Genomic DNA, 288358 nt, shown 5'->3' with positions numbered 1-288358 from the left:
TGAGCTATTTGAGAGGCGGCTTTATGTGCACCAGTTATATAGATCAGTAGTGCAGGAGTGCTTTTGGTGTGAGCATGAAACCTGCAGGAATGACTAAAATTATGTGCAACACAAGAACTATTCAACTGGAGCAAATGAGTCGAGTGAGTGTGTGTCAATTCATCGTCAGAGAGAAGAGAGAGTAAGAAAGCGCAGCTGGTATCAGTGTATCGATACTGCTGAAAAGAAGTATTGGAACCATTTTGACATTTCTTCATCGATACATGTCGAAATATGGACATTTTTGACAACACTAGTTCACACTGACCAGTGTTTCATCAGAAAAACAGATGTGTCAGTAACTAGGCTTCGTTTGCCTTTATTAAAAGGACAAAGCACCAATCCCATCTCAAATAATCTTTTGGAGAAGTTATAGCAAAGAGCTTCACTTACTTTTTCCAGCCTATCCTGATCACTCAGTGTTTTCAATATAAATTTGAAAAGGACAGCTGTTTGTGTTAGTTTTAGTCAGATTGTGTTTGTTTATAATTGCGATGAATACAGACGATGGAAAGGATATACATGGATATTGTGTGATAAACAACTTTGTGTGTTTATATCCTACACTCATAGATGGACGATTTGATGTCGGCTCTAGACAAAACCAGAAAAGAGCTGGATGTCACAAAGCTGCAGTTGTCGTCGACACAGAATACTCTGACTGAACGTGACAATGAGCTGAGCAGGATACGAGCTGATCACAGTAAACAGCTAACAGAGATCCTGCAGTTAAAGTGAGTATATGAACGGAAACTTGTCCTTGCATGCTTCAAACAATCAGGTACAATTCCTGATTCTAGGCATTTGTTAATAAAAACTAGAAAAAACAGGGCCAACCACATCAAAACATGACATCACAAGGAGACCCACACGGTTTTAGCTGATTAACAATCTCATGTAGAAAAGAAAAGGAAACTGGCTAAAGGTAGCACAGGGATTTGAAGGAACAGCAGGATCATAAGTAGCAGGCCTGATATTCTGCCTAATTTCCTTATCTTCTCTACAAAAAAATGACAAAAACCCTCACACATATCAACAGGCTCAAAAAGGTCATTACAAACAGGTGGATTCACTACCGCATTTATAGTATTCTTGGTCTATGAACACTCTTATCAAGAGCTCAGATAAATACATAGACTTAGCCGATCTTACGACAGGTCAAAAATCTGGAGCTTATCCTTCTTCCACCTTCCTTCAGCTCTTCTGCAAGTCTGTCTAAGAGCACGTGTGGCATCATTTAACCAGGGTACAGGCTTAGGTTAAAAGGCCGGGAACCACTGTGATACACCTATAAGCTTTACTCCCTGCAGAATCACAGACAATAAAATGTTTTTTACAGTTGTTGCGGTTGCGTCAAACAATAGTTTCTGTGTGTGCAGGAGAGAGGGATTTGTTTCGAGAGGTATAATGATCAGGCAGATGTTTGTTAAGATTCCCTGCCTGACCTTTTAGGGCAAAATTGTGCACCATACGGCCTAAATTCTTCTGATCACAGGAAGAGAGCGGGGGATTGTGAGTTATCACAGAAACACTCTTGATGGCTCAGTATGTCCTCCTGCTGTGTTCCTGATTGTGTGTGTGTGTGTTTACTGTATTTCGCGATTGTGTCTGTTTCTGTTTAAGTAATGACTTACCGTAGGTCGTAACCCTTACCTTCCCACCAGACAACAGGCTCTGATGGCTGCCGTCAGTGAAAAAGATGGCTGCATCAGTCTACTAGAACTTTCTCCCGTCAGAAACATGTCAACCCCTGAAGACGTGATGACCTTGAGGAGAGAGAAGGAGAGGTTCATGAATCACCAAAAACAGCAGGTCAGTTCATTTCCCCCCTGTGGTTTTATTCTTTTAATGTAGGTGACTAATATATATAAAGTTCCAAGTTCCAAATCATTCAGTCCTGTCAATCATCACTACGAGTGTATGTAAGCAGAAGTCAATGCACCGTCCTGTTCTTCCGGGAGCCCTTCTCCTCCTCTATTTCTCTCATTCCTCCTCTAGTGACGTTACGAGGGGGATTTAGCTCTGAGCTCGAGCCAAGCCTCCTTCAGGGACAGCAAGCCAAGTTCATTTCCCATTAGCCATCTGGATTGGATGGGTAGATGAACTTATGACAGATCTTACACTGTGTCTTGACCAGGCGCAATATGACAAGATTACAAACTGAAAATGAAAATGCTCGACCACAGCCAGTCAAATCAGTGTGTCAAAGAGTGCTACATTCAAAACACATAGATGTAATGCTTAAAACTAATGGTGAACATGCAGTATACCTTGTATTTTTATGACTTCCTTGATGCTTCTTCTTGATGCATTTGTTATTGTTTTCCCTGTGGGATTTGTCACAGTCTCTGTTTCTGAACCTGCACAATCAATCTTTCCTTGTCCATGTTTGAGGTTTCATTCGTAATGAGGAGCACAGTTTTGGTCAAATGACTTTTCAATCTGTGCAGGACACCATGTTTGAGAGCACCATCTAGAATTCAGTGAATTTCACTCCAGTCATTATAGCATTGCCTCACTATATTAATCACAAAGGTTTAATAAAGCCTTAGTAGTAAACACTGCCCGTAACCAACATTAACGGTAACTAACATAATGTACTATTAGAGACCAAGACCGTTTGTGAGTCAGTGTCTGAGTGAGTTTTGTGGGAATGTGTTTTGTGTCTCTAGGCCAAACAGATGACTTGTAAACAGTTGGTAACAAGAAAAGGGATTTCAGGGAAGTAGCCATTATCTGTTTAACACTCTGCATGAGTCAATAATCTTCAATGAGAAAAAGACACACAGATGGGAACTAGGGTGACCACCTGGCTATTGATCTGATGCAGGACAGTAGATGTGATTTTTCAGGACAATGCGGGACACGTGTGAGACAGACAAATTTACTACTTATGCTATGTAAATATTGATATTGACATGAGAAGAAATTCATGTCTGAAAGTTCTTTATTGGTTAAAATGAATGGAGAATATCTTGTTTTTCTGTTGGTCCTCGACCATTTCCGTGGGTGGCCTTTGAGCATCCATGGGATTGCCGCATGTTCGATGAAAATATTTGCCATCAGGATGGATGACTACATGCTTTAAATGATCAGTTTGGGCAGCTTTGAGCAGCTCTTGAGGTTCTTATCCAGTATGTGAGATTAAATCCTTGCTGGTGTAGTTGTGTTTACCGACTTTAATGAGGCCCGCACTTATTCCTTTGCACTAAGTTGTCATCAGCAGGAAAAAATGGGATGATAGAAATAATAATACAGACATAACTGAAATGCGACCAAGCTCCCAATTTCGGGACTGTTCCGCAATATGCGGGTCACCCTAAAGCAGTGGTCAGCAATAGGCAGACCGCGGGCCAAAACTGGCCTGCCAGCAATAATATCTGGCCCGCACCCCCACTCAGATTATTTTGATAGCGGCTGGTTCTGAAATAGATCTTTGTCTCATGGTGCAGTCTAATAATATCACTGTGTCTACACCAGACGCGAATTTTTTCACTCCGTGCCGCATTCAGTGAAGACAATATCACTGATTATATTATTTTTATGCGTGGTGTCACGCCTCTCGCATCCGGTGTCTGTGATATATTCTTTGCAAACAGCGAAAACTTCGTTGCAGATAAGACTCACCGGCTTTGCATTCACAAAACTAGGTAGGTTGAATGCATAGTTATCTTTCCATTCTTCTTTGTATGCCCTATTTCCACTGTCAACTTTCATCTTTAGACTCTTTGATAGTGCCAATTTCTCTCACCAGCTAGCTTAAATATTAACATCACTCTGCACACGATGTAAAAGCGTACCTCCAGCATGCAAACAATTTAAAATAAATTCAGTTTAGTATGTGAGGATGCCAAGGAGTGTAAAAGTAGACTACGTCAAATATTTATTACAATAAGTTAGGCTCCATTGTGTTCAAGCAAATTAAAGTGAGTCACATTTATTATTCACAATATGGAAAGAGGAAAAAAACATAGTTCGTTAAAAGCATGACTCAAACATGCTATTAATGGGCTTATTCAAGTCCTCTTTTATTTTTTGAGTTATTTTTATCCATTCCACATCTTTCACATATGGGGATGCAGTTTGTGAATGAAGATACTCGGCAGGTTACGTGTCACTACTCTGCTTTATTAATTTATCCAGTGTTAAATCCGGATACCACCACACAAATGTGTCTTTTGTTAATGACTGTCATACTACAGGATTTAATACAGAGTGACAGCTTAATACCAGTTACAAAAGACACTGTAACAGTCTGTCACAGGCAATTCTAGTTGCATTTTTCATCAATTATTTTTTTTCCTTCAACTATGTTCTGGCCCACCATCTAGTAGCGAAATTTATTTTTGGCCAGATGCCAAACTTATTTGCCGACCCCTGCCCTAAAGGGAACTGGTGTGCCGACACACATAATTATTCACAATCGTTGAGAGTCCATTTTTTGTGTGTATTTGGATAAAACCAGAAGTGGGTGGGGCTTAAACCAGCCATTGGTCAAATTACATGTAATTATTTTCCCTTTATAGATTTCATTTAACAAATATGCCTTGTATAATTATAACATTTCTTTAAATATTTTTTTAAAACAGTACTAAATGTTAAATAAAAGGATTTTTTTTTTTTTTTTTGTTTTTTTTTTTTCCAGAGGAACTTTGTGTACAGAGGACAAAGATTCACAACCTTGAATAAGAGGAGTCTGACTCTATATAAAATAGCTGATTAGAGCAGTGTTTCCCAGCCCTGTTCCTGGAGGCACACCAACAGTACACATTTTGAATGTCTCCCTTATCTGAACCATATATTACTGGTCTTGGAGTTTCTACTAACGAACTGATGAGTTGAATCAGGTGTGTTTGATTAGGAAGATTTGGAAAATGTGTACTGTTAGTGTGCCTCCAGGAACAGGGTTGGGAAACACTGGATTAGAGGACATGGATGTTGAAAGAAAACATTCAGTGGTTTAAAATGTCTAAATGTAATTCTGAACAAATCGCAAAGATTACATAAATAGAGAGAGTGAGACAGAGAAACATATTGTTCATTTTGAGTGCACGTTTGAGGAGACTTTACTTCTCCTGATGGACCATCAATGATTTTCTACAGATACCAACACAATAGTAAAATACTTTACTGTCATGTTCTGTTTGGTTTTCCCTGTCACCCTGTCATTCATAGTTTTTTATTATGGTTTCTAATTAGTTCTCACCTGTTCATAAGCCCTCAGTTTTCTCTGTTTATTGTCATTAATGTTATACGTGACAGTAATATTCTCTAGTTCTCCTTTAAAGTTTCATGGTATTGTTCATTCTGCGTCACACATTTGAACTACAAACACTACCGTGATGGTTTTAATGATATTTGGGTCCCACTTTATATTAGGTGTCTTCTATGTTCTAACATTGAAATAAATCATTTGCACTTAATGTGTACATACATGTTTTACGTTTTACTTATATTTATAAATTACCTGCCTTCTGTAATTCCATCTATAATTACACTGTTAACCCACCCTTAATCTACCCATACCACCAAACCTGTCCTAACCCTACCCATAAACCCCTAATAGGACACCTAATATAAAGTGTAACCTATATTTGTATCCTGTCCATCAGGCACATAGTAGGATGAAGCACATGGAAGAACATTATGAAGACGGACACATTCATCCACAGTATTCCCATCATTCTCATCACGGACAGCAGCGTGAACTGATCTCGCCCCCACCAGAGCAGGTCAGACACACTCTCATCCAAACCTACTTGCTGATATTGTTGAGAAGTGGTTAGGTTTAGAGTAGGGATTGAGTGTGTTAGGTGCTCCAAAATATCAATAAAACATAATGTAATATCAGCTGATCGGGAACAGCTGATTAAATGTATTTTTTATCAATATATACATCTTTCTTTAGATATAGATATATTGTGAACAACATTTAAATGTGTGAATTGTCTGTGTGTACACTGCGTTTTTTTCAGGATGATGAGGACGGCATATGGGCATGACAAACCAGAAATTGGTCATGCACTGAAGGGTAAGCAATGCAGATTTTTATGCTGTTTTTCCTCTAATAGTTTCAAATATCTCTGATCTCCATAGCTAGTGAATATCAACTACTGGATATTAACCAAATATAACATACCGCCTATAGGGTTGGTATATACACAGCATATAGTCAAGCACTGTGACCTAGCAGCTAACTTTCTACTAACAGTCTTTTGCACTTTGCTGCCCCGTCTCACTTTGGCTGCCATATATCTGCACCATGGACAAACGATAAGTGCTCTGTCCATATCCTGCTAGAAGCAAAAATGGAGATGGATTATAAATGCACTAACAGTTAATCTGTAAAATCCATGAGTTAACCAAATCCTAAAATATTCTATTGACAACTCCAGCAATAATACAGCCACAGTGATGTGTTTCCAGTGTTTTCGTCCCTGTTTCCATTGTTCTAGTCATTCGTTTGTTTCTATGGTTACTAATTATGTTGCACACATGTGTCTAGTTGAGCTCTCGTTATCCTGTGTATATTAATTCTCGGTTTCTTCTGTTCATTAAATATCAAGTGTCTGTAGAATATATGTTCTTTTATCAATTTTCAGGGTTTGTTTTGTTTGTTTCATGGATGGCTCAGCTAAACAGGTCAATAAGAGACTAGTAACTACTATTATTCCTTTTAATTATACTAATGTCTCATTAAAACATCTACAAATATCTAAAACAGATCAGAGATCAGGTAAAAACCACAGACGCATGATTCATGGCTTCACAGTGGTCATCACCCCCAGTGGTGAACCACTGAAATTTCGAAATGTTTTGAAATAGTTATGACGTAATGAAGCCTTGTGTACTGAAATCATGTTACTTTTGCAGTTTGATACACACTGATTCAAAACAAAAGATTCATAAAGGTTTGAAGATTCATGAAGCAGTGTTTCAAACGCTCCCATCACTACTGTTAATTGTTTGGCATTGTCTTTATTTTCTGTGTAAATATTGTAAATAAACAACATTTGATCCTCATATCCTCCTTCTCGCCTGCCTGACCAGCCATGACATTTTCATTGTGTTATCTTCAATTGTGAAGCATGAACATTAGTTTTATACTCCAAGCTCAACTACATAATATGCTATCAATGTCATCAATATAAAGTTTTGTCATGAAACTCTAGATGCCACAGGCTGATAGGTCTTTAACTCAATCTACTTGCAATCACATCATTCTCTATAGGGCACTGCTGATTGGCTACCGATACAGCAGGAACCAATGAGCTCGCTGCTCAATATTCAAATACTTGGACAGCATTTGCTGTATCAATTTGCAGCATGCTTTCAGAAACCTTCCACCTCTACCAGCTATGCCTATATAATTCATGTATGCTATACTGTATTGTACAGCAGCAGCATGAATTACTTGCTCACAGCAGTGTGCCGTATATGTATTGCCAGTAGCAAGTCCTGAACTTGCTCTGCTGCAGCAGCAGCAGCAATAACCAACAGCAGCAGCAATGACCAACAGCAGTAGAAATAACAGCAGCAGTAATAACAGCAGTAGTGTAGCAGATCTATTCCGCCAAGACCAAACATATCAACATTGCCATATCCATTACCAATGCCAAACACTCTGAGAGTTGTCATGACAGAAATACATTTTTAATTCATATGTTTGAATAACGGGCAAAGATTTCAGTTTTCCTTGGATGGCCATCACTTTTGGCACTACTGTGTGTTTTTCAAACTATTCAGCTTCTTGGTTTTTGGCCAAAGTTTTGTGTGTTGCATAAATGAGAATTCATGCAGACAGGCTTCAGAACATTTTCAAAGATGGAAAAAATAAAAAAAATAAAAAAATCTTGATTTTACTGCTTACAATTATTTTAGATTTCCCTTTCATAGTCAGAAATAAATTGTTCTTCTATTTCATTACTGCATTCACACAAGCTCTCTTGCATGCTCTCTCTTTTCTTGCTCTCTCTCTCTTTCTCTCTCTCTCTCACACACACACACACACACACACACACACACACACACACACACACACACACACACACACACACACACACACTGCCATCTTACTCCAAATAATGCTAGAAAGTAGTGCAAGCCGCTGTTGTTAGGAAGACTAGCAAGGAAGGCTTCAGCCATACCAAAGCAAGACACTTAATCTGTGGCACTCTACTTATTGTCTCTTCTAATCCTAGCAATGCACTTGACTGAGACTGTGGAGAATTACAAAAAAACTAAAGCCTTTTTCTATTCACAGTTTAAAAACTGGGGCATCCCAGCTTGAGGATGGAGCAGAGACACTGGACCCAAGCTTGAGAGGGACTGACCAGCCAGAACACTAAGTAGAGATTGAGTGCTAGCGGCGTACATCAAATCATTCAAGGGATTTGGAAAGTGTGGCCTTTGTTTACCTTTCTCCAAACAAATCCTCCATTCTCACCATTGCATTGCAAGATGAAACTGGAGGTTCCTCACAATTGCACGTCTCATCCAAGACTTTGGAAGTTATTTTGTGACTGACACGCTGAGGTGATCATTCAAATTCAGCAAAACAGAGTCACTTGATCCAGATGAAGGGTGGAGCAGAGACACTGGACCCAAGAGGGATTGACCGGATCTCTTTGAGTGCCAGCTGAGTGCAACAAAGCCTTCATAGTCATTGTTTGGGGAAGGAAAGAGCCACCTCCATCATCTGTGCCATCTAGTCTTGTGTATGTGTAGTTAGGGACTACCTGAACTGTCTTCACACTGGACTGTTGAGTACCATTCTCTGCTTTGATGGGACTGTATTTTTTGACCCTCTCTTCTTCAGAAGTGTAGATAATGCAGTGCCTTGCACGGACCCCCACTTTATTAGAGTGTTTTGAAGTTTAAGAGCCAGATTTACTAACAGCTTGCATCAGCACAAACCCTCTCTTTGCCTTAAAAACTACTTTCAGGATTTACTAAAGACACAGTGAGAAATTCGAGATGAAAAGGCATGGACAGGGCTATTTTTATGGCCGACCTTATTGCATATGCATTTGTAGGAGTTTTTCTGTCAGACTGCAGTAGTTGCTGTAGGAGGAGGAGGAGAGAGCGCATGATAGAGGGGACGGAATTTCCTCCACTCAAACTCATTTGTTTGGAAGACATTATCCAAACATATCGTTTCCTAAGCCACATTGTTTGATTTGCTGCGGCTGTGTTGTTAATAGGTCGCACGCACCTGATCATCATCGGCTCTGCTTGACTCTACACTGATTTGCGCTGCTCTTGATTGATTTCATTGGTCATCATGTAAATGAGCTGCTGCGTCTGTGCTCTTTAATTTGAGCATTGTCATTAGAACATCAACGCTTTTGTAGAATTGCAGCCTGTTTAGTAAATCTGGCCTTAATTGTCCTTGCTTTTGTTTTTATTAAAGTTATGATCATTTTAACTTGCAAGCTAAGGGTGAGGAGTGTTGAATGTGAGGTCAGGTGTGGTGTATGATAAAAGTATGTTTTGGTATACAGGAAGGCAGTGTTTCCCAACCCTTTTCCTGTAGGCACACCAGCACTTCCTAATTAAACAAACCCAATTCAACTCATCTGCTTGTTAGTAGACTTCAATACCAGATAAGAAAGACATCCAAAATGTGCTCTGTTGGTGTGCCTTCAGGAGCAATGTTGGGAAACACTGTGGTAAAGCATATCAAAACATATACATCTGAGTTGTATGACCCCAGTATGGCTTCAATCTGCCTGTTTCTTGCAGTGCCTGTGTGAAATAAAGTATTTATTGCTGTATTTGGTTCTGGTGGTGCCTTGTAAGATCACACTGGCATTGAGTAAAAAGTGTTGGCAGCAATAATTTTCTAAAAGCAACCTTTATTAAAGTATCAACAGTTTCCTGTAAATGTTATGAGCTAGAAAATGAGCTTGTGTCTTGTGAAAAAGTGAAGATACAGAGTGTAGTTGTACACAATATCCTAATGTGGTATTCATGTACTGGTAGAATTTATTTTGAAATATGGTGTGTGTGTGTGTGTGTGTGTGTGTGTGTGTGTGTGTGTGTGTGTGTGTGTGTGTGTGTGTGTGTGTGTGTGTGTGTGTGTGTGTGTGTGTGTGTGTGTGTGTGTGTGAGAAAGAGCGTGAGGTGTATTTGTTCACAAATTTTATAATGATTTTGTTTTATTTTTGTATTATTATTATTTTTCACTGCTGAATTTATTTGAGGAGGCATTACCTCCTTTGGATCCTGTTAGAAAATGCACTTCAGTCATGTTGTGACCTGTGTGTGTTTTAGTCAATAGATGACAAGAGGAGGAAGAGAACACCAGAGAGAGAGAGAGAGAGCAAGAGAGGGATTAGATTGGCCTTCTTTTCTTTCTTTTTCAGAGCTTCTTTTTTTTTCTGACAAAGTTAAAGCATTAGTTCATCTCACTCTGATTCTAGCACACACACACACACACACACACACACACACACACACACACATGTTTGTTTTTGTGAATTGTGGGGACTTTCCATAGACTTCAATGCATTTTACACTGAACAAACTGTACATTCTATCCCCCTACCCTGCCCCTACCCCTAAACCTAACCCTCACAGGAAACTGTGCAAACTTTTACTTTTTCACAAAAACTCATTCTATATGATTTATAAACCCATTTACATTGTGGGGACCGCTGGCTGGTCCCCACGATGTAGGTGAACTCAGGTTTATATTACATCATGGGGACATTTGGTCCCCACAATGTAATATAAACAAAAGCACCCACACACACACACACACACACACACACACACACACACACACACACACAGGTAGCAAGAAAAAAAAATAAGCAGTAAAAAACGCTATTAAAGGGGTGGTTCAATGCGATTTCACTTTTTTAACTTTAGTTAGTGTGTAATGTTGCTGCTTGAGCATAAACAGTATCTGCAAAGTTACAGCGCTGAAAGTTCAATGCAAACGGAGATATTGTCTTGTAAAGTTATGGCAGTTTATTGCCTACAAAAACGACCGGTTTGGACTACAACAAGCTTCTTCCCGGGTTGGTGACATCATAAACCCTGCAAAACACGCCCCCGGGAACACGCAGCAAAGTGGGCGAGGCCATGTGGCGCAGAATAATGGAAGCGGAAGAGTTGTGTACACCGGACGCGAGCGGCGCATCAAAAGATAATAGAACCCATTATAATCTGTGATATTTTCCACACTGGATGCGGTGCTGAAGACATCCTCCAGGATCTACACGAGTTCAGTGCTGGATTTGCACAAATGCTTTTACTGAAAGATGAAGCAGTTCCCACTTTAAAAGCAAAAGCTGCTGTTTATCAGCCCCAAACTGTAAGTATGTCTTTTATGTGTATAACGTTCTGTTACTATTTTTTGGTTGCATCAAGGACATTAACAAAGAACAATGCATTTTTGCTTCTCTTGCCAGTTAGCTAAATTCTACAAACACCAACAAACTTCTCTGTTCATAGACAAACAGTTGTTCATGCTATAAATTAAACGCTACCTTTATAAAAATGCAACTACTCAGTCATGTATTCGGCTACAGGAAAGCTTTAATCAGGATTAAACCGTATATTGAAAGCTAACAAACAGCAGTGACAGCATATCTAAACACTTTGACACAAATGCTAAATGAAATACCATTCATAAACGTCCTTTAACGTCCCTGCTTGACCCTCTTCATCTGGGTCTGATTCTGGCTCAATTTGATACAGCAGTATAGACACTATTATTTACATTTTCAGTGAAGCCTACGCAACCGGTAACAACTAAAATGGTAAGGGGCGTGGCGTTTCCAGACGCTTCAGCGAATCACGATGGCTCTGGATACACTGGTCCAGCTAACCAATCTGAGCACATTGCGTATTTCGGAGGGAGTGGCTTCATGGAAGCAGGAAGTCAAACGAGCCGTTCATATGACAGCTGAAACAGAGGTGTAGAATAAAGCTAAAATATATGAACAATAAGGCTTTTTTTTTTTTTTTTTTAAAGAAACATTAAGACATGTTAAACTGCACCCCAAAAACACAATCAAGCCTAGAAAAAACCCCACTGAACCACCCCTTTAAACATTCTATACTATAAAATACTATTAAACGGATTAATGGCTAAAGTGTCATTTGACTGTTTCTCAATGCAAACTGTGCTACAATATGTGAGCAGCATGTATGTACATTTTATTTCATTTAAAAGTAGACACTTCAGGCTTTATATGAACATATTTTTCCTGTCTGTGTGGCAAGCATACACTGAGTTTTGGTTCATTTTTGTGACGTGCTCCAGAAAAGTTCACAGAGACCGAGACGGCAGAAAGCGCATCCTGTTTGCTTTCTTTATTTTACAAAACCACAACATTTTTTTTGTTATTGTGAGTGTAAACAATTAGTTTTATCTGTTGGAGCAGAAACGGAGTATTTTAAGTTTTCTGCTGTAATGAGGAAAAAATCTCAGTGAACGTGCCGACACCTTCTTCAACCCCAGAGGATTAATTAATAATGTGTTCTTTTGCTTTAAGTTGAATTGAGATGCATTATATTTAGTTCTGTGTGTAGTTGTGTTGTGCTGAGTTGAGTTTCACTGAGTTGTGTTAATGGTCCCATGTAGTGTTTCCGGGGCTTGTGGGAAGGGTGTAATGCAATGGGTCTGTCTGCAGGATTAGGGAAATCGTGATCATTCCCAGAAGCTTTTCTGGAGACAGTCAGCATATGTGTGCAGATGGGTTGGTGTTTTTAATAGGCTTAAGCATAAAAACCCCAATTGTAATATGGCATTCAGATGACATTCAGGATTAGTGTCCATGTTCTGCTCTTCTCGTCTTACTAAGAAACTGCCAACTACAAATTTACCCCAACATCTCTCACACATACACTCTCACTTTTGCTGTCTAAATACAAAGGCTTTTTGGCTCCTCTGACTTTCTCTAGCTCTTCAGCACCATCTGATCTGGCTGAGCTACCTTTAGTACCCTGGTGCTGAGATGCCCTTGTTGGTAAAAAAAAAATAGCCTTCTGTACATTTATACTTATTAATTTAGCAGATACTATAGAATTTCATATTGTGTACAGTAGCAAATCTGTTCCAATGCAAGGTGATGCATGAGATCATTATTCCAGTGTTTAAAGCTCCTTTTATCTAATTAAACCAAGACGTCCAGCCAAAAGGGTCGCAAAAGCTATAAATCCTTTACCTGGTCTACAAAAATATGTTCTAAGAATGTTTTGCAAACGTTGCCTTTAAGTTATGAAAGTGTTATAAATGATCTCTTAACTTTCAAAAGGTAATTTGTTATGCAAACATTAAGGAAACATTTAATTTTGAAACATTATGGTAACAGTACTTGTCAAAATTCTCTCAATGTTAGACCATCGTCCAACAAAAATGTTTCAGAACAAAAACCTTCCATGAATGATGTATAAATAATGTTTTTGTGCTAACGTTTTGAGAACATATTAACTCTTTCCCCGCTATTCACAGAATTTTCCATCAATCCATGTTTTCACTGTTATACAGCAGGGGGCGCCATTATGCATTTTCTGAAAGAGTATTTTCTGAAAATACAGGCGAAGAAGAAGCGGAAACAAGCGATAGAAGCATTACTGATGCACATGTAATAAGCTGTATACTGAATTTGTTCTTTTAAAGGGGACCTATAATGCCCCTTTCACAAGATGTAATATAAGTCTGGTGTCTCCAGAATGTGTGTGTGAAGTTTCAGCTCAAAATACCCCACAGATCATTTATTATAGCTCGTCAAATTTGCCCCTATTTGGGTGTGAGCAAAAACACGCCGTTTGTGTGTGTGTTCCTTTAAATGCAAATGAGCTGCTGCTCCCACCCCCTTTCCAGAAGAGGGCGGGGCTTTAACAGCTCAACAACAACAAAGCTGGAGAATCTCACGCAGCCAAAATGAGGAAAGTGTTCAGCCTTACATTGTTCAAACCGGAGTCGACACTGATGGAGAGACTCAGGAAGAAGTTACAACTTTTAGACGTTTCTGAATGGTTAGTGGATAAATTGATGTAGTTGCTGTGGAGTTGTTTCAACTCATCCACTAGCATGTGTCGTCATGTTCATCTTTTGTGTTGAATTGACCCTCGTTTGTGAAGCAGTCCGGCGTAAAATGACGGCATCAACAACACTCGACTACAACAACTCTTCCTCTTCTCTAAAGCAGCCCTACATGGCCCCGCCCCCTTTTGTTGAGTGTTCTCGGGGGCGGGGTTTATGTAAACTTTAAGGTTAGTGATATCACTAATCCAGGAAGAAGCTTGTTGTAGTCCCTACCAGCCGTTTGTTGTAGTCCTTAAAAAGCGATTTCTGTAGTAAATATCTCCCTTTGCATTGAACTTTGAGCGTCGTTACTTTGCAGATGTTGTTTATGCTCAACATTACACACTAACTAAAGTTTAAAAAGTGAAATCATAGTCAACTAACCCTTTAATATCACTGTCTTACCTGGTAAAAATCACTGGCGGTCAATGGAGGAAAGCCTTTTTTAATTTAGTTCATTTATCTATACAGCAGCTCTGGAGAAAACAGTGATGTCATCATCCAGCTCAGTTCAATTCGCATACAATGGTGTCAATGCAGGCAGATCAGTAATATTGCTGAATGTTAAATGTCCACGATTAAGTATTCCCTCTCTTTTACTCAACCTTGACAAGATGAGTAGACAAAGATCTTACATTTCATGCTTGTGCTACATGCTTGAACACCTTCATTGTGATTCCCTATCCTTTTTGTTTATTTTGGTCACAATTGTATGCGTTTCATATTATTGTTGTGAGACATTGCAGATTATTCTTGAGCTGTGCTCAACTTGAATGGAAATGGCTTGAATGGCCGGATCTACAACCACAACCAATCCTTATGAGTAACAAGGCAGAGTTAAAGCATTCAATTCTTTTTCAAGCTCTAAATAGATCAATGTACAATATATCCGGTGAATTCTGAATTAGTGAATATTTGAGAGTGTTTACAGTAAAACCCTTCAAGTCAACATTGTGTTATTGAGCAGCAGACAAAGTCACACTGAACCAAAAGAAGAGATAATCGCATCACATTCAAAAGATCTGGGATCATCCCAGTTTTGTGCATATACACATCTTTCCTTTTACAGTAAAGTTGATGTTGGTTTGGAACGTTCCACTTCCAAAGGAAGTAGATAAAAATGTACACCTCAGCACTAAAACATCTGAGATAGCACCACAAAACCACCTCCAGCTGGCCAATACTACTCAACTGCTGTACACAATAAACTGCCATACTGCAGGGCATTAAAACAATGAGGTCGCTGTTCATCTCACATCCAAACCAGATCAGAGCAATTCATAAACAAACCAAGCTTATAAATCCAGTAATCAAGGACAGGCATAAATACTTAGACACATGAAAAGCTTGGGATGTTTACAGTGACTAGAACACAGGTAAAGCCTTGCAGCGCTGCTAGATTGCATGGTGTGTTGGTTCCAGTAATTCAACATGTGCTTGTGTTCGATGTAGACTGTGTGCATTGTTCTGATGGAAAGAATACAGTAATAAGATGTTTGACAAAATATTGTTGAGCTTCCCTGGTTTTTTTTGGAATTATAGAAGGGGTTTCACATTCTTTTAACACATCATCATCATCATCATCATCCCAAAAAGTGATTGGTATAAGCTGTGTGCTCATTTCAAAATTATGATTTAAAATCAGAGCTAGAAATGTATCTTGTCGTGTCACACATTCAAGTCAGAAACATAACATGGAAGTAGTCTAAATGAAACAAAATATTAAATTGTGAACAATGAATTAATCCTGATAACTGAATTCAAGATGATGAAAAATTCATTTCCGCCATATATTTATATCACAACTACATATGAAGCAAACCATGAAAGTTGAGTGATTAACACCATTCGCCACAGATGTTCTTTCCACACACTAATCTCTATATAGATTATATATATATTAATTATATGATGTCTATATTATAGATGAGTGTTTCCACCATGTATCATATCAACATGCCCCTTCCAATGCCACAGTTCAGTAATTCATGTATCATATAGAATTCCGAGTTCCCGCTCGTAAATACGAGTTTGCTTGGTCATTCAAGTACTCAGAACTCATAATTACGATACTTCCGACTTCACTTTAAAGAGTCAATAGTTATATTTCTACAGTAATACTGGCATTTTAATATAATACATTTTGGCTGTTTTGGTAAACAAACATAATAATAAAAGACATGCACATGTGTGTAGTACTGGGAGATTTTCATGATGTTATGTACAGTAATTAACTCATTAACTACTCATTGTTAATGTATTGTTGTGAAATAGCTGTACTTGCCATTTTGGGAATATGCATATAACAGTAATTATCCTCATTAAGGTGTTAATATGGAATTTCACAGGCCATTTAAATGTTTGTTAGTTTTTTTTTGAAAGTTTTTTTTTTATTTATCTATCGCTGCAGAGCCTTTAAGAGCTCTAAAAAACATGATATTTTTGCTAACATTATACAGACATAACATTAAAACCACCTTCCTAATATTGTGTTGGTCCCCTTTTGCTGCCAAAACAGCCCTGACCCGTCGAGGCATGGACTCCTCTAGACTCCTGAAGGTGTGCTGTGGTATCTGACACCAAGATGTTAGCAGCAGAAGTCCTGTAAGTTGTGAGGTGGATCCTCCATGGATCGGACTTGTTTGTTCAGCACATCCCACAGATGCTCGATTGGATTGAGATCTGGGGAATTTGGAGGACAAGTCAACACCTCAAACTCGTTGTTGTGCTCCTCAAACCATTCCTGAAAACATTTTTGCTTTGTGGCAGGAGCATTATCCTGCTGAAAGAGGCACAGACACCAGGGAATACCGTTTCCATGAAAGGCTGTACATGGTCTGAACAATGCTTAGATAGGTGGTACATGTCAAAGTAACGTCCACATGGATGGCAGGACCCAAGGTTTCCCAGCAGAACATTGTCCAAAGCATCACACTGCCTCCGCCGGCTTTCCTTCTTCCCATAGTGCATCCTGGTGCCATGTGTTCCCCAGGTAAGAGACGCACACGTACCCGGCCATCCACGTGATGTAAACGTGATTCATCAGACCAGGCCACCTTCTTCCATTGCTCCGTGGTCCAGTTCTGATGCTCACTGTTGGCTCTTTCGGCGGTGGACAGGGGTCAGCATGGGCACCCTGACTGGTCTGCAGCTATGCAGCTCCATACGCAACAAACTGATGCACTGTGTATTCTGACACCTTTCTATCAGAACCAGCATTAACTTCTTGAGCAATTTGAGCTACAGTAGCTCGTCTGTTATATCGGACCACACGGGCTTCGGCCGTCCATGACCCTGTCTCCGGTTCACCACTGTTCCTTCCTTGGAGCACTTTTGATAGATACTGACCACTGCAGACCGGGAACACCCCACAAGAGCTGCAGTTTTGGAGATGCTCTGACCCAGTCGTCTAGCTATCACAATTTGGCCCTTGTCAAACTCACTCAAATCCTTACATTTGCCCATTTCTCCTGCTTCTAACACATCAACTTTGAGGACAAAATGTTCATTTGCTGCCTAATATATCCACCCACTAACAGGTGCCGTGATGAAGAGATAATCAGTGTTATTCACTTCTGTCAGTGCTCATGATGTTATGCCTAATCGGTGTATATGGAGGGCAATAAATTAAATAATTAAAAATGTTTTTGATTTAAGGAAATGTACAAACCATGTATCACTGTGGGAAAAAAAAAGTTAAATCAGATTTTATTGAGAGAATATTATTGTTGTTTGTTTCATTTGTGAAGTAAACCCTTTAGACACTGCCCTCGATTTCCTGATTTCCTGTTTGCTGTTGTATTTACTGAATATGAAGGCGGGAAAAAGTAATAATTAGAGGCTGAGAATGGCAGACGAGAATGTTGGGAAAGAGACAGAAGATACAAGTCCAGACAGATCCATACTGGAGCTCTATGAAGAAACGTCTTGTGTCACAGGTGTTAAGACTGCACCATGGCCTATCATTAACACAGGGAGATCTCAGAGCAGAGCAAGTGTTAATTTCTCCACAGCTCAGTCATCTGTCCTGGAGCTGAGAGCATGAACACCATGACCTCTGTGAGCACAAGCCTATAGTCAGGCGTGTTTATGGAGAGAAACTGACTCTCCTCTAAGCCTCCCAAATGGTTAGCTCAGACAAGCTTTACAGAACATCCTATAGGAATAAGATCAGGTAGGTAATGCTGGGTATAATATTAAATATCAGAAGTACAACCCGAATTCCAGAAGCGTTTTTTAAATTTGAATAAAATGAAAACAAAAAGACTTTCAAATCACATGAGCCAATATTTTATTCACAATAGAACATACATAACAAATGTTTAAACTGAGAAATTTTAAAATTTTATGCAAAATTAGCTTATTTCAAATTTGATGCCTGCTACAGGTCTCAAAATAGTTGGGATAGGGGCATGCTTACCATGGTGTAGCATCTCCTTTTCTTATCAAAACAGTGTAAAGACGTCTGGGCATTGAGGTTATGAGTTTCTGGAGTTTTGGTGTTGGAATTTGGTCCCATTCTTGCCTGATAAATGTTTCCAGCTGCTGAAGAGTTTATGGTCGTCTTTGACGTATTTTTCTTCATAGGTGAAAGATCTGGACTGCAGGCAGGCCAGTTCAGCACCCGGACTCGTCTACGATGAAGCCATGTTGTTGTAATAGTTGCAGTATGTGGTTTTGCATTGTCCTGCTGAAATACACAAGGCCTTGCCTGAAATAGATGTCGTCTGGAACATAGATGTTGCCTTCCAAAACGTGCAAGCTGCCCATACCGTATGCACTTATGCACCCCCATACCATCAGAGATGCTGGCTTTTGAACTAACATGCTGGAAGGTCTCCCTCCTCTTTAGCCCAGAGGGTACAGCATCCATGATTTCCACCAAGAATGTCAAATTTGGACTCGTCTGACCATAGAACACTTTTCCACTTTAACCCTTAGGGGACTAAGCCCTTTTTGGTCCGTTTTCTCTATTTTTACATTTCGGCTTATAAACCATATGTAATGATGATGGACCACCATGTATTTGGTATCAATGGATTCAGAAGACCCTAAGCTACAAGAAACATGCATGCAATATGTTTATAAAGGAAGTATGAGTGAAAATTTGTACAATAAACTAGAGAATTTCAAAAACGAAAATGAGATTTTTCTCATTTATTACTGAAAATCCTACCTCACACAACAATAGTGAAAAGTTTTTGACCCAAAAATATATTTTTCTAACCCTTTTCTTGACAGAAATGGGTTAATGTTCAATCAAATGTGTAAAGAACAGTTAAATAATTAACTTTATTTACAAACAGTCCTAGGCGTTTTTTTTATTTTTGGGACTAAGCCCTTTTTGGTCTGTTTTCTCTATTTTTATATTTGGGCTTATAAATCATATGTAAAGGAGATGGAACACCCTGTGTTTGGTATCTATGGATTCAGAAGACCCTAAGCTACCATAAGCATGCATGTAATGTGTTTGTAAAGGAAGTATGAGTGAAAGAAAATGTACAGTAAACTAGAGAATTTCAAAAACGAAAATTAGATTTTTGTCATTTATTACTGAAAATCACACATCACAGAATATAGAACAAAAAAAAAAATATTTTTTTCAAACTCTTTGCTTGACAGAAATGTGTTATTGTTTAATCAAATGTGTAAAGAACAATTAAATGATTAACTTTTTTTTTACAAACAGCCTAGGCATGCAAGTGAGCAAAGCGAGGCCTCTCCATCGGTGTAAAAGCTGTCTGCTCCAGATTTCTCCTCGTCACTTTCCAGTAATTGTTCCAGAGCTTGTTCTGCCGTAAATCTTTTACTGCTTGCCATTTTAATAAAACAAATCTGTAATAACGCTATATCTCTCTCGAATTTATCTCTTTGTGCTCGCTAATACTCAGATCACTCTCTGTAACACTCCGATCGCTTTCTGCTTTCTCCACCTGATGCTGATTCTCCGATCGCTTATTGATTACATCGGCTGCCGGTCTTTTACTATAGGCCAGCGAGCTTTTACAAGGCTACAGCAGAGCTACAGAGTCCTCTGAATGGCTAGAATACATCATGGTAACCTTCCTCTGATTGGGTTAGAAAAATATTCCTCCCAGCGGCAATTTTTACATTGGTTGTTGCGTGTTGAATCTGCCTAACATAATCGTTTTCATTGGCCTGTTTACGCAGTGGTATTGCGCAATAACGGAAGCGCGTTTAATATACAAACTGGATACCACTGTTTTCAAAAAAAAGACCGCATCTCTCTAGCGTTAATAGTTTTTGAGATAACTACACATTTGTAAAAGTATGCCATTTTGGGCGGTACCGCCCAATCCGTCCCTCAAGGGTTAAAACAGTTCCATTTTAAATGAGCCTTGGCCCACAGGACACGACAGCGCTTCTGGAACATGTTTACATATGGCTTCCTTTTTGCATGATAGAGCTTTAGTTGGCATCTGCAGATGGCACGGCGGATTGTGTTTACCGACAGTGGTTTAGTTGGCATCTGCAGATGGCACGGCGGATTGTGTTTACCGACAGTGGTTTAGTTGGCATCTGCAGATGGCACGGCGGATTGTGTTTACCAACAGTGATTTAGTTGGCATCTGCAGATGGCACGGCGGATTGTGTTTACCGACAGTGGTTTAGTTGGCATCTGCAGATGGCACGGCGGATTGTGTTTACCGACAGTGGTTTAGTTAGCATCTGCAGATGGCACGGCGGATTGTGTTTACCGACAGTGGTTTAGTTGGCATCTGCAGATGGCACGGCGGATTGTGTTTACCGACAGTGGTTTAGTTAGCATCTGCAGATGGCACGGCGGATTGTGTTTACCGACAGTGGTTTAGTTGGCATCTGCAGATGGCACGGCGGATTGTGTTTACCGACAGTGGTTTAGTTGGCATCTACAGATGGCACGGCGGATTGTGTTTACCGACAGTGGTTTAGTTGGCATCTGCAGATGGCACGGCGGATTGTGTTTACCGACAGTGGTTTAGTTGGCATCTGCAGATGGCACGGCGGATTGTGTTTACCGACAGTGGTTTAGTTGGCATCTGCAGATGGCACGGCGGATTGTGTTTACCGACAGTGGTTTAGTTAGCATCTGCAGATGGCACGGCGGATTGTGTTTACCGACAGTGGTTTCTGGATGTATTCCTGGGCCCATTTAGTAATGTCATTGACACAATCATGCAGATGAGTGACACAGTGTCGTCTGAGGGCCCGAAGACCACAGGCATCCAATAAAGGTCTTCGGCCTTGTCCCTAACGCGCAGAGATTTCTCTGAATCTTTTGATGATGTTATGCACTGTAGATGATGAGATTTGCAAAGCTTTTGCAATGTGACGTTGAGGAACATTGTTTTTAACGTATTCCACAATCTTTTTATGCACTCTTTCTCAGCTCTGCACATCTTTACTTCTGAGAGACTCTGCCTCTCTAAGACATCCCTCTCCAATACACGGATGTCCAGAAATGCGTGCAGCTCCACATATGAATTTAGTTAAAAACAGATTTGTAAAAATGACATTTCATGTTAATTTTTTTGCCATTTACACTTGCTAAATATGATCAGATTTGGACAGACCAAATTAAAAATTATATTAAAGTTATATTAAAAAATATCCTGTCTCTTCCAAGCTTTATAATGGTAATGAATGGTACCTGAGATTTTGAAGCCCAAAAAAGCACATCCATCCATATGATTATTCATGTACCTTTATTGTAAAGTGTTACCAAGTAATTCATATGGCTCCAGGGGGTTATTAAAGGCCTTCTGAACTGAAGCGATGCGTTTTTATAAGAAAAAATATCCATATTTAAAACTTTATAAACTATAATCACTGGCCACCAGCAACGGCAGTATGCAAGTCTAGTTCTGTCAGAAGAGTGACCTCTGACCCCACTATCATTCCTAATTTCCTCAAAGGCATCAGCCATCGGCAATATCTCTGACTATCGTCGATACATGATACTATCGTCTATGGGCACAACCATGCTTACATAGTTCATGCACAGAAGGCTTTTCCACAGTTAAGGCCCAGATTTGCTGTCTTTATGAAACTGCATAAAGCAAGAACACACAGGTTTCTACTAGCTTGCCCAGAAACAAAGATATATTTACATGCTGCTATAATGAGCGCTTTTGAGGAAGAACTAATCACAGTGTTTGGCAGGTTGGAGGCATCAAATCTTTGAACGATTCTCAGAGATTTGGCTTTGTACACACTATACAGAGATAACAATATTAAAAGTGCCTCAAAATAATCTAGAAGGTTAAATGTAGCTCTTAATGTGTAGAACAATGTGTTTAATTTAGTATTCTAAACACTCTACAAAGTTAAATGATTGAAGTGGATGAAACTGTAATAGTGTTTTAAGAAGTCATTGTGCATTGTGGTCATGGATCATTCACTAAACAAGTGACAAGAAGGGACAATATGTCCATCATCAGTGTTGCATGAACACTCTTTATCAATGATCTGCTCTCTGCTTAAAACATCCATCCAGCTCACTTTTTACTGGTCTATAATGAAGTCTCTGAACGTTAAATGTCTCCCAGTGTAAAATGTGTTTTAAATACTTCATTAAAATCCTCCACAGACGTGATAATGAACAATCTCTGTTCCTCTTGTTTTCTCCAACACAGAGAAAGGCTGTGCAGAATTTACTTGTTAATCGTAAAACTAAAACAGAAATCTCATGGTCACGCCAGACTCTCCAATCACAACCACACAGCGCTCGAGCTCTCCTGAGTATAATCACCATCACCTGTTCCTCATCACCACAGCACTCAGCACCAGTACTAAAGCACATACCTCTCAGGCCCTGTTTACACCTGGTATTAAGGTGTGTTTTGGTCGATCGGATCACAAGTGGAAGAGGGAGACACATTCCTGTTTACTCCTGGTGTTTTAATATGTCTCTTTTGTCCACTTTTAACCACTTCTATTCTGATTACTTCGGGGGGAGGGTCTATGGCCGGGTGAATGTGTGGGTTTTTCAGATCTTTCGATCTAATGGACATAAATTAGCTTGCACAATTTACATATGAATGCGCCTGGAGATGACAGAAAAACATACGGAGAGCATCAGCTTTTGTTTCTGCTCTGACAGCCGCAAAACCGGCCTAATGCTGTGAGTGTGTGTTACAAATCAGGAATGGTGAGAGAACATTGTGCTTGGTACGTTTTTCATTTTCAAACCAAACTTGGGTCTTCAGCCGACAAAGTTTAAATCCCGTCTGGCTAGAGCGCTTCCCATAATGTTTACGCATTAGGTTAGTAGGCGGAGAGTAGGCAGTCTTTTGTGGCTGTTTGAACAAATGCGTTTTTGACTACCTCTGAAAGTGGTTGAAAGTAGACAAGCTCAAAATGTTTAACACCCCCTTTACACCTGTATTTAACGTTGTCCACTTGTGATCCAACTGACCAGGTGGAAAGAGGGCTTCAGTCTCTGATCATCTGGCCTTGAACGTGGAAACAAACTCCTTACTTGCCATACTTAGCTTGGTGGTTCAGCTAGTAAGACTTGTTTATCTCCTGTCGCATCATCTTGTTACTGGGGTACCTCAGGGCTCAGTGCTTGGACCACTTCTCTTCTCCATCTACATGTCATCACTGGGATCTGTCATTCAGGAACATGGTTTTTCCTATCACTGCTATCCCTATCCCCTGTTGATGACACACAACTCTACCTCTCCGACGGTTGCTGCTCGCATCGCAGCCTGCCTGACAGCCATTTCTGCCTGGATGAAGGACCACCACCTTCAACTCAACCTTGCAAAAACAGAACTGCCTTTGGTCGGTGCCAACCCAACACTTCATCATAACCTTTCCATTCAACATGGTCCGTCAACCATAACTCCATCCAGGACAGACAGGAACCTTGGAGTGGTGATGGATAATTGTTTAAGCTTCACAGATCATATCGCATATTTTCCTTGTACAACATTAGGAAGACTCGCCACTACCTATCAGAGCATTTAACACAAATTCTTGTCCAAGCTCTTGTTCTATCCAGACTGGACTATTTTAATGCTCTCTTGGCAGGCCTTCCAGCATGCACTGTCAAGCCTCTGCGTCTGATCCAGAATGCAGCAGCAAGGGAGGTCTTTAATGAGCCAAAGAGAGCATGCGTCACACCTCTCTTCATCAGTTTGCACTGGCTGCCAATAGCTGCTCGCGTCTAATTCAAGGCTCTGATGTTTGCCTACAGAACAACCACTGGCTCTGCACCGCCATACCTTAACTCACTACTTCAGACTTATGCGCCCTCCAGAAGTTTGCGTTCTGCAAGTGAAGGGAGCCTTGTGATGCCATCCCAAAGAGGTACAAAATCACTCTCACAGACCTTCTCCTGGTCTGTTCCCTGGAATGACCTGCCACGCTCTATCAGAGCAGCTGAGTCTTTAGCCATTTTCAAAAAACTGCTAAAGACATATTTTTTCGTCAACACTTGACCCAGTAATATTAGAACTTACTTTTTCCTTTTTCTATTTCTATTCTCTCTATTTGCTACAAGCACTTTGCTGGATAAACTGGGACTTGACACAGCACTTGCATACTGTTGCACTGATGTTGATTTGATTGCTCAACTATTCTCATCTGTAAGTCACTTTGGAGAAAAGCATCTGCTAAATGACTAAATGTAAATGTAAAATGCATTCATCCATCTGTTTAATAAATGACTGTTTGGATTGTCTTTGTCTTTGTTTTTAAGATTTTGGACAAGGACTCAGATTGTGTGTTATTAAGCACAGAAACACTAAGACACCGTTATATCAGAAAGCAACACAGCAGTGATTGTCTTTGGTAAATGTGCCTATATGATTCTCTTATGTCTTTTTGTTTAATATTGACATTTTCATGCTGTATATTTTAGATGAGTTATTCAGTGTGATAATTAGGGGCCAATCCTGGTTTCGATGAGACTCATCGAAAATAAAGGAAGTTATCAATTAAACCAGTGTTGTGTGGAGTATATTACAAAAGTTTAGAGGATTTAAGTTAATATGTACCATGTAATTCATGTATACTAATAACATTGAATGAATAAAATCAGCCCATTATGCTGGGTTAAATAGCCTAAACCAATTTTCTGGGTACAATTACCCCAAAATGTGTTCTGTCCTATATTTACCCAGGCCTTGGACTAAAAACAACCCAAATTGGGTTGTTTTTAAAGGGGATCTATTATACAAAATGATGATTAAGAACTGCAATGTCACATAAGCGTGACCACGATAGAGATGATAATTAAAATCAAACAGATGTTTTGTTAGTTTGTGGCAGAGTATTTGAGGCACAAGCTGTACAGGCTCCGCTCTCTTCTGGAAAGTGGGGTGGGGAGCAGCAGATCATTTGCATTTAAAGACACATGCATGAAAACTGCATGATTTTCCTTCCATTTAAAAATTTACAACATGGTATAATAAATGACCTGTGGGGTATTTTGAGCTGAAACTTCACAGACACATAATGGGGACACCAGAGACTTAAATAACATCTTTTAAAAGGGGCATAATAGGTCCCCTTTTTAACCCAGTGTTTTTTTTTTTTTTTTTTTTTTTTTTTAGATGTATATGAGTTATGTGCCAGATAAATCTAGGCATGTTTCAGTATAGGGAACATGTCTAAGACATCTAAGGAATTTTCAGGATTACCGTCCAAAGACTGTCTATACTGCAAAGTTGTGTTTATTTTGTCCTTAGCCACACTCTCATATGAAGATTTTTTCATTATTGATTTTACCTCTGCTAGTTTCAGGTGACTCAAGGCTTTAGACTGCATGCATTTTCACCAACAACAGTATTTCACTGCACTTTCAATGCCAGGCCAGATGCCCAGTTCACACACACACAAAATACAAAATTGATTTCACATGTTTGATTTCATATATTTAGTCAAGTATGTCAAACTAAGAATCTTTAATTCGTATGAAAATAGCTAAAATTTAACATAGCATGTTGGCCAGCATTTCCCAGAAGCCTTGCAAGCCTAAACTGATTGTAGAGACGAATGGTCTCTATTATCTACTTAGGTTTACGATGCTTTTGGGAAATGCACCTCTGCTCTAAACAGTTGACAAAATGTGATCATTCAGCCAAGAGCAAGATTGGAAGTGGGTGTAGTTTAACAGCTTGGGCTTGAATATTGTCTCATTGTTGACTAAATATGAACAACACTAATTAGCAATAACAGAACTTTTTTTTCATGTTGGTCTCTTCCAGTCTGCAGGCCAAAAACCTGCCTCTGCAATGCTAATGTTTGAACAAGTATGAAGAACTGCTGAAGAACTGCCAAGCAAACATCATGTGTTTTTAAACAGCTATAACCAACATGAAGAAATACAGGCATACGAGCTTCTATTAAAACATTCCTTGGGGGTGGAGTTTGTTCTGAAGGTCGGGGAAGTGTTTGTCTGACACAGTGCTCATTTAAATTTCTGTGTTCTGGAGCTGAGCCATGGGGAAATTGCAAGCATGCCATAAAACGAAAAAAGCTTTCTTTCCTTCTTTCTTCAATAGGGCTTGTGGTGTATTGTAGTTAATTTTGATTATCATCATCAAATATTAGAAACTAGATTTTTTTCTTAGATATGATAATAAACAAAAGTGTTTTTCTGCTCTATCCCCTCAATTGTTTCTTGGGAACATTTGGGCAGTAGCTACATGGGAAAAGACTCACACATGCTGTCTGCTTTCTGTGCTTTATTCCCCTAAGCAGGGCCTCCATGCTGAGAAAGAATGGCGCACCACTGGCCTGATAATAAAAATCAGCCATGGATACATGGGAAAAAAGGTAGATTGTATCATTATGGGGGTTGTTTAAGGTTTGGAAGTTGAGGATTGAAAATTAAGATATAGTTTTTTCAGGTGCTTTTGATTCGGAATCATGTGAAGCCTGCTTTTGAGGAAGTAGCTTTTGATTTTTGGAATATTCAATGGAAATTATTTCATTGATTTTATGAGTCTTTCATTTAATTGATTTCATGAATCTTTTCTTAACTTCAGTGGTGTTTTCAAGCATCTTTATTACAGTGCTTATACACTTAAAGTTGGGTAAGTGTTCAAATTTGATATACCATCCAGCACTTCTGTCCCATGCCACAGATTATGATTTTACTTTTTATTTATTTTTTGTTGTTGTTTCAAAGATGTTGATGTAGCCTACTTTTTTTTTTTTTTTTCTCAAGATTTTCAACATCTACATGTTATAGCAGAAGCATCTGTGTTTGTTTGGGTAGATACTGGCTTCAGAAAAGCACACTACCATACAACTTTTACTGTTTCTGCAGTATGCATACTTTGCACAGCAAATTTTCTATAGGCCTATGCACAAAATACCTCAAATTAAGAAAATGTATCAACATCCACAAAAAAGGAGCAACTTTTGCTTTAGTGTGCCAGTAGGAAAAACAAAACTTTACAATACTCAATTAATAAATCAGATTATGTCCCTGTTTTGTTTATGTTCAAAGGAAAACAGGTTAATGCATTTACATTATGGCTTAAAGGCCTTGATATATATATATATGTATATACATACATATTTAATTTTGACTTTTAACTTTAATATGACTCTAGAACAATGAGTTGTCTCAGAGAGTGATTCGTTCATTTTGTGTTGACCACACATGTGCAACATCCCAGGTTCTGCACAGGAAACAGAAATGATTAGTTCACCTCCAAGTCTTCAGGTCTGAGTTGTTTGTTCTTTTGTCACATGATGTGACAGCCAACATCCGAGTCAGTAAAATGATCTGAACTTCCCATCACTACAAAGAGAACTTTCCAGAAAAGTTCACTCTGACGGGTAAACACCTTCAAACTCCCACTGGTCCGTGGTGGTGATGTAATAGGTGGGTGTGGCTCTGAGGCTCTGCCCTCTTTGAGGTGTGAATCTTCTCCAGTTCATTTCTTCTGTTCAGCCGGTCGAGGTCAGACATTAGTGAAAACATTAACACACTAGAGAGCCGCTTTATAGTAAAAACTTAAGCTAAATTTCTGACAATTTCATGTGTCACACTTTATTAGAGTCTGTGGTTTGTAATTTATATATTTTAATCTAAATTTTGATAAATATTTCTAAAATGTCCCCAAATGTTAAAAAACCATCATGATGGCAGCCTCCATTTTAGGAGTTTTTAATGAATTTGTCTGTGGTCTTAGTGTCTATGGTGTTACCGTCTGTGGTGTTACTGTCTGTGGTGTTACCGTCTGTGGTGTTACTGTCTGTGGTGTTACCGTCTGTGGTGTTACTGTCTGTGGTGTTACTGTCTGTGGTGTTACTGTCTGTGGTGTTACTGTCTGTGGTGTTACCGTCTGTGGTGTTACTGTCTGTGGTGTTACTGTCTGTGGTGTTACTGTCTGTGGTGTTACTGTCTGTGGTGTTACCGTCTGTGGTGTTACTGTCTGTGGTGTTACTGTCTGTGGTGTTACCGTCTGTGGTGTTACCGTCTGTGGTGTTACTGTCTGTGGTGTTACCGTCTGTGGTGTTACTGTCTGTGGTGTTACCGTCTGTGGTGTTACTGTCTGTGGTGTTACTGTCTGTGGTGTTACCGTCTGTGGTGTTACTGTCTGTGGTGTTACTGTCTGTGGTGTTACTGTCTGTGGTGTTACCGTCTGTGGTGTTACCGTCTGTGGTGTTACTGTCTGTGGTGTTACTGTCTGTGGTGTTACCGTCTGTGGTGTTACTGTCTGTGGTGTTACCGTCTGTGGTGTTACTGTCTGTGGTGTTACCGTCTGTGGTGTTACTGTCTGTGGTGTTACTGTCTGTGGTGTTACTGTCTGTGGTGTTACTGTCTGTGGTGTTACTGTCTGTGGTGTTACTGTCTGTGGTGTTACCGTCTGTGGTGTTACTGTCTGTGGTGTTACCGTCTGTGGTGTTACTGTCTGTGGTGTTACCGTCTGTGGTGTTACTGTCTGTGGTGTTACCGTCTGTGGTGTTACTGTCTGTGGTGTTACTGTCTGTGGTGTTACCGTCTGTGGTGTTACTGTCTGTGGTGTTACCGTCTGTGGTGTTACTGTCTGTGGTGTTACCGTCTGTGGTGTTACTGTCTGTGGTGTTACCGTCTGTGGTGTTACTGTCTATGGTGTTACTATGTGTGGTGCTACCGTCTGTGGTGTTACTATGTCTGGTGTTACCGTCTGTGGTGTTACTGTCTGTGGTGTTACCGTCTGTGGTGTTACTGTCTATGGTGTTACTATGTGTGGTGCTACCGTCTGTGGTGTTACTATGTCTGGTGTTACCGTCTGTGGTGTTACTATGTGTGGTGTTACCTGTCTGTGGTGTTACCGTCTGTGGTGTTACTGTCTGTGGTGTTACTGTCTGTGGTGTTACTATGTGTGGTGTTACTATGTGTGGTGTTACCTGTCTGTGGTGTTACCTGTCTGTGGTGTTACTGTCTGTGGTGTTACTATGTGTGGTGTTACCGTCTGTGGTGTTACTATGTGTGGTGTTACGTCTGTGGTGTTACCTGTCTGTGGTGTTACCGTCTGTGGTGTTATCGTCTGTGGTGTTACTGTCTGTGGTGTTACTGTCTGTGGTGTTACCTGTCTGTGGTGTTACCGTCTGTGGTGTTATCGTCTGTGTTGTTACTGTCTGTGGTGTTACCGTCTGTTGTGTTACTATGTCTGGTGTTACCGTCTGTGGTGTTACTATGTGTGGTGTTACCTGTCTGTGGTGTTACCGTCTGTGGTGTTATCGTCTGTGGTGTTACTGTCTGTGGTGTTACTGTCTGTGGTGTTACTATGTGTGGTGTTACTATGTGTGGTGTTACCTGTCTGTGGTGTTACCTGTCTGTGTTGTTACTGTCTGTGGTGTTACTATGTCTGGTGTTACCGTCTGTGGTGTTACTATGTGTGGTGTTACTATGTGTGGTGTTACCGTCTGTGGTGTTACTATGTCTGGTGTTACCGTCTGTGGTGTTACTATGTGTGGTGTTACTATGTGTGGTGTTACCGTCTGTGGTGTTACTATGTCTGGTGTTACCGTCTGTGGTGTTACTATGTGTGGTGTTACCTGTCTGTGGTGTTACCGTCTGTGGTGTTATCGTCTGTGGTGTTACTGTCTGTGGTGTTACTGTCTGTGGTGTTACTATGTGTGGTGTTACTATGTGTGGTGTTACTATGTGTGGTGTTACCTGTCTGTGGTGTTACTATGTGTGGTGTTACCGTCTGTGGTGTTACTATGTGTGGTGTTACCGTCTGTGGTGTTACTATGTCTGGTGTTACTATGTGTGGTGTTACCTGTCTGTGGTGTTACCGTCTGTGGTGTTATCGTCTGTGGTGTTACTGTCTGTGGTGTTACTGTCTGTGGTGTTACTATGTGTGGTGTTACTGTCTATGGTGTTACTATGTGTGGTGTTACCGTCTGTGGTGTTACTATGTCTGGTGTTACCATCTGTGGTGTTACTATGTGTGGTGTTACCTGTCTGTGGTGTTACCGTCTGTGGTGTTATCGTCTGTGGTGTTACTGTCTGTGGTGTTACTATGTGTGGTGTTACTATGTGTGGTGTTACCTGTCTGTGGTGTTACCTGTCTGTGGTGTTACTGTCTGTGGTGTTACTATGTGTGGTGTTACTATGTGTGGTGTTACCTGTCTGTGGTGTTACCTGTCTGTGGTGCTATAGTCTGTGGTGTTACTATGTGTGGTGTTACTGTCTGCGGTGTTACCATCTGTGGTGTTACTGTCTGTGGTGCTATAGTCTGTGGTGTTACTATGTGTGGTGTTACTGTCTGCGGTGCTATAGTCTGTGGTGTTACTATGTGTGGTGTTACTGTCTGCGGTGTTACCATCTGTGGTGTTACTGTCTGTGGTGCTATAGTCTGTGGTGTTACCGTCTGTGGTATTACTGTCTGTGTTGTTACTGTGTGTGGTGTTACCGTCTCTAGTGTTACCATGTTTCATGGTAACACCACAGACTCCATAGTAACTCCACAGACAACTCCACCAGAACTTTTCTGTTTTTACAAAAAATCATAGAATTTGATTCAGGACATTCATAATCACAGAATTTTATCACTCTTGTTAGGTATGGCAAAATGATCTGCTGCTGAACAGCAGCATCTTTAAAGACAGTGTAGAGATGTAGACCTTGTTGTAAGTCTGTGGTTTTATATTATGTCTGTGGTGTAGCTTCAAAATATATCTGAAATTCCTTTCTTTCAGAACCATTTAATATTCGACAACAGTGAAGGATGAGAGAGGACCAGGCCTGGACTTTACATTATGTTTTGTTTATGTGTGCGGCAGTCGTCTGTGAGGGGCTGCTGCTTTTACTTTCATTCTGTGTTGGTTTATTTTATGATTATTAAAGTTTTGTGAAATGTTTGCTGCTTCTCGCCTCCTTCTTCCCTGAACAACTAACCTTGCTAAGACCTTAAAGTGATTTAAACCTTTTTGAATAAACACTATAAAGGTACAAAATATAATTTTTCATGTCTTTTTTGTTTATTTGTTTATGACAAAAACAAAAAATAAAAACCTTTTTGGAAATAGGGGCCAAGATGAAGAAATAAACAAACAAACAAAAAATTTAATTTTACTAAAGCAGTTAAAGGTGCAAAATGTAATATTTTTGCAGTAAAATATCCAAAAACCACTAGGTAACACATATAACACTATATTTTGGTACTTACAATATCCCAAATGTTTTCAACTATTTGTAAATCGTGAGAAAATTGCAGTTTTATCCAAGGCTGCGAGACGTGTGAGGAGTCGCCTGTCAATGGCGTCATACCCGCGTTACCCTCGGTTTCCGGTTTATTTTGTAGAAACCATGGAAACACCAAAGACGCTTTAATATTTACATGTTTTAATAGACAACTGTTTTGCTATATTATAGACAGAAAACAAATTATTATAGCTCAACACATTTAGTCTTATTGTTTAAATCTAATTTTCTTGATTTTTTGTGAGTACCATGCTTTACCATGCCTCATGCCTATTTTTTGAAGTAGCTAACATACAATCAGATGCAGCTTTATTTTTAGTAACAGTAATACAGAATTTTCTCCATCATACAATACATTTTAAAATTAATTGCATGCCATTTATCAACACAAGACATCCAGCATTTAATATATTGTAAAATCGATCTATCTTACTGCAGTGTGTAACAGTGTCTCACAGCAGCGAGCGAACGCACAGAATAATGTTATAACATAATTATCAACAGTCTCAAATGTATCTAATATGATAAACAGAGCTGTTACCTCATACTCATGACCGGAAAAGCAGAACAGCGCCGGCGACTGTGTCATAATAAAAGTCCCGCTGCTCGTGAGGCATGTGTTGATCAATCGCTCCAGCTCCTCGTTCAGCTCCACAACACTCGCTCCTGCTCTGCTTCACACTACAGTAACGTTAATAATCACATCCATGAACATGATTTCTGCCTGACTCCAATCCTTATTCTTTTGCACCGGCTGTGAGGTGAAGACCACATGTCCCAAGATTCAGCACTCAAACTTGCCGTCATCAAGCTACGCCTTTGTTTTGAATAGGCCTCTAGCGACCTCTAGCGGACAGAAATCATACATACTGCACCTTTAAACTCAATACATAAAGTTATAATTTTTTTCTTAAACTAGTAATTTACTTAAAATACTGGTAACATCACATACATAGTGGTTGTGATACCAGATATTTGTTTAAAAAAAAACAAAAAAACAACAACGTTATTTTATTAAGATTTAACAAATTTTAAATACTTTTACATAGCATTAAAAATAAAACATTTAAAAACAAAACATTTTTAAATATTGTGCCTCGTTTGCCAACGCAATTGTGGAATGACCCACGTATAATATGAGCAGTCATCAGTGGCTGATGATAGGTTTAGTTCTTCTAGTTTTGGGACTGGTAAAGGTTTGAGGTCGAGTGTTTTGAGCGCGCGCATCACAGGCGGAGTTTGTAGTGTGAAAACAAAAAACTCCGCAGATCCTTGTGCAGCTCATCACACTTCACCAGACTCTGTCTGAACACAGCACAACAATGGACCGCTACTCTCGGCAACAATTAAAATGCTTTGACGCAAGGAGCCTGTAAGATTTTGCGGATTTAGGAGCATATGCGAGATGGAGAATACATATTTTTAGGCTATTCGAGGGCACTGAGAATGAATAGCGAAGAGTCTCCTGGAATAACACTGGAGAAATTAACTGTGATTTTTTTTGTAGCATGCAGACGTTTGGATTTTCTTTGGATTTCCATTTTTATGGATCTTGGGGAGAAAGATAGAAATATCCAGACAATCAAACAAGCAAAAGTCAACTTCAGCAGCATTGAGAGTATTTATTAAAAGTCTTTGAGAAACACTCACTGGGATTGCATTTGTAAAAATCAATCTTCCCTTCTGTTAATAATAATAATACAGAGCCCAGAGCGGATATTTTCCTGAGACGAATAAAACGGGAAGCAAAACTGAATTGTTAATAAACTGAATTTCCATCTTGGACAGACAGGAACATCTTGTAAGTTCTATAAACGATCTAATTGTTTCTGTTAGTGTTTTCTTTCTATCTATCTATCTATCTGGAATGAAGTTTGTCATCTACGATTAGTTGTTTATGGCGCCATCTTGCGGCTCCAGCGGTTTCAGTTTTACATGTCCATCATTAATTCATGTATTTATTTATTTTTTATTTTATTTAACGAGATTGATTCTACATCCAATCTTCTATAGTCTCTTTGAAGGAATAACATATATTACTTGCTTTTAGAGCACTTCATTTCTAAGACAAGCTTTTCAAGGACATCCATGACCATTGACTTGGCATATAGGCGACTTGTAAATAATAATAATAATAATAATAACTTTATTTTGTATAGCGCTTTTAAAAGTCATTTCTCAAAGCGCTTTACATAAGTAAAATTAAGGCGTATAAAATAGGCATAAATAAAAACACATTACAAAAGATATTTATAAGCAATGGGGAAAAAAATAAAATAAAGTTAAAAAATACATAATTTTTTATTAAATTAATTTACATCTACATATAAAATTATATTTAATATTTACATTTTACATTTGTATTGACATTGTTTTGACCTTTGTAACATTTACATTTAGATTTTACTTTTACATTAAGCTTTTCTTTTCTCTGACAAAAATAGGGGACAAATTGAGTGCCATACTGATTCAGTGAGGGTCGGATTGATTTATACAGGATATATAATATATAATGCTGTTCAGATACAGGACATCATTATGGGCCATACCTGACAATGTATAGGCTAGGACTTATTTAAACAGAAATCAAAATCTTTTTATACTTTGGGGAACTTAACAGTAACCAATTTAAAGTTTATTATAAGATTAATGTATAATATATGCACAACACAGTATGCACATCTATAACCAGTGGGCTTTATTACATGTATATTTATAGAAAATAAATACATTTTACCTGATACATGCATTCATACTTTACATTTTGAATTGTGCATTTCATGTGAACTAATTCAGTTCATTTGCAATTTAGACATGTCTAAACCGCATGTCTAAACTCTTCCTCTTGTTTCTTCAGGCCGGAATGATGGTCAAGCTGAAGTTGACGTGCTCAGTCACGGACACACGACACGCTGTGCTCGCCATAACCTTCTGTGCCTTCTTTATGCATGTGATTGTGGAAGCTAACTCGTGGTGGTACGTGCTTCTTTTAACCTATTTGAACCTACTCATAGTCATCATAGTATGTTTGGTCATGGCCTGGATCCGGTCTTAATCTGAAGGAAGGGGTCGTTAATGGATACTCCTGACATTAAGGCCTTTGAGGCTGCCATACCCCTAGTAGAGTGGACAAGGACAGCTAATGGTCCAGCCGCCTCGTAAGCAAGTGAGATAGCCTCTTGCTCATTCTCTGCTTAGATGCTGGACCTCCTTTCCTAGGAGACCTGTAGCACACAAACAATTGATCTGTTTTACGACTCTGTGGACATATGTATCTAAAGCCCTCACTGGGCAAAGCAGATTGAGTTTCTCCTGATCCGAAGTTGTAAACGGAGGAGGATAGAAGGCCTGAAGTACAATGGGACCCAGGATGTTGGTGGGGACCTTAGGCACATAGCCTGGTCTAGTGTGCAGGAACGCTTTGACCATTCCAGGTGCGAATTCCAGACACGACGGAGCAACTGAAAGTGCTTGGAGATCTCCTGTTCTTTTAAGAGATGAAATAGCCAATAAAAATATGGTCTTTAGGGTGAGGAATTTCTCTGAAACTTCCTCTAGTGGTTCGAAGGGAGCCTCTAGCCTAATACCACAGCCAAGTCCCAGGTCGGAGTCCTTGTACGCACTGAAGGCCTCGACCTCAGGGTACCACGGAGGAAGTGTATAACAAGGGGGTCTCGACCCATTGAGAAATCCCCCAAAGGAGCATGATAGGCCGAGATGGCCACAACATAAACCTTCAAGGTTGAAGGAGATAAAGCATCCAAGAATTTTTCTTGGAGAAATTGAAGCACAAGGCTAAGAGAAGAGTGGATGGGGTCCACATTATGTTGTCTACACCAAGTAGAGAACAATTTCCATTTATACGCATCAGCTTCCTCATGGAGGGAGCTCTGGAGTGGAGTATGGTCTCCACAACGTCAGAATCTGGGCGGGCGAGACCCGAACTGAATTCTGTAACCCTTTTCTATAATGTGCAGCACCCATTTTGAAATATTCGGGAGAAGTTTCCATTCTACCAGAAAATTTACTAAGGGAGCCAGTCTCTTAAGACTGGCCACTGGTGTTTTTTGAGCACTTGATTTGGTGTTCTGACACGGCGTACTGGCAGAGAACAGACGAATCAAGTGATAAACGGCCCCCCTCGGAGGGTCGGTGGAGTCTCCTGCGCCCTGACGCACACTGGGTGTCAGGGTTGGCATAACGGCCCCCTGAGGTTTCCGAAGAGGGACGGGTGCCCAATATTTTAACACCGGACCCTCTGCCCTCGTAGGTCCTGGACCACAAGCGTCAGGACCTTTTTGAAGCCTTCTTGGCGGTAATAACGGTCCGCAGATCCGTTTTACCCCTCGAAGGCTTTGCCTGTGTTGACCGCACCGATCCCCATGCTTTCTGCGGTGGAGTGCAGGTGGTCATACTGGCTTTCTGTTGCGCTGTGTGTGCGGAGGAGCTCGTTGACGTGTGCTCCCACTCAGCAGTCTTGGGGTGATGTTTGATGCGGCAGGGAAGAAATCTTTGGAACGCCGCTGATTGTTTTTCGTCTCCTGGAACCCCTCGACGACTGATGTTACAGCGTCACCGGAGAGAGCGGCGCATCCATAAGCGTGGTTTTGTCCCTGTCTTTTATATTGGACAAATTTAACCACAGGTGCCTCTCCGTGGCCACCAGGGCTGCCATAGAATGGCCTATTGACTTGGCCCGGAGAGCTAGATCAGTCGCTTTCCTCAACTCCTGAATACACTCAAAAGTGGCTTCCCCGCTCTCATCTATCTTCCCCAGCAGGTCGGCTTGATATGCCTGTAGTATAGACATAGTGTGAAGACACGCTGCTGCCTCACCTGCCGCCGAATAAGCTTTGCCCACCAAGCCCGATGTTGTCTTTAATGGCTTGGTGTGCAGCGTCTGGGTTTTTAACGACGATGCGGACTCGGGTGAGAGATAGCTCGCGAGCGTCTCTTCAACCCGAGGCATCGTCCCATAGCCATGCTGTTTCAGCCCCATGATGATACTGTACGTTGACGTTTGGGGGCTGAAAACACGATACTGTACTGGCCTCTTCCACAATCTCGACACCTCTGAGATCGGGAAAGAAGGGCAGACTCCGACACTGGGGTAGTGACCATGCGGGGAGAAAGCGCTCATCAAGTTTGCTTTTCGTTTTTACTTCTCCCCTTTCTGCGGGCCAGTCAATTTTTAACTTGTCTACTGCCCTGGTCACTACCTCCAAGAGCTCCTCATAGGCTGGAGATGAGGATGGCGGGTCCTCATCACCAGTCTCGATGCTCATCACATCTACCTCCTCGGAGGAAGATAGATGAAGCACCGGTGTCTCTATCCGGGGGGAAGAAACCGCAGCGCGTGCTTCTGCCACCAGAGGAGAGACACTGGCTCTGACAGGTGAAGGCAGAGATAAGGCTTGGCCCGTCTCTAACCCCTCTGTCAGATCCATCTGTGAACCCCATGAATGGAGCCGCCGCTGTGCCTCGGCCTGATCCTTTTTATCAAAGAGTGCCCGGCATGATCTCAGAGTCCTGAGAGTGAGCTTCTTACAATGCACACAGACTGCTCCCTCGAGAGCTGCCTGGGCATGCTCAACTCCCATGCAGACACCACACATCTCATGTGTATCCCCACCCCTGATGAATCGGGTGCAGGGATGAACACACTTGGTGAATTGCTGCTTATCCACCATTCTTAATATTGTATATATATATATATGCGTGGTGTGAACGTTGATACTCTTGTCCTCAGACAAAGAGATTGTGACTTTTGAGCGCTTGCTGAAGACAACAGAAGCTAGCGTTCTTTGTTCTGGGTATGCTTTATAGTTTCCTGGTCCATGACGTCACCCGCTTCTGACGTCTCGTCACATCATTGGTTAGATACAAGAGTGCTTCACAACGCAATCACACAGAGGCGTTCCCAAAGCATCATGACGCAGCGTCGACAGTTCCCATGAAAGGGAACCACGGTTATTGTATTTACCAACAAAGATGAAATTCTCAAGAACGCATACCTTGACTACAGTGGTCAAGAGACAAAAGATCAAGTCAGGAATTTGGAGTGATTTTGGCGTCGGACCTTAGTTTCAGCAGTCATGTCAAACTAAATCAACATATTATCATCTCAAAATTATTGGAAGATGAATATTCTGTTCTGAATGTGTGTTAATGTGTGTGCATGTTTTCAGGTCTCTAGCTATGAACCCCCTCCTGATACCAGAGGCGTATATCATAGGAGGTCAGCCGCTGTGCAGTCAACTGGAAGGACTGTCCAAAGGTCAGAGGAAGCTTTGCCAGCTGTACCAGGATCACATGCAGTTCATTGGAGAGGGTGCCAAGACGGGCATCCAGGAATGCCAATACCAGTTTCGCCAGCGCCGCTGGAACTGCAGCACAGTGGACAACTCCTCAGTGTTCGGCAGAGTCATGCAGATAGGTACGACTTCAGGCAGCTCTTTTCCTTTTAACAACGGTTCACAATGATCACACTCGTGATGTTACACATGACACTGAAGCTTTGAGGCACGTATCAAACACAAAGCACAATCTCCAGTGAAGCCCCGTATCGGGGAGTGTATTGGTTTCACAGAATCACGTGATCGACGACAAACAAAGCCTTATTTTCTGTCCAATCACATTGCGTATCGGAATGTTCGAACCCCAGATCTTACTTTGAGTTTTCATTCAAATTCATTAAATTACATTTTTAAATACCCAGTCATAAAAGTAATATGAAGAATAAATGTACATTATTACACTTTAATGGGTACATTAATTTATCAGAGAGAGAAATTAAACACACACACACACACACACATTTGTGCAAATAACATTAAAACTATCTATGAAGTGTGTGGTGGCTGCTTCATCTGATGGAGATTCTTTCACAGGCTTTTGGCTGCTTTATTTTTACTAGCAACCAGATGGCACTGTTTTCGACACTCTCAAAGCTTTTTCTGGGACAGTCAGGGGAAAGCCTTAGAGCTTTACAAGTCTTCATTTCCCCATAATCCTAGATCACACCAATTATGCCCCAAAAAGAACACCATAGAAGCACCTTGTCGCATCAAGAGAGGCCAGGCATCATCAAAATTGGGTTTGTCTTTTGTTTCTTTTAATAATGAACTCAAACAGACAAAAACTTCAAATTTTCATTCATTTCCAATTCCAACAAGTCCCAATGTGCACAGTCTTTTGAGCTATTTAGCTTTGAGTTATTAATAATCAATTTCTAACCTGCTGAAAAATATTTATTCAATGTTATCTGTGTTATATTTAATCTACAACAACATTATGAACATTTGTAATGATATGAATAGCACAATAGCCATTAATTATTAAATGCATCATTATGCAAAAAACAAGTGCAGAGCATGAAAGACCCATGACTGGCAGATCAACATGCAACCTGTTTTCTCTCCAACATGGAGGGAAGAATCATTCAGTCATTTGTTCTTTGAAAACTACGGAAGAGGATTAGGGCCAAGCAATAATAATAAAAAAAAAAAACACCTTGAGATTAAAGTTGTTAAATATTTAGAAAAAAGTCTAGATAAAATGTTGAGAAAAAAGTCTAGATAAAATGTTGAGAATAAACTCGCTAAATCTCGAGAAAAAAGTCGAGATAAAATGTTGAGAATATAGTAATTAAATTACAAGAAAAAAATTGTTAAATTACGAGAACAAATTCATTAAATTATGAGAAAAATGTCGTTAAATTTCGAGAAAAAGTTGAAATAAAATGTTGAGAATATAGTCATTAAATTATGAGAAAAAAGTTGTTAAATTACGAGAACAAATTTGTTAAATTATGAGAAAGTTTCATTAAATTTCGAGAAAAAAGTTAAATGATAAGATAAAATGTTGAGAATAAAGTCATTAAATTAACAAATTTATTCTCGTAATTTAACGAATTTGTTCTCGTAATTTAACAACTTTTTTCTCATAATTTAACGAATTTGTTCTCGTAATTTATCGACTTTTTTCTCGTAATTTAACTAGTTTATTCTCAACATTTTATTTAGACTTTTTTCTCGAAATTGAACAACTTTAATATCAAGATGGTTTTATTTTTTTATTATTGCTTGGCCCTAATCATCTTCCATAGAAAACCAATTAAACAAGTTAGTCTAAAAAGCCACCAACACATGCACCAATACATCCCTATGGATGGAGCTACCTGTGAGCATTCACAGTCCCATTCCCATTCCTCTTTATGGATGTTCCATGTCTGGTGCAAGACTTTGAGAAGTACGTGATTTGATTTGCTGCCATCTTTGATCATGGCCACTCAATTCCAGAAATATTTCTTTGTTATTAATATTACTTAATGTTTCTTTCAACTGAGCTATAACCAATTTGATTAACCACTCTGGAACTGCAAAAAAAAAAAAAAAAAAAGAAAAAAGAAAAGTAACTTTATTTTAAGGTGACATAGTTACAGGTTACCGTATGTACTTGCTCCAGAAATAACAGTAAATTATGTATAATTATGTATAATTACAAGTTCTGTCATGAAACTCTAGATGGCACAGGCTGTTAGTAGTGTTGTGTTCGAGTCCACCTTATTCGAGTCCGAGTCTTCAACCAATCGAGTTTAAATGAGTTATGTCCGAGTCAAAATAAATATTACTGTATGTCATTACGTCAATATCTTATTGTTTTTTGATTTCAAATGTTCTCATTAATAGTATCCTGCTGATCAAACTAAAAGTCATCATGTAACTTAGTAGACTTAGTAGTGTGACATATTTCTGAGTGAAACAGCTTTTCTAATGTGAAAAAACAATTGAGCAGGACTGTGTTCATCAAGATAAATTCAACCGATAACCAGTTTAGTTTGGTGAATGCACTATCAGAAAAAAAGGAAAAGGTACGGCCCTGTCACTGGGGCAGTACCCTAAGGTACAAAAGTGAAAAGGTACATCTTTGTACCTTACTTACCCCTAAATGGTGCATATTAGTACCTTAAAGGATTAGTCCACTTTCAAATAAAATTTCATCATCCACAATGTCCATATCCTTCTTTCTTCAGTCAAAAAGAAATGATTTTCCATTCCAGGATTTTTCTCCATATAGTGGACTTCAATGGACTCGAGATGGTTGAAGGTCAAAATTACAGTTTCAGTGCCGCTTCAAAGGGCTTTAAACGATACCAGACGAGGAATAAGAGTCTTATCAAGTGAAACAATTGGTCATTTTCTAAAAAAAATACAACTGTATATGCTTCCGCCATTCCGCCTTCAGTATTCTTCAAAAAGCTTACGCTGTATGTCCTATACTACTCACGGAACGAACACAGCGCCAGTTCCATTTTTTTCCGTAAGTAGAATAGGGAAGCTGTAGGACATACAGCGTAAGCTTTTTGAAGAATACAAAAGTGTGGTTTTGGCGGAACCACTTGGAAGGTGATCATTTGTTCATAAAAAGCATATATACATTTACTTTATTTTTTTTTTAAATGGCCAATCTTTTCGCTAGATAAGACCCTTATTCCTTGTCTGGGATCATTTAAAGCTGCACTGAAAACTGTAATTTTGACCTTCAACCATTTGGAGGCCAGTGAAGTCCACCATGAGGAGAATAATCCTGGAATGTTTTCATCAAAAACCTCAATTTCTTTTCAAATGAAGAAAGAAGGACATGGACATCTTGGATGACATGGGTGTGAGTTAATTATCAGGAAATTTTTATTTGAAAGCGAACTAATCCTTTAAAGGTACATTTTAGTACTTTAAAAGTGCATATTAGTACCTTTTTTTACCTTTGCACATTTGTGACAAGCACTGTACCTTTTTTCTGACAAAATGAACATTCCAAATAAATGAACATGAGTGGATAAAATTCTCTCCCTTCTATAGCATGCCATCTGTTATCTGCACTTCCTCGTCCTACAGCAGGGGTGCAAAACTCAGTTCCTGGAGGGCTGCAGACCTGCAGAGTTTAGTTCTGACCCTGCTCAGTTTTCAAATAAGCCTAAAGGACTTGAGCTGGAATCGGGTGCGTTTAATTAGGGCTGAAGCTAAACTCTGCAGGGCTGTGGTGGCCCTCCAGGAACTGAGTTTTACGCTCCTGTTCATTCCAGTGTTCATAAGATTTATTTCTCATTGTAAAAGCATGATAAAAGCAAATAAAGAAAGCTAAATGTGAATTTTCCAGGGAGCAGAGAGACAGCGTTCACATACGCTATCAGTGCTGCAGGTGTGGTGAATGCAGTGAGTCGCGCCTGCAGAGAGGGGGAGCTGTCGAGCTGCGGCTGCAGCAGGGCGGCGAGACCTAAAGATCTGCCGCGAGACTGGCTGTGGGGCGGCTGCGGTGACAACCTCAATTATGGGTACCGCTTCAGCAAGGAGTTTGTGGATGCCCGTGAACGGGAAAAAACCTTCGCCAAAGGCTCTGTGGAAAGTGCCAGACTGCTGATGAACCTTCATAACAATGAGGCGGGACGGAGGGTAAGACAGCAAATACAAAAATTCGCAATTTTAAGAAAGAAAAGCTTCCATGAGATTTTCTTCTTCACATATGTCCATCCTTTAGTAAGATTCTTCTTACTAAAGGATGGACATACGGTTTGGACATGGACTGAAAACTCTTGAGTCAAGCTCTCACCATCCTTAGCATCTCACTTTATCATGATTCTTTCTATCTAATAAACTCTTTCTGTCACAGTTGGCATCAGATCTCGCCCACGTGTCCTGTAAGTGTCACGGCGTGTCCGGCTCCTGCAGCCTTAAAACATGCTGGTTGCAACTTGCGGATTTCCGCAAGGTGGGCGATGCTCTGAAGGAGAAATACGACAGCGCCGCTGCCATGAAGCTGAACAGCCGTGGAAAGCTCATTCAAGTTCACTCCAAATTTAACTCTCCTACTAGCAACGATCTGGTGTACATAGACCCCAGTCCGGATTACTGCATAGGAAACAAGTCTACTGGCTCTTTAGGAACTCAAGGTCGCCTCTGTAACAAGACGTCTGAAGGCATGGACGGCTGCGCGCTCATGTGTTGCGGTCGAGGTTACGATCAGTACAAGGTTCAGCTGGTCGAGCGCTGCCACTGCAAGTTCCACTGGTGCTGCTACGTCAAATGCAAGCGCTGTTCGCGCACAGTCGACCAGTTTGTTTGCAAGTAGTAGTGTGTTGCGAGTAATGAGAGCATGCGAAAGAGGAAGAGAAGGAACAACTAAATAAATTATATTTATAGAGCTGAAACCATTGTGACAGAGACAGATTGCTTTCTTTCTATCAATTTCGAAGTACTATGTACAAGGCATATAAAGAAACTGCAAATATCATTATATATTTATTTTCTCAGATGGTTCTTTTCTCATTTATTTTTTTAACTTAAAATAGCTCAAATACAGAGTCGTGGGCATGATCCAGATTTTATCCATTCATTTGGGGGCTTCACATGAGGAACCACAATGCAAAATAAAAACCTGTTTACCTTAAAAATATCTACCTTAACTTTTTGATGAATTGATTCATGCATCCACTTGAATATGGGTAAGATTCATAGTTTTCATGCAAAAAGCAGAGACAATCAAAGACTTTGTCGGGATTCAGAGCGATGATGAAAACACAGATGGAGTAGATCGAGTCCATCAATACCTCAAAGCTTCACAGTCGTTTCCTCTTCATGGGTTCATCATTTCATTCAGTAACGTTTGATTTATATGCTGTTTAATGTTTGATGATACATGTGCGTCAGCAATGCTTCTATCAATTGCTTCTTCTTCACCTGTGTTTTGATCCGGAGATTCTGTACTCTTTCAGTGGATGTGTAATAACATCCCCTACCATAAAGCAGTGAAAACATGGATTTTCGGAAAATTCAATCATTGGTGGGGAAAGAGTAAAGTAGATTTGAAGTATATTCCAAATGTACACTACCAATGGACTACACAAAAATTCATATACTCAGAATTAGGATCATATCTGTTTTCTTTATAAATCAATACTTTTTGCCAATATATCAAAATATTATCAGGTGATCTCATTTTATTAGCTGGATGTTCTCTCACATATAGTGGAAGATCAAACTGAAAAGGGGATATCTATGACATATTCGGGTAAATATGCAAGTATCAACACTGACATTGCAGATGGCTGGTTTATTGTTGTTTTCGGTTACTCAAATTGCCTGTGGCACTAAAAAGTGGAGAGATCTGCTCCAATTGTATGGGGAGCACCTAATGGCTGCTGACACACTGTTCTCACCATTTAAGGGGGACCTACTGTATTATGCCCCTTCCACAAGATGTAATATCAGTCTCTTGTGTCTCCAGAATGTGTCTGTGAAGTTTCAGCTCAAAATCCCCCACAGATCATTTATTATAGCTTGTCAAATTTGCCCCTATTTGGTTGTGAGAAAAAACACGCCGTTTTTGTGTGTGTCCCTTTAAATGCAAATGAGCTGCCGCTCCAGAAGAGGGCGGAGCTTTAACAGCTCAACAACAACAAAGCTGGAGAATCTCACGCAGCCAAAATGAGGAAAGTGTTCAGCCTTACATTGTTCAAACGGGAGTCGACACTGATGGAGAGACTCAGGAAGAAGTTACAACTTTTAGACGTTTCTGAATGGTTAGTGGATAAATTGATGTAGTTGCTGTGGAGTTGATTCAACTCATCCACTAGCATGTGCCGTCATGTTCATCTTTTGTGTTGAATTGACCCTCGTTTGTGAAGCAGTCCGGCATAAAATGACGGCATCAACAACACTCGACTACAACAACTTTTCCTCTTCTCTAAAGCAGCCCAACATGGCCAACATGGCCTTTGTTGTGTGTTCTCGGGGGCGGGGTTTATGTAAATTTTAGGGTTAGTGATATCACCAACTCAGGAAGAAGCTCATTGTAGTCCCTACCAGCCATTTGTTGTAGTCCTTAAACAGCGATTTCTGTAAAAGAAAATATCTCCCTTTGCATTGAATGTTGAGCGTCGTAACTTTGCAGATGTTGTTTATGATCAAACAGCAACATTACACACTAACTAAAGCTAAAAAAGTGAAATCATAATCAACCACTCCTTTAAAGCTGCAGTCCGTAAGTTTTGCCTCTTTGTCGCCATCTCTGTTTGAAACCTGCAATTGCAGTTATTTGTGGAATTATCATCTTTACGTGGGTTGTGCGTCGGCACGGCTCCTCATCGCGGATGAATCTAATGTTTGCTGTCAGTCACCACACCGGTGTGGATACTGTACTTCTGAATCACAGATTGTAGTCTTGAAGTATGACCAAAATAAGAATGTTCACCTGAAAATGTCATCTGAACAAGTAACATGTCTGCCACTTTTGTTCAGACCAACTGAGAAAAAAGCATTACAATAAATCGCGTTGCCAATGGTGATTAAATCTAACGATCGCTTAGCTCGGATCACGTCAAACCATGCAAATTATTATTATTGTTATACTTTGTTCTCAAATTGTTGATGTTAACAACATTGACATTGCATATGTGTATTAGTGTGTATTAACGGCTGCATGCTCGACCCACTGGGTACCAATTTTTGTATAAAACATTATTACAAGCTTACCATTGTGAATCAAGGTAACGTAAGGAGATATTTTTTGAACAGTGGCTGGTTATGTACTTGCTCAAAAATTGATTTTGGATCATTTTCAACCAAAAAAAGTTACAGACTGCAGCTTTAAACAATCAATGTTTATTTGTTTATATGAATGGAACAAACTTTACAAACTTAAAAAGTTATAAATGAATGAACTTGCATTCATGAATGCAATTAATTAAATTAATTAATTAGTGCATCCATCTATCCGTGCAGACACTCCACGATTTCTCTTCCTCTTGTCCTGAGTTCTGCAGACAGAACTGAGCTTTAAACTGACATGAGAAATGCACACAGAATGGCAACACGCATACTAAATATGCACACAAACGTGAGGAGAAAATCATCAAACATCAACTCACTCCTTTGTCTCTGTATTTTTAAAAAGATTTATTTCAAAAGTACACAAACTGCAGTTGTATCTCTTATTGTAAGGCAATGTTCACACAGAACATCCACTCTCGTTATACACGTACTATTGCATTGTCACAGTTGTATGGCTGAAAATCATAAATAGTATAACTTATTACAGAACAAGAAATTTCAAATTTATGACAATTGTATTTCCTTGTAGATATTTATGAATTCTACATAAATTAAATTAATTAGCACAGTTACCAGTCTCCTGTAGCATTGTTTGTAAAATGTTTCCTATTAACTATGTGTACATAAAATATGTTAAGACTTCACAATAAGGTTTCATTTGTTAACATTAGTTAACTACATTAGTTAACATGAACTAACAACGAACAATACTTATATTCAGCATTTATTAATTTTAGTTAATCTAAACATTTACTAATATGTTATTAAAAGTTGTATCTGTTAATAATAGTTAATGCACTCTAAACTAACACGAACAAAAACATTTGGTTGTACTTTGTTTTACAGTATGTGCATTTACATGTACTTACAGTGTTACCTAAGAAAGTACTAGTTAATATAAAGTAACTACATGGGTTAGTACCTAGTTATTACAATTACTATAATAAGTACATTGTATGTACATGGGGAACAAGACTGTAAAATAAAGTGCTACTTTTTTTTTTTAAATTATAACATTAATAAAGATTAATTGCTCATTGTTAGTTTGTGTAAGCTGTGCATTAACTACTACTACTGTTTACTACTGTTAATAAATGAGACCTTTTTGTAAAGTGTTACCTTAAAATATCAATATTACTAAAAAAGATTTTTTTTTTCTTTGCTTTATGTAGCTGTCTGTCAACAAGTGATTTTGATGAGTTAAGTTTTTCAGTGTAAATAAATATTTATATGATCACTTTTTGCATGCTGGACGGAGTCAAACTGGCCAAGGGGGAAAGGGGGTGGAGCCTGTTTTCATCACCTGGGAAAGATGGTGACTATCAGAACTACAAGAACTGTAGCTGTTAGTGATGGAGTCAAGCTCACGGAACCGCCACACTCCATCGAGTTCTCCTGCAGAAAGATCAAACAAGCACAAAATGACTTCAGAATTCTGGACTGAACAAAAGCTGACAAATTCTGTCATGCAGGCAAAGCCATCAATGCACATCTGATTCCAATGTTCATTTAAAATCCTATCTACTGAATTGCAGGAATGGAATGCGAAAAGTTTTCTGCTTATGATTGGAATTCTACCAAAAAAAATTTAAAAATCAGCATTGTACTAATCAAACTAAAGCTTGCTAACAGTATAGTGCCATGGAGTTGCAATTAAAAAAATAAAGAAAAAATAAATATTCAATATGTTCAAATGCTAATAATGCATGTTACTATTTACACTGGTCTGCACATAGCATCTACCTGCAATGAATGGTTATCTAAGTCATTTCTGAACCTCTGTCACAGATAAAACTCTTTTCAGTTTTCATTTGTTTCGTACCTCGTGATGGAAGGGGTGGCAAGTGTCTGGTCGCCTTCTGTCCTTCTGAAACTTCAGTCGTTCACATTTCAGTGACTCATTATGTGCAATGAAATTAAGGGAAAGAACATGACAAAGGACAGTTGTGAAAACATTGAGGAAAACTGCGACTAAAGCAAATTGCCAGTAGCATAAACTTAAAGGCATTATATTAAGACTGTGACTTAATAACTAGTTTGACCAACTAGCAGTTAGACAAGAGGACCAATCTACTTTTTTATGTAACTGACTTTAAAAAGTTAGGACCAGTGTTGAAGAGAAAAAATAAGATGACTGACTTTTAAGACTTTTAAGTCTAAGCAGTTTATGCAACCAGCCATAGGAGACGTTACTACGCTCTACTAACTTTAAGTAACTTACATATCAACTTATTCTACTAACCCAAACCTAACCAAACTACAGTCTACTAATGCTCTAGTGAGAGTTAGCCGATATGTAGTGCCAAAGTTACTCATAGAATGTCTAAAGTGGACTATTGAAATAAAGTGTCTCCACAGTGGGATATCAGTGTGAGATATAAGGAAAAATCTCAGAAAAATAAAATTAATTACAGTGACAGCACCTCCTTTTTTTTATTAAGGATATACATAATTTCGATGGGGTCCATGGTGATGGGTCCAAAGTCACTGCAGTCACATGTGTTGTCAATGACCACCATGAAAAGATTACTGCTGGGAATCTGCTGAATAACAAATGATCTGGAAAGGACAAAACAGCAATTAGATTCAAAGACTCTTTAAAATGCCTTTTTATCTGCTCCAAAGAAGAAAAGTGTGGATTAAAGAGGAAAAAGGGCGTCAATGCTGTGTGGAATCTGTGTGTAGGCAGAAAAGTGTTCATATAGGGGAGAGTGGGGTAAGATGAGCCATTTTTTACTTATGTGGTCCTCAAGATAAGGGAAAATTAGGCAAAAGTACAATAAAAGTATCTAAAGTGATTTTAGGACGTGTCCTATCATTTTAAATGATCAGAATACATCTATGACAAAGGGTTATAAAAATATGGCTTCCTATTAAAAAAAGTGTTCCTGTGGCTCAATTTACCCCAGTTTAGGGGTAAGATGATCCGAGTCGGTGGGTAAGTTGCATCATCTGGGTGTAAACTGACCATCTAACTGAATCTGAATCAAACCCATGTGAAATTGTAAAGATAATTTACCTCTTTTAAAAACTAATTTAATAAAAAAACTTCCTTTTACAAATATTCATAGTACTTTTTTTAAAACTAACTTTAACAACATAAAAAACAATTAGTGTGAGCATAGGAACAACATGTTTTCTGTTGGATTATTTTTGAATATATATTTCTCTCTTTTCTGTCAGCCTATTCTCACTCCCAATGCGTCAAAAACTGAAAAATGTTCAAGTGCCACTATTAAGATGCTAAAGGTTCCCCTAATAGCGACTATATTGATGAATTACTGTAGGAACTTGAATGCTTTCAATGAAAAATGGGAATTATGTATTGGGGAATCATTTTTATTTACATTACACTATTAAGACATTTTTGAGCACCAAACCCAAACCCTACCTCTAACCATTTGTCAATATAAAACAGGATACAACAGGCAGATACAACTACAGTCAAAATTTATTCAAAAATTACAAATATTCCAAGTCTTCTGAGGCCAAACACTTGCTTTGTGTAATCACTGTATTCGTCCGCTGTAAAGTTCAAATCACAAACGCATTCAGAAAGTGTTACGTCAGCTTTGATTGTGAAATGCCATTGGCTCACGTGTGTCTCATCATGCTCAAAAGTTCAGATTTATCTTTGTAATGAGATATAACTGCGATCATTTTCAGCGATTAAAACCTCAAGTTCCACTCTGTTCCTCACAAAGATATTGTATGGCTTTAGAAGACTTGAATGCAATATGAGTCGTTTGTTATGCTTTTATACTGTTCTTTGGTCAGTTTTTGCAATTAATACCTGTAACTGTATGTTGTGGAGCAAAACAAAGCTGTTTATATGTGACAGAGAGTTTTGCAGTTCCCTGGCCAAACACTGGCTCCTTCATGAGAACCAGCACCATTTTGAAGGAAAAGGAGATTTAACTGTAAAGAACTATATGTGAGTGAACTGACCATATGAAGACTGATGTCTTTTCAGCTGACCCCAATATATATATATATATATATATTTATATATATATATTATATATGTGCCTGTGCACATATTTATGTGATTGTATGTGTGTCTGCGTGTTGAACATACTTAACACAGCTTTCACAGTCGATATTCCCGACAGTTTCCTTAATGGTGCGCTCAGACACGAATGCTGGATACTCTGTATCACAAGGGACCAACATAGTTTTGCCTCCTCTCTGAGCTGGAGAGAGAGAGAGAAACATTGTTCTTCGAATTGTTTCCTGTGGCAGGGCTTATCTGTATCACTTAAGGGACTGAAAAATACTGTACAAAATTAAGCAAACAGAGACATGAATGGCAAGCATGCAGTCCTGTTCAACCTGCTTTAACATACACGTTTTATTTCTACATATAGTGTTACAACTGAAATTTCATGTCATGCAATTTGACATATGAACATCTCATCACCTACTCAAATGATGAAAACAATTAGTGCAGTGACATGACTGACCTTGAGCACTAGTTAACTTATATCCATTAAGTCTTGCAACCTCCTGAAGTCTCTGCAGTTTTTTCAGTTACATTTAATGTGGAAATCAAAGTCACATCAAACACACAGCCTCATAAACACATACTATCAAACATACCCTTAATGGTGAGGTCAGAGTACCACCAGCTGTACAGGTTGAACTCAACCAGAAATCTGCAAAAGCAAAGGAAAAGAGAGGCAATAATGAAAGGTACTCGAAAGAGAGAAATTATTAAAAAAAAAAAGAGAGAGAGAGAGAGAGAGAACAAAATAGAGTAAGAAGTACAGTGATATTATTTAGATTCTGCACATGTACAAAAGTTTTCAGATTTGTAAAATTCAAAACATTAGAGAGTTCATAAGATCAGAGTCTTACATGACAAACTCAGTCAGTAGCCATCGGATAGCTGCGAACAGAGCAAAGTATGGCTGCAAGGAAAAAACAATAACCAGTCAAACACTGAGAGGGACAAATTAGTTATTATGGCAGCATTTTGGTTAAGAATATGGCAGAGCCATTATACAGTACATACAATATAAAAACTTCTTGGTTACTATTGTAATCTCCGTTCCCTGATGGAGGGAATGAGACATTGTGTCTATGCAGAAAAAAGAATGCTACGGAGACCACATCCAGCCCAAAGGGAGAATAACGTGGAGAATACATCACACCAACACCTCTTTACCAACCAGGAAATAAGTCTCTGTTGTAGGTCCTACCTGAGGAGGGAGGAGTTTCTACAAACACAGTGACTGGTGGCCGAGCAGAGCTCAGGGAAGACACAGGTTTACCATCAGGGAAACCATACCGTGGAAAATGCATCATTTGGGATCACAGTTCAGGAATCACTACATTTGAAGCACCAAGCCTCAAGTACATGGGCTGACCTAAAAGGGTATGCTTCATAAGGCCTGGCATTGAATTCCTCCACCAAATTCAACTGCCGCAGAGTGCTGAAGGGTAAAACAAGTCCAGGGTTTGCCGATCCGGGGAGCTCACGTGGACAAAAAGCACACATTATCACATCAAGGAGGGGAAATGTGCTGTATGCAAGTGGAACACCTGGCCAGTTGCCCACTGATTACCTGTTCGTACCTAACATACAGGACGAAACTGGCTCAACCCGGAGACTTTATTGGCTGTTGCCCAGCCAACACAACACTCCTCGTGGAGTGTGCTCCCACTCCTAAGAAGCACGGTACACCTTAGGCCTGGTATGCCAAGGCAAAGGCATCCACAATCCAGTGAGATATCCTCTGTTTGAATACTGCCTTCCCCTTCTGCTGCCCGCCAAAACAGACAAAGAGCAGCTCAGAGCGCCTGACAGGATGCATACCGGACACAGCAACAACAAGGCTGGGTCCTGAGGCAGCACTTGAAAGTTCACCGGGGCTGGACCGAACACAAGTCATGGTTCGCTGACAGAGAATGCCTGCAGGTCCCTGGCCCTCTTGATGGAAGTCAGCACATTCAGGAGCTCTGTCTTCAAAGAGAGGGCCCTTGGATTCGACTGCGATTAAGTTCACCTGGGATCTGACTGGCCCACAGTGACTTCTGACTCCAAAGGAGGAGATTGTGGGTGCATGACCATCTCAGGACTAGAGTCTGCAGCCAGTGCTGAAGCGGTCTCATATGCATCAACCTGAGCTGCATAACTGTCTCTGAGGACGCCATTTGTCCCAGGAGCCCCTGAAAATGTTTCAGTAGAACAATTGTTTTCCCCTTGAGCAACTTCAAGTCAAGTCAAGTCAAATTTATTTATATAGCGCTTTTACAATTGGTAATTGTTCAAAGCAGCTTTACATATTAGAAGCACAGAAAAAAGGGAAGTGGTTAAAATAAACTGTACAAACAAGCGTGGTAATATGTAACATATACAAGATGGTGCTACATTAAGCCAATGTCGGCTGACTTCCAGGGGTGGAAAAAAACCCCTAGGAGAAAAACCCAGCGTGCTAGCACTGGGAAAAAAGTCCTAGGAGGGAAAAAACCCCTTGGAAGATATATATAATATATGTAAATGGATATGGAGATCAAAATCTGAATTATACATTTTTATTATAGAGATTAAAAATAGATTATATATAAATATATGTAAGCGGATACGGGGATTAAATTACTTCAGCAGCACATTTATTTGTAAGACGTGCCATCATAGTGACTGAATCCAACTCCATCCTGAGAAAAGAGATGCTCTGCATTGGGCAACCTGGTCTCATAGGAGAGACGTACCCATGGGCACGTTTTCGCAAGACACAAAATTACGTACTGACAAGTACGCCTCGCTGCAGTTTCCGACAGAAATGAACGCTAGAGGCCAGTAAAATGTCGATAAGTGCTTTGGCTCATTTTCATGCACGGTTTCGATGACGGCCGGGGTCGGATTATGGATTCGTAAAGACTCGTTTGGGCGTCTCCTCGTGCAATATCATGTTACGACTTCAAAATGCATCTGACCGGAGTGCCCGATTTGTATACGAACGTACTTTGGACTTTCCGGCTCTATGCGTTTTGCTTTTTTTGGCCGTAACCAAGCTTGCTCGGTAGCTCAGCCGATGCGGAGTTGGATTTACGGCGAGGAGTCGACTCCGCCTGCCTGGTTACGAATCCCGTGAAAGGCAACTGTCTAAGGCAAAAAAAAAAGCTCAAAGAGAGATCTAAACAAGCTCAAAAACGGTACATGATCGCGGATGTCATGTTTGCTTTTGTTAACGGTAGGTTTAGGCGTAATGTCGGTGGGACGTTATTTTAAAACGCAACGAAGTGCAAATGTCAAATCGAGAACCGCGGCGATTCGTCTAAAAAGCAACGTCATAAAAACGTACCGCATTCACCCTATTATCTGCTCCGGCAAAAAAAAAAAAAAAGAACGCGCTTTTAGCGCCGCTCAGTGGATATTTCAGAGCAAAACTGCAGCGATATGTACTCACTGGTACGTATTTCGTCATGAGACCAGGTTGGCACTGGGGAGAGCTTACTTTTTTCCCAGTTGACCTGAAGCCCTAATTGGCTGAGGTTTCTGAGCACCAGGTCCCTGCACGCAAACAACAAATCTCAAGAGTGAGCTATATAGTTGAGAATGCGGATATCCACTTCCCTTAACGGGGCAAGGACGGCCTCAGCAACCCTTATAAAGACTTGAGGTGACAGGGACAGCCCGAAAGGGAGGACATTATACTGATATGCCTGACCCTCGAAAGCAATCCAAACAAGTGGTCTGCGTCAAGGTAGAATCGAAATATGAAAGTATGTGTCCTTCAGGTCTATCGCCGCAAACCATTCTTGATGGCAAACACGTCAAAATGTGTTTCTGCGTTAATATCTTGAATAGGAGCTTGTGCAGCACCCAATTCAAAACTTGCAGAATCTAAGATTGGTCATAACCCACCACCTTTCTTTGGTACAACGAAGGGCTATAAAACCCTTTCTTCATCTTGGTTGGAGGTACAGACTCTATTGCATCCTTTGTCAAGAGGACTGCAATCTCTGCATGCAGGACAGGGGTGTTCTTCCCTGCCACCCAGGTAAAAAGAACACCGCTGACCTGGGCGCTTGCCTGGCGAATTGAATAGCATAGCTGGGTCTTGATGAGCCAGCACGAGTGGCACCAGAGAAACGTTTTTGACGTACCTGTGGTAGGGTTATACTTTCTTCTGATGGTCCCTTTTACACATTCGGTTGACTATAAGTAACATTGCACTTACATATCTACTAACTCCCATTAGAGATGGCAAACCGTGCTAACACTTTTTTTTGCCGGTCACCAAACAGACATTATACTGACTACAAATAACTGTTCAAGTATGTCAACTAATTCTACTAAGCCAAACCCTAACCTAACAGTCTACTAACACTCTAATAAGAGTTAGTTGAAATGTATTAGCAATTTAATTGCAAAGTTAAAAAGCTAAACGTAGGTGCAAAGTTACTTATAGTTAGTATAATGTCTAAAGCAGACTATTGAAATAGAGTGTAACCATAGATTAATTTCCATATATCCATGAAAGTATCCAAATATGATGACACTTTTTTTATGGGGGATTTGTCTGGAGAAGTGATGAGCAGCTGATATTATGAGCATGAGTGTTTCACCTTGAATGAGGGGCAAAATAAGAAAATATGTTTTACTGTCTTACTTTTGTAAAAATGTGAGAGAAATCATAGAAAGACACAGAATCAGAAAACTGGAATGAAGAATACGTGCAACTTAACAGATGTACTGTAATGGCTTTGTGGAGTACTCACGTGTAAGAGCGTGTGTGCTGTATCACTGGTCTGTGCGTACACCCTACAGATGGCCCGATAGTCATAAAGATTCACCCTGAAAACAAATGTATTATTGTTAATTAATTTTATTCTGGATTGCTATAAAAATACATTACTAAAATGTAAATGTCAGTTACAAACGTGTGTGTGAGTTTGTGTATGAACTCACTGAATTAATGACATATAACTTAAAGAAAATGAACTTATTACACAATAAACAATTACAATACACCACCATGTATACTTGTATACACAATATAAATATTTTTTCATTTCAGTAATGAGAATGAGTGTGTGTGCATGTGTGTGAGTGTGAGAGTAAGGCCCTTTACATCACATTAAATTTTAAATCAGAAATAATTATAGTTATTGCTTGCAGCTCTTTCTGTACCTTAACCACTGATGTGTGCAAAAGTAACTTTACATCCATGTGTATGTGCGAGAGCTGTCTTTGCATTAATTTATGTCTATGTATTTGTGTGTGACCTTCTGTTGTCTGCATGGACATTGTGCATATGGGGGGATATTTATTAGTAGCCAATCACTGAATGTACGCAGATCTGTTGTCTTTTTTATATTTCTTTTTTTATATTATTCTGATTGAGTTTTGTGGTATAAAACTATATGTTGAAAACGTTTTGAACCGTGTGGACTAGAAAGGCAATTTTCCACCTTACTGGCCAACATTGAAAACACTGTTCCATTTGTATATTGGCTTGGAACTTTGAACATATCATTGCCACCAGGGTTAGTTAGAAAACTAGGCGTACCTACTGGTCAGAAACTATAAATCTATTATAACAATTGTTGTTTTTGATTAAATAAATCTACTCAAACTCAGAATGTGAACAATTTGGTCCTTTTTGTTATCATTTATTAATTATAACAGGTAGGATTATTAGCAGATGCGGCAGGAACACAATGCATACACAGTTAAATTATGATATTGAGGATTGTTATCATGTGGCGCTGCATTGTTCGCTTCAGATGATAGTGGGCAGCAACCCAGACCCACTTGCTCTCACGGAACCAGTGCCAGGAGTTCTGATGGTTGGGGCAAAAGGCACAAAGAAAGTGCCCTATTTCCTGGAACTTCCTCTCCATTTGCCCGTTTGTCTGAGTGTGGTATCCAGATGATAGGCTGATGGTCAAACCCAGGAGAGAAAAGCAGGCCTTCCAGACTTCTATCCAAGACAATATCTTCTGGCAAGCCGAAGTTCCTGAAGACATGGTTGAAGAGTAATTTAGCCATTTCAATGGCTGTGGGCAAGACCTTTAAATGGGATCAAACAGCAGGCCTTGGAAAATCTTTAGTCAATGACTAGAATGCAAGTGCAATCATTGGAGGATTGCAGATCGGTCATAAAATTCACTCCCAGATGTGACCATGGTCTTCGTGGAATGGGCAATGGAAGGGGTTTTCTGGTTGGTAGGGTGGCAAGGTGTCTTTGCCATGGTGCATTCTCTACAGCCTTGGATGAATCTTGTGATGCCCTTTCTCATCCTAGGCAACCAGAACCATTCCTGGACAAGTGAGAGGGTATGATTGGTCCCAGGGTGACCAGTGCCAACAGAGGAATAGATTGATTTGATGAGAGGAATCCGTTGAGATGGTGGTATGCAAGTTTTGTTACAAGGGCAGCCTGGCAGAGCTGGTTCAGTGGCAGTGGCCTCTGAAATCCTATCCTCCAGGGTCCACTGGATGGCACTGACTACCAGAATGGACTGCAGGATGGACTCTGGATAGTTAGAATCTACCTCAGGAGTTTGCAGGTGGGACAGAGCATTGGCCTTACAGTTCTTTTACCCTGGAATATAGGTGATTGTGAAATTAAACTAAGTAAAGAAGAGGGCCCTGGGATTTAATCGTTTGGCATTTCTCAGATACTTGAGGTTTTGAAAATCTGTGAACACCAGGAACGGATGATGTGCCCCTTCCAGCCAGTGCTGCCACTCCTTGAGAACTTGATAGCCAGGAGATCTCAGTTGCCGATGACATAGTTCTGCTCTGCCAGGGTAAGTTTCTTGTAGAAGTATGCACATGGATGGAAACAGGCTGGATTCTACTGCTGCTGGAAGAGAGGACAGCACCTACTCCTAAAGGTGAATGCATCAACCTCAGCAGTGAAGGGTTTCTCTGGATCAGGATGACAAAGTAAGGGTGCTGATGTGAATACTTCCTTTGGGGTATTGAAAGCATGAGCTGCCTTGGGTGGACTTGGACTTACTCTTGAGAAAGGAGGTAAACAGAGCTGTGACTTGACTGTAGTTCTTAATGAAATGTCCATAGAAGTTTGTGAATCTTTTTAATGGTGGATGGAACAGGCCAGGATTTAATGGCTTCTACCTTCCCCTAGTTTATCTTGATGCCATCTGCACTGATGTAACCGAGGAGCTAGGTGGAGCTTTGGTGGAATGAACTCTTCTCAGCCTGGAGGTAGAGTGATCTTGGTGATCACAAGCAAAACGTGGTGGTGATGTTCAGCCTCTTTCTGGGAGTACACCAGGATGTCATTGATGTAGATTAAGATGACCTGATCTGGATGAAGTTGTAAACAGCACACGTCAAGCTTGCTGAAAAGTGTTCCAGAGCAGCAGGGATGAGGGGAAGACAGTATCAAAACTTAACTGTGATCTTATTGAATGATCTGTAATCAATGAAGGGCCACAAGCTTCTGTTCTTCTTGGCCACAAAGAAAAACATGAAGCAGCATGGGGAGGTAGATGGATGAATATAACCTTTTTAGGGCCTCAGAAACATACTTCTCCATGGCTTTCTGTTCTAGGATAGAGAGTGGATACGTTTTTCCTTTGGGCACTGGTTCACCGAGAATCAGGTCAATGGCACAGTCCCATGGTTGATAAGGATGTAACTGGGTGGCTTGTCTTGGGCAGAAGGCATCCTGGAAGGGGGCATAATAGGCAGGAATATCCACTGACTGTTTGTTCAGAGGACTTTCAATGGATGTGGAACTTACCGGCAACACTGATGGATGTAGATGTTTGGATGCAGGTAGGAACAAGAAACATGGCAAGTGGTGGCCCACTTCAGGATCAATACTCCATGATATGACAGGGTTATGCTGGACGAGCAATGGGTGCCCTAGGATCACGTCAGTGGTGGAATGCTACAAAACCAAGAGTGTGATATATGTTGACTGCTGACTTGTAGTTGAAGTGGACCACCGAAGTGTTTGATGACACCTCTCCCTAATGGTTTACCAATTATTGACTGAATGAAGTACTTGGATGTGATTCCTTCTTGAGCTTAAGCTTTTGGCAGAGCATCCCCGAGATGAAGCTGCCAGCTGACCCAGAGCCGAGGAGAGTGGTGACTGTGAATGATACATCAAAGGCAGCAAGTGTAACAGTAGTAGTCAGAGTAGTCACAGTCACAGTAGTAGTAACAGTTTACTGTTAACTGAAGGCGAGGAAACAACACTCACCACTGGCAGTTGTGGATGAACAGGAAACGTGGATTTAACGTGTTCCTCAGCTCCACAGTATGGGTCAGCCAGCGAAGTCTTGAGAGGAGAGGTGAAATGCATCCACTTGTATGAGTTCTGACTCTAGATCTGGAGGAGCTGACGGAGCTGGCTGGTGGAGAGTTGGAGATGACTGCAAGGCAGGTTGATTCTCAGGACTGAATGACCCGGATTGACATTTGGATAAATTGTTCAAAATTGTTGTGTTGCCGTAAGCATTGAGTTGCAGCCACAGTCCTGGATTGAGCCCTTGACCATACGTCATAAGTGGTATCACCAGAAGGCTGCCCGAAAAGCTCATAGAAATGAGAAAGAAATAAATCCAGCTACTGTGTGATGGGGCTTTCATGGTTACAAATGGATTCTTCCCATTTTGCTCTGTCTATAGTAAAGTGCTGCAGCTGCATTTCCAGAGCGAGTGAGCATTAGAGCAGGAAGCCATTGCAGTCCTCCACTGAGCCAGAGTAGGGCGCTGGATTGACCATGGGACTGGCAGCATACACCTGTTAAGAAATGGCTCCAGGAACGCTGCCGGTGCTCAGTGTCTATGAGGGAATAGAAGAAGTGAGAGTGCGTCATAAAACATCAACAAGCTCCTGAAATGGATCATGAGGATTGGTTCCTGATGGTGTGGTAATAGTCTGGCCTTCTGTCACATACAGGCTTGGACACGATGACCAGAACTGAGGTAAAACTCAAACAGGTAGGTTTATTAGCAGATATGGCAGGAACTCAATGCATAAAAAGGTAAGTGATGATATTGAAGATCGTAAGCAATTGAGATAGACTGGAAGTGTTAACTTTGAGTCTTCGTCTTACAGCACACACACACAAGGGGACAATGCTGAGACGAGAGATTACTGGAAGACCACTTAGTTGATGTGATGTCTGGAAGATGACTTGAATGACTAGAGATCAACTTGTATAAGGTAACAGCAGTGATCAGGAACATAAAGCAGGTAAGTAGCATCAGACGAGGTCAGACAATGACTTTGGGAGTGTGTATTATCTACTGTATATAGTGCTGGTGATGAGGGCTAGATGAGTTCCAGGTGTGCATGGTTAAGTGCCTGGGTAGATAATGGGAAAGGTAGTCCATAATTAGTACTCTGGTGAATGTGACGGTTGGATGAGTGACGGAGAGCCTGGCATGTTCGTGACACATAGTGTCTGGTTTATGGGTGAACAGTATAGCTGATAATGTACTACTTGCTCGAAGTGGGAAAAAATAAGCACCAGTATATTCCTCATGTTTGTATACTGATAATGTGTGTGACATTAAATATCATTTGATGCTAATGTTTGCAACAAATATTTCTGTAGTGAACATTTTTTAAACAATTATTTAAAAAAAATCAGATTTTCCTTTAGCATTACTCACTGGAAATTTCACTTGTTATCCTGAGTTACAAAAGTATTGTCATTTTGCAGAAATGTTGCCACAGGGAGGTATTTTCAATGAGCCTGGGTTTATGGCTCACTTTAATTGTTTCAAGTTATAATCCATAAATGCAATCCATTGGTTAAAATGATTTGGATCAAAACATGAACAGTATGGGATATATTACCAGTTATTTCTGCATTTTCAAATTGTCCTTCCTTGATCAACCTTTTTTTAACCCATTAATCTTTTCTTCTCCTCACTGTTCATACTCAAGAGAAACAATCTAATGTCTTTTGTGTCTTACAGTATTGACATACCTCTTAAAAGAACCCATTGAAACCAGTTTGCTCATCACAGCTCCCTCAGCCTCCCCAAAGAACACACCAGTCTGAAAGAGACAATCCCAGCATCAATATCACAAGCGCACTGAACTAATAGAATGGATTGTGCCTAATATTGATTTAAATAATACTAAAATCAAACAAAACTGATTCAGTGTTTAATTCGTTGTCTTTTATTTCTGCTTCTGCTCATGTTTCAGAATGCAACCATAAAGATTTTACATATAAATTCAATTATTCTTTACCACAGCATCTAGAATTGCATTGGGAATTATAATTGAATTGAATTCTGAATATAGGAGTAATATATGGACTAAATGGTTATTATTTAAGTACTTATGAACAGTCAAGTATACAGAAGAGCAAAATTGATGATACTTAAGATAAATGTCCCTCACCAAAGACAGATCCTCTGCCACAATAATGAATCCATTGTTGTCTATGAGGTAACAGCTGATATCCTACATAGGGTGGAGCAACAGAAAGGGGGTAGAAAAATAACAAAAACATGAAAACAGAGTTGTATACTGCAAATACTGTAGTGAAAGAGTAAAAAGAGTAAATATGGACACTCACATCATTGTCACAGCTGATGGAACACTTCCCATCAAGTGCTGCACACTGAAGGATACAAGATAAACACAATATTCCAACAGCAAGCAATATTATGAGAAATGCACATTATCCACATTTATAAAATTATTATATAGAAATTATATACATGAGACCAACGTCATGAAAGAAAGGTCAAAGATATACTCATTTAAAAATTGTTGCTGTATTTTTGGCACTGCCCCCAAACTTCTCATGTAATTTCAGGCCATGGTACCGTTATACACACAAGTTTTGTAACACCAACGCACTTGTAAAATACACAATTTTTTAAATTCAAAATTCATCTAACGTTAAAGAAAACCCCCACAAATATCATCGTTGACCAGCTGGGAAGGGTTGTAATGTGACTCTCCCCATTTATTTCTACTGGGTATAGTTGTAACTAAAGGCTATTGAAAAAATTGATGTAACAAAATACACAGGCTAACAAAAAAAATATGTGTAGGTGTACCTGCTTATACCTGCAAAAGTGAGCTACATCTGACAAAAAAAAAAAAAATTGGGGATGTCCTCATTTGTAAAAAAGTTTTTTGTTAGGGTTAGGTTATAGGGTGAATTCAGGTTGATTGGGACACTTTTCCCAAGTCATCTCAATGGCAAAAAGTTACCCAATCACCCTGAATTCACCCTAGTATTTATAACTAATGGTATAAAAACAATAGAAGTCTATGGAATGTTCCATTTAAATATAAGTTTTCGTGTGTGTGTGTGTGCATGTGTGTGTGTGTGTGTGTGTGTACTATTACCTGTCTGCTGGCAGTCCAGAACTTCCTCTGGAAGAACTCTAGTTTCATCTGAATACCCACTGCTAATGAAACATTAAAACAAACCATAGCAAGATGTCAATGAACTTTCATGATCCTAATTCATTCAGAAGCAAAATTCAAATGATAAAACAAGCAGATTGTTCTGTTCCTTGATAATGATTGGCTGAAACACATTTAAAGTTGTTGTAAACACACAATTTATTATTAATAAATTAATGAATGTTTTCTGCTCTGTGTTTATTTTATGAAACCTTGCCAGCTATATGCAGTAACTGCTTTATAAAACCAATAAGCCATTTAAAAAAAGAGCCGGGCTCTTAAAAACATGAAATGTCATGATTTTTGCTGCTGCTGCTGAAATGTCATGTGATTAGAAGTGTTGGGCACATTACTTTAAAAAAGTAATTATAATTAGTTACTTCTCACAAATAGTAACGGAGTTAGTAACTGAGTTACATCATTATAAAAGTAACTAATTACCAGGGAAAGTAACTATTGCGTTACTTTAAAAAAATAAAAATAAATCAAATATGTCAATTAACTTGGATGCCCCCAATATTAAATATAAGTCTAAAAATAAATTATTATTTAAGTAGGCTATGTTATTTTAAATTAATCTATTTGATAATGAAACGTGAACAGCATGAGTAAGATGCATCATAAGATGCGCAATATATCTGGAGACATGGAGTGGGTCAGACATGATTTTGACCACTTCATTAAGTTTTGTTTTGTAGAAAGCCTCTCTTTAAAGTGAATTTCGTTTTGTAAAAATTGTATCTTAATTTAAATCAATGTTTCATCAACCAATTGCAAATATAGCAGAAAACATGATCATGACATGGAGGCACCGGCGCGATCACTTGCATGTGAACTGGAGCGCGTCTTACAGGCTAAATGAACCGAAACTCAGCGGCTGCTTGCCTCACAGACATGAGAAATATATCTATAGAAAGCTTGAAATGTCTACTTTTAAACAAAATAATTAAAAACAAAAAGAAATAGGCCACTCTCTGATTATGTAATCCGAATGAAATGTGCATTTTCTCTCTAAGCGCGTCCACAGAGATGATGAGAGTCAGCAATGTCATCTTCATCTTCCCAGCCAACACTGATGCAGAAAATATTAGTTTATTAATAAACAATTAAAATGTCTCCTTGCTGTTTTTGCCACATTCATAATCATTACTTTTGCCAGTTCTTCGCAAGCTTTGAGTGCTATATAGCCTATATTACATAAACGCTCATTATTATGGTTTATTCTCTCCAGTATTTAAGAAATAAAATTAATATAAATGTGATTAGTCAACTAATAGCTTAAATGAACAAGTCGACTAGAAAAAACTTATTTCACATATTTTTGATCCAGCATTGTCACAAAGAGTATTCTGGTTTGAGCTCGCACTCCGCTCACACACACACACACACACACACACACACACACACACACACACACACACACACACACACACACACACACACACACACACACACGCATACACACACACACACGAAGCATCAAATATTATTATCAGTTTAAAATTATGTGTATGACTAACCTGTACTATTTCTTTACAACAAAACGCTTTGCAGGTCTATCATCTCCAGTCACACACCAATCATCATCAGTTACCATGTGTCCCACCCCAGGACACACCAGAGAAAAACACCCGTTGCAGGTCCTATGGTTGAGAGAGAGCCTACTCAGATGAAAACCTCTTCAGTGCTTAATTATAGTAACGCTGCATTTTTTTTTTTTTAAGTTAACGGCATTGTAACAGGAAAAAGTAATTTGTTTGATTAATCGTTACTGAAAAAAGTAACGTGTTTATTTATAACGCCGTTATTTCCATCACTGGTGATTAGTCATTGACATTTACAAATCAGGTGACCAGCTTAACATTTATATACATTTATGCATTCCCTGGGAATCAAACCCATGACCTTGATGTTGCTAGCACCATGCTCTACTGCTTAGGAATATAACATAAAAACAACTGTGTCTAGAACTGAGTGAGATTAGAAAATGATTTCTAATTGCACACTACCAGGGATCCTGTGCCAGTCAGGCCACTGCCATTGAGATGAATGGGAATGTCAACGGATATCTTTATCCAGACAACAGCTGAGCTTGGCGAGCCGCTCAAACAAACAGCCTTGTTTTGAAAGCAAGCGCCACAGAGTTTACACTTATCGGGAAATCAAGATACCAATGGCTAACTTAGTTATAATTTATTTTAATTATTGTTGTATATGCATATGACACTGGGATACAGGAAAAAACAGCTATCAGCTTTAACAAGAAGAGTGTTTGTTTAAAGGGGTCATGGATTGGGAAATCAAATTTTCTCTGATCTTTTGACATATACAGTGGATTTAAAAAGTCTACACACCACTGTTAAAACAGCTAATTTTGTGATGTAAAAAAAATAAAGATAATATATATCAGAACTTTTCCATGTTTAATATGTATCGTGAAAAGCGCTATACAAATAAATGTGAATTGAATTGAATTGAATTAATGTAATAATGACAACCTATGCAATGCCACTGAATACCAAAGTGACACAATTCAGGAATAAATAAAGTTGTGCATACGTGTGTACATCTCCAAACTAATACTTAGTTAAATCACCCATTTTACCACAGCACTCTGTTTGGACAGGAGTCTATCAGCTTGGCACATCTTGACTTGGGAATATTTATCCACTCTTCCTGGCAAAAATTTTCCAGATCTGGTAAATTGCAAGGACGTCTCCTGTGCGCGCACACACACACACTTGTATATGTGGTTTACGGGGACTCTCCATAGGCATAATGGTTTTTATACTGTACACACACACACACGTGCGCACACTCACTTGTACACACACACAATCACATGCACACACAGACACACGCACACACAAATTTCCACTTGCACAACTAAAGCGAATGTCAATGTAACACTAATAGCACAAATGATCTCAGATCTGCTTACACAGTAATATCTAAAAATACATTAGAGCTCATATCAGACATATCAAGTGTAGTTTACTGTATGTTGCCAGAAACGTCTGTTGATTTTCCAAAGATGGGACAGGAAAGCAATGGAAAGGTCAGTTTGGAAAGGTATGAGAAAGAGTTTTACAAGGGAGGGAAAATAGAATAAAAATCAATAATAGTCTAGTAAATTACAACAACTTAGAGAACATTAAAGTTGTAAACCAATACATGACTACAAAAAGCTTTGCTTTTAGCCTTAGAGAACATTTAAAAAGATGAGAAATGAGTACACCCCTCACATTTTTGTAAATATTTTATTATATCTTTTCATGTGACAACACTGAAGAAATTACACTTTGCTACAATGTAAAGTAGTGAGTGTACAGCTTGAATAACAGTGTAAATTTGCTGTCCCTTCAAAATAACTCAACACACAGCTGGCCACAAAAGTGAATACACCTCTAAGTAAAAATGTCCAAATCGGGCCCAAAATGTCAATATTTTGTGTGGCCAGCATTATGACTGCCTTAACCCTCTTGGGCATGGAGTTCACCAGAGCTTCACAGGTTTCCACTGGAGTCCTCTTCCACTCCTCCATGAGGACATCACAGAGCTGGTCGATGTTAGAGACCTTGCGCTCCTCCACCTTCCGTTTGAGGATGCCCCACAGATGCTCAATAGGGTTTAGGTACCCTCATCTTCTTTAGCAAGGCAGTGGTCATCTTGGAGGTGTGTTTGGGGTCATTATCATGTTGGAATACTGCCCTGCGGCCCAGTCTCCGAAGGGAGGGGATCATGCTCTGCTCATTCATGGTTCCCTCAATGAACTGTAGCTCCTCAGTGCCGGCAGCACTCATGCAGCCCCAGACCATGACACTCCCACCACCATGCTTGACTGTAGGCAAGACACACTTGTCTTTGTACTCCTCACCTGGTTGCCGCCACACACGCTTGACACCATCTGAACCAAGTAAGTTTATCTTGGTCTCATCAGACCACAGGACGTGGTTCCAGTAATCCATGTCCTTAGTCTGCTTGTCTTCAGCAAACTGTTTGCAGGCTTTCTTGTGCATCATCTTTAGAAGAGGCTTCCTTCTGGGATGACAGCCATGCAGACCAATTTGATGCAGTGTGCGGCGTATGGTCTGAGCACTGACAGGCTGACCCCCCCCCGCAATTACAGGACCATTATAGGGTTTATTCGCTGTCTTCTTAGGGGTAGGAACCACTAACAGACCAAGTGACACAGGCGACACAACAATAAGAAAACTGACCAAAAGGGGAGAAACTGCCCAGGGGTGCGTTTCCCGTACCATGACGTAACTCGCTGCTTCAATACCATAGTGCGATGCATTGTTGAACAAATCAACTAGCTAGTCACGACTGTTTCCCGAAACCGTATTCTCGCAAACCTGTCATTCAGCCATGTTGGTTAATGATGTCACGCAGGTAATAACTTCTTTAAGTTAACCCCTTTTGTTATTTTGCCTTATTTCCAGATTTAATCATAGGCTCGTTCTTACGTATCAGAGCATGTACACATGCACAATCTTCAAAACCGGTGCTTAAAATCTAACTAAAATCTAATCAAACTAAAATATGTAAATTATATTCGTATATATTCGAAATAAAAGATATACATTGCACTGAATGTCAGCTTGCTAATTTTGCTCAAGATAACGATTTATTAAGTTCACGTCATGAAAACACACTACACTTCTACCCACAGCTCGAGAGCTGTTGTTCCAGCCACACAAGTTTGGGAAACACCAAATCACTGAACTATGTTAGTAACGATGGACCGTGCGATGTTAGTTGGCTAACGATACTTTTGGGAAACGCACCCCAGATATCAGCTGACTCTCTTCAGGATAGTGATTAAAAGAAAGTCTCTTCCGAGAAAAGTCATGTTCGCAGTTAGAAGAGTTCAGTCTGTTGTACACTGTAAAAAAAAAAAGAAAAACATTCTGACATAAATGAAACACGGATTATTGGAGTATACAAGAAAATACTATTTCAGTCTTTGTACTTCAAAATTTGTCATTTTTCTCACCATTTACGAGATTTTCCATAATTCATGACACGCTTCCCTGCCTTTGATGGAATTTTCCGGCAATCCGTGTTTTCACTGTTATATAGAAGGGGGCGCTATTGCACATCTTCTGAACAGTATCTCTACAGCATCTACTAATCCAAAAACTAGCGAAGAAGAAGATCTGCATAAACCAGAAGGAGAACCAGAACCCCTGAAGAGGAAACGACTGTGAAGCTTTGGGGGTGTGGATAAACTTGATCTACTCCATCCGTGTTTTGATCGTCGTTCATCCTTCTCTTTTTGTTTGTTTAAAAGCAGAAGCTCTGCTCTTTCTTTTGATATTTTGCATGTTCAGTTATTCATTCAACGACTCATTCTGGGGCCCATGAAAGTTTTGAAAAAAATATCAAAAATGCTGATGCTGGCTGGGAACTTTGGAAAACGCTGGTGGGGAAAGAGTTAATTTAATGTGTTACTTTTTGATATTTCTTATTAATTATTTATGAAATTTACTAGCAATTTCTGAGTGAAATTAGTTTCAAAGTAAATCCTACACTATTTTTTTTTTTCAGTGTAGTTCACCCGGCTGCCATGGTCCAAACTGGTTAATGCTGGCCAGTGATGGTGTGATGTTAGTTTATTGGTGGACCAGCACGGTCTTTTTGTGACTGATTTTCAGGTTAACTTGAATGTTTTGGACAAGTGGTAAATGAGCACAAAACACAAGCATGATGTGACCAGTATGATGAAACTATGCAGTTGAGCATTTTAGGCCCAGAGCGCACCGAATTTTTGCCTGTTCTTCAGTTCATGAAGTGAGCGAAAAGGAAACGCTGAAGGTTGTGATAGCTTCTTAAGGATAATGCACATAGCATAGCATTTAGAAATGCAAAGGAGGTCAGTGCTTTCTGAGGGCAGTGTGCATGTGAGCAACACCGCGTGAGCTGGTGAAGGAGCTTCAGGCATGTGCGTGTGTGTGTGTGTGTGTGTGTGTGTGTGAGGAAATGAGAGAAATGCTAGGGCACGCTCTGCCAGTTCTCTGCCTGCGGACACTCAGTGATGTCAGAGCAGTTCAACAGAACACTGTGTGTGTGTGTGTGTGAGAGGGAGAGAGAGAGATAGATAGAGATAGATAGACAGAGAGAGAGAGAGAGAGAGTCAAAGAGTGGCCCGTGACAATGAGAGTGTGTTTTTATTTGAGTGTGGTTATGTATGAGGCAATGGATGTGAAGATGATACCAAGCAAAACATGAAGGTTTTGGCATACATGCACATATACAGAGAACGAAAGAGAGATAGAAAAAGGCACAGAAGAAGAAAATGACTGTCATCCAGTAATGCAAGTTATTATTTCTGGGATTCTGAGCTTTAATCTGATCAGACATGCTGGACTAACCCTGGACACGCTGACAGGAGGAACGCTCTAGAAACCATGACAGGTGAGTTCACGTAACGACCATAAAGTTAAGAATTAAACGGCTGGTAATCTTTGTGTTTCGGGTCTAATTAGCAATTATTCAGCCATTATTCAGTGTCATTATTCAGCTAATTTGAGTTAATAACAATCAATAACAGTGTCGATGTTACAAATGTTATGAAGCAAAGTCAATTCAGCTCAACAGAAGACAATAATGTCATCATCCAGCTCAATTCAGTTCAAGTTTTGCATAGTGTCAGTGCAGTCCAATCGATAATACAGTATTACTGAATATTAAATAATTGTTCCTTTACTTTCGTTCATTTGAGCGTATCAGTTTTGGTAAACATTTTCATGTGCTTAAAGAGACTCCTAATCTGCTTTCAAATATATACAAAAATAAACATTCAACATGGTTGAAAATATGGAGGGAGGACATCCCTGTTCTCATTAGTCTGACGTTTGTGTTTTTAATTTAGCAACCCTTCGGGTCAGAGAACAAATCCTCTGCTCAAGCGTTCTATCTGTGTAATAAGGGCAGCAAAAAACAACATTTAAGTGCGAACACAAAGCAAACTGTCAGCTGATTTCTTGCTGTGGTGCTTGACAAACATAAACTCAAATGTCTTACATACATCCTAGCTATTTTCTTCTGCAAAAGTATGCACAATATACAAAATCAATCACTGCTGCCAAAGTTTTGTTGGCAACAAAATCATTACAGAAACATTTAATTGTATATCCATGATTATTAGGATTTTCCCAAGAAGGATGCTTGTTGCTCCTGGAATAACAAAACAAATATCTATATGGCAAACTCCACACTTACGAATATCACCATGTCCAAGTACTTATCTTCAGGTAAGTGCCCAGCAAATTCCTTTATAAATGCATCAGCTAAAATACACAAATTTATTTTATAACCCAATAATAATCATTTTCAGTCCAGCTCTCCATCAGTGTTTACATATCTGTGGCTTTGGGGGAAATGTCAAACAAAGTGACACATATTCCCAAGAAATATAAAATGTGAAGATTTTAATTTGTGACATTTTTAATCTAAGCTTATCTAGCATATATAGTATTAAATATGGGTTTAGTTTCTTTACAGAGACTGTGCAGTGACCTGTAGCTGTCAAATTTGTTGACATTCTATTTTGAAATCTCTGTAATTGATGTCTTTGGGGTGTTTTATCTTATATACAAATACAGATACTGGCTTCACACATTACAACTCATACTTGAGACAACATTAAAAACATCAACGCATACATGATTTCAGTCACACACAATACTAAGCAAAGCATCAGAGACGGGAACAAATCAGGCATGTGCAAAAAGATAAATCAAGTGGTGCTCAAGCACCTGTCCTTTTAGCATCTGAATATCCTTATTTTACTTTATAATTTAGTTTTTATTTAATTTATTTGTCCCATTTAAGCATGTGCCTGTCATATTTAAGTTCTAATTCTAAGACCGCACAAGCCCCTCCCCATCTCCTAACATCCCTTGTCACAGCCAATAGTTAAAAAAAATCCCACAAAACCCAAGATAGGGATTGCCTCTGTATGAGTTCTTGTTTTTATATTTAAAAGATTATGTCGTTAAGTAATATTACACAAGCAATGATGTTTTCACAATTATTAGCACAATAAATGTGATATTAATTATATATAACAGTTGAATAACCAATTAGTTAATATTAACTGGCAGTTTCAAGACAAAACAGAACAGTTGCGTCAACAGAGAGTAGTGCTTTGTTCTTGAATGATTCAGCATTTTTGAACAAATCGGGTGAGTAAATGATTCAATGATGCATGTGCTCTCTCTACACTGTGGAAGAAGAACAAATATTATTATTATTTTATTTTTTTAAAAAATCTTATAACATTGTTTATGCAATTGTAATTGCAGTGTAAAAGCATTAATTCCACCGTTGAGCTGCATTAAAAAATAATCTATAATAAACCATTTCAGATGCAGCTTTTATGCCACCTCTGCAGAGTAAAGATGACATTTGAGAAAATCTGTTTAGGAGGTTTAGGCAAAATTTATGTTTAAACATTTATGAAATTAGTTGTTGCACACATCCCTACTTTACACCATGCCAAAGAGCTCCATACTCCTTGTGTTGTTTGCCTTGAGGCCTTAGGAATCAAAGGCCCCCACAACTCAAAACTTTGTTTAAAAACATCCAGTCACTTTGAGCAGTCTCCATTACAAACAAATAGCTGGTTGGACCAATGCCATTTGTGTGTGGGATCTAGACAAAAGGAGAGTCCAACTGGGAAGTGTGCTGGTTGAAATGGAACAAGCCTTATGACCAGCTGCTACTACCCCAACATAGATTTTGAGCCTGGATATAGATAGATCTGTTTCTGGACACTCTTTTTATGAGTGTATGTGTATGCACCATTGTGGTGATTACAGAGGGACTCTCAATTGATTTGGTGGCTATGATTTGAAATACATGGCAGTCATATGTTACTAGTATCTAATTTTGAAGAATATTTCTGAATATAAAATGCAGTAACCAGCAATATTAACTTATCCATTGTTGTTCAGTTGTTGCGCAAGGAGGATGTTTGGTCAGTGTAGTATTTGTTTTGTCCCGCCCTCCTCCACTGTGATTGGATGGATGGGTAAAAAGTGACAGTGATGAGCAGTGCATTTTCCCCAAAGTTGAAGAGTTAAAAAAAAAAAAAAAGACAAACTCGTGAAATATTATTATGGTAAATAGTGCATCAAAATGCAGTGTCATCAGTTTGCCTAAAAGAACACAGAACATTTGAATGTTTTAAGCACCATTTACACATGGTAGGGAGCAGGTGTTGATTTCTTTCGTACCAAATAACATTTTGAAATTTTCATGAATCCAAGAATTCATGTCATACCGGCTTTACAAACGATTTACAAAAAAATTAATTCTGCTCATGTTTCATGAATGTGGCCCATTGAGCTTTCACTTCTCCAGCTGTGGGTGCCAAATCATCCCACAAGCCTGCAAGAGCAGGTCCCACCTGACAAGAGATGCCTTCATTTGGATTACCAAGTTTGGAAACCACAGCATTTTGGCGCAACGAAAAAGATTGATTCTTTGTTGCCCTCCAACAGTTGGGAATACCAATATGGCCACTGCTTGAAGAACATAGACAAATCATATATGATTATAATTGTGTATTTATTTGGTTTTGTGTTTTATCTGTCTCTTCCCTGTGCCCTTGGTGACACCAGACTACATCCGCATATATGTCATAAAAAACATGCCCTCGGGTTAACTCGTATAACTCACAACTTCTGCTTTCTGCTCGTGAGCTCCCTCTGTTGCTCTGGCTGAAGGAGTTACAGAAAAGTGAGACTAGAGAGATCGCTCAAACCTCATCAGATCTCATAATTTCATAAAATGTGTAACCCATTCGACTTATAAAAGCCTTAATGGAGCTGATTTGTGCATTTTTGTGATAATGGAAGCAGGTGCAACTGAATAGGTATGTGTTCTCTTTTTATGTGAAATGGTAAATACCAGCTTGATTCAGCATGATTGATGTGCACTCCTGATACAAATAAATACATTGCTGTCACTGTAACTTTTTTTTCTGTTAAACATATTGCCGTTAAATATCGATTTTTTTATTAAAGACCAAACGTTCACTTCTGTCAGGCTCATTTTGTGATCTAGCTAGTTTTCAGTCAGCTGGTCAAATGGTGGGGCTGTGTGATGTTGTTCTATGAAGATGTGTTAAGGGCAGTGCTGGGGGGCTACTGGCTTGACAGTGGAAACGCAATTTAATTTTGGCCTTGGTGCTTGAGGTCCGAGGCTATTGGCCCCGGCCGGCACGTTGTTACCTCTGGCTCGCACTGGCCCAACAGTGTAAAAGTGGCTAATGACAGTCACAGAGGCCCCCAAGCCTGTCAAAGGAGCATCTGTCATGTCAACTTTGCACAGGAACACTTGAAGCAAGGCAACCTCCTCTTGGTAAAAACAGTTCCTGCCCTCAAACTCTGACCACAGCTAGACTGTGCCACATAAACGAGGGACCCTTGAATTCATGTGGGTCTTATGCAACAAGTAAAGGGTAGTAGCCATAATCATCATCCCCTAGAGGCACTGAAAAAAAGACTAAGGTTTGACTAAAAAACAGTGGCAAAAACTATGCTCATCTGAGAAGCGAAGCTGTCATTGTGCCCAAATTAAGCATGGTTTTTGAAGGAGCTACTGTAAGGACAGATGAATGTGACGAGGAGATGTGATAAGAAGCAATCTGAACATTGCATGCATCATTCAAGTCTTCTGACACAAACCAGTCTCTCAATGTGTAAATCAAACTTTCTGAGCTGCATTATTATTTCATTATTTGGTTATAATTTTCATGATGTCTAATGTGCAGCACTTTGGTCAGCACTCTTAAATGTGCTTTATAAATAAACCTTGATCTTAACCTTGACCTATTATGACTTGCACAGATTATCCATGTCCATTGCAATGAAATAAATGCTTTTTTTAGTATATTGTATATAAAGCTGGATATGAAAATGTATATATAAAGCTGTGCAATAACATTGTTTACATTTTGCAATGATATAAACAATCACAAATCACGCTTTACGTGAGGGTACTGTATGTATGCAGCTGGAAGTACTATATATATATATCCAACTTTAAATATATCAATGGGTGATAAATAGATGACCAAATCCAGATTACTAGTGCCCTAAACCGGACTACATATTACAACGTAGGTTATTAGCTATATAAAGAACAACAGGTGGCAGACAGCATTGGGTCACTTCAAGTGTTATTATTTGAAATGTTTGTGATTATTTTTGACTGGTTTATCTATGAAGATTGTGTCATCGTAATTAATATACTGTTTGTGTGAGAACCACAAAAGTCTGAGAATCAAGGCCAAATGAAAGCAATGATAACTCCATTTCTTTAACTCTTCACTAGGTGTTGTCTTTGCGTTATCCAGCCTGTTATTACTCCAGACAGTCTCCTCTTGCCCCAAAGAGTGCTTGTGTGACACTCACACCAAAGTGGTGGACTGCCGGGGACGAGGACTGTATGATGTTCCACGTCAACTCCATCAAGACACCCTGGAGCTGTATCTCCAAAATAACCGTCTCCGAGGCCTGGGCTCCATGTCCTTTAGAGAGACACCACAACTTCAAATTCTGGACCTGGCCAACAATTCAATCACAATGCTTTCTCCCAGTGCCCTTCTGGGACTTAGAAGCTTGAAGGTCCTCAGCCTGGCCAATAACTCAATCCGGGAAGTGGACCGGCGCCTTCTGGTGTCAATAAGAAATCTAACTACATTGGACCTGTCCTTTAACACCATAGGTGGTCTACCTGGAGCTCTTGCTGATAGTTTCCACTATCTTACCCATCTGTCTCTCCATCACAATCGGCTAACTAAGCTGGACCGTATACACCTGGAGGCTCTCGGAAATCTGAAATTTCTGCAACTGAAGGGCAATCCTTGGAGATGCGACTGTCATCTCATAGGACTCAAACTATGGTTGGAGACGTTTGCCTTCAAAGGTAACAAAACCCGTCAAATAGAGTTTTCATTTTAAAGAAACAATAAAACAGTTAAATGTTCCTTCTTTGAAATGAATTCAGGTAAAAATCTTTCTAAATAATGACAAGTTAAATTTTTCACCCGATTTTGTTCCACCCTAAATTTTCCACCCATCATATAATATTGCCAAAAGCACAAAGTCAGAATAATTTCTCATTTTCTATCACAGAAAATAAAGCCTATGTTATGCTCTTTGTGAAGTTTAGCTTGAGTGCCGGTCTTGCACTCAGCCAGTGCAATTCTTTTCTAGGTAGGTGTGGATGAGTTAATCGCTTTGCGAACCTCACAATTGGATGGGCAGATCATCTGACATACAGACTTAATGCAGCTGGCTCCAGATTTGGGCTGCACCTGTTAGAGCTCTATGGATTTTCCCTCTAGTCAGCAGACCATGGAACAATTTAGAACTGCTATTGCTAGTTTGTTTAAAAAGTCGGAGCAAGGAGTGACCTGCAGTTTATATATTTTTTTGCTAAACTTGGGTTGTGATCATGTATGTTAGGCAGTAAAAAGAGGCCTATGTGTTTGTGTATGCATTAAGTGAGTTGTAAGTGTTGTACTTTGGCGTTTGGACACCCTGAAGCCACTTCACATCACCCTCTCCGGTTGTGCCCGTATTTATTGCATGTCAGAAATTAACAAATTGTCGATATTTGCCCCTGGAACTGATTTCCAGGGATTTTTTTTTTTTTTTTTTTTAATTTAGGGCAGTTTTTATATTTGCTTTATTTACTCTTTCCCCACCATTGACTGAATTTTCTAGCTTTCCGTGTTTTCATAGTTATATGGTAGGGGGCGCTATAACGCATCTTCTGAAAGTGTAGAGAATCTCAGAATCAAAACACAGTCGAAAAAGAAGCAGAAACAAGCGATAAACGTATATCTTATGCACGTAGTAATTTCAGAAAACAGCATGCGGGTCTTCAAGCAGACATCCCGACCTGTGAACTACAGACACGCCATGGTTTAAAGTCATATTAAAATGCACACGATAAGAGGAATCAAATTTTATAACAAGTATCCGATTCCAGAATTGAAATCAATTTTCAATTCCCAACCCTAACTGCCATTGATTCTACAAATAAACATTTTTACTGTAAAACAAGCATTACGCATAATAAAATATATCTGTATTTATTGGCTCATGACTGGGTTGATGGAATTTAATTTTCACGTCCCATCAACATGAACTTACTGTAGGTTACACTTTATTTTAAAGTGACATAGTTATATTGTAATTACTTAAATAAGCACTGAGTAATATTAATCAACGTCTTGTACTTAGTATAGAGTTATGGTTAAGGTTTGGTTTAGGATTAGTTACTTGTAATTATGCATTATTTACTGTTATTACAATAGTAAGTACATGTAGTAATGTGCAACTACTCATCATTTTCTCATTTTCTTTCTTAGGTGGAGTGGTCGACAGCATCACGTGCGTCCAGCCTCATCTCATGCTGGATCGAGACCTCCGGCACATTCCCTACGAGCTTTTCCACGCCTGCATGATCACCAGCTACAGCTACATGTTCGCCAACATCCACTACCTGGACGGCAAGCACCGAATGCTCAGCGGACAGCTCCATCCGAGCCCCAGAGCGCCGTCCGGGAGTGATTTCAGCCCCCCGGGAGAGGCCATACTCCCCGAGTGTGAGGCCAAGCAGAGACCCCGGCCTGCGAACTACAGACACGCCATAGCCACAGTGGTCATCACGGGAGTGATTTGTGGAATCGTGTGTTTGATGATGTTGGCAGCAGCTGTTTACGGATGTGCGTATGCAGCAATTAACGCCAAGTATCAAAGAGAGCTGAAGCAGAAAGCAAAAGAGGCGGGTGTAGGAGAAGAGCGGAAAAACATTGAAAGAGAGGAGAAGAAGGAACCGCTGGAGTGATGAGAAGACAAATACACATCAATGATGCACTCCACAGTATCCACATACAGTTGTGTACCTAAGTTCTTTTAAGGCTAGTCAGTGCACTTGGAAGCCATACTGGCGATGTCCCCGGGCAGCTATTTTCTAGTCATGCAAATACAGCTCCTGTATACCTAAAAGGGAAAGATGGTTTATCAAGAAAGCATACGCTTCTTCTTTAGCCTCAATCAGGCTGGGAAAACGGTATTTTTCAGGCTGCTAAAGGCTGCTAATGCACATGCACGTCCTAGAGTAAAACCAATAGGCGGTACTTCTGGTAAAAAGGCAGTTAGCTCTTTGTCAGTCCAAACAAACATTACAAGACTACATGTCCTGCTGTTTCAAAGGACAAAGTTTGCAGATTTTCAACTTTTAGCTTTGTATTGTCAGTAGTGTATGTGTTACCTGCAACCAGATATTCCCATTTATTTATCTTTTGACAGCTCCAAGGCAGATCATACTTCCGTCCAGTGCATTATGGGTTCTGAAGTTTCCCTAAGTTTTTTGGCGAAAGGGAACACCACAGACCTTTTTCTCATTTTTCTTTAGTCGTGTAGAACCAGTTTAAAAACTCCTTTCAACTGCATAGATAACAAACGTTTTATTAAAAGCCTATCTTACCCTTTTAATTGTGCAACAAAATGCCACAACATTGTAAATTCAACCACAAATATTTCAAATATTTGTAAAATCAACCACAAACGGGAAAGAGACTGATTAGAGGTTCAGGGGTCGGCAACCTTTTTTGTCATGAAGTACCATTTTCTTTAAAAATTTGTTTATTGAGATGTGTAAAGTTTCCTAGTTAATCACCGTGATTAATCCACCACACATAATCATATTTTAAAAGTTCATAGCAGCTTATTTGAAAGATTAACACACTTTACTGTTGAAACCTGACGATAAAACACGACTTGATCAATCACAAACTTGCTTATTTGATGAGTAACAGAAATAGTGCAGAACTTTAAGAAGCAATTTTCCATAAAATGTAATTTAAATTAGTCAAAAGCCTACAAGTTAGTTTTTTAAGGTTTAAATTAGACTTTGAATAACAGATTTGCAACGTGACCCTACTGAACCCCACTACCTGTGAACAGAGTTTGCACATCACCGTCATTGTGTTTAATAGGACATACTTAGTCTTGCACAGTTTAATTCTAACACTTTAATAGTATGTATAACTCCTAACTTAGTAAACAAGCTGTGCTACTATGACGAATGATTACCTCAAAATGTAGAACGGTGTGCAGGTGCGAGGTGCTGTACAAAACATTCACCTCTCACACTTTTGCTCACGTGCCAGCGATTGTCACGCGGACCGTAGGCTGCCGACCCGTGGTGTAATTGAAACACTTAGTTTGTGATCAGTTCTGTAAACTGCCCACCAACACAAACTTTAGTCTTTGATTGCGTTGCGTGTTTCAGGTGTATCCTTTCAGCAGGACATCCATTATTACAGCTGTCATATTGAGCGGTGTAATTATGCCCATTCAGTTTTCTGTATGTTTCTTTCCCCTTGTATGGTCTCTGATATCTATTGTAACTTTCAAAATGAAGAGATGTTCTGTCAGTATCAGTACCACAGCTCTATGGATGAAGCAATATGTTAGTTCCTACAGAGCTTTAGTTAGGCCAAAGAATTATATGAACATATCAGTTTAATGTGTTTTAATCCTGTTTCACCTGTTATTTAAACAGTGCGGTTTGGTCATCTGTACATGCAGTTTTTACGTTAAATATAGGAGTCGGTCTTGTTTTTTTTTTAATGGCTGAGCTATATAATTTTTCTGCTTACATACAGCTGGTAAAAAGAAATATTTTCAAACTCGCAAACGATACCAGTTTGAAGTGTTTCATTTACAGTCTTTTGCATAATTGCCTTATCAGTTAATAATTTGGTCATGTAGGCAGATCCTAATATCAATGTCTTAATATGTTATATAAATATTGTATAAGCAACACTGTAAATATTCAGGTACAAACCCAAAGAGATTCTGAGCTCTTGGGAAATGCTGGAATATACAAGATTATATAAGCTTGCAAATGAAGGCTTCATCTATGTTATGTAACATCATAGCACACAGCCAAGCAATAATTGGTTAGTTGACATGATATATGTTTGGAAAGCTGACATGTCCTGTTTAAATGCATTGAATAATCATACTTAAAAATGATCAGTCACACCATAGGACCATTTGAAATGAATTAGTGAAGGGAAAGTGGCACATTTGTATACCACACCCACAAACCAGCAATTTGAAATCACATTGAAGATTTGACCATAGGTATAAATCCTGTAAAGTGGCCTTTAAACACATCAAGGACACAAACACACATACAAATGCCCCAGTTACACAAGAGCGTTCTGTCATCAGCATGTCAGGCTGCATTACTGTGTGCTGCAATGTGCACGTGAAACTGAGCGTTTTCACATCTGAAGCACTGAATGAACATTATTAGCCTGTTTGTTTTCAATCATTATTCTGTTCAAATCAAATCAACCAAAACTCACTGAGCCAGAAAGTTTATTTTGTCAAATATCTGTGGTAAATATGTATGTTTGTGCTCATATGGAAAAATGTTGTAATATTTCTATGTTAAATATATATTTATTATAGCTGAAGCATTAAAATAAAGTATAAAATACATAGAATTTAATATAATATATAAAATAAACTGCATGAAATACTATATAGAACTTGATTTTAGTCGTGTGTGTGTCTGCTCCAGCAAAACACTGACTCATGCGCAGTAGAGGGTGAAAATCTGTCTGTTCTACTTCATTTCTCTGTCAGTTATAACATGAATCACTTGTGCATGAGCGTGTGTGTGTGTGTGTGTGTGTGTGTGTGTGTGTGTGTGTGTGTGTGTTTAGAGTGCTCCTCCAGGCTTATGCTCAAACAGAGATCTTTCTCTCTGCGTTATTCTATTTCCCTTCATCCATTCCTACTGTTTGTCTAATGTCTCTCTTTCTGCTCACGTGTCTTTAACCCTACATCTCACAATCCCTCTCATACGTAAAACGTCCAGTGCATAGAAACACTAACAACAGACAGATCAAGTTTTTTTTAAATTAGCAGTAATATGCAAGGTTAGAAGGTGAGTGTTGTACCTGCAGCGATGGGTGACTCTCTCTCATCCAACAAATGAATGGCGCTGCTGGCCAAAACCACACTCTTGTTCTCAGAGGCTGAAACACACAGAGATAGAGATAAAACAAATAATACAGAAGAGTCCGGGGGTAGTTGTGACGCTCTTTTTGCTCTAATGTCTCACTGTGTGTTTTTTGTGTGCTATATATCTTAAGCTTTAATAGAATTTTCTCATATTAATCTGCTACAAATTAAAATAATTTTGAAATGTACATATCATTAAACTGTAAGAATGCTGTTGTTTACAACCTATCAACTACAATCAACTACACTTCAATAAATTGTATTAAAGAGCCAACCAGTTTGAATTTTAAAAGAAAAACATTAAGCATGGGATAACAATTATAAAATATTACAGCTTTACAGTGCCAAATATCGGCTTATTTTCCCATCTTTGTAGAAGTAAAAGTTAGGTTATATCTTTCCCCGTTTTCTCCCCATCTCTGTTCTCCCTGTTGAGGAGATTTTACGCTTTCAAAAAAGTGTGGAGAATCCATCTGTCCTTGTATTGTACTGTAATCTCATCTCATGATCAAAAAAAAAAAAAAAGTGCCGCCTTCATAATCAAAACAAATCTATTACAGCTGCTGTGATCAAAGTGAAATGTGAAAAGTGTCTATTGCTGTGTTACAAGTAGGTCTGCTCACGTTGCTCATCATCGGATTTCTCTTTATGCATTTTTCGCAGCATTGTGAATTATAACCAATCACTTATTGGTTATCGCTTAATCGCTTATGAATGCATTGGCCAATCAGGGGTGTTTAGTCATCAGTGATAAAGAAATCTACTAAAAATGCTGGAGTTTTGTTTAGTGTGCGCGCTAATTGACTGAATTTGGAAACTGCACTCTTGCAAATTCAGTACAAATATGATGTAGTGTAGACAATTTCAATGAATATATTGAGATTTTTTGCGAGAGTGCAGAACTCAGCTTGGGGAACCAGTGATGGTGAACATTCTTTGCTTCCCAGTCTGAATAGCCTTTTTGGTTTTCACGCTACTAAACTAATGTCACGGTGGGTTGCAGACAGGCAGACGAAGATGAAGAATGAGATTCAATACGAAGGTTTAATAATTAGATACAGACAGGAGAACAGGCAGCAACACACACTTAACATTGACGATACCAGACAAAGAACTGAACACAAACAAGAACTAAAATACACACAGGTAAATGACAAACAGCTGTGAGGGTGGTTGTGTCCATGGTGACTGATGAGTGGCGGCAAGGTGGAACAGGGAACGTGAGACAGGAGTGACAACAAACTGAAAGTCCTTGAACAGAACATAATGGTGACAACTAACCAATGTGAAGTCTTGATTTTCTAATGCGTAAAAAGCAATAAACTAATTCAATAATGGTTTTTGTTTTGTCTGTGCAGAATGTGTTGTGCCGTTTCCCCAAACACAATTTATGTATTCAATTAATCGACTTTAATAATCATTGTTACAATATCAAGAGCAACGATCGTCAATATGATTTCTGTCATAACATTGCAGGCCTACCCTGTAATAAGTTCCTGTATTTTTTATTTGTAGTAACATTATGCAGTTGTTGTGTAAATAAATGTATATGCCACCTTTGAGCAGCATTAAACAGTCTGTGTAAATAAACATGCAGATGCAGCTTCTTTTCCACCTTTGAAGTGTAAAGATGGCTTGTTGATAAAATACTGTCAATATTCCATAGTATTTGATTGATTTAAGTAATTGGGGTAGTTATTAAAATTCCAAGGGGCAAATATTCACTTCTGACACCCTCCAACCATTGAACATCAAAATGAAACGTCTAGGTTACATAAGCAAACTGGTTCCCTGAGAAGGGAAAAGAGATGCTATGGGGAATGGGCATGGCAATTTAGATGAAACCAGGTTACATACGTAACCTACACATTCCCTTTCTAAGTGGAACTTCAATGCTGCATCTGATATTGACACTATCGGGAACCAATATCCAAAACGCCATGCTGAGGGAATGCCTGTCTCACTTAAGCTGAGAACATGCACAAACATAATGGGCATATCATAAATTGACTCTACGGATTACTTAGCCAGCAGAGCGTCAACCCCAAGGGCGCATCCAAAATGACTCATATAGGCTGTATAGTGGCACCACTCCCTAAGCCAATATCTTCCAATAGTAGGAGAAGATACCCAAACCTCTATGTTCTATAGCAAGGGAAGTCCCAGCCTTTACAACCTTCCTCCCTCCCTTGTGGGATAGACATCAGCCTTATAAGTCCCCAAGAAAATGGCTCAGCTATGTCAGCTTCTTTTACCATGATGAAACCCTTAGGGAGAAGCAGGCCAAAGGGAGAATGCTAAGAATACAACTAAGACCTTCGATATTACCACTACTTTCAGGGTGAGAATGCAATCTTCAACTTCATCAGAAAGGATGCAAATATAAGAGCAGCATAATATAATCGCCAAAGACTCTCACCATCAAACTCAAAACCCCTGGGAGGCAGCATGAGAGTTTTCAGTGCCACTTAAATACCATAGAGCAATTAGGATTAGGGAAGAGCACTCATACCCTGCTTGAGCAAACTTAGATGAGTCTCTTTTTCTGGATCCTGGAGAAGCACCTTTGCTCAAGCAGGGCATGAGTGCTCTTCCCTAATCCTAATTGCTCTAGTAACTAGGAGGGATGCTTCCCGGCACACTACCTCTACTTGACAGGTTTTTTTGAATATGGATCATATTAGAGAGACCTTATGCGGTACTCAACTGAAGGAGAGCCATAACCCTACTTCAAGACCCAACAATAGTTGGGGAGGAAGGTAAACTAAAAAGGGGAAACAAATTGCACACCATACTTCAGCTTACCCTACTCAACCCAAAGGGGTATCTTCAGTAGCATCTAAGGCACTAAAAACCTCTGATGTTGCTGCTCCTCCAAGGGGGAGCCTACATTCTTGCTCTTACTCATGAAAGGAAGGCAAAAAAGAGCAGGGCATATATGCAGTTTGTCCAGTAATTCTCACCCCACAAGCTCTAAAAACCCCAAGGGAACCGTACGGGGACTTAAGCTTTACTTAAAGACCCCAGTGCACTGGAGGAGAGCAGCATAACCCTACCTTGAGTAAAGGCATTCTACATAAGCCCTGCTATAACTAGCACTTCGTCTTTGCTTTTAGCACCAGACCATAGTATGTGACAGATAACAATGAGGGACACCCGCAGGCTTACTTCACTTCTTGCTAGCATTGTCCAACCAGGGCCATAATAGTCCGCCCTTCCAAAGGGGAACTATATCCCTAAACCTAACCCTAATAGCCCTATGTAACTCTATTCACCTTGCATCAACACTAATGGGATACCTAATAAGCAACACATTCACAGGGGAGTGTAATTCTACTTTAGACCCTAAGATAGGGGAGAATATGCTCAACCCTGGAAACAGATACTTCCAGGATATCAAAGTGGATCAGGAGAGATACAAGAGACAATCAGCCTCTGCCCACAGCCACTGATCAATGCAACTCTCACTTTAGGGGCAGGTGAAGGGGGCAGGAAGTCCTCAGAAATATGTGACCCGTCATGGAAACCAGGGACACAAGTCGGCAGCACAACATTTGTGTAAAATGAGAAAAAAGCGTGTTTTTTTTTTTTTCAAAATTGGTGATTTTCGTTTTTTGGAGAATCTGTTAGTTGAGATCGCAAAGAAGCCTCTCCGTGTTTGAGACAGCAGTATTGGTATATTTAAAAGCGTACATTTTAAGTTTAAAATCGGCTTGTTTTTCTGAGATTCTATCTCGCAGTAGGGGCGTGTCATTGTCTGTTTGTATTTCCGTACTGGAATCGGATACGCCGGCTTTTGTTTCTTTTGTTATTGCCCCCGCCCTCCAAAGGGAAGCGTGGCTACTTAATATGCAGAGCTGGCTCTGCTGGATTCTTTAGCTGTGGAAAAAAGTGGCGAATTATTATATTCAGAGGCAAACAGACGGTTACATCCACGAAGAAGACCCCGGCAAAGAGAATGTGTGCCCGAGATCTGCAAGAATACTTTTCTGTTCCCATTCAGTCGGTCACGTTCGACGTATGTCGGACAGACCGACGAATAGGAATCTCGCTAGAGAGGCCAATCTACTTCGAGTGTAACTAAACGAGCCAATGCACATTGGCATGCAATCATATGCATCAGCTGCTCGCCTCGCAGCGCGGGTATATAATGAGCAGCAGGTGCGTTGCATCTTCAGCTTTTCGCTTCGGAGCCGAACGGTGTTTGTTCCTGTTCTCTGCAAGCGAGTGTCTGCTAGAAGACGAGTCAAGCTTTTTGGTTGAACTTCTCTTTTTTTCCGAGTGCGGGCGAACAGCACAGCAGCGGGGTCGACGTCCTCTCTTTTTCTGTTTCGTTTGCCGTTTTTGAGCAAATAGCTGTTTGACAGCGTCAGAAGGCTGTTCTCACGGCCGGTACGGTGCGCTTTTGAGCGCTGAAAAGCCGTTTTTACGGCTGGTAAGAGTGAGCGCCTTCAAAGAGAGAGAAAGCACATGACAGGCTGCACACAATCCCTGTCTGTGTTGCGGTGGCCGTTCCCCTGCGTGCTTCAGCACTTCTAAAAGAGTAAAGTCCCTGAAAGAGCTTACACAAGTAGATTCGCGTCTTTTTAAAGACGACATCCTACTTGTGTTTCTGGATGCGATCGTTCCTGTCCTCACTGACGGCCACGATCACCGTTTCGCATGTCTGGGCGCGTGCTGAAATGATGTTCGTGGGTGTTCATGTTTTCATATGAGAACATGATCACGTCGACACGCCGGTCGTGACTCTTCTTTCTCCGGGAAGCTTGAGTCCCCTCTGTTGTTGGCCAGCTGCCGCTTGTGTGTAAAAGCACAGCCGTGGCTCTGCCCGACACTCTGGGAGACCGCGGAGATCAGCGAGAGCAAACCTCTCGCTCCTCTGCGTGTCGTGTGCCGTCGAGCTGCCGGGCTGCAGCGCGGGTTGTCTGGTGCACCAGAAGAGGTCTACTTTGCTGATATGGCTTGGGTGACATGAGGTTGAGGGGTTCCTTCGGGGAACCAACCCCCTAGGGCCCCTCCCTCTCTAGCGCATTGCAAGCTGTGCAGATTCTGGATTGGATTGCTGGTCCTTTTCATAGGGGAACCTAGCATTTCATTCAGAGCTCCAGCTGAGGGACAGACGTCGATTGCAGCATCGGAGAGAGTGCTGTTATGCTCTGGAAATGAGGGTGACGCTGCCCACTGTAATGGTGTGTGCTTATGCTGACTCAGATTCAGAGTTTACAGCCATGCTTTCCTGGGTCTTCCAGATGTGCATGGAAAACTTGACAGTATGGGGGTATATTGGTGCCATAAATATGGAATGCCAAAGGTGCCAATCTGCATAAGTTTTTCCTCTCTCACTACCCTCTTGGATGGGGTGGCTGTACACAGACCACACCCACCCTGCATGTGAGGCCAAGGCACTCTTTTTGCATGAGGGTAGTTCTGTGCTGGGGTTGAGCTGCGCTTGTTGACTAACCGTGATCAAAGTCACGGCGCAGGCCCTCAGCCAGACGATGTCCACCTCCGTGGTCCAGAAGTGCCCCCTGGCTTACCTTGTGAGGTGTGAGAGGTTGTCAAGCTAAATGCTTTCTCAATGCTCCCATCTTACGAGGTGGCCTTTCGGTGACACTGTCGAGGACTGAGCCCAGCGGTTCTCCTCAGTTAGTAGCGGATAGGGGAGCTTCCCATGACAAACCATTGAGTTCCTCTTGGGCCGCCCCTCAGTCTGCTCGTCGCCAAGGGTGTCGTCCCCTGCAAGAAACTCCGGCCCAGCAGGCTCTGCTGTATCCATTGCGGGGAGATGACGCCTCCCGTCTCTGCAGCTGTTTAACTGGTTGGTGAGAATCACCCCTGAGACGGGCGACCCAGAGATGGGTGGGGCTGCTCTTCCACCCCTGGAGGAGGGCCAGGTGGTAAATCCTTTATTGGGTTTGTTTCTGTTCCGCCACTGACCCAAGAGGCAGCGGTACCCAAATTTTAAAGAGCAGTTCCTCCATTTCCAGGTCTGAAGAGGGTTTGGAGAGCAGTGGGAGGAGAAAAACCTCACCACTCTCATCCCCCTCTTCTGTCGCCAGCGGACAGCAGCGAGCAGCGGGCAGCCAAAGCCTCGACTGCTCCCTCTGTCCATCCGTGGAGCCAGGTAAGTGTTGCCTAGCACACTGTGACGCCGCTTCGGGCCGCCTCACAAAGAGAGCCCCCCGAGCCGCGCCCCTGTGTTCCACCTCGCTGCCCTGCTGCGGGTACACCGGTGGTCCCTTTGGTCCTGCTTGTACGGTCTCTGCGAGCCGGGTTAGCGCTCCCCAGTCCGTCTCGCTGGCTCCTTCGGACCATCAGGGTCGGCTTTGCGATTCAGTTCGCCCGGCTCCCCCCCAAGTTCAGGGACGTCCTCTTCACTACAGTGAAAGATGCCGATGCCCCTGTCCTGCGTGCGGAGATCGCAGTCCTACTGGCGAAGGACGCGATAGAGCCGGTCCCTCCAGCCGATTTGAGGTCGGGGTTCTACAGCCCCTACTTCATTGTACCCAAGAAAAGCGGCGGGTTACGACCGATCTTGGACCTGCGAGTTTTGAATTGGAGCCTCCACAAGCTACCATTCAAAATGCTCACGCAGAAACGCATTTTCGAGTGCATCCGTCCCCGAGATTGGTTTGCAGCGATTGACCTGAAGGACGCGTACTTCCATGTTTCAATTCTTCCGCGACACAGGCCATTCCTGAGATTCGCGTTCGAAGGTCGAGCATATCAGTACAGAGTCCTACCCTTCGGGCTGGCCCTGTCTCCCCGCGTCTTCACGAAAGTCGTGGAGGGAGCCCTTGTTCCCATGAGAGAACAGGGTGTTCGCATTCTCAACTATCTCGACGACTGGCTCATTCTAGCACAGTCCCGGGATCAGTTGTGCAAACACAGGGATTTGGTGCTCAGACACCTCAGCCAGTTGGGGCTTCAGGTCAACTGGGAAAAGAGCAAACTCGCCCCGGTGCAGAGGATCTCTTTTCTCGGTATGGAGTTGGATTCGGTCGAGCAGATAGCACGCCTCACAGAGGAACGTGCTCGGTCAGTGTTGAACTGCCTGAATACATTCAATGGCAGGACAGCGGTCCCACTGAAGTTCTTTCAGAGGCTCCTGGGGCATATGGCGGCTGCTGCGGCTGTAACACCGCTCGGTCTGCTTCATATGAGACCGCTTCAGCACTGGCTTCACGGCCGAGTCCCGAGATGGGCGCGGCAGCGCGGCACATTCCGGGTGCCAATCACTCAGGAGTGCCGCCGAACCTTCAGTCCGTGGTCGGACCCCTTGTTTCTTCGGGCAGGAGTGCCCCTAGAACAGGTGTCCCGGCATGCTGTGGTGTTCACAGATGCTTCTGCCACCGGCTGGGGTTCCACGTAATACGGGCATGCAGTCTCAGGGGTTTGGACGGGACCCCATCTGCATTGGCACATCAATTGCCTCGAGTTGCTGGCAGTACGCCTTGCTCTGAGCCGCCTCAAAGGCCTGCTTCAGGGCAAGCATGTACTGGTCCGTATGGACAACACTGCGACCGTTGCGTACATCAACCGTCAAGGTGGTCTACGCTCCCGTCGCATGTCACAACTCGCCCGCCATCTCCTCCTGTGGAGTCGGAAGCATCTGAGGTCGCTTCGCGCCATTCATGTCTCCGGTGTGCTCAACTGTGTGGCCGACGAGCTATCACGAGCTGCGCTGCCAGGAGAGTGGCGACTCCACCCCCAGGTGGTTCAGCTGATCTGGAGAGAATTCGGAGAGGCTCAGGTAGACCTGTTTGCCTCACCAGAAACCTCCCACTGCCAGTTGTTTTACTCTCTGACCGAGGGGACACTCGGGACAGATGCACTGGCTCACAGCTGGCCCCGGGGCCTGCGCAAATATGCGTTTCCCCCAGTGAGCCTATTTGCACAGACCCTGTGCAAAGTCAGGGAGGACGAGGAGCAGGTCTTGTTAGTTGCGCCTTACTGGCCCAACCGGACCTGGTTCCCAGAACTCTCACTCCTCGCGACAGCCCCTCCCTGGCCCATCCCTCTGAGGAAAGACCTTCTTTCTCAGAGACGGGGCACTCTTTGGCACCCGCGTCCAGACCTCTGGAAACTCCATGTCTGGTCCCTTGGACGGGATGCGGAGGTTCTAGGTGACTTACCCACTGAGGTACTTAACACCATCACTTCGGCACGTGCACTGTCTACGAGACGTGCTCACGCCTCAAAGTGGAACCTGTTTGTCGAGTGGTGCTCTTCTCGCCGGGAAGACCCCCGAAGATGCTCGACCAGAGTCGTGCTTTCCTTCTTGCAGTAGGGTTGGAGCATAGGCTGTCCCCCCTCCACCCTCAAAGTCCATACTGCTGCTATATCCGCTTACCACGACCACTTAGATGGCAAATCTGTTGGTCAGCACGACCTGGTCATCAGGTTCCTTAGGGGGGCGAGACGGTTAAATCCTTCTCGTCCCCTCTCCATACCCTCTTGGGACCTCACTCTGGTGCTGAGAGCACTTCAGATTGCTCCCTTTGAGCCTTTGCTGTCAGCAGACTTAAAGATTCTGTCTATGAAGACTTTGCTGCTGGTGGCATTGGCCTCCATCAAGAGGGTAGGGGACCTGCAGTCATTTTCGGTCGACGAATCGTGCCTGGAGTTCGGGCCGGGTGATAGCCACGTGGTACTAAGACCCCGGCCTGGCTATGTGCCCAAGGTTCCTACCACTCCCTTCAGGGACCAGGTGGTGAACCTGCAAGCGCTGCCCTCGGAGGAGGCAGACCCAGCCCTGGCTTTACTCTGTCCAGTCCGCGCTTTGCGACTGTACATAGACAGAACCTAAAGCCTCAGGACCTCAGACCAGCTCTTGTCTGTTATGGAGGCCAGCAGAAGGGAAAGGCTGTCTCCAAGCAGAGGATGGCCCACTGGATAGTGGATGCCATCGCCCTGGCTTACCAAGCTCAGGGCGTGCCCTGCCCGCTCAGGTTGCATGCTCACTCCACGAGAGGTGTCGCATCCTCCTGGGCGCTGGCTCGTGGCGCCTCGCTGACAGACATTTGTAGAGCTGTGGGCTGGGCGACACCTAACACGTTCGCTAGATACTATAGCCTTCGTGTCGAGCCGGTCTCCTCCCATGTTCTCGCCACAGGTCAGAGGCACGGAGAGGCCCCGGCTTAGTGTCGGCTTGCTGCGCTACATGCGCTTCTTTTCTCCAGAGAGTCCCTACAAGGCAGACCCTGTCGAGTCCTCCGATATCCCTTCGGCAGCCGACGTGGCGGAGCGTCTGGCGCCAGGCCTATACTCCGTTGTATCCTTGAGAACCGGGTTTAGGCTGAGTTCCATATGTGTGACCCTACGGGGATCCCATATGGTTGGTTCCACGGTTGCTCCTAAACGAAGCCCGTGTCTTTCCCTCTAGGAGAACCTACCCTTCATCGGGTTGGAGTCACCCCAGCTCTTCCATATGTAGCACAGCCCTACAGGGTTAGTCCATATGTACTTCTCCACATAACTCCTTCGGGGAAGGATGTGGCTTCCGCAGCGTTCCTTTCCCAGCGAAGGGTACGCTTTCCCAGCGTTATCCAATAGTCTCACTGAATGGGTTTTGGGGAACAGCAGTGATCGACTCTCTCTGTGTTAGCCCTGTCCCACCATCCTCAGGCAAGGGGGTTCAGGTGGCTTACAACAGAGCGCTGGAAGGGGGCAGCTCCTGTGGCGCTTTGGTAGGGATTCCTATTCGTCGGTCTGTCCGACATACGTCGAACGTGACCGACTGAATGGGAACGTCTCGGTTACAAAGGTAACCCTCGTTCCCTGAAGGAGGGAACGGAGACGTACGTCCCGTCGCCACAGTCGCTGTACCCCGCTGATGCTGCCGCCTATCCGGTTCGGCTCCTCAGCGAAAACCTGAAGATGCAACACACCTGCTGCTCATTATATACCCGCGCTGCGAGGCGAACAGCTGATGCATATGATTGCATGCCAATGTGCATTGGCTCGTTTAGTTACACTCGAAGTAGATTGGCCTCTCTAGCGAGATTCCTATTCGTCGGTCTGTCCGACATACGTCTCCGTTCCCTCCTTCAGGGAACGAGGGTTACCTTTGTAACCGAGACGTTTCTTATGGGGTGAGTTTCCATAAAAATCAAAGTTTGTCGTTTTGTGTTCATTCTCAGAACATTTTCTCATGTGTCTATTGTTATTAGCTAGCTCAGGACAGTCGTTTTAATTTAATTTCTATAACGTGCTTTTAGATGGTAATGTTAGTTAATTACTGGCATTTACAATGCACATTATCCTTTATTATTAATAGTATGCGGTCCGATTTTTCCCGTTGCGTCTGTTGTTGCTATGCAACCATGCAGCTTTACAGGGGGTGTGGCTTATCTGAATGAGATGTAAATTAGCCCTATTGTCACTCCCAGCAGGTGAGAACAGGCGAGAACTGCACAAGTTTTAGAGGCATTTTCTCTCTTTTTAAATGCCTACCTTCAAATGGCCATAACTTCTCCAAATATTATCAGATTTCCATGTGTTACACATCGTTGGAAAGCTTGGAGACTACACTTTCAGAATCTGTGAATAATCCAAAATGCCCCAGAACCGACTTGTGTCCCTACTTTCTGTGAATGGTCACATATGCCCATCCAAACGAAAATGCATAAATAATAAGTAATCAAGTACTGGCTAACACCCACTTTGAAAAAAGTGAGAGTTTCCAATTCCTGCGTTTCTTTTAACCAAAAACCTGCTCCATTCCTGTGCCAATTCGGTAATGGTTACTTCGAAATCCTCCCTCAGGTGAGGTCCATGAATAATACTGTAGGATCCATATATCATCTACATCAATCTGGCCCTGGACCAAAACTCCAGAGAGGCATGCTGCCTCAAAAGACAGGCCTGGAGCCCTTGCAACACCTGTTTGTCTCAACAACCTCTTCAGAGCAGCACTGCTGAAGAGAGATTGGGTGGATCCCATGGTGTGCAGGTCCGAGGTGCAACACCTGACTTAAATTTTTTTCCCTTTCTTTTACAAGAAATAAGACAAGCGAGAGGTGAGCTCCCTTAATGCGGTTTAAATCAGTGAGCACATTCAGCTCCCTCAAGAGCTAAACGCTCGCATCATTGGCAAGGTGGGAGCCTTCACCGAGGATACAACATCAGGGGGAGACAGCTCTTAAGCAGCTCTTCAACTGGGGCATCCTTACATATCTTTACTACATAGGAGAGACTAAACTAGCTGAATACAAATTCCTTCATTATCTCGACACCTTAATGTGGAAATCTAGGAGGAATAAGGCTCACAAACTTTTATGCAGGGCAGCGGAGGAGGCAGATTAATATTATTATTTTTTAGTAACACCTGCCTCAACTCCCTCTGCATCCAATTCCTCAGAATTAGACACACCACATTAACAGTCAGGTTTTTAAGCAGCCACAGAGTGGCTTCCAGAACTGAGATAAAAACAAAGCTAGCAGGAGAAGCCCAAATAGGGGAAAACTCCCGTCAGAATCTTCCCAAATCTCTGCCTACAATCCCCGTGATAAATCCTGTCTTGCCACCTCGGCAGTCATGGCACCTGAACCGCAAAGTGCAAATGCTTGATTCTCTTCCCTCGAGAGAGAGAGAAAGAGAGAGAGAGAGACAGAGTCAAACAATGGTAGAGCTTCTCACAGCGAATGCATCACAGTGAATGCATTCAGCTCCCTCCAGTGCCGAACATGCTCCGGCATATATTAGATTCTTATTGAGAGAGAATCAAGCAATAACAGAACCTCCTACGGTGAATGCATCGCTATGAGTCCCTCCCATTCCCTCGAGAGCCAAACGTGTTCTGTTCAAACACTATATTATAGCAGGCTTAACAGAGCTTACTGCGAATGCAACGTAATGAGAGCACCCAGCTGTTATCTTACATGTGCATACAAACAAGCTCCTGAAGACAAAAAAGCTAATGAAATATATTACAGGCAACGTTTTATACTCACAGTTGCTCCGCTTGTGAATTCATGGACTGTCGTGAGCCAATGAATTGGCGTGTTTGGTAGACACGCTTCAGACAGAGGTCACGCTGATGGCATTCCCTATAGCATCAATATCAGATGCAGCATTGAAGTTCCACTTCAAAAGGAAACTTACTAGCAATATGACTGATGTGTCAAATATCTATACTATGTACCATACTTTCATGTTGCATGAATCGAAAATGTTCTGTCATTATCTGGAACATTGTTGGATATTTCAAAGTGCTGACTGTCATTTTGACAGATAACAAATTATACTTCCCTGCATTAGAAACATTCCAGTAAACACTGATGATAGGGATTAAAATTGAAAAAGGGAAGACAATTATGTTTTAAAGCTCCCGTGTCAAAACAATGGGAAAGAGTTATTAATGAGGATTTGGGAAGAAAATGAGAGATTCACTCTAATGCATTTCAGTCAGTTATTAATGGGATGTGTCATTAAATAAGGAGAGTAGACCACAAAAGTGCAGTATCTGTTGTCTGTTCCATATTGTTACATTGAAAAGGAATACACAGAACACAGCAGACTGAATAGAGCCGGTTAAACTAGTTACTGGTGTCCATGAATATACTGTTATATATGTAATATAACTGTATCTGAAAAGGTCTGTCCATAAAATAATATATGTTTCAGAGAGCAAAATAAAAAATGTGATGCAACCATTTAGGCTAGGTATGTGGATAGCGGTTTACAGGGGTACATTCTGAAAGACAGCACATTTCAAGTACTGTGATTTAGAAATGTGATTCTGACTACAAATACTGCAATAACTTGAAATAAATGCAAATAAATGCATAGGTCTAGACTGATTGGATTAATGCTGTAATTAAACTGCCTGTTTTGTGTGTATAATCACCTGTGTTGAATGGAAGGGAGTAGATAAAGGTGCCAGGCACCTGTTCAGCAGCCCGTTTGTACCACAGAGGAAAATGATCAGCACTGAACACCACCTCCTTATCCTCTGCTGTCAGGAAGTCTCTTACAACACACAACACACACATTACCTCATTATTACAGGATGTTATAAGAAGGATGTTAAGCTGATAATAGCGGACATGCAAAGAGGGGCAGTTTAGATTTATTTTTTGGTAGCTTTCTTTATTCTTGCAACAAAAATTACATAAAAACAGCAGTATGTTGCCAGTGTTGGGGAAGCTATAATGGTATGTAGTTTGCCAAGCTACAAAGTTACGAATAATAAATAAAAGATAAATAAAAACGTTTGCAGACAAGCTACTTTTTTTTTTTTTTAGTTCCCTTTTAAGTCAGTCACATCAATGCTTTACTACTTTCTGATGCTATGCAAACTCTTCCCAGGAGTAACAAACACTGAAGCAAATAACACAATGCCAATGCCAAGCTATTTTTGGACTTGAGGGCCTTCTTTAGGACACTGAAAAAGTCTCCATTTAAGATGATCACTCAGATACACAAATACAGTAACTGACTTGAAAGGGTTACAAACATAACCTTGTTTCCACGATAGAAGGGAAGGAGAAGCTGTGTATAGTTGCCACACTACTGATAAGTCCCTGTTTAGAAACTGAAGTGGTTCCTTCCTCTAGCAGAAAATCCTGAGTAAGAAGACACTGCACTCCTGAGTCTGGTGATGCTCAGATAGAGGGTGGACTGTCAAACGTCATCTGAAATGTCACAATGTTGTATAGCTTCAGAGATCACATGTGGGGGGATTTACCATAGTGTCAAATACTTATGCAGCATCTTGTTCTCTTCTTTCAGGGAACCAAGGTTATGTCCATAAACAAGACATTAGCTATACTGCAAATTACTAGGAAATATTATTAATATCACATATGAGTTTGAGGATCATTTAGGATGAAACTGATTCACTATAATAAATTCTAACATTGCATAAGAGAGGGAGGTCTTTGATGGAAAACGTCTTAGGTTATGAATTTAAACCGGTTCCATGAGAAGGGAATGAGATGCTGCATCATGGTGTTGATGCTATGGGAATGCCTCCAGTGTGACCAGTGTCTGAAGCACATATGAATACATTCCAAATCTATTGGCTGACAAAGCTCAGGTGATGTAGTGTAGTGCATCACCCTTCTCAGGGAACCGGGTTACATTTGTAACCTGAGGAATTCCCTTTCGAGGGAACTTAAATGCTGCATCAGGGTGTTGATTCTATGGAAACATTAATACCCCAGCCACCATACTGACCAAATGCCTGCCCAACCAAGCTGTGAACTAAGATAAACACGGGCCTAGTGAGCAAAGAATTATTAACCCAAAGGAAACAGCTGCTTGTACCTTTCCACACAGTTTTAAAATCCATGTGATGGGCATGGTTTTTAATCCCCGGCTAAGTAGTCTAATGACCTCAGACAAAAGACCAGACCCTCTACGAAAGTCCCCCCTCAGGGGCAAAAACCATTCACATCCTGGTAAGACCAAGCCCCATGCTTCAAAGAAGATAATAGGTTCTTAACTATCTATGGTCTTAAAAGAAAGCAGGGCCATAGGACTCCTACTTTGTTTGCCTGCCTAACCAAGCTGTGATGGCAAAGAGACTTTGTGAGCAAAGTTATTAATCCAGAAGAAACCAACCTGGGCTTAACACCATGCCTAAGCATTTCATTTCAAAAGTTTGCAGAAGGGACTAGCCCACCACAACACTAAATACTGATGGATAGAGCTCTAGCAATCTGTGTGCTCTAATGACCTCAGTCAAAAAAACAGACATGGGCACTTAACTAGCGGGGCCTCAACTACTGCCTGTAGTTCTCAAAACACCTGCCCACCCAACCAAGTTGTGAAAGGCAATCACAGACTTAGTGGACAAAGTTATTAACCCAGATGGACCTAAGCCTGGGGTTACCACAATGTCTAAGAATGGGATTTTAAAAGTTTGCAGAAAGGTCTAGCCTGCCTCAACACAGAGTTACCAATAGAGAGAGCTCTAGTAATCTGAGTAGTTTAATGACCTCCGTTTAAAAACCCAGATCCCATGAGATAGTCCCCCCTTATCTCATATTTTTCTGAAAAGTCCTTAGAAACAGAGTATTGGGGAAGCATGCAGACCTAACCTTGGTCATGCTTACAGCATAATGATTGCACCATCTGCAGGTGGTGCACCATCCCTGAGCCTCTGTCCCTGTTGAGAAACTGGAATCTATGTGCTGGTACCCCGCAAGTGAAGTCACCTTTATTTATAAAGCGCTTTATACAATACAGATTGTTTCAAATCTGCTTTACAGTGATAACAGGAAAATTATTCAATATTATGCAAACAGAGTATGTTTCAGCTTTACAGCAGCTCTAAAAGAAAACAGTGTCACTGAAAGTCAGTTCAGTATTGATTCAGTTCTGTTGTAAAGATTAACTAATTTAATAATTGATGATTTCATCCATAAAGCAGTTCTGCAGAAAAAAGTTATGCCATTGTACAGCTCAGTTCAGTTCTCATACAATACAAAAAGACACAGTGTCAGTGCAGTCAGATCATCAATATTGTTGAATATTAAGTGTCCCCAGTGCCCCTCAGGGGCCAGACCCAAAGTTTCCAAATCTCTGGTCGTGGGTAAACAATTGACCCCCACACACTTGGGACAGAAGTTCTCTCCTAAAAGGAAGCTCCCAAAGAGTGTTGTCCAGGTGAGACACCAGATCTGAGAACAAGACTTGGGCTGGCCAGAACGGAGCCAGTAATAATGGAATCGGTCTTGTCAAACACTCACTAGAACTCCCAGGAGCAGAGTGATCAGAGGAAAGGTGTACAGACAAAGCCTCGCTCACATCTGTACCATGGTGTCCAGCCCCAACGGAGCTGAAGGTGTAAGGGTGAACCAGAGGACACATTGGGTCAACTCCTCTGAGGTGAACAAATCCACTTTCACTCAGCCATACCTCTGCTAGGTGGACTCCACCTCCTGCAAGTGGAGCCTCCATTCCCTGTGCCTCACCCCTTGCTTCAACAGGATGTCCGCTCCCAAGTTGCATGCCCTAAACTGTAAACTTCTCTCAGAGAAAATAGTCTGTATTCTGCCCAGAGCAGGATCTGCTGCACCTGCCTAAAAAGGGGGATCAATGCCATGGGTTGGCCGGCCATTGAGAGCTGCACCCCTAGCCTGTGAAAGAGGCGTCCATCGTAAGTGTCTCGCGAAAGCAATCTGGGCCACACACTCCATCTGATCTGCTGGAGCCTTCAACAATTATGCCACATCAGGGCAGAGATAGCCTGCTAGCGTCTCTTCAATGTGGCAGAGGTGATGATGCGAAATGAGTACAGGTTCCTCCATGATATCGACACCTCGATTTGAAGATCAGGGAAAAATGGAAAGTTTCTTGTTTCTTCTTGAAAGCGTTCATCCAACTTTCTACAAGGTACTTCTTTGGTACTTTCATTTCTTGGTGGCCAATGTAATTTAAGCTTGGCCATGGCCCGAGTAACTACCTTCAGCAGCTCTTCAAAAGCTGGGGAGAGGGACGATGCAGACTCAGAAACCCCTGCTTCTATTTTTTTTAAACCAAATACATATTCAAAATTAATTCCCTGAAAGTTAAATGCAGTCAGTAAATCAACCATACAAGGTATTACACAGCCTGGAGGATATACCGAGTTCCTCTCACTATATGTGGAAAAATCACCATATTCCAATATCCTGCACTCTTCATGCACCGGCACAATCCACACGGTGCCTCAGAAAACGTGTGAACCGAGTGCAGCAGCCTGACTTTTCTTCCCTTAAGAAAAAAGCCAAATGGGAATGGAGCTTAAACTAAAATCAACCCTGCCTTATATTAGGTGTCTTTAACTACTATGTACATAATTATAATATTAACATTTAAATGAATCATTTAATCATTGTGTACATACATGTTTTTACATTGTACTTATATTTTTGAAAATACCTGCATGTATCTACAGCTTTAGTTCATTTCTATAATTATATATACAATTACACTGACATTTCCCTACACCTTAACCCACTCTTAATCCTATCCTTACTGCCAAACATGTCCTAACCTTACCAGTATCCCATCCCAATAGCAGCACAAATGTTCTGCAATGCAATATGAACACAGTAAGTACATTATACTTATTTTTTTATTTTTTGATGTAAGTACATAATATTTAAGGACACCTAATATAAAACTCGATAGTGCACATTCATTATTTATTTTATTTTAATAGGTCTCTATTTGGATCATAAGAATTCAGAGAGCGAGCTTCCAGAATGGGACTTTGAAGTAGGAGAAATAGCATGAGAAAGGGGGACACCCGTCTCAAGCTCCACTTTAAAAAATTGAATCTGCAATCTCTCTCAAACTGCAAATGCCTCTGCAAACATGAGACCCAAATCATGTGGCGCAGATGTCTGACTCTCATCCATTGAGAAGAGAGCCAGATGGGAGCAGAGATTCCTTATTATGAACACTCACAATGAACACAATAAACACAGTCAGCCCCTTTGAGAACAGACTGACTCCACTCCCAAACAAACAACACAGAAAATGTGTGAGTTGTCACTTATAAGAAAGCATGCATGGGGACACACATCTCTTAGATTGCTTGCTTGCCATTGTTTAGTTTTCCTATCTAAACAAAATCAGTCAAACAGTAAGTACAATTTGACAAACTTTAACACTGAAACAGACATCAAGAAGCCTGGGATTCCATGATGTAAGTGTGTCACCTGACCTCTGTCAGACAACAGAATTGGCATGTTTTCACACATGCTTCAGACACCGGTCACACTGGAGGCATTCCTATAGCTTCAACACCATGACACAGAGTCAAAGTTCCCTTGAAGGGGGGCTTAGCTTGTTACTGAAAAGGCTACACTGTTTTAAAAGCAGCAGAGCCACTGTCACACTACTGTAATAAATGTAGTTAAGTTAGCTGCATTGCTACTTTTCATTAGTTACTCCACCAACACTGGCATTTACAGTCTCTTGCAAAACATTTATTACACATTAGTTACTGTTTTGCAATTGCTCAGTATAGAATTAACGCTGTAATATAGACTCATGAGAATTATGATTTACTTACTGATTGGTCAATTGGTCTGGCATCACAAAAAGGTTGATGCGTGATAGTCCGGTTCGAGTGCCGAGGTAAGCTATCTCCACCCCTTTATCAGAGTTCCTACCAGAACAAAGAGAGAACCACAGGAAACACATAATGAATAATGAAGTGTATAAGGAACAATTTCTAGAATTAAGATTCGGTAACACTTTACTTATAGCCTTTATATACAATGCATTAGAAAAGTAATTTTAATGCATTAATTATGCTATGTAATGCACCTTACAATGCATTGTATGGTCTCAAGAATAATGGTAGTATAATACATTTATCTGTTCACTGAACATACCTTAATAAAGTACAATGCATTAAAATGCACGACAAACAACTAATTTCAGATGTAAAAAGAAATTTGCAAATATTATAATGTATTTTCACTTTGGTTGCAATTATTTATGAAATTATATTATGCAATTATTACAATTAGTGTAGTCAAAAGTACCAACTTCGGTACAAAGTTGGTACTGAAATTTGAAAAATGTGACGATAATCTGATGCTTGCTTTTAAATTCTCCTGTGTGTATTTGTGTTGGCGCTCAGTGAAGGCGTAGGCGCTCAAAGATGTCTATTTACAACATGTTTTTGAAGTGTTGATCATTGTACCAATCACAGATATTTTTATTTTTGGAATAATGTGTACATTAAGTCCAGTATTTTGTATTAAGAAAGTTTGTGCTGTTCTTACTCTGATTTATTAAGAGCGAGGCTGGTCCAGTACGCTTCCAGTGGTGCCGTGACCACGGCATCAAACAGAACCTCCTGGATCAGATCTTTATCACCTATCAAAACAATCATAGGATACTATACATAAGACACTAATAAAATATATCTACCCCACACATACAACATGCTATAATATCTCATTATGAGCATAATGAGCTCAAGGTAGGCATAAGAAATGCTGCCTCCCTATGAAATTTAATCCAATGGTGTTGCTGTTCTGCTACTTTAGAAAAATGTATTTGATATTTAGAAGCAGAATTTCTAAAAAGAACTTTTACTTTTAGAAATTAGTAGTTATTTTATTTTTGTAAATAGAATTTAGAATTTAGTCATTTTATTTTTGTACAGTCATTCATTTGTATAAAGATTAGTTCAAAGCAGGATACATGTATATTGAACAACACAAAGACAAAGGGGAGTCATCAATGTTAGTGTGCATATGCACTCAACTCACACTTCAGATGTGGTTCTCCATTAAAATAGAGTTTAATGGCATCGATCTGAGATAGGAAATGATGTTCTGGATGTTCCTCTGTGTTACAGTATGTCCTGAAATGTCAAACCAATCAGTCACACACATGCAAACATCATACACATACTGTAGACACCGATAAGGCACAGAATAAAACCTCTAAAGACACTACTGTACCATTCATCTGCTAACACAACATCTGGATGCTCCAAATCATGTAGTCCTGAAAGAGAAGAAACACTCATCATGCTTAGTGCTGCTTCAGATTCACATAATCCTTGATCAGCAACATTTGTTGATGAGGAACATCAACATTAAAGTTCAGTCCTAGGACTCTGACATGTAATCATATTAGTAATCATATACTACAGAATGCAAGCTTTTTAAGATTAAGATTAAGATTTTAAGATTAACAGCTGCAAACATATGCACTGGATGCGACCGTTTTCGCGTTGCATCATGGAGCAACAGCTAGAAGCTGTCTACACTGGACACTACAAATCAACCGTTGAAAATCCATTTGTCCTTCGTATCATATAGAGCAAGCACTTTAAGTAGGTCAGAAATAGAAAGGGGCATCAGTTTTCCATCATCATGTCACTTTGCGTTAAGCCATGCCGCATACAATGTAGACAGCATCACTGATTATAATGGGTTCTATCTGCTTTTGTTGCATCGCATCGGCCACTTGCGTCTGGTGTAGACACAGTTTAAGGAGCCCAAAGTGTGCCAAGAAAATATCCCCACACCATTATACCACCAGTAGCCTGAACTGTTAATACAAGGCAGGATAGATCCATGCTTTCATGTTGTTTATGCCAAATTTTGACCCTACCATCTGAATGTAACAGCAGAAATCGAAACTTATCAGACCAGGCAAAGTTCTTTACAATCTTCTGTTGTTCAATTTTGGTGAGCCCGTGTGAATTGTAGCCTCCGTTTGCTGTTCTTAGCTGACAGGAGTGGCACCGGTATGGTTCGATGTTTTGTGTGTTCAGAGATGTTCTTCTGCAGATCTAGGTTGTAACAAGTGGTGATTTGAGTTACTGTTGCCTTTCTATCAGCTGGAACCAGTCTGGTCATTCTCCTTTGACCTTTACCAATTGCCAATCACTGGATTTTTTCTTTTTTTTTGGGGGGGGGGGGGTAATTCTCTGTACACTCTAGAGATGGTCGCGTATAAAAAAATGCGAGGAGATCAACAGTTTCTGAAATTCTCCGACCAGCCCGTCTGGCACCAACCACCATGCCATGTTCAAAGTCACTTAAATCATCTTTCTTCTTTTGATGCAAAGTTTGAACTTCAGCAGACCATGTTGAATATGTCTACTAGTTGCTGTCATGACTACTAGTTGCTGTCACGTGACTGGGCTGATTAGATATTTGTGTTAATGAGCAGTTGAACAGATGTAGTTAATAAAGTGTAATATAAGTGTAAATCACAGCTTAAGCTTGCACATTCACATATGGAAACATATGCAATCAGTTCCAATGAATTTCAACATACATGAGCCTTTAACACATTTTTAATTTCTCAAAAAAACTCATTCTGTATGCTTTATAAGCCTTTTGAAAAGTGGGGACATGGGGTAATGTCCTCATAAGTTACACTCTCCTTGTAATACCTAGGTCATACCCATGTCATTATATAAATTTGTGTCCTGATATGTCACAAAAACGCACACATACACACACTCAAAAAAACAAACAAAAACAGACAAGACACATTTATTATAATGAATCAAAGGAAATGTCTCTTTAAACCTATAATTACCTTCTTCAACAGATATATTTCCTCTGAAAAGATATTTGCCATGACCTCTGGACAGGGCCACTCCTAAGCTGAAAACAGGGAGAAATAAATCATACACTCAAAAAAAAAAAAAAAAAAAAAAAAGGTTTTAGCTGTTTGTTCAGTTTACTTAATTAAAATGAGCTAAAGCAACACAAATCTTTAATTTTCTACTTAATTGCCATCAGTACTCAATTTTATTTCATCAAATGAAATTATATTTGTAAAATGTTAACTTAATCCATTTGTAATGGGACTACATTCATCTTTTTTTTTTTTTTGCATTGACTGAAACTAGAAATCCACTGCCCACACTCCTTAATCACCTGCACCTGCAAGCTATTACCCTCATGATCTCACTTTCCTCACCACAGTGTCTGGTCTCATCACTACTAGGACTGCTACCTTATGTTATCACTAGAACTGTCTACCCTCGCTGTTGTATACACAGCAATTTACCCGGCTACCTACCTGTGCTACTTACCTGATTCTGAAACTAGATTATCTTCCCCTTTCTTCAGTCTTCAGTCATCTGTCTTCAGTCATCTGTCTCGCTCATCCTGTGATTCTCATGATCGTCTTAACCTGCAAACACAAGACTGAGCAGTGACAATAAGGCTAAGCCTCTTGAATTTATCAGACTGCTTCATCTCTCACCTGTTATCCACATCAGCTGCCTGTATCCATTCCTGTAAATAAGCTTACAGTTGTGTTCCACTTATACCTGTGTTGTTGTCTTCTGCGGTGAAACAAAAGTATGGTTTGGTTTGGATGGTCACCTTTATTAACAAATTCCATCGGCTGCAGCAACTTTTCCTTTAAAGAAATATATCAATTATGTTCTATGGTTGTGTGGATCATCTTATACTGTTGAGGAAGACACCAGTTCCACTCAGTTGCGTTCTGTCCAGTCCATTCCAGCCATCCTGGCATCAGAGATTTTGTCCATCAAGCCAACAAACACCACAGAACTCCTCCCAAGTCCTTCACCATCTTCACTCCCCATGCAAAATCAAGAGTCCCGTCCTGCCAGGAAGTCTGCGCCAAGGTTTCCTTTACCCAGTCTGTTCCAGTGAGTTATCTTTCCCAGTCTGTTCCAGTAAGAGAAATTTACCAGTCCATTCAAGTGAAAGAAATTCACCAGTCCGTTCCAGTAAGGGAAACCCCAGTGTTCAGTCACAAGCCTGTTCCAGCCCTGAAGTGCAGTTATAAGTCCATTCCAATTCCAAAATCTGCTTCCGAGTCTGGGCCTAGTCCGGAGACTATTAGAACCTCAGTGCTTCTTTTCACCTCTGCCCAGAGGAGGCGGCAGAGGAAGAAGAAAGGGTCCTCTACTGGGCCAGTCTCTGACCACAGCCCAGTGTCTGTAATTCCAGCCCCTGACCACAGGCCAGTGTCTGCTTTAGCCCCTGACCATAGTCTAGTGATGGCTCCAGCCCCTAAGCACAGTACATAGATGGCTCCAGTCCCATCTGTTTAATCCCATCCCAAAATTCAGTCACAAATCCACTCAAACCTTAGAAATCAGTAATGAGTCCGTTCCAGCCTCAGCATTCAGTAAAGAGTCCACTCCAGTTTCAGAGTTTTGTACTGAGCCCATTCCAGCCCAAAAGTTTGCATCGGAGTCCACTCTATCCCTTGAATATAAAGTGGAACCTACTCAAAATTTACCTCCAGTCCTTGAATCCGTACGACAATTTCCCCCAGACCAAGAAACTGCTTTAGATCAGTGTCCAGTGCAGGCTCCAGCCCCTCACCAGAGTCCAGTGCCCGCTCTCATTCCAGAGCTTAACCTATTGCCAGCTATCATCCCAGAGATCCGCACATGGAACCCTCTCCTACCGACTGCTCTCCCTATTACGGCGCCGGCCATAATGTGTGTTTGGGCAGCACACTGCTCTCATGCTCTTATAGAAGTGGAGATTATTCCCAAGTCTTCTGTTTGTCTAGATGCAACCACAGAGGTCGTTCCCAAGTTTCCTGTCTGCCAAAAGACTATGAGGGAGATAGTCTCCGAGTTTTGAGTCTTTCCAGATGAGACCATGAAGGTTGTTTCCCAGTCTTCTGTCTGTCTAGATGCAACCACGGAGGCCTTTCATAAGTTTCCCTTTTGCCCAGAGACGATCAAGGAGATCGTCCCTGAATTTCCAGTCTGTTCAGATCCGTGCCCAGAAACCAATCATCTAACCATGAGCACTTGGGTGAGGGCGGGGAACATACTCAAGGCCACTGCTCGCAGCAGCCCAGGCAACACGGGTGCCAGCTCAGCGTCAGACTTAGACTGCGCTACAACACCCAAGGGTGGCAACACAGCCGAGTCTTCAGCATCAGAAGGCATACACCCACCCGCCGATGCTGAGAGCGATAACTCGTCATCCCTCTGAGAAATTAAGCTCACCCGTAGGTGACCCACCTAACTCATCCAAAAACTCAACCAGGGGAACAGAACGTGCTGGGAAATGAAAGGTTCATGGCGAAAGCACTGCCATTTCACCCCCTAGATCGCTCCCTGAGTGATTTCCGCCGAGGCCTTTTACCCAGAGGTAGAAGACCAGGATGGGAAGTGGCTGAGGAGGCTCTCAGTCTTTTAAAGACATAAGAGAGCCGCGATCTCAACTTTCCAATGGTCATGCTCTTACAGTGAGAACATGAGCCACCCACAAACATTGTTTCAGCGGGGGCATGGCCAGAGTACTGAACACAGTGTCCATTGGAGACAGAAAGAAATCGCCTGCATCCAGTAGGACATGGATGTAACGGCATCTTTAAAAAGACGCAAACAGCCATGTAATGCTCTTTTAGAGGAAATCCCCTTTTTTTTTAAGAAATTTTACTCTTTGAAAAACCACCAAAGCACTAAGGGTACCATCAGGCACATATCCATGCACACTGGAAAAGAAAGACTGCTGAATCGTGCTGTAAATCCAGAATCAACAGAGGTGACTGGTGACAGATTTGCTTCTCACAATGAGAAGCACTGCTATGGCTCCAAAGAACAAAGCTGAGGTGCACTGCAAGCCAATTTCATTGGCCTTTCCTGATACTCTCAGAGGTGATTGGGGCTCTCAAGATCGAATCCCCATATGTCATTTACAACACAGGGTCAGTGACAGAAAGTGAACTGTTTTTTATCTTCATGTAATGGAGATCAGAGAGAAATGGACTGTGCACAATGATCTGATAATGCATTTCAACACTAATGTTGGACCTGGGCTATATATGTTGTTTAAAATAATGTTTTTGGAGCATTGCTGCAGTCAGTAGTAAGCAGAAAAGCTACTGGTTCACTGGGAAGCAGGTATGAGTGCAGCCTTCTGTCTCATTCTCCAAGTGTTTCTGTTGTTCTACATGGTTCTATACAAACTATAAGGGCAAAAAATAAGAAAATAAATAAATGAATAAATAAATCTCACCTGAAGGGAGTTCCTTTGATGTCTGTGTAGTAGTAGTCATTATGTAGAACAAGCACACGCTTCTGAGACACAGTCATAAACAAACACATAAACACTATAAGAAAATGAAAGAAAAGACCTTTCAAACATATTTTTATTACTCATATATGTGTGTGTGTGTGTGTAGAGGGAGATTCTTGCCCCTTTATCCACAGTCTTCTTCACTCTCATGGAGAAGCTTCCTGTCTGTCTGTTCACCATGGCATTACGCAACTGGACAAAAATAAATAAATAAATATTTAAAGCATTTCATTATATTTTGTGCCCAAACTCCTCTGTACTGTACGTTCAGGGTTTGGTTGTATATATACTTTTTATATATTTATTGTGTATATTGTATACATATTGTGTATAATGTGTATTGTTAAAGGAACACTCCACTTTTTTTGAAAATAGGCTCATTTTCCAACTCCCCTAGAGTTAAACAGTTGAGTTTTACCGTTTTCGAATCCATTCAGCCGATCTCCGGTTCTGGCGGTACCACTTTTAGCATAGCTTAGCATAGTTCATTGAATCTGATTAGACCGTTAGCATCGCGCTTAAAAATGACCAAAGAGTTTTGATATTTTTTCCTATTTAAAACTTGACTCTTCTGTATTTAAATCGTGTACTAAGACCGACAGAAAATGAAAAGTTGCGATTTTCTAGGCTGAAATGGCTAGGAACTATACTCTCATTCAGGCGTAATAATCAAGGAACTTTGCTGCCGTTCCATGGCTGCAGCAGTGCAATGATATTACACAGCGTCTCTCACAAACGTCTCCATGGTTGCAAGGCACGTTCCCTGTGAAAGCAGGGGCTCACGGGTGCTGCGTAATATCATTGCACTGCTGCAGCTGTTTTACTTTACAGGTAGGGAATCTAGAATATATGAAAGTTTCATTTTTAAAAATAATTTACAATAAAAAAATGAACTTTTTCACGATATTCTAGTTATATGACCAGCACCTGTATATTGAGTATATCTAATTGTATATTGTGCATTGTCATCTGTATATTGTCTAAGTATGTAAATTGTATTTTGCACTGTCTGGAGCTGCTCTCAAGACTTTCACTCACCACGGCAAGTGTTATGTTCGTGATGTGACAATAAACCTGATATGATAGGATTTGATATTTATCCTTGTGTTATGATTAAAAGGTTTTATTGAACATGTTCCATCAGAACTTTCATTTAAACTATATTCATAACTTCTTTTAATAAATACAATCACAAGCATACCTCATCCTCCTTGTCTTCCCACTCCACCTCAGACAGATCCACACTGCTGTAGCTGGATTTTCTCCTCTTTTTCCCCTCTTCATACTAGAAACACATGACATGGAAACACCAATCATATTGATTTACGTGGGAAAAACATGAGGTGCATTAGTGTGATGCTGTAATATACACTATATTATCATAATAAAATGTGAAAATTCTCACATCACTAGTCACTGACTTTCTTCTACAGATCATTAAAAAAGATCTACGTTCTGTACATGTCAATACAACATGTAATGAATGTTTGTCCCACAGAGATCAGACTATTAAAGCTGTTAGTCCTCATGATATGACAGGAGCTCTGCACTACAGCTTTATTCTCACATTAGGCTTTTCTTTTAAGATAAGTTCTGTGGATCAGTGTGTGTATGACAGGTATAGACTGCCCTCCAGTGGCAGAATGACACTAAAGGAAGAGTCTTTTTGAATGGGAGAGAATAAGAAGCTGTCTTTTTCTGTTGCAATTTGTAGTTGATTGAGTGTGTAGATTCAGGGACATCAGCTTTATCCTGGACATCAGCTACATAATTGTTTGGCTCTTAAAAAGTTTTTTTTATACATTGCAAAATATAATTTCTTCATCTTTTGATGGGATGAAATATAACCTTTATATTCTTACAGACCTTACAAAAAAAATCCTGCATTATACCAGCTCTAATCAGCATAAACCAGCCTGGACCAATATGGAATTCATGCTGATATATGCTGGAATTTTCAGCAGGGAAGATTCATGCATAGGACCAAAAATATATAAAAACTTGTGATCGTCTTGACTGTTTTCAGTGCCTTCTAGCTCAAATCTTGCTTCTACTGATTACTTTCCCTCTTTGACTATTGCACAGCTTTGTTTATTGGCAGCAATGAGATCATGAAGGAGGTTTGATTCTTGAGCTGTTGATGCAAGTGGAGTGTGTTCCCATCTCATCATCTGTCAAACACTCATTACAGTCGATCAGAGGCCGTCCACAGCTGTCGTCTCACAGCACAATGACTCTAATGAGAGGCATTCTCCCATCAGTCTCAGCATGTGCTGGAGGACTGCTCTCTGCTATCATCATCACAAGCAATATATTACCAGAGGCTGCAGGTCTGGATGGGTGAGTATGTATCCGTTGTTGGTGATGGCAAAGGCATAACCATGGATTCCCAGCTGTGAACAGACACACACAGCAGAGGCAGCAATCAAATTCAGAGATACTGTCATGTTTTTAAACTGTGGCAGCTCCACAGTCTTTTAAAGACCCCATGAGTTCTGTGGCTTTTATGTCTGTTAGTGTCGCAGCCATCTACAGTATAATCTCAGCTCAAGACTCACCTCTACTCTACTCATTGAAACTGATGATGAGATTGTGTGTTATATTGTATATATTGTCTGTATGGTCATTTTTGGGAATGTAAAGCACTTTGGTCAACTTGTGATGTTTTTAAATGTGCTATAGAGATAAATGTTAATAGATTGAACAGTAACATCAACTACTATATGATGTGTCTATTTTAATGTTTAAAACCAAGACAGATGCATGATTTGATGAGTCTTACTTGCTCCAGGAGCTGGCGAGCAGACACGATCCATTTGTCCTTTGTGTCAAAAGGAGTGACTGAGTCAGGAATAGAACAGGGCCTCTCTTTACTGTCAGTGACTCATCATGTTGTGCTGTGCCACTTTCAGTGTTTACAGTTTCACTGATTATAATGGGTCCTACTGGTTTTTGAAGAGTGATTTCTTAGGTTACACTTTATTTCAATAGTCCAATTTAGACATTCTATTAACTAGAAGTAACTTTGCAACTACATGTCAACTAACTCTCAGAGTATTATTGGAGAGTTCCTTTGTTAGGTTAGGGTTAGTAGAATAAGTTGATGTGTACTGCAAAGTTGCAGAGTTACTTATAGTCAGTTAGGGGAGCATCAAAATAAAGTGTTAGCAGATATTAATCTGACAGTCTACTAATACTCTAATGACTGCTAGTTGATTAGTTGCAAAGTTACTCATAATAGAATGTCCAAAGTGGACTATCAAAATAAAGTTACCATTTCTTATTATAGCAATAGGGTTGATGAGGGAGAGCAATCCAAATTTTCGCACAACCACCCAAACTCTACCTCAGTGTTCACACTGTGTATTCTCCCCAGACTATAATCACACACACACACACACACACACACACACACACACACACACACACACACACACACACACACACACACACACACACACACACACACACACACACACACACACACACACACACACACACACACACACACACACACATGTTTGTTTTTGTGAATTGTGGGGACTTTCCATAGACTTCAATGCATTTTACACTGAACAAACTGTACATTCTATCCCCCTACCCTGCCCCTACCCCTAAACCTAACCCTCACAGGAAACTGTGCAAACTTTTACTTTTTCACAAAAACTCATTCTATATGATTTATAAACCCATTTACATTGTGGGGACCGCTGGCTGGTCCCCACGATGTAGGTGAACTCAGGTTTATATTACATCATGGGGACATTTGGTCCCCACAATGTAATATAAACAAAAGCACACACACACACACACACACACACACACACACACACACACACACACACACACACACACACACACACACACACACACACACACACACACACACACACACACACACACACACACACACACACACACACACACACACACACACCTATTCCTCATTTACAGACAATCATGGAATGCATTAAAGGGTTAGTTCACCCAAAAATGAAAATGATGTCATTAATGACTAACCCTCATGTAATTCCAAACCCGTAAGACCTCCGTTCATCTTCAGAACACAATTTAAGATATTTTAGATTTAGTCCGAGAGCTTTCTGTCCCTCCATTGGAAATGTGTGTACGGTATACTGTCCATGTCCAGAAAGGTAATAAAAACATCATCAAAGTAGTCCATGTGACATCAGTGAGTTAGTTAGAAGTTTTTGAAGCATCGAAAATACATTTTGGTCCAAAAATAACAAAAAACTACAACTTTATTCAGCATTGTCTTCTCTTCCGGGTCTGTTGTATATCTGCTTTCACTCCACAGTGACGCTGCTTCTTCTTCATTCCTGTTTTACGGTGGTTGGCATCCAGCTTATTGGTGCATTACCGCCCCCTTCTGCTCCGGACAGTGACGTGATTAGGACATCCGCGACATGCACACTTACGCACCATTTTAAAAAATATGGCAATACCAAAATACAAACAATGTAGAATAGCTTGAATACAGCATGTGTCTCCCTCAGACTGTAAATGAAGCTCGGGCGCGCTAGATAACACGTCAGCAGTGTCACTGTCCGGAGCAGAAGGGGGCGGTAATGCACCAATAAGCTGGATGCCAACTACCGTAAAACAGGAAAGAAGAAGAAGCAGCGTCACTGTGGAGTGAAAGCAGATATACAACAGACCCGGAAGAGAAGACAATGCTGAATAAAGTTGTAGTTTTTGTTATTTTTGGACCAAAATGTACTTTCGATGCTTCAAAAACTTCTAAATAACCCAGTGATGTCACATGGACTTCTTTGATGATGTTTTTATTACCTTTCTAGACATGGACAGTATACCGTACATACATTTTCAATGGAGGGACAGAAAGCTCTCGGACTAAATCTAAAATATCTTAAACTGTGTTCCGAACATGAACGGAGGTCTTACGGGTTTGGAACGACATGAGGGTGAGTCATTAATGACATCATTTTCATTTTTGGGTGAACTAACCCTTTAAGACTCACACACAGCACACACACAGTTTGTCTGGTCTCATTGATGTCTGCCACAAAGACTATTCAGACTCTGTTTCTCTTGCCTGTGGATTACTGACCTGTTTGTCCTTATCTCCTTCTTGTCCTTCTAATAAACTGAGGACTATAAGAATTATATAAGACTTATAGGTTGTTTGTGTACCTTGTATTTAGGGATAGCCTTCAGTATTTCAGACACTGGAACATCTGTGCCAACCACTCCAAGAAGAATCCCTTTATTTCTCTTAAAACAATGAACATGAGTGTGTTAGGGACATTTTTTTTTCTTCTTACATTGGCATATTTCCTCTGTCTAGTACAAGGGTGCCCAATCCTGTTCCTGGAGATCTACCTACTTGCAGAGTTCAGATCCAACCCTGATCCAGGACATTTGTCTGTAAGTATCAAGTGCTCCTGAATATCTCAATAAGCTGCTTTAGTTGTGTTTGATCAGGGTTGGAGCCTGTGCTTAATTTGAGCCGGATCCTGACAGATCCTGTTCCGGAAAATATCAGATTTTGGATTTTTGTGTTCCGGTATGTGTTTTTGAACAATCTGGCATTAACAAGTGCATTCATATCCGCGAGTGAAATTGATGGTGTTTCTGATCAAAAGAGAGATGACTGGAGTTAGATCAAACAGGAGTTAGATCAGAAATCGATGTAATAAAAAAGGCAATGCCGTCGTAGGTGAGAGAGAATATCACTGATCAACTGAATGATCTCAACCTCAACCGATCTCAATTGGTCTAAACCTAGCTAAATATATGTGACAGAATAATACACCAGGCTGTAGGTAGGGCCATGCAGAAACTTGTGAATGACGCTTTTATAGTTGTGCCATCACTGTTTAGAGATGTATCATTGTCATTGTATGTTCTGGGAAAACTGAAGTTGTATGGTCACTTTCGGTCACAGCACCTTTTGTTGTTGTTTTGGATCCGGCAAATATTAATTTACATATTAAGCACTGGTTGGAGCTGAACTCTCCAGGAACAGGATTAGGCATCCTTGGTCTTGTATGATGAGCATTATACAGAAACATCCATATTGACTGAATAACCACTGGTTAACATTTCAGACGTCAATGTTTAACATCACTCACAGTCTCGTTCTTGGTGCTGAACACAGGCATGGCCACAGTAGTCATGAGCACAGGACCCTGAGAATCTTCCAGCTGTACAAATACACAACACCACATAGTGAAGAGGTGGATGAATGCCATTTAAACTTATTTTTAAACTGAAGTTTTTACAAAATGTGAAATACACTGCTGCAGGTAAAAAAAAAAAACAAATAAATAAAAAAATCGCTGCTGTCTCCAGATGAAACACTTGTGACATTAAAAGTGCTACAAAGCTTACTACCACTATAAACAATTCACAAATCAAGATAAGACTTTCAGTAAATAATGACTTAAAATCTCTCTGTTCCTCACAAAGCTATCATATGGTTTCAGAAAATTTCATTGTTAATGATAATGGTTTATCGTGTTGTCTTTCTAGTTGTTGGTGTTCATTAACAGTATTGTTATTTCATTCATTCTGCATCACGCATCGTCTTTTGGATAATACAACACACCTTACCCGTGACAGAACATGAGACCCAGATTGGATAATAACAGCAAAAGGATTTAAAACAATGGATATACCTGCTGTTCATTTCCTCCTGTTGGAGCAGGGGGATCGCTCCCTCGAGGATCATATGAGGGACTTTCTAGACCTGGCGGGTCTCACCCACTATTCGACTGCTCATAATGTGTTTTCTCGAACACTGGCCTCAATGAGTGGTCGAAGCCACATCTGCCCATGGATGGTCCTCTAGGGAACTTTCTGCAAGTGAGTGTGCAGTCAAATCTCTCATATATATTTAGATTTATCTCTCTTGACCTGCACCTCGGACGGAGTGCGTTTTTTTATGTCCTTTTTGATTCCTCGAAGGAGCTTTGCCAAATATTTGCAGTAGGTGCTGATAAGAGCTCAGAGCCCAGCCAGCCTTCAACTATGCCCGCCATGCAAAAAAAGACAGAGCCCACAGCTGACTCAGAGCCCAAGCCAACCATGAAAACAGAGCCAGAGCAATTGCCAGAGGGTATGTTCATCCTGGAGCTTGAGCCCATCTCGCATTCTGTTCAGGTGTGTGAGCCGGCATCAGCGTCTGTCATCAAGGGCATATTAGTGGAGTTAATCAGAATGGACTGGAGCCCGCCCACATTCCTGTCACTGAGGTGTGTGAAATGAGCTGGGCTACTGAGGAATTATTTTATAAGCTAGATGAGGAAATATTTGCTGGTCTACAGTCTCCGCTGGTTCAGCCCAGTTCCAAGTCATCTTCGTTGCTGCTAGTTAAGCCCAGTTCCAAGTTGTCTTCATTGCCACTGAGTCAAACCAGCACCAAGTCTCCTTCATTGCCATTAGCTCTGCTTCGAGGATTACCTTCTTTAGCCTCCCTCCTCCCTCCTGCCTCACCTCCACTGTCTCCCTTCAGGCCCCAGGCTCCTCCTTCAGTGGTTCCACCCAGCTGCTTCGATCCGGCTGAGGCCTCTGGTCATGCCAGCCTGGCTCATCTCTGTCACGATCACCAGTGAGAGTGCCCTATCAGCCACTAGAGGGTACTCCATCCCGGACTCTCATTTCCACCCATTGCATTCACTACATTACCCATAACGCACTCCCCGGACTCATTATCACCATGTCATTGCACCCAGCTGTTTTGAGTTCTCTCATCAGTGTCTGTCTATTTATACCCTGTTTGTTTCTGCTTTTGTCATGGAGTTTTCAGTTCTGGTCACCCGTTTCTTTGTTTGTTTTCTGGTTTTCTGTTTTTCTGTTTTTGACTGCTTTGTGGATTTGACCCCTGCCTGTTTCTGGATACGACCTGGATTACCCATTAAACTCTACTGCACTTGGATCTGTCTGTTGTCTCCGTGATTCGAACGTGACAGAAAACTCCATCATAACTAGATCCAGCAGAATGGGGATTCGAATCACTCCTCCGGCTACTGTGAGGGAGCGGATGGATCGGCTTGAGAATTTAATCAACCTGAAACAACAGGGCAATGAGGTGGGTGGTTTTGCCCAATTGTTTTGGACCCTGGCGGTAGGGCTGGGATATAATGATGCGGCCTTAATGGACCTTTTGAATGAGTGCCTGGATAACTCGCTACCTCTGTGGGAGATGGATGGACTGGGAGACCTGGACTTTTGGGGGTTCGTCCACTACCTCCAACGTCGGAGTAGGGGGCCTGCACCGAGTCAACTAGGGCACGCTCCAGCCAGTGAATCCGTCCCTGAAGTCACTGAGGAGGTGGGTGCTGAGCCTCCGCTTCACCCAGGTAAAAGGAGGAGGAGGAGAAGGAAGAGGGCTTCCTTCATCCTTCAAGGCCCGGAGGCCTCTCCAGCCGGTGAGTCCGCTCCAGTCAGTGAGTCCGCTCCAGCCAGTGAGTCCGCTCCAGCCAGTGAGTCCGCTCCAGCCAGTGAGTCTACTACAGAGCCCGCTCCAGCCAGTGAGTCTACTACAGAGCCCGCTCCAGCCAGTGAGTCTACTACAGAGCCCGCTCCAGCCAGTGAGTCTACTACAGAGCCCGCTCCAGCCAGTGAGTCTACCCAGAGCAGCCCCAGCCTGAGCACGCTGCCGTCCCAGAGCAGCCCCAGCCTGAGCACGCTGCCGTCCCAGAGCAGCCCCAGCCTGAGCACGCTGCCGTCCCAGAGCAGCCCCAGCCTGAGCACGCTGCCGTCCCAGAGCAGCCCCAGCCTGAGCACGCTGCCGTCCCAGAGCAGCCCCAGCCAGAGCACGCTGCCGTCCCAGAGCAGCCCCAGCCTGAGCACGCTGCCGTCCCAGAGCAGCCCCAGCCTGAGCACGCTGCCGTCCCAGAGCAGCCCCAGCCTGAGCACGCTGCCGTCCCAGAGCAGCCCCAGCCTGAGCACGCTGCCGTCCCAGAGCAGCCCCAGCCAGAGCCCGCTGCCGTCCCAGAGCAGCCCCAGCCTGAGCCCGCTGCCGTCCCAGAGCAGCCCCAGCCTGAGCCCGCTGCCGTCCCAGAGCAGCCCCAGCCTGAGCCCGCTGCCGTCCCAGAGCAGCCCCAGCCTGAGCCCGCTGCCGTCCCAGAGCAGCCCCAGCCTGAGCCCGCTGCCGTCCCAGAGCAGCCTCAGCCTGAGCCCGCTGCCGTCCCAGAGCAGCCCCAGCCTGAGCACGCTGCCGTCCCAGAGCAGCCCCAGTCTGAGCACGCTGCCGTCCCAGAGCAGCCCCAGTCTGAGCACGTTGCCGTCCCAGAGCAGTTCCAGTCTGAGCCCGCTGCCGTCCCTGAGTCCTCCGCTCCCCTTGATACGGCCACGGAGGCCGTCACCGAGCTGTCCGCTCTCCCTGATACGGCCACGGAGGCCGTCACCAAGCTGTCCGCTCTCCCTGATATGGCCATGAAGCACCCTTGGCCAGCCCTGCCGCCCCCGCCATCCAAGCCTTCTGCCCTGCCACCGCCATCCAAGTCTTCTGCCCTGCTGCCACCGCCCAGGCCGTTTGAACCGTAGAAAATCGCCTGGTCAGTTCCCCCAGCGCCGCCCTGGCAACCAGCCAGGACTCCAGACCCCAGGGAACCCGCCTGGTCAGTTCCTCCAGCGCCGCCCTGGCATTCAGCCAGGACTGTACGGTCACCCGTTTCTTTGTTTGTTTTCTGTTTTTCTGTTTTTCTGTTTTTGACTGCTTTGTGGATTTGACCCCTGCCTGTTTCTGGATACGACCTGGATTACCCATTAAACTCTACTGCACTTGGATCTGTCTGTTGTCTCCGTGATTCGAACGTGACAATCTCTCTATCCTTTCTGCTGTGGGCTTTCATCCTTTCTCAGCTCTGGGTCATCTCTGTCTCCTGTCTCCACTCTGGCACCTCCCACCATCATCTCCTCCCTGGTGTCTCCCTCTGCCTGCTCCTCATCCTCCTCCAGAGCCACCTAGCTCCTCATTTCGGACTTTAGTTTGCAGTGCAATGAATCGCCTTCCGGGGGTCATGTCAGGGTCATGTTTAGTTTATAATCATGGTGTTCTAATTCATTCATTTTTTGTCATGGCTTCTAATTAGTTCTCACCTGTTCTGTTAATAATCTGTGTATTTAAGCTCTCATTCTTTCTAGTTGTCTTTGTAGTTGTTGGTGTTCATTAAAAGTATTTCATTCATTCTGCATCACGCATCTCGCCCGTGGGATATTACTACACAGCAACATGAAAATCACACTGTTTATCAAAATGACACTTATAACAACTTAACTTATCTAAACTAACGTTCACTTATTTGTTTTTATTTAATGCAGTATTTAAAGCAGCAGTACATAACTTTTTTTGGTTAAAAATGATCCAAAATCAATTTTTGATTGAGTACATAACCAGCCAGTGTTCAAAACGTCTCGGTTACGTATGTAACCCTCGTTCCCTGAAGGAGGGAACGGAGACGTACGTCAGTAGTGACCGACGAATTGGGATATCGCTTAGAGAGCCCTATCATCTTCGTGTAAACTAAAACAAGCCAATGGAATTGGCGTGCGATATTTGCATAATGCGCACCGCCCCAGTCAGGTGTATATAAATAGGAAGCAGATGCAATCGCACTCTGTTTTTCGCTGAGGAGACAACTGGTGTCCGCGCTACAGCGAGGGTACAGAAACTGTGGCGACGGGACGTACGTCTCCGTTCCCTCCTTCAGGGAACGAGGGTTACATACGTAACCGAGACGTTCCCTTTCAGTCGGTCACGTTCGACGTACGTCAGTAGTGACCGACGAATTGGGATCCCAACTAAAGCGCCACAGTTACGAAACCCCTTCCAGTGCCCAGCGCAAGCTCAGCCGCCCATAGCACCGGCTAGCGGTGAAGGGGGCGAGCTTACACCGAGAGAGTCTACTGCTGTCTAACCACTACCCACTAAGTAAACTAGACACACTAGGGAAGCGAACCCGTAAGGGACGCTGCGGAGACCACTACCTACCCAATGGGGGAGGAGTTTACGTGGGAAATACACACATGGACTGGCCCGGGGGGCAGTACGCATATGGAGTCCCTGGGATGGCTCCACCTGGTAGGGGGAGACTCATCTGACAGGTGACAGCAGAGTTGGCTCTGCTAAGGGAAAGACACGGACTCGGCCCGTAGGGAGTTTTAAACCGTAAAAAATATGGGACCGCTCACGTAGAGGGGTCATGACATATGGGCCCCAGCCAACAGACAGCGTCAGCGACGGATGTAGGCCTGGCATCAGACACTCCGCAATGTCCGAGCCGAAGGGGGAGGCGGAGGAACTCAACAGGGTTCGCCAAGCGGGGAACACGACTGGAGTGAAAGTATGCACGTATCCGGCCAGTGGCGGGAATGGCATTGCAAGCCGACACTTAGAGTGGGTACAACACGTCTACCGACTAGTGGATGCGAGTACACGTGAGGATACCGGCTCTACACGTGGCTATAAAACCTAGCGAACGTGTTTGGTGTCGCCCAGCCCGCAGCTCTACAGATATCTGTCAGCGAGGCGCCATGAGCCAGCGCCCAGGAAGAGGCCACCCCTCTGGTGGAGTGGGCTCTCAACCAGAGCGGGCAAGGCACGCCCTGGGATTCGTACGCCAAGGCGATGGCATCCACTATCCAGTGGGCCATCCTCTGCTTGGAGACAGCCTTTCCCTTCTGCTGGCCTCCGTAACAGATGAAGAGCTGATCTGAGGTCCTGAAGCTTCGCGTTCTGTCCACGTAAACGCGCAAAGCGCGGACGGGACAGAGCAAAGCTAGGGCTGGGTCTGCCTCCTCCGAGGGCAGCGCTTGCAGGTTCACTACCTGATCTCTGAAGGGAGTGGTAGGAACCTTGGGCACGTTTCCAGGCCGGGGTCTCAGGATGACGTGAGAATCACCGGGCCCGAATTCTAGGCACGTTTCGTCGACCGAAAATGCATGCAGATCCCCTACCCTCTTCAGGGAAGCCAATGCAACCAGAAGAACCGTCTTAAGAGACATTAGTTTCAGGTCGACTGATTGCAAAGGTTCGAAGGGATGACCCCGGAGAGCTGTGAGAAACAGGGTCAAATCCCAAGAGGGTACGGAGGAAGGGCGAGGAGGATTTAGTCTCCTCGCCCCCCTCAGGAATCTGACGATCAGATCGTGTTTCCCCAGGGACTTACCCTCAACTGCGTGGTGATGTGCGGCAATAGCGGCAACATACACCTTGAGGGTGGAGGGAGACAGCCTTCGCTCCAACCCATCTTGCAGGAAGGAAAGCACGGATCCGACCGAACATGATCGGGGGTCCTCTCGGCGAGAGGCGCACCAATCGACGAACAGGTTCCACTTCAACGCATAGAGACTCCTAGTGGAAGGAGCTCTAGCGGAAGTGATGGTGTCTACGACCGCTTGCGGGAGATCACTCAGAACCTCCGCATCCCGTCCAGGGACCACACATGGAGGTTCCATAGATCGGGACGCGGGTGCCACAGGGTGCCCCGTCTCTGAGTCAGGAGGTCCTTCCTCAGAGGAATCGGCCAGGGAGGGGCTGTCGCGAGAAGGATGAGGTCTGAGAACCAGGTCCGAGTGGGCCAGTACGGAGCCACTAACAGAACCTGCTCCCCGTCCTCCCTGACCTCGCACAGGAGTTGTGCGAGAAGGCTCACTGGGGGAAACGCATATTTGCGCAGACCCGGGGGCCAGCTGTGTGCCAGGGCATCCGTGCCGAGCGTGCCGCCGGTCAGGGAATAAAACCACTGGCAGTGGGCAGTTTCTGGGGAGGCAAACAGGTCTACCTGAGCCTCGCCGAAATGCTGCCAAATCAGCTGAACCTGGGGGTGGAGCCGCCACTCGCCCGCAAGTGGAGGCTGCCGTGACAGCGGACTAGAACGTGCTTGCCTGACAACAGCTTCTTGAAGCGGGCCAACGCAAGACGTACCGCTAGCAACTCGAGGCTATTGATATGCCAATGCAGCTGAGGCCCCGTCCAAAGACCTGCCACTGCATGCCCGTTGTACGTGGCCCCCCATCCCGTGGCAGAGGCATCTGTGGAGACCACAGCATGCCTGGACACTTGTTCGAGGGGTACTCCGGCCCGCAGGAACGAAGGGTCCGACCACCGGACAAGGGTGCGACGGCAGCTCGGTGTCACGGGGACACGGAGCGTGCCGCACTGCCACGCCCATCTCGGGACCCGGCCGCGGAGCCAGTGTTGAAGCGGTCTCATATGAAGCAATCCGAGCGGCGTGACCGCGGCTGCAGATGCCATATGCCCCAGGAGCCTCTGAAAATCTTTCAGTGGAACCGCTGTCCTGCGCTTGAGCGAACTCAGGCAGTTCAACACCGACTGAGACGCGCAGTCCGTGCAACCGAGTCTAGCTCGAGACCGAGATAAGAGATCCTCTGCCCGGGGGCGAGTTTGCTCTTGTCCCAGTTGACCCGAAGACCCAACCGGCTGAGGTGAGCTAAAACCATGTCCCTGTGTTCGCACAACTGCTCTCGCGAGCTGGCCAGGATCAGCCAGTCGTCGAGATAGTTGAGAATACGAACGCCCTGTTCCTTGAGGGGAACAATGGCCGCCACCGCAACCTTCGTAAAGACGCGGGGTGACAGGGCCAGCCCGAAGGGTAGGACTTTGTACTGATATGCCCGACCCTCGAACGCAAACCGGAGGAAGGGTCTGTGTCGAGGCAGAATCGAGACATGAAAGTACGCGTCCTTCAGGTCTATTGCTGCAAACCAATCCCGGGGACGGACGCATTCGAAAATGCGCTTCTGCGTGAGCATCTTGAACGGCATCTTGTGAAGGTACCGGTTCAGGACGCGCAGATCCAGGATTGGCCGTAGCCCACCGCCCTTTTTCGGTACAATGAAGTAGGGGCTGTAGAACCCCGACTCCATATCGTCTGGAGGGACCGGCTCGATTGCATCCTTCGCCAACAGGACAGCAATCTCCGCCCGGAGAACAGGTGCACTGTCCAACGACACCTGAGTGAAGTGGACACCCCTGAAAACCGGGGGACGCCGGGCGAACTGAATCGCATAGCGGGACGGGCTGGGAAGCGTGATCCACGCCTCCAGACTCAAAGGCACCACAGACGCACCGGGGGTGGGGCAGCAAGGCAGAGAGGGACCCGACTCGGACGGCATGGGAGCGACCCGGAGTGAGGTCGGTCTCTGCGAGGCAGCAGTGCGAATGGGAGACGGCGCACGGGACGCGGTCTGCGCCATCACACTGCCGCCTACTGGCGGAATGGGAGGGGGTTGCGAGTGGCGAGGCAGGGCCTGGCACACTGGCGAACGCGCCCTCTTGTGACCTGGAGTTTGAGGAAACTGCTCTTTTTGTGGCAAAGTGGGGGTAGATGGACAGCCGCCACAAAATCCCCCCGGCCCTCCTCCGGGGGTGGGAGAGCAGATGGAATACTCTCCCAAAGGGCAGGAACCTTCCGCTCCAGGTCTGGGCACCACGTCCGCGACCGGTACCCTGCTGTTTGGCTGGTGTAGGCTGCTGCTTTGCCAACTTAGCAGGGGCGGAGGAAGACGCAGGCGGGCGCCCTCGGCGACGAGCGGGCTGAGGCTGAGCCACGGGCGGCTGGGTGGAGGCAGCAGCGGACTGTGCAGCGGAGGACTGTTGGGCACAGCTCTCCACCGCGTCGCCGAAAAGGCCGACCGGAGACACGGGGGAATCCAGGAACCGATGTTTGTCGGTCTCCCTCATGTCTGCCAAGGTCAGCCAGAGGTGGCGTTGCTGGGCTACCAGAGTAGACATCGCCTGGCCAACAGAACGCGCTGTCACCTTCGTTGCCCGGAGGGCAAGGTCAGTGGCAGCGCGCAGCTCCCCAAGCAGCTGTTGGTCAGGACCTTCCTGTGGCATCTGCGACAGCGCTTTTGCCTGATAGACCTGCAAAAGGGCCATCGCGTGCAGGGCAGAGGCAGCCTGCCCACAGGCACTGTAAGCTTTCTCAGTCAGACCGGCTGAGAACTCACAGGCCTGGGACGGGAGACGCGGCTCACCGCGCCAGCCAGCGGCCGTTGGACACAACTGCGTCGCAACAGACCGCTCGACTGGCGGGATCCTCGCGTATCCCCTGGCTAGCCCGCCGTCCAGGGAGGTGAAGGCCGACGAGGGACCAGGCCCTGTACGAGCCCCATGCGGAGCTTGCCAAGACCTGGTCACCTCATCGTGTACTTCCGGGAAGAAAGGCATTGGGGCGGGACGCTGGATTTGACCAGCGCGACCCCCCCCCCAAGTACCAATCGTCCAACCGAGATGGGCCGGGACAGGGTGGAGGGTTCCACTCAAGCCCGACGCACAAGGCGGCCCGGGAGAGCACAGCCGTGAGCTCGGGATCCGACTCGGGCAACGCTACCGTCCCGGGCGGCAGCGCGTCCGAATCCTCCCCAGAGGACTCAGGCTCACCTTCCGATGCAGCGATCGACATCCGATCCGCCGCCGGCACACCAAAGGTAACGGCTGGACAGTCCGTAGAGGGCCCAGCGGAAACCAACGGTGGCAAGATGGGTTGCGGTGCTGATGAGGCGGCAGGGGCCCGAGGAGCGTTTCCGCTCGCCGGGGGAGCCCTGACCGTAATCCTCAGGTCACCCTTCCTATACAGCGCCGTACCGTCATTCCGGTTCCCGGGGCCGGAAAAAACGGTCGTACGCGGCATAGGAGAGGGGGACCCCCGCTTCCTGAGACTTCAGGAAGGAGAGCCTCGACCTCAGCACCGCGATAGTCATGTTCCCGCAATGGGAACATGAACCATCCACAAAAGCTGCTTCAGCGTGCAGAATGCCCAAACACGAGATGCAACGATTATGCCCATCAGCAAGGACCAGGGAACGACCGCACCCATTAACGCACAGACGAAATGACATACTGTCAGGGTTCGTCTGTAAAGCTCTTTTAGAAGGGGAAGTCAACTCACTCGTGCTGAAGCACCCAGGGTGCGACGCGATGTGTCAGGTACACCACTCCCTGACACACCGAGGAACCGGCCCAAATCGCTACACACGCACACACTCTTTGTGTTGCTGTGAAAACAGCAGTTTTCGAGCTTATAGCTCAGCTCCTCGGAGACTCGCGACCTCGCTGAACGTGCCCTTTCACCAGCACTGAAAGCTCGCTGTAAATCCTCTTCTGTTTAGGCAAAGTTTTAGAATAAACAAACGAAGAAAGGAGTCTTCTAAACAGGACACCAGTGAATGGCTCCGAAGCGAAAGACAGAGTGCGATTGCATCTGCTTCCTATTTATATACACCTGACGGGGCGGTGCGCATTATGCAAATATCGCACGCCAATTCCATTGGCTTGTTTTAGTTTACACGAAGATGATAGGGCTCTCTAAGCGATATCCCAATTTGTCGGTCACTACTGACGTACGTCGAACGTGACCGACTGAAAGGGAACTATCTCCTTATCTTAGCCCGATTCACAATGGTAAGCTTGTAATAATGTTTTAAAATAAGAACGACCTGGTGGATTTCGAGCAAATTCGAAGTGGATTTCAAGTGGATTTTCAGGAAATTCAAGCATGCAGCAGTTCTTCTGTGCATCATTGCGTCACGTAAGTAAACAGAAAAAAGGAGTCCATGTGAGGATGCTGCTGGTAGTGGACCATTTATAGTCTGTTCTCACAGCAGATGAAATAATTAAACATCAATCTGACACTGACAATCATCAGTGACAACTGGAGATTCACCCGTAGTCAAAAAGCAAAAGACTTTGGATTGTGGAGAGGCTACAGAAATGGAAATCTACAGGTAACTCTAATATACACTAAATACACATAGTGTGCGTCTCAATCATCTCCCTAGTTCAGTAGTCAGGGCACTGATCAGGGAATCGGCCACATTCATTTATATGATATACTGATTCACGATCTAGGGAGCTGATTGAGATGCAGGGATAGTCACGCAATGCTGATGTTGTTAACATTAACAATTTGAGAACAAAGTATAACAGTAATAATAATTTGCACAGTTTGGCATGATCCGAGCTAAGCGATCGTTAGATTTAATCATCATTGGCAGCGTGATTTATTGTAGGCCTAATGCTTTTTTCCTCAGTTGGTCAGAACAAAAGTGGCAGAAATGTTACTTACTTGTTCAGATGATATTTTCAAGTGAAAATTCTTATATTGGTCATACTTTCAAGACGTAGAATCTGTGATTCTGAAGTACAGCATCTACACTGGTGTAGTGATTGACAGCAAACATTAGATTCATCTGCACTGACAAGCTGTGCCGACGCACAACGCACGTACAGATAACTGTTCCGCATATGAGTGCAATCGTACGTTTCAAACAGAGATGGCGACAAAGAAAGAAAAAGGCAGACTGCGTTTATACTGTTTGGTCTTGTTTGCTTTCTTTGGGTATATTCCAACTGGAAGTGAGCAATCGTGTGAAAGGTGAAAAATAACTGGATGATCTACTATGTCTGCTGAGATACTGAAGTGTGCACTCAGTTGACAGTTTACTGTCCCATTAAGCAACAGGAGCGTATTCATAAGCACGGGTAAGCAAAACAACTAACATCATAGGTCACACGACCATGCCAATGTGGTGGATGTATTTTATAGAAAATACTTTTTAAGGAAGTTCTTAAATCAAATGTAGTATCTAATCCAGGTTCCTGGAGGGTCACCACATGGAGAGTTTAGTTCCATCCCTAATTAAACACATCAGAGCCAGCTAATCAGTCTTCAGAATTATTTTTTCTAGTTTACTGAACATTTCTATTTTTTATCTAGATGTTTGACTTATTTCATATAACCATTATTTATTAATATTTGTTATTGTAATAACCACTTATTTTATTAGTTTTAGTCAGCTTATTTTTTATTTTATTTATTTATTTTGCATGATTATAGCCTCAAGTGTACTAAACTCTTAGTGCCTCTGAGTGGACATTTCACATGAAAACAACCTAAAAGCAGTGTATTTCAGGTTTTGTAAACACCATCAAGGCAAGACTCTTTTGTTGCTAGACCCTTTTTGAAAATCTCAGCTGCCCTAAAACCGTGTGATGAACTTAGCAATCAACATTTTCAAAAGCTAGTGATCACATTAGCTTGAAATAACATGTGTAGCAAGACATCTGAGGTTTACTTCACCCCAAATCCCCCTTTTTCCAAATGTTAAAAAAACATAAATTCAGTATCTTTTAAAGACATAATATTAAATACATAAAATAAATGTACATGTTCTTATATTATGTGATTCCTCTTAGACTGATCATGTGTTTTTAAATTAGACAGCTGTATAATATATAATATATAAGTAACTATAATAAAGAAGACCATTAACAGAAGGTAACACTGCACCAATAAATAGTGGACAATACACTAATCAATACACTATGATATATACACCAATACAATCTACACTACACTAATTACAATCATTACACTATCATAACTTCAGATGAATAATGCAAAATCTGTGAAATTCTCTGAAATAAAATGGTAATGAATCCCTGAACACAGAGACTCATGTGCACCATGTGATATTGTGAGCTGATGCTCAGGTGTGGATGGATGTGGCTCAGCTGCCAGGGACTCTGTGGTTGATTTGGAGAAGAGCTTCATCATCTGCATCTAAATCAGAAAACGTCACAGCCTACTTCTCCCTGATGACAGCAACACTCATGCATATGCACAATTCATGCACAATTGCACATTTACAAACACTCATTTGATAAATTCATTACTGTGAAAAAAAAAAAGAAAAAAAAGTCACAAACATACATTGTCACAAGAAGTCAGAAGTGGGGCAATGAACTACAGATCAGACAAATCAGCTTAAACTGTGCTATAAATTTCCTTTCCTTGTTTGCTCTGCTCTCTCGATATCTCTGCAGGAATAAATGGACTGTAAAATGATGAATGATCATGCTGTGGTGAAAATGTGGAGGCACAACAATAGCTCAGACTCAGAGAACCCTACACACACTCAGAGCCTCATCCAAACACTCACGCTAAGAGTGATAGTGAATAAAACAGAGTCAGACTGAATTAGACACTAGTCATCAGATATGTCACTGAGTCCCTTCTGGATCGTATGGTTGGTCGATGATTACAATGCATTTAAAACAGAGCAGTTTCGTGTTCTTTATCAGAGCTGACCACTCCGTGAAAAATAAGTGTGCATAGAGGGTTAGTTCACCCAAAAATTAAAGTTCTGTCATTAATTACTCACCCTCCTGTCATTCCACACCTGTAAGAGCTTCGTTCATCTTCTGAACACAAATTGAGATATTTTTGATGAAATCTATGAGCTGTCTGGCTCCTCCATAGACAACAATTTAACCACCACTTTCAAGGTCCAGAAAGGTACTAAAGACATTGTTAAAATGCACCATCATGGTGATCAGTGTTCAGTTTGGTTACGCACTTTGCTATTGACTTTGGTTGAATTAATTCTCTTAAAAGTGCATTACTACATGCACTTTTTGCTGGCTGACAGCTAGATTTTGATACCTGTGAGTTCCTTTAAAAATAGCAAAGACTTTTAATTTTGAACTTGCTATTAACTGTATTGAAAGAGCTTTTCTCATAACCCCTGTTATTAAACAAACTACTTATGGTTATGCTTTTATTTGGCATTATTTTTTGGTTTTCATACATCTAAATGTTTTGTTTTGCAATGTACACACTCTTTTCAACAGATTTGTGTAAAACAAAGAAACTACGGGGAAGTCATCTCTTGTCTCTTCCACACATATACAAAGACTGCCACTAACTGGAATCCATACTACAGAAAAATATACAGATGACTGTGAAATCGAATATGGTAACGTGACACACACTACACAATGCCAACACAATGCCACTTTCATGAAAAATCAAAAGAATTAAAACTTCCACTGCACACAATATAGCACAACAAAGCAGATACACTCAATGGGTTAATGTGCTATGTAGAAACACCATTACATCACAATTAAACCTTTACCTTTTGAGCCTGTGGACGCTACAAAGACAAAACACAAATTACACATATTACGACTCGTCATTATGCTCCTGGTCATTACTTCTGAAAGCAGTGCCTGGATCTGAATCACTTATTGTTACAAATTTCATTGGGTTTGGTCTGGTCTGTAATGTACCGAACATGAGGTTCTGCAGATGTTTTGTATAACTTCAGTATCTTTTTTCACAGCGTGGCTTGATTCTCATTGACAGGTTCCAAGTTTTAAATCCATGTTCAAAGCAAAACTAGGAAGTTTGTTATTTGATGACTGCATTGCAGTTCGAAATCACTTCAATACATTCTTTCCAAACTTTTACAAAGTTTCGGTGGTTGGGCTGTTTCGAACAAGACACTTAGGGCTTTACTCAGGGCTTGACATTAACACCCGTCTAACAGCGTGTAATGCAGTAACCCCTACTAGACACTTTGGTGGGTTGGATTTTACAAACCCGATTCCAAAAAAGTTGGGAAACTGTACAAATTGTGAATAAAAAAGGAATGCAATAATTTACAAATCTCATAAACTTATATTTTATTCACAATAGAATATAGATAACATATCAAGTGTTTAAAGTGAGACATTTTGAAATGTCATGCCAAATATTGGCTCATTTTGGATTTCATGAGATCAACACATTCCAAAAAAGTTGGGACAGGTAGCAATAAGAGGCCGGAAAAGTTAAATGTACTTCAATCATGACAACTCTCGGAGTGAATTAAATTCAACCAGCATTTATTGGCATGGGGTATGAAGTATACATGGCTTGATTTTGGCGTACGAGATCTGCTACGCTGCTGCTGCTGCTGAGCAAATACAAATTGTTTAGCTTAGTCAAATGGAACAACAAGGAAAAGGCTGCTGCAAGAATGGTAGAACCCCCGTAGCAGATCTCTACAGGTGGCGCTGGGGAGGAGGAGGGATAACAGCGCTTCACATTGCGCAGCTTGTCGATCGCAGGCTAGGGTACGATATATATGGTTGCGTGGATATGGAATTACTTCCGATTGGCTGATGCCATGGCGTAGAAAGACCCAATCAGCGCTCGGTTAGAGTTTCATCACTGAACTTTGTATATATAAGGAACAGCTGGAGGACCAATTTGCAACTTATTATGTCAACTGGCAACATGATTGGGTATAAAAAGAGCCTCTCAGAGTGGCAGTGTCTCTCAGAAGTCAAGATGAGCAGAGGATCACCAATTCCCCCAATGCTGCAAAGAAAAATAGTGGAGCAATATCAGAAAGGAGTTTCTCAGAGAAAAAAACCATACTGGATGCCCGTGATCTTCGGGCCCTTAGACGGCACTGCATCACATACAGGAATGCTACTGTAATGGAAATCACAACATGGGCTCAGGAATACTTCCAGAAAACATTGTCGGTGAACACAATCCACCGTGCCATTCGCCGTTGCTGGCTAAAGCTCTATAGGTCAAAAAAGAAGCCATATCTAAACATGATCCAGAAGCGCAGGCGTTTTCTCTGGGCCAAGGCTCATTTAAAATGGACTGTGGCAAAGTGGAAAACTGTTCTGTGATCAGACAAATCAAAATTTTAAGTTCCTTTTGGAAAACTGGGACGCCATGTCATCCGGACTAAAGAGGACAAGTTCAACACAAGTTGTTATCAGCGCTCAGTTCAGAAGCCTGCATCTCTGATGGTATGGGGTTGCATGAGTGCGTGTGGCATGGGCAGCTTACACATCTGGAAAGGCACCATCAATGCTGAAAGGTATATCCAAGCTCTAGAACAACATATGCTCCCATCCAGACGTCGCCTCTTTCAGGGAAGACCTTGCATTTTCCAACATGACAATGCCAGACCACATACTGCATCAATTACAACATCATGGCTGCGTAGAAGAAGGATCCGGGTACTGAAATGGCCAGTCTGCAGTCCAGATCTTTCACCCATAGAAAACATTTGGTGCATCATAAAGAGGAAGATGCGACAAAGAAGACCTAAGACAGTTGAGCAACTAGAAGCCTGTATTAGACAAGAATGGGACAACATTCCTATTCCTAAACTTGAGCAACTTGTCTCCTCAGTCCCCAGACGTTTGCAGACTGTTATAAAAAGAAGAGGGGATGCCCCACAGTGGTAAACATGGCCTTGTCCCAACTTTTTGGAGATGTGTTGATGCCATGAAATTTAAAAATCAACTTATTTTTCCCTTAAAATGATACATTTTCTCAGTTTAAACATTTGATATGTCATCTATGTTGTATTCTGAATAAAATATTGAAATTTGAAACTTCCACATCATTGCATTCTGTTTTATTCACAATTTGAACAGTGTCCCAACTTTTTTGGAATCGGGTTTGTATATTTAATCATATTTACATTTTTCAATTGTAGTCTTTTAAAAAGGCATCTGAAATAATAAACTAAGTTCAATGTAGTGTTGTTAAAAATATTGATTTTTCTATACATATCAATACTGAAATATCTGAAACGCTTCCAATACTCATTTTCAGCAGGATATATGATACCAGCCGTGCTTTCTCTCTCTCATCTCTCCGACAGCGAGTTACACACAAACCCTCCTTGGTGTTACAGGGCTTGAATTACGGCATGGGATTGTGTTTATTACCCAAAGTGCGTGCACAAAAAGCCGCCTCTCAATACTAAATTATAAAGCTATTTTTCACTGCTTATTGCACTTAAACAGTCAAATGCACACAAAATAATGTCAAAATGCCGGTCTTGGCGAGTATTCATGTAAACACAGTCAGTTATGTTTTAAGTGAATGTAAACAGTTGAGAAAGAAAACGCATGTGTAACAGTTTAATGGATCTGTGCATCCGGTCTTAAAGTGACAGCAGCCTAATATACTGTCCCAAATTATGAGATAATATTAAAAATATCTAAATGACAGTTTTTCCCCATGGTATCAGTGTCAAAAGTGTGGCCAGTGAAAATGCTGAGTGGATTGTAACTTTGGAAAACCATTAGCCACAGTGGCTGGTAAGCAAAAAAGTTAATGTCAAGCCCTGGCTTTACTAAACAGGGCAAATTAGCTTAAGACCATAATCCCATAAAATCCTCGATGGGAGCAGAATGTTCTGGTGCTAAATGACTACTGCAAAGCTTAGTAAATCACCTTGCATGATAGTAGTAGAAGAGCATCTTTTGTATGAAAACCTGGAAAATTCCCCATGACAAATATATGCACATCTGGACTGAAACATAATTATTCAAGTGTTTGTGGTAGGGCGATGCTGGACAGTCCCAGGTCATAAAGCGCTCAGAATGATCAGCAATAAGCATTTAAACCAGTACAGTACAGAAAGTGTGCAAATTTTTACAGGCACAATTAATTCTATTTCAAATCTCATTTCTGTGTGCATGAGGTTCATAAGGCTAAGAACGATTTATATGTGGATCCCACTCACATGTAAACATCAAAATGTCAAATCACTCACAGTGTTATCAACGTAGGCTTCTGTCCACACCATGTCATGCTCTCGATCAATGACCTTTGGCCGACTGAGCACATGCAGATACTCCATCACGTTCTCCTGAACATCTGCCAGTGTGGAGATCTGGGTAAAATAACCTGACAACACAGAAAACAATTAGAATAATTACAAATATTCATTGATATGTGTATGCATACATGTGCATGCTGTATGATGATTTATTTCCTGCTGTCATTAATGTGAGCAAGGGGTTTTGTTTAAATGCTAATTCTACATTAACATATGAAAGCTTAAGGCAAATGTTGTGCATGACCCTGTACATAATACACAGACAAACAGCAAACCTACAGAAAGAGCCAAGCAATGTTGCACACACACACAAACTACGACATAAGTAATCAACGTATGATTATTCATAATGCATTAAAGTAATTCATACACATCACATGCCATTATTTTAACTTGAATAAACACTGAATAGAGCAACTTTAGACAAATGTAGGCTCTGTTTTCACGATGCACTCGTATGGTGATCAGGTCAGTCTTTTAAAGTTCAATAATGAGCAGATAAAATTGTGTACAGAGCTGCATGAGGAAGAATGAGCAAGCCTAACCTTTATTAGCGCAAGCCATCCATTTCAGATTATCAGCAAAGGCAGACTCCCGACCAATCAGGTAAGGGAACACACGCACCTGCAGAGAGGAGAGCTTAGGTTAGATGTCAGTCAATCACTCAAGATAGAGCTAATGCACAATCCCTCAACAGCAGATAAGACAGCAGCGCCCTGACTGCATCTAATTAGTGTACTCTTTAATCTACTAGCTTCGATAAATGTTAACTAACCAAACTATTAAAGCTATTTTGTACTAAGGATTTTAAAACTAAAAAAAAAAAAAATCTACAATGATTTGGTGGGTGCAATCAGAGGTCAAATTTATAGTGCATTGCATTTGAAAGGTCAGAACTAATTCACAGGGTTTCTGCACTTCAAGTGCCAACAAATGGACCTGAAGAAAAAAGTGTGTTATATAATAATAAGAAATGTTTATTAAGCAGCTAATTAGAATAATTTCATTCACGTGACACTGAAGACTGGAATAATGATGCTAAAAATTCATCTTTGATCACAGGAATAAATTACATTTTACAATTATTCACATAGAAAGCAGTTATTTTATTATATTTATTATATTTTGTTTTGCCTGATATTTGTATCTGCTCTTGGTCACTGTCCTGCTGCAAATTGAAGTTTAAACAGGGACAATATTTATTGGATATGAGTCAATTCACTCTGCTGCTGTCATCAGTATTCATAATCAGTAAACAAATTAGTTGTTAGTCATATGGCTTAATTTTCTCCACATTGCATAATAACAAGATCTACACCAAGTGGAGGCTTGCATTTGTAGGTACAGAGATGACTCGTTCAAACTGACCATAAGAGCAAATGGTTGAAAAGACGACACAAAGTGATCTCTTTCTGATCTCCCCCTTAAAGAGCAGGACTGAAATCATCTCTAAAATCTACAGAGACTGCATTTACATACCATAATACTTCAGATCATTCCAAAACAAGATGGACTTATCTTCTTTAAGCTACGAGTTAAAAGAGTATCAGTGAGAAACACGGCAGATGCCACATTATTTATAGGAATTCAGCAGTGAAATATGACCCCTGGTGGATAATTATTCCTGGATTGAATAATCCCAACAGAAAATTTCCTCTTCACCTCATTTATTTCAAAATAATAGTTTCTGTTCAGGCCGTATCCAGATGAGATGAAGGACCTGCATCTAGACATGATGATAACGCAGCCCTGACGTTCAACTAATCTATCCCCTGCGAAGACCCATTTCCTTTTCCTTTCCCTATGTATAGATAAAACATTATCAAAATTATTCCAGTTCGCATAGATCCACGGACACAACTAATTTTTCTGTATTATGCGGATCAGTAAAGTAATTTGGCAAAAATCACTTTTTTAAGCTTCTGCGCACATACACACTCAAACACGCAAACCTAAAGACTAAACATGTAAATGAACGGCAAGAATGCATTAAAGGTGTACGGTTTTCAGTAGGAAAGGTGTCATTTAAGCGGCCCCTAAAGTAATAATTAACAATTTTTACAACGGAAGTGATTCAATCAAAAACCAACTTTAGCTCGATATGAATGTTTCTATTGTCACTGTGAAGCTGCTTTGAAACAATATGCATTGTGAAAAGTGCTATATAAATGAAGATGACTTGACTGTTGTATAAGCACTCCTACTTTAGGGCAGAGGTCTTCAAACCTGCTCCTGGAGACCTACTGCGCTGCAAAGTTTAGATCAAACCTGCTTCAGCTTGTGATTTTCAAGTGATCATGAAGGTCTTGATTAGCTGGATTGTGTGTTTGATTAGAGTTGAAGTTAAACTCTGAGGTACAATGATTCTCCAGAAGCAGGGCTGAAGACATCAAACACATGAAAATCAAAAATACAATGTTTTAAAAGACTTTTAATGGTTTGCCAATGTCAATATAAAGATGTCATTGCATGGAAATTTGGATTAATGAAGGTATTCATTGGTTTAATGTAGACTACAAAGAACCACTAGCACTACAACCAATAAGTGTGAAACATTAACTCAAAGGAACTTTGTCAGTAGATTCAGACCACCAAGGAAGACCATTAGACATGCCGAGTGAGGGATGCATTAACAGTGCTGCACATATAGGGAACAATAACAGCGTGATTGAGGGAGACGCACAAAACAACACCATATTGGCTCACACTGGGATGCCTTTTTAGTGTGTGTTTAAACTGTGCCTTGTGTCCTGCCATCAGCCCCAGCGAAACACTACTGTCTTTGTCTGGTAAAAGAGATACAGAATACTGACCTAAGAAACATTTATATGTCCCTCACAACATTTCACCAACCATTTTCAGTTTTTTTTGTTAAGCGTCTGATTTCTGTCTCAATCACTTTCTGAGTTGTTTGGAGAAGTTTCTCTCCTCATTAAACAGCAATTGAATATTTTAGAACACAAAGAACAAAATGTGCATATAATGAAGTGAATACTTACTTACAACCTACTGAAACCAATGGCAAAATGTATCAAAGCACTAGTTCACTGATATTTGTCTGGACATTGGAATAACATGGTATATGAATATGGCAATAATTCAAAATGTCCATGGTTTTAAACTTGTGCTGTGTCTCTTTTTGTGCCCCTCAGTTGGAAATACCACTCAAACAGCCCTGTTGTTAGGATATGGCTGTAGTTTTAGAACAGGTTGGCCATAAACAAACCATTTTCTCCATTCCCATAGTCAGGGATCATTTCATACCTGCTCAGCTGGATTCATCTTTTCACCTGTGCTCTCAGAAGGTTTCTAGCCTCTTTTTAATTTCAACCTATGAAAATGTATTTAGAGTTAGATTTTTTTTCAAATACCTAGAGGTTTACAAAAACCTGTTCCCCATACAGAGATGGATGAAGGAGTGTAATAGTCTTAACTCCCATTTTTAGTTACTCTCTTACTCATTTGAAAAATGCTTGGGAACAAGAAATAGCAACAGCAAAAACTGCCAGTCTGCAATTGAGAAAATACATAAAAAGTTTCTTTGAGACGGATTGTTCCAACATAAAAGGCATTCCAGTCAATAAGATTATTCGTCAGGTGACCCTGCAAACGGAGCCCATAAAAACTCTTCTTACCTTTCTGTCAGGCCAGTTGTACATGGCAAAGACAGCGTCATACGTTTTCACGGCTCCATCCGTCACCAACATGATGGCCTGACTGCATACGCTCCCTCTGCCCGTCTGATTAAACTGAACACACATACATATTACATAATAAGAGGTTATAAGAGGTTAGGATTAATTACCAATAATAAATGCTAGCCGAGGAAGGTTTAAGTTCGGTCCTAGAGAGCCACTGTCCTGCTGAGTTTAGCTCCAACCTTAATCAAACGCTCCTGAACAAGCTAATCAAGCTCTTCAGGATTACTAAGGCTATAGCTGAAGGTTTTTTTTCAGGGTTGGAGCTAAACTCTGCAGGACAGCGGCTCTCTAGGACCGAACTTGCCGACCCCTGGTTTAACCCTCTGGAGTCTGAGGCTTATTTGGGATCCTGGCGAAGTTTTGACATGCCCTAACATTTGTGCTTTTTTTCAGTTGTTTATAAACATACGTTTTTCACTAGACTTTTGGGAATTGTATATTTTAGTCTAGAGTGTTTGTTTCAAAATTATGTGGAAATTTCGTGATCAAGTTGATCCACGAAATGAAAGTGAAACCTGCTCTTCCAATGAGGTAAATTCTTTAAAATTATTCTTCACCGCATCTCAACACGATGAAAAGTAGCCTACATTTTTCCGAGTTGACGTGGTCGTTCACTCTGTTGCATTGATCGCCTCAGGATTTGCGTTTGAATAGCGCATGCTCCGTGGCCGAATTAGTGGATAATGAGCTGACTAGCAAATGACTGACAACCTTTTCTTTTCATACAGATTACATAAACAGAATATTTGTTTTCGACTTACATGATTTAAAACCTGACATTTCAATGTTTCTTTAGACATAAGTCTCATTTTTGTGTCATTAGTATTCACTAAGTTACAGTTAATTTTCTGAGGACTATCAGAATGGACTTAATTCAGAGGGAGACGACAGATCACGCATCATGTTAGTTTTCTTTATTTTGCAAAAAGCAAAACATTGTGTTTTTACTCTGAGTGTACACAAATAAAAGGCATTCTATAGTTTCAATTGATATATTACTATTACGAGTATTTTAAGTTGATTTTGCTGTTATGTGAAAAAAATTCACCGAAACGCGCTGGCGCGTTTCCCAATTTCTGAGAGTTAAATACACAGCGTAGTGATGAACTGAACAAGACACAGGTGAAGAACCAAATCAGTAACTATAGTGACAAATGAGAACATACTTAGGCTGCGTCTGACATTTATCATGCAGTGACCTTGAAGGCAGTGTTTGCACATGAAGGTGCCTCACAAAACTGATTTCGGACAGACTTCTGAGGCAGCATAAAGGTTTAATGATCTACAGCAGCATAAAGCGAGATTTGGTGATAACTAAGCAAATATTTAATTATTAAAATATTAATTCCTTACTAGAAATGACATCATAAATGGACAACATTCATCAAAAACGCACATTAACTCACAAACTGAACACAAACAGCAACTTTCAGATGCCATGTTTAGTTGTTTAGCTCAACGTCAGAATTGAAAGCACAGGATTGTTCGATATAAAATAGGCAGCAAAGGAAGGATACATCTATGCTGCCTTCAAAAATCAATCTAATGAGACAGGAATTGAAGCTAACATTGGATTTCTGACGTGCCTTGATGCCTTTCTACCTTGGAATGCGTCCTCTGAAGGCAGCATTTTTAAGCTTTCGGACGCAGCCTTAATAACTAAAGAAACAGGAAATTTGAACTAATTCATCACAGATACATCAGAATGAAATGAATATCAAAATAAAAGTCCTTGCACAGAAATTAACACGCAACATAAATGGACAACAGTGTACACATCTACACTGTTGTGACATTGATTTGGAAATGGGTTTGTTTATGACAGGGGTGTAGTGAGAGAAAGTTTGTTCTCTGTGGTTGTTGCTATAGTACATTAAACCACGTTTTATGCATTTATAATGTTCCAGACAGTCTGCCTTTTCCCATCTGCATATATGAATATGCTAATTATCCAGTAAACGCACCAATTTAACAAGATACTAAATTGTGGATCTAATGGCATCTAGGTGTGTTGTATAATGTGTGTGTGTGTATGTGCGCACGTTTTTTCATATCAGGACATAAATTTGTATAACGACATGGTTATGACATAGGTATTACTAGGAAAGGGTGACTTATGAGGAAATTACCCCATGTCCCCATTTTCAAAAGGCTTATAAATCATACAGAATGAGTTTTTTTGAGAAAGTAAAAATGTGCAGTTTCCTGTGATGGGTAGGTTTAGGTGTAGGGTTGGTGTAGGGCGATACAAAATACGGATTGTACAGTATAAAAACCCTTATGCCAATGGAATGTCCCCACAATTCACAAAAACAAACCTGTGTGTGTGTGTGTGTGTGTGTGTGTGTGCTCACATTACTGAGAAGTTCGAAGGCCTCAGTCAGAGCCATGTCCAGCATGCCTATACCTTTAGCAAAGAGCTTATCAAGACGCTGACGGAAATGCTGAGGAGAAAAACATAAAACACAACAGTAAGAAACTCTGCAATCCCAATGTGAATTGTGCAAACTTTGTGTCAGCAACATTGGTTAGAAAAGCATCTGTACAGACACTAAAATAGTTCATACTCTGGTTTTCATTTGACTTACCAAACTGATGTTATGGATCTCCTGCATCATCAGTTAAACAGTTAAAAGCCAATTTTATCCAGACAAGATTCAAAGTGCTGGTTATTGGGTGCTCAAAGTCAATAATAAAAATGGACGTCAGTGGTTTTTCTTCCAGCTTCAAGCTGGTTCTCGTTTCTAGCCTGTCTGCCTCTGGCATCGAGCTTTGTTTTGCCCTCTGAACTCTCGTCATCAGTCTGCCTGCCCCTTCTGGTTTTTACCCTGAACTTTCCCTCTTGCTTTCTCTGTCCTTGTCCGCCCGCTGCCGGAACCTGAACTGAGTTTATTATGCCTTTCCAGTCATGGGCTTCAGAACAGCTATTTCGAGTTTGTCCTGTTATCGAGTCCTCTTTTGCCAAACCTGACACTAACAAGTTTACAAGCAGACCAAAACAATTAGTTGTGGTTTATATACAGATATAGCAGAAAATGCACTTACATTTTTGTTGGTAATGTCAGCCTGAACCAATGTTCCATTCAGACACGGCTCCACATAATGTAGCTCCTCATTGTACTGCCACACACAAAATGTATGCATTGCATGAGACCAGTATGAGGTCAGAACGGTTTTGCATTACCAGTTAGAAAATGATCCACAAAATATAAAGAGATTCATAAAAATTAAACAAATTCTCAAATAAAACGACAAGATGTAAGGGACCATCCATGGCTAGCTGTGCATTAAACAATTTTAATGCATGATGTGGAGGAAAATAATCACCCATCGTGAAGTGGATATTAGCTGTGTTGGCACTGTAGTCAAAAATATCAATTTTTCAATACTAAAATATCTGAAACGCTTCCAATACTCATTTTCCGCAGAATACATACACAATACCAGCTGTGCTTTCTCGTTCTCTCATCTTTCCGACAGTGAGCTGACACACAAACCCTCCTCCCCTCACTTTCATTTGCTCCGGATGAATATTGTTGGTATTACAGGGCTTGAATTTCGACGTGGTTTTACGTGTATTGCGCATAATTTCACTAATTTTGTGCTCACACTCAAAGTGTGCGCTCATAAAGCCACCTCACAGTACTAAACTGAATTCTTTTTATTCTTAAACAGTCAAATACACATGAAATAATGTCAAAATGCTGTATTCATGTAAACACAGTCAGTTATGTTTTAAGTGAGAAAGAAAAAGCATGTGTAATGGTAGAATGGATCCCTGCATCAGGTCTTAAAGTGACAGCAGCCTCATATACCTGCTGCCAAATTATGAGATAATATTATAAATATCTATATGGCAGTTATTCCCTATGGTATCAATGTCAAAATTGTGGACAGTGAAAATGCTGAATGGCTAGTAACTTTGGAAAACCATTAGCCACAGTGGCTGGTGAGCAAAAAAGTTAATGTCAAGTCCTTGCTGTGTCCTCCGAAGGTCACTTTTGCTCCAGAATGACTTAAGGAGGAGTGACAGCAGTGGAGGGTGAGAGAGGGAACTACAGATGTGTAGCGGTTAAGTTGCTGTTTCTTTTATATTCGTGTGCGGCAATGGGCTGAAAAATGGAAACATCCGCTAAAACCAAAGTAATGTATTTTTCTTAACTTAATACTGCTATTGTGATAAAATGCAACAAATATCATATTTGATAAGTGATATTGATTGAAACTCACAGCAATAATGTTAAAAAAGTCATCATCCCCAAGTGTATCCAATATGGAGGAGACTGTTTGTCTAGCTATGGTCAGCCGTAGCCCCTTCATACTGCCACTCACATCCACCAAAATGACCACATCTTTAGGAGACGTAGCTGCCTGGATATACCTGTAAAGATAGAGATATTAAAAAGAATTATGTTGACAATGAGTCTTTGTTGGGATCAGTTTATACCAAAATTTTGAATGAAATGTTATAAAGACATGAATTGACACTTTAACTGCTTTTCCACTGTTGGGCCGAGTGGTTCTAGGAAACGATAAGGAACGGTTCCAGTTCTACTTCCATTTGAGCCTGGTACGGCATGATTACAAACCATTAATGACTGATGCATCTGTATTACATTCCAAAGAGCTCCATTATCAGCCCCACAGTGGAAAATTAAACCAAATGAAATGGTTTGGCCTAATGGTGGAAAAGCAGATTTTGTTACAATAAATTTAAATCCATACATCTGTTCATGGATAAGAGGATAAGATCCTCAGCTTGATGTTAACAGGTCTTCAAAGCTGAGAGGGAATATCACTTACCATTTTCGATTTCGACAGTCAAATTCTAGAACCCCATGTTCATCAGGTGTCCACTTTATACCTGTGAAGGTAGAGAATAGTTTAAATTAACCTATTATCCTACTGCTACATAAGATTAGGTATGCACTTTCTATAAGCTTACCAACTGAATTTGCATAAATGAGCAATAAACAAGCAGAGTAGACAGAATATTTTATCCCATAATACAAATCTCTTGACTTGACCTTCCATGAAAAATGAATCGGAAGCAATATCAATCATAATCGTACTCTACTTCCTGGCTCATTATTTCACTGAACTGATGAAAGTCAACAAAACGAAAACTTAATGCATTTAAATCTGAGATAATAACTGGAATGTACCTGTATAAAGATCTAGGCTGGTAAGAGAAAGTGTCATTTATTAATGTGAGAGTAAAACACTTGAAGGGAAGGTTCGACTGTAATAGGCAACATAGCTCCAACGACAAGAAAAACAGGTATTCTTAAAGGATTAGTTCACTTTCAAATATAAATTTCCTGATTATTTTCTCACCCCCATGTCATCCAAGATGTTCATGTCTTTCTTTCTTCAGTCAAAAAGAAATGAAGGTTTTTGATGAAAACATTCCAGAATTATTATACTTATAGTGGACTTCAATGGACTCCAAATGGTTGAAGGTCAAAATTACAGTTTCAGTGCAGCTTTAAATAATCCCTCTGTCAGGTCAGATCAGAACACGGACTCAGTCCGCAGGCTCTCAAAAGATTTATTTAAAGTCTTTTCTCCAAGAGTCAAAATAAAAGCAGATCTTTCAAATAATCAACACAAAAGCAGTCTATAATCCAGACAGGAGCAATCTCAGAAACAAATTTAGAGCTGCGTTTTACAGAGAATTACACAGTCGCTGAAGAGCCTGAATGGAACAGTGTCATGCAGCAGAGGGCGCAGTTGAGGCGGAATGCGGGTGGCGCTCAGGCAGCGTGTGAGACCGGGCAACGACACAGCGATCCGTGCAGGAAGACGGAGAGCGCAACCAGGGCTGAATGCAGGAGAGACCAGTCTGGGAATTCAATAGAAGAGGAGAAAAACAAAACAGCATCTAAAAGATGAAAAACAAAAACTGAAAAACTCCGATACGACAAAAACAAAGAGGCATGAATCCACACGACACGACAGAACACGAGACAAAGCTGGAAGCTTGCTGGCACAACGCACAAACAACGATCTGGCACAAGACAGCACACGAGAGGGGATTAAATAGAGGACTTGATTAATGCCGAACAGGTGAAGAGTGAGACAATAACGAGATGGTGAATGGAATAACAAGGGGGCGGGGAAGACGCCACAATGACAGCGCACACATGTGCTACAGATGACAACAACAACACGCGACAGACAGGGGAACAGCAGACAGATCAGCCCAGGGACATGACACCCAGACGAGGAATAAGGGTCTTAGCAAAACAATCGGTCATTTTCAAAAAATAAAAAATAATATAAATTTTAACCATAGACGCTCATCTTGAACTAGCTCTCTTCTTTTTCTTCTCTTATTAGAATTCCGGCAGTGTAGACACTGCTGAGTGTATTACTGCCCTCCACAGGTCAAAGTTTGAAGTAATTGTTATATACTTGCACTAGCATATTGAATATGACAATTTAGTTCAAACTTTGACCTGTGGAGGGCAGTAATACACTCAGCAGTGTCTACACTGCACTCTAATATAATAGAGAAGAAGAAGAAGAGAGCTAGTTCAAGATGAGCATCTATGGTTAAAACATATATAGTTTTGTTTTGTTTTGTTTTTGTTTTTTAGAAAATGACCAATCGTTTTGCTATATAAGACTCTTATTCCTCATCTGGGATCATGTAGAGCTCTCTGAAGCTGCACTGAAACTGTAATTTTGACCTTCAACCATCTGAGGCCATTGAAGTCCTGTTTTCATCAAAAACCTTCATTTCTTTTCACATGAAGAAAGAAGGACATCTTGGAAGACGGTGAGTAGAAGGTGAGGTTTCTCAGGTAAATTTTCAGGTAATTTTCATTCTCTACTTTTTAGGGTCACATCTTGTGACATCACATCCTGTTTTTGGCTCGTTTTTTAGCTTTCACATTATTTGAATGAACCTCACTAACGGAGCAATCGCACCAGGGTTCGTTCAATGATTATAAAGAGAGCATTCAATTATTATTGTGTTGTTTGCTGGAGTTTTGTTTTCATGCTGCACATCATACGCCAAAACAATTCTACACCAGAGACATTTTCTTCATTGCACAATTTTATAACTGTCTGATGCCTTTTTCTGCCCTCCTTTTGATGGACAGGAGATAATCAGTGTTGATCATCAGCTGTTATTAAGCAATTAGTAATGTCTAATAGTGTAGATTATTACTTTTACTGGCAGATAATACTGATCGCTAATAAGGACCAATTTTTTAAACAGACATAAGTGAGAAAATAAAGTGGAGTACATTTAGAATACGATTTACCCTGCAAAATTTTGGTAAATGTAATCAGGCCTTTATAGCTTTTGCGTTGTTGCACCCCCAACATGGCCATATTTGACACTTCTCTTCCTGTCAGCTGTCATTGAAACAGTGTCATGATCAATCTGGTCTCCACTGATCTGAATTAATGTATTAAGTGTACTTTTCCAAACTCTGTACAAACCCTGCTAACAAAAAAAAGAAAACAAAACTGTGATAACTCACCTGGATACTGTCTGAAGAAACCTTTGGCACTACCAAAGTACTGCCATATGAGAGAAGGGTCTCTATTAAAGTTATCCACAAACACCTTATTGAGAGCCTCGGACCAGTACACCCCATTCACTATGGCTGCGTCTGCAACAGAAGATTTTTAACAGTGAATCCACTGAAATCATAATATAATGTAGCATTTTGTTATGAAATCTGGGAGCTGCTGTCCAGTCTTGAAGTACACTCTAAAAATTACAGCTGTTATGGAACAACATTCATGCAATGAAGTATGGAGTGTCTTGGACTGAGCATGAGATTCCTCAGAGCCAGGAACAATATATATTTATAAAACAATTAGTTCTGGTCCTTGAATCTGATTGGACAAGAGGCCTGATATTCCAGCAGTATTCAGACTTTTCACCATTTGTATCACTCCACTTGTCTCCGTGCATTCTGTCAGTCTCTGTGTTTGTCACTTCACTTGTTTTTTGTTTGGACTTTTATGTTTAGTTTGATTTAAGTTTCCTGCTTCTGTTTTGTAGGATTTGCAGTTCTTTCGGTTCCCCTCGATTTTCACGTGTCTTGTCATCTAGTTATCCCTGTGTATATAAGCCACGGGCTAATAGTAGGCAAAAAACGGTGTGTGACAAGAAGAGTAGTATGTCCGAATTCACAGCACTCATAAAAGAGTAGGCAAAAAGTATGAAGTAGGGTGAAGATGTTAATTTTGTATTACTGTATATCTAATTTTATATAAAAAATGTAAGTAGTAACAGTAGCCATTTGTTTTTAGATTTCTGCAAGTGAAATTATGAATGTTGATAACAGCTTCTAATCTGGCAATTCTCCACCTGTTCCTGGTACTTTGCACATTTACACTCATTTGTGTCCTCAATGATTTGCCAAATAATTTGCATACAAAATAAATGGAAATGATCAGGAGTATGACTACAAGTTATAAATCCATTTCTGAAATTCATAATATTTTATATAGTTACTACTACAAATGTGTATTGTGGCACTAATGCTAGTGGAGTATGTGTTTCCAGGAAACATACAAAGATCTTCAACATCTTCAAATGTAATTCTTAAGTTAAGTTGCAAATGAAGACTTCAGATGCAAAAGCCTCTAAGTGCCATCTGAAATTTTCTTCTAAAATGAGCATTTTTATCGAGCTTGTATGTTTAGGTTCAGTAATTTCACTTTAATGGCAATTAATTGGTCCTTTTCATTGCCATTAAAGTGAAATAACTATAATTTTAGAAGAAAATTTCAGATGGCACTTAGAGGCTTTTGCATCTGAACTCTTCAAATATCTATAATGCTCTGTTATTAGAGCTGCTGATTTGGGAAAGTGACTTTAATAATCCCACCCCAATCTTTTGCAAAAAACAATTCTGTTGCTTTTTCTTTTGAAATACTGCTTTTAAAAAAGTAAATAAAAAAATCATCACAAACAGTGAAACATTGAACATTGCATGGCCAATTGAATTAAGGGACTGGAACTAACTACTAAATAAATCTGTATATAAACCTAGAGCATCAAACACATTATTTTGCTGTATGTCATCTTACAGTGAGAGGCGTGTGCAGCGTTTGCAATGCTGATCATACCTTTGTTGTACATGTTAGTGGGCACCTGGACGACACTGAGGCTGAGGTTTACAGACAGATTATTGAAATGTTCATTCGGCTGCAGGATGAATTCTCCACCCAGCTCCACACTCTTGCCCTCCTCATCCATCTCATTGATTAACACTGCATTAAAGTACTCGTACTGTCAGGAAAGAGAGAAAGATATGTCAACGGTGAAGTCATAACAAATTAAAATTGTCTTGATCCAACTCAAAAGAACCTAAGAGAAAACTGTGGAAAGCAGAAGCAGAAATATTTATTTAGTTGTGGCAGAGCGACTGTATGTGTGTTGTGATACATAGGAGCCATGATACACCCACAGGCACACAGGGTTTGATTGTGGCCCATGCTATTGTCTGATCCCACTTTCCCCCAACAGTGTTTTGGTTGAGAACAACTGTGCCTTTAAAAATAATTTTTAGATGGTTAATTTGTTTATTTACTATTTGTACACCTCCATAAACTGACAATCCTCTCACTTGTAAAATGAAAATACAGGCCTGCACTGGTTCTTCAGTCAAATCTGAACAGATATTCTGACAGGCTCAGATGCCACTGAATGAAATGAGGCGAGTTGTCTGTTCATTTTGGCATGTGATTTTACCCCATTCAACAAAGAGAGAATATGCTTGGAAGACATTATCAGGAAACATTAAGTTACTTTTCACTGTTATGCTGATGATCCTCAGCTTTACAGTAATGTGCTGTAAACCTGCATAAGTTGGCAAATCTCAAAAAAATTGAGGTAATCAGTTACATCACATTTATAAGTTGGGAAATTCAAAGTTTCTAAGTAACCAGAACTGGCATTTTTCAATTGTGTACTCATACATTTGAATTGTTCTTAACTTAAAATTTTTGAGTAAGTTAATTCATACATTTAACTTAAAATTATCATGTAATCTCAACTTAATTTTTTTAGAAGAGCTAGCTATAACTACTAATTGGTAACACAATGCTTTGATAACATTAGTATAATTGCTGAAAGAGTACAGCAATGTAAAACATTTAACATATACCTGTTCTCAAACTAAACTCATGCCCCACTTGTCACCATGATGGTAACTCCCCCAAAAAACATAATTTTACACAATTGTTTTTTTTTTTTTTTTTTTACTAGTGGGTGCAGGACACTATAGTTAATTTCTGTAAGTGAGGATAGCAAAATAAAGTAAACTGTGACATATTATACCCCAAAATCCTTCATACAGTGGATTACCAGGAAAATTGATACAAATTTGGGACCAAAAATTTCAGACACTTTTTTTCTGACACAGTTTGACTCTGAGATCTTGTCAAATTTTATTACCATTTTTTAATAGTGAATAAACTGAATTAATGAATGAAATGTTCAAGGTGTCTGAAAATCTTTTGGTTTGAAAGATTTGACGGATGAGGATTGCAATCAAAGTAAAGACGATTGTGGTGACGTACAGGAAACGTACATTAAGCACGTGTGAGTCCGTTATGCACATGAAATCATGTATGAGCGCTCTTGACGCACTGATCGCACATTGTCTTTATGCACAGACACATTTCAGTACATTCACATTGTTTTCACACACATTCAGAATTCAGGATTTTTGGCATCTCCATGTGGTCCTGTTCAGTATCGCAACTCGAGCAACTCTTTGCTGTTGCACATACTTGCACTGTGAATTCTGAAACTTTTTTTTTTTTTTTTAATGGGTGCTTTGGTGCACATAAATATATGAATTATATAAAAATGTTTGGTGTCCTATTTTGGAAAGACATTTTAACAACTATACCTGAAAAAAGCTGAAAAAACATGTTTTGTGAAAATCACAGTTGAATCTGATGGTTTACTTTGCTGGATATATGCAATGATGGCAAAATGGACGTGTTAAAACAAGATAAATGGTGTATGCTTAATTTCACGATAAGTGTGCATTTAATCGCGATTAAAAAATAATCTATTGACAGCCCTAATATATTTATATATATATATATAACTTTATTTTAGCATTTACTCTTCCTTTCAAGTATCATTGCAATGTATGCTGGGAAATAAAAATCCTAAAAATGAAGCGTCAGCGTTAGTTCAGGCAGGCCTCGCAGTCAAGCTCCACTATCAGCTGATTCTCAAATTCCATCCCCACCCATATCAGCTGATCCAATTTCTATGGACTCCATTGGCAACTCTAAAATAAGGCGCATTACTTAAACGCAGCTTCCGTCTCTCTGCCTGCTTGGCTGCTTCCACTGCACCCCACCTCCTCCCCAGCTCCTCCCTAAACTTGTGTCTAACTTAATCAGTGTCATTCTGTTGTCACTGATGCATGCTCTGTTCTCAATAGGGGGATTTTCTGCTGCTCTCCCAGTTCAAAAATTGGAGGTTGTCCCCATAAGCTGATGCTGTTCCCGGTCTTGGCTTTCATGGAGCTCATGAAAGAACGGGGAATTTAGAACAGAGCCATACCGCCAAATTGTAACTTTAGCAAATATGCCAATAAAAAAATTGACTAAATTTTGTCTCTTGTAATTTTTGACTTAAGTGGTCCTGACTGAACTTATCTTTCTAGCCAAGCTTACACATAATTCATCACCTAACAGGTAACTGATGAATACAAACTAAAAGTCCATGAAAACTAAACACACAGATTATGACAGTTAGTTCAACCAGAACCATAAACATCTCACATAATATAAATTGTAATTGTTATGTGAATGTGATCTATGCTGCTAATATGAGTCTGTTAATTTGGTAATTTAAGCCAATGAAGCAATAGACTGACAGATCCAGCTGTGGCCCGCACAGATGTCCCACAGTCACCGCTATGACCTACAAATGATGACTACTGTCTGTTGCTGCACCAACCAGATAGTGAAGGGAGTTCAGACTACCACACCCCGATCCTAAAAGGGATTTTTCCACAATACGTTCCATTCACATGCACCTCAGCAAACAATATGATTAGTGGCTACTTCGTAGTATAGCACTGTTGTATATGATGCATATTTTCAGGAATCTGGAGCAATATAATTGATGTTAATACTTCTCCCGTGACTTTGTAACTACATGTCAACCAACTCTCATTAGAGTATTAGTAAACTGTAGTAGAATGTTAGGTTAGGGTTAGTATATTAAGTTTACATGTAGTTATAGTCAGTAGAATGTCTGTTGGGGAACATCAAAATAAAGTGTTAGCAGATATTAAGTATAATGCACTAATGAGAGTTAGTTGACATGTAGTTGAAAAGTTACTTATCATTAGTAGAATGTCTAAAGTAGACTGTCAAAATATAGTGTTACCATTGTAATGGAAATAAATAAGGGGCAGTCTCCTGTTTAAGGGAACGAAAGTGCTTGTCCTGTTTGTTTGTGTCTTGAACCCACATAGCTGAAACTGTGACAGTTAACATACTGAATTTAGCTAGCTGTGAAGGCTTGCACACCAACAGTGCATGGCAAAATATGTGTTATCAAGACAATTTAATGACATGGTAAAATCTCACTACACATTTTACATTACACTCTCAAAAATAATCCAGCACCAGTGAACTACTTACTTTTATTTGAGTAGTAAACATATACAAGTTGAGACACATTTCAAGTAATCAGGGCAAGGCAGGAAAAATGAACAATACACCAATGAACAAGATTTAAAAATTAAAGTAGAAAACACAACCCTGTGGCCTTGCGGGGTATACACTATACCAGGTGAGAGATTTGGAAATAACTGCACTGAATCCTGAAATCTTCCCAAAAAGGCCTAGCATTACAGATAAGGGATGCCAAGCATTTGGGGACAGAATGTGCTCTCTCAGGTTACACAGACAGAAGAGCAGCGAAATTTGAGAAACGGCAGCGCTATCAGAACACCAGAGAACAGCAGCATGTGCAATGTCTTAAGCAGCATTAGAGAAAATGCTTTAAAACAGATATAAATACAAACGCACACACATCGCCATGCACCTAAAATCAAGTTAAAATGCCACGTTATGATAAACATTGCTGATAGTACATTTACAGATTTTAAACACAAATATGTACTTGCTTTGGCACACACAACCCTTTTTGCCCTTCTCCTCTGTCACAGGGTTCATATTTTTAGCACTGCAGTGTACTGGAGGAGCTATTAATAAATCATTCAGCAGTATTATATTTACAGCAGTGCTGTCATCTGCTCACTGTAATCTCTTTTCAGCACTGCTGTATTGTCACAAAAGACTAAATAAATTTCCAATAAATTATCTTGTGTTATAAGATCCATTACCGATAATTATGACCAGGAAAGCAGAATTTCGACTTGAAACTTGTAAGCTGATTTTTTGATCTTATTAGCCTTCTGAGGCTTTAGTACATTCAGTATGGTTAAGGAATTTAACCAAGTTGAATGGCCAATGGCACAGGCCATCTGCTTGGTTATCCGAAAGGCTAAGTCTGTGGCTTGGCAGAGCTCTTTTACAGCCTCAAGCCCTAAATCCTCACTGTGGTCCTAATCTTTAAACAGGACAGTCTGATACACCTGCAGAACCACCGTGGTGTACAGGAATGCACCAGCCTGACCAGCTGCTGCATATGCTTCCCCAACTAAGCTAGATGTTACTCAGCAGGGCTTAGTGGGTAATGCAGGTTTCCTCCACAATGATGCTGATGAAGGGGAGAGAAAGCCCGCAAGCATCTCTTCCACCCTCGGCATCGCATCACGCATACAGACCACTGTAGAGAATGTCGATGATGCCTGCATATGCAAATGAGCAGAGTAGAGAATGGGAGATGGCGGCAGGGACACTGCACTCTAGTTCTGAGTGCACGATCACGATACGATACGATATTGATTCTCATTGTCAGCGATACAATATTTGCCGGTATCTCAAAAAATTCGGCGATGCGATTACGATATGATTCGATTCAGGGGTATATCGATCGATATCTCGATATTATGATATTACTGTAAGTGCCTATTTTACACAACCAGTTAGACTTTTATTACCTCATACCAAAATATATAACAAACAATTATTTTAAAAATTTCTAATCCTGCACCCTGATTGGGACATCCACAAATCAAAATATTCAAGTCACACAGGAGATCAGTAATCTGATGACAGCTTATGACATCAACTATTTTAGGCTTTTGTGCTAAAATCGTGCAGTGTCAAAAATCTACCGAAAAACAAGTAAATATAGTTATGTATAAATAGATACTATAAAATTAAAAGACATTTCTTTTAAATGTATAGCGCAGCTTTTTAATGAGGCAACAACAAATGATAGATAGAACAGAACAAGACAGAACTAGATAAAAAAGTTTGTCGAGACAAACCTTGAAAAAGCCGGTCCAGAAAGTTTGGAGCAGTTTTAAAAGTTTTCAGTTTGAAAGTTTCAGTTTTAGTTTAGTAATTTTGATAGAGTACTAGGGTGCTCTGTGTGGTTGCTAAGGTGTTGCTATGCGGTTGCAAGGGTACTCTGAGTAGTTGCTAAGATGTTGCTAGGTGGTTGCTAGGGTACTCGGGGTGGTTGCTAGGGTGTTGCTATGAGGTTGCTAGGGTACTCGGGGTGGTTGCTGATGTGTTGCTATGCGGTTGCTAGGGTACTTGGGGCGGTTGATAGGGTGTTGCTCGATTTAGTTTGATAGATAGATTTAGTTTGATAGATAGATTTAGTTTGATTGATAGATAGATTTAGTTTGATAGATAGATTTAGTTTGATTGATAGATAGATTTAGATAGATGATAGATAGATAGATAGATAGATAGATAGATAGATAGATAGATAGATAGATAGATAGATAGATAGATAGATAGATAGATAGATAGATAGATAGATAGATAGATAGATAGATAGATAGATAAGTTTATGAGTTTGAATGAGTTTCAATGGATTAGAAATAGTACATAGAATGGCACTTGAGTCTAATTGAGTTTTTGAGTCTAATGGGTTTCCGTAGCTTAAATATGAATTTTGACAATCGGAGTTTGAACAGTCTTGGCTCATTTGAACATTCCGTCAATGAATGTCAATGGGATTTTTCCGTGCTTTAACAGTCTTTTTTAGGAAAACCGTAAGTCCGATCAGTTAGAAAAGATAAAGCACACTAAGTCAGAACAGTCTGAAGATCTGAACCGAGTTTGGAGTATGTAGAGGTAAAGCTCTAGGAGGAGTTAGAGCTGGAAATAGCATAACAGTAAGTTGGCTTTTTCAAGCCAACTTAACAAGACTATTTAATATTCTTCCATTGTGCAAAAGTATTATAGTAAAAAAGGCTCCAATTCAGAGGGTGCAAACTACTTATGTGCATCCCATGCACAGAATGATGCATTTGAAGCAACATGGAGTCACAGCACGCATGGCTGCACTTCTTGTTGGACAGTTCAAAACACAAAGGGAAAAGATATTGATGCGTAGTGTATTAGATCTGTGCAACAGTTTATTGAGCCTTTCCCTTCAACCGTGCATGAAGAACAATAGTGCTCTCTGCTCCAGTGTTTTGATCTGACAGAGACCAGGCAGAAAGTAACATGATTTAGAAATAGCAATGAACTCTAGCAAGATGAAGTCCTTTTATGCAAATCGTAAACCTTTATCTATTGAAGCACAAAAATAAGTAAAAGAAGACTCAGTCCAGTAGCCTATTTGTGCACTGTATGCAATGAGGCAGTCTGTGTGTGTGCGCCTCTCTTTCTGCAAGGCTTTAAACACGAGCAACTGATAAACTTTTAGTGACGATTCAGCACCCGATCGGACAGATACAGCAATTGTCCTGACTCCCGAGCGTCTTTCACAAGCTCTAAAAGGTAGTTTAAACGAGAATGTACGCATTGGCGATAACGCATAATCTGAAATGTGGAAAAAATGTGGAGAGTGTGGGAACAAAGGTCTCTGAGAGTAGGTGTCAGGCTTTAAGTATACATATTGGTGTAAAAAGTGTCTGATGCTTGTAAAGTGACTGTGGCGCAGGGAAGAATATGCTGACAGGCTCAGGGGATTGAGTCAGCAGTCTGAGAGGGACCATTCAGCAGAAACCTCAGTTTAAATAGGTTAAAACTCCACTGGGCTGGTCCTCAGATGCCTCCATCCTCAGTGTTTTCATGCATCTGAGAGATGTTTCTGTAGTCCTGATGTCTTAACTTAGTTCACATTAACAGGGGTGTGAATGAAATAAAAGGGAATCTTTCTGATGATGTGGGCATCATGTGATTGTGTCACTTTTAAACCACATTTTCTACTACCTTCATATCCTTTTTGGAATTCAAAATGTTGGACCCCATTGACTATTATTGTGTGAACAAAAATTTTAACTATTTTGACACAACTGACATTTAATAGAACCTTAGGTTTTACTTAATATGGCTGCCAACTTCAGAGGAAAGTAAAGGACATCTTTTTCTCCATTGCCATAGCACATATTTCATTTCAGATAAACCTTTGCCAGCAGGTGACAACCCTATTACTGTAAACAAAAACAAAATGATACACACAGTGTATGCCTGAAGCTATGTTATAAAGTTATGAAACTTGGTCAGATTGATTTGCTCTGGAGCAAGTAATAGATTAATAAGTCCAAAGATTGCCTGTTTGATATACCCCAAATGAATTATACCTCATGTTTAAACACTACATAAGAGCCAGTGGCAAAGAAACTGTTCTATGCGAGTACATGAACGCTGAACGGCTGCTGACGTCTTGGAGATCACATCTCCGAAAACATCTAACAGAGTAAGTTGACATGTATGTTACTTGCAGTTTTATGGGAATGTTTGCAGCTTTGCCTGATCTACATAATTCCTTTAGTGAATCTGGTGATGGGTGCTAAATCAGTTCATTCTAGTTAATCTGCCCTTTCCTCTGGCAGCTCTGAGTAAAATCTTAGGCACTATTAAGCGTCAGTTGTGTCAATATTTTTGATGGTGTTACAAACATGTAGACGCATGCTGGTATATGCTGCTCAACACAGTCTCTGGTCTCCACCTGCCAACAGAAGTAAGGCAGATTAAACACACCAGTGGGAATTCAGTACATAAGCTGCTCTCTGCCGTCGTATGACATTTACTACGCCCATGAAAATCTCATTTCTGTAATTGTGCAGTATGGAGGCACAGAATTAAGCCCTGAGAAAATCCCCAGCAAGAGCAACGATTTACTCAGAAACCTTTCTAGCATAAATATGTACGGATGAGGAGAAAAAGGGAAGAGGGAACCCAAACTTCTGAGTGGCATTTGCCCATGCAAAACTTACCACAATGCTTAGGAGTTGGTGTTTACTAGGGTGTTGCTGGGCGGTTTCTAAGGATCTGCTATGGCATTGCTACATGGGTGTGGTTGCTAGGGCGTTGTCTAGGTGGTTGTTAGTGCATTTCTATGGTGCTCTGGTTGGTTAATACTGTAGGACATTGCTCATTATTCAGTAAAGTAACAGCTTAGCTCTCAGCTAACAAAAATATGTTCTTAGAATCTTTTGCTAACATTTCCATTGAGTTATGAAATATTTTAAGAATTTCTAAAATGTTTTAAGAATGTTTTTTCTTGGTTTATTTGAATGTCAGAGGAACATTTCATTATATCATTTTGAAAATGTTATGAATGATCTCTCAATGCATGCTCCTATTATGAGAAATCATATGTTTACTCCCTCTATTATAGACACTGCTTTTAATTGTTGGGAAGAATCTATATAGTAGATTGATCTATATAGTAATAATACAGTTGTCTTTCAGCAAATAGGAGCAAAATATAATATTTCAAATTCACATTTCTTTAGATTTTTTTTACAGATAAGCAGTTTTATGACATCTAACACTAGTGACTTTCCAGCTCTACCTACTGAATCACTTCTTGATATAATTTTAAAAATGTGCCCACTCGCCAAGAACAATATAGGTTTGATATACTCTTTGATTTCTTCACAGAATTCCACACCTTTAACAAAATCAAAACAACAATGGGAAAGTGAACTTGATTTGCAATTTTCAGAAGAAACATGGTAAGATATTTTAAATAAGATTCACTCAACCTCAATTTGTTTACGACATACAATTAATCAATTTAAAATAGCTCACCACCTACACTGGACAAAAGCAAAATGAGCAAAATTTTCACCAAATATAGACTCCTTGTGTGATAGGTGTAGAGTTGAGATCGCTAATCATACACACATGTTTTGGTTATGTCCTAAGCTTGTTAACTGCCTGAGGTCCGAAAACGCGCCGGCATGTTTTGCAGGATTTTTTTCACATTGCAGCAAAACAGACTTAAAATACTCCGTCATTTCTTGTCATAGAGACATAAGTAATATATCAATTGAAACTATAGAATGTCTTCTTTTATTTGTGTACACTCAGAATAAAAACACAATGTTGTGCTTTTTGTAAAATAAAGAAAACTAACATGATGCGTGATCTCTCCTCTCCCTCTGAACGAAGTCCAATCTGATAGTTCTCAGAAAATGAACTGTAACTTATGAATACTAATGACAAAAAAAAAGACACTTATGTGTAAAGAAACATTGAAATGTCAGGTTTTAAATCGTGCAAGTCAAATCGAAAACAAACATTCTGTGTTTATGTAATCTGTATGAAAAGAGAGCCATGTCAGAAGTCCAAGATTCAGCTCATTATCCGCTAATGCGGCCACGCCCACGGAGCCAGCGCTATTCTGACGCAAATTCAGAGGCAATACATGTATGCATCGTCTAAATCGTGTATTTATTGTCTTGAAAAGTGTTTATTTGGATGTTAAAGCCATGGTTTGCGATCTCTAGAAGACATGCCGTTAGTTCCTAGTTCCTTTTCTTCTTTATATGAATTTGTGGACTAAAGGTGTACATAGCGCCCTCCGGCTGCAAGTATGAATTGAAAACACAGTATCCAGCACTCATAGTGATGACAATAAATATTACTTCTCAGTATAGAAAATTGACATAAATATATAAGAATCCATCAATATTTCTCCAAATGTGCATGCTTTTAAGCTAAAAGCCTATATGAAATGCCATAGAGGTAACATAATTGTTCAGACACTTTGCATCACAGAAATAGATTATATTTTAAAGAATATAATAGAATACCATTATTTTAAATTGAGCTGAGACATGATTACAGAGGGTTTTTTTCACAGCCTACCTGACTGAAAGGCCTCATTAATATGCAAGTCATTTCAGGTTATTATTATGCGATTCTTTTGTCTTCTCAGGTGTAAATGGCCCATTATTCATGACGATTCACACCTCCACACATACTGTGTTTTTTGACAAAAAGTGTCTTACAAAAACTAAATCAATATATTGTTTTTTATGAAGGAGTAGGCAGCATTTTTTTTACATAATTTTATATATATATAAAATATAATATATATAATAAAATATACTTTTATACTTAAGTTTTTTCAATAACCACGCATAAACATTATTCCTTCAAAAATACAAACATGTACTTACATGTTCCTCACATATTATTGTAGCCTAGTTTGTGCTGAATACAGTGTAATGACACTTTTGTCATTTATATGTTTATGAACAACTGAAAAAAGCACAAATGTCAGGGCATGTCAAAACTTCTCCAGGCCCCAAATCAGCCTCAGACTCCAGAGGGTTAACTATTGGAATTTTGGAATCCTGGATTTTTCTTTCAGGAGTTCTACATGTATCTATTGATCCTTCCCCCATTGGTTTGACTACAGAACTCTGTTTGGATAATAATGCTAAAAATATGATTGCCTTTTCAACTTTAGTAGCTAGACATCTTCTTCTGCTTAAGTGGAAAGAAAGATCTCCACCTACTTTTAGTCACTGGATTAGAGATCTTATGTATTATCTTGCACTAGAGAAGATTCGTTACTCCACTAAAGGCTGTAGTCAAACTTTTTTCATTATTTGGCAGCCAGTGCTGACTTACGTACAGCAAATGGATCCAAATTTAATTTTCTCTGTATGAATTTTTTTTTTTTTTTGTCTGTTTTTTGTCTGTTTTTTCTTTCTTCTTCTTCTATCTGGCCCTGTGAGGCCATAATAATATGGAACAGAATAGTTTGTAAGATAACGTGTAATGGTGCAGTGGGGATGGGGAGCTGTGTTGGAGCAGGGGAATTGATTTCATCTTAATTTGTTTTAAAAATTGCTGTTATACTATGTAAACTACTGTATCAATAAAAAGACTTTGAACAAAAAAAATAAAATGTTATGAACATTCCCCTGGATTGCTTTTGTCATTTCAAAAACATTCAGCAAATATTAATAACATCATGAAGAAGTTCTGAGAATGTTGTTCTAAGACGGTTTTCTTTCAATGTTATGAGAATGTTGATCAAGTAAAAATAACATTGTAAGGACATTCCATGAACATTGGATTCTCAACATTATGAGAACATATATTACCTAACTATAAATAACATTCTAAGAACATTCCATAAATATTATTTTAAAGAACATTTTGTCCTAACATTTACATAAATTTCTCTGTTAGCTGCCTAAATACAGTTTTACAAGTCTATAGTTGTGTCCCAAATGATGCACTATACACTATGCACTCTGTACTCTATCGTTTAGCGTATGAACTTTATAAGTTTATTTTGTCATTCAACTGATTGACCGTCTCTAGAAGCAGGTGCATAGTAAATGCATGAAATATCCAACATCCCACACTTTGTTTTTTTTTTTTTTTTCATTTAAGTGCATCAACTGGGTATTTTAAGTGCACCTTTCCTTTTTATTGTTTTTTGTTGGCTTTAATCCCTATCACACATTTTAGTAATCATCATAAATTATCATAAAGTGCCATTCGAAAGCTTAAGCACTCAAAGTTCATCCTGTGAAAAAGCATTTTGAAATTGGTCATTGAGTTACCATGGAAACGGTACTTTAAAAACTTCTACTGGCTACATTTCTGTGATTTCAAATTCAAACAAACTTGATTAGACATATTGCTTTGATTTGAGTCTAGCAATTAGCAGAGTCCGAATTATTTTGTTAAAATTATATGGTAAGATTTTACAATAAGGTTCATTAATTAAACATTAGTTAATGTATTAATTATCATGAACTAACCATGAACAATACATTTTTACTGTATTTACTAATCTTCGTTCACGTTAGTTAATGAAAATACAGTTGTTCATTGTTTGTTCATGTTAGTTCACAGTGCATTAACTAATGTTAAAAAGATTTTAATAATGTATTATTAAATGTTGAAATTGACATTAACAAATTAATTCTGTATAAGCGCAGTTCATTATTAGTTCGTTAACTAATGTAGTTAAAGGATTAGTTCACTTTCAAATTAAAATTTCAAAAAGAAATTAAGTTTTTAAATGAAAACATTCTAGGATTATTCTCTTATAGTGGACACTGGACCCCAAATGGTTGAAGGGCCAAATATCAGTTTCAGTGCAGCTTCAAAGCGTTCTACACGATCCCAGTCTTATCTAGAGAAACCATCAGTCATTTTCTACAAACCAGATTCCAAAAAAGTTGGGACACTGTTCAAATTGTGAATACAAACAGAATGCAATGATGTGGAAGTTTCAAATTTCAATATTTTATTCAGAATACAACATAGATGACATATCAAATGAGAAAATGTATAATTTTAAGGGAAAAATAAGTTGATTTTAAATTTCATGGCATCAACACATCTCAAAGAAGTTGGGACAAGGCCATGTTTACCACTGTGTGGCATCCCCTCTTCTTTTTATAATAGTCTGCAAACGTCTGGGGACTGAGGAGACAAGTTGATCAAGTTTAGGAATAGGAATGTTGTCCCATTCTTGTCTAATACAGGCTTCTAGTTGCTCAACTGTCTTAGGTCTTCTTTGTCGCATCTTCCTCTTTATGATGCACCAAATGTTTTCTATGGGTGAAAGATCTGGACTGCAGGCTGGCCATTTCAGTACCCGGATCCTTCTTCTACACAGCCATGATGTTGTAATTGATGCAGTATGTGGTCTGGCATTGTCATGTTGGAAAATGCAAGGTCTTCCCTGAAAGAGGCGACGTCTGGATGGGAGCATATGTTGTTCTAGAACTTGGATATACCTTTCAGCATTGATGGTGCCTTTCCAGATGTGTAAGCTGCCCATGCCACACGCACTCATGCAACCCCATACCATCAGAGATGCAGGCTTCTGAACTGAGCGCTGATAACAACTTGGGTTGTTGGGACTCTTTAGTCCGGATGACATGGCGTCCCAGTTTTCCAAAAAGAACTTCAAATTTTGATTCGTCTGACCACAGAACAGTTTTCCACTTTGCCACAGTCCATTTTAAATGAGCCTTGGCCCAGAGAAAACACCTGCACTTCTGGATCATGTTTAGATATGGCTTCTTTTTGGACCTATAGAGTTTTAGCCAGCAATATGTCTCACTTTCAACATTTGATATGTTATCTATATTCTATTGTGAATAAAATATAAATTTATGAGATTTGTAAATTATTGCATTCCTTTTTTATTCATAATTTGTACAGTGTCCCAACTTTTTTGGAATCGGGTTTGTAAATAAAAAAATACTAATTTTATATGTTTTAACCATAAATGCTCATCTAGAACTAGCTCTCTTCTTCTTCTTCTCTATTTGAATTCCGGCAGTGTAGACACTGCTAACTGTATTACTGCCCTTCACAGGTCAAAGTTTGAACTAATTGTTATATACTTGCACTAGCGTATTGTATATGACAATTTAGTTCAAACTTCAAACTTCAATTTAGTTCAAACTTCATATATATATAACAGATCTATGCTCAAAAAGGGGGATGATAGTTAACAGGTTAAATGATTTGAGGGAATAAAGAAAAATAATTGTAAAACAAAGAACATTTATTGTAAAATAATGCATTTTGCAACTATATGCAAAAAAATAAATAAAATAAAATATGCACACATTCATTCTTAATACGCCTAATATGCCAAAATGTCTCTCTGTTTTTTGTCTCGTCTCATTCAAAATTTTATTTCTAACATAAGTTTCTCATTTGTAAATCACTTTGGATAAAAGAGTCTATTAAATAAACAAATGTAAATGTAAATATGCTCATAAATGATTTAGCAAATGAGAGACTGAAAAGAGTGAGAGAACAAAAAGGGGAAAAAACAAGATGTTGCAGAAAATACTGCTCACCTCAAACCCTCACTGGATAACATATAGTTTCCATGCAGCTCTGTCTGTGAAATCACATGCGTATAATCAGCTCTCTGCTGTATGTCATTTTCCTGCATGGTTATTTCCATGAGGATTGGCGGCATCAGACAGCGAGAGTGCTGGAACAGATTATGAAGCTGAGGAAGTGCTCTGCTATGAGCAGATAAGAAAACACTCAGTGCCAGCCAGAAACCCGACAAACAGCCCAAACCAGGAGAGACCGTCTCTGACGAGGATTCACCCTTCAGCAGCCTTCAGTGTTTATTTATTTATTTCTTGCTTCTAATGTTTGACTTCATCATATCATCACTACAGGCTAAATCAGAGCAGGAAGGTTTCAATATAAAGCAGCACCACCGGGTTCATATTCACGGTTAATAAAACCTCACCACAACTGCAGGTCTGAAGTCAGTGAGTCCAGAGCAGAGCTAATTTAAGATATTGTGCCTATAAGACAGTTTGGAGACTTTATCCTTTTAGGGTGTGTTAACACTGGGGAGGTTTGGTTGGATTAAAATGAACTCTGGTTAGATTGCTCTGTTAGCACGGTTCATTTGAATAAGTGTGGACGCTGCCATCTGAACCCTCGTGCCACCAAACAAGTCTTTTGTTTTGCCCCTCTGACCTCACACAGTTAGTAGAGTAGCCTCTTCTGTCAGCACAAGTGCAATGCTGCCCATGATACAGCAGTAAGCAACATCTGAATTTCATAAGGCAGGTTTTGCATTAAAGGGGTCATATAATGCCACTTTTACAAGATGAAAAATAAGTCTCTGATGTCCCCAGAGAGTGTATGTGAAGATTTAGCTCAAAATACCCCACACATAATTTGTATAGCATGTTAAAATTGTCACTTTTTTAAGGGTGAGCAAAAACGCTCTGTTTGTGTGTGTGTCCCTTTAAATGCAAATAAGCTGCTGCTCTCAAGAACAGTGCTGAGTTTCAAGGTTTTCCCATTTCCGCCACTAAAAAAAAAAAAACTCCATTAAAAAAAAAAGCCACAAAAAAAAAGTATCTCAGAATTCTGACTTTTTATCACGCAATTGTGACTTTTTATCTAAGAATTCTGACTTTTTATCAAGCAATTGTGACTTTATATATCAGAATTCTGACTTTTTATCACGCAATTGCGACTTTATATCTAAGAATTCTGACTTTTTATCACGCAATTGCAACTTTATATCTCAGAATTCTGACTTTTTATCACACAATTGCGACTTTATATCTCAGAATTCTGAGTTTTTATCACGCAATTGCAACTTTATATCTCAGAATTCTGACTTTTTATCACACAATTGCGACTTTATATCTAAGAATTCTGACTTTTTATCACGCAATTGCGACTTTTTATCTCAGAATTCTGACTTTTTATCACACAATTGCGACTTTATATCTCAGAATTCTGACTTTTTATCACGCAATTGCAACTTTATATCTCAGAATTCTGACTTTTTATCACGCAATTGCAACTTTATATCTCAGAATTCTGACTTTTTATCACGCAATTGCAACTTTATATCTAAGAATTCTGACTTTTTATCACGCAATTGCGACTTTATATCTCAGAATTCTGACTTTTTATCACGCAATTGCAACTTTATATCTCAGAATTCTGACTTTTTATCATACAATTGCGACTTTTTATCTAAGAATTCTGACTTTTTATCATACAATTGCGACTATATCTAAGAATTCTGACTTTTTATCACACAATTGCGACTTTTTATCTCAGAATTCTGACTTTATAACTCGCAATTGCGACTTTATATCTCAGAATTCTGACTTTTTATCATGCAATTGCGACTTTATATCTCAGAATTCTGACTTTTTATCACACAATTGCGACTTTTTATCTCAGAATTCTGACTTTATAACTCGCAATTGCGACTTTATATCTCAGAATTCTGACTTTTTATCATGCAATTGCGACTTTTTATCTCAGAATTCTGACTTTATAACTCGCAATTGCGACTTTATATCTCAGAATTCTGACTTTTTATCATGCAATTGTGACTTTTTATCTAAGAATTCTGACTTTTTATCACGCAATTGTGACTTTATATCTCAGAATTCTGACTTTATAACTCGCAATTGCGACTTATCTAAGAATTCTGACTTTTTATCACGCAATTGCGACTTTATATCTCAGAATTCTGATTTTTTATCATGCAATTGCGACTTTTTATCTCAGAATTCTGACTTTTTATCACGCAATTGCGACTTTATATCTCAGAATTCTGAGTTTTTATCACGCAATTGCAACTCTTATCTCAGAATTCTGACTTTTTATCACACAATTGCGACTTTATATCTCAGAATTCTGACTTTTTATCACACAATTGCGACTTTATATCTCAGAATTCTGACTTTTTATCACACAATTGCGACTTTATATCTCAGAATTCTGACTTTTTATCACGCAATTGCAACTTTATATCTCAGAATTCTGACTTTTTATCACGCAATTGCGACTTTATATCTCAGAATTCTGACTTTTTATCATGCAATTGCGACTTTTTATCTAAGAATTCTGACTTTTTATCACGCAATTGCGACTTTTTATCTCAGAATTCTGACTTTTTATCACGCAATTGCAACTTTATATCTCAGAATTCTAACTTTTAATCACACAATTGTGACTTTATATCTCAGAATTCTGACTTTTTATCACACAATTGCGACTTTATATCTCAGAATTCTGACTTTTTATCACACAATTGCGACTTTATATCTCAGAATTCTGACTTTTTATCACGCAATTGCAACTTTATATCTCAGAATTCTGACTTTTTATCACACAATTGTGACTTTATATCTCAGAATTCTGACTTTTTATCACACAATTGCGACTTTATATCTCAGAATTCTGACTTTTTATCACACAATTGCGACTTTATATCTCAGAATTCTGACTTTTTATCACGCAATTGCGACTTTTTCTCTCAGAATTCTGACTTTTTATCACGCAATTGCAACTTTTTATCTCAGAATTCTGACAATTTAACATGCAATTGCGACATTTTATCTAAGAATTCTGACTTTTTATCACGCAATTGTGACTTTATATCTCAGAATTCTGACTTTTTATCACGCAATTGTGACTTTATATCTCAGAATTCTGACTTTTTGTCACGCAATTGCGACTTTATATCTCAGAATTCTGAGTTTTTATCACACAATTGCGACTTTATATCTCAGAATTCTGACTTTTTATCACACAATTGCGACTTTATATCTCAGAATTCTGACTTTTTATCACGCAATTGCAACTTTATATCAGAATTCTGACTTTTTATCACGCAATTGCGACTTTATATCTCAGAATTCTGACTTTTTATCATGCAATTGCGACTTTTTATCTAAGAATTCTGACTTTTTATCACGCAATTGCGACTTTTTATCTAAGAATTCTGACTTTTTATCATGCAATTGCGACTTTTTCTCTCAGAATTCTGACTTTTTATCACGCAATTGCAACTTTTTATCTCAGAATTCTGACTTTTTATCACGCAATTGCGACATTTTATCTAAGAATTCTGACTTTTTATCACGCAATTGTGACTTTATATCTCAGAATTCTGACTTTTTATCACGCAATTGTGACTTTATATCTCAGAATTCTGACTTTTTATCACGCAATTGCGACTTTATATCTCAGAATTCTGACTTTTTATCACGCAATTGTGACTTTATATCTCAGAATTCTGACTTTTTATCACGCAATTGCGACTTTATATCTCAGAATTCTGACTTTTTATCACGCAATTGCGACTTTATATCTCAGAATTCTGAGTTTTTATCACGCAATTGCAACTTTATATCTCAGAATTCTGACTTTTTATCACACAATTGCGACTTTATATCTCAGAATTCTGACTTTTTATCACACAATTGCGACTTTATATCTCAGAATTCTGACTTTTTATCACGCAATTGCGACTTTATATCTCAGAATTCTGAGTTTTTATCACGCAATTGCGACTTTATATCTCAGAATTCTGAGTTTTTATCACGCAATTGCAACTTTATATCTCAGAATTCTGACTTTTTATCACACAATTGCGACTTTATATCTCAGAATTCTGACTTTTTATCACACAATTGCGACTTTATATCTCAGAATTCTGAGTTTTTATCACGCAATTGCAACTTTATATCTCAGAATTCTGACTTTTTATCACGCAATTGCGACTTATCTAAGAATTCTGACTTTTTATCACGTAATTACGACTTTATATCTCAGAATTCTGACTTTATAACTCGCAATTGTGAGATATAAACTCGCAATTGCGAGTTAAAAAGTCAGAATTCTGAGATAAAAAGTCGCAATTCATCTTTTTTTTTGTTTTTTTTAATGGAGTTTTTTTTTGTGGCGGAAACGGCTTTCATACATTACAAAGTTATTTAAACATGTATTAAATAATTAAGACATTACTAACAGGTAAAGTAAATATAATGAACATATAAGCTAATATAGTGTAAATATTTAGTGAAATGCTCCCTCTAGAGTTCATTTCTCTAGTGAACTAACATGCTGTGGACACTAAATGACTGATCTGAGGTAAATGTGATGCTACGTGAGATATTTTTCTCAACCTGTTTTATCTTTCCTGTTGAAACACTGGTTGAGAGATTACATGCATATCTAGAGCATCTATTCTTCTTCTTCTATGCATTTTTTTCTGTTGTGGCGTTTAGCAAACAGTGTTGCATTACCGCACACGCCCCCTTCTGGATTGAAGTGTGGATTGCCTGTGAGTGACTGTATTCGTCATGTGACTGCATGAACCAAACGGTGACGTCCGTACTGTACGGTTGGGACAAATGCATGTACCGTTACATCCCTAAGAAATAACAGTATTCATGGTAGGGTAGGATGTGCCCCCATAAGGCACAAACTGAATGTCAAAATGTCAAATCTACTAACAACTGTAAATGTATATCAGAGCAAAAACTGAGCAGGAACTGCCTGCTGAGCTCAGAGACCGTCGAAGCAAAAATCTGTAGAAGGCTAAAAACAGTCTTCAGCATTGAATGTTCACAAGAGCACAGTGGCCTCAATAATCCTTAAATGATAGAAGTTTGGAAAATACAGGACTCTTCCTAGAGCTGGCCACCAGCCAAACTGAGCAGAGAAGAGCCTTGGAAAGAGAGTTGACCAAGAAGCTGATGATCACTCTTGTCGAGCTCTAGAGATCATGTGTGGAGATGAGAGAAACTTAAAGAAGGACAACTATCACTGAGCGACAAGACAGAAGCCTCTCCTCAGTGCAAGACACACAAGTTATTGTTTTTTTCATGCATGCTTTTATGGACTCTCAGATTCTCTGGTCTGATGAACCTCAATTTAGGTCCCTACGCTGACACGAGTCCCCATGAGTCTGTGTGCATTCAAGTCCCCACCGGGATAGAAAAACATGAACACACAGTGTTGCACAGAGCTCATGTGAAGTCTGAGACCACCTGAGGCTTTCACTTTGGAAAAAATAAATGGCTTTTTATGGTAGCTTAACCTTCAACCTTTACATGAGCAGTGACAGAGAGTGTCTCAGTAATGGATGCCCTAGTGCAGTGTGTTCAGAGAATGATAAACAATTTAAGTTCTACATTTATGCTTCATTTTAATTGCCTTGCTCAATCCATTTGATTATTATGACATTTAGGCACAAACAAACATTATACAGTATATGTTCATCATTCATATGTGTGATTGAGGTAAGGTCATATAATAGCTGGTAAGATCAACAGAAGTTTCAATACTACACAGTTACAGCTGAACATCAGTCATTAAGTGCTGTTGCCCTGATGAACAGATGCAGTTACCATGGTAACTCCTGTTTCTCACCTGTAGGTCAGGATCCTCCTCATGATTCAGGTGGGCTTCCTCTGCTGCTTCCACCAACCGCTGGAGGGCAAGACAAACGGATATTACCTTTTTTAATGGGTTTTGTTTGCTTTCTCTGTTGCATTTACTTTGTGCTTCTTGTTCACACTCACAAACAACACATGCACACGTACTGCAGATCCCTCTGTACAATAATGGAGAAGACTAATCTATTTTCTTCTACAAATATCTTTGCTTTATAAATGAAAAAAACAAAAAACAAAAACAACTTAAATCCAGGACAGGGCGCTATATTGGCTTTAGGTGAAATATGAACATTTTTTGCAGATGATTATTAAAGTGATTTTAATTTGGCCACTAAGTTTGTTATTATAGAGATGCTTTACAGTAAAATATTCTGATTTACACTAAAGCAGTTGGGGAGTTTGGGAAGTTCTCTTTAAAAAAATGGTTCTTTATCTGCATCTTTGGTTCCATAAAGAACATCCATGGAATCTTTACATTCCATGAAAGGTTCTTTTTAGTGGAAATTTTATATTTATCTTTAGATTTATAAAATGTTCTTCACAATAAGAAAAATATATATATATATTTTTAAGAACTGTGCACTAAAAGTTTCTTTGGTTATATGGTGTGTATCAAATCATAATATATGTATATATTTTATTTAGTGAAAATCTGAAAAATTCTATTTTTACTGTATTTTACATCTTGCTTTAAAGGGGTGGTTCAGTGTTTTTTTTCTAGGCTTGATTGTGTTTTTGGGGCACAGTTAAACATTTCTTAATGCTTCGTTTTTTTTTAAAAAAGCCGTATTTTTCATATATTTTACCTTTATTCTACACCTCTGTTTCCACTGTCTTCCAAACGGCTCGTTTGACTTCCTGCTTATATGAAGCCACTCGCTCCGAAATACGCAATGTGCTCAGATTGGTTAGCTGGCCCAGTGTATCCAGAGCCATCGTGATTCGCTGAAGCATCCGGAAACGCCACGCCCCTTCCCATTTGTTACCGGTTACGTGGGCTTCGGGGGAAATGTAAATAATGGCGATTATAATGCTGTATCAAATTGATCCCGAATCAGACCCAGATGAACAGCAATCGCGGCTTTTAAAGGACGTTTATGAATGGTATTTCATTTAGTATTTGTGTCAAAGTGTTTAGATATGCTGTCACTGCTGTTTGTTAGCTTTCAATATACAGTTTAATCCTGATTAAAGCTTTACTGTAGCCGAATACATGACTGAGTAGTCGCATTTTTTTAAAGGTAGTGTTTAATTTATAGCATGAACAACTGTTTGTCTATGAATATAGAAGTTTGTTGGTGTTTGTTGGAGAAGTATGCACTATAATACAGCTAACTCGCTAACAAAGCAAAAACACGTTGGTCTTTGTTTATATCCTTGATGCAACCAAAAAATAGCAACAGAACGATACATGTAAAAACAATAAAATGTACTTACAGTTTGGGGGCGATAAACAGCAGCTTCTGCTTTTAAAGTGGGAACTGCTTCATCTTTCAGTAAAAGCATTTGTGCATTCAGTAATATCCATCCAGCATTAAACTCGTGTAGATTCTGGAAGTCTTCAGCGCCGCAGTGTAGAAAATATCACAGATTATAATGGGTTCTATTATCATTTGACGTGTTGCGTCACGCCACTCGTGTCCGGTGTACACAACTCTTCCGCTTCCACATGCTGCGCCACATGGCCTCGCCTCGTGTTTTGCAGGGTTTATGATATCACCAACCCGGGAAGAAGCTTGTTGTAGTCCAAACCGGTCGTTTTTGTAGGCAATAAACTGCCATAACTTTACAAGACAATATCTCCGTTTGCATTGAACTTTCAGCGCTGTAACTTTGCAGATACTGTTTATGCTCAAGCAGCAACATTACACACTAACTAAAGTTAAAAAAGTGAAATCGCATTGAACCACCCCTTTAAACATCTGTAACATCTTCTAACTAGCAACAGTGTTAGAATAGCTGAAATGTTCCTCCATTCATTGTCCATGTTTTTGCACACCAGTCTACTATGGTTCCTGACCTGAATAACCTGCACTGAAGACCAAATGTTATGCTGATCAAGTATGATGAAGAGTCTATGTGAGAATAGCCTTGTAATACAGACTCTCTCTCTCCATCTCTCTCTCTCTCTCTCTCTCTCTCTCACTCACCTTTATGGCTTCAGCCTTCTTGTGGAACATCTGCTCCATTTTCTTAGCAAGTCTCTTCACCAGTTTGATACCATCAATCTCCTCCACGCTGACCGACTGCTCAAACTCCTTGTACTTCTATAGAAACAAAGACATTTGACAATGACATTTATAAAACAAATAATTTCAGTCATTGTTGCACATTGGCTAGTCTATTCACAACACAGCATGTTTTGTCTGCGGGGTGAATTCACATATGTGAATTGTGCTATATGAGGCTTCCAACTTCGACTCATACACGTTTTCTATTAATTTATATTTGAGACTTTCTGGTTCTTAGTGTATTTGTTTAGTTTTTGGTTTGCAAAAGTGTTACACTACTTCCTAACCAGACGTGACGCTGGTGCACACGATAAATGCATCTTTTACATATTAATCAGATTTTGTCCTGGGAAAAATCCAGTAATTTCAAAAGGAATCCAAAAATCAACAATTTCACATGAGAGCAAAAGATTTCCCGACACAGATTTCACCACGTTGACCAACAGAAGTTGCATAGTTTGAAATGACTTCTGTGAACTGTGCTTCACACATTACTACACTATTGGCAATAGACAAGACATTTTTGCCCACAAAATATCAATGATATTTCTTTGGCAATTGCACCTTTTTATAAAGATTTTAATAGCTTTTTGCACTTCTGGTTAGATCTGAATTTAATAGAACAATAACAAATACTGAATCTAACTAATCTAATCTATTTCAAATTGTATTTATTCTGTATCTATTTAATCTGATGAGCAGTTTTTAGTTTGTTTGTTTGTTTACTGTAAGGACAGCGAAGGAAGGAGACTTATGTGGGAATGAAACTGAATCTAATCCTTTTCCTGGTCCCAAAACTTCACTCTGAAAGCCCTTCAATCCACTCCACTACACTCGAGGCCAAACATTATCTCAAAGGCTAGAGACGTGGCTCATCACTCAACTAGCCAAGCATGTGTGTGTGTGTGTGTGTGTCGTCCCAGCTAACAGGGAACATTCTCATAACATTTTCTCAGTTATGAACAAACATTGTTCTAGTACGGCAAGGAGAATGAGCTTTCCACTTCTGCATCTCACTCCTTCATTTGTCACCCCTCTAGTCTATCCTTGGAGGTGATAGTGTGGACTATGCTAACACGATTTCATCTAGCAACCGACTCTCTGTCGTTCGGTGAAACTACAGTTGTGCTCAGAATTATTGACACCCTTGATAAATATGAAAAAGAAGCTTGTAAAAAATAAATATCCATTGTTTATAATTTTGATCTTTTATTTAAAAAATAAATAAAATAAATTTAAAAAAAAAAATCACAAAAATCTAACCTTTCATTGAAGTAAAAGAATTGAAAATGTAGGGAACATCTCTTAATGCAAGAAATGTTTTTCTCCAAAGAACACCTGACAAGAGATCAGAGATCATTCCTTCATGCAGAATCTCTCCAGATCCTTCAGATTCCAGCTCCATGCTGGTGCTTCTTCTCTTCAGTTCACTCCACTCATTATCTTTAGGGTTCAGGTCAGGGGACTGAGATGGTCATGGCAGAAGCTTGGAGACACATTTTTGTGTTGGTTTTGATGTTTGTTTTGGATCATTGTCCTGATGGAAGATCCAACCACAGCCCATTATAGGATTTCTAGCAGAAGTGGTCAGGTTGAACAAGATGTCCAGGACCTCCAGCAGAAAAATAAGCCCACGACATTAAAGATCCAGCAGTATATTTAATCGTGAGCATGGGGTACTTTTTATCCATGTGTGCACCAAACCCATCTGGTGGGTTTGCTGACAAAAAGCTTTTTTTTTAGTTTCATCTGACCATAGAAGCCGGTCCCGTTTGAAGTTCCAGTCTTGTCTGACAACTGAATATGCTGGAGATTGTTTCTGGATGAGAGCAGAGGATTTTTCTTGAAACCCTCCCGAACTTCTTGTGGGGATGTAGGTGCTGTTTGATCATTTTTTTTTAGGCTTTCTGAGACTCAAGACTCAACTAATCTCTGCAACTCTCCAGCTGTGATCCTTGTGGAGTCTTTGTCCACTCAAACTCTCCTCGTCACTTCACATTAGGATGATTCAGACACTCGTCCTCTTCCAGGCAGATTTGTAACATGTTTGGTTGATTGGAACTTCTTAATTATTGCCCTGATGGTGGAAATGGGGAATTTCAATTCTTTAGCTAGTTTCTTACAGACACTTTCTATTTTGTGAAGCTCAACAATCTTTTGCCGCACATCAGAACTATATTCATTGGTTTACTCATTGTGATGAATGATTAAGGGAATTTGGCCTTTGTGTTTCCTCATGTTCTTCCACTTCCGGTTCTTAGGACAAGATGCTGAATACTCGCTCCCTTGCAATAGGTTGCCTACTTGGAGCTGACTGCTGAGGATCTGGGTAGCAGAGCACTAGTCTGCCCCTAATTATTGTGAGTCTGCAATCTACCTAGCCAGTTCTGCCCCTGTTGCCTCTGGCTATTTAGTTCTTGGTCACTGGGTGCACTGTATGGCAATGTTTTGGCTACAGCTTAGCTTGATGAGTAATTTCACAGGACAGGCATTTGTTCAGTATGGCGTAGTGGGTATTTTGTTCCCATAGCATCAACTCCATGACACAGTGTTGAGTTCCACTTCGAAATGGAACTATTCCCTTACTTCTCAATAACATCATCGTTCTTTTATAGAAAGAATCAGTTAACCATGGCATTATGCTTTTGCGTGATACTGCATGTACACTGCTAGTAAGATTACCAGGTGCAACATAAACAAAAGAATACTGAGCTAAATTTTAATGTATACACACAAATCAGTGACAGTATGAGAACGGATTTTGCTGTAGAAGGACGCTAGTTTAACTTTTTACTGTTTCCCCTCCAAAGGGGATGCTCCAGCAGAGATGAACAAATGGGAGTAGAAAAAATTTGCATGAAAGAAGGCATGAAGGAGGCCCTGGAGAAATACAGTTAATGGACCATGAAGAGGGTGTGATGGAATCCATTTACCAACAAGCTGGTGTGTTGAAGAGTCTTTGGATACTGCACATAGTCAAACCGTTGACTTAAAAAAACAAAAAAAAAAAACAAAATGGCAATGCATGAGGTGAAAGGCGTTCTAACTGTTCTAGATGGTTCCCAGCTAACAAAAGTATGTTCTAAGAATATTATGATAAAATTCTCATTATGTTATGAATGTTCAAAACAACCAGTTTTTTAAATTAAGTTTTTGTACCAGACCTTTGATTGTGTATCATTTAGTTTAACATATATGACTATCAAAAGCATGTTCAGAGGGTCATGTCCACAAGATTTTACGCATGCAGTGGTGACACCTCTGCTGAAGCGATCAAACTTAGCCCCTGGTGATATGAAGAACTATAGACCAATCTCTCAGCAGTTCTCCTGCCACAGTTACTCTCATTTTAAAATAAAAATGCAGTAACACTTTTCAATAAGGTTCATCAGTTAATATTAGTTACTAATAACAAACTGCGCTTACACAGCATTTATTAATATTTGTTAATGTTAATTTCAGCATTTACTAATACATTATTAAAATCTTTAGTTAATGCACTGTGAACTAACATGAATAAACAATGGACAACTGGATTTACATTACCTAATGTTAAAGTTGCAGTCCGCAATTTTTCCTCTTTGTCGCCATCTCTTGTTTGAAACCTGCAATTGCAGTCATATGCGGAACAGGTATCTGTACGTGCGTTGTGCGTCGGCACAGCTCGTCAGCGCGGATGAATCTAATGTTTGCTGTCAGTCACCGCACCGGTGTGGATACTGTACTTCAGAATCACAGATTCTACATCTTGAAAGTATGACCAATATAAGAATTTTCACTGGAAAATATCATCTGAACAAGTAAGTAACATTTGTGCAACTTTTGTTTTGACCAACTGAGGAAAAAAGCATTAGGCCTACAATAAATCACGCTGCCAATGATGATTAAATCTAACAATCGCTTAGCTCGGATCATGCCAAACCATGCAAATTTTTATTACTGTTATACTTTGTTCTCAAATTGGTAATGTTAACAACATCAGCATTGCGTGACTATGTGTATTTAGTGTATATTAGAGTTACCTGTAGATTTCAATTTCTGTATCCACTCCACAGTCCGAAGTCTTTTGCTTTTTGACTACGGGTGAATCTCCAGTTGTCACTGATGATTGTCATTTGGATCTTTCTGGATTACAATCCGCCATCAAAATGATAAGTTTAATTATTTCAGCAGCTGTGAGAACAGGCTATAAATGATCCGCTACCAGCAGCATCCTCACGTGATAAAAACGACTAGCCGGGACTCCTTCCTTTCTGTTTACGGACGTGACGTAATGACGCACAGACGAACTGCTGCATGCTCGAATTTCCTGCGGAAATCCACCATGTTTACAATTATTACAAGCTTACCGTTTTGAATCGGGCTGAGATAGTTTTGAACACTGGCTGGTTATGTACTTGCTCAAAAATTGAGTTTGGATAATTTTTAACCAAAAATTTAACCAAAGTTACGGACTGCAGCTTTAACGAAGATTAGTAAATATAGTAACAAATGTATTGCTCATGGTTAGTTCATGTTAGTTAATACATTAACTAATGTTTAACTAATGAACCTTATTGTAAAGTGTTACCAAAATTTCTACAGTAGAAATGTTTTAGTTGGGGCGCAGCCTTTGACATGATCGAACATCCTCATCTCCTGCCTTGAACATGTGGCAGTTCTAAAAGGTACTGTTTTGAAATAGTTTCAATCTTATCTAAGTGACAAATACTTTGCAGTTAACTATGGAAATTCGACCTTGGGAAAAATACTTCTTCCTTGGGGGTTCCACAAGGGTCGATTCTTTCTCCCACACCTTTTTCTTTGGATTTGCTCTCTTTGGGTGGCATTTTTAGAAAGCATGCTTTCCATTCCATTGTTATGCCAATGACAGTCAATTGTACTTACTTACCACTCAGGTGCTCGACTAACTCATTGGATTCACTTTTAGTGTGTCTAAAAGGTATAAAAAATTGGATGGCGTTAATTTTTAATGTTAAACAAGAACAAAACAGAGGTCATTGTCTTTGGCTTTTTAATTGATAAGAACTTAAAATGGATAAGCAAATTAACTCTGTGGTCTGCTGCTTGTTTTAATATTTTGTCTCTTAAAGCCAAAACCAGACACTTTCTATCAAGTGCAAACTTTGAAAGAGTTATTCAAACCTTCATTTTACCGTGGCTAGATTTTGTAACTCTTTATTTTGGCACCTCCACTGCATCTCTAGCTCGATTACAATCAGTGCAAAATGCTGCCACGAGGCTCCTAAAGAGGGTAAAGAAACACGAATCCATTACTTCAATATTAGCCTCTCTACACTGGCTCCCTGCTCAGTTTAGAATTAAATTTAAAATTTTAATGCTTGTGAATAAATCTCTAAATAAGCAGGCTTCCTCGTATCTTGCAAATCTACTGATCCCATACAACCCCTCCAGACATTGCATTCAGAAAATCGAAAACTCCTCGTAGTGCCCAGGACAAATCGCCTACAAAAAGATGATAGAGCAGTATTAGGGCCAAAAGTGGAATGAGCTGCCCTTATCCATTAGGTCTGCCAAATATCTACCAGTGTTTAAGAACTCGCTGAAAGCACATTTAGAGTTACTTTTAATTTCTGTGCTGTATTGGTTGTTTGACTTGTCAACTGTTTTTTTGTTTTTGCTTTTATACGTAATTTACTTTGGTAAACTTCAGTTATTTTATTGGTGCTATATAAATACATAGACAAGACAAATCAAATCAAATCAAATTTACTGAAAAACCTTAAGACGAAAGTCTTTTCAGAAAGAAACATTCCATGAACAATGTATAATGTATATTGCTTTTGTGCTTACGTTTTGAGAACATTAAAGATCAGATCACTTTAAAAACCAGAGAACGTTACTGGAAGAAGGTCTGTTCATAACATTGAGAGAACCTTGCCACAACGTTAGCTAAAGTTTTGAGCATGTGTAAATGAGACCACAGAGGTAAACTTATCTACTCACTAGTCACTTTCACAGCCTCGTTGAGATTTCATCGCACACTTGCAAACTATTATACCTTGAACTTTTATGGAAAATGTCTTTAAACAAAGACTGAAAGAGATGTCAGAGGCTTAGCAATGCTAAAGTCATGTGACCGTGGTGCTGAAATCAGGTGACCGTTTAGATTTTGACTTTGATGATTGTATTTACACTTCAAAATTCATAAAAGTTCATTAGTGAAGATTATCATGATGAACAAAACATGTAAGAATAAAAAGCTTTTGTTAGTCATAGACCTTATTTTCTGCAATAATCCAAAAGCAAATGGAAAAATTCTATTGGGTTTTTGTAGAGAGACCCAGGGTGATGCAAACTGATGGGTTGATCATCTCTGCACTACTCTATATATTGTGGTGACTGTATAAAATGTCTATTGTTAGAGATTTTGCTATGTCTTGTATATCATTGTATGTAAATATATACATGTAGCACAGCATTATTGACACTTTAGGGTGATGAAATGCATGAATGAGACAATAAAGAGTGGTACGTGCTTGATGTTAAGTGAAATAAGTAGTGAAAAAGATGCGGTTAAAGTGCTTCACATTCGCTTTGCTTATTTCAAAGGGGAAGCACCCACAATGTGATTGTGGGACTCGCATGGCAATCTGGCAGAGGAGCGAGAGATGGGTCCGTCCCTATCGCTTGCTCTCTCTCCAGATCATGACATCCTTTTGGGGTTACCGAAGCCTGCCCTGGCACTTCTCCGGCTCAGGCGGAGGACCATGGCTGTGTTACAGGCATACCAGGCTGATCCGATTTAAAGATTTAAGCACAGCCTTTCATTTAAACCATGTTTACTTGTTTGGTAATTGGCTGAATTTAATTCTGAGGAATTAAATAAGTGAAATGGCCATCTATGATGAGATGCGATGGCGCATACATGGCAAAATGTGCCTGTGTGCGTTTCCTCTGGTTTCTCTGCTCCCTGGAGTTCTAGCCAGAGTTCGCCAACAAGGGTCTTGCCTCTTACTGATAGCTCCGCATTGGCTGAACAGAGTATTGTTCTCGCAGATAATATCTGTCCTCGACGGCTCGCCCTGGGCGATACCGGAAAGAAGGGATCTTCTGTCTCAAGCACAGGAGATAATATTTCATCCCCAGCTTGACCTGTGGATCCTTCATCTTTGGGTACCAACTGAGGGACACTGGGCTTTCACCTGAAGTTGAGACCATTCTCAGTGCTAGGGCTTCTTTCACTAGAAGAATTTATGCCAACAAATGGGGTGTCTCTGAAAGGTGGTGTACTGCATGTGATGCAGATCCAGTGAACTGCCAGACTGCTTCACTTCTGGACTTTTTGCAGGAGAAATCAACAGCTGACACATGCCCCGCCACTCTCAAGATTATTTGGCCACTTTATCGGCCTGCCACGCCTTGATTGATGGGGTAACACTGGGGAAGCATCTTCTGCTCGCTCGCTTCGTTCATGGGGCCAGATGACGACAGCCTCCCATTAAAACCAACATTCCTTCATGGGACTTAGCCATGGTCCTTCAGGGGTTGGTGGAGATACCTTTGAACCTCTAGAGTCAGTGCCTGACAAGCTTCTAACTCTGAAAATGTTTTTTCTTATGCTATCAACTGTAAGGAGTCCAGACACCTCCAATGTGGTGGTGTGGGTATTCTTGTTCCTACAGAGCTAATTAAGCGCAGTATTAACTCTCTGGAGTCCGTTAACGCGCCGGCGCGTTTTGCAGGTTTTTTTCACATTGCAGCAAAACAGACTTAAAATACTCCGTCATTTCTTGTCATAGAGACACAAGTAATATATCAACTGAAACTATAGAATATCTTCTTTTATTTGTGTACACTCAGAGTAAAAACACAATGTTGTGCTTTTTGTAAAATAAAGAAAACTAACACAAAGCGTGATCTCTCCTCACCCTCTGAACGAAGTCCAATCTGATAGTTCTCAGAAAATGAACTGTAACTTATGAATACTAATGACAAAAAAATGACACTTATGTGTAAAGAAACATTGAAATGTCAGGTTTTAAATCATGCAAGTCAAATCGAAAACATTCGGTGTTTATGTAATCTGTATGAAAAGAGGCTCTCTTTTCATACAGATTACATAAACACAGAATGTTTTCGATTTTACTTGTCAGAAGTCTGTGATTCAGCTCATTACCCGCTAATGCGGCCACGCCCACGGAGCCAGCGCTATTCAGACGCAAATTCAGAGTCAATACTTGTATGCATTGTCTCATTTGTGTATTTATTGTCTTGAAAAGTGTTTATCTGGATGTTAAAGCCATGGTTAGTGATCTCTAGAAGACATGCCGTTAGTTCCTAGTTCCTTTTCTTCTTTATATGAATTTGTGGACTAAAGGTGTACAGAGCACCCTCCGGCTGCAAGTATGAATTGAAAACACAGTATCCAGCACTCATAGTGATGACAATAAATATTGAATAAATATTACTCCTCTGTATAGAAAATTGACATAAACATATAAGAATCCATCAATATTTCTCCAAATGTGCATGCTTTTAAGCTTAAAGCCTATATGAAATGCCATAGAGGTAGCATAATTGTTCAAACACTTTGCATCACAGAAATACATGATATTTTAAAGAATATAATAGAATACCATTATTTTATCATTATTTTATTGAGATTAGACATTATTACAGAGGGTTTTTTCACAGCCTACCTGACTGAAAGGCCTCATTAATATGCAAGTCATTTCAGGTCATTATTATTAATGAAACTTGTGTCATTAATATGTTTATGAACAACTGAAAAAAGCACAAATGTCAGGGCATATCAAAACTTCTCCAGGCCCCAAATCAGCCTCAGACTCCAGAGGGTTAACTGTAGCTTTTCAAAGGGAACAGGGTTATAGTCAAGTAAGAGGTTCTCTTTCATGTCTTATTGCACTTGAATGGTAGAATACACACAAAATTATGTCAAAATGCCCATTATGTGGAGTATTCATGTAAACACAGTTGGTTATGTCACAAGAGAAAGTAAACAGTTGGGTGTAAACCGGATGTGTATCAGTACAATACAATATTTATTGATAATAAACAACCAAGGTTGACCAAAGTGCTGTACAAAAATTAAGAAGAGAATAAGTATGTCTTCAGAGCAAAATAGAGGGGGCTAATGTGATATGGAGAGGAAGCCTGTTTCAGGCCGGCAATTGCAAAGGCACAATCACTTTGTTTTTTGAGTTGAGTTTTGATCTAGGCACAGAAAGTAAGCCAAGATCACAAGATCTCAGAGTTCTGGAGGGAGTATACAGATTAAGCAAATACTGAGGGGCCCAATTGTTGAGGGCTTTGTAAACATACAGTAGAATTTTAAAATGGATTCTATATTTAACAGGAAGCCAGTGCAATGCAATTAAAAAGGGTGTAACAGGCTCATACTTGCGAGTCCCCGTGAGAAGTCTGGCAGCTGCGTTTTGCACCAGGGGAAAAGGAAGACTGAGAGACACCATAATGATAATGCAAGATGAAATTACAACAGTACTGATCTGTTTATCAAATTTTAGGCTGTGACCAAACAGAACACCCAGGTTTCTAGTGCAGTAAGTTTCATATGGGGAAAGAGAAACAAGTTCAATGTAAACAAAACAGATCCCTGGGTCTGAATAGAATTATTTCATTTTTGTTTAGGTTTAGGAAATTACTTGAAAGCCAAAGCTTGTGTTCTTTCAAACAGACCAATAGTGGTTGTAAGGCTTTTTTATCATTATGTTTTAAGGGAAGATAGTCCTGAGTATCATCAGCGTATAATGAAAGCACACTCTGTACTTAATAAAAATGGAAGCCAGAGGGAGCATATACAGGGAAAACAACACCGGGCCTAGGATTGATCCCTGAGGGACTCCACAATTAAGAGGTATACCAGAGAAGGACTGATGACCAATACAAACAGTGAAGCACCTGTTACTCAAATAGGAATGGAACCACTGTAGTACTGTGCCACGAAGGCCCACTGATATCTCCAGATGGGTCAAAAGGACCTCATGGTCGACAGCACTCAGATCTAAAGGACTAAAGTAATGGATTCCCCAGAGTCAGATTTAGAAAAGGTATATCTCTTAAAAGAGCAGATTAAGAGCTGTGTAAAAATTTAAAACCAGACAAATATTTCATAGATGGAATTTACAGTCAAATAAGATTGTAATTGAATCATTACAATCAGTACTTGATTAGGCTAACTGGCATACACAAGGAAACTAGGCCAACTTAGACAAACATGGAACAGAACAGAACAGAACCAAACCAAAAAGTCTAAGAAGGCATGTCCAAGCACCGTAACAATAGTCCAACTGAGAAGGGAGGGTGGGGGATGCACTTCTGTTTGTCCAACCAGATTAGCATTTTATTTATTTATATATTTATTTTTTGCCTCTGCAGGGCTGCTTGACACAAACATAAGCACACATCCTCAGATGAAACTGTTACAATGGTATATATTGGCAAAGCACTGACCCTGCACTGTATCCCAGCTAACACATGCACAAAACACAGTACCTGCACTAGGAAATCATGCATCTTTTTGCAAATAAGTCTTTTAATGTGCAGTTGTGGCATTCTGCTTTCATGCCTCCTGACTTGTGACACTAAGCACAGACAATCTGTGGTGAAATGATCCCGCTCAATCCAGTGCCTGCTCCATAAAGCTCCCAATAACTGTTGATATAGGATCAGCTTCTCATAGCCAAATCCAAACCTGAACTATTAGTAAAACTTAAAAGTTGACTGTAGATCAGTGATGGTCAGCTTCTTCATTGCATGGCTGTCTGTGTGTATGTGCAGAGAAAACATATTCATTTATGAAATCATATATTTTTTAAACATTAACAAAAGCAATTTATGAATTTGAAATCCCTTAGGTTATGGCAGCCTTCGGACAGGACTAGTTTTTTCAGAAGACATTACAGAAATCCGTGTTTACAGGTGTACTTGATTTTAATCCTGTCCAAATCTGTCACGGCTGTTTTTCTTACTCAACCTCAGTCAAAATTCCAGAGCAAACTACCTGTTGTTTTTCAGCCAATTCAACAGTGCTCTGAGTAATCAAATCCCGTCTGAATGTAAATGTCTGTGATTGCCGGTATTGTATTATATCTCTTCTCCTTGTGTGTTTTTGAGAGCCCGATCACACGAAAATGAGTATCAATAGTACGAGTTTGTAATCTCGTAGAGTATATACACCAAAATGAGTTTTGGCTTGCTTATGGTACGCAGTTTTTCGCGTGCATATGATACGCACTTTATGGCATATTATATGTACGAAACCCCCCTCCCCCCACCCTACCCAAGAGCGTATCATATGCACGCCATAAAGTGCGTATCATATGCACGCGAAAAACTGCGTACCATAAGCAAGCCAAAACTCATTTTGGTGTATATACTCTACGAGATTACAAACTTGTACTATTGATACACATTCTCATGTGATCGTGTTGGTTTTTGACCTACCTCAGCCACCGTTTGCACACCAATCTTTCACATACTTTCATTTAATTTCAATATGGATGGTATCCAACGAAAAATTAAATTATAAAAATTAATAAATATTGAGGAAACTGCGAAGACTGTCCATTTTAATATTAGTGTCAGTTAGATTTCTATGCCCACTTATGTGGGTTTATTATAAACAGCCACTTCTATAAACTTTTGTGCTATAATAGCTTCATTAAATAGTTGTATTTATATATATATATATATATATATATATATATATATATATATATATATATATATATATATATATATATATATATATATATAATAAATTAAAGTTATAAGTAATTTATTTAAAAGACATATGTGAAGCAAGCACAGCACATGACCTTCTGTAATGCGAAATCTAGAAAACACACACTCCTATCTCTATAATAAACATCGGTATGTCCAGTGATAAGAATTGTATCAAAGTACAGTGTCTGAAAATGTCTCTTTTTTTATTTACATCCATACTTACATTTAAATTGTTTTACATTTACATTACATTACATTTAAATCAGCACTATTCTTTCACCATAAATGATGTACCTTTGCTGCTTCCTTATATAAAGTGTTTTTAAACCTTGTGTATCGTATGGAAAATGGTTGTAAACCCACTGTTTTACTAAATCAGCAAGATCATACTGTGTATATTTTAAAATGTTTTTATAAAACAACAAACAGTGACTAAATGTCAAGTAATTAACATTTTAAAATGTTCCACTCCTACTAGTATGTTTGCCATGCTGGTACTATTTTTATAGTCCTGGGGGTGTTTAGGTGCTGTTGCCTACACATCACATCTACACTTCAACTAGAACTAATTTCAGAAGCATCTATTTGATTTTGCCCTGGAACCGAGCCTGTGTGTACTGTATTGTGAAAATAGCTTTACAAATAAATTTGAATAGAACTACAGTAACGGACTGAGATCAGAAAATGTCAGTTTTTCATTTATTGTATGAAGATGTATACAAGCATGTTAGAAGTGATTTATGGTAGTGAAGGGACAAATGTGTTTAATCGCAAAGTCAGAAAAAAAGTCAGGCTTTCTGAGCTGTTCTGAGCCATTTAAGCTTTCAGGCCACTGAGAAACTGTAAAAGGTGGGCTCTTCCAACCATATTTATCCAGAAATCAAAGGTTTCAACTAGAGACCTGCACTCCCGCGGGACAGAGTGCGACGCAGGACAACATTTGATGGGCGGAAGCGGGTGGTAAGACACTCATGTGTGCAGGTTGTGGGAGAATAAAATAGAAATATCTAAACATAAAATATCTAAAAACTAATAAATTGTTATTGAATAATAAATAGTTATTCATATATTGCACAAAATGAATAAATGAACATTAATTAATAAATAAAAAAATTAACGTAACACGGTTTACAAAAAGTACAAAACTTTTTTTTGAAATTCAAAAGTTTTCTGTGATGGACAGGTTTCGAACAAACGTTCAGAAAGAAATGTTCCATGAACAATGTATAAATAATATTTTTGTGCTAGTGTTTATTTTGCATTATTAAAGTTTAGTGTGCATTATTAAAGACCAAAAAACTTTAAACAAATCTATGAATGTTACTGGAAGAACATCTGTTCATAACTTTGAGAGAACCTTGCCAGAACGTTCTGAGAATGTTCTGTTGTCTGGTTTGTGTATCGCAGCTGTCTGCTTACAAGGAACATTTCATCCTGGGCATCACAAGTCTTCAAAAGCTCATCCCAGTGACACTTGAAATTAATACCCTTTAAAGACAAGTGCAGAATACAGATTGCTAAATAGGATTTTGTTGTTTACATTCACATTAATTTGCATACTGCTAAATGTATTTTTAATTAACCTCACTGATTGTTATGGGTAATATGTTAACCTCTGATAATGGATACCTGTGATATGTAAGGGAAGACATCTCAAACATTTTGTTCTTTGCACACAAGTTTTCCTCATATTTAAGTTCATAGACAGTTAACTTAAATACACTCAACTCACACACATGCAAAGGACATGTGATGTTTAACTTGATTTACATCATTCCTTTTGTTTTGTGTGAGTAGCAAGATTTAATATATAGATGTGCAGCTAAACTACACCAACCAGATCTGTTGGCAAAAAAGTCAAGGTGTGAACTGTAAATTAAATCTGATCTTGGTTGGAGTAGATCAGATTTAATTTAAGTCAACACATTATCTTGTTCCCCGCTGTTGGAAGCAATGCTTTTTTCGTTTGTTTCTGCTTCTTCTTCACCCGAGTTTTGATCCAGAGATTCTGTACTCTTCACAAGATGTGTAATAGCGCCCCCTACCATATAACAGTGAAAACATGGCAGGGAAAGAATTAAGAAAAAAATTGCTCTTCAAGCCATTTCGCAAAGACTTGGCCCTAGACTACTCAACTGGGTTTACCCAAAAATGATAATTCTATCCTTATTCACTCATCTCCATGTTATTCCAAACCTGCATGCTGTTATATTTTTTCCATGGACCACATACAGAAAAATTCACTTACAGAGAAAATTATAGCATAAAATTGAGGCATGAGGGTGAGTAAACATGAGAGAATTAGTTTTAAACAATTTTTCAATTTAGGTTTTTCAAAGACACTTGAACATATACACTCACACACACACACATATATATATATATGACGTACATTTATATTGATCAGGGAAGGATATTGATCACTTCCTGTGATACACACACACACACACACACACACACACACACACTATAAGACTCCTTGCTCATCAGTTTCCCTTGATTTAACCTTGAAATGTGAGATACTTCCAATACCAGGATTATCTGAGCTTGAGCAGAGCAAGGTGTGATGATGACGATGATGATGATGATGATGCAGAATGAGACGGCACAGTTTGTACACATGCATGATAAATATATTACATGATAAAAAACACACATTCTTTCAACGTAAAGAATGCTTGAGATGGAAAAGAGAGGAGAGCTGAGAGACAGGGCGAAGGGTGAAGACTGAACAACAGACACAGGAGATGAAAGACATATGCCAAAAAACACAGATAAACAAAGAAAGAACAAAGAGAAGCTAGATTTGCTTTTCCTTTATCTCAACCAAGAGGAAAAATGAGCTGCTGCCAGATCTTGATCACCAAAAAACACATTTATTATAATTACATTTTATTTTTTATTTATTTATAACACACTGCTAATACTAATTATATTATACTTATTTTTAATTATTAATTTAGAAATTACTTCTGGCACACATTTACATTGATGCCATGGTGTTTCCTATTTCTCGTGTCTGATTTAGATCTGTGTCCTAAACTGATGCGTTTAAAGGGGAAGTATGTGACACTTGTGTCATCTTGCAGACTTACAAAAATACAGCATATTCTGCAAACGCACCTTCCTCATGTCGCTCCTCCGTCGACTCAAACATCACAAAAGCTCTTACAGGTGCTTATGAAGGCACGTCTCAACAGGTAAATATAGGCTATTCTCAATAAAAGGTCCAACATTAGAAATACTTTCGCTGTGTTGCTATGTGTCATGAACCGTAAACTAACACTGTCTAGAGAGAATGCATGCATCTCGCTTATTAGCTATAAACCCATTCAACGTAACTGCATCAGCCACAACACGCACCACCCAGCATACCTGTTTAAAAAAGCTGCATGGAGATCGATTTATTTCATTTTTATTGTCATTCACAGGGCTTCATGGGAATGGGCAGAGAAAAATCTTGTTTGGAGTGCTTTGCTAGTAGAGACTTTCTGATTGGTGTAATTTTCTGTACAGCATCATCGATAATGTAGTTTTTCTGCTGTTCAACACGATTATTTAAAGGTGCCCTAGAATTAAAAATTTAATTTACCTTTGGCATAGTCAAATAACAAGAGTTCAGTACATGGAAATGACATACAGTGAGTCTCAAACTCCATTGTTTCCTCCTTCTTATATAAATCTAATTTGTTTAAAAGACCTCCGAAGAACAGGCGAATCTCAACATAACACTGACTGTTACGTAACAGTCGGGATCATTAATATGTACGCCCCCAATATTTGCATATGCCAGCTCATGTTCAAGGCATTAGACAAGGGCAGCCAGTATTAACGTCTGGATCTGTGCACAGCTGAATCATCAGACTAGGTAAGCAAGCAAGAACAACAGCGAAAAATGGCAGATGGAGCAATAATAACTGACATGATCCATTTTATTTTTAGTGATATTTGTAAATTGTCTTTCTAAATGTTTCGTTAGCATGTTGCTAATGTACTGTTAAATGTGGTTAAAGTTACCATCGTTTCTTACTGTATTCACGGAGACAAGAGCCGTCGCTATTTTCATTATTAAACACTTGCAGTCTGTATAATTCATAAACACAACTTCATTCTTTATAAATCTCTCCAACAGTGTGTAATGTTAGCTTTAGCCACGGAGCACTATCAAACTCGTTCAGAATCAAATGTAAACACCCAAATAAATACTATACTCACATAATCCGATATATGCATGCAGTATGCATGACGAACACTTTGTAAAGATCCATTTTGAGGGTTATATTAGCTGTGTGAACTTTGTTTATGCACTGTATAACTGCACTTATAGTCGAGAACTCGGGGGGCAGAGAGCGTGAGATTTAAAGGGGCCGCAGCCTGAATCGGTGCATAGTTAATGATGCCCCAAAATAGGCAGTTAAAAAAATGTATTTAAAAAAATGTATGGGGTATTTTGAGCTGAAACTTCACAGACACATTCAGGGGACACCTTAGACTTATATTACATCTTGTAAAAAAAAAAGGTCTGTCTTTAAATGTTTTTTCAATCAAAATCAGTTTCCCTATGGAGAAAATGAAGTGAGTTTTTACTTCTGTAAACCGACTGTTGCATATAAGGTTTCATGATTCACTCACTGATGTGTTATTTTACATTGATCTGGTGATCATTGGTTCAACAGCATTCCCTACCGTTTCCTGTGGCTGTTTTTAAGCAGGTTTTCGCTCCAGGCCTTATATTTTACATTGCTCCACAAGCAGCAACCCAACCCTCTCTGAACAATGTCTTGCTATCGCCTGTCCAGAGCCGCTCCAAAGCACTTTTGGTCTGATGAGGTCTCACACACACACACACACACACACACACACACACACACACACACACACACACACACAATAAGCAGTGTGTGAGCCGCAGGGCACACTTACACCAGTTCATTGACATTACTCTACATTACATTCTCAGTCTCTTCTCTTTCTACATGCACATTTCTTCCTCTGGGCTTCCTGTCATATGTCTTTTTCCTTTCTTCTCTTCTGTTGCCCTCTACTCTGTTATTTTCTCCTCTCTGCTTTTCTGTCTGCTCACCAGGCATGTTCTCTTTCTTCTTTTTAACCCGTCACACAGATAATCTGCCCCTCGGGCTCCCATCCTCTATGCTTTAGCAGCACACACGCAAAGGCACATATGCCACAAACATCTACTGTCACTGTCTTTTTCCTTAATATTGAAACAGTTTGAACTCAATGGTGGCAAAAGAAAATCACACTAATCACTCATAAACATCCATCTGATCCATTACAGAAATGTCGTACACACTCTAAAAACTTCACCTATGATGTGCTAAATTTTTTGGGTGAAAGGTTTTGTACACTTTTGAATCTTAAATCAATGACATATACCTTGAACTGAGTAACTGTAAGGGAAAAAATTTAAGTACATTTGGTACCATGACAAATAAAAATGTGTAGACCCAATGAGTTAAGTAACTCAAATATTTGAATGAGTCAATTTTTTTTTGTAAGTCGAACTTATTTTATTTAAATCCACTAAAAATAGCAGCTAACTATTACCCAGCTAACAGGGAACATTCCCTTATTGTAAGCCATTCTACATTTCTGGTAGTGTGTTGAATGTGCGCATTCTTGGCAACATACTATTTAAAAGTCAATGAGTCATTACTTTATAGAATGTACGGTAGAAAAAAAGGCACTAAGTGAAAATAGCAATAGATTCTATTTACACCATGTAAAAGTATCAGTTCTTTGCAACAAAAATGCTATCTATACTTTATATTGGCAGATATTATTTGCACCTCAGTATTTTTGTACATTAACAGGATGCAAATATATCATAGAGTGTAAATGATTATATTTATTACAATTATTAAATGGATTAAGGGACGCTATTTAGTGTAAATAGACACTAACCACCCACTATGCAGAACTTCAATTGCACCCTTGGTTGAAATTGCTTTCTGGGGGTGTGACTGTGCTGTTGATGTGCCCCCTTGGTAGTTGGTGCCCTACGCAGATTGCTTATTCTGCATATACGCAACGGCGGTACTGGAATCGCTGTAGTAAAAGCTTTATTAAGAACATGAAATTAATGCCAGTGATCCAACAAACATGGCCATTTGTTTACTGTGGAAGCTTGTTTCTGCCATGGAATAAAAAAGTAAAAAAAGAGTAAAGAATCTTTTTATCTCGCAATTCTGACTTTTATTCTCAGAACTGAGACAAACTCACAAATGCTGTTGCAGAAGTAGAGGTTTGTAGTACATTTAAGGATTGAAACATTAGATCTTCATGTTAATTGACTTCATATTTTATGAAAATAACATAAATTGTGTTAATGGTACAGATTTAACAAAAGGATGTTAGCAATTGAAAAAAACACTGTAATATAACATCTGTTCAAAGTTATCTGGTCTTTAATAATGTTCTAAAAACGTTAGTACAAAAGCATTACACATCATTCATGGAGCGTTTTTTGGACATTCATCTAACGATTTCTAAATATTACTACTTGTTTCAGAAATTTCAGAGAACATTCAAAAGTACCGTTCCCATAACGTTTGTAAAATGGAATGTTTCCTAAATGTTCATATCTCCAAGAAAAATGCATGTTAGGAAAACAAGAAGAAAAAAAAAATCTGTTAGTGGGGTCAGAAAAATATACAAGACTTGGTATCTAAAGTCAGGGCTCTTGGGTAAATGTATCATAAGCCGCTTTTCCACCTAAATTACCCAGAACAATTTGTCCCAGGAACCCTCCCGCCCAGACCTGTTACTGTCTGCGTTTTCATCAAGGTCTAAAGTACCATGAAGATTAAGTCTGGTGTCGTAGGACTGCGCACGACTTTCAGTTCCCGCTGGATTTCATCCTCCGCATATAAGCATAATAAAGCCTGGACTTCATCGTTGATCCATCGGTCATATTTTTTAAACTCTGTTGTTGATTTAAATAGCAAACAACTCTTACTGCACACACCGCAACAGACTTACTATAAATGCTACGTGAATTCAGCCAATCAGCATGTTCAGCGCTCAAGTCCCACCCCTGAAAGTTTCTGAACTTTGAAAAATTACTACCTCGTGAGCAGGGACTTTCTGAGGGGAGAATTTTAACCTGGAACTTAATTTTAGACCCTGGTCCCTGCGGTCGAAACGCATCGAGTACCACCCCAAAGTCCATAGCTCCTGCGATGGAAACTGGGCTATAATTTTGAATTTTTTAGATATTTGTACTGAAAAACAAGACAAAAATAGTAAGAAAGAAAATCCTTTTCTGCAGTGTAATTTTGTCCAACATTTTCTCATTTTCTTGAGTTTAGTTCCAACTCAATTTCTTAAATATATATATTAGTGTTGATTTGAAATAAGTAATAAATTCTTGAAACTGACCAGCATAATTTCTCCATTCTCAAATATTTTGATTAAAGGGATAGTTCACCCAAAAATGAAAATTTGATGTTTGTAGGTGACTTGGTTTCTCAAATTATGATTTTTAACTCCAACCCTTGCTGTCTGTCAGTCGTATAATGCATGTCAATGGGAACTTCGTCTATAAGAGTCAAAAAAACATGCATAAACAAATCCAAATTAAACCCTGCGGCTCGTGACAGCACAATGATGTCCTAAAACACAAAACGATCGGTTTGTGTGAGAAACCGAACAGTATTTATATAATTTCCTCTAAAACACCACTATGTCCAACTGCTTTCAGCACTCGCTTAGTGAGGTCTGATCGCGCTCTGACAATGGCAGTGATGTCTCGTGCCTTGCTTCAATGAGTGCTAGACATCACTACCGTTGTCAGAGCACGATCAGACCTCACTAAGCGAGTGCTGCACTCAGTTGGACATAGTGGTGTTTTAGAGTTAAAAAATGATATAAATACTGTTTGGTTTCTCGCACAAACTGACCGTTTCATGTTTTAGGACATCAATGTGTCGTCACGAGCCGCAGGGTTTAATTTGTATTTGTCTGTGCATGTTTTTTTGACTCTTATAGACAAGTTCCCATTGACTCGCATTATAAGACTGACAGACGGCAACGGTTGGAGTTAAAAATCATAATTTGTGTTCTACTGAAGAAACAAAGTCACCTACATCTTGGATGCACTGGGGGTAAGCAGATAAACATCACATTTTCATTTTTGGGTGAACTATCCCTTTAAGAATACCAAAGAGGTCTGCACTTTAAAAACTTTAGTTGAGATGCACAGGAGATAAGATGAGAAACGTTTCGGCTCTTCGCCTTCGTCAGTATAACAATTTTATTCACTGTCAATAGTAATATGGAAAATGCACTACAAATCCACAGGTGCTCACAATCAAGATTAAAGCAATCAGACAATCAGTCCACAGGCTTCAGTTTAAGTCCATAACAGGTCACAATTGTCCGATGTGTGATTACTCTTGGCATATTGTAACCTGTTATGGACTTGTGGATTTGTAGTGCATTTTACATATTACTATTGAGAGTGAATGAAATTGTTACACTGACGAAGGCGAAGAGCCGAAACGTTTGTTATCTTATCTCCTGTGCATCTCAATTAAAGTTTTTTAGAGTAAAGACCTCTTTGGTATTCTTAATTTGTAATATAGGTCCTGGCACCTAATTAGCTGGGAGAGCGCGGTGAACGCTTTAATCAAATATTTTGGTTGAAATGTAAAATTTTCCATTTAATTTGTGAAAAATTTTAGATGTAAATTTTACACAAAATTAACTGTTGGATTTCTAAGAGATTTATTTTGTCATGTCCAACTCAAACAATCACTTGATATTGAGAAATGTTATTTATTATTGTCATATTTACAAATCCACATAATTATTTTCCACTAGGCTATATATTTCCCATAATCACAGGCCTCGAGTGCTGACCTCACTGTGAAGGAAGAAAAGCAGAGCGCTAGCAATGGAAGAGGAACACAAAACCAAACCGAACCGGGGTTGCTGCTCGTGGGTGGTTTAATTAGCGTAGACTGTGTGCGTGTGTGTATGTGAGGATGAGTGTGAACGAGTGTGTGTGTGTGTGTGTGTGTGTGTGTGTGATAACAGAGAGCTGCAGGAACAGAAGCACACACTCACTTTTCACCACAGGAAGAGATAAAACCTAATATTGATAGTCTAAAATAGCATGTGAGCCTCTTAAAAAGAAGTATATGGCACAGTGTCGTATCAGATGGTAATACTTGGTTATACTGAATGATTACCAAATTTATATACAATGACAATGACAGGGTAAACTTCAAAGAATACCATGGTACATTGTAGCAGAAAAGCACAGCTCGATTTACCTTTTGCAGCAGCTGAGAGCCAGAATACTTGGCCGCAATGGATTTAATCTCTCCACCAAACGCTGAAGCCCAAAGTTTGACACTAGAATGAAGGGAACAAAAATATGAGAAATTTCATTTGACAAAACCGACAACAAATTGGAGTAGGAAAGATAAGCGCAACGTAGTTGACAAGACATACATAGCCGTGAATTTCAACTCAAACCGCATTTTCAAATCTTGTATAATTATTCTACATGGAATGTGTATTTGGTAAATAAAGATTCTAAAATGGGTTTTTGCAGTGAATTAATTCTATTTCTGGTTCCCCAAAGAATCTTTCAGTGATCAGTTCTTAAAATAACCATTTTTCTCATTTTTTTAGTAATCTAAAGAATCTTTTTCCACTTTAACAAACCTTTTGTGGAATGGAAAAGTTCTTAAACATTCTTTATGGAACCATATGAGAATAAAGAACTTGTATTAAAGCAAATATGTCTCCTTTAAAACATACGTGTCTCATCAAGACTATCTGAAGTTAACTTTAAAATCAAAAGAAAAGTTTAAAAAACATTTGGAGGTACTATTGAAAAGATGTAAATAGTAATGCTGATTTAAGAAAATTAATGTCCATTTTGTAGGATCATTGCACAATTAGGTCTTATTGCAAATAACACATTTGTGGCAAAATGACAAATATGGCTTTCTGTTAGCAATAGTTGTACAAAATCAATATCGCAAACATTATAAAACATATCATATTATTAGCAACTACTAATACAATAAATGATAAATATAAGTATACTCACACTGACAGGGGAATACCTTGATGAGACGCACAAACGCTGCTGTTGTGTGTAATCCATAAATGGAGGAAAAATACACAATACAAAACACACTTCATGATGTCCAGACCTCCTGAAGAGATGAAGAATTATCCGTCCACAAACTCAACTGCAGATTAACACTGCTTACAGCCAGTGTGTGTGTGTGTGTGTGTGTGTGTGTGTGTGTCGCGTGCGCTCTGGTCAGAGATGTGTCGAGGGAAGCGCATGAATGTATTAGTGAAGTGAAGCCGCCGCTCATGACGCTTTATACACTCCAGTCGTTGCTGCTGCAGTTTTACTCAGATGAAGTGCGCTGAAAGAGAGAGGTGAGGTGAGAGCAGAGCGGACGTGTCATGTCTTCCCTTTCATCCTCTTTCTCTTCTCGTGGGAATGAGAAGCTGCTGCTGATGCCGTTATTGTTCACCACTGGAGAATCCGCTATCAGATGATGCCATTCGATGATGAAACAGATGATGAACACGACGCGACAGAGTGAGTTAAAGACCCTAAACCACAACTGTGACTATAAAGATGCGCTTCACTCCTCAGTCCTCCACCAGAGACCTGTAAACTCCTCAGCAGTTACTCAGATAGGAAAAATATGTTCGGAGAACGTTTTTCTAACGTTCGCAACTCTGAACGTTCCAAACATTCTATGAATAATGTAACATTTTTGTGCAGACGTTTTGAGCTCATTATTAAAGGCCTACAATATGTAACTTTTTTTTTTTTTTTTTTTTTTTCAAAATTAAATACATCTTTTTTTAATACACAACAAATATTCATTCAATATTATTTATAGGTCATAAAGGTTCATAAACATGCATGTTATTAATAGGGATTTATTAGGGACACTTTACTTGAAATATATATATATATATATATATATATATATATATATATATATATATATATACACACACACACACACACACACACACAGTATATCACATGTCCTGGAATAAAGAGGGACTATGGCCTTGCTATTGATTATGTTGGTATAATGTGTCATGGAGTGGATATTTGAGATTGTGATACCATCTCGGTAATGATATTTTGTTTTTATTTTTGTAGAAGAAGATGGGCCTTGGACTCACTAACAAACATTAACTACCAGTCTCTGAATATATAAAGAATGACACATAAATAGCTATTCTCAGATCAATATGTAAAAAAATTAATTACATTTTTACCACTCTTTATATTTTAATGAATATTTTAAAATATTTAAAGCTTTTTTTTAGAACAACAGAAAAAGTATATATGTATTTGCACACTTGACCACAACTGAAAATGCTTAAAGGGTTAGTTCACCCAAAAATGAAAATAATGTCATTAATTACTCTCCCTCATGTCGTTTCACACCCGTAAGACCTTTGTTAATCTTCAGAACACAAATTAAGATATTTTTGTTGAAATCCGATGGCTCAGTGAGGCCTGCATAGCCAGCAATGACATTTCCTCTCTCAAGATCCATTAATGTACTAAAAACATATTTAAATCAGTTCATGTGAGTACAGTGGTTCAATATTAATATTATAAAGCCACAAGAATATTTTTTGTGCACCAAAAAAAATAAATAAATAACAACTTATATAGTGATGGCTGATTTCAAAACACTTCAGGAAGATTTGGAGCGTTATGAATCAGTGTATCGATTCATGATTCGGATCGCGTGTCAAACTGCTGAAATCACGCTCCGAACCACTGATTCAACACAAAAGATTCATAACGCTCTGAATCTTCCTGAAGCAGTGTTTTGAAATCGGCCATCACTAAATAAGTGTATACAATATATAATGTATACAATAAATCAAAATGAACACAAATGTAAAAAAGTGAGTGTCATATCAGTGCTGTTATAGAGCCATATCTAACTCCTGCCTGTGTGATATTGCCAATTTGTGTAAAATATGTCTCTTATTGGTTTATAATAAAAAAGAAAAAAAAATCTAAATAATAAACCACAATTGTAATATGAATCAAATTTAAAGGTAAAACGTCTGGATCCAAAACAAAACTACCAAAAATACAATGATAATACCATGGTGGTATTTATCCTATGGCTTTTGATCATAGACATATGTAAAGCTCAAATATGGACTGCAGATACCTAGAGAAGTGCATGTTTAGCAAATCCAAAACCAGGAATGAATTATTCATTGCCTGGATCAGAGAACTTCAAAAATGCATGAACAGTGCAGGTGAATTATGAGGAAAGACCAGCTTTTCTGGACAGTGTATGCACTGGTTATTTCTGTAATGTCATTTTGAAAACACTACTTTAATTGTCACTTCATCCTCTGCAGCTGCCTCATGCACTTGGCTCTGCATTAACAACTGTCTGCTGCATTTATTAGTTCAAAATTAGGCTATTATTTTTGGCGGGTCCTGTTATTATACAGTATTTGAATACTTAAGCCACATTAGAAATTTAAATGAAGCATTATAAAAAATTACCATACCAAATTACATTTTTAGTAGGATAAAAAAGCAACATATTTCATTTCACATTGTGACATTTTATGGTAGTAAAAAAGTGAAATTACTGTAAAAATCCAGTAGCTGTGGTTGCCAGTGGTTTACAGTAAAACATCGTAGCACCATTAAGTTTTATGAACTTAAATTTACACTAAAAAAACATATAGTTATATAACTCAATGTTAATATACCAGTGTACTAAAATTTTTATGCCTTAGATGTAAATTCACGACTGACAATATTAAAAAAATTTAATTAATACCTCAGTATATAAGTCTGCAATAGTGCACTGTTCTCTAAAGCCTTGTAATTAATTGTATTTTTCAAAATATCATCAAAAATTATAGTACAAAAAAATGCTAAAATTTGATATAGAGTCATTTCCCTTTCAAGGGAACTCGCGTTGCGTCGAGAAATTGACGCTGTGGGAACGCAACGCGTTATGTCGTCATGAAGCACGTGTGAAATCCGTCCAATGGAGTGACAAGACGTCACAGGCGGGTGACGTCACGACCAGGAAACTATAAAGCACGCTCAAACAAAGCAACGCTAGCTTCTGTGTCTTCAGTAGCGCTTTGTGTGACTTGTCTGTCTTATTTGGTGTTGTTTGTGACTTATATATATATATATATATTCACTATTATGGCGGAAAAGCAATTTAGATCGTGTGTGCATCCCTGCCCTCGCTACATCACGAGTGGGGACACACACAATCTTTGTGTTGCTTGTTTGGGAGCGGAGCATGCACGGTCAGCACTCGAGGGTGCTGGCTGTGAGCACTGTGAGATGCTTCCTTTACGGACGCTCCGCTCCCGCCTGGCGCTCTTTGATGAGGGCGCTCAGGCTCGCGTTCCCCAGGGTTCGGGTCCTGCTGCTGGCTACGGAGAGGCACTTATGGTTGAATTTGAGTTCTATTAAGGACAAAGATAAGAACTTCCTTATGGACGCCCCGCTTGCGCCCCCTGGCCTCTTCGGCGATGCTGTTAACACGGTCGTCGAGAGGTTTCAGGAAGCCAATAAGCAGGCGGCGGCGTTCCAGAAACTCCTCCCCCGTCGCTCTTTCACCCCTGGGGCTGTTCCACAACACCAGCAGCCCCAGTCATCAAAAGCCAGCTCCTCACAGCAACACCGTGCCAATCAAAAGCGGAGCGTTTCTACCCGTACCCCTCCTCAGAGATTCCGGGGGTCGGGAGGGCGCTCACAGCCGCAGCCTTCAAGGGGTAAGACGGATCTGAGGAACGTCATTATCGCCAAGAAGGCTGCAGCAAAGAAGTCCTGACGCTGTGAGTGTCAGGGCTCAAATGAGGGCAGCCCCCGCTGGAGAGAAGTGGCGCACACCTCAGTATACGGTGCCCAGTTCTCTTCAGTGCCCTCAGGGGGCCGTTCTGCCAACCCTGCCACCTCGTGTGCTTCAGGGCGCGGTGGTCCCCAGCGAGCAAACACCCAGGTGTCCGCCCGGAAACGTAGCAGCCCTGGGGCGCTCGCCCCCTCTAAGGAGGGTCTCCGAACAGTCAGCTCGGTTGCCCCCTGCTGGTGCGCCGCTTCAGGGCACCGTTTTGGCTGTTCAAATTACACCAGAGGCCAGTCTCGAGAGACTGGTTCCCTTAGTAGAATATCTGACAGCATGGAGGCTACTGCCAAATATTTCTCAATGGGTCCTGCGTACAGTCGAAAAGGGGTATACTATTCAGTTCGGGTCTCGCCCACCCAGGTTCGCGGGGGTCCTGCCCACTGTGGTGGGCCCCGAGCAGGCTCTGGTTATGGAACAGGAGGTAAAAACTCTGTTGGAGAAGGAAGCCATAGAGCATGTACTTCCTCTCGACAGAGAAAACGGTTTTTACAGCCGTTATTTTATCGTTCCGAAGAAGGATGGGGGGTTGCGTCCCATTTTGGATCTGCGTCTGCTGAACCAGTCAGTTATGAAGCTCAAATTCAAAATGTTAACGTTGAGACAAATCGTGTCACAAATCAGGTCCGAGGACTGGTTTGTCACGTTCGATCTCAAGGACGCGTATTTCCACATCTCCATCCTTCCGCATCACAGGAAGTTCCTGAGGTTCGCTTTTGGGGGCAAAGTTTACCAGTATCGGGTTCTTCCGTTCGGCCTAGCGTTATCACCCCGCACTTTCACCAAATGCATGGATGCAGCCTTGGCGCCACTGCGTTTACAGGGCATTCGCATTCTCAATTACATCGACGATTGGCTAATATTAGCTCAATCGCAACAACTTGCGGTTCGGCATCGAGATGTCGTTCTCGCCCACATGAGAAGGTTGGGGTTAAGGTTGAATGCCAAGAAGAGTGTTCTTTCTCCAGCTCAGAGAACCACTTTTCTGGGCGTGGTTTGGGACTCTGTTGTGATGCAGGCGCGTCTTTCACCTGCTCGCATAGATTCAATCCTTTCTACCGTAAACCGGATAAGGCTAGGCCAGTCACTCACTGTGAAACAATTTCAGAGACTGTTGGGTTTAATGGCAGCAGCGTCCAACGTGATTCCCTTTGGCCTGCTGTACATGAGACCCCTGCAGTGGTGGCTCAGGACCAGGGGGTTTTCTCCAAGGGGAAATCCATTTCGCATGATCAAGGTCACGCGGCGATGCCTACGTGCCCTCGACATGTGGAAGAAACCTTGGTTTTTATCCCAAGGCCCGGTATTGGGAGCTCCTTGTCGTCGCAAGATGCTAACGACAGATGCCTCCCTCACGGGTTGGGGGGCGATCCTAGACGGACGCCCAACTCAGGGTCTGTGGAGCGAACATCATCTCTCCTGGCACATCAACTGCCTGGAGATGATGGCTGTGTTCTTGGCTCTCAGAGTCTTTCTCCCAGATCTCGGTGGTTGCCTATATAAATCACCAGGGAGGTTTGCGTTCGCGTCCGCTTTACAAACTGGCGCACCAAATCCTCCTGTGGTCCCAGGGGAAGTTGCTGTCGCTTCGTGCAGCATACATCCCTGGGGTTCAAAACATAGGAGCAGACGTCCTGTCGAGGCAGGGGCTGAGGCCCGGGGAATGGAGGCTCCACCCCGAGGTGGTGGAGCAAATATGGGGGATGTTTGGCCGGGCTCAGGTGGATCTGTTTGCGTCTCGAGAGACGTCTCACTGTCCACTCTGGTTCTCCCTCACCCATCCAGCTCCTCTCGGACTGGATGCTATGGTGCAGACATGGCCGAGGCTTCGTCTGTACGCTTTTCCTCCGATTGCTCTGCTCCCGGGAGTCTTAGAGAGAATTCGCCGGGACCAAGTCCGGCTCGTCTTGATAGCCCCGCGGTGGCCGGGCAGAGTTTGGTTTTCGGACCTAGTATCTCTCCTAGACGGCTCTCCCTGGGAGATTCCAGTCAGGAGGGATCTTCTGTCTCAGGCGGAGGGCTCAATATTTCACCCTCGCCCGGAACTTTGGAACCTGTGGGCTTGGCCTCTGAGGGGACCCAGCTCATAGACTCTGGTCTCTCAGCCGAGGTTGTGGGTACCATCCTTCACTCTAGGGCTCCCTCCACGAGGAAGCTGTATGCTTTTAAATGGAAGCTGTTTTCTACTTGGTGCAGTGTTCGTCAGTTGGATCCTTTAAACTGTTCGGTTGGGGCAGTGTTGGAATTTCTGCAGGAGAGGTTCACTGCAGGGTTATCTCCGTCCACCTTAAAAGTCTATGTGGCGGCTATTGCGGCTTACCACACACCTTTGGCTGGTGGCTCTCTGGGGGGAGACCCTCTTGTCACTCGCTTCCTTCGTGGCACACTGAGGCTGAGGCCTGCGGTACGCACGAGGGTACCGGCTTGGGATTTGGCTGTGGTGCTCCAGGGCCTTTCCTTAGCTCCCTTTGAACCCATTGAGGAGGTTCCTGTTAAGTTCTTGACCTTCAAGACTCTGTTCCTTCTTGCTATCTCCTCTCTTAAAAGAATAGGAGATTTGCAAGCTCTTTCGGTTGCCCCATCGTGCTTGGAATTTGCACCCGGTATGGTGAAGGCTTTCCTTCATCCCAGACCTGGTTATGTTCCTAAGGTCCCCACCAATGTGGTGAGGCCCATAGTACTGCAAGCCTTCTGTCCTCCTCCCTTCAGGGATTCAGACCAGGAACGCCTTAATCTGCTTTGCCCAGTTCGGGCGTTGGATGCTTATGTCCACAGAGCTGCCCTGTGGCGTAAGTCGGAACAGTTGTTCATTTGTTTCGGGTCCCCTAAAAAAGGGGCCCCGGTATCTAAGCAGAGGATGAGTAAGTGGATAGTTGAGGCTATCTCACTTGCTTACGAGTCGGCCGGACTGCCATCTCCTTTGGCAGTTCGAGCCCACTCCACTAGGAGTATGGCGGCCTCTAAAGCTCTGCTCTTCGGAGCATCTTTGCAAGATGTTTGTGATGCGGCAGGCTGGTCCTCACCGCATACATTCATGAGGTTCTATGACCTTGATCTGAGCTCCACTCCTGGGGCCAGGGTTCTGTCTGGTGTTGACGAGTCACACTAGACAGGCATTGGTCATTATGGCGGCGTGGGTATTAACGTTCCCACAGCGTCAATTTCTCGACGCAACGCGAGTTCCCTTGAAAGGGAACGTCTCGGTTACGACTGTAACCTTAGTTCCCTGAAGAGGGAACGAGACGTTGCGTCGTCCTGCCATACTTCCTGCATGCTTGTCAAGCGACTACTTCAGACACTTGAAGCTAGCGTTGCTTTGTTTGAGCGTGCTTTATAGTTTCCTGGTCGTGACGTCACCCGCCTGTGACGTCTCGTCACTCCATTGGACGGATTTCACACGTGCTTCATGACGACATAACGCGTTGCGTTCCCACAGCGTCAATTTCTCGACGCAACATCTCGTTCCCTCTTCAGGGAACTAAGGTTACAGTCGTAACCGAGACGTTTTATTGTTATAATAATGATTTTATAATGTGAACCATTGATTAATTCTCTAGCCATCTAGTGGCTGTAGTTAAAAATCCATGTTATTTTCATTTTAATTTAATGAAGTGTTTGCTTTCCAGTAGATGGCAGAAAATCGTCCACTAAACCCAGGCACATTCTTCATGTCTATCATGAAACCGAGAAATGTAGATCTTTATTAAAGTGGATTTAACATAACATTTTGCTATTTTATATAAATATAAATGTATATACTTAATTTATTACAAATTGAGGCAAATAAATAACACAAAATACCATAAATCCTACAAAATTGCACAACTTTACAGTAAAATATTAAAGTATTACGTTTGTTTAAAAAAAGTTACATGTTAAAAAAATCACATTTTACTGTCTGGTTAAGCTAGTTGGACAGAAAAATGAATATTGTTGGCCAATGTGTAATAGCAGCTAGCAACATAACATAAGTGATAGGCCCTATATTTTATTATTTACCCACTATTATTACGATATGAGTAATAGCTGCTTTATCTTTTGCGTGTTTCCCCTCTTCCATTTTATTTATTTACGTTACTTAAATCGGCCTCCGGTGGCTTAGACCTTTTGCCTTACCATGATTTAGTGTTGATTTAGAACTGGTCCCACTGTCCCTACAGACGTCACCTCATCCCTTCTTCTCATCTACTTTTGAGTGAGTTGTCTTCTCTGGGCGCACACTCCGAGTCCCTCCCGACCAGGTTAATTTACCCATAGAGTGACAGGATATCGTTGATGTTACGTACAAATGAGTGGTTAAAAACCTGATTGCGCATTCCGCCCCCGGCAAGATGCCGCCCTGGGCCGTTGCCCATGTCATCCAGGCCTAAATCTGTCACTGACTGGTTTTAAGGAAAAAGTTAGGTTACTCAGCTTAGTATATTTGGCTGCGTCGACAGTTTCTAGAGCATCCATTTTTCAAACTAGTGCCATGACAACACCAGCCCTCGTGGCCAAATAAACTGACCAGCCCAGACTGGATTCTCCCGGTGCTCCCGATTAGCCAATCCGGGCCTGGGCTGACGTGAGGTCAGTTGACATTGCGTAGCATGTCAACAAGACCATAAAAGGGGCACCTACATCACAGAATCCCCAGTTTCTAATTGTCTGAAGGACGCCGCACAGGCATGCCTGAAGTGTGGCAACGTGATTCAGCTTCTTGTTCCCTTTGAATACATAACCTGATATGTTCCAAAGCAGATCAACAGTTGAGAGGATTTAAGCCAGTGGCCTGAGCGGTGGACGTAGATCCTTAGAGCCCAGACTGGACATAATAGGTGAATCTTCCAAATCCAAAACAGGATCCTCAGAGTTTGTGGATATCGCAAGAGAAAAGGGAACATCCATCTCAAGATCCTCTGCCAACTCTACCATAATCTAAACCGCCTCGCTGCCTCAGAACCACAGGGAGCAGAAGCCTGACTCCCATCCCTCAAGAAGAGAGACAGGCGGGAGCGATTAGGATTATGGAGAAATGCTCACAATGAACACAGTCAGCCCCCTCAAGGACTGTTTTTAAATGTAATATGGTCTATTCCAAGCAGGAGAAGGCTACTGAAAAGGCCTGCAGGTCTCGTGCTCTTCTAAATTAAGTCAATGCTAATAAAAGAGCCACTTAAAGCATCCATAACTACTCTGAGGCTGAATCTAAGGGAATAAATGGAGCCTCTGATGAACCTTTCCAGAACACAAAAGGGTCCCAAGAAAGAATTTGTTCTTTCCAGATAGGCCTCAGCTGCCCTCACCACACAAAAATTCAGACACCAAAGGGTGACTCCCACAGAAGCTCTACCCTGCTGAGAGGCACTCATGGAGGAACTCCCACACTTTATCAACCTGGCAGTGCTCTGGGTTCAAGTGGTATTGTTGGCACCACAACTCCAAGAGCTGCCATTTTACGGCATACAATTTCCTTGTGGAGGGAGCTCTGAAACTCAGAATCATCTCAATAACCTCAGTTGACAGGCCAGACCCAAAGTTTCCAAATCTCCAGTCAGCACTTAAACAGGAGGTCTGGAATGGGAATGGGAATCACCCAAGGAATGCCATCCAGGAGAGACACTACATCCTAGAACCAGACTCAGACTGGTCAGAAAGGAGCCACTAATAATAGGTGGACTCGGGCTTGGCGAACCAGAGCGGACAGTGGGTAAACTCCTCTGAGGCAAACTAGACCACTTCCGCTTGCCACTCCACCACCTGTATGCTCCAACCAGAGCCGTTATTACTGTTTTGTGATGGCAATACGCCCCAAGCGTGGGACCCTTGGTCAATAACCATGGTCTTCCACTTAGAAAGGGTACAGATGCATTGCATGTAACCTTTATGACTCGCAAAGCTTTTTTTAATGCCTGATGGTGCCCATAACGACAAGGACTGACTCCACACATGCAGGAGATAAAGTAATAATTTTTTTACTTTTAAAACGGCATTTTCCAGAAGATGGGCAAAAATCTTACTCTAAACCATGTCAAATTATCCATGTTATCCCCATGAATGAAAGTTAGAAATGTGGGTGTTTTCTAAAGTGAATTTTACATAAAAGCTGTTTTTGTATAAAAACCTATTTTAAAAATATTTTTTTTATTTATTTATATAAATTTTAAAAATATCAGAAATCCTCCAAAAAAAAATATAAGCTGAGTAAAATTACATTTGTTTAAAAGAAAAAAAAATATTATTTTGTTACAAAATTACATTTTGTTGCCTGGGGTCACTGAGATTTTTTTTCACATATGTAACTACTCCTTCAAGCAAGATGCATTTTTATCATCTTACTCCACAGAGACAAATGCAGTCCAGACAAGTTGTTACACAGTCATGTTAGAATATACTGAATGTGTGTTCTTACTTAAACAACTCGGGATCAGTTGCACGCAGCTAGAGAAAGGGGAACACCAGTCTGCTCTCGTCTCAAACTGCAAGCATAATCCACATGCCGCCTCAGCAAATCCAACCCGTGAGGTTGCTTTCAGAGTCAGTAGAAAGGACAAGAGATAGGAGAACACCTGTCTCAAGCTCCACCTCTGCCACCTCAGCAGAAACGGGACTCGAATCATGAGGCACAAATGCCTGACTCTGATCGCTCGAGAAGAGAGCCAGCAGGACTAGAGTTTCCTCATCATTAAACGCTCTCAGTGTTTTCGAGGGCTGACTGAGCATGCTCTGCTCCCAAACACATAACACACAGACCATGCGTGTCTTCCCCAGTAATAAAGTGGTAGCACAGCAACACACAACATCTAACTTAGCATTTCTGCTGGTCACAGAGTGAGACAAACAATATGACAAACGATATCACAAATGCAAACAGACAAGCGGATTCCTGAAGACAAAAGAAGCTGGGGATTCCGTAACATGGATGCCCTTTTATGGTCTTGCTGACACAATATGCTACGTCACCTTATCTCATGTCAGCCAATCAAGATTGGTGTGTTTTCACACTTGCTTCAGACACCGGTCACGCAGAAGCATTCAGGTTCCATTCGAAAGGGAACTGTTTTACACCTTTATAATATACTGACATGCTAACACAAACACTCTCTGATAAAATAAGGGAATTTACTATCAAAAAATTAACAGGTTTTTACCGTAGCATTTTTACAGGCTTTAACAGTCTGAGGTCTGAAAACGCGCCGGCACGTTTTGCAGGGTTTTTTTTCACATTGCAGCAAAACAGACTTAAAATACTCCGTCATTTTTTTTCATAGAGACATAAGTAATATATCAATTGAAACTATAGAATATCTTCTTTTATTTGTGTACACTCAGAGTAAAAACACAATGTTGTGCTTTTTGTAAAATAAAGAAAACTAACATGATGCGTGATTTATCCTCTCCCTCTGAACGAAGTCCAATCTGATAGTTCTCAGAAAATTAACTGTAACTTAGTGAATACTAATCACAGAAAAATTACGCTTATGTCTAAAAAAACGTTAAGATGTCAGGTTTTAAATCATGTAAGTCAAATCGAAAACAAACCTTCTGTGTTTATGTAATCTGTATGAAAAGAGAGCCATGTCAGAAGTCCGTGATTCAGCTCATTATCCGCTAATGCGGCCACACCCACGGAGCCAGCGCTATTCAGATGCAAATTCAGAGGCAATACATGCATTCATCATCTCAATCGTGTATTTATTGTCTTGAAAAGTGTTTATCTGGATGTAAAAGTCATGGTTAGCGAGCTCTAGAAGACATGCAGTTAGTTCCTGTTTTCTTTTCTTCTATAGACGCCCTCCTGCTGCAGTATGAATTGGAAACTCCATTCATGGAATAGCCTCTTCTTCTTTTAGATGAATTTGTGGAGAAAAAGCACAGAGCGCCCTCCGACTTCAAGGATGAATTGAAAACACCAGCGCTTATAGTAATGACAGTGAATATTAAATAAAAATAACTCCTCTGTATAGAAAATTGACATAAACATATGAGAATCCAATATTTCTCCAAATGTGCATGCTTTTAAACTAAAAGCCTATATTCAGACTCTTTGCATCACAGAAATATATTATATTTTAAAGTATAATATAAAACCATTACTTTATATTGTAATAATATTTTTCTGTATGTTTCATATATCATGATGAGCTTGAGACATCACAGAAGGTTTTTTTTCACAGCCTACCTGACTGAAATGCCTCATTAATATGCAAGTCATTTCAGCTCATTACTATCCAATTCTTTTGTCTTCTCAGGTGAGAATGGTCCATTTTCAGTGGTGATTCACGCCTCCTCGCATACTGTGTTTCTTGGCAAAAAGTGTCTTACAAAAACTAAATCAATATATTGTTTTATATGAAGGAATAGGCAGCATAATGTTTACATAATTTTGAAGCAAAAACTCTAGTCTACAACCTCCAATACCCAGAAGTCTTGTAAACACAGATTTACTATACTTTTTTTGGCCTTATTTCAGTGACTTAAGTTTTTTGTTTTTTTCAATAACCACGCATAAATGTTATTCCTTCAAAAACACAAACATGTACATACATGTTCCTCTCATATTATTGTAGCCTAGTTTGTGCTGAATATAGTGTAATGACACTTTTGTCATTAATATGTTTATGAACAACTGAAAAAAGCACAAATGTCAGGGCATGTCAAAACTTCTCCAAGCCCCAAATCAGCCTCAGACTCCAGAGGGTTAACCGTTTTTACAGTCTGTTTTTTTTTTTTTTTTACAAATGTATTTTGGTGACATTAGAATTGCAATTCAATTACAATAATGTGTTGAACATACATTTATATTATGCTGATGACAAACTTTTAGTGATTTTAAAACACATTGCAATGGCATTCCAAGTAAGCTTGAAGTGCGCTAATGGTATCATTATAGTGAGCTTCGAATAGGCTACAATAAATTAATCTTTATAAATAAAGTCACAGCTTAAGAATTTGCCTTTTACAGACACCCACAGTATACCAGTAACTTATTTATCCAGTGAACCTCAGTGAGACAATTAGAACAGATATATATTTGTATATTGAACAGAGGAACCAGTACAGGCTGGATTTAAACTCAGGTCGCTGTTGCGCCACCACACAGATATACTCAAGGCAAAACTGGATTTACTTTGTGTTGTCTCTATACTGTTACAAGTACATCTATAAGTAAACAGATTTTCAGATTATCAGATTAATGACAGCACAAATTATATGGACTGTGAATTGCTGAGAAAAGTCTCAATATAGGCATAGTAAGTGGTGCGTGAAAATAAACGTGAAACGGCCTGCATATAACATGAAAGCTGTTGAAGAAATAAAACAGCAGACGCAACATTAAATATCAGGAAAGTTTTGCTTCCCTTTTATGTGACATGATCTGTCATTAACGCAACATGAAGCGATTGCATAAACCAGCACAACATTAGTTTTATTCTTGTGTGCATACTAAAACACAGACAGTTCCGTTCGTTGGTGGAAGAATGTAAACATGCTGAACTGCTTGTGTTTCAGTGTGTGCAGATGGAATAACACCATCTATAACATTTCTCTGCCGATCGTCTCTGCACACTTCAACGTTTCATAAAACGCAATTAAATGAATTGGTGACCTTGCATTACGCTGCATATTTAAATGTGATGCATTAAGTAAAATGATTTGCATTTTATGCAGTTAACGTTTCTGAATTTATTTGACATTTTAATTTTTGTGTAATTTTTGAGGACTGGTCAGCGTCAATTTAATAATTAATTTAATAATTCATAATATTTGGACAGATCAAAGGGCTGCAGTCCATATTTCAATGTGCAACGTGCCATTAAAGTAGCATTAATGGGTAAAGTGTATTACATTGGAATGCATTAGAAATACACTAAAGTAATAAAACGTCTGATCAAGTATGTGAATTTCTTTGTTATAAATATGTTGTTTTCTTTATTTGTCATATTTACAAATATTTACTTCTGTACTTTCTGTATATTTGCTTTGCAACCATGTAAAATTGTGAAAAGTGCTATAGAAATAAATTTTAATTGAATTAAACAATAGCTTACCTGATATTCAAAGTGAGGGCAAATTATTAAAAAGGTAAAGGTCATAATTATAAAAATTATGAAAACTCAGAAAGAGTGTATTTATGAGATAAAACACATAATTGTGAGTTTTGGTGACTATGAATTTTCTTAAGAGTTTCCGACTTAGGTGCATGATGGTGAGAAAACATGTCAGAGGCAATGGATGCAGAGTCTGCCCTTGTGAAAAAAAGAAGAAAAAAAACTACCAAAATGTATTTAAAATAGGCCTAAATTCATTTAATCCTAACTACAAACCCATTAATATATTTACTGACATACTGACATATTCTAATTAAACTTTATTTGGAGTTCTTCTTTATATTGCACAATGCATATTTCTTAATATTAAGCTTAAAATGTGTTTAATATCACTATTAGTAAGGATAGTATGATTTGAATGCAAGATATTTAAAGTGTACCTAAAGAATACTTGCAATAGTTCCACTTTAGCACAATAAAAAAGTATATCTTTAGTTGAATCTTCCAATTTAGCAGACTTTAAGTATACCAATTTAGTATACTAAAAGTACAATTGCAGGGTATTTATATTAAGTACATAAATATGTGTATATACATTTGTAGTATACTTAGCATAAAATAAGTATATTTCTAATACATTTTTGTAATGGTGCAGAGCCCCTTTCATGCATACTGAGATATGGACCTGAAATAACAGAGATTAAACGCATTTACTCAGGCACCAGAGGTCGCTATTCCTGGGCAGAGTTCCCATAGCTCCAGCTACTGACACAGCATAAAAGTGACTGCATATGTCGTGGTTATTAGTGGTCAACCAATATTGATTTTTTTTTATTACAGTATCTTAGAAAGCAGGGTGGTCGATGGCCAATATAAAGCTGATATACATGATATCACACTATTTCATTTAAAGATCGTAAAAACACATGCATAGCAATTGCTGAAATTAAATGTATATTTATTTTACTTAATATTTTAGATTGTAATTTATTTATTCTGTAATCCTATCATAGTCAGTGTTGGTGATAACACATTACAAGTAACTTTAGTTACGTAATCAGATTACTTTTTCAAGTAACTAGTAAAGTAACATACTTTTTCAATTTACAACAAAATATCTAAGTTACTTTTTCATATTTATTGACTGACAGCTCTCCTGTCCCTATGGAGAAATAACTATACTTTGAGAGTAATAAATATACTTTATGTATTTAATCATATTTTATTAACCAATGTCTTTACTGCTGAAACTTTAATGATCTATTTTAACCATTCTAACAAGCAAAAATTAATTTAGATTAGATTTAGAAATAAGAGTGCTGAACTTTCATCTCCTGTATCTATTCTTCTTCAATCCAGAATGGCAGCAGAGCTGAGAGGTTTGTTTGAGCTGCGCCCTCTACTGTACAGAAGTAAATATACATTTCCTTCAGCCTGAGGCTTATTCATTTCACTTTTGGTGTGAAAGGGTCTTAACATTTGCCAAAATAGAATTTTTTTTTTTGTTATTAAAAACAAAACAAAAACAAGCAAGCCCAGCCCAGGTGAGAAAAAGAAACTTTTACATTTAGAGGTAACTTTCCTCAACACTGATTATAGTATTTTTCTAAAATGCTAAAATATATATATTGACGTGCATTCTCTTCAGAATTCCCCATAGGTGTTCGATAGGGTTCAGATCAGGAGCCACTGAATCACTTTCACCCTGTTCTTCTTCAGAAATCCAGCAGTGGCCTTAGATGTGTGTTTAGGATCATTGTCATGTTGGAAAAGTATGGGAAAGAGTCACACCAGTTTGGCTTTCTACTTCTTTAGATAACTGCTGTGAATTTGCATGCCGATTTTCTTCAGCCCTTCACATCAGAAGACGCTCCTGTCAAGGTGTTAACTTCCTGGACGTCTCTGTGAGATGGTCGCAGTTCCATCTTTTTAAAATTTTTGTCCCACTTTTGCTACAGTATTCTGACTGATAAGTAAAGCTTTGCTGATCTTCTTGTAGCCTTCACCTTTCTGGTATAAAGAAATTATTTTCTTTCTCAGGTCTGGTGACATTTCTCTTCCATGTGGTGCCATTTCTGACAGCATGAAATGGGAAGTCTAAAATTTAGCTTTGCTCCAGAGACTTTCAATGGGGTGTACTCATTTTTGCATCACCCTAATTCGAATAAAACTGAAAAATGTGTAATCTAAGTTATATTATTAACCTTACTTTCATGTTATAAGTTAAACAGATGTGATATTAAACTGTCAACATTTTGGAAATTGTTTTTGTGTTCATCGAGATATTATTTAAAATGTTACTTTTCAAAGGGGGTGTGCTCATTTATGCTGAGCACTGTACTGGTGATTAAGTAAGTTGATTATAACCAAACAAACAGCAAAGCAACACACACAACACCCATCAATTCCATACCAGGCTGAGCAGCATCTAGTGACTAGTAAGACCATACCTTAGTCACTTTTACAATTATGTTCCCTGTATCCCAACCTCAAACTGACATGTCAATAATACACCACAGGACTACCACAAAAAAACATGCACATTACTGCAATTTATAGTCCATCTATTCTCCAAACCGCTTGTTCTATTCAGGGTATGCAGGAGCCTTAGGACAGGCCATCACAGTAAAGACTTATTCATAAAGCATAAATCAGTATAAAACACTACAGTGCACTCTGTGCAGTAATATATAAGCAGGCAGGACTCAACCTTGGGTAGCCTAATTAACTGATGTGATTCAGATGGCAGGCAAACTCATTTTAATCTTATGAAAGGAAGGTTAAAAGACAGGGCTAATACACAGGGTCTTCTTGTCTTCAACTGTGACCTCATCAGTCAATAAGGCAGGAAGATGGTTTGACGTGGCAATCAAGATGAGTGATCATAGATCTCCAGATCTTCATAATCTGACAGAATTATTCCATTCACAATCCGGATCTAAGGATTTTCCCTGTAAGCCAGCTGGACATATTCAGACATAAAAAGAGCAGAGGAGTCTTTGCATCCCTCCTCACAGAGACTCTCTTTATGTTCAGGTTATGTGCCATCTTCCTCAACTATACGTATTATCAGTGTTCTAGCTCTTCTTCTATGAGGAAATGGCCATAACTGCATCAGAAAGCACTATGCCAGCCAGTGCAGTGAATGATGACATCATGCCAAGGATGGGCTACACTATTCTGGCAGTTATTATTGGTTTCTTCTCTGTTTTTGGCATCATATTGAACATAACCGTGATCGTGGTGACGCTGAAGCACAGGCAGCTGCGGCAGCCGCTGAACTTCGCTCTGGTCAACCTAGCTGTGGCTGATCTCGGTTGTGCAATGTTTGGAGGACTGCCAACCACAGTGACCAGTGCCATGGGCTACTTCAGCCTGGGCAGGGTGGGATGTGTGCTAGAGGGGTTTGCCGTAGCCTTCTTTGGTGAGTATCTTATTTTTTTTTTTAAACCATGAAACAGTCCAGTTTTCACTAACTATAAATGGTTAAATGTTTGTTTGTTTTTTCTTTGTTTTCTCCATGTCCATGATCAGATCATACCCACAATCCATTTTTGGGTCACTTTCCAACAGTTCAGAACCACCTATCTTAATAAAGGGGCTCTTTTCTTGAAAAATTTAAATGTGTTTTATGAAAAGGCTCAAAAACGTGGACAAAGGAGAACTGAATTGAGCAGAATAATGACACTATTGTCTTCTGTAGTGCTGCTTTACTTTATAGCTGAATTGACTTAATTTCATAATTTGTAACTTTGTAACATTATTGAACTAAATTGAACCATCGACAACTGATTTAAAGTGAATAACCACACTATTGTTTTCTGTAGAGCTGAATTAAACTCATTTTTTAATTAATTAACTTTACACAGTTATTAAATTGAACTGAATAATGACACTATTTCCTTTTTAAATTTTGCAACAAAATACAGGGAATAACCAACAATGGTCACAAGTTTGGCCACATTAGTATTTTTAATGTTAAGCCTGCATTTATTTGAACAAAAATAAATTATTTTTATTTAAAAATTACTGTATTGCTTGCTTAAAATGAACCCCAAATATGTTGGAAATGTATATTAATATGTTTAATATATGAACATTTATTAATAAGTTTAATGAATAATAATGAAACAATAAACATTTATTCAATTGCTTATTAATAAATGTTCATCTTTTGATTATTATTGTTTCCTCTAGTAATTATAAATCTGAATTTTAATTTCCAACCTATTTTGGGTTCATTTTAAGCCAGCCATATAGTCATTTGGGTTAAATAAAACTACCCAAACATATAACCCAACTGCTGAGTTTGTCCATTTTCAACCCAACTTGGGTTGTTTTTAACCCAGCATTTTTTAGAGTGTAGTTTAATATACTTTTAAATATAATTTATTCCTGTGATCAAAGCTGAATTTTCAGCATCATTACTCCAGTCTTCAGTGTCACATGATCCTTCAGAAATCATTCTAATATGATGATTTATTATCAGTGTTGGAAACAGTTGTGCTGCTTAATATTTTTTATAACCTGTGATACTTTTTTCAGGATTCTTTGATGAATAAAAAAAGTTAAAAATAAATAAATAAATAAATAACAGCACATTTAAAATATAAATATTTTGTAACAATATACACTACCGTTCAAAAGTTTGGGGTCAATATTTTTTCTCTTTTTTTTTTTTTTGAAAGAAATGAATACTTTTATTCAGTGATAGTAAAGACTTATATTGTTAGAAAAGATTATCAGTAGAGCTGAATTGAACTAATTTCATAATTGAACTTCACACAGTTATTGAACTGAACTGATCTGACAATAATGACACTACTGTCCTATTTAAATTTGCAACACAAGACAGGGAACAACCAACAATGTACGACAACCACCAGGATGAACACTATATGTAATCATCATACATTTTAAGACATTCAATTTTATTATTATTTTTTTTTAATATTTGAAGCTTCTTATCACATAGAAAGAGGACTTACATTTTTCCCATTTACATCATTGATTCTGCAACAATCTGTATCTCATAAAGCGCTGTAGAAACAGAGGTGATTTGACTCACCCCTACAGGTATTGCTGGCCTGTGCTCAGTTGCCATAATTGCGGTTGAGCGCTGCTTGGTGGTTTGCAGACCGGTGGGTTCCATCACCTTCCAGACGAGACATGCAGTCGCAGGAGTCGTCATGGCCTGGGTCTGGTCGTTCCTCTGGAACACCCCACCTCTTTTTGGATGGGGTAGATATGAGCTGGAGGGTGTGAAGACGTCTTGTGCACCTGACTGGTACAGCAGAAATTTGGCCAATGTCTCCTACATCATGTGTTACTTTCTCCTCTGCTTTGCACTGCCTTTCTCTGTCATTGTCATCTCCTACACTCGCCTCCTGTGGACCCTGCGGCAGGTAGGAAAATCTACTCAGTCAGGAGAGGAAGTTTTATGCTAATAGAGCAGTAGAGGGAGTCATTTGTCATATTTGTCTCTATCAGAAAATGTAGTATTTTTTTTTTTATAGAGGTTTAGAACACTTTATACATGTATATGCTGTCATATGTTTCCTGACTTGGACTTTGTAGTGGACTTTTATGTTGAAATTCATGTTTAGTTTCTCTGTCATGTTTAGTCAATTCAAAAGGGATCCATTCAAAATTCACAGTTTAAAGTGCGTGCACAAAAAGCCGCCTCTCAGTATTAAACTGAGTTATTTTTCGCTGCTTATTGCGCTTAAACAGTCAAATACACTGCAAAAAATGCTGTTCTTACTTAGAATGTTTGTCTTGTTTTTAGTCAAAATATCTTAAAGTTCTTAAATCAAGAAGGATTTTCTTGACAAGTACAAATTATTTTCTTGTTTTCAGGAAAAATAAATCACAATTAAATACGTTTTTCCTTAAAACAAGCAAAATAATCTGCCAATGGGGTAAGCAAAATAATCTTAGCCCAAACTGAAAACAAGATTATATAGCTTATTCTTGGTTTGAAATAAGATTATTTTTCTTACCCCATTGGCAGATTATTTTGCTTGTTTTAAGGAAAAATTTACTTAATTTTGACTTAGTTTTCCTGAAAACAAGAAAATAATTTTTACTTGTCAAGAAAATGCTTCTTGATTTAAGAACGGTAAGATATTTTGCCTTGAAACAAGACAAAAACTCTAAGTAAGAACAGCATTTTTTGCAGTGTACACACAAAATGATGTCAAATGCCGGTCTTGGCGAGTATTCACGTAAACACAGTCAGTTATGTTTGAAGTGAATGTAAACAGATGAGAAAGAAAATGCATGTGTAACAGTATAATGGATCCGTGCATCCGGTCTTAAAGTGACAGCAGCCTAATATACCTGCTGCCAAATTATGAGATATTAAAAATGGCGGTTTTTCCTTATGGTATCAATGTCAAAATTGTGGCCAGTGAAAATGCTGAGTGGATTGTAACTTTGGAAAACCATTAGCCACATGGCTGGTGAGCAAAAAGTCAAGCCCTGAAGAGTTACGGTTAGGGTTTGATTGAGGGTTAGTTACTTGTACTTATGCATAATTCACTGTTATTACTATCATAAGTACATGTAGTAATATGTCACCTTAAAATAAAGTGTTACCAACACTTTTGCTTTTCCCCATCTGGGGATGTTTATTTTACCCTCAGGTGAGCAGACTGAAAATGTCAGAGGGAGGAAGCACTGCCAGGGCCGAGCTACAGGTGGCATGTATGGTGGTTGTCATGGTGATGGCCTTCCTGCTCACCTGGCTGCCCTACGCTGCATTCGCCCTGTCTGTGATCTTAGACCCAAACCTTTACATTGACCCAGTGATCGCCACAGTTCCCATGTATCTGGCCAAGAGCAGCACAGTTTTCAACCCCATAATCTACATATTCATGAACAGACAGGTGAGTCTGTGAACCCAATCTATTTCAAATGCACATTCACATACAGCCACAGATAGAGCTCCATGAAGCGAGCTGAGCATGTTGGATAAGAGAGAGACACAAAATAAGCAGTGTTGCGGGTCTCGACTGAAAACATTGTTTGCATGGTTAAATGAATATCAACTTCAAATATGTGTGTGACACATGAAAATAATGTATGCATAAAATATAATGCTTTATTTTACAGCAGTGGTCACCAACCTTTTTAAGCCCAAGATCCCTGACCTCGACCTTTTTGAAAGACAAGATCTACTTGATAGAAAAAGACAGCCCAGATTGTATTTAGTATTTTTTTCGTGGTCATTGTAGATTCTGATTTATTTATTTATTTTTACAAGCAAATTGGCTGATTCCGATACTGGTTGCAGATATTTATTATTAATATTATTATAATAAACAAAAATACATAGCCATTTCAAATTAGAGGAACCACTGCTTCTTAATCACAATCCAAACAAAGATGCTACGCACGTTGCATGAGCAGTTGTTTTTTATTTGAATTAGATTTAATTTCAAGATTTAAAGCAAAAACAGAACGGTCTGACTTTATCTTTGTGAAATTATAAATGCTACACACAAAAACAGCAGGCTGAATGGGACGCAAATTCACTCTCTGACAGCAGGTGGCGCTTATGGAGCAGCAGTGATACAGCGTTTCCTTGGTTACCGTTGTAAACAAAGCTGAAATGCGCTAATAATTAGCTACTTTATTCAGAGGTAAGAGGAAAATGAAATGTCATTACCATCGAAATCTTCCTGAAGACTGATCTTTTTTTAGAGGGAAATTCATAACCCTTCACCCCCAATTCAATAGTTATATTTTCTTCCTCGAGCATCGTGAACAGTGAGCAGCTCTGCCTGCTACAGAATTTTCTCCTCTTCACGTCCGTCTTCAGCGTCTCTGGCCTCTTGTTTACATCCGTTTACAGACTCGGACATTATGTGGGCTATTTACCTTTATCTGTCTGTCTCCAGAAAATAACATAAAAATAAATACAAAAATACAGTACAAAGACTGGAGAAATGTAATGTATTTTTGTACTCCTATTTCTGTTATTTTCGCGAGCTACTGGAACAGTGATAAAGATCGACCGGTCGATCGCGATCGACGGGTTGGCGACCACTGTTTTACAGTGTGTCCTTGTTATACATTCCATATACTTACAATAGTAGCTAATTATTACACACCACTAACCTTAACCTTAACCCTACGGTAAGTGTACATTAATATAGGCTACTAATAAACATACTCAGTAACGTTACTTAAATGTCTTATTGACAAGGACACCTTAAAATAAAGTGTAACCATGTTTCCTTTTGATTTATGAGTCAAATATAACCTTTTTTTTAAAAATATTATCTTTCATGTGTAATATATAGCTTTTTGTGAATGTAAAAGGTCTGCAAAGTGCAGATAAGTGGAGTGATTCTGAAATGCAGAAACGAGTCGTCAGTAATTCAGTCTCACTTCCTGCTGAACCTGTAGGTTTGTAACTAATTTGCATAAAGCCAGTCTATGGTCTTGATTGGCTGAACAGCGTCTCTTTGCCCCGCCCTCAATCACTGTAGTTGTGTCTAAGACTGGAAGAGTTTGGTTCGTGTCGAGAAGATGCTGTTTTCTGCTGCCAAAGCAAATCCACTTTGATGAGATTGATCACTGTGAATCAAGTGCTGAGATTCAGATATGATAATGAGCGTTTGGTTTCTGACCAATCACAACAGACTGGAGCATCTGACCAATCAGAGCAGAGCAGGCTATCAGAGGGGCGGGGTTTAGAGAGCTTGAATCCTTTATTGAACCGTTTTAGACACTGAGAGAAAAGAGCTGATGCTGCAGTGATATTATGAGACAATTAAAGTGTTTTTGAACTTGGCTACATGTAAACCTGCTGTAGGAGACTCTAAAACAACATTAGGAAGCTTTAAAATAGCATAATAGGGGCACACTAAAAATGATGACCAACACAAAGGGAGAGTTGTTCGATATGACCCAGAACTCTCTCTCTCTCTCTCTCTCTCAGTTCAGAGAGCATGCTGTGCCGTTCCTACTCTGCGGCAGAAACCCATGGGCCGCTGAGCCAGTATCAGAGGAAGAGACCACAGTATCATTTATCGGCAGGAGCAACAAGATCTCACCTTCATCATCTCAAATTAATGAAGGGTTAGCTCCTTCTAATTGATAAAAATATTATTCTCTTGATGTTTTCATTGAAATTGTTGATTTGAACTGCGTTCATTTAAATTGGTTGTATATTGCATTCAAAAACATGAATGAATGTGCTGCTAATCCAATTAAAACTCCATGTAATCATATTATAGATAATATTCTTGACTTCTTCTTCCACCATATGTGATTATTTGTGCTTTTAGCTGATTAAATGGAGACTTGCTTATTAGCAGCATCTTTAGATGATAGACTGATTAACATGTTAGGAATCAGCTGTTCCTTAATGAATTAACCCTTCTACACTTCTAATGTTTCATCTACACAAAGGAGACATTAAATGCTACCAACATTATAATGGCACATTTTAGGCCATACATGAAGAACATTTTGAAGAACATGCAAACTCAGGGTCAGACGGGACTCAAACCTTATATTTTGAATCTGTATGTATAAACGTAAATCTGAACATGTGATAATAAATCCTGAATTCTGATTTAGATATGTAGTTATGAGTCGTGACCAAGAAGGTTTTGCAAAAAATGGTGTAAACAATGTAAAAATAAATAAATAAATGATTAAAAATAAAATTGTATCTTATTTAAAGTTCATTTAAATAAAAATAAATGACAAATAATTAAATAAAAAGTAACAAAAGTATTTAATTAAAAAAGTATTTGATTTAAATAAAACATATATATTTGATGAAAAAATATAAATAAATAAAACCTGATTAAATGAAAGCAAGCATTGTAAAAATGTAAAATTAAATATTAAAAAATATTTTTAATTATTTAAATAAACAATATATTTTATTAAATCAATGAATTAATTAAAATAAATATTTGAAAACATAAATATAAATAACAAAACATAAATAAAACAAAAACATTTTATTAAAAATAAAAATTGATTTAAATAAAAATAAGCAGTGTAAAAATGTAAAAATAAATCATTAAAAATAAACATTATTTTATTTAAAGTTTTTTTAATAAAAATAAATAAATTATACATTTTATTAAACAAATTAAAATAAATAAATATTTAAATAAAACTTGATTAAAAATGATTAAATAAAACCTGATTTAAATGAAAATAAGCAAAAAAAAAATGTAAAAATAAATAATTTGAAATTACATTTTATTTTATTTAAATAAAAATAAATAAATAATGCCTTTTAGTTAATAATAAGTTTAGTAAATAATACATTTGAGGTAATAGGTCGTAGCCACAACAAAACTAAGCTAACCGAACATGTCCAACACCACACCAGCCACCTATTAATAATTAATAATTCACATCAAAACACTAACTAGTAGCTTGCTAGCATGGTAAGTTAACAACTGAACAACTTCTGTCTGTGGGGTTTCAGGTGCCTCACAAAATTAGACGTTGTTGATACATTTTTTCTTATTCAATATATATATATATATATATATATATATATATATATATATATATATATATATATATATATATATATATATATTTCTCCTGAATTAGAATAAAGAATAGAGTAAACTTTATAGAAATTTGTGCATTCAACTGTTTTAACATGTCTTTAGTTCCTTTCTGGACTTTGAAAGTGTTGATTATATTGCTGTCTATGGACAAGTCATATACCTCTTGAATTTCATCAAAAATATCTTAATTTGTGTTCTGACGATAAACGAAGGTCTTACGGGTGTGGAACGACATGAGGTCTTCAGGTGAGCTGTCGTCCATCTAGAACAAAACAAATGTGACCATTATGTGCTGACAGACACTTTTCAAGTTTGTTTAGATCATATTTACTCAAATGCAGATGCAAAATGGGTTGCAAACACATGAAACATGTTGATTTTATAGTTTTGTGCTATTTCACTACTGAGCTCAAACTCACAGGATTGTGATCATATTCCTCATAAATGCATGTTCCACATAATCTTGAATAAGAATAACTTCCCCTCCCTCTTGCAGTGACATCTCTTCTCTGATGATGAGGGCGGGGCAACCTGTCACTCACATGAGATCCACCAATAGCAAACCACAACCATCCAATCAATTCCACACAGACAAATTCAAGCCCCGCCCTACATTTGTTCTTGTTCCTGAAGCATTTGACTCGGATGGCACTATAGAGAAGAAAAGACTAGCACAACTTCAATTTCATGCTGACTTTAAGACATCTATGTCTACAGTTACATTTGAAAAAGCATCGTTTTCTGATGATTAGACATAGCCTGAGATTCTCAGAAAAAGTCATGGCAGGTGAGAATATCTGCTCTAGTGTGACAGATCTTGTCGTCTGGCAGCAGGACGGTGACGGCAGCGAACAGCTGGTGTCAGATCACAATCTCCACCAGATCCCCATCGTGGGACTCTTCCCTGGAGAACTGCTGCTTCAAACCTCCTGAAATCAGATGCCACCCACAGAAACCATACTGAACATATTAGCAAATGCATAGCAACCATCCGAAACACCCCACTAATGTAGTGGTGAGTTTTGAACAGGCGAACACCACCAGTGTTGAAATTGTTAACAAAAACTATTAAAAAAATTGCTTTCAGGAAATTAAATTATGCTGAAATAAAATATTATGGCCTGGTTTCACAGACAGAGTTTAGATTAAGCCAGGATTAGGCCTAGTTAGGATTAGTTCAATTAGGGCAATTAGCTTTTATAAACATGTTTTAGAAAAAACATTACTGGTATGAATGTTGAGACAAAATAATGGCACTGACATGATTTTGAGATGCTTTCAGTTAAAACAGCTCAAACATGCATGCATGGATAGATGGATGGATGGAACAATGGATGGATGGATGTATGGATGGGTCAATGGAATGATGTATGGATGTATGGATGGATGAATGGATGGACAGAACAATGGGTGGGTAGATAGAATGATGTATGAATGGATGGATGGAACAATGGAATGATGGATGGATGTATGAATGGATGGATGGATGGAACAATGGAATGATGGATAGAAGGAAGGAAGGAAGGAAGGAAGGAAGGAAGGAAGGAAGGAAGGAAGGAAGGATGGATGGATGGATGGATGGATGGACAGAACAATGGGTGGGTGGATAGAATGATGTATGAATGGATGGATGGATGGATGGATGGATGGATGGAACAGTGGAATGATGGATAGAAGGAAGGTAGGAAGGAAGGAAGGAAGGAAGGAAGGAAGGATGGATGGATGGATGGATGGATGGATGGATGGATGGATGGATGGATGGATAGGTGGGTGGAACAATGGATGGATGGATGGAACAATGGAATGATGGATAGAAGGAAGGATGGATGGATGGATGGATGGATGGAACAATGGATGGATGGATAGATGGATAGATGGATGGAACAATGGAATGATGGATGGATGGATGGATGGATGGATGGGTGGATGGGTGGAACAATGGATGGATGGATGGATGGATGGAACAATGGAATGATGGATAGAAGGAAGGATGGATGGATGGATGGACAGAACAATGGGTGGGTGGGTAGATAGAAAGATGTATGAATGGATGGATGGATGGATGGATGGATGGATGGATGGATGGATGGATGGATGGATGGATGGAACAATGGAATGATGGATGGATGGACAGAACAATGGGTGGGTGGGTAGATAGAAAGATGTATGGATGGATGGATGGATAGAATGAAGGATGGATGGATGGATGGATGGATGGATGGATGGATGGATGGATGGACAGAACGATGGATTGATGGATGGATGGATGGATGGACAGAACGATGGATTGATGGATGGATGGATGGATGGATGGACAGAACGATGGATGATGGAACAAAGAATGAATGGATACAGTGATGATGGATGGATTTATAGAAATAACGATGGATGGATGCAATGAATGATGGATGGATGGATGGATAGAGGAATGGATGGATGGATGGATGGAACAATGGAATGATGGATAGAAGGAAGGATGGATGGATGGATGGATGGATGGATGGATGGATGGATGGATGGATGGATGGATGGATGGATGGATGGATGGAACAATGGAGAGACAGACAGATAGGCCTAGATGAAATATAAAACATAAAATTATTAAATAAACAAAAATTAAAATATAAACTGAAAGTATAAATATAAAATCTAATTATATCTATCTATCTATCTATAAATATATATATATATAGAGATATATATATATATATATATATATATATATATATATATATATATATGTATGTATATATCCTGTTTAATTTATTTTTCTACACATATATCGCTTTGAAGGTCTGATTGAGCGGAAACTGATTGTTTCAATCTAATTGTGATTCTGAACATCAAGAGATTCGCTGTTACCTGATGTGCAGCGGTGTGTATCTGGGGTTGGGCTGATGTCCACCATGACGCTCCTCCAGGTGTCCAGCAGGTCAGATGAAGCTCTCAGTGGAGAACCTGCGTGACGTCACACATGCCGAGTGAATTCTTCATAAACGCTCAGAGCTCTCCTGAAGTTTCCACATGCGCATATCACATTAAGAGCCTTTTTCTTGTGTTTTTCAAGATTGAGTAACTTCCTTGGTCATTTCCCCTTCCCGAAACATCCAATTTAAACTGAAACTAAATGAGATTACGAGCTATAAAAGGTGAAAACAGGGATCTCCGCGCATCACGCACGCAGCTGGTATTTTTACCTCAGAGATAAAACACTGTGACCTTTGAGACAAACTTGATATTTCTGCAGGGGATGCTGAAAAAAACTGTTCTGTAGAGAAACACAGTTCTTCAGGAGAACACGGAAGTGAAAGGAGGAGGAGAGGACAAAGAAACATCTGCAAAAACTGTCATTTTTAAGGTAAGTTAGTAAATATTTTAAGTGTCATGAGAGTAGCTGTCTGAGAGGACAGTCTTTGGACAGGGTCACGGTGAATGAAATCATGAGAATCACGCCTCAGTTGTCCGCACCACCTGCAACCCTGAACACGAATAAAGAGAGCCATCTGCGCCAGTTCTGCCCGCGAATCTCAGTTATGATAACCTTTATTTAATTGGCATAAGTATCGATGGGTCATTCTTCAGAATTGGTTCAAAGTCCGAGTTGAAAACGTCTTGAAAAAAAAAAGTCTTTTTCCACAAATGTTGTATGTATGCAAATTGTATATTAACCAAGGTACATATTTAGTAATTGTACAGTTAATTCTCATATTGCATTTTCAGAAATATTTTTCCTCTGCCAGAATTTGTCACTACCGAAACACAATAATAAATCATTTAATAAGAAGGGAGGCTTAAAAAACAACCCAAGTTGGGTTGAAAATGGACAAACCCAGCGATTGGGTTAAATGTTTGCCCAACCTGCTGGGTAGTTTTATTTAAACCAACTATTGTTTAAAAATTGCTATATGGCTAGCTTAAAATGAACCCAAAATAGTTGGGAAATTAAAAACCAGATGCAATTAGAGACAACAATAATAGACAAAAGGTGAATGTTTATTAATAAGCTTTAATATTTTATTAATATAAATTTCATAGTTTAATAGTTTATTAATATAAATTTATTAATAAGCAATTTAATAAATGTTTACTGTTTAATAATTATTCATTGAACATTAATAAATGTTCATTTCCAACATACTTTGGGTAATTTTAATTAAGCAATACAATAATTTATAAACAATAGTTGAGTTAAATAAAACAACCCAGCAGGTTGGGCAAACATTTAACCCAATTGCTGGGTTTGTCCATTTTCAACCCAACTTGGGTTGTTTTTACCCCAGCATTGCTATTTTATTTAAAAAAAAAAAAAAAGTTTTCACAGGTAAATCAATAACAATTAAAATTTTAACAATATTTCAAGTGTAATTTATGAGATTTGTTGTATTTTGAAAAAGTCATAAAGTTTATCATACTGATTTCAAAGTGAAGGATTCATTAGTTTGAATAAACATTGAACCAAACATAATAACAACATCTTATTTGATATTATTTTTATTTTTTTTATTTTTATCTATCTAAAATAAAGTTATTACTTTATTTTTGACTAAACATCCCATGTTTTGGTTGTGACCACATCACATTACACAATTTTAACTCGATTACTAAAACATGCCTCGTCTCTACAGCAACCACATATAACAGGGGTAAGTTGTTTAGATGTATATATTCCATGGTAATGTTAATATTATTGTTGTTGGTGCTACCACTGCTGTCCTTCAAGAACTGTAAGTTACACAATGAAAAAAGCAAAACAACACAAAAAAAACAAAGAAAAAACAAAAGGAGGAATAAAAAAAATAGATTGAATAAATAAATTAATTAAATAACTAATAAAGGAAAAAAGAGATCTTTGGGTGGGAGCGAGCGAGAGAGAAATTAGGGAAGAAAACAGAGAGAAGTAGGAGATAAATAAAGTGAAAAAAAGAGAGAGTTGTTTCATGCTGAAGGTAGAAAGTCATTGCGATATACCACTTGAGCCTATTACGTATTCATTCGTAGGTCACCGGCAGGCCCTTTCTAAGCCACTGGAGCATGACGTAGTTACGGCCTCGCCTTAGTTGATTGACACTACAACTTCAGCCAAGTGTCATCTTGTGACCATTCAGATCTTATTAACTTCAGCAAATGGCAAAACTGTACACATTTGTATATATTATTCTCTCTTCGCGTCGAGATAAGAAGAAAGAATAACAAGACATACAGATGAGAGGAAAGGGAGAGAGATAGAGAGAGACAGAGAAACAGAGATAGAGAAGGTTATGAGGACAAAAACGTAGTGACAGCAGTGCTAGTTCATTTTAATCTAAATTATAGATACAGGTAAAGACATTGGTGGTTTGAGAGTGGAGAAGTGAGAAAGGAATTAGCAAAGTATGCTTGAAAAACAGCATAATACACTCAATAACATGAAGGAACAAGAGATTATTATAATGATTATAATAATAATTTTTTTCATACTTGCGAGGAAGGGGAGATAGAAAAAAAGGATAACATGGATTGAAAAAAAGGATTGTAATAGTAGTACAATATTCGAGAGATGGAGCGGGAAGAAATAAAAATAACAACTGACAAGAAATAAATAAATAAGAAGGCATGTGCATATATATTTGTACATTCATATACAAATATCTATGCACATTTCCCCCTCTTTCATACATAGTAAAGATACGCATTGTATGTGGGGCATTCGTTCACCAATCAAGGAACCTGGATGTTCAAATGAGAAGCAATAGTGCCATATTGTTGTTTGAATTCTGATACTTTATGTTTGAGTATGGCTATCTGGTTTTCATTATTAATGTAGTCATTTAATAGTTGTAACAATTGTGTAATTGAGATTTTGTTTTTATTTTTCCAGTTGATTAGTATTGTATTACATTGCTATGCCAGTAGGTGGCGACCAGTGACTTTTAAAATGTATTTGATAGAGATTAGTTCAAAAACTCTTCATTCATTAATTAGGGGCCAAGCCCCGAAGGGGCTGTAGCCCCTATTGTAATTGTACGTTTTCCCTTTTATTATTATTATTCTTCCTCCCGAATGGGAGTCTATGGCAGCCCTATCAACGGAACATGAGAAAATGATGAAATTTGGCACAGTTGTAGAGATGCTCATGAATAGTGATTGGACCAAATTTGGAGTCTCTAGAACCAACTCTATAGCGCCACCACCAGTTCAAAATTTCAACATTCTAACGGTTTTAACATTTGAACTCTTTGTCATAGAAAAATTAAATTTAGTTCATCTGATTCGTCTCTTCATGCTGATGCTATTCAACTTCTTACATTAAGTCTCCACCCATTACAGTAGCGGCCATTTTGAAAAGTACAGTATTTGTTTTTTTTTCGCTTCTCCTCCTTCAAAATTTGTCCAATTTTGTCCAGACTTTGATCAGGTGATCTTTGGACTGAGCCGCACAGAAATGACTGAACAGATTTTTTTTATTCATCTTTGTTCAAAAGTTATGATGTCACGAAGTTAACGAGGTTGACCCGAAATTGCTATAGAGGCTGTATCTCGGCCAAACTTTGAGCAATCGAAACAAAAATTGGTACACTTGATCAAGACCATGATCTAAGGTTCCATGCCGAATTTGGGAACAGCGCCACCTACAGGTCATGAGATATGAAAAATGGATATTTTGGCCAATTACTTTTGAACACTTTATTAGAAAATCAAGATCTTGGTGTCTATGGATTCCTTGGGCCATGCCGAATCCGGGGATATTGAATTTGTCAACATCGGATGAAAAGCATGTCCGCCATTTTGAATTTTGTCATAAATTGCAATAACTTTTAAACAATTTGACATATCATCACAAAATTTGGTACATATGACCATCAGAGTGTCCTGAAGGTACATGAGAAGTTTCAGCACAGCGCCACCTAGTGTTCCACAGATATAATGTTTTTTTGCAAAATTGCTTATAACTTTTGAAAACATTATCCAAAATTTGTCTGCTTTATGTCAATTTATTCCCTGGCTTATGCCGATTCCGACAATGTGTCATTTGTCATTTTCCTTAAATGTACCTGTCTGCCATATTGAATTAAATCAAAAACAGTTTTTTGGCTACTCCTCCTACAAATTTTGGTCAATTTTGTCCAAAATCAGCTCAGATGATCTTTGGACCGAGCCGCGCAGAAATGACTGAACGGATTTTTGATATTCGCTACCATTCCCAAGATATTCATCTCTGAATGTGACCTTGCTTGTGTTTGTTGTCTTATACTAGTTAGCTTAGCACAGTAATTGCTTAGCATGCTAAACTATTGCTATTCTTTCTAATGTGGTCTTCAGTCAACAGGTTAACCAAAACTTAGTTGGCATTAAATAACTTTGCATACTAATATGGTTAACATGCTATGAAGCTTTTTTTTTGTGAACTCTTTCTCACACTGAAACCTCTGCTTAGCATACTGATGAACTTGCATGGCTGATTAGCTCAATGTGTTACGCCACGGATCTCAAATGCTCTGCATCGTGGGTTCGAAACTCAGTGTGACACATGCCCAGACCGCATGAGGTACTGTGGCAGGAAAAGATGCAGAACTTGTGTCTGTTCTAGGCATTCTGCCTAAAACTGGTCTAATCTGAAGCTATCACATGCAATTCCTTTATGTCCAAATTCGTAGTTATTCTTCTTCCCCCTGTATGGTAATCAATGAACCATAAGAAGGAAAATTATCAAATTTGGCATGCTTGTAGTGATAGTAATTAAAAGTAATTTGACCAACTTTGGAGTATCTAGGACTAAGTCTATAGCGCCACCACCAGTTCAAATATTCACTTTTGTAAAGGTTATAACTTTTGAACCCTTTGTTCCAGAAAAATGAATGTCAATACAACTGATTCCTCTCTTCATACTGATCACATTCAATATCTTACATTAAGTCTCCACCCAGTACAGTAGTGGCCATTTTGAAAAGTACAGTATTCCGTTTTTTCGCTACTCCTCCTTCAAAATTTGTCCAATTTTGTCCAAACTTTGATCAGGTGATCTTTGGTCTGAGCCGCACAGAAATGACTGAACAGATTTTTTTTTATTCATCTTTGTTCAAAAGTTATGATGTCACGAAGTTAACGAGGTTGACCCAAAATTGATATAGAGGCTGTATCTCGGCCAAACTTTGAGCAATCAAAACTAAAATTGGTACACTTGATCAAGACCATGATCTGAGGTTCCATGCCAAATTTGGGAACAGCGCCACCTACAGGTCATGAGATCTGAAAAATGGCTATTTTGGCCAATAACTTTTGAACACTTTATTAGAAAATCAAGATCTTGGTGTCTATGGATTCCCTGTGCCATGCCGAATCCGAGGATATCGAATTCGTCAACATCGGATGAACCACGTGTCCGCCATTTTGAATTTTGTCATAAATTGCAATAACTTTTAAACAATTTGACATATCTTCACACAAATTGGTATGTATGACCTTTAGAAGGTCCTGAAGGTACCTGAGAAGTTTCAACACAGCGCCACCTACTGTTCCACAGATGTAATGATTATTGCAAAACCACTTATAACTTTTGAAAACACTTTCCAAAATGTGTATGCTTTATGTCATTTTATTCCCTGGCTTGTGCCGATTCCGACGATGTGTCATTTGTCATTTTCCTTAAATGTACCTGTCCGCCATATTGAAATAAATGGAAAACAGTTTTTTCGCTACTCCTCCTACAATTTTTGTCCAATTTTGTCCAAAATCAGCTCAGGTGATCATTGGACCGAGCCGCACAGAAATGACTGAATGGATTTTTGATATTCGCTACCATTCCCAAGATATTCATCTCTGAATGTGACCTTGCTTGTGTTTGTTGTCTTATGCTAGTTAGCTTAGCATGCTAATTGCTTAGCATGCTAACCAGTTGTCATTCTCTTTAATGTGGCTCTTCAGTTATCAAGTTAACCATGAGCTTCATTAGCATTAAGTTAGCTTAGCATGCTAATATGGTTAGCATGCTAAGTAATGCTTTTTTTGTGAATTCTTTGTTAGACTAAAAGGTTTCTTCCACAGTCTGTTGAATGTGCATCCTCAAGTAGCTCAATGTGTAAAGCCAGTTATCTGAAGAGCCCTGTATCCGAAGTTAGTGGGTTCGAATCCCAGGTGGAGTGGTTTTATAAAATAGTGTGTTTTGATTCCTTTACTGCCTCTTGGATTAGAAATAAATGCTTTTTGTTTCATGCTGTGTTCATTTTCATCTAAGCTTATGTACATTCTGAGTTCATTCTTGCCCGTAATTCTGAACCAGCTGTTTCATGTTTGTTCATTTTCTGCTGTTTTTCCTCTTCCTGCTCTGTATTGCACTACAGCATGATGAGCTGCAGAATGATCTAAAGTGCAGCTTTATAAGAATTCTTCATTTTGAGTTCATTTTCACATGAACTAATAAACTTCGGCAGGTGTGGAAACCTTCACTTGCACAGTGGTGCAATGAGATGAGAAATGGACCTTGGACCCGGAGGTCGTGGATTCGAATCTTGTGTGGGGTTCCTTTATACAATTGTGTGTAATGAGTCATTTTGATACCTTTTTTATCCAAATAAGGATTGTGCTAATCTTTATTCCTCTTCAATGAGATACAAGTATTTTAGTTCATTCCGTGTTCGTTCTCTGAACTTCTATTGATTTTCATTTCATTTCCACCTGTCCTTCTGAACCAGATGTTTTGCATGTACATTCAATTTCTGCTGTTTTTGCTCTTCCTGCTCCGTATTGCGCTACTGCCCCTACTGGGGCTTGGCCCCGAATTGCTGCTTGCAGCTATATTTTTAAATGATTTTTTTTTTTTTTTACACAATGAATTTATTTAAAGTAATAAATATTTTTATAAAATACTGTAAAAATACACTCATTTATAACATTAAATAGAACATTTTGTCAGAACCTCAAGTAAATTACATGTTATTTTGTTTAGTTTTCTAATGTTTTGTTTTCAGAATCATAGGAGAACCGTGATCTGTATTAAAAATAAATAAAATAAATAAATTCCAGATTATCCAGAATCATAAATTAAGCTTAAAAGAATATATAATATATTTGGCATCTAAATTATACCTACTAATAGCACTGTTTCTAAAATTAAAATGTACAATCTTAAATGATTATTTCTCTTTGAAATGAATATTACCCCAGGCTTTACTCACCCTCAAGCCATCCTAAGTGTATATGACTTTCTTCTTTCTGATGAACACAATCAATAAATATCCTGACACATTCAAGCTTTATAATGGCAGTGAGCGGGGTCCATAAGTATGAGCTGAAAAAAGTGCTTCCATCCACATCCATCCATCATAAACGTACTTCACACGGCTCCGGGGGGTTAATAAAGGCCTTCTGAAGCAAAGTGATGCATTTTTGTAAAAAAATATCCATATTTAACAAGTTATGAAGTATCTAGCTTCCGCCAGACTGCCTTTCTTCAGCTTATACTCGTTGATCCCGTTCACTGCCATTATAAAGCTTGGATGCGTCAGGATAATTATTAATATATCTCCAATTGTGTTCATCAGAAAGGAGAAAGTCATATACACCAAGAATGGGTTGAGGGTAAGTAAAGCTTGGGGTAATTTTCATTTGAAAGTGAACTAGCACATCATTTGTAGTCGAAAGGGTTTAATGACAATATCTGGTTATGGTTACACTTACAAATTAGATGTATGAGATGATATTATACCATTTATACCATTATTCGTACACAGCATATATGTAAAATGTTACCTGAGGGATAGAAAGAGAGAAAATGTAGAGGGAAAGAGACAAAGAAAAGTGGATGCAAAGAGAGAGTGCCCCAACAGGGCTCCTGGCTCCAGACTAACTTTTTTTACTAGGAACACTTAATTTGTGGACTAAAAGCCCTCTATAACTTGTTCATTTATGGCACAAAGTTTCCACGTCAGCACTATTTGATCTGATATCTACGGTTTATAAAGGAGAACTCTGCGCTGAATTTGAATGCATCTGACTAGATCTCACAGTGACGTTATTAATTCTGTGGTGAATTCAAATGCTTTCTTTACTTTATCTCCCAGGCAGCACTGTGTAAAATATATTTGGATATTTTCAATCTTACACAGTTAATGTAATCATATATAATTGTGTGTGTGTGTGTGTGTGTGTGTGTGTGTGGTTTTTTTTTGTTTGTTTTGTTTTGTTTGTTTTTTTTTTAATCTGATCTGAGCCACTTCCAAATGTGGTTTTAAAGGTGCCCTAGAATCAAAAATTGAATTTACCTTGGCATAGTTGAATAACATGAACATTGCACAATTTCTATATCCTAATTATTGTTAATGTAATTCATTTTTCAGGAGCTCATTGCTTCTACGTTCAGTTAAACTGCTAACAGTGATTGTAAATTAATTGCCTAAATTATTACATTATTTGCTAACTGCATTATTTAAATTGTAATGTTGACATGCATTATCTGTAAAGCTGCTTTGAAATGATATGTATCGTGAAAAGCGCTATACAAATAAATGTGAATTGAATTTAATTGAATTGAATAACAAGAGTTCAGTACATGGAAATGACATACATTGAGTTTCAAACTCCATTGTTTCCTCCTTCTTATGTAAATATCATTTGTTTAAAAGTCCTCTGAAGAACAGGCGAATCTCAACATAACACCGACTGTTACGTAACAGTCAGGATCATTAATATGTACGCAAATATTTGCATATGTCAGCCCATGTTCAAGGCATTAGACAAGCCAGTATTAACATCTGGATCTGTGCACAGCTGAATCATCAGACTAGGTAAGCAAGCAAGAACAATAGGGAAAAATGGCAGATGGAGCAATAATAACTGACATGATCCATGACATCATGATATTTTTAGTGATATTTGTAAATTGTCTTTCTAAATGTTTCGTTAGCATGTTGCTAATGTACTGTTAAATGTGGTTAAAGTTACCATCGTTTATTACTGTATTCACGGAGACAAGAGCCGTCGCTATTTTCATTTTTAAACACTTGCAGTCTGTATAATTCATAAACACAACTTCATTCTTTATAAATCTCTCCAACAGTGTGTAATGTTAGCTTTAGCCACGGAGCACCATCAAACTCATTCAGAATCAAATGTAAACACCCAAATAAATACTATACTCACTCACATGATCCGGTGCATGCATGCAGCATGCATGACGAACATCTTGTAAAAATCCACTTGAGGGTTATATTAGCTGTGTGAACTTTGTTTATGCACTGTATTAGAGTCGAGAGCTCGGGGGGCAGAGAGCACGAGATTTAAAGGGGCCGCAGCCTGAATTGGTGTATAGTTAATGATGCCCCAAAATAGGCAGTTAAAAAAAATTATTAAAAAATCTATGGGGTATTTTGAGCTGAAACTTCACAGACACATTCAGGGGACACCTTAGCCTTATATTACCTCTTGTGAAAGAACGTTCTAGGGCACCTTTAATTCAGATATATATCTGATATCTGGACATCCGACCTACATTATATTTCTCACCAATGAGGTAATAACCTCGCTGTTTGTTTAAAAAAATAAATAAATAAATAAACCAAAACCTTCACTGGTAGGCTACTCTCTCGTCTGCTCGCCATCTCGTTATCATCCTATTCAAATTCATTCAAATTAATGCAATCTTACCTGCTACTGTATTTCATTTCAGAATTCTATATCTAATGAGCTGTAGATAAAATAAACGAAAATAACCTTTATTTTCCAGTCTATATCCATTCAGTCAGATTTCCTGCTACAAAACATCCATGACACTGAGAGCTGTTAACTTATCTATTCTTGTAGGTAATCATGGCCACCCGATGTGAAATATATATATATATATATATATATATATATATATATATATATATATATATATATATATATATATATATATATATATATATATAAAAGATAGGTGCTTCAGATAGTACAGAACTAAAATAACTGGGAAAATTGTTAAACTATTTTTTTACATTACTCATCATTTTCACTATTGTAATTATTAGTATTTTCAGTGCCTCGTTACTCTTTTTATTCCAGTCTGGACTGAAACATAAAAGACAAGTCTTCCAAGAAGACTAGGACAAAATGTGAAACTACTTCTTGAGTCTAATCATGATGAGCCTCAATCATCAGCAGCATTCAGCTGAATCTGTCAAACAATAATCTACTAATGAGCACAAAATCTGAAACTGAAAAACAACCTGAAGAATTAGTTTTACCTTTAAATGTTTCATAATAGTTTATCTGATCATAGTGTAATTTCATTAAACACATTTGTTTGCACATACTGCATAGATCTCTGCTATAAAAGTGCAACTATTAGTACACTTTTTCCTTTTCCTTTGCTTCAACAGTTCATGAAGGACGATGGCAACTGTTTTAGAGCTGCTTCAAGATATTCTAGAAGACCTGGAACGAGACAATCTGAAGAAATTTAGGAGTCTCTTAAAACAAGATGGACCCCTTAGAGCTGGTAAACTGGAGAATGCTGATGCCACTGATATAGTGGATATAATGATGGAGCGTTTTGGAGCAGAAGAAGCTGTAAAGATCACACTGAACATCCTGAGGAAGATGAAGCAGAACCAGCTGGCTGAAGAGTTACAGAGCAAGTACACTGAAGGTAATAAAGGAAAGAACGAGAGGCAGTATAGATTCATAGAAATGTATATATTTAGATTCTCTTGTTCTCCAAGACTGCATTTATCCATCAGAAATCATTCTAATATGCTGATTTAGTTAATAATTTAATATTTGTGTTGCTTAATAAAGTGTTGAATCATGATGCAGTGCCTTTTACAGGATGCTTTGATGAACATAAAGTCTCATTCCTTTCTCTCTCTTCAAAGTGCAAAAATCATTAGAGACAGCTCAGAAACTCAGAAGAAAACAAGGTGAATTAACCTCACTAATTAACCTACTCACGTCCTTACAGTGGGATCAGAAATTATTTTTAGCATGTTTGATGTATATTGATCTCAGTACAAAACAGAAGTGCTTTCAGTGCTGTAAATTTAAGTACCTTGGGGTTTGCACCAGTTGATTTTAATGATAATCATGCCAATGTGAAAAACCTTTGTGTTTAATTTTCTAGTGTTGTTTTGTTCACACCTTTTCCTTTTTATTTATATTTTTCATAACAGAGGATTTCTGGCTGCATAAATTCATGAAAACTCACAAAATAAACATGAAGGAGAAAGTAGAACACATTTTTGAGGGTAAAAAGGGAAATGAAGCACATCTCAAGGATGTTTTCACAGAACTCTTCATGACAGAGGGGGATCTTAAAGAAGTCAATCAAGAACATGAGATTATGAAGATTGATGAAGCCATTAAACCCCGTAAATCACAGGACTGTTCAATCAAATGCAATGATGTATTTAGTCAGAACAAAAATAAGAAAAAGATTGTTCTGACCAAAGGCATTGCTGGCATTGGAAAAACGGTCTCAGTGCACAAGTTCATTCTGGACTGGGCAGAAGGAAAAGCAAATCAGGATATTGACTGTGTTTTCCTGCTTCCATTCCGAAGGATTAACTGCATTAAAGATCAGGAGATCAGTCTGCATGAGTTTCTTCAGATATTTAATCCTGAACTGGAGGACCTGGAAACAGCAAAGATATGTAAGATATATAAATGTAATCTTGCGTTTATCTTTGATGGACTGGATGAGAGTCGACTGCCTTTGGATTTTGACAGTGGAATGGTGAGGAGTGTTGAGAAGCGATCATCTGTAGATGAACTGTTTACAAGTCTGGTGAATGGGACTCTGCTTCCATCAGCTCGCGTCTGGGTGACATCACGACCAGCGGCAGCCAATCAGATCCCTCCAGAGTATGTAGGGTTGTTCACAGAGGTGCGAGGTTTTACTGACCGTCAGAAGGATGAGTATTTCAGAAAGAGAATCAAAGATGAGACTCAGGCCTCCAGAATGATTTCACACATTAAGAAATCTCGTAGTCTCTACATCATGTGTTACATTCCCGTGTTCTGTTGGATCACAGCCACAGTTCTTCGGGATGTCCCCATTGAGAACAATGCAGAGAACATCAACATGACACTCACTGAAATGTACATTCACTTCCTGCTAATACAGATGAACATCAAGAGCCAGAAGTGTGACAGAAAAACAGAAAGAGTCCATACCAAGCTCTTAGATTCCAATAAAACAATGATTTTGAAGTTAGCTAAGCTAGCATTTGAACAACTGAAGAAAGAGAACATTGTGTTCTATGAGGAAGATCTGAGAGTATGTGGTATTGATGAGAGTGAAGACTTTGAGTCCACAGGAATGCTCACTGAGATCTTTCAGCAAGAAGCTGGACTTCATGAGATGAAGGTCTTCTGCTTCGTGCATCTAAGTGTTCAAGAGTTCCTCGCTGCAGTGCATGTGTTCCTCTGCTACCTGAACAAGAACATGGACGAGCTGCAGTTTTTTAGTGAAGAAACACAAAACGAGCTGCAGTTTTTCAGTGAATAAACACAAAGAAAGGTCAGGCCTGACCACATTGACAAGCCAGACAAAAATATTGCTTTACATGATTTACTAAAGAAGGCTGTTAGTAAAGCAATGCAAAGTCAGAAAGGGCATTTAGATTTATTTTTACGGTTTCTGCTGGGCATTTCACTGGAATCCAATCAGAAACTGCTCAGAGGCCTGTTCTCACACACTGAAGACAGCAAAGACAGCATCACAGAAATAACCAAACACATTAAAGAAGAATTACAAAACCAGGACATCTCACCTGAAACTTCAGTCAACCTGTTCTACTGAATGTTCACAGAGAACATAACATATCACTGTTACTACAAACCCCTTTCCTACAAGATAAATACACAATAAATGCCATGGACAAACATCCTGTTTTTACAGACTCTCCTCATGTTATCTCAATGACACCGACTGTGAAACTGTGGCCTTGGCCCTGCAGATACCAAACTCACCCCTGATAGAGCTGAACATGAGTCGCAATTACCTGCATGACTCAGGAGTGAAGCTGCTCTCTGATGGACTGAAGAGCCCAAACTGTCAGCTGAAGACACTGAGGTTTGAGATTCATTCAATCCTTATACAACACCCACCTCAGTATTTCAGTCACTATAAACAGAGTATGACATTCTAAAACACTTAAAGTCCCCCTGTAGTCAATAACTTTATCCATTAAAACTCATCTTTGATCACCAAGATGACAAATTGAAAGTTTTTTCCTGTGAATTTTTTTCATGCCTTAAAATAGCTTGATTGTAACTCTACACCCTTGCCTCATTTAATATATGAGGATCAATGAATATGCAAATTAGCCCCTCCTCAACTCACGCCAGCTCAGATATCTACTCGGTCAACTTACTGAGGTAAACGCTGCACAATGTTATCGCTCTTTACAACATGGGACATATCTGTAAATAACGGTAATAATGCTAATTAATATGTTTAGCCTTTTGCTTAATGATGTTATCAAACAGGATTAAACAACTCATTGCATATTGGTCATCATAACATCGTAATATACATCATACACCTGCCATATTGTTAAATCTACACAATGTTTCATATAAACCGAAAAATATACCCTGCTAGTTCTCTGTTAATGAAATGCTAAAACCCGCTTGTATGTTAACGTGATTGGTTACAAGATAGTTTGGGACGTCACAGACACCAGCGATTTCAAACTGTGGGTTCAGGTTCTTTTTTCTTTTTTCACTGCAGTTTTAAGGAGAAAATACTCAGCAAAGGTGTTGACATGAATTTTCACATGGTTTGTCTTAAAGCATAGATTGTAGAACTGACATAATCATAGAACTGACACCATACAGACTGACATTGTAGAACTGACACCATACAGACATAATCCAGTTGTTCTCAAACTTTTGTTTGGTCACGTCCCCTTTTAAACCTTAAAAAAAAGTTTTAATTGAAAAACATGCAATGAAAAACACTTGCAATAGTTTAACTTCATAATGCTGTTGAATCATTTAAAAAATATAACTGTAAGAGAATAATAGATGATTGAAGACATAAAACTAAGCTAATCTAGCTAAAGCTAAACAATTATCCCATGAGTGAGCCCATGTAAATATTATTAACACAGGTGCAGTTGGAACATAAATACAAAAGATAACAAAAGCAAAACTTTCGTAAGTAGCTGTAATTTTTAACAATCTACCTTTATCAATTTCATCTACATCATATGAAATTGGTTTAAAATTCCTACCAAATGCCTATGCTGCATACTGCCTACATGCTGCTTCTCTACGCTCTCTTTTCGTAAACAATGAAACCATTTTTAAAAATCCAGGTAACTATTAACAAGATGAGATTTGTCGGTGAAAAAAAAGGATGTGGCTTTAAAATGAAGCAAAGTAAAAGCTTTAACAAATTAAAAAGCTTTAAAAAGTAAAAAAATGTGTGTTGGGGGTGGGGAGCTGTTGAAATACAGTAACAAAATATTTTTACATTGTTACTTCACACCACTGTTAATTATTCAGTTTTTTTTATTATTCTGTTCAGATTGGAAGGCTGTTCTCTCACGGGTCAGTGCTGTGAAATTTTGGCATCAGTTCTACAATCATCAAACTCACGACTGATAGAGCTGGACATGAGTGGCAATGACCTGCAGGATTCAGGAGTGAAGCTACTCTCTGATGGACTGAAGAGCCCAAACTGTCAGCTGGAGATACTGAGGTTTGAGATTCATTCTTTCAGTATATTGAAACATTATAAGTTATTACTCTATATTCATTTTTTAATTGCATGAATTTTGTATATGTATAAGAGTCACTCTCTCTAAAAAGAAAGAAAAATATTATTGTGCAGAAAACAATGTGTGAAGTGTGAACAGTACAGTTTAAAGCATTCATTTACTCAGAATCTAAAAACCAAACTTGAACACAATTATTTCCTTCGGGAGATACAAATCTATGTGTTTATGATCCTCGGTATCTGGTAGATGGCTGTATAGATCTGATCAGAGCCATATTCTCCTCTCAGCATAACTTGAATTTATAAAAAGAGAGTGATTTAACTCTTATCAGTTTATATTAAATGAATGTGTAATTACTGATAAGATTTAACAAGCATTTGTTATGAGTTCTGATGTCACAGATATCTTCATTGTTTGTGTGTGTTTGTAGATTATGGGGCTGTGAGGTGACAGATGAAGGCTGTTGTTATCTGGCTTCAGCTCTGCATTCAAATCCCTCACACCTGAGAGAGCTGGAACTGAGCTTGAATCACCCTGGAGAATCAGGAGTCAAGATGCTCTCTGATCTACTTAACGATCCAAACTGCACACTGAACAAACTTGAGTATGTTGAGCAGTAAGATTCATCTCATCCTGTGAATGTTTGTATTTGTATTTCCGTCTTATCTTTTACAGCACTTTGGTGGAGTGAAGCTCTGTTCAAGTTCTGTGAAGTTCAGTTCTGTTCAATAAGAAAAGTCCCCACATTTGTTCCCTTACAATGGAAGTCAGTGGTCACCAAAACTTCAAAATATCATATTTTTTGTTCGGCAGAAGAAATCTATGCAGGTTTGGAAACGTATGAGAATGAGTAAATTATGAGATTTTGTGTGTGTGTGTGTGTGTGTGTGTGTGTGTGTGTGTGTGTGTGTGTGTGTGTGTGTGTGTGTGTGTGTGTGTAAATTGTCCTTTTAAGAAAAAGTAGGTTTTATTTGTATCAAAATCAATGGATTGCTTCTTTGGCGCTGGTTTGGTAAGAATATAACCATGTTGTGCTTGGACTGACAGATTTGTCATATTTCCTCTTTGAGTGGCCACATGTGATCTACTGTACAGGTTTTACATGGCAATTTTGATTAAGTTCCTTCATAGTGTTTATAACTAAACACTCTCAAACAACTGAGGTGCTTCCATGTTTTGATACTGGATCTTCTTCTGCAGCTTCATTGTCTTCACCATCAAGTGATCATTTTGACAGGCAAATGCACGTTTTGGGTCTTTCACACATGGTTCTTTCATCTGTCTTCACTATTTCTTATGAAGAAGCATTAACTGCATTTCAGGCATCTTTGACCATTGTGATTCTAGCTGTTTTTTCACTCTTACTCATGTGATATTGCTTAATCATGTGATATTGCTTAATGCATGTGATTATAGCTTTATCTGTGAACTAAAGAAATATGGTGTCTTTATATATTATAATTAATATCCTCATTAAGTAAATGTGTGTGTTTTTTAGTGTAAATCATGGAATATGACAGAGTATGTTCACACACATATCTGTGGTTAATGTTGTTTTGTTCTCTCTTCTTGTCTTCAGAAGCTGGTAATCTCAAACTGGATCCAAACACAGCAGACACTCGTCTCATTCTGTCTGAGGAGAACAGAAATATGACACACGTGTGTGAGGATCAGCCATATCCTGATCATCCAGAGAGATCTGATGAGTGTCGTGAGGTTCTGTGTAGAGAAAGTCTGAATAGACGCTGTTACTGAGAGGTTGAATGGAGCCAGTGAATGAATATCAGTGACAAATAAAGATATCAGCAGGAAAGGAAAGAGACACTGTAAATTTAGATTTGACAAAATATCCTGGAGTCTGAACTGTTCTGATTACAGATACACTGGCAGTCACAATAATCTGAGAACCATCATATCTGCCTCCAGATGGAACCCAAAGCCCGCGCAATCCTCTTCCGAGTTCACACTTTCGTGATATAACATCGCTTTCACTGTTGAGTAGAAGTCTTCTTCGGAGCTCACAGGCTTGCAGGCTTGGCAAAAGTGCACATTGAGGTTGCATATTGGCTGCAAAGGGGGTGCTCCCGAGCACCCTTCTGAAACCCAAAATGACAAGTGGGACACCCTATGGCACATGTGTCAAACTCAGTTCCTGGAGGGCCACTGTTCTGCAGAGTTTAGCTCCAACCAGCTCCAAAATTCCTGCCTAGAATTTTCTAGTAATCCTGAAGACCTTGATTAGCTGGTTCAGGTGTGTTTAATTAGGGTTGAAGCTAAACTGCAGGGCTGTGGCTCTCCAGGAACTGAGTTTGACACCCCTGAACTAAGGTCTTGTGGACTTGATGGACACACCCACGTGGTGGTCATTGTAACAGTATTTTATCTTTTTGTGAGCCGCAGCTGTGTTGGCTTTAAAATGCTAAATCTTCTTATTTATGTGCTTATGCACAACAGAAGTAAAAGGGGAGAACAAAATGAATACTCAAAACACTCCTTTACACTTTACAATGATCCCTTCAGGTTTAAGACATCAATAACCTTGCTGATTTGGGGCCCTGGAGAAGTTTTGACATGCCCTGACATTTGTGCTTTTTTTCAGTTGTTCATAAACATATTAATGGAAAAGGTGTCATTACACTGTATTCAGCACGAACTAGGCTACCATAATATGTGAGGAACATGTATGTACATGTTTGTATTTTTGAAGGAATAATGTTTATGCATGGTTATTGGAAAAACATAAAACTTAAGTCACTGAAATAAGGCCAAAAAAACAAATATTAAATATGTGTTCACAAGACTTCTGGATATTGGAGGTTGTAGACTAGAGTTTTTGCTTCAAAATTATGTAAATATTTGTAGTAGACTTAAGTTCGTAGTGGGGGAAGGAAGAAGTCAGGGACGACGAACAACTGCTGACTGAGTCTTTATTGAATATCAAAACGGTTCAACAGATGGACTGTGCAATGCACAACAACGAAAATAAACAATCCACAAAGGGCTTCACTCCAGGTTCGGCATACGCTATCCACAAGGGCTTCTCTCCAAGTTTGGTTTACACCATCCACAAGGGCTTCACTCCACGAACCTTGACTCGACTCAGTCAACAGTTCCCCTCTCTCTCACACGCTCCTGCTTCTCACGGCGTTTTATCCTGTCTCCGCACCAATCACTGGAATGAGAAACAGGTGTTCGTGATTTGTATCCAACCCACTCACTTACCAAGCGTCTCCCGCTATTCTCTCCGGTTGCAGACCTCGCTGAACCACACCCCCCTCGCCACAATATTATCCTGCCTACTCGTTCATATAAAACAATATAGAGATTTTGTAAAGACACTTTTTGTCAAGAAACACAGTATGCATGGAGGCGTGAATCTTCATGAAAAATGCTGTGATTCACACCTGAGAAGACAAAGACCTGCATAATGAGCCCTGTCAGTCAGGTGGGCTATGTGAAAATACCCTCTGTGAATGAAAATATAATAATACTGATAACAGTATTAACGTTAATATAATGTCCACTCTTGACAAAAAAACATTTTTGTGATCGCATGCATGCATTATTGCACATCATGTGAAGAAAATGTTGTATAGGCCTATTATAGTTTAAATTATAGTATGAGTCAAAAGATTGGACGCATTACTATTATAATGTTTTTAAAAGAAGTCTCAAGCTCATCTGTATATTGTCACAGACACGTCAGGTTCCACCTCCTTCCAGTACCCACGCACTCAATCACCTGAGTACTAATCACCGCCACCTGCACGTCATCAACTCTGTCATCACCACCACCTTAAATACCACACACTCACACACAGTCAATGTCCAGTCTCGTTTGTACTACAACTCCATGTGTACTTACCTTAAGGACTCCAACCTGCTACCTGCTTCCATTGTCTCCAGTGTCTTCGTTCAGAGGGAGATGACAGATCATGCATCAGTTTTCTTTATTTTGCAAAAAGCACAACATTTTGTTTTTACTCTGAGTGTACACAAATAAAAGGCATTCTATAGTTTCAATTAATATATTACTTCTGTCTCTATGATGAAAAATGACAGAGTATTTTAAGTCTGTTTTACTGCACTGTGAAAAAAATCCTGCAAAACGAGCCGGCGCGTTTCCCGACTCCGGAGTGTTAATTATTGGTTAAAGCTGACATGGCTCACAAAAAGATCAAATGTTTTTATCTTCAGCAGCACCTGCCGCAAAGAGCCATGCTCTTGAAAGATGCAGGATTTTGGATGCATGAGCAATTCTTGCGTGCCATTAGCGAAATCACTATAATCACTGGCTCTTTCGGCAACGGCCAAGAGTTTAGTTCTGGCGGAAGATTGACCTCTGACCCGACGCATGACGGATGTAGGAGTAGCATAAGCTTAGACACTTCTCGCGGTTCAAACAAATAGAACTGGGAAACAAACTCAAGCTCCTCTTCTCTTATATCGACATTCTCCGACATTTCTCTTTAAAAATTCTCGCATTAGACTTCTAATTATTTGCTCTATCCTCTGCACTTCAGTGTTCGCCAATACATTGTATCAATACACCGCTCATAAATTGGGCCAGTAGTAGGCTACTAATTTGACATAAATTAAGTTTCACGCGGGACACGGAAAGCACAGGTAGTTAATTTTCAATGAGAGACACACAGAAAGTGGCAAGGCCAGTTTACAGTGACAGGATGCGACAGAGAACAACCATTGAAGACGCTATTTTATGACGTGATATTATGTCGCAAAGCTGGTCTACTCTTCTGCTACACACTCAAAAGTATGTCGAATAAATTGCTTCTTCACTGCTATTTTCTTCTTATTTTCTAATTTAAGAAAAAAACTAAGATTGTTTTGTATAATGAGGCCTGTATATCCGCTCAGTCAAATTTTGTGCCGCAAACATCCATGAAAGCTTTTAACTATCATTCACCCAACGTGATTTTTAAATAATTGTAATAACACGGCCATTCAAAACCCAAGGGTCAACCATATTGCATATACTAAAGCGATCACCAACAGAATCATTGTGGGTGGGGATTGATGTAACAGATATCGGATATCAGTCGGATACATAAAGTGAATGTAAACAGGCGGGACCAAATAAAAAACAGAAATTATCAAAATGATCAGATCTTTGCATTAATATTTGTAAAGTAAAGTCCAAGTCATGTGACTCAAGTCCATAACCAAACTGTACCAAACCTGACCAGTAGGGGAGAGTGTGGTAAGATGAGCCAGTGGGTAAGTATCTTGGCAACCGTACCATTTTATTGTCATGTGACCATATATTGTAGAACCACCCGTAATTTCTGCCAGACTGAAAAGGAGAAGCACATGGGAGGAGTGGAAGTCGCTTATTTACTTTAATAACTGTTTTTGGCTTGTCAAAGTCAGAAGTAACGTAACAGATAAATAGCTGTTTCATCAAAGCAAATTTGTCCAGGTCTAAAAATATTTATGATGAACACTGGTGATTTAGCAACGTATAAAACCATGCAAGTCATTTAGCTAAATATTATTCTGAATTGGCAAGCTAGCTAGCGTTTCCTAAAATGGCAGCTATGGGGCAAAGTGAGCCAAATGCTGTGGGGTAAATTGAGCCAGTGTTTTAACTTACCCCACCATAAAGCACTGAATTTAAGTTAAATCTGAAGGATAAACTGGTGTCATTTCAATGTAATATTACGCAACTGGTTTAGTTTATCTTTATTTTTGAGTTAATTTGATAGGAACAGTGTACAACTCCACCAAATCCTTCTCTGATACGAACCAGAGAATGTTTAATCATAGATATCTTTACAGCTGTAGTCTCTAATGGCCTAACATTGTCGACATTGCAGAAAAACTACCATGTTAAGAACCTTTTGACTAAAAGGTTAGAAGGTTACAACTTTGATGTTCAACATATTGTTTCAGAAATGCAAACAATTAAACATACTGAAATTTCAACTTCATTTGGTTGTTTTTATGTTGTTAAATTTAGTTTAAAAAAAAGAAATATTTGTAAAATATTTATACAAAGAATATTTGTAAAAGGAAATTTGATTATTAAATTCGTTTTTAAAATAGGTATATTATCTTAAAAATTTCACATGGGTTTGATTCAGATTCAGTTAGATGGCCAGTTTACACCCACCTACTGACTCGGCTCAACTTACCCCTAACCTGGGGCAAATTGAGCCAGAGGAACACTTTTTTTTTATAAGAAGCCATATTTTTTATGTATTCTGACCATTTAAAATGATAGGAAACATCCTGAAATTACTTTGAGTACTTTCATTGTACTTCTGCCTCATTTTCCCTTATCTTGGGGACCACATAAGTAAAAAATGGCTCATCTTACCCCACTCTCCCCTATGCTGTCAGAAAAAGGACTAACACAATAAAAAAAAAAAAAAAATGCTAGATTACTGTGTTATTGCAAAATATTATTATTTTAATCCTTTTTTTTTAGAACCAAAACTGCTTGTGAAGTGAGCAGGAAGATGCCTCAGAGTTTTGGTAGTGTTTGTTTCTCAGTTTCATGTCCTTTAACAGGTGCAGATACTGACAGATGTCTGTCTCACCACCCGTAACAACGGGTTTCACTCCACAGTCTCCTATTTAGAACAGTCAGTGTTTTAAAGAAAGCACAAGCCTTTACTACTTGAATTGTAGTTTGTTTTCTGTTTTAGAGAGGCAGTCAATCAGTGCTTTCAAAAAACAAACAAATATATGAATATGAAATTTAGCTACAAGATAAGTTTGATCATATCTATATTACAGCTCACGTCTTTACATGTAAATATCATTATGATTGTAAATAAAATCAAATGGGTAATACCAAATCAAATAAACAGCATCTATTGGTACAGTTTACAGGAATACGTTCTTTAAAAATATATGATAAATAATTTTTAATTAATGCTTGGAAAACAACTACAGAACAAACGAATAAATAATAATTTTTCACTTAAAAAAAAAAAAAAAAAAAAAAAGTCTAGTCAAATACCAGTGAAACGTCACGAACGAATATTGAGGCAGTGCGCAGAACCGGAAGCAGCGCAGTTTCCGGTTAAACAGCACCGACGATGGTGTATGTGTCAAATGGTAAGTGCTAAAAACAAATCCTGTTTCTTTAAGAAAAATAATGTTATTTTTGCGCAGAAAACAAACATGTACCACTCTTATTACATACAGCAAACTGTCATACGTGGCTAAATATGTAATATGGCGTCACTGTGTTTGTTTCGCGTCACATCCATTATCACTGGTTTGCCTGTGACTCTGCCGAACACAGATGTTTGATATGTTTGTATAACCTATCGATACGACCCTATCTAGCCCAATATATGGTTTTGTTAAAGTTACAGATGATATCCGGTTAGGAATGTTGCAAATGATATGGTAAACACACATCTCCTGAATATTAATTAAACAAAGCTGACGCATTTGTAATCTTGTATCTTATTGGCTCGTCAGTTTGAATATTCATGCATCAATCTGTTTATTGGCTTTCTGACCTGCCAACGTCATGTATTAAATATTCACAACACCTTGTTCGCATTGGGGTTCACGATTTTTTTTTTAATTTTTTTTTTATATATATATAAAGTGATATTCGTCTCTGCATTGAATGTTACTCATCCCTTTTGATGTTTTGTGTGATATGTTACTATAATATTTTCCTCTCTGTTCAGGTCAGGTTCTGGACAGCAGGAGCCGGTCGCCATGGAGGTTGTCTTTCTTCAGTGACCTGTTTTGGTCTGCAGTCGAGTTTATTGGCTTGTTGTAAGTTTGTGATATTGCTTGAATATATCACAGAAAACCAAACTGATTTGAGGAATTGTTCTAGATAGGATACTTAGTACTTGATCACATGACTAGGTGCACTAGTACTAGTGATGATTGACCTGCCTGCACTAGTGATCTGTATAATGTCTCTCCAGCTTCCAGACGCTTATTCAGCCAGATCTGTCCAAAGATGGACGCAACAGCGCAACGTCTCGCTTCAGCGACGGCAGAGGGTACGTCCGAACTCAAGCCCGCATCTGTTAGCTTTAACTCATGTAACGTTCTCTGTGTTCACACTGTGATGTTCTCGCAGTCCTCCTGGATTCCCTGGCGGCCGCAGACGGATGGGTAGAATAAACCACGGTGCAGGTCCCACTCCTCCTCCCATGGGCGGGGGCGGATGAGGAAGGTTAGTTAGAGCAACCTGATACAACTATACTGAGAGAAATTCATTAAAATGTCCATTTTTACCTTTTATTTCATTTGTTATATATACATTAGTGTACAAAAATGACATCTGGAGGGAATATTTGTTTTTAATTATCCTTCAAGTTTGATTAAACCATCAAAATATGAGGATATTTTTTAAATATCTTAAATATGTGGGAAGAATAAAACACTAAACTTGGTTAAAGTATTTATCTGACAAAATTATTTGGCAAAAAAAAGGCAAACTTAACTACAGCTGCAGGTTTGATTTTTACTATGAAAAACAAGCAAAGAAAAACAAAGACGACAGGAAAAAGCAAACATTGACTACGACTTAATCAGTTATTAATATTTTTTTGGTTACATTGGTTCTCTCTTGTGCTCATAATTTCTTTGTATGACAGCCTGGACAAAAATTGTGTTGCATAATTTGGCATGTTTTTACAGAAGAGGATTAGGGCTAAGCAATAATAAAAGCAATAATAATAAAAAAAAATCATTTAGAGATTAAAGTCATCATAATGCAGTGCTTCCCACAGGTTTGAAATATACTTGCGGTGGAAGTCGGTAATCCTCCTATTACCCACGGCACAAAAATGGTCTACAAACAAATAATGTGTGATTTTTAACAGGATATTTATTTATTGAAATTAATTTTAATTACATAGCATACTGTTACATTTAATTACATATTAATATTATGCATTGTAAATTATGCAAAATTACAGCATTTAAATGGTTTTCCTTTTCCTATGTTCTCCTTGCTGTCATATAGTGTCTCTCTCAGTGAATGGGACACAGATTTTAATAGTAAAATTTATATAATGAATAATATATATATCAAATAATGATCTTAGTATTTTCTTCCTGTGGGGGAGACTACAATAATTTACTATGAATTGAATGGAAATCAAATTAAATACAATCTATTGTGTAACCAAAATACCAATAATGCCCAGAAGAAGAAAAAAAACCTTAGCTTGTGACTTTTTTAATTATAAACAAGCCCAAAATATACCGGGACTGTTATTTTGAAATGTCTACACAATTGTGGGCTGATCCTTCAGATTCTTACAATCATCTAAAACATATTATATAAAGGCCATAAAGTTGACATTATCATAATTCATCAATTTGAGTTCATTAACAATTGCTTGGCATAAATCTGCGCTTTTCATTGATTGAGAATCACTTTGAAGCAGTCTGAAGCGATGTTGCGCGAGCCTGTAGAACGCTCGACAGCGCCGCCTTGTGACTGTGCAACATGCTGCGCTCTATGTGAATTATCCACCGCATCTCTGCAGTGCACGTGGGAATAAATTGTTATTATTATTTATAATAATAGTATAACAAATGATTGTATTTTTACTTTTCTTACTTGTGCAGGTAAACGCCTGCACACTGTTGCAGGCGCAGAGGACCGTGATGCGCTGCTGCTCATGTAGGGCTCCGTACGTCACGCTCCTCTTCCCCAGGCTGCCGCTGCCGTCACGCAGCTTCTTGACGTTACTCTGGGAATTCCTTGTCCGAGGGGCCAGAGTGTCTGATCATGGTGGCCAAACCCCAACACACACACACACACACACACACACACACACACACACACACACACACACACACACACACACACACACGTGTTACATAACTCCACTCTCTGTTTTTTTAGTAATATCTTGTGAAATATATGTAGTATCAGACATTGTATGTAAAATTTGCATCAATAAAGATAAGTTATGTTGATGATCATTTGACTTCTGTCTAGACTGGCTTCTGTTATTGGGATCTGAGTTCCTACGGTCAAGAAAACCTGGAAATATCAGGGGATTTTTGGTTTCACAATTTGGTGACTTTAAATACTAACATTAATAAATACTTATTTAAATACTTAACATTTAATACCTACAAGACTATGGATTCATTGTTTAAGGATTATGATTAGAGGGGTTATAGTTTTAGGTTAATGGTTGAGTTACAGTTAGGGGTCCAGTTAATAGTGAAATAAAGTATTAATATTACACCGATTCTTAAGATAAGAGACAAAACGTCCTATACACAAAAGCCCTCTTTATGTTAAAAATAAATTCAGCAAAATAAAAATAATTAAAAGGTTACATCTAAAGGAAATCTGAATACTTAGGACATTCATTGCTTTTATTTTTAAATAATTTTGTTATTATTATTTTAAAAGCACACATTGTACTTGGAAATGCATGTAATTTAGCCTGTCCTCAGCATGAGGTCACAATGTTAAACTGCCAAACAAAGTATTTAAAAAAATGTGACATTAAAATAATTACACATTTTAATTGAAAAGGCAGAGATCTGTAATATATCAAACAATACAAAAAGTAGCTCTTGAATTATATTTTTCATAAAAAATGCCTATCAAAATTGTGTCCTCACGTTGTATCAACTCTGAATTTTTTTATAATTCTGAATAAAACAGGCAGTGTCATGGTCATCTTTAACTCTGAGGACCCCTTTCCTTTTTCCTACTCATTGTGGATCTCACAGTAGTACACATAGTCCTGGAAGTTTTATAGTTTTTTTTTAATATTTTATACAATGTTGAAGTCTCTGCGGTCACAACTTTAACATGTCAACTCCGTCATCCCGGTGTAATAGTTTCTGTAAATAGTTGTGGGAAAAATCTTGGCATTTTTGATATGTTCATCAAGGCAGCTACAACTGAGAAAGAAAACAAAAACTAAATTGCTCCACTGTACAACATGTTAAGTTGGAAAAATATTCCATTTTGTCAACTCCGTCAGTTTTATGTCTGATGGTTGACAAATGCTCTCAAAAAGTCTATATAATATGATTTAATATGTTTTTTGCATATGGGGAATTCTCAGTATTTGTCAACTCCATCAGTATTTGTCACTTCAACTCCTTCAGTATTTGTCATCTCCATCAGTATTTGTCAACACCGTCAGTATTTGTCAACATGTTATTATGTGTCAACTCCATCAGTATTTGTCATCTCCGGCAGTATTTGTCATCTCCAGCAGTATTTGTCAAGTCAACTCCATCAGTATTTGTCATCTCCGTCAGTATTTGTCAAGTCAACTCCGTCAGTATTTGTCCTCTCCATCAGTATTTGTCAACACCATCAGTATTTGTCAACACGTTATTATGTGTCAACTCCATCAGTATTTGTCATCTCCGGCAGTATTTGTCAAGTCAGCTCCGTCAGTATTTGTCATCTCCGTCAGTATTTGTCAAGTCAACTCCATCAGTATTTGTCATCTCCGGCAGTATTTGTCAGGTCAACTCCGTCAGTATTTGTCATCTCCGTCAGTATTTGTCAACACCATCAGTATTTGTCAACACGTTATTATGTGTCAACTCCATCAGTATTTGTCATCTCCGGCAGTATTTGTCAAGTCAACTCCGTCAGTATTTGTCATCTCCGTCAGTATTTGTCAAGTCAACTCCATCAGTATTTGTCATCTCCGTCAGTATTTGTCATCTCCGTCAGTATTTGTCAAGTCAACTCCGTCAGTATTTGTCATCTCCATCAGTATTTGTCAACACCATCAGTATTTGTCAACACGTTATTATGTGTTAACTCCATCAGTATTTGTCATCTCCGTCAGTATTTGTCAAGTCAACTCCGTCAGTATTTGTCATCTCCATCAGTATTTGTCAACACCGTCAGTATTTGTCAACATGTTATTATGTGTCAACTTCATCAGTATTTGTCATCTCCAGCAGTATTTGTCAAGTCAACTCCATCAGTATTTGTCATCTCCGTCAGTATTTGTCAAGTCAACTCCGTCAGTATTTGTCCTCTCCATCAGTATTTGTCAACACCATCAGTATTTGTCAACACGTTATTATGTGTCAACTCCATCAGTATTTGTCATCTCCGGCAGTATTTGTCAAGTCAACTCCGTCAGTATTTGTCATCTCCGTCAGTATTTGTCAAGTCAACTCCATCAGTATTTGTCATCTCCGGCAGTATTTGTCAAGTCAACTCCGTCAGTATTTGTCATCTCCGTCAGTATTTGTCATCTCCATCAGTATTTGTCAACACCATCAGTATTTGTCAACACGTTATTATGTGTCAACTCCATCAGTATTTGTCATCTCCGGCAGTATTTGTCAAGTCAACTCCGTCAGTATTTGTCATCTCCGTCAGTATTTGTCAAGTCAACTCCATCAGTATTTGTCATCTCCGTCAGTATTTGTCATCTCCATCAGTATTTGTCAAGTCAACTCCGTCAGTATTTGTCATCTCCATCAGTATTTGTCAACACCATCAGTATTTGTCAACACGTTATTATGTGTCAACTCCATCAGTATTTGTCATCTCCGTCAGTATTTGTCAAGTCAACTCCGTCAGTATTTGTCATCTCCATCAGTATTTGTCAACACCGTCAGTATTTGTCAACATGTTATTATGTGTCAACTCCATCAGTATTTGTCATCTCCGGCAGTATTTGTCATCTCCAGCAGTATTTGTCAAGTCAACTCCATCAGTATTTGTCATCTCCGTCAGTATTTGTCAAGTCAACTCCGTCAGTATTTGTCATCTCCATCAGCATTTGTCAACACCATCAGTATTTGTCAACACGTTATTATGTGTCAACTCCATCAGTATTTGTCATCTCCGGCAGTATTTGTCAAGTCAACTCCGTCAGTATTTGTCATCTCCGTCAGTATTTGTCAAGTCAACTCCATCAGTATTTGTCATCTCCGTCAGTATTTGTCAAGTCAACTCCGTCAGTATTTGTCATCTCCCTCAGTATTTGTCAACACCATCAGTATTTGTCAACACGTTATTATGTGTCAACTCCATCAGTATTTGTCATCTCCGGCAGTATTTGTCAAGTCAACTCCGTCAGTATTTGTCATCTCCGTCAGTATTTGTCAAGTCAACTCCATCAGTATTTGTCATCTCCGTCAGTATTTGTCAAGTCAACTCCGTCAGTATTTGTCATCTCCCTCAGTATTTGTCAACACCATCAGTATTTGTCAACACGTTATTATGTGTCAACTCCATCAGTATTTGTCATCTCCGGCAGTATTTGTCAAGTCAACTCCGTCAGTATTTGTCATCTCCGTCAGTATTTGTCAAGTCAACTCAGTATTTGTCAAGTCAACTCCGTCAGTATTTGTCATCTCCGTCTGTATTTGTCAAGTCAACTCCATCAGTATTTGTCATCTCCGGCAGTATTTGTCAAGTCAACTCCGTCAGTATTTGTGATCTCCGTCAGTATTTGTCAAGTCAACTCCGTCAGTATTTGTCATCTCCGGCAGTATTTGTCAAGTCAACTCCGTCAGTATTTGTCATCTCCGTCAGTATTTGTCAAGTCAATTCCATCAGTATTTGTCATCTCCGGCAGTATTTGTCAAGTCAACTCCGTCAGTATTTGTCATCTCCGTCAGTATTTGTCAAGTCAACTCCGTCAGTATTTGTCATCTCCGTCAGTATTTGTCAAGTCAACTCCGTCAGTATTTGTCATCTCCATCAGTATTTGTCAACACCGTCAGTATTTGTCAACATGTTATTATGTGTCAACTCCATCAGTATTTGTCATCTCCGGCAGTATTTGTCATCTCCAGCAGTATTTGTCAAGTCAACTCCATCAGTATTTGTCATCTCCGTCAGTATTTGTCAAGTCAACTCCGTCAGTATTTGTCATCTCCATCAGTATTTGTCAACACCATCAGTATTTGTCAACACGTTATTATGTGTCAACTCCATCAGTATTTGTCATCTCCGGCAGTATTTGTCAAGTCAACTCCGTCAGTATTTGTCATCTCCGTCAGTATTTGTCAAGTCAACTCCGTCAGTATTTGTCATCTCCGTCAGTATTTGTCAAGTCAACTCCATCAGTATTTGTCATCTCCGTCAGTATTTGTCAAGTCAACTCCATCAGTATTTGTCATCTCCGGCAGTATTTGTCAAGTCAACTCCGTCAGTATTTGTCATCTCCGTCAGTATTTGTCAAGTCAACTCCATCAGTATTTGTCATCTCCGTCAGTATTTGTCATCTCCGTCAGTATTTGTCATCTCCGTCAGTATTTGTCATCTCCCGCAGTATTTGTCTAGTCAACTCCGTCAGTATTTGTCATCTCCGTCAGTATTTGTCAAGTCAACTCCATCAGTATTTGTCATCTCCGGCAGTATTTGTCAAGTCAACTCCGTCAGTATTTGTCATCTCCGTCAGTATTTGTCATCTCCGGCAGTATTTGTCAAGTCAACTCCGTCAGTATTTGTCATCTCCGTCTGTATTTGTCAAGTCAACTCCATCAGTATTTGTCATCTCCGGCAGTATTTGTCAAGTCAACTCCGTCAGTATTTGTGATCTCCATCAGTATTTGTCATCTCCGGCAGTATTTGTCAAGTCAACTCCGTCAGTATTTGTCATCTCCGTCAGTATTTGTCAAGTCAATTCCATCAGTATTTGTCATCTCCGGCAGTATTTGTCAAGTCAACTCCGTCAGTATTTGTCATCTCCGTCAGTATTTGTCAAGTCAACTCCGTCAGTATTTGTCATCTCCGTCAGTATTTGTCGTCTCCCGCAGTATTTGTCTAGTCAACTCCGTCAGTATTTGTCATCTCCGTCAGTATTTGTCAAGTCAACTCCATCAGTATTTGTCATCTCCCGCAGTATTTGTCTAGTCAACTCCGTCAGTATTTGTCATCTCCGTCAGTATTTGTCAAGTCAACTCCATCAGTATTTGTCATCTCCGTCAGTATTTGTCAAGTCAACTCCATCAGTATTTGTCATCTCCGTCAGTATTTGTCATCTCCCGCAGTATTTGTCTAGTCAACTCCGTCAGTATTTGTCATCTCCGTCAGTATTTGTCAAGTCAACTCCATCAGTATTTGTCATCTCCGTCAGTATTTGTCAAGTCAACTCCGTCAGTATTTGTTATCTCCGTCTGTATTTGTCAAGTCAACTCCATCAGTATTTGTCATCTCCGGCAGTATTTGTCAAGTCAACTCCGTCAGTATTTGTGATCTCCATCAGTATTTGTCATCTCCGGCAGTATTTGTCAAGTCAACTCCGTCAGTATTTGTCATCTCCGTCAGTATTTGTCAAGTCAATTCCATCAGTATTTGTCATCTCCGGCAGTATTTGTCAAGTCAACTCCGTCAGTATTTGTCATCTCCGTCAGTATTTGTCAAGTCAACTCCGTCAGTATTTGTCATCTCCGTCAGTATTTGTCGTCTCCCGCAGTATTTGTCTAGTCAACTCCGTCAGTATTTGTCATCTCCGTCAGTATTTGTCAAGTCAACTCCATCAGTATTTGTCATCTCCCGCAGTATTTGTCTAGTCAACTCCGTCAGTATTTGTCATCTCCGTCAGTATTTGTCAAGTCAACTCCATCAGTATTTGTCATCTCCGTCAGTATTTGTCAAGTCAACTCCATCAGTATTTGTCATCTCCGTCAGTATTTGTCATCTCCCGCAGTATTTGTCAAGTCAACTCCGTCAGTATTTGTCATCTCCGTCAGTATTTGTCAAGTCAACTCCATCAGTATTTGTCATCTCCGTCAGTATTTGTCAAGTCAACTCCGTCAGTATTTGTCATCTCCGTCAGTATTTGTCAAGTCAACTCCGTCAGTATTTGTCATCTCCGTCAGTATTTGTCAAGTCAACTCCATCAGTATTTGTCATCTCCGTCAGTATTTGTCAAGTCAACTCCGTCAGTATTTGTCATCTCCGTCAGTATTTGTCAAGTCAACTCCATCAGTATTTGTCATCTCCCGCAGTATTTGTCTAGTCAACTCCGTCAGTATTTGTCATCTCCGTCAGTATTTGTCAAGTCAACTCCATCAGTATTTGTCATCTCCGTCAGTATTTGTCAAGTCAACTCCGTCAGTATTTGTCATCTCCGTCAGTATTTGTCATCTCCGTCAGTATTTGTCATCTCCCGCAGTATTTGTCTAGTCAACTCCATCAGTATTTGTCATCTCCGTCAGTATTTGTCAAGTCAACTCCATCAGTATTTGTCATCTCCCGCAGTATTTGTCTAGTCATCTCCGTCAGTATTTGTCAAGTCAACTCCATCAGTATTTGTCATCTCCGGCAGTATTTGTCAAGTCAACTCCGTCAGTATTTGTCATCTCCGTCAGTATTTGTCAAGTCAACTCCATCAGTATTTGTCATCTCCGTCAGTATTTGTCAAGTCAACTCCGTCAGTATTTGTCATCTCCGTCAGTATTTGTCAAGTCAACTCCATCAGTATTTGTCATCTCCCGCAGTATTTGTCTAGTCAACTCTGTCAGTATTTGTCATCTCCGTCAGTATTTGTCATCTCCGTCAGTATTTGTCAAGTCAACTCCATCAGTATTTGTCATCTCCGTCAGTATTTGTCAAGTCAACTCCATCAGTATTTGTCATCTCCGGCAGTATTTGTCAAGTCAACTCCATCAGTATTTGTCATCTCCCGCAGTATTTGTCTAGTCAACTCCGTCAGTATTTGTCAAGTCAACTCCATCAGTATTTGTCATCTCCGGCAGTATTTGTCAAGTCAACTCCATCAGTATTTGTCATCTCCGTCAGTATTTGTCAAGTCAACTCCATCAGTATTTGTCATCTCCGTCAGTATTTGTCAAGTCAACTCCGTCAGTATTTGTCATCTCCGTCAGTATTTGTCAAGTCAACTCCATCAGTATTTGTCATCTCCCGCAGTATTTGTCTAGTCAACTCCGTCAGTATTTGTCAAGTCAACTCCGTCAGTATTTGTCATCTCGTCAGTATTTGTCAAGTCAACTCCATCAGTATTTGTCATCTCCCGCAGTATTTGTCTAGTCAACTCCGTCAGTATTTGTCATCTCCGTCAGTATTTGTCATCTCCGTCAGTATTTGTCAAGTTAACTCCGTCAGTATTTGTCAGCACCGTCAGTATTTGTCAACTCCATCTTTAAATCAACTCTCTCAGTATCTCTCAACTCTGTAATTATGTGTCAACTCCATCAGTATTTGTCAATACCATCAGTATTTTTTAACTAAGGTCTGTCAGTATTTGTCAACTCCGTCAGTATTTGTCAACACCATCAGTATTTTTTAACTCATTTCTCTCAGTATTTGTCAACTCAAGTCTGTCATTATGTGTCAACTCCTTCAGTATTTGTCAACACCATCAGTATTTGTCAACTCCGCCATTATGTGTCAACTCTGTCAGTATTTGTCAATACCATCAGTATTTTTAACTCAACTCTCTCAGTATTTGTCAACTCAACTCTGCCATTATGTGTCAACACTGTCAGTATTTAACACTGTGAGGTGAAGGTGAAAGAAATGTCTTATTCTTTTTTCAATTTATTGTGTTAAAATATTAAAACATTAATCGAACTACATGATATCATGTCTATTACCTATGAACATTGGTTTACCTAAGAATATATGCTTAAAATTAAAAAGGAGGTTAAAGAATTAAGGAATTTAGGAAATGAATTATTCATAATAACCCTAACCCAAGAAATTTATTTAGAGAATTAATTTTTTCACTTAGCTCCTTTACTGAACACCATTATTACATAATTGAAGACTTTACACAGTTTTTGGTTGGATCAAATTAAAATACCATGCTTTTTAATGTATCTGACACAAATTAAGTTCCAAAGTGAATAAATGTACATTTTTAGAAAAAAAAACATTTTCTGTTCCCTTACATGGTTCAATAGCTGAGTTTAAAAATAATGTATTATTAAATAATAAAAACTAACTTCTAAAACATGTTTTGTCCCTTATCTCAGGGATCAGTGACTAGTAACTAATAAATAATAATAGTACTTTCATATGATTGTCATTGTGGTTTAGATACACACAGTAAGGTTTGGGCATGGTAAACAGCTATAGTCGTGAATGTTTCTTCAGACACATGTCAAGCAAACTCACTCTGCTGTAATGTTCAGTCTTCAGTCCAAACAGGACTGAGAATATCCGGGTGCAGCACTAACGCAGCTGCAGTAGGTGGCGGTAACATCGCATGATCGTGACAGAAGAAGAGCGTTTCACACTCCAGCCCAGTAGATGGCGTCAATGCCAACCTCCACTAAACTGACCAGAAGAAGAAGTGCTTCGTTTGAACGCTCGTTCATCAGCAGTGTGTTGACACATGTTTAGTTGAACTTTCAGCATCATTATGACACAAACAGACAGAGATGCGGAGAATGGAAGAGACAGAGAGAAAGAGCAGCGCGGAGTGAAGAGACCCATCGCTCCCGCCGCGGTACCGGAGCCCGTGCAGGAGGTGATCATTAATGACAGTCATCAAAACACAATCAGATCCCAACACTTTCGGTGTTTGGACGGCTAATATTATCAGTGATAGCTAAAATAAGTGACTATTTAATAATTAACATGATAATAACGATTATGGTGTACTAACTATTCATTTGATGTTAGTAAAAATTATTCTGTTCTATTTATGATGGCCATAACGGTAGTCTGCAACATTTTTGTATCTGTTTTAGTTTCCTTCTCGAAATCTGAAGTTAAATGGAAATAAAAAAAAATCTGTTGTAATTCTGACATAATAATCTGCACTAATAATCTGGCATATTGTCTCATTTTTAGCTAGAGACGCGCAGATCAGAGTTCAGGTGTTTAAGTTAGTATGATATCAGAATTGGCAATTCTTATTATTTTAAAGAAGACCTATAATGTACCTTTTACAAGATGTAATATCAGTCTCTGGTGTCTCCAGAATGTGTCTGTGAAGTTTCAGCTCAAAATCCCCCACAGATCATTTATTATAGCTTGTCAAATTTGCCCCTATTTGAGTGTGAGCAAAAACACGCCGTTTTTGTGTGTGTCCCTTTAAATGCAAATTAGCTGCTGCTCCAGAAGAGGGCGGAGCTTTAACAGCTCAACAACAACAAAGCAGGAGAATCTCACGCAGCCAAAATGAGGATTGTCAGTAACGGTGTTCAGCCTTACATTGTTCAAACCGGAGTCGACACTGATGGAGAGACTCAGGAAGAAGTTACAACTTTTAGACGTTTCTGAATGGTTAGTGGATAAATTGATGTAGTTGCTGTGGAGTTGATTCAACTCATCCACTAGCATGTGTCGTCATGTTCATCTTTTGTGTTGAATTGACCCTCATTTTTCTGAAGCAGTCCGGCGTAAAATGACGGCATGTCAACAACACTCGACTACAACAACTCTTCCTCTTCTCTAAAGCAGCCCAACATGGCCCCGCCCCCTTTGTTGTGTGTTCCCGGGGGCGGGGTTTATGTAAATTTTAGAAAGAAGCTTGTTGAAGTCTCTACCAGCCATTTAAAAAGCGATTTCTGTAAAAGTAAATATCTCCCTTTGCATTGAACTTTGAGTGTCGTAACATTGCAGATGTTGTTTATGATCAAACAGCAACATTACACACTAACTAAAGTTAAAAAAGTGAAATCTATTGCAGCATCTTTTTAAAATAATTCATATGCCTCGTAATCTTTAATCAAAACAGTTTCCTCTCCCACCTGCAATCTTTATAATCATTTATTTAAAACAAAAAAAACATAAGAATTGTCCATTTTGGTGACTTTAAAATGGAGAATATGTTTGTTTGTTTGTTTTTTTCCTGAAACGGATATTGTCATTTTCAGCAAATTCAAGCCAACTTCGTCGTTGTGATTCACCCTGGATCAAAGACGCTGCGGATGGGACGGGCTACAGACACACTGCCCATCAGCGTCCCTCACCTCATCGCCCGCAGACACAAACAGCCCGGCCAGCCCCGCCACGAGGACCCGTGCCTCTTACGAGACGGACTGAACGTACGTTACCATGCTGTGATGATGACGAGGATAAGTGCTAATGAAGGTCATCAGTGACTGATTGTGTTTGAATGTGTTTCGTCATGTTGTTGGCTGACAGTGTGCAGACAGTAACGAACAGAGACAGAATGGGCTGAAAATGATCGACCAGGTGATCTGGTCCAGGAAAATGTCCAACGGTGTGAGAAGAACGCCAGTGTCCGCAGAGCAGGTGCGTCATACTGAAAATGAATTCATATCGGCAGGTCTGTGTGCTTCAATACTGAGTCTGTGTGTGTGTGTGTTCACAGGCCAGATTATACAACAGACAAATACGTCCTGCAGTTCTAGAGCCAAACTCTAAGGTCAGCTGGACAAATACAACTCATCAACCCCAATATCTCGTAGGAGAAGAGGTGAGACAAGAACGCTGCTCATGCAAGTCATAAACATCACATGTTGCAAACACCTTGAAACTAATCAAATCTCTTACTTTCACAAATGCCATTGGAACAAGTTTTTACCTGTTATGAAAGGGAAGCTGTGCTCGTCTTTTCACCTTATATCAGAGGTGACCGTGTCCAAGAAATGTCCATACGTGAGGATGCACAGTTCTAAGTTGGCTAACATCATGTATTCATTTAGGCAGAAACAATGAGCCTGTTAAAGCAATGATTACATGTCATCATAATGATTACAAAATATGGCAGTTGTGCATGGAAAAGGATTAGTTCACTTTTAAATAAAATTTTCCTGATAATTTACTCACTCCCATGTCATCCAAGATGTTCATGTCTTTCTTTCTTCAGTCGAAAGGTGAAGGTTTCTGTTGAAAACATTCCAGGATTTTTCTCCTTATAGTGGACTTCAATGGCCTCCAGATGGTTGAAGGTCAAAATTACAGTTTCAGTGCAGCTTCAAAGAGCTTTAAACGATACCAGACGAGGAATAAGAGTCTTATCTAGAGAAACCATCGCTCATTTTCTACAAAAATACAACTGTATATGCTTTATAAACACAAAATATCGCCTTGAACGTACTTCCGCTTTCTACATTCTTCAAAAAGCTGATGCTGTGTGTCCTATGCCTTCCCTATCATACTTACGGAACGAACGCAGCGCCAGTTCCATATAGGAGGAAAGGAGAATAAGAGAAAAAGAAAATGCCTTTGAAACTTTTCTGAAGACAGTCAGGTCCCTTCAGAGATACATTCATAAAAATCCCCACCCTCAATTCAATATTGATATTTTTCTTACTATATTTCGTGCTTCATGAACAGTGATCTTGATCTGTGCCTGGTATTTTCTCTGCTGGCCTCTTCTTTGCGTCAGTCTTTTGCGTGTCCTGTCTATGTTCTGTTTTAACATCCCGTTTACAGACTACATTATATTTCCACACAAATAAGATTTCGGGAAATGACTGCAATGCGGTTTGTGTGCAAATTAGGAACAGAGATCGGGTGAAATTAAACAAAAAACGTCCGGTTGCTGATCGTGTGTTTGGATCAAAAACGTCTGGTTCTGATTTTTGGCCGGTCAACAGGTGTTTGTATAGGAAACACTTCGCACCAGAGCAATTATTTGCAGTCACAAACATGATGCTCCAAAGTGTATTTTGAGGTCACACAGACTAAATCTCAGGAGTATATGTGACCAAAATCATTGCAATTTCAAGCCTTGTTTGGTGTTAGCAGTGTGAGCGATAAGACCAAAAGAACCAGGAGAACTGAATTAAAACACCCTAAGAGTTTGTAAACGAAATCCATATGGCTGATTATTTTGCTGCAAATGCTGCTAATTCAAATAATCCCAAAACATTTTCGCAGAACATAAAGCTGTTAACAGGCAGTAAAAACACTTCTAGCTTTCCTTCATGTATAAATACGGATTATTCTAGTATCACAGAAAAAGAGCAAATGCTCAATTGTTTTAATAAGCATTTTGTTGCTTCTGGTTTTCTATTTGAATCTAAAAATACTACATGTTCTGATTCAGATTTTATTCAAGCAGAAACTCGTTTTAAAAAGCTGGAGTTTAGATTTAAACAAATTACAAATTCAGATGTCTATAAAGCACTCAGATCATTGGACACAAATAAATCACCAGGTCCTGACTGTGTGGAACCTTATTTTTAAAATTAGCTGCAGATATTATTACTTCCCCTTTAACTTTTACATTTTTAATCTCTCATTAAATGCTGGTGTCATTCCAGAGATTTGGAAATCAGCCTTTGTTGTTCAATTTTTAAAAGAGGAGATCCTGCGATGTTAAACAATTATAGACCAATTTCAAAGCTCTGTGTTTTAACAAAGATTTTAGAAAGTTGTATTAGTGAACAGTTACCTTGTTATTTGAAAACAAACAATGTGTTGTCTATTAACAAAGTCCCTTTAAGACAAGTCATTTCACTCGGCGGCCATCTTTGAAACAACTCTCGGGCATCCTGGGCATCATGCAATCTCTTTGAATGGGGAAACATAAGATTCTCCAAAACTGTTCGTCAACCTTACGATTAAATTTAATATTTGAAATCACCAATGAATTCTAACAACAACCGGCTCATAAATTTAGTTTCTAAACGCTCGAATCATGACAAAAAAACTATTTTTTTTCAGGCTGGATCAAGCTAATGCGCATGCGCAGACCTAAATGCGCGTCTCTTCGGAGGCGCGCGTCTGACTGTTTCTATAGAAACCGGTGATTCTAATGGCAGCTGAAGTGACGCGAACACTTTACCAGTCGGCGATTGGCTCTTGGCTTTAGAAGGCGGGACTTATTCCGCCATATTGCGCGTTACACTTTCTCCCATTCAAAACAATACGAGTGACACGTCTTGTTATTCTATAGTCTTTGCTATTAATCAATCTGGGTTCTGTAAAAAACACAGCACTACAACAGCTGTTCTGAAAGTTATGAATGATATTGTGGGATCAATTGATAATGGTGAATTTTGTGCCTCTCTTTTTATTGATTTATCAAAAGCTTTTGATATGGTGGATCACGAAATATTGCTGCATAGATTGAAAAGCATTGGTCTATCAAGGTCTGTTATTCTCTGGTTTAAAATTATTTATCTGGAAGAACTCAGCGTGTACAAATTGAATCTGATTCACTGGAGACTGCTAAAGGTGTTCCCCAAGGTTCTGTGCTGGGGCCTCTCTTATTTACTATTTATATGAACAGTCTCGATTATGACATTCAAGATGCCAACTTTCATTTTTATGCAGATGATACAATCATGTACCGTAGTGCTTCTTCTGGGCAGCAAGCCATGTATAAGCTTCAGTCTGCTTTTGTTGTTATCCAGTCACTGCTCTCCAGTTTAAAACTTGTTCTAAATAGTGATAAAACCAAGTACATGTTATTTTCAGGTTAGAAAATTTTTTTTTTAAGGTAATCTAATTTCTCTACAGACCCTGCAAGGTACCATGATTGATTAAAAGAGTACAAATATCTTGGAATTATTGTTGATGATGCTTTATCTTTTGGTCCTCGTATCACTGAAAAACTGAAAATTAAGCTTGGGTTCTATTTTTAGTTTTGAATGTCATTAGTTTCTGCTACTTTTTTATCTGTACTTGATTATGGCGATGTGGTGTATCAGTTTGCGCCATTATATCTTCTCTCTTCTTTAGATGCTGTTTACCATTTTGCTCTTAAATTTGTATCAAATTGTAAAGCTTCAGCTCATCATTGCACCTTGTACAGTAGAGTGGGTCGGCCCTCTCTGCCTAGTAGGAGAAAAACACACATTCATCTATAAAGCCATCTTGGGGATGTTGCCCTCATATCTTTCCTGTCTTCTTCAACAGAAAACTGTTAAGAACTATTTTCTACGTTCACAAAATGTTTTAATCTTTTTGTTCCATTTGCTAAATCTGAACTTGGGAAGAAAGCTTTTGGGTATGCAGCCCCATTTGATTGGAATTCGAAATTGAATTAAAAAAATTTGCTGTCTTTAGATCAATTTAAAATGGTTATCCGGCAAATGGAAGACGATGCAGTGAAATGTGATTGTTTTTAATTTTGTGTGTATGTTTTAAATCTGTGTTGAAACTAATTGTATTGCTGCTCATTTTGGCCAGGTCACTCCTGTGAAAGAGATTTTTAATATCAGTGAGTCTTTCCTGGTTAAATAAGGGTTAAATAAAAAAAATAAAAATATATTGAGCACTTTATATGATGAACTGATTCAAATACAGTAAATGGAAGCGCTCTCTCTCTCTCTCTCTCTCTCTCTCTCTCTCTCTCTCTCTCTCTCTCTCTCTCTCTCTCTCTCTCTGTGTCTCTCTCTCTCTCTGTGTCTCTCTCTCTCTCTGTGTCTCTCTCTCTCTCTCTCTCTCTGTGTCTCTCTCTCTCTCTGTGTCTCTCTCTCTCTCTCTCTCTCTCTCTGTGTCTCTCTCTCTCTCTCTCTCTGTGTCTCTCTCTCTCTCTCTCTCTCTCTGTCTCTCTCTCTCTCTCTCTGTGTCTCTGGTGATCAGGCGTTGTATGTGAACCCTACCGACTGCTACAGCATCCACTGGCCCATCTGCAGGGGTCATCTGAACGTCCACAGCGGGCCAGGCGGCTCTCTCACGGCTACACTGGTGGACCTCGAGACCATCTGGTCTCATGCGGTTCAGAAGCTTCTAGAAATCCCTCTGAAGGATCTGAAGGTACACGTAGAACTTGCTGCTTGCCGCTACACGTGGAGTCAGATGATTTGACTACTGTGTTTTGATGTTGTTGTTTTTTAGTATTACAGATGCATCCTCCTGATCCCAGACATCTATAACAGACAACATGTGAAGGAAGTGGTCAATATGCTGCTGGTAAAAATGGGCTTTTCAGGTATGTCACAAAGACCTTTTGCTCTTGCTATAAATATATGTTATATACATTATCAGTTTTTATGATGAAAAGTCGCTCTTTGGTTTCTAATGTGCTCAGCCACAGAATATATTTCATGTATTTATTTCTCCTGACTGTTTTTGTAGCTGTCGTTGTGCATCAGGAGTCGGTGTGTGCGACCTTCGGCAGCGGGATGAGCAGTGCGTGTGTGGTGGACGTGGGCGACCAGAAGACCAGCGTGTGTTGTGTTGAGGACGGCGTGTCCCACCGCAGCTCCAGGTGAGACAAACACACTACAGGACTGATGCGCTCTATTATACGGCATGTTAAAGGTGTAGTTTAGATCCCAAACAGTGTAAGAATTAGGGCTCATTTGGGTTAAACTAGATTTTTGCATTTTCTGAAGACAATAGCCCTATTCAGACAAAGCCGTGACCTTATTTGCTCGAAATGTTGCGTTATTATTAAAGTGTTAAACCATCATGTGTTTGTCTGGTGCAGGTTGTCTCTTGCGTACGGAGGCTCGGATGTGACGCGGTGTTTTTTCTGGCTCATGCAGAGAGCTGGATTTCCCTACAGAGAATGTCAGCTCAGCAACAAACTGGACTGTGTCTTACTGCAACAGCTCAAAGAGTCCTTCTGCCATCTGGATCAGGTGACCTCGCAGCACACAGTGCAAAAATAATTGTTCACTAGTTGTCAATTTACTCTGTGTCCCATTATGCTATTTTAAAGGCTCCTAATGTTGTTTTAGAGTCTCCTACAACATGTTTACATGCATCCAAGGTAAAAAACTCTTTAATTTTCTCATTATATCACTGCAGCATCAGCTCTTTTCTCTCAGTGTCTGAAACGGTTCGATCAAGGATTCAGTCTTTCTGAACCCCGCCTTTCTGAGAGCTGCTCTGCTCTGATTGGTCAGAAATCAAATGCCCATTATCATATCTGAATCTCAGCACTTGATTCACAGTGATTCGGACAGTAACGATGGCGTTGATCAATCTCATCAAAGTGAATTTGCTTTGGCAGCAGAAAACAGCGTCTTCTCGACACGAACAACACAAACCAAACTCTTCCAGTCTCAGATACAACTACAGTGATTGAGGGCGGGGCAAAGAGACGCTGTTCAGCCAATGAAGACCATAGACTGGCATTATGCAAATTAGTTACAAACCTACAGGTTCAGCAGGAACTGAGACTGAATTACTGACGACTCATTTCTGCATTTCAGTTTCGAAACTCCATTTATCTGCACTTTGATCATTAAAACTTTTCAGACTTTTACATTCACAAACAGCTTTATTACACACTGCGTTAAAGGGAATATCCTAAAAAGCATAATAGGGGCACTTTAAATGTCTTAAAAGTGTTGAATTTAATGCAAGTAAAATACAGTCATATGGAAACAGTGTTTATGCTACTAAGAAATATACCCACAAGTCATGAGACAAAAGATCATGAAACCAGTTGAGAAAAAGACAATCTTGAAATTCAGTCTTGTATACAAACCCGATTCCAAAAAAGTTGGGACACTGTACAAATTGTGAATAAAAACAGAATGCAATGATGTGGAAGTTTCAAATTTCAATATTTTATTCAGAATACAACATAGATGACATATCAAATGTTTAAACTGAGGAAAATCTTCCTCTTTATGATGCGCCAAATGTTTTCTATGGGTGAAAGATCTGGACTGCAGGCTGGCCATTTCAGTACCCGGATCCTCCTCCTACGCAGCCATGATGTTGTAATTGATGCAGTATGTGGTCTGGCATTGTCATGTTGGAAAATGCAAGGTCTTCCCTGAAAGAGATGACATCTGGATGGGAGCATATGTTGTTCTAGAACTTGGATATACCTTTCAGCATTGATGGTGCCTTTCCAGATGACCTATATAGTTTTAGTCGGCAACGGCGAATGGCACGGTGGATTGTGTTCACCGACAATGTTTTCTGGAAGTATTCCTGAGCCCATGTTGTGATTTCCATTACAGTAGCATTCCTGTATGTGATGCAGTGCCGTCTAAGGGCCCGAAGATCATCCAGTATGGTTTTCCAGCCTTGACCCTTACGCACAGAGATTGTTCCAGATTCTCTGAATCTTTGGATGATATTATGCACTGTAGATGATGATAACTTCAAACTCTTTGCAATTTTTCTCTGAGAAACTCCTTTCTGATATTGCTCCACTATTTTTGGCCGCAGCATTGGGGGAATTGGTGATCCTCTGCCCATCTTGACTTCTGAGAGACACTGCCACTCTGAGAGGCTCTTTTTATACCCAATCATGTTGCCAATTGAGCTAATAAGTTGCAAATTGGTCCTCCAGCTGTTCCTTATATGTACATTTAACTTTTCCGGCCTCTTATTGCTACCTGTCCCAACTTTTTTGGAATGTGTAGCTCTCGTGAAATCCAAAATGAGCCAATATTTGGCATGACATTTCAAAATGTCTCACTTTTAACATTTGATATGTCATTTATATTCTATTGTGAATAAAATATAAGTTTATGAGATTTGTAAATTATTGCATTCCTTTTTTCTTCACAATTTGTACAGTGTCCCAACTTTTTTAGAATCGGGTTTGTAAATATATATATGTGTGTGTGTGTGTGTGTGTGTGTGTGTGTGTGTGTGTGTGTGTGTTCAATATTTATATCAACATCATCTTTCAAATTTGCTTCTCTTGCTGTGTGATCTGATGTATTTGGTTGACATTTGATATTTGTATTTGGTTTTTCTGTAGGATATTTCTGGGCTGCAAGATCACGAGTTTCGCACACGTTTCCCTGATTCCCCAGTGCTGCTGTATCAGTTACGGTTAGGAGACGAGAAACTCCAGGTAGACATGGACCGGATTTTGATATCTAAAGTCAAAGTCGGCTTTATTTCTGTAGCGCTTTATACAATACAGATTGTTTCAAAGCAGCTTCAGTGTAATAAACAGAATCAGTGATGCAAACTTGATCAAATATGAGGCCAATTCAAATTCTGTGTTGTCATTCAGCTGGAGTCAGTCCAGTGTTGATTCAGTTCAAAACATCACACAACATGATTGCAAACATGATCTACAATCATTGATCTGTTTTATAGGCTCCCATGGCATTATTCTACCCTGCTGCGTTTGGAATCGTGGGTCAGAAGATGACATCGCTGCTGCATCGCTCTCAAGGAGACGCAGAGGATCCACATGATGAGCACTTCCTCCTGACCACACAGAGCAAACAAGACCAGGTACATCACTCTCTGAAACCCACATCAGATTCATTTTTAACGGTTCTTGAGCATCTGCATTCTTTTGCTGAAAGATTTCAGCTGATTTTGAGATTTAAAGCGACAGTTCACCCAGAAAATGTCAATTCTGTGATCATTTATTCACCCTTGTGTCATTCCAAACCCATAAGACTTCAGTTCATCTTAAAAACATTTTCTTTTTTGGATGAACTGTCCCTTTAAACATTGGGTGGTGCAAAAGAACAGTGCTTTCACAACATATCATTCCATTGCACTGTTCCTGCAGGAAAGCCACAGAAAACACGCCACCAGTGTAGTCTGATTTGTGTATGAATGACTCAAATGAATCAGTTCTGTTACACCCCAGAGAGTCACATGTGTCAAACACAAGGCCCACCGGCCAAAATCTTCCTGCCAACTCATTTTAATGTGGCCAGGGGGATAATAATTTCATCATACTGTGATCCTGTTAGATTTCCAGCTCATTTCAGGCGAGTTAATTTATGAAATGTATGAACGAAATGTCTCAGCGCTTCCCGACCAATCTGCTTTCACGTTTTGACTGGCTTTTGACTGGTTTTAATAAAAAACATAACTTAACGTTTCTCACATAAAATGATTTAAAAAGAAAGAAAGAATACTCCCAAAAAAACAAGATTTGAAAATGCTTTGGTGCTGTTTTTGCAAAAAATAAAATGGAATTGGTCCATAATAAAATTGGAAGAAATTGGTCTTTAAAGTCACCATGAAATCAAAAAGGAAAATAGACAATTTTGCATTATTTATTATAATATTGCATTATTTATTATAAATTATTTATCAGTGCACATCATTATTATTGTTTTAAATTAATGTTCCTCATAATCTTGAATCAGAATATGCAGCATTTCTTCTCTTCTCTGATGATGAGGGCGGGGCAACCTGTCACTCACATGAGATCCACCAATAGCAAACCACAACCATCAAATCAATTCCGCCCTACATTTGTTCTTGTTCCAGAAGACATTTCACTCAGATATATGGCACAATAGAGAAGAAAAGACTAGCGCAACTTCTGTCTCATGCCGAATTTAATTTTATAGTTGGCTCTTTGGAAGGCGGATACACAAAAGCTGATGTGGCGCAGGCAGAAATTGAGCTTGACGCCCCTTCTCTCGTTAAGCCGAGTCAGAAGCATAGCAGTAACGGCTGTTTCTTTTCTTATAACATGTTCAAACCGTATGAGGTGTGTGTGTGTTTCTCTCTCACACAGTCTTCCAAAGCCACAGCAGACCGTAAATCATTCCCTAAGCCTGCCGGGTTTGAGGGGGAATCCAGCATGTGCGACCCATCAGAGAAGGGAAGTCTGGCTCAGGATATTGAACTGGGCCATGCTCAAGCCGATGGCCTCGTCGCTGGGGCAGATGCAGAAGAAACATCGTCAGCTCTGTTGTCCAGGAAGACGGCCATGACTCAGTTTGAGGGAAAAGCACTCGGCATGGATAAAGCCATCTTGCATAGCATTGACTGCTGCTGTAAATACTGACTTTTTTTCTTATTTGCCAGCACGAGGGTGAATCACTCAAAAAACCTGGAGGCGAATCTAACCCCATAATTAAAGCTTGTCCACACCAAGACAGTTCAGCATGAACATTTTTCGGCCCGGTTTTTGCATGCAATTTGTCTGTTCAGAACAGTGCATAAAAGTAGGGTTGATTGGAAATGCAAAAACACTCTGACAGTATGTGGCACCTATAGAAATACAGTGGTTACCCTGGTTACTACGGTACACAAAGCAGCAATGTTTAATTTTTTTTTTTTTTTTATCAAATAACACCAAATAGAAGAGTACAGAGTCAAGAGCACTAAATTCTTCCTCTATTTACTGTCGCATAGCAAAATGGTGTTTGTGAGCGCCACCTAGTTGTAATATGCGACCAAAAAGCATGCATCTTATTCAATAGCCACATTAATAGCTGATTCAAATTCAAGTGATGCTCTCACTTCTTCATCTTGGTGTGAAGAGGCTCTAAAGATCATCCTGCTATTGAAAAGTATGGTCACATTTTATATTAGGTGCCTTTAACTATTATGTACTCGCATCATGAAAATAATTGTTAGGTCCAATGTGCTTATTGTTGATGTTGTATTGTAAAACAATTGTGCTGCTGTTAAGGTGGAAATGGGTAACGTTAGACCAGGTTTGCTGGTATGGGTGGGTTTCGGGCTCAACAGTGTGATTTATAGATGTAATTACTTATCATCTGATTTTATTTTTATATTGTGGTAATAAAGCCTTACAAATGTTTCTGGATCTATTTTCACAGCCTCGGATGAAACGAAGCGTAAAATGTACAGCTGTATTCTGGTAGTGGGCGGCGGGCTGCTCTTTCATGGAGCGCAAGAGTTTCTGCAGCATCGCATCCTCAATAAGATGCCTCCATCTTTTCGTTGTCTGGTGGAGAACGTCGATGTCATCACACGACCGAAGGTGTGTAAAACCAATTAGTGTGTGTATGTGCATGTCAGCAGATTTTTCTTTAAAAAAGGCAGAAAACTGTCTTTGTAACCAGTTATTGAAGTGCTTTCATGGCCATAGCATCCTGAAGAAAGGACTTTGTGAAAGAGATATTGTAATCAGAACACAAATGAAGATCATTTCATTCATTGTTTAGAGTTAAAAGCTTAGTTAAAGCTAATTTCAGGCATACAGAGAAAGGTGTACATACAAATGTTCTTTACAGATGTCATTTAAATAAAGCTTTGCCAGTCATATTTGTTCCAAAACCATTTTTAAACTGTTAGGGGAGGGGGCTCTGACATAATATATCCAAATTTACTGAAGAGACTCGATCACTTTATATGAGGAACAGATTTAATTTAGGCTTTTATTCACATATAAACATTCATCAACTCACACATTAGTTGTGGTAAACGGAAGCTCAAGCATGTTTGCATGATGACCAATAAGGTTCATTCTCATGTTACACAGCACGTTTGCGCTTCAGCAAACGCATGTACTAGCTAGTAGTTTCTAAGGCCCTAATGTGAATTTCACATGACTGGCTGAACCCTACCCAGAATTCATTGACCTGTTTGATCTCACTGACGGCTGTTGCCCACAGGACATGGATCCTCGCGTCATCGCGTGGAAGGGTGGAGCCGTGCTGGCTTGTTTGGACACCACGCAGGAGCTGTGGATTCACCAGCGAGAGTGGCAGCGCTTCGGCGTCCGGATGCTCCGTGAGCGGGCCGCCTTCGTCTGGTGAACATGGAGGATGGGAGCCATGCCTTGGTGATGGGAGCACATCTGGTTCTAAATTAGTTTTAGGGCATGTCAATTTGGCATGTGAAGGAGTTCTTAACAAACATCAGTGGTTCTTAAGAACTAGGACAAAACATGCCCGACAACTAAAACAATATTTTATATTCCAGTGGGAGTTTTATTTTTTTTTATATATATATAAAAAGTAAGTATTTTTTGTATTATTCCTCATTTTCGCCACTCTAACCAGTTAAAAACTGTGCCCTGTACCTGCTGCCATAAACGGCTTCATACAAAAGTAATATGTATTAAAAAGATGCTTATTAAATATTGGTTCTTTATCTTTAAACAAGTTGCTATTTTCAACACTTTTGGTCCTGGGACTGAACAGAGTTTGTAGCATCTCATAATGTAATAATTGCATATAATGTAATAAGTCAAATGTAATGTTCATAATGTAGTAATTTTCTCAAAAAAAGTAATAAAATTGTGAGCACAGTGTAATAATATTTAGGCTGTTACATTTACTAAATTTTTACTCACTATGACAACCTGTGGTGTAATAAAGCACTGCATAATTTAATAGGTTAAATATTTATAATGTAATATAAATATTGAGTATCATGTAATAACATTGTTATATTGCACTATAAAAAAAACTTTTGTGCACTGAAAAGTTTCCATGGATGTTAAACAGAAAACTAAAGAGTGTTACTGACAGACTGGGAAGAGAGGAGCTGCAACACTGGAGAATATGAGGAAAATAATCAACATTCAAGCAGGAAATCCTGTTCTAGTAGAGCCCAAAAACAACATCAAGACTCAAAAAGAGCATAATGTTCTTCATAGAACCATCAGTGTCAATAAGGAACCTTTTTCAAGTGTAAGTCGACCACCATTAGGCTCCTTTATTCCAGCATGACAGCTTTCCTGTATTAAACCAAGCAGAGATGGATCAGTTTTGCCTTCCCGTCACTGTTTGTTGAAGTGGTCAGGGACGATCAGAGTCCACACATCACACTAAACTAATGCAACACAAGAACTGCAAACAGGAGTGTCAGTCACTGCAAACCTACGAATACACACCAATAATTCTGCAGCTGAGCAGCATTATTTATTTATTTGGTCCTTTTTATTATAATTGGTGCAATAACTGTGTTGTTGTGCCAGGTGAATTATTAATTTAAAGGGGTCATGAACTGCGTTTTATAATGTTTCCTGGGGTACACTTATAATGTTAGTATGCTTTTTATGTCAACAATTGTCATAATTTCGAAATAAAAGGCATTTTTCCTACCCTGATTTTATCCTCTGATTTGAGCGCTCTGTTTTAAGGGGCGTGTCTCTGTGAGACTTCAGTGTAAACGCCCACTGCTGTGATTGGCTGATCTTTCCATATGAAATAGCTAAGTATTACTCTCTCGAAAACCTTTAGCACGTTTTTACTATTACAGCTCTCAACTAATTGTGAAAACTGTTGATTTATAGCATGATATTCAGATCGTGGCATGAAAGGTTGCAGTGATGAACATTGTAGTCGATCGCAGACATGTTGTTGAGCTCATGAAAGCAGTGATCTCGTCATTGAAACTCAATTTCTGCACACTAATGAATGCTTTAATCATAACTAACAGTGCAAACGCCATATAAATAAGAGATTTGTTGAATAAAATGGGAGTTTTGGCGTGAGTCACTGATAAACTCTCTCTGATTGACAGCTCCAGCGATTGTAAAGGGAGCATTCTTTGATCGCTTTCAGTATATAATTTAAATAACAGATTATTTTCATCCTACTAAGAGGAACAAGGTGAAATTTTGCGTTTAGTCGCTGGTTTGATTTACTGACACACAGACAAAGATCATTTGACTGTACATGAATCATTAATATCAGATCAGGCATTAGAATGAACACAGTTACTGACATGTTGTTGCATTACTGTCGAGTCCATATCGTAAAAGTCTGTTTGCACTGAAATGCGATTGATTTACCAAAGAATCCACAGTGAAATGAACCGAATACAAATAAATAAAGCTCAACTGAGACATTCACATTATTGAGAATAAATAACCATATTCCTAGCATTAGGATCCTTTGAAAAGTAATGTTATTTTAGTCCTGTATCACTCTCATCTCACTAACACACCAGTGGGCGGGGCTAATGATGCAATGATGAAGTAGGCGTTGATTTCTTCTGTGGAAGCGGAGTTTCAACTATGTCATAGATGGACACAATCAGTTGTTCGCTGGATCTGGTGTCAATAAAAGCTTTTATTGGACTAACAAGGAAGTTTTCAGTTGTGAAACTTAAAGGATATTCTTATATTACGATGACCTCTTATATATCAAAAGCTCAAGGAAAAGTTGATTTCTCAGTTTATCACCCCTTTAATTTACCAACCGCAAGATACAAACAATATATGGACAATATTTTTTCAATCAATGCAGTAAAGCAAATCACAATAAATCTATTTGGTATATAGATCTTATTTTTAATTTAATTTAAAAACATTTGCCTGTTAATCAATGTATTATCATTTAACAACAGAAAGAAAGGTTTATTAAAGATATGTCCTTAAATTCGTTAAATAAAATCAGTTTAAAGCAAATGAATAACACAGCGCAGTGCAGTAGGCCCTATATTAATAAAACTCAAACAAGCAGCAGAAACGATTTCTCTCATTATACTTGATAATTACGCCATATAAATTGGCACTTCTTTTAGGAAAGGATCGATCTCAGACCATTGGCTAACACTGTGGAAAGGTTCTCTCACAGTTCCAGTAACATTAATAGACTGGTTCTCAAAACGATAGCATGACTTTGTCTGTACATCATTCATGGAACGTTTTTCTTCCTGTGTCATTTTAGCTGGACGTTCATCTAACAATTTTTAAATGTTCTGGTTTCAGAACATTCAGAGAATATTCAAAAGTCACAAAGTAAAATGTTACTTTAACATTCACATAACCAAAAAAAAAGAAGTTTGAAAACACTTGAAAAAACTGTTCAAAATGTCCAATCAGAGAAATAACATAATGAAAATGTAAAAAAAAAAAAATTCTTAGAAAATATTTTTTTAGCCTGGTAGTCCTGCAGAGTTTAGCTCCAATCCTAATCAAACACCTGAAGCGGCTAAAGAAGGTGTTCACCATTACTTGGGTGTGTTTGATCAGAGCTGGAACTGAAGTCTTTTCAGGACAAACATAATGAAAAATAAACAGAAAGGCACATATTATAGCAAGAATTGAGTTTTTTCGTCCAGGCTTTTGGCTTCAGCACAGGTTGGGAAGTCTGTATTGATTTCCATGTGCTCCAAGGCATTTTTGAAGTAGAAGGACCTGAAGCAGGTCAGCAGCACCGGGCTCTTGATCTCTCCACCCGACAGCTGTTGATGGAGTCGTTCCAAGTCTCGAGGCAGAACAAAGGTCCTGCAGCCTCTCAGCTCAGTTTGCACGCTCTTGTTGTCGTGGTCCAGGTTGATGACCCAGAACTTGTCCCGGCCGTGCGGGTCATGGGCAGCGCTGGACACTAGGTTGAGGGTCTGGGTGAAGAGAGTGCTGGCAGACGCTGAAACAGCGTCATCGGTCATGCCAGGAACGAGGTTTGATTTAAGGTTGTCTGCAAAGAGAAGCATTCATAAAAGAAAATGAAGTGTGTTTTCAGTGTCTTTTCTTTATATGATGTAGAGTTTATCAGTAATTGCCTAATATTGAGACAGTCTGTACATCTTCATTCATCTGCTTCACATTCTAATGAGTCACTGAGAATTGTCGGTTACACTTAATTTTAAGGAGCCTTAGTTTATATGTTATATATATATATATGGCGCCTAGGCCTATATGTATATAAAGGGATAATTTGACTAGAAGTGTAATTATTTATTTCATAAATAAAACAAAACACCTTTCATCAAAAATGAGATAAGTATTTTATTCACAAATGTCACAGACACGCCAGGATCTGCACCCAGCCAATCACGTCGCACTCCCTCACCAGAGTAATGATCATACGCACCTGACACTCATCACCATTCCAATCAGCAGCACCATAAGACACTCACAGTCACTCCGTCATTGTCCGGTCTCATTAACGCATACTAACCTGAATGCTTACCTTACAGACTACTTACCTGTCTCCAGTGTGTCTCCTAAATCCTCTTTGTTCTCCAGTCCTCTGTGAGTGTCTCTGTGTAGCGTCTGCTCCACGTCTCTCAGCCTTCATCGAACCTGGTGTGAAGATCAAGTCAAGTATCACTGTCTTGATATATATTCTGTTTGGAAACCTTGTCTGCTTTCACTCACCTGCTTACTGCTCTGGTTGTCTCAATAAACATCGTAAACTGTACCTGTGTCTCCGACCTCCTCTGTATGTAACAGAAGCTGAGCAACCATGGTGAGCACTGCAGATCCATTCCAGGACTTGGTTACAGCACTTCGTCGCACTCTCACCAGTACATCCACACCAGCACCAACAGCGAGCACTTCCGCAGTCCACGCTGCATCTTCTTCTCCGTCTGTGATCGCCAGTCCCATGGCCAAACCGACGCCCTTCTCTGGCTCGGTGGAGGATTGCAACGGATTCATCCTGAAATGTTCGCTGGTTTTGGAGATGCAACCGCACCTGTACCCTGATGATAAAGCGAAGGTCGCTTTTATGATTCAGCAACTGGACGGTAAAGCTCCGCTGGGTGGAAACCCTTTGGACTCAGAACAGTCCTGTCGTGCAATCACTCTCAAGCTTTATTAATCACTTCAAGGGAGTTTTTGGGAAACCTTCATGGGACTCCTCCATAGGTGAGAGACTGCAATCTGAAGCAAAGTGCTTTATCTGTCTCTGATTATGCTTTACAGTTCAGAACCCTAGCGGCAGTGAGTGGTTGGAACGAGAAAGCACTCATCTCCAGATATCGTCAAGGTTTGGATCCACGTGTGTGGTTGCATCTCGCTGCATACAAGGATACCATCGGGCTCGAGAAGTTCATCCAACTCTCAATAAGATTAGCCACTCGTATGCAGCTGTGCATAGAAGAGAAACAAAGCCAGCGACTATTTCCTTCTTTCCTCCGCCAGCCCGAATCCGTCAGCTCCCCAGAACCAACCAGCCCTGACATGCAGATTGAAAGATCATGTCTTTCTCCAGGCTGACCGAGGGTCTCTGTTTGTATTGTGGTCATCCTGGGCATTTTTAGAGCCGAATGCCCCACTCATCCTTCCTACGTTAAATCATCAAAATCCACTCACTATTATCGCCAACCTTACTGCTGCTGATATTTGTATTCCAGTCAATGCCTTCATCGACTCAGTTTGCCGAAAGTTTACCAGATCCATGCAGTAACTGGTCGTCCTCTCCGTCAAGTTCGTCACATGGTGGGCCCTCTGCGTCTGCAGATTGGCGTTCTTCATCAGGAGGAAATTCATCTGCTGGTTCTGGAGGATTCTACATCTGACGTGATTCTGGGGTGCCCATGGTTGGAGCAGCATGATCCCATCATCTCCTGGCGGACAGGAGACGTCCTGAAGTGGGGTAATCAATGTTTTCTTGGATGCTTCCCGGTACTACAAGCTCCAAGTCGAGCTCCAAGTCGAGCTCCAAGTCGAGCTCCAAGTCGAGCTCCAAGTCGAGCTCCAAGTCGAGCTCCAAGTCGAGCTCCAAGTCGAGCTCCAAGTCGAGCTCCAAGTCGAGCTCCAAGTCGAGCTCCAAGTCGAGCTCCAAGTCGAGCTCCAAGTCGAGCTCCAAGTCGAGCTCCAAGTCGAGCTCCAAGTCGAGCTCCAAGTCGAGCTCCAAGTCGAGCTCCAAGTCGAGCTCCAAGTCGAGCTCCAAGTCGAGCTCCAAGTCGAGCTCCAAGTCGAGCTCCAAGTCGAGCTCCAAGTCGAGCTCCAAGTCGAGCTCCAAGTCGAGCTCCAAGTCGAGCTCCAAGTCGAGCTCCAAGTCGAGCTCCAAGTCGAGCTCCAAGTCGAGCTCCAAGTCGAGCTCCAAGTCGAGCTCCAAGTCGAGCTCCAAGTCGAGCTCCAAGTCGAGCTCCAAGTCGAGCTCCAAGTCGAGCTCCAAGTCGAGCTCCAAGTCGAGCTCCAAGTCGAGCTCCAAGTCGAGCTCCAAGTCGAGCTCCAAGTCGAGCTCCAAGTCGAGCTCCAAGTCGAGCTCCAAGTCGAGCTCCAAGTCGAGCTCCAAGTCGAGCTCCAAGTCGAGCTCCAAGTCGAGCTCCAAGTCGAGCTCCAAGTCGAGCTCCAAGTCGAGCTCCAAGTCGAGCTCCGATCCATGTCTGTGTTACATCCATTGAGAGTCCATTGGAAAAGAGATCCATCGACACACCTGACTGTTTCTCCCACTTCAGTGACGTTTTCTGTCCAAAGAAGGCCTCCGAGCTGCCTCCCCATCGGCCATGGGATTGTGCCATCGATCTTATCCCCGGTGAGCCAGTGCCCAGAGGAAAAATCTATTCCTTGTCCATCCCGGAGGAGAAGGCTATGGAGGAATACATCACTGAGGCGCTATCAAAAGGCTACATCCGCCTGTCTACTTCCCCTGCTGCATCCAGTTTTTTCTTCATTGCCAAGGAGGACGGAGGCTTGCTGCCTTGCATCGATTACAGAGCACTTAACAAAATAACAGTCGAGTTCAGATATCCACTTCCTCTCGTCCTGTCTGCGCTGAAACATCTCCGCGGAGCCACTGTGTTCACCAAGCTGGACCTCCGCAGCGCAAACAACCTCATCCGAATACGTGAGGGGGACGGATGGAAGACGGCCTTTGTGACCCCTACTGGACACTACGAATACTGCGTCATGCCTTATGGACTCGTCAACACCCTGTCCGTATTTCAGGATTTCAGGTGCTCCGGGAGTTCCTGCACAAGTTTGTGATCGTTTACATCGATGATATCCTCATCTACTCCCAGAGCCTGGCCAAACATCGCCATCACGTTGCGGAGGTCCTCCAATGCCTGAGGGACTTCAACCTGTTCCTGAAAGCAGAAAAGTGCATCTTTTAGATAGAGCTCCGATGCTCTATCACGTATCCACAGTCCCAAGGAAGGTCCTGAAGATCCTGAGTCCATTTTTTCAGAAAGCCTCATTGTCGCCCCCCAGGTTTGCAATACATTCCACGGACACGACGCATTCCACTAATTCACTCCTCTCACGCGTCGCTGGGCACTGGCCACAGAGGGGTCAATGAAACCCTATCGCTGCTAAAACAGCGCTTCTGGTGGCCCAACATGGCAGTGGATGTCAGGAGGTACATTAAGGGGTGCAGGGAATGTGGCATGTCCAAGAGCCCCCTTCATCTTCCCTCCCGAAAGCTACAACCTCTGCCCGTTCCAACTCGCCCGTGGTAACATCTAGGAGTGGATTTCGCTCACTGCTCTGGTTGTCTCAAGAAACATCGTAAACTGTACCTGTGTCTCCAACCTCCTCTGTATGTAACAACAAAGGCTTGTCCGGTTCATATTTAAAGCTCGTTTCCATGGAATAAAAAAAGGTATTTGGGACTTTTTAACTTTCTCAGAATTGCCCGTTTATATTTCACAATTCGGACTTTATAACGCAATTTTTTTCCAGATTTTATCATTTGAATATTTTCCCTTGTAATTCCCTCACAAATTTTTTATCTCACGTCTTTTTTTCTCTGAACTGTGGGATATAGACTTGCAACAGCAAGTTTTAAAGGTCAAATTCTGAGATAAATTCACAGTTCTCTGAAAAGAATGTCAAAATTGTTTGATAAAAAGTTGCAATTACCTGGTTTTAATTTTCGTTTTTTCTCCCACGGCGGAAAATTCACAAAGTGCATTTTGTCCACAAAATGTTTTTGCACATTCCATTTTGTGATTGGGCACATCATGAAATGCATATTCCTTTGAGATTTTAACTGGATGAAATGCATTTTGTGACATGCTCAGTGCATTGTGTTCATGAAAGGCGTTTTGTGTAATCCACATGAAAAGTACATTCACTACAAAATCTGAGCCAAACACATTGGTGCTGACAGGAAAACAACAAAGTTTGTTACCAGTCTGTGTGCGTCGAGGCGGTAAGATGATCAGGACTCGGTCAGCGAGGTCAGCCTGTGTGTGGAGCCAACGGAGCGGCCCTTGTTCAGCTAGACTTCCTCTCTCCCACACGTCGATGACTACAGTTACACCACCGCGACTCCTCAGGAATTGAGTCAGGAGCATCACAGCGCGCTGAAACACACCATCTACTGCAGGATACACCACCAACACCCGCACGGACGAGACGCGCTTCGAGCCACGAACCCACCAGAGGATTTGACCTGGAAGAGGACGAATGAGATGGGAATGACTAACTGCTAATATCTCTCCACTATATGTGACCTGGAGAGTCAGAAATACTGGACTGGTCAAGACACATTTATCATAAAATATTTGGTCACACTTCACATTAGGTGACTTTAACAACTATGTACTAACTACTAAGACTATTTACTATGCAATTACATGTTGTTCTGTAAAATTCCCACATTTAGTGCTAAAGAGCGTGAGGTATGGTTTAGGAGTAAAGGTAGGGTTAGGATTATAAATCCTAGAGTTAGATTTTAGGTTAATGGTTGGGTTATGTTTAGGGGTAAAATTAACAGTGTATACAAATATTAATTAAATACAAGTATTTTAAATGCGATTACAATGCACCAAAATGTATGTACATAATAAGTATTTTGGATCAAATGGTACATAGTAGGTAAGGCCACCTGATATAAAGTTTGACCCATTATTTTTTTGGGAATTGTATTTTCTCAATTTCTCAATAAATCCATTCACGCACAGTTTGGAACTAAACAGTGAATGAAATAACATGTTATGACTGGAAAACAGAGATCACTTGAGACATTAAACCACTGTAAGAATATCATTCAAATGTATGCATGACTTTTTTTCTTTTGTGGAATATAATCATATTTTGTCAATCAATCATACTGGAATGTCTCACTCTAAAACCTAAAAGTGAAATTAAATTAAATTAGTCTGTTCCCCGAAATAGTAATTTATAAACCCCCGAACCCGTTTAAGGGTAATAATTTAAATGATGTCCAACAAATAAAAAACATTACAGGTACACAAATGATAAAGCTCAGTTTGCTGAATCCATTCTACAAGAACACTTTTTTTTTTTTTTGTTAGAGTTACTGGCTACAGTCTTAATTGTTTAATTGTTGGTGATTTTAATATCCATGTAGATAATAAAAAAGACGCATTAGGATTAGCATTTATAGACATTCTAAACTCTATTGGAGTTACACAACATGTAACTATGTTACACAACACCATATGTTACACAACACCATATGTATGTGTCATCATACTTAAGATCTAATATTGTCACATGGAATCGATGTTGAAATTCTGCAGCAAAGCGATGACATCTCGGATCATTATCTAGTCTCATGTATACTCCATTTAGCTAAGGCTGCAAAACAAACTCCCTGTTACAAATATGGTATCACTTCTACCACTAAAGAATGTTTTATAAATAAACGTCCTGATTAGTTTCAACTCCTCGGCATACCAGATAGCTTAGAAGAACTCAATGTTGCAACAGAAACCATCTTAACTAACTCTCTTTTCCAGCACTTTAGACACGGTTGCTTCTTTGCACTCAAAGATGATTGAGGAAAATAGTCAGACACCATGGTATAATGAGCAAATTCTGTTGAAGAGAGCAGACCAAAAATGGAGTGCTAGAAGAAAACAAAACTAAGGGTTTTTCGCATTTCTTGGAAGCTGTCTTTCCATGAAATGTGAAAAACCTCTAGTTTTGTTTCCGTTATCATCATACAATTTTAGAATTTTTTATTTGGTGTTTCGAATTTGTTTTTTTTTATATTGAAAACCTGAAGCTGTATTTTTAATTAAATATTTGCAGTCTAAGATTTCAGAACCAAAAATACGCTTTTTGAAAATACATTTGTAGAAAATTATACTATAATTTTTTTTTTTATTCTGTTAAATATGAAATGGCCAGGATTCATGTTTAAAATTAAAAATGTAAACAATTCAAATCATATTATCATATTTCTATCTCCATACTCTGTCAGGTCTTCGTCGTCCATTAGGAACTTGGCTGTGCTCTTTGATACCAATCTTTAGTTTAAAAGCCACATTTCTAGCATCTGTAAAACTGCATTTTTCCATCTTAAAAATATATCTAAATTACAACATATGCCCTCAATGACAAATGCAGACAAGTTACTTCATGCGTTCATGACATCGAGGCTAGATTACTGGGTGGTCGCCCTGCTCGCTTAATAAACAAACTCCAGCTGGTCGCAAAAACATCAGCTAGAGTTCTTACTAGAACCAGGAAGTATGACCATATTAGCCCAGTTCTGTCAACACTGCATTGGCTCCCTATTAAACATCACATGCATTTAAAATGGTTTGGCTAAATGGTTTGGCTCCTCAGTACTCGAGCAAGCTTTTAACTCATTATAGTCCTTCGCGTCTATTGTGATCTCAAAATTCTGGCCAATTGATAATACCTAAAATAGCAAAATCAACTGAAAAATAAATCCGTTAAAGGATTGTTAGGCTACATACAGTTGTGGCTAGAATTATTGGCACCCTTGGTAAATATGATCAAAGATGACCGTAAAAATAAATCTGCATTGTTTATCCTTTTGATCTTTAATTCATAAAATTAGCAAAAATATAAACTTTCATTGAAGGAAAAAAAATTGAAAGTGGGTGTAAACTCACATTATGAAATAAATGTTTTTCTCCAAAACACGTTGGTCACAATTATTGGCAGCCTTTTATTCAATACTTTTTGCAACCTGCTTTTCCCAAGATAACAGCTCTGAGTCTTCACCTATAATGCCTGATGAGTTTGGAGAACACCTGAGGACAGATCAGAGATCATTCCTTCATGCAGAATCTCTCCAGATCCTTCAGATTCCAGCTCCATGCTAGTGCTTCTTCTCTTCAGTTCACTCCACTCATTTTCCTTAGGGTTCAGGTCAGGGCACTGGGATGGTCATGGCAGAAGCTTCATTTTGAGCTCAGTGACACATTTTTGTGTTGATTTTGTTTGTTTTGGATCATTGTCCTGATGGAAGATCCAACCACAGCCCATTATTGGATTTCTAGCAGAAGCGGTCAGGTTTTCTTTTTTATCTGTTGGTATTTGATAGAATCCATGATACCATGTATCTGAACAAGATGTCCAGGACCTCCAGCAGAAAAATAAGCTCACAACATTAAATATCCAGCAGCATATTTAACTGTGGGCATGGGGTACTTTTTATCCATGTGTGCACCAAACCCATCTGGTGGGTTTGCTGCCAAAAAGCTCTTTTTTAGTTTCATCTGACCATAGAAGCCGGTCCCGTTTGAAGTTCCAGTCTTGTCTGACAACTGAATATGCTGGAGATTGTTTCTGGATGAGAGCAGAGGATTTTTCTTGAAATCCTCCCAAACATCTTGTGGGGATGTAGGTGCTGTTTGATCATTTTTTTAGGCTTTCTGAGACTCAAGACTCAACTAATCTCTGCAATTCTCCAGCTGTGATCCTTGGAGAGTCTTTGGCCACTCAAACTTTCCTCCTCACCGTGCATTAGGATGATTCAGACACTCGTCCTCTTCCAGGCAGATTTGTAACATCTTTAGTTGATTGGAACTTCTTAATTATTGCCCTGATGGTGGAAATGTGAATTTTCAATGCTTTAGCTATTTTCTTACAGCTACTTTCTATTTACAATCTTTTGCTGCACATCAGAACTATATTCTTTGGTTTACTCATTGTGATGAATGATTAAGGGAATTTGGCCTTTGTGTTTCCTCATGTTTATACTCCTATGGAAAAGGGAATCATGGCTGGACAATTTCATGTTCATGATCACCCTGGTGTGCTAAAAAATGTAAATATGAATAGGAATATACTTCAGAGATATTTTACTAATAAAAAATTCTAAGGGTGCCAATAATTGTGGCCAACGTGTTTTGGAGAAAAACATTTATTTCCCCCCACTTTCAATTCTTTTCCTTCAATGAAAGGTTAGATTTTTGCTAATTTTATTAATTAAAGATCAAAAGGATGAACAATGCAGATTTATTTTTACAGTCATCTTTGATCATATTTACCAAGGGTGCCAATAATTCTGGCCACAACTGTAAATTAGGTCAGCCAGAACTGGGAACACTTCCTATAACACCAGATGTACTTGTTACATTGTAAGAAGAATGGCATCTGCGCTAATATTAGGCTCTCTGTTTAAGAGGTTTCCATAGTCAGGTGTATTCGGCCCGTATCCAGATCAGATGGTGGACCTGCGCCTAGATACAACCACAAAGCAGCCATGAATATCAGCACCCTCTGAAGGCCTCGTTGACACGACGAGTCCTATGCACAGACCTATGACCAGCTTTGTCTGCAGACTGGCATGAAAAATCCGATCTTCAAGTAAAAGGAACTGGATAAAATATGTATGTTTGAGTCCCAAGCCATGTAATGTGGAGGGTTCGGGAAAGACCTGGCAACCTACCCCGGAAAAGTTATTGCCAAGAAAATTCATGGACAGTCTCTCGTGAATGGCAATGCTTTACTGGGTGGTTGTCCTGCACGCTTAATAAACAAACTCCAGCTGGTCAAAAATGCCAATTACTTACAAAGCCCAAAATGGTTTGGCTCCTCAGTACTTGAGCCAGCTCTTAACGCATTATAGTCTTTCACATCTATTGCGATCTCAAAATTCTGTCCAATTGATAATGCCTAGAATAGCAAAATCAACTGCAGGCAAGAGATCCTTTTCCTATTTTGCAACCAAACTCTGAAACAGCCTTGTTCAGGCAGCAGACACACTCTGTCAGTTTAACCTGGCATACACAACACATCACATTTCTAAAATTCAAATCCGTTATCAAAGGATTGTTAGGCCACATAAATTAGGTCAGCAGGAACCGGGAACACTTGCTATAAAACAAAAAAAGGTTGGGGAAAGACCTACCCCGGAAAATTCATGGACAGTCTCTCGTGAATGGCAAGAGATGGCCACAGAGTCCCCAAGAGTCGGATACAACTGAAATGGTAATAGATAGATAGACTTGACTGACTTTCCAATCAATTCCCCATGGGTAAAATCAAGCACTGTCCTACATTTATTCATGTTCTAGAAGCCGTTTCACTCATACAGCACAATAGGGAAGAAAAGACTACCACAACTTCTGTTTCTTTTGACACGGTGAATCATCAGATCCGTCTGTCTAGCCTCTCATCACTGGGCATCACAGGTACTCCATTTCTCTGTTTTGAATCCTATCTCACAGGAAGGTCTTTCAGGGTTGCCTGGAGAGGGGAGGTATCCAAAGCTCATCAACTGACCACGGGGGTTCCACAGGGTTCAGTTCCTGGACCCCTCCTTTTCTCCATTTACACTACATCACTTGGTCCCATCATTCAGGCACATGGTTTCTCCTACCATTGCTATGCTGATGACACACAACTCTTCCTTTCATTCCATCCAGACGATCCCACAGTAGCTGCTCGAATCTCAAGCTGTCTGGCGGACATCTCGGCATGGATGAAAGAACATCATCTACAGCTCAACCTGGCTAAGATTGAGCTTCTCGTCTTCCCTGCCAATCCGACTCTAAATCATGATTTCAGCATCCAGCTTGGCACATCCTCAATTACTTGATGTAATTACTCAATTACTTATTCCTTGATGACCAACTGTCCTTCAAAGACCACATTGCAAAGACAGCTCGGTCATGCAGATTTGCACTTTACAATATCTCTCTATTGTAGCTTATGATACTCTGAGCACTGCCTATAACTTTTATTATGAGCACTTCTTGTCTATTTGCCTCGTCATGACGACTCGCTTGTTGTATTCCTCACTTGTAAGTCGCTTTTGATAAAAGCGTCTGCCAAATGAATAAATGTAAATGTAAATGTTTGATGCCAACTTTAAAATTAATAATTTGCAACAGATTTCTAGCTCCCAGCATGCTTTGTGTCAGACTGAATAAGGAGAATGAATGTTGAAATTAAGTGTTATTGTGTTTTTCATCTTTGAGTTTAACTTCCTTTTTTTTTTTTTTTTTGAGTTCTGCCAACTTACTAGAGTTTCCTCATTTTGTTTCCATACAATGGAAGCCAAAGGGCACAAAAACTTGTAATCTAGTAACCAATTATCTTCAAAATATCTTCCTTTGTGTTCCACAAAAGAAAGAAAGAAATGCAGATTTGGAACAAAATGTCAGTGAGTAAATGATTATCTAATTTTCATTTTGGGGTGAAATAACCCTTTAAATCATTTCTACATAAATCTGGTTTATTCAGCTTTGCTGTCCCACCAGGAAAGTGGCTCTGGGTACCGGTTCTCCCCATACCTGTTTATAAAGGTGTGTAAGCAGGTTTTAAATCATTTTATTGTTCACTTACACATGATGCAGCAGCAGAGAAGTATCGAAAGGAAAATAAGCACCAGCATGCATCCAGCACCAATGGCCAAATCAGGCCTGTCTGAAACAGAAAATCCCAAGAGTAACCAGACAAAGGTTCTGAACAGACAATGTGTAAAATGAGAAGATGAATTATGAGATACTCACCCCTACACTTCACTTCATGCTGAGCATATCTATCATGCGAACATGATGCTTCAAAGTGAGGTAATATCTGCAATCAGATAATGCCAGACCAATGTTAATTAAAAAGTCCTTTAAAATTACTCAAGTCAGTTATTATGTGTTAAAAAAGAGCATTATTCTTTATTTTGATAGGACAGGCAAGGAGAGACAGAAAGTGAAAGGAAAGGAGAAAATGGGTCAGTTTTCCTACAGAAAATATGTCCTGTAAATTAACTTTTTACTCATTGGCCTATATTGAGCAAATTAATAGTAAAAAGTTATAACAAAAAGTTAATTTCCATTACTTTTCGAAGTGGAACTCTACGCTGCATCCTCAGTTTGAATGCTTCGCGTGTGCCGGTGTTAGAAGCATGTGTGTTATACGGCAATTTTGATTGGCTATCTATCACAGTTAGGAGTTGTGTGTTATATGTCTAGGAGAGGAGGCTCTTCCTGTCTCAGGTCATTCAATCTGGCAGAGAACATGTTGTTGGCCTGATCAGATGTGCCGGGAGTTGAGGTGGACATGCTCCTCTCTGGTCCATCTTATGAGGAGCTGGTTGATGTAATGACCCCTTGCCACAGCCAAATTAAACCTAGACAGCAGGTGACCCCGAGCCGGATCCCTTTACAAACCGGCGAATCCACAGAAAATAGCAGTCGCAAAATAGATTCGGGCCACATCCGTGGAAACGAACGCACGTTTTTTCTGGAGTTTTACAAGATGAGACGGCAACAGTTGGTATCGTACCTCAAAAAACTTCAAGAGTGGTCAAACTGTTCTACTAATGAATTAATTTCTTACTGATTATGTCTGGGAGCTTTTTTAGATCGGTATTGAATCGTAATCAGAAGGTATGCTAACAATGCAAGGCAATTTTACTTGTATAGCACATTTCATACACAATGGTAACTCAAAGTTCTTTACATAAAAAAGAACCTAATACATAATAAAAATAGAATGCATAAGAAATAAAAATAACAGTAAAAACAGAGAATACTGCTATCTAGATGGAAGTGTTAGGAAGTTTCAGGGAGTTTTTGTTTTCCATCAGAGCGGATCTAAATGGATCTTCCTCATGAAGACGGTCAGTGGCCTGTTGTTATATGTAATTGACAATTTTCAATCGATTTTTTTTTTTTTTTCCGTTAAAGTTTGCTGCGTGATAAAGTTAGTGACTGGCTAGCATTAATTTAGTTAATGCTTAAGCTAGTAACCTGGTTAATTTCCTATAATTTGCCAACTCTCTGACCCACTGTCCTGGAGAGGTCAGTGGAGGAAGAGGAATCTGCCCGAGGTAGACTGGATGAGTGATTCCCCACTCCAGTCCCACTCAAATGTGAAAGGGCTCGCTGAACACGAGATTACAGGAATGCCCCGAGTTGAAGATTCAACTATCTTGCTCCCAGTACGACGTCCACTCGATTGCTGCAATGGTTAATCTTTTGGGGTTAAATGCCTCTCCATTTGACCATCAGACTATTGCATTAGTATTGGCTCTATATGTCACAGTACATTTGCTCCATCCCTTTCAATCGATTGCCTCTGGCTTATGGTGATAAATATTGTGTTTAGTCATGTGTGTTACCTCAATGGTGTTTTGTATTGTTTTGTGCACCTTCTATATATTAGATCTGATATTATAGTCACCCATATTGTAAGGTCTTCACAGGGACCCGTGTATTCCAGTTCTACTTGACATTCTTTGCATCCCTGTAGAGCCAACAAACAAATAAGGAATGACAGAACAGGCAGAAAAAATGTTTTACTACACCAGCAGAACTTGTTTTACTTGTTTATACTTAAAACAAGTGAAGAGAATCTTATGCATATTATAAAGATATTTTATTTGAAAACAAGTCTTTGTATCTTATGCTGTATGGGTTTTCAAGTAAATTTATTTAAAAGATTTTTAGATATTTTATTTATTTACTTATTTTCCTGAGGGTTGCAGTGTTGTTTGTGCTTGGAATTCATTTTAGCATGAAATGAAATGTTGAAGAGGAACATACCTCTTTTTTCTCAACAGTTTTTAGTAGATCTCCTTTTTTTGTCAGTTCGATGGTGTATCTGTCCGCCGCAGAGCTCGCATTGAAGTTCACCACTATTTTATCATCATGAAGGACTGAATAAATCTGAGCGTTCCATCGGACTTTAGCTGGGAAATCAATCGAACAGGGAGAAGAGCAGTCAGTCCCCAAATCACTGAAAAGGTATTAAAAGTATTAAAGTGGAGTGTGTGTCAGCCTGCAGTGTTTGTGCTCCAGACATCAATGATTCCTCAAATGGAAAAAAAGATGTGCTGTTATTTTAATAACTGATCAGATGCACAAATTTAAGCTGCTGGATAAAACTAGTGAAAAAGTCCCACAAACGTACATTGAAGGAGAAACCCGAGCCATATCTTGATACCAGAGCTGTGTATGAAATTCATGTCAGGTGTCAGACATTTTGTACTGATGTCTGAAACCACATTGAAGATGATCTAGTCTAGAGCGCACGTTCAATCTCATAATGCACGTAAAACAATTAGAAGTGAGTTTGCATGTTCTCCTCGTGTTGCTGTGTCCCTTGTGCAGGAGTTCTCCTCTATATCAGTGTCACTGTTACTGAAATCCCTGAAACACCTCCACTGTAGTCTTGAGTTTTCTTCCAGGAACGAACACGTCACAATATTCCTCATTTACATAATTCCCACCCACGGCATATGCAAAATAAAGGGGCGGGGCCTGGTTGAGTTAGTTAGTATTGTGTTGAAACTGGTGGTTATGGTAAGGGGTGGGATATTTTTAAAGAACACAAAGCGCTTGACCAATCACAACACACTGCTCCAGCCATCAGATTGGGAAGACAGGAGCTGAATAATGGAGAATATGAGGAAAATAATCAACATTCAAGCAGGAAAACCTGCAAAAACAACATCAAGACTTTGTAAAAGAGCATAACAGAGAAGCATCTCTCTGAGCATATGTTGTTCTAAAACTTGGATATACCTTTCAGCATTGATGGTGCCTTTCCAGATGTGTAAGCTTCCCATGCCACACGCACTCATGCAACCCCATACCATCAGAGATGCAGGCTTCTGAACTGAGCGCTGATAACAACTTGGGTTGTCCTTGTTCTCTTTAGTCCGGATGACATGGCGTCCCAGTTTTCCAAAAAGAACTTCAAATTTTGATTCGTCTGACCACAGAACAGTTTTCCACTTTGCCACAGTCCGTTTTAAATGAGCCTTGGCCCAGAGAAAACGCCTGCGCTTCTGGATCATGTTTAGATACGGCTTCTTTTTTGACCTATAGAGTTTTAGCCGGCAACGGTGAATGGCACGGTGGATTGTGTTCACCGACAATGTTTTCTGGAAGTATTCCTGAGCCCATGTTGTGATTTCCATTACAGTAGCATTCCTGTATGTGATGCAGTGCCGTCTAAGGGCCCGAAGATCACGGGCATCCAGTATGGTTTTCCGGCCTTGACCCTTACGCACAGAGATTGTTCCAGATTCTCTGAATCTTTGGATGATATTATGCACTGTAGATGATGATAACTTCAAACTCTTTGCAATTTTTCTCTGAGAAACTCCTTTCTGATATTGCTCCACTATCTTTCACCGCAGCATTGGGGGAATTGGTGATCCTCTGCCCATCTTGACTTCTGAGAGACACTGCCACTCTAAGAGGCTCTTTTTATACTCAATCATGTTGCCAATCGAGCTAAGTTGCAAATTGGTCCTCCAGCTGTTCCTTATATGTACATTTAACTTTTCCAGCCTCTTATTGCTACCTGTCCCAACTTTTTTGAAATGTGTAGCTCTCATGAAATCCAAAATGAGCCAATATTTGGCATGACATTTCAAAATGTCTCACTTTCAACATTTGATATGTTATTTATATTCTATTGTGAATAAAATAGAAGATTATGAGATTTGTAAATTATTGCATTCCTTTTTTATTCTCAATTTGTACAGTGTCCCAACTTTTTTGGAATCGGGTTTGTACAAACAACTTATATTTAAATGTAGATATGAATTACTTAATTATTTGTTTTTAGCTCATCACAGACAGAGTAAAGTCGGGCAAATCCTATATAACCCCCCATCTATGAACTGAACAAAAGACATACACTTTTCTTCCTGTTTGATAAATATGAATTCATCCATTAAATGGCATCAATAGAAAAATTAGAAGAGTGTGAGCTTTGAAAGGAGTACTTCAATCGAAAGCCTTCTTTAAATAAATAAAAAAATCCTGCTCCTAGTGTCACGTTCATGGTTTCAAACACAGCTCAGAATATCATGTTTCAGTTGAAGTGTCTGAAGATCTCCAAATGAAAAATATTTTTGAGGAAATAATGAAACATCAAACCACATAGAACAGAGATGATGAAATGAAGATGAAAACTGACCTGTTTCGAAAGACTTGATATAATTGTCCTCCTTTGCAGGTGGTGGTGGTAGGTTATAGGCCCAGATGGTATATGTGTTTGAAGGACAAATGGGTAAATTTGACACAGTGAAATTGAACCACAGCTGTCAGTCAAGAAAAGAGTGAGGTTAGGAATATATCAATGTTTTCTGTGATGCTCGATGTCCTTTGACTGGCACTGTGATGCTGTAGTAAAGGCACTGATGACTGTCTAATGATATTAAAATGAGGCTCTCATCTTCAGTCTGTTTTCTGATCCATCTTCATAAGGCTTTCCAGACAAAGAAATTATGTTCTTCCATATTTTTGTCTTGTTTTTCAGTAAAATGTTTGAGTAAGAATTTAATTTTTTTATTTTAATTTTAATTTTTTTATTTATTTTTTTATTTTTTTAGTAGTAGTACTAAAGTTGTCTAAAGGTCATACATTAGTATCATGAATCAATGTTTTTCTGGCATCTTCCTCATTCTGTTATGAAATACGCAGTGTGATCGGCATATATTTACCTGTTGTAGAGCATCGAGATTGATGTGCTTTGAGGTAAATGGAGGCTGGTATTCACATCTATAAAATAACTCTGAAGTAACCTGTATCCATGTGCTTTTAAGAGTGTGAATGGTACCTAAGAAGAAAATATTCATAACGAATTTATGCAACAATGTACAACTCAGTCTAAGATATTTAATAAACAATTCTTCACTATTACCATAATGCAATTAATACCCATTTTTATGCCTTTTGTTTTTTTTTTTTTGAAAAACAAAAACAAAAAAAAACAATGTGAAAAACGTGTGTGTGTGTGAAGTAGAAGTCTTCTCCGGTCCTAAAATCTGTACCTGATACAAATCACTTCATACTTTTTAATTCATTTATTTATTTAAAACCTGACCTGAGACAGAACACTCTGACCAGATAAAATTAGATCAAGTCCAACCCAGTGGCATTTATATTTGAACCCGTCTGGACCCGAACATAAAAGGCATTGACGTGTGCAAAGCCATTGTCCTGCTGACTAATTTGGCTGCTGCTCCATTACTTTCATTTATTTATTTAATTCACATATTATTACTTCATTATTGCCTGCCCAATGGATAGGCCTGACATTTATTTTGTCTTTCAGCTGTGACCAGTGGATTGGAAAACTAAACGTTCCCTTTCGAGGGAACTTGCACTATGTTGGTAACGACACTTTGGGGAATTCCTCCCAGCGTAGCGCATCTGAAGAATGAATGAAACTATTCCAATCCTGATTGGTGTTGCGTCATGACGGAACTTTCGCTCTTCAGCAAGCGCTCTCTGTTATTGTTTGTCTTATTTGGTGTTGTTTGTCACAAAGCATATATTTCATCATGGTGAGTGAACAGTTTAAGAAGTGTGCACATCCCTGCCCGAGGTTTATAACGAGTGGGGACACACATTAGATGTGTGTGCTTTGTTCGGGAGTGCAGCGCGCCCGGGCAGCTCTCGAGGGAGCTGCTTGTGCGCACTGTGAAGCTCTGCCAATCAGAGTGCTGCGCTCCTGCTTGGCAGTGTTTGATGAGGCCAGCCAGGCTCACGAGCCCCGCGGTTCGGGTCCTGCGTCCGCCGAGGCGGTGCGCCGGCTTACATTGGGGGCTCGCAGATGGAACTGGCAAGAGGGCGCGAGACTTCTGCGGCACATTCTCAGTCCTTGTCTGACAGTTCCGATGTTCCCGCTCGACATGCGGAAGCCCGCCCCCTGACGGCTTCTTCCGCACAGGAGGAGAACCCGATGTTTGAGCTGTCTGATTCAGAGGAATTAGACGTGTTCGGCATCGAGGCAGGTGAAATTTTAGAGAGCTTACCACTGCATTCACCTGCACATGAGGAGCTTGTTGATGTGTTAACACGTGCTGTGGCCAAACTTAATGTTGACTGGCCACAAGAAAGCCAGGAAGTGCAAGTCAGGAGTAAATTAGATGAGCGCTTCCTGCAACACAGATCTCAGCCACAATGCCGGGTTTAACATTTTTTCCTGACTTGCACAATGAGTTGTGTAAGTCATGGAATAAACCTTATTCAGCATGTTTGTCTAACCCTCCTGTGTTAGACTATAGTAACATTATAGGAGGGCGTCAGTGCGGTTATGGGACGATGCCTCGGGTGGAAGAGGCTTCAGCCAGCTACCTCTCTCCTGACGCTGTATCGTCCCTTAATGCCCCGGTGCTGCCCACCAAACCCTGTCGGCTTGGTGCACTGGTGCATGCCTGCATACTATGGCGCTTATGCAAGCATACCAGGCCGATATATTGAAAGATTTAGATGAGGGTGAGGGACCAACTCCAGAAGAAGTAGCGGAGTTGCGTCTCTCCGTGTTACCAAGGAGACGGCCCGTGCCATCCAGCGAACGCACGCTGCAGTGTCCGCCCCAAGGGCTTGTGGCCTGGCAGCGACAGCGTCCGCACACAGAAAATCTTTTTTGATCTTTTCCTGCAGGTATTCCACTTCAGGGGATCATGAACGATACTCAAAGAACACCCGAAGTCAGCCTCGAGAGGCTGATTCCCTTAGTAGATTATGTTGGGGCATGGCAATGCCTTCCAAATGTATCTCCATGGGTCCTGCATAAAGTAGTAAAGGGGTACAGACTGCAGTTCGGTTGCCGCCCCCCAAAGTTCAATGGGTGGTCTGGACAGTGGTGGACTCAGAGCAGGGTTGGGTGATGGAACAGGAAGTTCACTCCTTGTTGGTAAAGGAGGCCATAGAATGTGTTCCTCCACCAGACAGGGTGTCCGGGTTTTATAGCCGGTACTTCATAGCTCCCAAGAAGGATGGGGGGTTGTGTCCAATTTTAGATCTGCGGCACTTGAATCGTTCTCTGAGGAGATTCAGGTTCAAGATGCTCACTATTCCCACCATCATAAGTCAGATCAGATCCAAGGACTGGTTTGTCACGATAGATCTAAAAGACGCATTCTTCCACGTTTCCATCATTCCTTCTCATAGGAAGTTCCCGAGGTTCGCTTTCGGGGGTGAAGCGTTTCAGTATCGGGTTCTTCCGTTTGGCCTAGCTCTCTTCCCTCGCATGTTCACAAAGTGGTATCTGCAGCTGCATCAAACATAAAACCTTTTGGTCTTCTGCACATGAGACCCCTACAGTGGTGGTTAAAAGCCAAGGGGTTTTAGGGAATCCGTTCCGTATGATTAGGGTCACACGCGATGCCTTTGTGCCCTCTCCATATGGAAGAAACCTTGGTTTCTGTCCCAAGGCCCAGTATTGGGAGCATCATGTCGCCGAAAAGTAATTTAGACAGACGCATCCCTTACAGGTTGGGGCACGGTCATGGACGGACACTTTGCGAGAGGTCTGTGGCAGACACAGCATTCCACATGGCACATAAATTGCTGGCGATCTACGAAGCTCTGAGGAGCTTTCTCCCAGATCTCAGCAGTCACCATGTCCTAGTACGAGCCGACAATATGTCGGTGGTCTCATATTTGAACCATCAGGGGGGTCTGAGGTCGCGCCCTCTGTGCAGATTGGCGCAAGAGATCCTCTTGTGGTCCCAGGGGAAACTGTCGTCTCTCAGAACGATGTATGTTCCCGGGGACCAGAACCAGGGAGCAGACGTCCTGTCGAGGCAGGGGTTGAGGCCCGGGGAATGGAGACATCCGATGTGGTGAAGTCAATATGCGAGAGGTACGGCCCAGTGGAGGTGGATTTGTTTGCATCTCGAGAGATGACCCACTGTCCACTGTGGTTTTCTCTCACGCATCCAGCCCCGTTGGGGTTGGATGCCATGGTACAAACATAGCCAAGGCTACGCCTTTACGCTTTTTCCCCAATTGCTCTGCTCCCAGGAGTTCTGGAGAGGGTCCGGAAAGAAGGGGTCAGTCTATTGCTGGTAGCCCCATTCTGGCCAGCCCGAGTATGTTTCTTAGACATCATATCACTCCTGGCAGGCCAACCATGGCAGATTCCTCTCAGGAGGGATCTGCTGTCTCAGGCAGGGGGCACGATATTTCACCCTCGACCAGAGCTGTGGAAACTGTGGGTCTGGCCCCTAAAGGGGCTCAGTACCTAGAGGCTGGCCTGTCGGCTGGAGTGATCGAGACCATAATAAGTTCCAGGGCTCCTCCTACGAGGAGATTGTATGGCCTAAAGTGGAATGTGTTTTCCACTTGGTGTAGAGAGCATCAGTTGGACCCAGTTAACTGCCCGGTGGCTTCAGTACTGGAGTTCCTCCAAGACTGCTTCTCTGCTGGTCTTACGCCGTCCACACTAAAGGTGTACGTGGCTGCCATTGCAGCTTTCCACGCTCCTTTAAGTGATGGGCCTCTGGGGAGGCACCAGTTGGTCGTATGTTTCCTCCGTGGTACATTGAGGATGAGGCTTACGACTTTTTCCAGAGTCCCAATTTGGGATCTGGCGGTGGTTCTTAAAGGGCTGTCTCTTGTCCCCTTCAAACCTCTTGAGTCGGCTACGGCGATGAACCTGACTTTGAAGATGGTCTTTCTCCTAGCGATTACTTCGCTCAAGAGAGTGGGGGATCTCCAGGCCTTAGCTATCTCGCCGACTTGCCTGGAGTATGCCCCTGGAAGAGTTAAGGCCATTTTACACCCTAGGCCTGGCTATGTGCCAAAGGTGCCATCTAATGTGGCACGGCCAGTGGTTCTTCAGGCCTTTCATCCTCCACCTCATGTGTCAGCAGAAGAGGAGAGGCTTCATCTGCTCTGCCCTGTCAGAGCATTGAATGTTTTTATTCAAAAGTCCTCTCTTTGGAGGAGGTCAGAACAGTTGCTGGTGTGCTTTGGATCACCCAAGAAGGGACTTCCTGCTTCCAAGCAGACGATTAGTAATTGGATTATTCAGGCTATTGCCTCGGCTTATCAGGTGCGTGGTTTGCCTTCACCTGTGGCCTTGAGGGCACATTCTACTAGAGGCATGCCGTCCTCTAGGGCCCTCCTGTCAGGGGTCCAATTGCAGGAAATCTGTGATGCAGCTGGGTGGTCCACCCCGCATATTTTCTTCAGTTTTTATAGCCTGAACCTCCCTCCACTCCGGGTGCACGAGTGCTCTCGTCTTAAGTTGTGCCTGGTTCAGCTTCATACTAGGACAGGCATGTTCGTTTTGGCATAGTGGGTATCCGTTCCCCAAAGTGTCATTACCGACGTAGTGCAAGTTCCCTCGAAAGGGAACGTCTCGGGTTACGACTGTAACCCTTGTTCCCTGAGAAAGGGAACGAGACACTGCATCTCTTTGCCACACCTCCTTATGCCTGGGAGTGGCTTGCTTCATTGCAAAAGCTGTTGTGTGCCGGCGTCCCTTTGTAGCTTCCGTTTATGCCGTCACATGTTATGTCATGACACAACACCAATCAGGATAGCCAGTAATGACATTTTCTCTCTCAAGATCCATTAATGTACTAAAACATATTTACATCAGTTCATTTGAGTACAGTGGTTCAATATTAATATTATAAAGCCACAAGAATATTTTTGGTGCGGCAAAAAAAAACAAAATAACGACTTATATAGTGATGGCCGATTTCAAAACACTGCTTCAGGAAGATTTGGAGCGTTATGAATCAGTGTATCGAATCATGATTCGGATCGCTTGTCAAACCGCCAAACTGCTGAAAACATGTGACTTTGGTGCTCCTAACTGCTGATTCGACACAAAAGATTCATAATGCTCCGAAGCTTCCTGAAGCAGTGTTCTGAAATCGGCCTGATGTCAAATGTACTCACAAAATATTTGAACAATCAAGCTTCAATTGCTTTTAACTAACAAAACAATCTTGTGCCAAATAAAAACAAAAATCTAATTAAATTTATATAATACAAAAATTTCTAAACACACAAAATACAATTACAACAATCACTTCTGGTTTTAAATGTTAATTAATATTGGCAATCTACATCAAATTATTACATCTTAATTTCCAGGATTTGATTAATGTACCACAGTCATTTTTGATAAATGGTCCATAATTCCAACAATTACCATTTCTTGTGATTTGAAAAAAAAAAGAGAAAAAAACACATATATCCACCAACAAGAAAAGAGATGTACAGATGTATGACTGATCACACATTTACAGCCCAAACAGAACTAAATAAAAAAAAACTGATTTAAAACTGAGTTAATGTTATAAATGTAAGATGTGATGTCACTTACTATCCACATTAATGGCCCATCTTATATTGAGTGAGGTTTGAGATTCACTCAGGTCCGCAGACACAGCATGTAAGGGTGAAGGGATAGACTCATGAGACGTATACAATTCTATAGGGTTAAAATCTGCTTAAAAAATAAATAAATAAAATTAGGGTTTTTTTTGAAAGAAAGAAAGAAAGAAAGAAAGAAAGAAAGAAAGAAAGAAAGAAAGAAAGACATGTGTACACTCACCTTCTTTGCGACATACAGAAACCTGTAATCAAGGATTTAATAAATTACTGATCAAAATATTTGCATTATTATTTCTGTTATGAGATTATGTTACTTACTATACTGTGAGAACTGCTGTCAGAAGTTGTCCACTGGATTAATAAGACAAAAGCAGTGATTTCCCTCATGAGGTTCAGAAGATCCATCTGAACAGACTCAATCCAGAAACGACAGTCCAAGGCAAACTTCAGATTCTAATTATTAAAAAGTCTGTATTCAACTGCCTAATTCAAACTTAAAAAAAACTTTAAAAAATTAACATAATGGATTGCAGACCACCGCTTTTTGGCAACAAACCTTCTTCAGGGTCCAACCTTGAACACAAGTTGAAATGAGCAGCGTCTCTGCTTTATCTCTTCTCATGAAACGCCCACAAATCACATGAACACAAGAACAGATTTACACAGCTCTGCTCACAGATCTCAGTTCCTGTCCTCTCTGTCTGTCTATCTATCTGTCTGTCTATCTGTCTGTCTGTCTATCTATCTATCTATCTATCTATCTATCTGTTTGTCTGTCTGTCTGTTTGTCTGTCTGTCTGTCATCTGTCTGCTATCGTCCGTCTGCTATCGTCTGTCTATCTGTCTGTCTGTTTGTCATCCATCTGTCTGTCTGTTTTTCTGTCTGCCTGAACTTTTATCTCACATTTCTGAATTTTTTTTCTCAATTTCAATTGCAAGTTTATGTCTCGCAATTCTGAGAAAAAAGTCAGAATTGCCAGTTTATATAGATAGATGATCTATCCGTGCACATCATTATTTTTTTAGATTCATGTAAACTCCAAAGGCCACAATAGAGAAGAAAAGACTGTCGCAACTTCCTGTTTCATGCTGACTTTAACTATAAATGTGCTTGTGAAAAAGCTACTTGTGGTGAACTTTACCATCAGTGTTATTGTTGTGGATGTGGTACAGAACAGATTTTTGTGGCTTTGATAATTCAGTAGAAAAGGGTGGTTAGATTTACTGGTTTAAATGTTTTTTTTGTTTTTTTTTTTTTAATTAACAGGTTCTGTAAATATGTTTACATTTACAGTTGTGTTCAAAATAATAGCAGTCCAACATAACTAACCAGATCAATCATTGTTTTTGATAGAAATTATATTTCTACATGGCAAATATCTTACTAATAGATGTAGTAGAGTAATAGAAAACCAACAGACACAACAGTCATGTGTAATTGAATCATTAATTGAAATGGGCGTGTTCAAAATAATAGCAGTGTGGAGTTCAATTAGAGATTAATCAATTTCAATTAATTCTGTGAAAAAACTGATGTCAAAGAAATGGTCCTTATTTAAGGACGAAGGCAGCAAATGTTGTACTGTGCATTTCTCTCTGAAAATCAGAGTAAAATGGGTCGTTCCAGACATTGTTCAGAAGAACAACGTACTTTGATTAAAAAGTTGATTAGAGAGGGGAAAACATATAAAGAAGTGCAGAAAATGATAGGCTGCTCAGCTAAAATGATATCCAATGCTTTAAAATGGCAACCAAAATCAGAAAGACGTGGAAGAAAACGGAAATCTACCATTCGAATGGACCGAAGAATAGCCAAAATGGCAAAGACTCAGCCAATGATCAGCTCCAGAGAGATCAAAGAAAGTCTAAAATTACCTGTGAGTACTGTAACAATTAGAAGACTATGTGAAGTCAAGCTATCAGCAAGAAGTCCCATTGTTGAAAAAACGACACGTGCTGAAGAGGTTACAGTTTGCCAAAGAACACATTGACTGGCCTAAAGAGAAATGGCGCAATATTTGGTGGACTGATGAAAGCAAGATTGTTCTTTTTGGGTCTAGGGGCCGCAGACAGTTTGTCAGGCGACCCCCAAACACTGAATTCAAGCCACAGTACACTGTGAAGACAGTGAAGCATGGTGGCGCAAGCATCACGATATGGGGATGTTTCTCGTACTATGGTGTTGGGCCTATTTATCGGATTCCAGGGATCATGGATCAGTTTGAGTACATCAAAATACTTGAAGAGGTCATGTTGCCTTATGCCGAAGAGGAAATGCCCTTAAAATGGGTGTTTCAACAAGACAACGACCCCAAACACACCAGTAAATGAGCAGCATCTTGGTTCCAGACCAACAAGATTAACGTTATGGAGTTAAAATTTTATAAAAGGAATAAATAGCCTACTCCTATAGCTAGGCATACACAAAATATATTAAACCTAAATAATCCTAAATAATTAACATATTAACAAAATGAAAGAAAAAAACTGCGACAAGAGGTGCATCTATAGCTATGATGAGTTTCGATTCATTTTTGAGAAGCAAGTTCACGGAAAGGAATTGATTGTCTTGATTGCTTTTTCAAGCAATGTTATTGTGAGTGTACAAAAATAATACTTATACCTTCACAGATTCGAATGGTGTTACTGTTATGACCATAAATGTCTGAGTATTTTCACTGTTTCCGCTTTTATAAGGAAATTCAAGTGAACGCGCCAGCGCCTCATGCGTAGGCGCAACATAGGCTATCAGTTTTAGTACCTACTATAAATTGACATTGCAGCCTGTTCATTGTCAAAATAAAATACAGTCAACCAAATATAGAAAAAGTTACACTGCTCATTTTAAATAGTCTGTGTATAATCAGAGCGTTTAAATAATAAATAGGCTAGGCTATTTAGCATCCAAATACATAGTGCGTATGGAAACATTTTATACCAAATGGGTTTAGTTTAGCTTTAAATTTAAATTAAATAGTACTGAGACTGCTCTCGTTAGAGTTACAAACGATCTACTCTTATCATCCGATCGTGGCTGTATTTCTCTATTAGTGTTATTAGATCTCAGTGCTGCTTTTGACACTATCGATCACAACATTCTTCTAAAAAGACTTGAAAACTATATTGGCATTAGTGGAATTGCTTTGGCATGGTTCAAATCATACTTATCTGACTGTTATCAGTCTGTAGTAGTTAATGAAGAGATGTCGTATCGATCGCAGGTTAAATATGGAGTACCACAAGGCTCAGTACTAGGACCGTTGCTTTTCACTCTGTACATGCTGCCCTTAGGAGAGATAATTAGGAAGCATGGTGTTAGTTTTCACTGCTACGCTGACGATACTCAGCTCTATATTTCCTCGCGCCCTGACGAAACCTACAAATTCACAAAACTAACAGAATGCATAGCTGACATTAAAAACTGGATGACAAGAAATTTCTTATTATTAAATTCAGAAAAAACTGATATCCTAATCTCGTCCTCACGAAAAAACCTTGAATACTCTCTAACACTTGAAGGGTGCTCCATTAAATCTTCGTCCTCAGTTAGGAACCTGGGTGTGCTCTTTGATACCAATCTTTCATTTGAAAGTCATGTTTCTAGTATCTGTAAAACCGCCTTCTTCCATCTAAAAAATATATCTAAATTACGACATATGCTCTCAATGACAAATGCGGAACAGTTGGTTCATGCATTCATGACCTCAAGACTAGATTATTGTAACGCTCTACTGGGTGGTTGTTCTGCTCGGCTTATAAACAGACTACAGTTGGTCCAAAATGCGGCAGCTAGAGTTCTTACTAGAACCAGAAAGTATGACCATATTAGCCCAGTTCTGTCAACATTACATTGGCTCCCTATTAAACATCGTATAGATTTTAAAATCTTGCTACTTACTTATAAAGTTCTAAATGGTTTAGCTCCCCAGTACCTAAGTGAGCTCTTAATGCATTATAGTCCTTCACGTTTATTGCGATCTCAGAATTTAGGCCAGTTGATAATACCCAGAATATCAAAATCAACTGAAGGCGGCAGATCCTTTTCCTATTTAGCACCTAAACTCTGGAACAATCTTCCTAGCATTGTTCGGGAAGCAGACACACTCTGTCAGTTTAAATCTAGACTAAAAACACATCTCTTTGCTCTTGCATACACATAACACATTACCAATACATTAACATTTTTCAAATCCGTTAAAGGATTGTTACGCTGCAATAATTAGGTCGGCCGGAACCGAGAACATTTCCTATAACACTAGATATACCTGTACATCAGAATAAGAATGGCATCTCTCTGCTTATCCTGAGGTTTGCCGGGTGCTGGATCCAGGCCGTATCCAGATCAGATGGAGAACCTGTGTCTGGACCTGACTACAACGTAGCCCAGGAGACAATGGGCCTACAGACCCAGCTCTGGCTGCATCTATAATTCAGATTTTTAATCCCCGTATCAGCTTACATATATTTATATATAATCTATTTTTAATCTCTATAATAAAAATGTATAATTCAGATTTTGATCTCCATATCCATTTACATATATTATATATATCTTCCAAGGGGTTTTTTCCCTCCTAGGACTTTTTTCCCAGTGCTAGCACGCTGGGTTTTTCTCCTAGGGGGTTTTTTCCACCCCTGGAAGTCAGCCGACACTGGCTTAATGTAGCACCATCTTGTATATGTTACATATTACTACGCTTGTTTGTACAGCTTATTTTTAACCACTTCCCTTTTTCTGTGCTTCTAATATGTAAAGCTGCTTTGAAACAATTACCAATTGTAAAAGCGCTATATAAATAAATTTGACTTGACTTGACTAAATTAGTTTTGGCTTGACGTTTATATATTATATTTTTCATTCTTGTTCTGTTTTTCTGAATACCATTAAATTGAAAAAATTTGTAGCACGATAGTGGTGCTCCCCTCTGGGTTCAAAATGCCCCTATGCGTATTCAGAAAAACAGGATTGGCAGGGTTCAAAATTCAATTTTTAACTTGATAGCACAAGTTAGGAGCACCAGGAGCACCACAACTACAATATATATATATATATATATATATCAGTGGCGAGCGGTGACTTTTTTAACTGGGTATGCTGTGTGGTGCGTCATGTAAATAATTGTGGCTAATGCAGTTACGTTGAATGGGTTTATAGCTAATATGCGAGACGCTCATGTTCTCTCTAGACATTGTTAGTTTACTCATTTGCTTGCTCATGACAAATAGCAACACAGCGAAAAGTATTTCTAATATGTTGGAACTTTTATTGAGAGTAGCCCATATTTACCTGTTGAGACGTGCCTTCACAAGCACCTGTAAGAGCTTTTGTGACGTTTGAGTCGACGGAGGAGCAACATGTGAAAGGTGTGTTTGCAAAATATGCTGTATTTTTGTAATCCGCTAGTTGCCGCTAGTGTCACAGAAATAACATACTTCAACGTATCAGTTTAGGACACAGATCTAAATCAGACATGACAAATAAAAAACACCATGTTTTCAATTTAAATGTATGCCAGAAGTACCTTTTAAATGAATAATTAAAAAAAAAAGTATAACAATTAGTATTAGCATCAATAATTTGTATTATAAAAATTAGTATTATAAAAATAAAATGTAATTATAATAAATGTAAGTAGGCTATAATAAATAAAAATATCAGTATTCTTTAAAAAAAAAAAGTTGAAATTATGCAAACACAAAAATGATATCGATTAACATCCTTAAACTATAAGTTTTCATAAAAAAAAATCTCTATGGAGAAAATTAAATACTATGAAAATAGTTTTAGTTATGATTTTTTCCCCCCATTTGGCTAAGTCTAGTTCCCATTCAGTCGGTCATGTTTGACGTACGTCGGACAGACCGACGAATAGGAATCTCGCCAGAGAGGCCAATCTACTTCGCGTGTAACTAAAATGAGCCAATGCACATTGGCATGCAATCATATGCATCAGCTGCTCGCCTCGCAGCGCGGGTATATAATGAGCAGCAGGTGCGTTGCATCTTCAGCTTTTCGCTTCGGAGCCGAACTACTGAAAGCAAACACAGTGGTATCTACGAGCGAGTGTTTGAACAGATGGAATTCAACGAATCAACTCTCTCTCGTGACTGCTCTTTCTCGACCGGTGCAGGAGGACAGCACAGCAGTGGGGCCTATTTTGTTTCTCCTTTTTTATTTCACTTTTCTTTTGCCTTTTTTCTGCAATAGCAGGCACCAGCTAAGCGGCGCCGTGGAGCCGTCACGGTCGGAGCGCCCAGCCCGTCCAGCCACCCCCCAAGAAGAAGGGTGGCAAGGTCAAGTCCAAGTGGCCCTAGGACGGGCGACCTGGAGATGGATGGGACTGCTCTACAGGAGGTGGTGACCACACCGCTCCTTCCCCCGGAGGAGGGCCGGGTGGAGAATCCTTTGTTCCCTTTTGTTTGTGTTCCACCACTTGGTCAATAGCCAGCGGTACCCAAATTTTCAATAAAAGAGCAGTTTCCTCTATCTCCGGGTCCGAAGAGGGCTCGGAGAGCAGTGGGAGGGCAAGAACCTCACCACTCTCATCCCCCTCTTCTGTCGCCAGCGGACAGCAGCGGGCAGTCAAAGCCTCGACTGCTCCCTCTGTCCACCCGTGGAAGCAGGTAAGTGTTGCACAGCGCACTGTGACGCCGCTTCGGGCCGCCTCGCAGAGAGAGCCTCCCGGACCGCATCCCTGCGTTCCACCTCACTGCCCCGCTGCGGGTACGCCTGTGCTCCCTCTGCTCCTGCTGGTGCGGTCTCTGCGAGCCTGGTTAGCGCTCACCAGTCCGTCCCGCTGGCTCCTTCGGACCATCAGGCTCGGCTACGCGATTCAGTTCGCACGGCGTCCCCCCAAGTTCAAGGGCGTCCACTTCACTGTAGTGAAAGATGTCGATGCCCCTGTCTTGCGTGCGGAGATCGCAGTCCTGCTGGCGAAGGACGCGATAGAGCCGGTCCCTCCAGCCGATATGAGGTCAGGGTTCTACAGTCCCTACTTCATTGTGCCCAAGAAAAGCGGCGGGTTACGACGGATCTTGGACCTGCGAGTTTTGAATGGGAGCCTACACAAGCTACCGTTCAAAATGCTTACGCAGAAGCGCATTTTCGAGTATATCCGTCCCCGAGATAGGGAAAGAGCAAACTCGCCCCGGTGCAGAGGATCTCTTTTCTCGGTATGGAGTTGGATTTGATCGAGCAGATAGCACGCCTCACAGAGGAACGTGCTCGGTCAGTGTTGAACTGCCTGAATACGTTCAACGGCAGGA

The 288358-nt window shown here is 39.7% G+C and overlaps 10 protein-coding genes across 13 annotated transcripts in view; 8 read left to right on the top strand and 2 right to left on the bottom strand.

Moving 5' to 3' along the window:
- The window catches only part of LOC137026503 (ERC protein 2), a 31454-nt gene extending 22818 nt beyond the window's left edge, over positions 1 to 8636 (top strand). The window contains exons 10-14 of the mRNA XM_067393855.1: positions 613 to 773; positions 1704 to 1851; positions 5652 to 5771; positions 6015 to 6070; positions 8303 to 8636. Of these exons, the coding sequence (XP_067249956.1) occupies positions 613 to 773; positions 1704 to 1851; positions 5652 to 5771; positions 6015 to 6041 (456 nt within the window). The 3' untranslated portion in view covers positions 6042 to 6070; positions 8303 to 8636. The remainder of the gene's footprint in view (positions 1 to 612; positions 774 to 1703; positions 1852 to 5651; positions 5772 to 6014; positions 6071 to 8302) is intronic.
- Positions 8637 to 34611: 25975 nt separating this feature from the next.
- On the top strand, positions 34612 to 42875 carry wnt5a (wingless-type MMTV integration site family, member 5a). The gene is made up of 4 exons (XM_067394136.1): positions 34612 to 34724; positions 37937 to 38184; positions 41907 to 42199; positions 42417 to 42875. The coding sequence occupies exons 1-4, from the start codon at positions 34612 to 34614 to the stop codon at positions 42873 to 42875; spliced, it is 1113 nt and encodes a 370-aa protein (XP_067250237.1).
- Positions 42876 to 46423: 3548 nt separating this feature from the next.
- cacna2d3a (calcium channel, voltage-dependent, alpha 2/delta subunit 3a) lies at positions 46424 to 182934 on the bottom strand. The gene is made up of 38 exons (XM_067395540.1): positions 182601 to 182934; positions 181813 to 181894; positions 160703 to 160819; positions 158527 to 158586; positions 138568 to 138730; positions 136965 to 137096; positions 134269 to 134329; positions 133696 to 133846; positions 132511 to 132585; positions 131820 to 131909; positions 129400 to 129513; positions 126310 to 126388; positions 125699 to 125832; positions 122255 to 122272; positions 108436 to 108507; positions 107495 to 107575; positions 104638 to 104712; positions 103521 to 103604; positions 102440 to 102511; positions 102260 to 102321; positions 98829 to 98896; positions 97232 to 97277; positions 97037 to 97131; positions 96545 to 96638; positions 95824 to 95919; positions 90661 to 90782; positions 77746 to 77823; positions 60675 to 60736; positions 59890 to 59934; positions 59712 to 59774; positions 59290 to 59360; positions 54083 to 54158; positions 50213 to 50265; positions 49955 to 50010; positions 49434 to 49548; positions 47802 to 47914; positions 47178 to 47260; positions 46424 to 46750 (listed from the first exon to the last, which is right to left on the bottom strand). The coding sequence occupies exons 1-38, from the start codon at positions 182693 to 182695 to the stop codon at positions 46655 to 46657; spliced, it is 3249 nt and encodes a 1082-aa protein (XP_067251641.1). The 5' UTR covers positions 182696 to 182934; the 3' UTR covers positions 46424 to 46654.
- LOC137027388 (leucine-rich repeat and transmembrane domain-containing protein 1) lies at positions 66823 to 79357 on the top strand. Of its 2 annotated transcripts, XM_067395537.1 has the most exons (4): positions 66823 to 67154; positions 67888 to 67993; positions 72084 to 72677; positions 74131 to 79357. In XM_067395537.1, exons 2-4 carry the CDS (start codon positions 67942 to 67944, stop codon positions 74607 to 74609), a joined length of 1125 nt encoding a protein of 374 aa, XP_067251638.1. In that variant the 5' UTR covers positions 66823 to 67154; positions 67888 to 67941; the 3' UTR covers positions 74610 to 79357. The 2 variants fall into 2 exon arrangements, with proteins under 2 accessions (XP_067251638.1, XP_067251640.1); XM_067395539.1 differs by lacking the exon at positions 67888 to 67993.
- A 16700-nt stretch (positions 182935 to 199634) lies between the features above and the next one.
- On the top strand, positions 199635 to 207967 carry parapinopsina (parapinopsin a). The gene is made up of 5 exons (XM_067393854.1): positions 199635 to 199902; positions 201555 to 201883; positions 203126 to 203368; positions 205429 to 205568; positions 207787 to 207967. The coding sequence occupies exons 1-5, from the start codon at positions 199635 to 199637 to the stop codon at positions 207965 to 207967; spliced, it is 1161 nt and encodes a 386-aa protein (XP_067249955.1).
- A 2287-nt stretch (positions 207968 to 210254) lies between these two features.
- On the top strand, positions 210255 to 222491 carry LOC137026501 (protein NLRC3-like). The gene is made up of 4 exons (XM_067393853.1): positions 210255 to 210392; positions 220366 to 220634; positions 220861 to 220905; positions 221155 to 222491. The coding sequence occupies exons 2-4, from the start codon at positions 220379 to 220381 to the stop codon at positions 222489 to 222491; spliced, it is 1638 nt and encodes a 545-aa protein (XP_067249954.1). The 5' UTR covers positions 210255 to 210392; positions 220366 to 220378.
- Positions 222492 to 222603: 112 nt separating this feature from the next.
- LOC137026702 (ribonuclease inhibitor-like) lies at positions 222604 to 226909 on the top strand. The gene is made up of 4 exons (XM_067394135.1): positions 222604 to 223058; positions 224520 to 224693; positions 225143 to 225316; positions 226292 to 226909. Exons 1-4 carry the CDS (start codon positions 222973 to 222975, stop codon positions 226299 to 226301), a joined length of 444 nt encoding a protein of 147 aa, XP_067250236.1. The 5' UTR covers positions 222604 to 222972; the 3' UTR covers positions 226302 to 226909.
- A 4794-nt stretch (positions 226910 to 231703) lies between these two features.
- On the top strand, positions 231704 to 234662 carry selenok (selenoprotein K). Its single transcript, XM_067394134.1, has 5 exons — positions 231704 to 231798; positions 232389 to 232479; positions 232638 to 232715; positions 232796 to 232891; positions 234298 to 234662. Exons 1-5 carry the CDS (start codon positions 231780 to 231782, stop codon positions 234299 to 234301), a joined length of 288 nt encoding a protein of 95 aa, XP_067250235.1. The 5' UTR covers positions 231704 to 231779; the 3' UTR covers positions 234302 to 234662.
- Positions 234663 to 242948: 8286 nt separating this feature from the next.
- actr8 (actin related protein 8) lies at positions 242949 to 257156 on the top strand. 2 transcript variants are annotated; one of them, XM_067395536.1, is made up of 14 exons: positions 243025 to 243128; positions 243713 to 243889; positions 244483 to 244653; positions 244754 to 244864; positions 244944 to 245048; positions 249113 to 249286; positions 249368 to 249461; positions 249608 to 249740; positions 249963 to 250116; positions 252207 to 252302; positions 252554 to 252694; positions 253947 to 254208; positions 255001 to 255164; positions 255799 to 257156. In XM_067395536.1, exons 2-14 carry the CDS (start codon positions 243887 to 243889, stop codon positions 255940 to 255942), a joined length of 1752 nt encoding a protein of 583 aa, XP_067251637.1. In that variant the 5' UTR covers positions 243025 to 243128; positions 243713 to 243886; the 3' UTR covers positions 255943 to 257156. The 2 variants fall into 2 exon arrangements, with proteins under 2 accessions (XP_067251636.1, XP_067251637.1); XM_067395535.1 differs by lacking the exon at positions 243713 to 243889 and having other exon boundaries at positions 242949 to 243128.
- A 1047-nt stretch (positions 257157 to 258203) lies between these two features.
- LOC137026699 (interleukin-17 receptor B-like) lies at positions 258204 to 281617 on the bottom strand. 2 transcript variants are annotated; one of them, XM_067394132.1, is made up of 11 exons: positions 281411 to 281617; positions 281313 to 281334; positions 281082 to 281204; positions 275449 to 275564; positions 274923 to 275046; positions 272534 to 272679; positions 272172 to 272234; positions 270503 to 270569; positions 270336 to 270416; positions 263947 to 264210; positions 258204 to 259557 (listed from the first exon to the last, which is right to left on the bottom strand). In XM_067394132.1, the coding sequence occupies exons 1-11, from the start codon at positions 281495 to 281497 to the stop codon at positions 259172 to 259174; spliced, it is 1479 nt and encodes a 492-aa protein (XP_067250233.1). In that variant the 5' UTR covers positions 281498 to 281617; the 3' UTR covers positions 258204 to 259171. The 2 variants fall into 2 exon arrangements, with proteins under 2 accessions (XP_067250233.1, XP_067250234.1); XM_067394133.1 differs by having other exon boundaries at positions 274923 to 274953.
- Positions 281618 to 288358: the final 6741 nt, after the last annotated feature.

The sequence above is a fragment of the Chanodichthys erythropterus genome, chromosome 9 (genome assembly GCF_024489055.1).
Source record: "Chanodichthys erythropterus isolate Z2021 chromosome 9, ASM2448905v1, whole genome shotgun sequence".
Taxonomy (NCBI): Eukaryota; Metazoa; Chordata; class Actinopteri; order Cypriniformes; family Xenocyprididae; genus Chanodichthys; species Chanodichthys erythropterus.
The sequence above is the reverse complement of the archived record's forward strand: the minus strand, read 5'-3'. Positions and strand labels throughout refer to the sequence as shown.

Bases quoted from the DNA above. Each gene is read 5' to 3' on its own strand.
- LOC137026699 (XM_067394132.1), bottom strand. From the start codon at position 281,497: ATGGATCTTCTGAACCTCATGAGGGAAATCACTGCTTTTGTCTTATTA. The intron at 281,205-281,312 runs GTGAGTGTACAC...TTTTTTAAGCAG, and splicing joins TTCTGTATGTCGCAAAGAAG to ATTTTAACCCTATAGAATTG. The intron at 264,211-270,335 runs GTAAGTGAACAA...GTCCTCTTCCAG, and splicing joins TCTCTGCTGCTGCATCATGT to GTCAAATCCTCTGGTGGGTT.
- LOC137027388 (XM_067395537.1), top strand. From the start codon at position 67,942: ATGGCAAACTCCACACTTACGAATATCACCATGTCCAAGTACTTATCT. The intron at 67,994-72,083 runs GTAAGTGCCCAG...ACTCTTCACTAG, and splicing joins GTCCAAGTACTTATCTTCAG to GTGTTGTCTTTGCGTTATCC. The intron at 72,678-74,130 runs GTAACAAAACCC...TTTCTTTCTTAG, and splicing joins GGAGACGTTTGCCTTCAAAG to GTGGAGTGGTCGACAGCATC.
- LOC137026501 (XM_067393853.1), top strand. From the start codon at position 220,379: ATGGCAACTGTTTTAGAGCTGCTTCAAGATATTCTAGAAGACCTGGAA. The intron at 220,635-220,860 runs GTAATAAAGGAA...CTCTCTTCAAAG, and splicing joins ACAGAGCAAGTACACTGAAG to TGCAAAAATCATTAGAGACA. The intron at 220,906-221,154 runs GTGAATTAACCT...TTTTCATAACAG, and splicing joins GAAACTCAGAAGAAAACAAG to AGGATTTCTGGCTGCATAAA.
- wnt5a (XM_067394136.1), top strand. From the start codon at position 34,612: ATGATGGTCAAGCTGAAGTTGACGTGCTCAGTCACGGACACACGACAC. The intron at 38,185-41,906 runs GTACGACTTCAG...TGAATTTTCCAG, and splicing joins CGGCAGAGTCATGCAGATAG to GGAGCAGAGAGACAGCGTTC. The intron at 42,200-42,416 runs GTAAGACAGCAA...TTTCTGTCACAG, and splicing joins ACAATGAGGCGGGACGGAGG to TTGGCATCAGATCTCGCCCA.
- parapinopsina (XM_067393854.1), top strand. From the start codon at position 199,635: ATGCCAAGGATGGGCTACACTATTCTGGCAGTTATTATTGGTTTCTTC. The intron at 201,884-203,125 runs GTAGGAAAATCT...TTTTACCCTCAG, and splicing joins TCCTGTGGACCCTGCGGCAG to GTGAGCAGACTGAAAATGTC. The intron at 203,369-205,428 runs GTGAGTCTGTGA...TCTCTCTCTCAG, and splicing joins ACATATTCATGAACAGACAG to TTCAGAGAGCATGCTGTGCC.
- cacna2d3a (XM_067395540.1), bottom strand. From the start codon at position 182,695: ATGAAGTGTGTTTTGTATTGTGTATTTTTCCTCCATTTATGGATTACA. The intron at 102,512-103,520 runs GTATGCTTGTGA...ATTTTTGTCCAG, and splicing joins GGGAAGACAAGGAGGATGAG to TTGCGTAATGCCATGGTGAA. The intron at 90,783-95,823 runs GTAAGTAAATCA...GTGTGTTGTAAG, and splicing joins CCAGACCAATTGACCAATCA to AGACTTCCTGACAGCAGAGG.
- actr8 (XM_067395535.1), top strand. From the start codon at position 243,021: ATGACACAAACAGACAGAGATGCGGAGAATGGAAGAGACAGAGAGAAA. The intron at 244,865-244,943 runs GTGCGTCATACT...GTGTGTTCACAG, and splicing joins CGCCAGTGTCCGCAGAGCAG to GCCAGATTATACAACAGACA. The intron at 254,209-255,000 runs GTAAATACTGAC...CTATTTTCACAG, and splicing joins GCATAGCATTGACTGCTGCT to CCTCGGATGAAACGAAGCGT.
- LOC137026702 (XM_067394135.1), top strand. From the start codon at position 222,973: ATGAGTCGCAATTACCTGCATGACTCAGGAGTGAAGCTGCTCTCTGAT. The intron at 223,059-224,519 runs GTTTGAGATTCA...TATTCTGTTCAG, and splicing joins TGTCAGCTGAAGACACTGAG to ATTGGAAGGCTGTTCTCTCA. The intron at 224,694-225,142 runs GTTTGAGATTCA...GTGTGTTTGTAG, and splicing joins TGTCAGCTGGAGATACTGAG to ATTATGGGGCTGTGAGGTGA.